Source organism: Nelumbo nucifera, chromosome 1 (assembly GCF_055504915.1).
Source record: "Nelumbo nucifera cultivar China Antique chromosome 1, China Antique-T2T, whole genome shotgun sequence".
Classification (NCBI taxonomy): Eukaryota; Viridiplantae; Streptophyta; class Magnoliopsida; order Proteales; family Nelumbonaceae; genus Nelumbo; species Nelumbo nucifera.
In genome coordinates, this window is record NC_142649.1 from 170,183,398 (window position 1) to 170,471,755 (window position 288,358).

At 38.3% G+C, this 288,358-nt stretch overlaps 6 protein-coding genes, 1 long non-coding RNA gene and 1 pseudogene across 22 annotated transcripts; 6 read left to right on the plus strand and 2 right to left on the minus strand.

The window, feature by feature from the left end:
• The first annotated feature begins 325 nt into the window (after positions 1-325).
• Positions 326-128,612, plus strand: LOC104596523 (Survival protein SurE-like phosphatase/nucleotidase). 4 transcript variants are annotated; one of them, XM_010257718.3, is made up of 11 exons: positions 326-1,065; positions 2,019-2,113; positions 4,449-4,513; positions 13,637-13,680; positions 59,076-59,153; positions 91,692-91,845; positions 93,823-93,999; positions 117,451-117,537; positions 124,293-124,352; positions 124,437-124,551; positions 128,292-128,612. In XM_010257718.3, the coding sequence occupies exons 1-10, from the start codon at positions 923-925 to the stop codon at positions 124,545-124,547; spliced, it is 1,014 nt and encodes a 337-aa protein (XP_010256020.1). In that variant the 5' UTR covers positions 326-922; the 3' UTR covers positions 124,548-124,551; positions 128,292-128,612. The 4 variants fall into 4 exon arrangements, with proteins under 4 accessions (XP_010256020.1, XP_010256021.1, XP_088751332.1 ...); XM_010257719.3 differs by lacking the exon at positions 117,451-117,537; XM_088895206.1 differs by lacking the exon at positions 59,076-59,153.
• Positions 20,709-34,975, plus strand: LOC148804149 (putative serine/threonine-protein phosphatase 2A regulatory subunit B'' subunit TON2 pseudogene; annotated as a pseudogene). The gene has a single exon (XR_016080625.1). The product of XR_016080625.1 is annotated as a putative serine/threonine-protein phosphatase 2A regulatory subunit B'' subunit TON2 pseudogene (transcript).
• Positions 128,613-179,797: 51,185 nt separating the features above from the next.
• On the plus strand, positions 179,798-183,717 carry LOC104596521 (uncharacterized). Its single transcript, XM_010257717.3, has 7 exons — positions 179,798-180,041; positions 180,609-180,726; positions 181,109-181,197; positions 181,301-181,347; positions 181,440-181,528; positions 182,319-182,452; positions 182,603-183,717. The coding sequence occupies exons 1-7, from the start codon at positions 179,949-179,951 to the stop codon at positions 183,299-183,301; spliced, it is 1,269 nt and encodes a 422-aa protein (XP_010256019.1). The 5' UTR covers positions 179,798-179,948; the 3' UTR covers positions 183,302-183,717.
• An 11,179-nt stretch (positions 183,718-194,896) lies between these two features.
• LOC148804150 (uncharacterized) lies at positions 194,897-195,774 on the minus strand. Its single transcript, XR_016080631.1, has 2 exons — positions 195,332-195,774; positions 194,897-195,236 (listed from the first exon to the last, which is right to left on the minus strand). It is a non-coding gene; the product is annotated as an uncharacterized LOC148804150 (long non-coding RNA).
• A 200-nt stretch (positions 195,775-195,974) lies between these two features.
• LOC104596520 (protein CHLORORESPIRATORY REDUCTION 6, chloroplastic-like) lies at positions 195,975-216,903 on the minus strand. Of its 11 annotated transcripts, none has more exons than XM_088895211.1 (8): positions 216,209-216,902; positions 215,985-216,053; positions 197,969-198,085; positions 197,599-197,817; positions 197,233-197,512; positions 196,442-196,540; positions 196,315-196,355; positions 195,975-196,220 (listed from the first exon to the last, which is right to left on the minus strand). In XM_088895211.1, exons 1-4 carry the CDS (start codon positions 216,291-216,293, stop codon positions 197,684-197,686), a joined length of 405 nt encoding a protein of 134 aa, XP_088751337.1. In that variant the 5' UTR covers positions 216,294-216,902; the 3' UTR covers positions 195,975-196,220; positions 196,315-196,355; positions 196,442-196,540; positions 197,233-197,512; positions 197,599-197,683. The 11 variants fall into 11 exon arrangements, 6 of the variants coding, with proteins under 6 accessions (XP_088751337.1, XP_088751335.1, XP_088751336.1 ...); XM_088895209.1 differs by having other exon boundaries at positions 197,070-197,512; XM_088895210.1 differs by having other exon boundaries at positions 196,315-196,540.
• A 4,761-nt stretch (positions 216,904-221,664) lies between these two features.
• On the plus strand, positions 221,665-234,639 carry LOC104596518 (uncharacterized). Of its 2 annotated transcripts, XM_088895214.1 has the most exons (3): positions 221,665-223,444; positions 234,396-234,431; positions 234,535-234,639. In XM_088895214.1, the coding sequence occupies exon 1, from the start codon at positions 221,761-221,763 to the stop codon at positions 223,435-223,437; it is 1,677 nt and encodes a 558-aa protein (XP_088751340.1). In that variant the 5' UTR covers positions 221,665-221,760; the 3' UTR covers positions 223,438-223,444; positions 234,396-234,431; positions 234,535-234,639. The 2 variants fall into 2 exon arrangements, with proteins under 2 accessions (XP_088751340.1, XP_010256016.1); XM_010257714.3 differs by having other exon boundaries at positions 234,396-234,639.
• A 16,067-nt stretch (positions 234,640-250,706) lies between these two features.
• Positions 250,707-252,661, plus strand: LOC104596517 (uncharacterized). The gene has a single exon (XM_010257713.3). The coding sequence runs from the start codon at positions 251,661-251,663 to the stop codon at positions 252,555-252,557; it is 897 nt and encodes a 298-aa protein (XP_010256015.1). The 5' UTR covers positions 250,707-251,660; the 3' UTR covers positions 252,558-252,661.
• An 18,930-nt stretch (positions 252,662-271,591) lies between these two features.
• Positions 271,592-272,641, plus strand: LOC148804151 (uncharacterized). The gene is made up of 3 exons (XM_088902413.1): positions 271,592-271,846; positions 271,998-272,066; positions 272,229-272,641. The coding sequence occupies exons 1-3, from the start codon at positions 271,651-271,653 to the stop codon at positions 272,345-272,347; spliced, it is 384 nt and encodes a 127-aa protein (XP_088758539.1). The 5' UTR covers positions 271,592-271,650; the 3' UTR covers positions 272,348-272,641.
• Positions 272,642-288,358: the final 15,717 nt, after the last annotated feature.

Here is a 288,358-nt window from a genome sequence, read left to right on the forward strand (position 1 = left end):
TTTTAGATCGGGGGCAATTTAGTTCTAACAAAAACTTTTTTCTTCTCATTCACCATTTTTGCAATTAACTTTTCAACATATATGAATTTTTTAATTGATTAAACTTGGTCATTTTTTATTCAAAAAGTCCAATCTGGGGCTTTTTATATAGACTATATTATATAAACCCCATGGGAAAATTATGTGCATTTTTAAGATTGCGCTACCGATTTGTGTAAAAAGTCATGACAACTCTTCTTGTTTCGGTGGCTCGGTCCAATCAAAGAATTCCAGTTCAGAGACGTGTCAATCTTGGCATTGAATGCATCGACGAGGGGAGTTCTGAGGGAGACCGGATCTGCTGCTCACACAGGGCGGCTCACACCGACTTGCCTATGTGTGAGGAGCAGATCCCGTTCCGTTCTGAGGGCACTCTACCTGCAACTTCCCCGTGACAAACCATCTATTGACTAAGCTCTCCTGACCTGATTTGCGATTTTGAAAGAGATTCCAACTCCAAAAGAGGAATGTGCGTCAGCAAAACGCAGAGAACAGTCGAACACATTAACGAATAACGATGATTTTGAATTTGTGTCGAGAGAAAGGATCTAATGAAAAGTAACCGGATCACCCTTCTTTCAGGTGTCTTGTCAATAGTCAATGGAGCCCACATAAGAGAAGCCTTGTTATCAATAGATCGACGGTCGAGAGATCTTGCGCTAATGACTAATGCGCAAGTTAAAAACCATTAATGTATTATAAACAGAAAGTCGGTTAACAACAACTTCTACTACGACCGGGGGCAAAAACCACTGCTACTACCGCGAAATCTCCCTCCAGAGCCTCTTCATAATTTGTAGTTTGTACTCAAAGCGGCGGGCGGTTCCCTTTTCCGTTTCTCATCCAACCTTCCAACTGTGATCGAAATTCCTTCTAAACGGAAATGGAGGGTGTTCGGGACTCCAGTACTCGGCCGGTAATCATGGTAACCAACGACGACGGGATTGATGCTCCCGGCTTAAGAGCTCTTGTTCAGGTCTTGGTCTCCACCAATCTCTACGAGGTTCTGGTCTGCGCACCTGATTCGTAAGTCTTCCGTCGTCCTTGCTTTTGTTTTTTTTTATTCTACAACATATACTTGTATTATACCTTGTCGTGTTTCTATTATCCAATGCTACATGGCTGCCTGGATTTTGAACAATCAATATTTGATTCTATGAATGCTGATTCTTAATGGTTGTTGAGCATTATTAGTTTCGGATGTTTAACTTCTTTTCTTTGTTTTCTTTTTAAATGTATCCGGCATGAAGGATTTCTTATTCTAGAAAATGGGTTTCTTAGTTGAAGATTTTGATTTTTTTGGACTTGGGCATGTAATTTCTTGGGTTTTCGTCCCGCAACCGGGATAGAAAATTGTCCTTGACATGAGTGGGGTTTACAGTCTACTCTGGTTGCAATGCTAATTCTTTAATTCTGCTTTTGTTCCTGTAATTCTTTTGCCACTAGCAATACTGTGTGTACAGAATCTGCAGTGCAGTAGTGCACTGCTAACCTGTTTATCGTTTGGAGAAATAATCTGTAATTTGATCTCAGGGTCGTTCCTGAAAGTAAATAGTCTGATATTAGAAATTTGTATTTTCACTTACTATTTATTGTTTAGTCTGTTTGTTTGGGGTTTATTGCATAGAGAATATACTCATTTATGACAAAAATAGAACATTTATGTTTTTAATCCAGTAATGTATGATTACTGACTCACGTATCCGAACTAAATATCTTTACATATCACAAGATTCTATTGCCCAACGTTAGAATTCTATTCCCTGATAGTCAACCATATTCTGGTAAAGAGTTATGGCTTTTACAAGGAAACAAACAAGTTGGATGTTCATTATTGATGCATTAGTGTGAGTCATGTGCTTTGCAGGTTAAAGGGTGTAATCCTTTTTTTCTGATTATCTAATTATAGAAAGTTAACTGTTCAAGCAGTGCCAACAGATTAATGGAGTCATTATATCCTTGTTTTTGCACTTTGACAGGGAAAAATCTGCTGTTAGTCACAGCATTACATGGCGTCATGCTCTTTCTGTGAACAGAGTTGAAATTGAAGGAACAACAGCTTATGCAGTTTCTGGTTGGTTCTAGCATGCAATTGTTGACTTTGATTCAACATCTTATTTAGTACAGATTTTTTCTTTAATGTGTATTTTTATTCATTTGAATTATCTTTATTGTTTGGATTTAGTCATTTGACATGTAATACACATTATTATAAGTGGTAAGGTGTGTATTTTCCTTTCTGTAAAACCTTTTGTATTTATCTTCTTCCACATGAGGGCCAAAATTAGAGTAGGGCCAAAACCTTTCTGTAAAACCTTAGGTGGGTATGCTTTTATAATGGAGGTTTGCAAGGTAACAATGATCTGAGTAGGGGTGTATTCGAGCCAAGCCAATCTGAATATCTGGCTATTCAAGCTCGTCATGCCAAAAATGTGTTAGGCTTGAGCTTGAGCTCGAATTCAAGCTTGATTGTGAGCCAAGCTTCTATATAAAATAAAAATTATACATATGAAAATTATTTTTTATTCTACATACAAAAAATTAAGAATAAATTTGGTGTGTATCATTATCTGACTGAAGCTTGGGATTCTTTGGATGGTTTGAATGTTAATTTAGTTTGGATTCATAGGGAACACAATCATACCGCAGATGGCCTAGCTAAATTTGGTGTGTATTTGGAGCATTTGTATAGCAACAAGCTTCCTCCTTTGTAACTTGTAGGGGTTCCCCCTGCTTTGTATAACTCCCCTTGATCCCCCCTTTTTTTCTTGATAAGTTCTGGTTAAATTTTCTCAAAAAAAATTATTTATTACCATACATATAAAAAATAAAAATATTATATATAATAATATTATTATACATATACAAATAATTTTTATTAAAATTTGTTTTTTATTATACATAAAAAATAAAAATATTATATATATAAATATTATTACACATATAATATATATATATATATAACTTATATGTATGTATATATTAGGCTTGCAAGCCTCACGAGCCGAGCTTCACTGGGCTCAAGCTCAGCTTGATTAGAAAACAAGACTATATATTGGGCTCGAGATTGGCTCGAAGCTTGGTTTAAACTGAGCCGAATTGAGCTTTTCATGAGGCGAGCTCGAATAGCTCATGAAAAGCTCCATTCATTTCCACCCCTAGATCTGAGCGTGTAATATAGTGGGTGGCCATTTATAACATCTTAAAAGGACTAGACAACGATATTAGTAGACAAAAAATCATGCTGAAAAATTGAAGAAAGCTTTAGGGAAAGGATATAAGTGCAATGTTTAATGTAAAGATTCTAATGCTGCAACCATCATGCATGAAATCCATTTATTGGCATATTCTCAGATTTTGCAATTGTGAGTCTTGGGTACTTTTACATTAATTTAATAGATTATTGAGGTAAAGACATTTAGGGGTCCATTGTTTGGTCCAATAATAACAATCTTGAACCGACAGGCGTGAGAATGTGGGTTTAAGTCTGAGAGCAGTCACTTTGTGCAAAAGATGCCAAAAGTTAGGTCCATATCTGGTCTATTCTCTCAAGACCTAGGATAGCTAGGACCAATATTGGGTAATGGTGCAATGGCGTATGTCCCTTTACTCTGAAGCTATAGCACTAGTACATATTTTTACAATATGAATATGCCCTAAGAAAGTGGGACCGATTAGATGGCCAACCAACTCGGGTAGCTTTTCTGGGCTTGATGCTGATCATCTCAGTAGGTTTAAGGTAGAGGCTGCTATTAATCATCATTCATAAATTTCAGCTTCTTACATTTCTTAGTGTGTGATGTTAGTTTCAATTATGACTATCAGGAAAAAGTTACAACTTAGTCTTAGCTTTTGCTTTTGGAAAAACTATTTGCATTATTTTTTCTTTTATCTATTATGTACATGTACACCTGTCTGTCAGTTATTTTACCAGATAAGACTACTTTTATCCATTGCGATGATAGAGAGAGGGCAAAAGGTAAGAGTGAATAGTGAGGTTAATGTGATCCGTGCCACATATCAAATTGTTAGTTTCTATTGCATTTCTTGAGAATATGAAAGAAGAGCTTATCTTGTGTTTAGAGTTCATCTATGGTTCTTAATCAAGCATCATAGAAATCAATTAACACTGCACTTTAACTATATGACTAGGAGATTAACATTCATTACATATTCAGCCACTACTTACCATTTTATTCTTTTGCTTTCTTGATATTCACTTCCTCTCCAAGTGCTCATGATTTGATTGTGTGTCAGTGCCAATTGCAGATGATCATGTGACCAGGGTTATCATTTGTTTGATAGACATGCAATTTCAATTTCCTTAGCAAATTGATCACTGAACATTCAATTTGACTTTTAATTAAGATTTGTTTCATTACAAGATCTAATTATGACATTACTTGCAGGAACACCAGCAGATTGTGCTTCTTTGGGTATTTCCAAAGCATTGTTTTCTACAATTCCTGATCTGGTAGTTATCTAGACTCTATATAGTTTCATAATTTAATTTATTTTGATGTTGTGAATCTTACATGGTTAATCAGTTGGAACCATGTAAAATAATGTACAAGTATGCTCTTTAAATTTTATGTATCCAAAAATGGTTGTGGTAGAAACCCCCAAACGCTTTGAGAATCAATACATTTCAATCTTTCTTTTGATGGGGTTAGCATCAGATCTCTTTCCTTTGAAGATATGAACATTCCTTTTCTATAATATGGTCCAGTAAGGTGAAAAGGCAATGAATTCCAAAGGATTCTCTAGACATTAAACCTCTAACTGGCAAGAGGAGATCAATGTAGGAATGTGTCAGTGGATGAGAAAAATGGCTTCATGTTTAATTGCTAACTTTTTGTTTGATCATTTCCTGGTTAAATAGTTAGGAAGTAGGTTATCAATGGATCATATCATGATTTCGTTGAGCTGGATAGTTGGTAAAGATTAATTTTATCCAAAATATTAATTTTATTAATGGAGAAAGAGTGGGGTTTCCTTGGGCTGGGTTGTAATATGCAATAGATCTATAGCTGTATCTTTCTGCTCCTTGATTTTTGGAGCTTTCTTTGTTCTCTCTTGGTCTGCTGTCCACATTTGTAGGCAGTGTGGAGTTTTGCTTTAATGAAATACTTCTGTTGTTATTAAAAAAAGAAAAAAAGAGAGAGAGAGAGCAGAATAAAATGGAGTAGGGGTTCAACTGTGAAAGCCAGACACAAAAACAAAAGAAAAAAAACAATTACTACAAATTTAAAAGATCCCCAGATTGAAAGGACCTTCCAGAGAGAGAGTCTGTAAAGTCATTGGCAGTTTTAGGCACTTGTGAGTACATCCTGGTATCCAAGGACTCAAGTCTTTCTAACCAAATGACAATGAACTCTAGGACAAACAGACATAGACACAATACAACACTCATTCCACCTTCTACAACCAATCCATCCAGGCCAAGAGAAAGGGAAACTTTGAGGTTCAATAAGAGAGAAAAAGCCTCTGCTTCACAAGAATGCACTTTCCCCTCAGACATTGAGAAGATGTAGATACTACTTGATTCCTAATGCCTGGGTACTCTAATGTTTGAGTTACTTGGGTTTCCCAAAGAACCTCTGTCATAATTTCAGTTTTATCAAGTTGAGGTCAAGGGGCCATAAATGGATGGCCTCTAGTCTAGGAGAACAGGACCCAGCTCTAGTGCTGGGATATTAAGTTGCCAATGCAAGTTTATTTTATAAGGGGCATTGGGGCAGTTGGTTGTACCATATACTTTTATATTCATCCCAATGTTTTAAAATGCAGAGGTGTGATGTGAGGCATTTCACTACCTGGAGGCGTGAGGCATAGTTCAGAACGCAAGGAGTGTAAGCCTCCTTAGAAGCATAAGCGCTTCCAGCATGCTCCTTTGGTCATTTTGGGGGCACCTCTCTTGGAGGCACACTTCTAGGCGTATGCCTCATGCCTTTTAAGGTCACAGATTCTAGGGAGAGATGAATTACCTGAGCTTCACCATGTCTACTACCTGGTGAGGAATGAAGAAGTAAGGAGAAAGGAGATGCAAGTTGACTCCCAGACACAGTCAACAGAACTACCTGGAGAACATTCAGCCTTAGTTTCCAGTAAGGGGAATAGATTTTCAGACAAGAAGTCTCTCAAGTGTACCCACTGTGGTGGTGAGAAACACACAAAGGAGAAATGTTGGGTCTTGTACCCTCATTTGAAGCCAGCTGCTCTGAGAAAGGACAAAAGGCAACATAAGGGCCACACAGCAAGTGGGAATCTTGCCACCAACAACAGTAGTGACAACTCAAAGAGTACTCAGACAGTGTCCTCTTCCACCGCAAGGCAGGCTGTCGACTCCTCTGGACCAAGTACTTCGGGCTTCACAGCTAGTGAGGTAGAGGTTCTCAGCCGGGCATTAGCCCGTATGAAGAACAATTCTTTAGCTTCCACCTCTCTTGCCAAATCAGGTACAGCCTCTGCATTTAGTGCAACTAGTTCCATTAATTCTACCTCTTGGGTGATTGATTACGGAGCCACTGACCATATGACACATATGTCCTCCTTATTCTCTACATATCATTTGTTGTCTGGCCAGGATAAGATGAGAGTAGCTGATGGGTCCCTCTCCACCATCTCTGGAAAGGGGGTGGTTGACCTAAGCAAGGATCTCTCTCTTAAATCAGTCCTACATGTTCCTAGTCTTACCTCAAATCTGTTGTCTGTTTTAAAGCTTACAAAAAATTTGAACTGCAGTATAACTTTCTTTCCTTCTCATTGTGTCTTCCAAGACAGATTGATGAGGAGAACGATTGGGAGTGGTCATGAGTATGGGTGCCTTTACTATTTTGATGAGGATGTCAACTCAGCCTTGCAAGCTTCTGCTACTACTAGTTCGGAAAGTGTGGAGTCAATAGCTAATCTGCACTTGTGGCATGCTAGGCTAGGTCATTTGTCTTTTTCTTCTTTAGCAATGTTGTTTCCCAAACTATGTAAGGGCATTCCGAGTCAGAGTTTAATTTGTGATGTGTGTCAAATGTCAAAACAATGTAGATCAATGTATCCAATTTCTAGTAATGAAATTCAAGCCCCTTTTGATTTGGTTCATTCTGATGTTTGGGGTCTTTCACCCATTGTTTCCATTGATGGCTTCTGTTACTTCGTCAGTTTTATTGACCATTATTCTCGGTGCACTTGGATTTATCTGTTGAAAGGACGTGATGAAGTTCCCCGGATAACTATGATGTTTTGCAAGATGGTTGAAACACAATTTGATAAAAAGATCAAGCAGTTCCGTTCAAACAATGCAGCTGAATACTTTGAAAGATCCCTGAACTCATTCATGGAAGATGCAGGCATGTTACATCAATCATCATGTGCTTACACCCCTCAGCAAAATGGGGTTGCTGAGCGCAAGAACAGGCACCTATTGGAGACAACATGAGCCCTTCTTTTCCAGCACAATGTGCCCAAGCAATATTGGTCTCAAGCTGTTCTCACTGCATCATACCTGATAAATCGGATGCCATCTAAGGTACTGGGTATGGAGACTCCTTTCTCTGTTTTGTGTCCCACTCTTCCAGAGTTTCCTCTTCCCCCACGGGTTTTTGGTTGTACATGCTTCATACATGTGAAGGATCCAAAGAAAACCAAGCTGGATCCTAAGGCTACAAAGGGAATATTTTTGGGGTATTCTCCTACACAAAAGGGGTATAAGTGTTATGATCTTGTCTCCAAGAAAAAATATGTCACCAAAGATGTAGTCTTTTTTGAGTCTCAACCCTATTTCCAGTTTTCTCAGAATCCTCTTCAGGGGGAGAGTAGTGGGTTGGAAGAGGATTCTCAGTCTCCCTTCTTTTTTGTTCCCCTTTCATCACCTTCCACTACTCCTAGCTATAACATTCCGGGTCAACCTAGTGAGACTCCCACTGTGCCAATTACTTCTCCAGATTCGGCTGATGCTTCTGAAGGTTCCAGTAAACAAGAGAAAGAGATACTTACATATAGTAGAAGGAAGAAGGACCCTCAACCTAGATATGATGTTGGAAAGAAGGTATGTAAACTAAGGAAAGCATTATATGGTTTGAAGCAATCTCCCCGGGCATGGTTTGAGAGACTTTGTTTGGCCATGAAGAAAGTGGGGTACACTCAAGAGCAGTGCAGATCATACATTGTTTACAAGGAGACAGGATGACAAACTTACAACACTCATTGTGTATGTGGATGATATGGTGATTACTGGAAATGATGTGAAAGAGATGAAGAGGCTGAAGGAGTTCTTAGCTTCAGAATTTGAGATCAAAGACCTGGGAAATCTGAGATACTTTCTTGGGATTGAATTTGCTAGATCAAGAGAAGGAATCTACATATGTCAAAGAAAATATGTGCTAGATCTCCTAGAGGAAACAAGCATGATGGGGTGCAGGCCAACAGACACTCCAATAGAACCAAACCATGGATTACAAGAATCATTGGGTGATGAATACTGTGATAAGGAAAGGTACCAAAAATTGGTAGGAAAACTAATATACTTATCCCTTACTCGGCCAGACATTGCCTATGCAGTGCATGTTGTCAGTCAATTCATGCACTCACCAAAGACCCCTCATATGAGAGCAGTGGAAAGAATTCTCAGATACTTGAAGACTTGCCCAAGGAAAGGAATTCTATTCAGGAAAAACAACAGACTTGAAATTGAAGCCTACACTGATGCTGATTGGGCTAGGTCTGTTGGAGACAGAATTCTTGGGAGGAAACCTAGTCACATGGCGCAGTAAGAAGCAGAATGTTGTGGCTAGATCAAGTGCAGAAGCAGAATACCGAGCTATGGCACATGGGGTTGCTGAACTCTTATGGCTCAGAACCCTCCTTAATGAACTTGGTATCAAGACTGAGGGTCCCCTCAAGCTGTATTGTGATAATAAAGCTGCTATCAACATTGCCAACAATCCCGTCCAGCATGACAGGACAAAACATATTGAAATTGATCGACACTTTGTCAGAGAGAGAATTATTTCAGGAGAACTCTGTGTGCCTTATACTCCATCAGAGATGCAGATTGCAGATGTATTAACAAAAGGGCTGGCAACAACAAAGTTCAGGGACATACTTGGCAAGCTAAACATGATTGATATCCATGCTTAGCTTGAGGGGGAGTGTTAGAATGTTAGAGTGATGTTTGGCTGATAAGAGTTCTTATTAGCCCATTCTTGTGTTTAACTTATCTTGTAACTGGGTCTGTGTTAATGGGCCTAATCCTGTTTAATGATTTAAGTCATCTGGGTGTCCCATCACTAATCAGGGGCATCCCAGTAATTTCTTGTACCTTGTACTACATTCATCTATAAATAAAAGACTGGTCGACTGGCTAGTACAGTTCGACATTCTCTTCATTTCAGTGGTTCTCTTCTCTTCTTTGCTACTTCGAGTATAGCTCCTCAGATTACATGTAGTTAGGTTAGAAACAAAAAGGGTTTTAGAAAGGGAAAAGGAAGTAGTGGGTGAGATGGGCAGAGGTAGATATTGCAACCAATGATGTCTAACTTTTCACCATTAACCATAATAATATGTTTGTGATGGGGTACATGTAAATTATTGGGTTGACTGGGATATGCCCCTATTATATGATTTGAAGCATTAGAGTTAATAATTGAAAAATAAGAAAGAGAAGAACAATTACTAGGAGATTTATTAGCCAGGCCAATAGTAGAAAAAGCAGAGAAGATAGAGAAGGAATTTGATGATTTTTTGATCATCCAAGGATGTAGAAGAATCAGTTGATTACCCCTCAATGGCTTGATAAGCACAAGGCATGGTTTTCTTCCGAGCCCCTTTATAGGTCGGATAGGACAATCAGGGATAATGTGTCCATGTTGTTTGCAATAGGTACAAACATTTTTCTTCCTATAGTGGGTCATGACATGGCTGAACTCCTTACACTCATAGCATTTGAACTTTAGATGGACCCCTTTGACCTGATTTCTTTCCTTTGCTAATTATGATTTATGAAAGCAATATCAGTTCTAGTCTCAATTGATTTCTCGTCAAGCCCAATTGTAGTTAGAAACCTTGTTTCCTCCCTAAGAAGTTCACCCAATACCAATGTTCAAAGAACCGGACCGGGCATATAGAACTGGAGAAGGGAGAGGGTCACAAGTCAGAGGTTCAATCGGGGTTGGGCTGGAGGTCGAACCATGATAACGTGGCATATACATATATATTACAGGTCATATAAATACTATATATAAAATAATTTACAACTTTTAATATACTTAAATATGGTGTATAGATGGCAAGTTCCTTAGTTTTTAAATCAAATAACCAAGGTTCAAGTCTCTTAATTTACATTTTCTTTAAAATACATGCATAATTACAATAAAGAGTCATTAATTAACACAAGTTAAGAGGTGGATTAGTGGTAATTAAGCAATATATAGAATAAGAGCTCATGGGTTCAAATCTTGTTAAATACATTTTAAAATTTCAATTTATCGAAGACCCGGGTTGTTTCATGAAACTTGGACTTCTTCACCGTTTTTTTGGTTAAACTGGACGGTCAGCTGGTTTTCACCGGCTTTTTAACAAAAACAGTTATTGGGGCAAGACTGAACTGGCCAAGGTCCCGGGTCACGGTTCAACCGGTCTGACCGGCCATTTCGATCCAGTTTTCTAAACACTGCCCAATACTGAAGCCAAATTTGGAAGAACCCCTTTGCTCAACATATTGGATCTAATAATCTCATGTTCTGGTTGACGTATCATAGGAAACTGGCCAACTTTCTGCTTCTCAAAATGTTTCTGTAGATACGTGTTAAGTATCAATAGAATAGGCAAATATTCTGCCCGCAGATCAGGAAACCGGATCGAAATGAACCAGTTCATATTCTGCCCGCAGATCAGGAAAGCCAGCATAATATTCTTGAATTTTCTTGTCTCCTTCACAATAGGCAAATATTTCTAAATCAAGCTTATATTACCTAGATGTTAAACCGATGATAAGGTTTCTTTAGATAAGAATACATGTCATAGGCAGTGCACATCCTCCTCATGGGCACAACAATACTAGACTCAATCATGCTAAAAATCCTGGAAACCAGTTTTCCATTATCTAACTTCCACTTCTGATAAGCTTTGGTGTCGACTTCACTAGGCTGAGTGACTGGACCATTCAAATAGCCTTCTATTACTCTCCCTTCAACATAAAAATCAAAATGGAATTTCCACATTCCATAGTTGGCTCCATTCAGTTTAGCAAGAATGGTTTCAGTCTTATCATATGTCATCTCAAAGAAAAACAACTCTGAAACCTGATCTTGTAGAGGAATAAAATCTGATTTAACGAAAAATAATATATGGCATCCCATAATAGCAGTAGAAGATGAGGTTTTAAGACGACCAAAATCAAACTTATGTACCCGATTTGAATGATTAGGGTGACACCTAATCAAAAGTTTCAATCTAAACAAATCAGAGAATGGGAAGACCAATGGTGCTGAGCTGAGCAGAAGTGAAGCAGTTTGATTTCCAGAAGACTTCAAATCTGAGATTGAACAGAAATCCCTCTAAATCGAGACAGAAAATTCCAGAAAAGTTTTCTAAATAAATTTAAAATAGTCTCCAATCAAGATCTTGAGTTGGCAACCACAGTCCTTACCAGCGAAGAATCACACACTCTTCATCCCAATTGAACCAGTTCAGGGACTGTTCTGATACCATGACAGTCTGTTGTTCTCTTGATAATAGGGTTGAAAGGGAGAAAACATGAGAAACAGCATGAAGGGTGTTGAATGAGTCAACTCCCACCCCAATATATATTCTCCTAATCTCTACAAAACAGAGAAAGGGTCATAAATTGAAGTAAAAAGTTAAGATGCAATCTATTAAGGTTCTCAGGTCCAGAATGAGAAGATGGTCTTGAAGGTTAAATGGGATTTGGATGGTTCAGAAATCACAATTCAATTTTCTCAATGTGCAGGTTTGTATCCCATTTCTATGTTCATTGTATGAAAAATTAGGAAGTCCGCTCCTCCAAGAGGGAGGGATTTTGGATATGTGGTGGGCAAGTTGAGCACAATGAGGACAACACACGTTAGACTCTCTGAAGAGATTAGAAAACTTGGCTTTTGTCACCTAATATTTTTTGATATGTGAAACCCAAAAAGAAGCTGATCTAGTAATTGTCTTGTTGCATTGTTGATATGGATTCATTTCTTGGGTCTCCCCCTGTGATGCATAATTAGATGGTGCATGTTTTTGGGAGGTACCATATCATTTGTGGTGGTTGGAAGAAAGACAGAATGTTATTTGAAGTGAAGATTAACTATTTGTTATGATAAAATTAAAGCTGGAATGGTTCAGTAGGGATTTGGATTTGTTTCTGGAGTGTCCTTCCTCTAGCATAGAAATTCTTAAACGTTGCTTGGACATAATATTATCGGGCTCACTCCTGATCCAATCTAGTGTATGCATCATTTAAAGAAGGTGAAAGCATCTATAACCTATGTATGATCTAGCTAATGAGGAAAAGAGATTCTTGTGGGGCTTGAAGACTGTCCTTTAGTTCAATGGTTGAGGCTTTCCCACTCTATTGGTTTGGATGGATTGGTAAATGTTATTACTCAATGCTGGAACTGAGGTCTATAGGGAAAATTTCTTTTATAGGGATTGCATTCTTTTCTAAAGTTACATTTTCGTGGTGTTGTCTTTATTAACAGCAAATGGGTTTCTTATTGTACTTACCACAGCAAGTGGAACTATCAAGTTGAACCTTGATGGCTGCGGTATAGGTAGCCTGGAAATTCAGGTATTGGAGGTGTGTTTAGGGACTGCCATGGCATGATAGCCACCATCTATTCTGGGCCTATAGGCTTTGGCAACTCTAGTAGAGATGAGGTGCTAGCAATACTACTACTGCAATTCCTAGTGTTCTGTTGGTTGGGTGTTACCTTGACACCCAATAAGTTTGTATCTATCATTTCTATTTAATAAAATTTTCTTCATTACTCTTCAAAAAAAGAAAAAGGTTTAAGAATGGAAAAATCCCTCAACTACAATAATCTTTTGGTTGAGGAGATTCTAAGGTGGTGGTGGAATCAAGGTTCAAAATTTCAATACGATACACCCTGTATCAGGTGCATTGTATCAAATCATTAGCTTTCCAAAACCCCAAATAAGCGGTGTTTCGGAATTTCATCACTTTCAGCTGGGTATGCAAGCCTAAAACTGACCCCCCGAGACATTTTTGAAAAAAAAAAAAACTAAAAAGAACCTTGGGTGAATAGGCACATTATAAGAGAGGTGATACCTAGAGAAATATGAATATCATTCAATTGGATAAAGTAATCAGGTAATGGACTAGCTGACACCTTATTAGGCAAGGGGATTTAATTCCAGGAGTTGTACTGGGGTAGGGTTTGCCATGGAGATTGAATGTACACTAAAAGATAATGGATGGATAAGGGGTAGTATTTTAGTCAGTGACTTTGTAAATCAAAATTTCTTTTTATAAAATCTTTAAAATTTCTGAAACTGATAAAGAAATCATTTGTTACAGATAAAAGAAAAACTTGATTTTGTGAATTACTAATATTTTTCATGTACCTGTTCACAGGTTATTAGTGGCATCAATATGGGCAGCAACTGTGGATATCACGTGTTAGTAATACATACTTTGTTGCACTCTTTTTACTATTAACCAGTATATTCTTGAGCAGGACAAAATTTCTTAGGCTCCATATAATTCAATGGAAGACAAACTTGGAAGTCACTTTTTAGTAAAACCATTTCTTTTTGTGTATTTTCTACTGTTTGGAGGATGCTGAGTAAAGTAGTTTTATATTATATTGTTAAAATGGTCTAGCAAGATGAGAAAATCAAGGTTTGTACTCATATCTGTTGAGGATTTTTATAGTTTTGTTACTTGATTTTGTTTAGATAGGAAGTGGGGACCACAACATATTTTTTGGGAGATTTTAGAGTAGTGCTTTTATGTTTTTTATTGAATTTTTTTTTTTGGTATCAGCCGCCCTGTAAGGGCATATCAGTCATTGTACATAGTTTTTATTTTAAGTATAAATATTAATGGGAGGGGGTGGCCAGATTAGTTTTTCCTTCTTCGTTTCTTTACTCTTTCTCTTCTCTTCTTCTCTCACAAAGCACTTCTTTTCTTCCTCTTTCTTTTACAGTTTTTGGTTTCAGCAAATTTCTACTTGGTATTAGAGCAAGGGTTTCTTGAGGTTGATTCATGGCTTCATGCAGTCCTAGATCAGCCATCTGCATGAGGAGATAGAGGCCTGATGATTTTTTGGTGGGTTTGAGTCATCAAAGGTGATCTGTATTTTGGCATCAAAATCACGAGGAACTAGAGTGTGGGGAAGAATCCTAGTTAAGTTGGACTTTTCATTTTTGACCTGGTGTAGGGTACTTAGACCTTTCTGAACTTCTTTAAGTTTTTAATAGGGGTAGTTCAATTTATGGCTTTTTTCTGAGCTTCCTGGAGAGATCGATACCTTTTTCTCTCTTCTCCCACAACTCTTAGGAAGGGAGATTTCTCTCCGGGTAAGGTTTTCTTCCTCTGAAAAGGCTTTCCACCCTTATTTCTGAGATCGATACGATCTTGGAGTGTTTTTTCCTAATCCTTTTTTGTTTTTAAATTGATTAAGTTGAAATGGAGGGTTAAAGTACTAATCAAAAGTTAGCTGGTGGACTGGTTCTAGGTGTAGGAGGTACCAATGATCCTTTTGGATTTGGGATTATTACCACAATAAGATTGGATGGTATAAACTATTTAGAACGGGCACAATCAACCAAAATGGCCATTGGTGCTCGTGCGAAATTGGGGTACATTATTGAGGAGGAGAAGAAACCTGATACATATTCTTCCCGGTGGGTGCAAGAAAATTACATGGTGATGTCTTGGTTGTGTAATTCAATGTTACTTCACATTGGTAAATTTTTTTGTGGGCTAATATTCCAAAGGAGATTTGGGATGGAGTGACTGAGACCTATTCCCAGAAATAGAATGTAGCCAGAACCTATTAGTTGAGGAACCATGTGATTAATACAAAATAGGGAGATAGACCTCTTGCTATGTAATTCTCTATGCTAAAAACACTTTGGTAGGAGATAGATCACTTAGAGACTATGGTCTGGGAGAATACTAAGGATGTTGCAACCTATCAAAAAATGCTGGAGAAGAATAGGGTATTTGAGTTCTTGGCTAAACTAAACCTTGAATTTGATATTGCCAGACAACACATTCTTTCTAGAGAAAGTGCGACTCTTTCTCAAACATATGCCTTTGTGTCTGGAGAGGAGAGTAAGAGGAATGTTATGATGAGATAGTTTGGGATTGACCGGTCGGCTATGGTTAGTACACTTAAACCTAAGCCAAAAGGAGATAGGGGGGGAGCAATGAGGTTAGGAGGGAAGACAAGAAGGACTTGGTGTGTGATTACTGCAAGAAGCCTAAGCAATACTAGAGAAACCTGCTGGAAGCTCCACCCACATCTTATACCAGTCTGGGTCAAGAACAAGAAAGGGAATGCTAATGTGGCAATTATTGAAGACTCATTAGTGCCTCTTACTCAATCTGACTTGGAGTCCATTGTAGTAGCAGCAGTTAGGACAGAATTGGAGAAGTATGGGCAGCTTGTAAGTAAGAAGGATTCGACTAGTTCTAGTTCTTCAGGTGGGTAGCGAAGTGCAAGAAGCTTAGGAGCTAGTCACACTACCACTTTTGATCACATAGGTAATTCATATGCCATTGCAAATTATGCATCCACCTCAGATAAGGAGGGACTTCCTGAATTATAGATTCAGGAGCATCTGAGCATATGGCCAATATGTCTACCCTTTTTACTTCTTACCAGTTGTGTTCTAGTAGAGATAGAGTCTCTACAATAGATGGTTCTTATATTCCCATTGTTGGGAGAGGGACAACTAGGGTCATTGATGGTATTACTTTGCCCTCTGGTTTACATGTTCCTAGACTTCACACGAATCTTCTTTTTGTGAGTAGTTTGGCAAAACTTCTGAATTGTTCAGTGACTTTCCTTCTTGGTAATTGTGTTTTGTAGGATCTAGAGTCAAAGAGGATGATTGAAAGTGGTCGTGAGGGAACGGAGTATAATGAGCCTATGAGATATCAGTAACCATGTTAGTAGTAGTAGTAATGGGTTAGAGTTAGTGAGTTAGATTATGTTGTGGCATAATTGTTTGAGTAATCTTTTTTTCAGTTCATTGTAATGCTTATTTCCAAAATTGTTTGAGTTTGTTCAGTTGTCCAGTCTAGAGCGTGAAAGTTTGGTCAGTTTGGAAAGCATTGCAGACATTCTTTTAAATCAAGTAATAAAAAAAGTTCTTCTGCTTTTGATATTGTTCACACTAATGTATGGGGACCTTATCATATTTCTCCAATGGGTGGTTATTGCTATTTTCTTTTGTTTGTGGATGATTACACTCGGTATTCTTGGATATATTTGATGGGGTTGCATGATGAGGTACCTATTTTGGTGTGATAGTTCTAGTAGATGATTCTCACACAGTTTGGAGTGAGGACTGAGATTTTCAAATCATACAATGCTAGAGAGTATTTTGAGAAGGATTTAGCCCACTTTTTTTAGAGCATGGGGGTGATTCATCAGAGTAGTTGTGATTATACACTGCAACATAATGGGGTAGTAGAAAGGAAAAATAGACACATTGTAGAAGTGGCAAGAAGTCTTATAGTGTATGCTTCACTTCCTGTTCAGTTTTGGGGTGATGTAGTTCTCACGGTTGTGTATTTGTTCAACCATGTATTTTCATGCATCCTTGGGTTAAGGTGCCACACACTCTTCTGTTTCTAGAGGGTGAGATATTTCATATACCTTTGAGAGTTTTTGGATGTGTTTTTTTTTTGTCACATTCTTCGTCCTTATCATAGGAAGCTGGATCCTAAGGCTAAGAAATGTGTCTTTCTTAGGTATGCTCAAAAACTAGAATGGGTACTGTTGTTATGATCCAGTGTTAGGTTTGTCACTATGGATGTTACTTTCTTTGAGTCTACATACTTTTTCTTTGGTGATTCTCCTCAGGGGGAATGCTTTGGGGATAAAAGCTCACAATTTGTTCCTCTTCCTATTCCTTCATCTACTCCATTAGCTCCACCATCAGGTCTACATACTTTTTCTTTGGTGTTTCTCCTCAGGGGGAATGTTTTGGGGATAAAAGCTCACAATCTGTTCCTCTTCTAGGTATTTCCCTTGAGCCTGTTGTTGCTTCTGATCCCATTGATGATGCTTCTGTACCTAACAATGATGTTGCAGTTGATCTTGATCTTCCCATTGCACTTCGCAAATATGGAAAAGACTATTACCCTTCATTCTTTAAATTTTCAAAACAGAAACGTTTGAATAAGCATATAAGGAGATTTTTTTTTTTTATTCCAGAAATTTCAATACCTTCCATTCCAGAATCAAATGCATCAGGCTCAGCCTGGGAATAAGCAGGAGCTTCATTGTCCCGTATTACTGCATCATGCCCGTCAATCTCCTCTTCAAATTTTCTCTTCAAAAGATCACCAGATTTTTCAACCACAACACATGTTTGAAACTGATGGTGGCTTTAATTTGATGGTAAAATCAAAATGAGGTGCTCCTCACAAAGAGAACGGTTGTAGCATTTAGAGAAGCCTGACCTTGTAAGTTGTTCCAACTGAAATAGGTCTGCAACGCTGTGAGGTGTGGGGCCAACTAATTGGATAGAGAATCCTGATCTCTGGAGGCAGGCAACCAGATGTTGGTATTAATCGACAACTGTTCATCCAAGCTATTCACCAACTTGGAAATGCTTGGTGAAAGAATATTATACATGTGTGTCTCTAAACCCAAAACTCCATATCTGCACATAATGGAAGTGGGGCCAGTTGCAACAGATTCGCTTCATCAAGGAATTTGTACAGGATTCTCTCTCTGATAATCCATTTCAATTGAGTTTCAGAACTAGCAAGCTTGTAAGGGAGCTGAGATTCACTCCAGCAATGCCACCACCTATGACGGCCGCCCATCAACACCACCCATCAACTGTCAGGGTGCCTATTTGTTAAGAGGACTATCAATATTGGGTTCTCCCAACAGACTCTAGATAGACAATAGAATGGTTCTGCAGTTATAATGATGGAACCAGCACTTCTCAGTTTGGGTTTGATAATGATAAAACAGGGGAGAACACAAGGCAAGTAGGGAGAAGAATAATGAGAGAATGACGGAGCAAAGGAGAAGAAGAAAGAGGGGAGGCAGTAAGAGAAAAGGAAGAGAAGGAAAGAAGAGAATAGAAAGTGAGGAGGAGGAAGACTGTTAGACTGGTTCTATCTGTTAGGTTTTATTTTGAAAATTTGATGAACAATGAAGGGAAAAATTGACTGCAAAAGGGTAATTTTGGGTTTTACAAGAATTATGTCATGTGAATGGATAGTGATGGAACTTTAGCGGATGCTAATGGGAGGGGAGGGTTTAGTCAATTGTCAGAAAACTTAAGGGTACTCTGAGACAACTTTTAAACAGTAGGGTTAAAGTCAATTTCCTAAAACTTAGGGGGTACTTTAAGAGATTTGCTCATAAGAACATTAGTAGTTGGCCTATAATAAACATGCCTATATGTTATTGGTTAGATTTATTAGCAGATACAAGTTCATGAAAAGTAGATTAACATTTCATGATTAAAATGTAAGGTCTTAACTAGAAATAAGAGAGTTCTTTAACTTATGGGAACTGTCCTAGCAAACCCTTGCCCATTTGACACTAAGGTTAGGGTGCAGTGCATAGTTTCTAGAGAACACTCTAGCATGAACACTTGTAATTTTATTAATACGGGGACCCCCTAATTAATGTGAGTTGTTGTTCTAGGGCTTGTATAAGAAGAGAAGAGAGAAGAAGGATGTATCAAAGAGAGAAGTGTGTTACTGTTCACACCCTCAAAAATGTTATTTATACTTTGAAGAAAAATTACAAGAAAGCCCATACTTGGGCACCGAAATACAAAAGATGATGAAAGGACTAAAACACCCTTGTCCAAACTGTTTGCTGAAGTGTAGAAGTAGAAGAAGAAGAAGAAGAAGAGAAGAGATCAGTGAATGGATGGCAGTCCAATCTCAGCCGGCCCTAGAAGCCAATACTTGTATTAACATTAAGATATTACAGAAAAAGACTAGAATGCCCCTGATTAGTGATGGGACACATAGACAGTACAAAATAAAACAAGCTTAGGCCCAATAACTAAAGGCCCATAACAGATCATAGAACTAGGACAGAGAATGATAAATAATCCCACCAACACTTAATCACTTGACCCAACACAAGCATTCTCAACACTCCCCCTCAAGCTGAGCATATATGTCAATCATGCCTAGCTTGACAAGGTTTTTGGCAAACTTTGGATGGTGAACATCCTTTGTGAGGCAATCAGCTAATTGGTCTTCCAACCTTACGAATGGAAGACAAATCTCTTTGCTAGTAATTCTTTCTCTAATAAATTGTCTGCCCACCTCAATATGCTTTGTACGATCATGTTGAATAGGATTGTGAGTAATATTTATGGCTGCTTGGTTGTCACAATATAGTCTCATTGGAGTATTTTCTTGGATGCCCATTTTAGTCAATAAGGTCTTCAACCAGAGTAGTTCAGACACTGCATGAGCCATTGCTCTGTACTCTACCTCAGCATTGGAACGAGCAAGTGCAGTACCTGTCTTAGCATATGAATTAGATGGATTACTAGGTCTAGAACCAGACGAGGAGGATGTACCACTCTTTTCCAATTGCAACAAGATACTTTGGAGTTTATCCATTACATTAGAGGAGTCGAGCATCAAAAGATTGAACATTGCTACAACAGTTGTTTCAGCAGTTCGAACCAGTAGAGAATGAAGAAGAAGAAGAAGAAGAAGAAGAAGAAGAAGAAGTACTTAGCAGGATAAACCCTACTAGTCGACCATAATATGAATTAGGGATTCTAATTAGTGTACGAAGACTAAACTGCCCCCACTTAAGTATGGGACAGGATGACTACAGAAGCAATATTAGGACTGCCACATAAGCATATAACTTAAACAGAATGAAAAGACTAATCTACCCTTATTTGACCAACTCTAACACTCCCCCTTGAGCTGGAGAATATATGTCATACAATCCCAGCTTGTTACATATATAGTTCACTCTCCTTGAGCTCAAACATTTTGTAACAAGCTGGGATTGTAACATTTTGTAAACAAATCTGCCCACTGATCACTTGAGCCCACATGTTCTGTGCTTATCTCTCTAGTACGGACTTTCTCCCTTACAAAATGGAAATCAATCTCTATGTGCTTCGTTCTCTCATGAAAAACATGATTAGATGAGATGTGAATTGCAACTTGATTATCATAGTACAATCTCATAGGTCTGTCCATTGAGAATCCAATTTCTTGTAGGAGATTTTTCAGCCATACTAATTCACATGTAGTGTGTGCCATGGCTCTGTATTCGGCTTTAGCACTACTCCTTGCCACAACAGTTTGCTTCTTACTCTTCCATGTCACTAGATTTTTTCCAAGAAATGTGCAGTAACCTGTAGTAGATCTTCTATTCGACACTGAGCCTGTTCAATCTGCATGTGTATACCCAACTACCTCAAGTCTTCCTCCTGGTTTGTACAATAACCCACGGCTTGGTACTCCCTTCAGGTACCTTACAATTCTAAGAATTGCATCCCCGTGAAGTATCCGGGGGTTCTGCATAAATTGGCTCACCACACTAATAACAAAGGAGATGTTTGGTTTTGTGATAGTCAGATAGTTCAGCTTCCCCACTAACCGTCTATATCTTCTAGGATCATCAAATATTTCACTTGTATCACTGCTCAACTTAGCATTTGGTTCCATGGGAGTTTTAGCCGGTTTCGCACCTAACAACCTTGTTTCATCCAGCAGATCAAGGGCATATTTTCTTTGGCATAGGTTTACACCTTGTTTTGACCTGGCAACTTCTATACCTAAGAAATACTTCAACTGCCCAAGGTCTTTTGTTTGAAAATGGTCTTGCAGAAAGGCCTTTAGTTTGCCAATCCCTAATCTGTCACTACCAGTTATGACAATATCATCCACATAGGCTACTAATAAAATCTTTCCGGCTTCAGAATCATGGCTAAACACTGAGTGGTCAACCTGACATTGTTTCATTCCAAAATTCTTCACCACTTCACTAAACTTCTCAAACCAAGCACAAAGAGATTGTTTCAACCCATAAATTGCCTTTTTCAGTCTACACACCTTACCATCCTCCCTGCAACAAACGCAGGTGGTTGGTCCATATATACCTCCTCCATAAGGTTACTATGGAGGAAGGCATTTTTAATGTCAAGTTGAAATAGGGGGCAATCATACATAACTGCCAAGGAATTTAAGACACAGATTGAGCCAATCTTTGCCACAGGAGAGAAGGTCTCCATATAGTCCACCCCATACAACTGAGAATAACCTTTAGCAACAAGTTGGGCCTTCAAACACTCCACACTGCCATGTAGCAAGTATTTAACAGTATACACCCATTTACAACCCGCAACATGCTTACCTGGAGGAAGAGTAGTGAGCTTCCACGTGTGAGTATGTTGAAGAGTAGAGAGTTCCTCCTCCATTGCTTGACACCACCCGGGTGAAGTAAGGGCCTCTTGGACATCCTTAGGTTCAGATATAGAGGACAACAGAGAAATAAACTAGTGATGTGAAGCAAAAAGGTGAGAGACTGAAACAAAATTTAGGGTACGACTACGTTTACCTTTCCGTAAAGCAATGGGAAGATCAAGCTCTGAAGGTTTTGGGACAGGGGTAACAACAGGATCTGCAGATGAGGTAGAAGTCGGATGAGGTGCCGGTGTCTGTCGATGAGTATACATGTGCCAGATTGGTGGTCATTCAGTTGGAATCTGCACTGGTGGAGGTGAAGGTTAAGCCCCAACGGGAACAACCGGAACGGGATCACTAACTGGAAGAGGAATAGGAAGCAATGGTGGAGATGACGGTACTTCAGGTCCCAAGAAGAACGGGACGGACAGGTGACATTAGGACAAACATAGAACTTCCGAGTGATGGGATTGTAACACTTATACCCTTTCTAGGTCCAAGAGTAGCCAAGAAAGATACACTTAATAGAGCATGCATCCAACTTGTCTAAATCAGGACTCAGATTATGAACAAAGCACACACAGCCAAAGACTCGGGGTGTTAATGGAAAGGGAGACAAGGTGGGGAACAAAATAGAAAAGGGAGCGACCATGAACATGAAAGACGAAGGAGGGCATTCGATTAATAAGGAAACAAGCAGTAAGCACAACGTTACTCCAAAATCGTTTATGAACATTCATATGATGAAGAATAGACCGAGTAGTTTCAAGGAGATAACGGTTCTTTCGTTCAGCCACCCCATTTTGTTGAGGGGTGGATGCACATGAAGTTTGATGAATGATGCCATACTGTTCCAAATACTGTTGAAAGTAAGTAAAAAAGTATTCACGACCATTATCTGAACGAAGAACTTTTATTGGAACACCAAATTGCGTACGTATTTCAGCATGGAATTTTTGAAAAATGGAAAATAATTCACTCATTTCTTTCATTAAATAAATCCATGCCATTCTTGAACAATCATCAATAAATGTGACAAAATACTTGTAACGATTATAAGACTCTATTTTAATCGGACCCCAAACATCTGAATGTACTAAAACAAAATGACTCAACATACGACTATCAACTCTAGGACTAAAGGAAACCCGATGGTGTTTCCCATACTGGCACGATTTACACTGTAAAGAAGACAAATGACTCAAAGATGGAATCAGTAGCTTGAGTGCCTTGAGAGATGGATGTCCCAGCTGACAATGCCATTATAGAAGAGTTAGGGAAGTCTGAAGTGCAAATGATGATCTACCACCGTCAAGATAATACAATCCACCGGCCTCATGCCCTCCACCAATCTTCTCCCCTGTCTTGAGATCTTGAAAAACACAAAATGAAGGGAAAAATGTAATAGAGCAATTAAGGGTCTTAGTTAATTTACTAACTGACATAAGATTGAATGGAAATTTAGGTACATATATAACAGATGATAAAGAAAGAGATGCCGTGTCAACATTATCAACACCACAGATGGGAGAAGAGGAACCATTGGCCAGGGTAACAGTTTGAGATGTGGAAGTTTCAGAGAGAGAAGAGAACAGACTTGGAGTCCCGGTCATGTGATAAGAGGTTCTAGAGTCAATAATCTAGGGAGAGGGTTTGGATGCTAGACAAGCTATACCTGACTGTGCAAGGGTGGTTGTAGTATGTTGTGAAGTAGCCTAAAGGAACCTCTCACTCATCTCGCGACACACTCATCATCTCCTTCCCGGAAACAGATGTAGATGTGGAAGGTGTTTGATCTATCTGTTGGTTATCACTGACATCAACCCCACTAGCTATTGCATGATTAATCCATGTAGAAGGTGGGCCATGGAGATCATAACAGAAATTTACTGAATGTCCTTCCCTGCCACAGTGTGTACACTTCCTAGTAGAGTTTCCTCTTCCTTTACCACGACCGTCCCCTGAGTCACGGCCACCACCATGGCCAAACATGGAACCACCACGACCTCCTCGAGATGCATGTCCTCCCCCTTTATTACCACGTCCACCTCCTTTGGTTACCACAAATACTGATCTTTTAGATGGTGTGGTACTCTCTGTGGATCCCAAAGAAATTCTGCGAAGCCGTGCAAATACTTCCATAAGTGTAGGAAGAGCAGAGCCTCCCAATGTTTGTGCTCTAACTGGTTCATACTTTGATTTTAGCCCCACTAAGAACCTAGTGACATCCAGTTGCTCCCTCTCTTGTTGCTGAACCTTAACGTTTGGAGTTAGGAGATGATAGACTTTGAGTTCATTTCTAAGGTTCCTCATACTGGCATAGTACTCTTCTAGGGTTTGATTCCCTTGTTGCAGATTGAAATAATCCTGATAGAGCTGATATACCCTCATAGTATTATCCTGTCCAGAATAAAGCTTCTTGGCATGTTCCCATATGATAGGCCCTCAACTACCCACTCGGGCCCACAACCGGAGACCCAGGCCCAAGACACACATAGCAAGTCAGGCCCAGAAGGCCCACACGTCAGTCCAGAACACCACACGAATCACACGGGTAGCACCACCCATTACGTTCGTATGTAACCGACACCCACGTATTGAAAAATAATCATAGACTGTGAAAATGTTCAGAAGTGGTTACAGTTGTAGCTGGCCATTTATTATATAGGCCAATGAACGAATGCTTGAAGGGCAGTGAATGAAACATTGAGATTTCCTCTCTCTCTCTTATCTTCTACCTCTCGTCCATTTCAGGAGGGCGAGCTCCCTTGAACCAGCTCACCGGCGACAGAATAGCAGCGGGACTTATCCATTGGTATCAGAGCCACCTAGATCCATGGATGCGTAGATGACAAGGCTTGAAGACAGTTTCAGTCGTCTTGAGGAAAGTCATAGGAATCATAAAGGAATTCTGGCCAAGCTGAAGATGATTTTAGACAAGCTTGGCACGATGGTCGGTTCTCTAGAAGAGTGTAGTCGCCGAACTCCTTCTGTCAACACTCATTTCGGATAAAATGGAGGATCGAAGCTGATAGAGAGCATTGGAAAGCCAATAACAACAACGGGATCATCATCAGAATTTGAGACTTCAACCCTAGCAACGAGCTCAGCAATGTTAGGTGACAAAATAGGGGAGGTGGTTCAGAAGGGCAGTGTGAAGACTATAACCCCATCCATCGTTATCCATGTAGCTCGACCCCTGGTCCCTGTTCTCTTCCCTCTCACTCTATCACTTAAATCGAGCCTGTCCATACCTAGCCCAGGCTCATCTCAGTTGCTCAACCTCTAGTCATCATTGTCGTTGGCGGCAACCATAACTTGACCCATTTCACCATGCCACCTGAAGCCCGTCTCTGTCCACCCTCCAGTTTTACAGATCCATGTTCTTTTCCCTCTTCCATGGATCCCTAGTGACAACCATGAGTTCTGGTTCATTGTTGGAGTTAAGCCCGGTGGTCACAGAACCTTCGACAACGAAGATCGCATCGGATGCATGCTTGCTTCCACCAAGATGTTACGATGTCGGCAGGTTCTTTTGATCATTGACAGTGATGTCAAAATAGCTAAGGCAGACTCAATGATTTGGGTTTTGGTTCTAACAGGACCTCTAGACACAGGTCAACAACGAAAAGGTGAAATGATAGATACTGGTGAGAGTCCAAGCATTATTAACGTAGTTGTTGTTCACCTTGTCCATTCTAGCATCTCCAGTGGTGCCATATCCTATATCTGGTGGATGTGGTTGTTGTGAGTATGTTCGGGCAGTTTGGAGTTGGATTAATTAGTGCTCGTCTTGTTGCTACAAAGAAGAGATTTGTCATTGTCCCGGCCTCAGCCATGCTCTGAACAAAGAAGATGAATTATGAAGATTTTTGCCATATTGCTTCTGTATGTGCGGAGCAAATAGGTCCAATGTGTCGACGGTTTTTCAGCCCTTCAAATTTTATGAAGTTCGAGAAAGATGAGTCTGGAAGAATTTCCATCCTGCCGTTTTCCCTTTATGTGATGTGCACAGTTTCCCTCACTCAGGCAAGAATTGATATGAGCGAGCTTGATGAGGATTCTGATGGCTTCCTTCACTCTCGTGAAATGGAAGCCTACATTAGAGGTCTTATTCCTAATCTGGCACAACTACGAGATAGGCCTGCAGCTTTTATTCAAATGAACTGCCGCATAGCTGCACGTAAATTTTTCTTCTTGATCCTCACAGGCGAGGTAAAGCATGCATAAAGAAGGTACTACTTAGTAATTGCCTCCAGGAACTCATGGAACTGCACCAGGAAAGTGAGGAAGAAGTCATCGATACTGAACAAGCTGAAAACTGATTCTCATTGACATCCACACAACGGATATGTGATATGTTTCTTGCTCTAGATAAAGATATGAATGGGACATTGAGCACGCAGGAGCTTTGAGAATATGCAGATGGTACATTGACAGAAATATTCATGGAGCGGGCATTTGATAAACATGTTTGGCGTGGCAAAAATGGTGGTGGTGGTGATAATGCACAGGAGATGGATTTTGAAAATTTTCTTGACTTTTTTGGCCCTAGAAAACAAAGATACACCGGAAAGATTGACATATTTGTTTCAGTGTCTTGATCTCCATGGAAGAGGGTACCTTACAACAGCTGATATCCACACACTTTTCAGAGATGTACACCAAAAATGGATTGAGGGAGAGAACTATGAGCTGTGCATGGAGGATGTAAGAGATGAGATATTGAGATTCCATAAATTGCATTTGCAGAGAGCACAACAGTGCATGGAGTTGGCCTACGACTGCAATCACCGGGAGCTTGAATTGGCAGTTGGGGATTGGGTCTATTTGAATCTCCAGCCTTACCGGCAAGCTTCGGTAGCCTGACGAGTTTGGCAGAAGCTAGCTCCTAAGTATTTTGGCTATTTCATGGTGATTTTACGAGTGGAACAGGTGGCTTACAAATTGGAGCTACCTACTTGCTCAAAATTACACTCGATTTTCCATGTTGGTATGTTGAAGCCTTGCCTAAGCCCTACAACTAAGGTCAGCCTGACCCTTCCACAATTCACAGAAGACGGGGATATACTGATTGAACCACGGCAAATCAGAAATGTAAGAGGGGTCAAGATAGGCAAGAAGTTACACAAGCAGGCCTTAGTCATCTGGAGAAACTTGCCACCAGAAAATGCCACTCAGGAGGACTATGACAAACTACAAGATCAGTATCCCCACATCAACCTTGAGGACAAGGTGTTTCTTGAAGGTGGGACTGATAGGCCCTCAACTACCCACTCAGGCCCACAATTGGAGACCCAGGCCCAAGACACACACAGCAAGTCAGGCCCAGAAGGTCAACGCGTCAGTCCAGAACACCACACGAGTCACACGGGTAGCACCATCCATTACGTCCGTATATAACCGACACCCACGTATTGAAAAGTAATCATAGACTATGAAAATGATCAAAAGCGGTTACAGTTGTAGCTGGCCATTTATTATATAGGCCAATGAACGAATGCTTGAAGGGCAGTGAATGAAACATTGAGATTTCTCTCTCTCTCTCTCTCCTCTCTCTTGTCTTCTACCTCTCGTCCATTTCAGGAGGGCGAGCTCCCTTGAACCAGCTCACCGGTGACAGAATAGCAGCGGGACGTATCACCATATGTCCTTAGCTGTATCTAAGAACATAAAGTTGACACTTATTTTGGGTTCCATACTGTTCCACAACCGTGTCATCATTTGGGCACCTTCTTGTTCCCAGTCATCAAACCCTGGAGATTCAGCGGATGGTTTATCTTCCTTCACATGTTTCACTTTCCTCTTTGCCTCGAGGAAAACTTCCACTGACTTGGCCTATGGCACATAATTCTCACCATTAAGTTTAATTGAAGCCATCTGCACACCTAGATAGTCTGAGGGAATCACCACACCAGGTTTCTGATCACTACCACCATCTCCAGTTGCTGCCATTATGTCCCCCAATGCTACTTCTAATGTTGAATCCTCAGTCAACAACTGAGTATTGCTGTCAAGGCAACACTACAACAGTCTCCAAAGCACTGATAATAGTCTCACAACCAGTCACAATCAACAACCTTGATGTAAACTAACACTCAGATCAAGAGCTTAATGTTTAGACAGGTTCGGCTTCCATTTCAGATTAAAAAATTGGTGTAAACTACTAGTTAGAAAAATTTGGCCACTCCTTCCAGCAGATTTTTTTTTTCTTTTTCACACCACTACTGATTACTCAGAAACATTAATCACCATGACAGCAACTCAACAACTCAAACAACCACACACAGACCCTCTTGAACTGCTCAATAGAGGGTGAACATCACAAACACCAGCACACGACTAGAGCTGTCACACATGGTGACAGCAGTATGAAACTGATATCCTAGGGCTGATGCACCTTCCTAACACTTGTAATAGGGATTGCGGCAGTCATAAAAAATAAAATAGTGCTGCAGTTACCAGACTGAGTACCTCAGATTTCGCAGCCCAGAGAAGGAGAAAACAGAAGGAGAGATCGCAGAATAGGAAACTTGAAGCCGCAACCTTCTCCTTCGTTTAGCGCTCTGATACCATGTTACAGCAGTTGTTTCAGCAGTTCGAACCAGTAGAGAATGAAGGAGAGAGAAGAAGACTAATCTACCCTTAAATGAAGAAGTAACTTAAATAGAATGAAAAGACTAATCTACCCTTATTCGACCAACTCTAACAAACATCATTACCAATTATAGCCAAGTGAGCATTGCCCTGGTGGTAGTGGGATTTGATCTCTCTTTAGCTTTCCTGGAAGTTTGGAGTTGATTCTGTTCGAGTAAAGATACCCAGTTGGAATAACCTTTGTGAACTGAATTCAGAGCAAGAAGAAAACAGATTTAGGGGTGTCAAGAATAGTCGACCCCCACCCCAAAGAGTCTCTTTTATATTAAAGAGATAAAAGATATGTACAGTTACAGGAATGCCCTTACAGGGCTGAAAGATAAAAAGAACAAATAAAATAATAAGAATTACAATTCTGTACAACAAGGACTACTCTAATAATGTACATCAAGATATATCTTCACACTGCCCCTCAAACTGCATTAGTTTGCCCACAAGAATGAGATGTCGACTTTTAGTCATGGCCTTGGTGAAGATGTCGGCAATCTGCATGTGAGAGATATAGAGCCTGCAACAAGGAGGTCTCTAATAAAGTGACAATCCACCTCAATATGTTTAGTCCTCTCATGAAAGATTGGATTAGATGCGATCTTGATAGCGTTGGTGTTGTCGGCACACATAGGGATAGAAGTAGGAAGAGAAATACCAAGATCCATGAAATGTGACTTCAGCCAAATAATCTTGCTACATGCAGAAGACATAGCTCTAAACTCGGTTTCAATGGAAGACTTAGAGATAGTTTGCTGTTTCTTGCACTTCTAGGAGATGAGAGAGTCACCCACGAAGACACACCACCCAGTAGTGGATCGACGAGTGTCAGGGCAACCAGCCCAATTAGCATCAGCATAAACCCTCAACTGTATGGATGATGAGGAAGAGAAAAACAGTCCCTGAGAGGTTGTGTTTCTAACATGACGGATGATGCGGCAAATAACAGTCATATGAGGTTGTCTCGGAGTAGAGACAAATTGACTGACGACCTGAACAACATGTGAAATATCAGGTCTAGTCATAGTAAGATAGATCAAAGAGCCAACAAGCTCATGGTACAAGGTAACATCAAGAAAGATGAGGCCTTTGGATTTAGATAGCTTGACATTCATCTCCAGGGGGGTATCAACATGTTTCTCATCAGTGATTCCAACTATTTTGAGGAGATCAGAGGCGTATTTTTGTTGACAAATAAAATACCCTTGACTGCTATGATGAACCTCCAAACCCAAGAAGTAAGTGAGAGGACCTAGGTCTTTCATGTGAAATGAGTTATGAAGTAAGGACTTTAGCTCACAAATGCTGTCATGATCATCCCCCGTTAGAAGCATGTCATCAACATACAATAGAAGAATAGTAATACCTTGGGGTCTTCTCTTAACAAAGAGGGAGTAGTCAGAGGAACTCTGATTATACCCAATTGCAAAAACAACATCTCGGAAGCGCTCAAACCAAGCCCTGGGTGCTTGCTTCAGGCCATATAAAGACTTCTTCAGGCGATAGACACGTGAAGGATCACTGCAATATCCTAGCGGAGGTTTCATGTCGACTGTCTCCTTTAGTTCACCATGAAGGAAAGCATTCTTCACATGTAATTGGTAAATAGTTCAGGAATAAACAACAAATATGGCCATAAGAGTCCGAACTATGGTGATCCTAGCAACCGTGCAAATGTTTCTTCATAATCAATCCAATATTCCTGACTGTATCCTTGGGCAACTAATTGGGCCTTATATCGATCAAGAGAACCATCTGATTTCAGTTTGATCGTATAGATCCAATGGCTTCCAACAATAAAAGCATCTGGAGGAGCTGGCACAAGATCCCAAGTATCATTCTCATGGAGGGCTTGAATTTCGGCATCCATAGCTTCTTTCCACTGAGAACTTCCAATGGCTTGCTGATAAGATCTAGGGATATCTGTTGAAGAAAGTACAACAGAAAAGGAACTATGGTTTGAAGGAAAACCATAGCAGTTAGGAGGTCGAGAGATACAGGTAGAACGACGAAGTGGAATAACCGAACTACTATCTGAAATAGGAGGATCTTGGGTCAAGGTATCACTTACAGAGGATATTTGAGATGAATGCTCTGGACCGGGTGGAAGGGGGGTTGTAGGCACAGGAGCCGGGACACATAGCCACTTGCGGGTGAAGACAAGAAGATCTCTCTCAGTTGAGGAAGTAGTAGTGTCATTTGAATCAAAGTCCTGCAAAACAAAGATGGAAGGAGTAGACAATCTATCAACCCCAACGAAGGAGATATGTTCAAAAAACACAACATTCCGAGAAATCCGAATACAATGAATAGCAGGATCATAACACAAAAATCCTTTGTGATCAGGACTATATCCCACAAAGGCACACATAGCAGACTAAGCAGTTAATTTAGATTGTTCACGAACAAGAAGATGAACAAAACAAAGACACCAAAAACATGAAGGCTAGGGAAATCTGGGGGATAACCAAAAAGTTTTTGGAAGGGAGAAGTGTTTCCTAGAACAGAGGATGGAAGAAAATTGATCAAATACATGGTTGTAGTGATTGCTTCTACCCAAAGCGAAGTTGGAGTATGAGACTCCTATAGTAATGTCCGCATAACACTGAGAATATGTTCGTTCTTCCATTCAGCTACACCATTCTGTTGTGGAGTGTTTGGGCAGCTGTGCTGAGACTGAATTCCATAATTCCTCAAGTATGCTAGGAAGTCTCCATCTCTATATTCTCCCCTTGAATTTGAGCAGAGGATAGTCGCATTGCACTTGAATCGATTTTGCACCATAGTATGAAACAATTTAAATGCACCAAAGACTTCTGATTTGTGTCGTAGAAAATAAATCCAAGTATATCTGGTACAATCATTTGTAAATAATATGAAATATCTGTACCCCGATCGTGAAGTAATAGAAGTAGACCAAACATCACTATGTATTATCTCAAAAGGTTTAGTGGCATGTTCAGATGTATGAAGAAATGGTAAAACATGACTTTTACTCAAATAACACGTAGTGCAAGAAACATCAAAAGTATCAACAAGGGGAATTTTATTCTTAATCAAACCAGAGTCAAACAAAAATTTTAAATTTTGGGAATATGGATGACCAAATCGTTTATGCCATAAATCCCAAACATTATTTTTACAACACAATAGAGAACTAGACAAAGAACCAAGTAAAACTGTGGATGCCCCCGATTGAGATTTCTCAAACTCTAGCGCAAATAGACAGCCCAACCTACGTCTCTTCCCTTTCACTTTCTTAGTGTACCGGTCCTATATCAAGCAACCATCATGAGAAAAGGTGAGAACATTTCCTTCATCTACAAGTTGGCCAACAAAATCAGATTAGTAGTAAGGTTGGGTACTAAGAGGGTTTTGGAAAGAGGGAAGGATCTGGTTGGTGACAGTTGAAGGGACAGATCATTACTACCAATGATGTCTAACTTTTCACCATTAGCAGTAATAATATGTTTATGGCGAGTTTTAGTGGAAGGGATTGGATGATTGAGGTAGGCTCCTGTCATATGGTTGGTGGCACCTAAATCTATAATCCAAGCATGTGAAGGGGAAGAACAATATGTAGAGAACTTACCAGACAAGCCAATAGTAGAGACTTGAAAGAAGAAGAAGAAGAATTGTTTACTGTATTACAGGTTTGAAGAGAAGAAAAGAGAGAGAGAGAGAGGATAAAAGAAAGAAGGGTTCAGTGGTGAATCATCTGCTGCCCCATACATTCCTTTATTTATAGCTTTTAGGATCCTTACAAGAATAGGAAATAAACAAAAATTAAAAACAATAAGGCCAACCAACCCAACTTAATAGAAATTAGAAACTACTAACTAAAGAAATTGGAAAAAACTAGGTGTGGGTATGAAACCACACACACTAGAGCCTGCATGTGGGAATGGAACCCTACACTCGTTGTTAACCAACTATTTCTTCACTCCCCCTCAAGTTGGGAGTTGATACTTGTCATGCCCAACTTGCGTAGATCTGTCTCCAATTTGCCTTTTGTGACTGCTTTGGTGAAGAGATCAACTAACTGCATGTCTGAGGCAATGTAAGGAAGGCATACTTCTTGAGATGCGACTCGCTCTCGGATAAAATGTTTGTCAACCTCGATATGCTTAGTCCTGTCATGCTATATTGGGTTGTGGGCAATATTAATTGCAGCTTGATTATCACAATACAATATCAGAGGCTTCTCATAATCAACCTCCAACTCATTAAGCAAGGATCTCAGCCATAACACTTCTGCAACACCATTGGCCATGGATCTGTATTCTACTTCTGCACTGGAGCGAGCAACAACATTTTGTTTCTTGCTTCTCCAGGAAACAAGATTTTCCCTCACAAATGCATAATATCCAGTGGTGGACCTCCTATCATCAACACGTCCAGCCCAATCCGCATCTGTATACACTTCTATTTTCATATGACCATTATTCTTGAAGAGTATACCTCTCCCTGGACATCTCTTTTAGGCAAGGATCTTTTCTACTACAAGGAGATGGGTGGTCCTAAGAGAATGCATGTATTGACTAACAACACTGATGATATAAGAAATATCTGGTCAGGTTAGACAGAGATAAAGAAATTTCCCAACCAGCCTTTGGTACATAGCCCTGTCCTCAAGGAGTTCTCCACTGGTCAGGGAAAAAAGTTCTTGAAGAGTATACCTCCCCCTGTGAATGTTCCAGCAGGTAGACTCCATTCATCTCACGGCCAATCCCAATCACCTTCTTTGTTTCCAGATCCTGAAAAATACACTGGTCAGGGAAAAAAGTTACCGAACAATTTTGTTTTGTAGTAATACTACTAACTGAAAGTAAGTTAGCACTAAGCTTGGGAACATGCAAAGCTGAGGATAGGGTGATGGTATCTAATAATTTGATATCTCCCTTGCTAGAAATTGGTAGAAGAGAGCCATCAACAATAGAAACTGTCTCTCCCAGAGGATAAACAATAGGTGCTAAATAGAGTAGATATGCTGGTTATATGATCTGAAGCACCTAAAACTATTACCTAGGAAGGTCTAGTATTACCTGGGGCAGAAGCATGACAAGCAGTAGCTCTTGTACCTGTATGAGCAAGGGCTGAAGTAGGCTGTTGAGCTGATGTAGGCTGAGCTGAATTACTAAATTCATTTTCTAGCTGAGTCAGAGCAGCTCGGACTGCAGCTAGGGTATCTAGAGGAGTGCCTCTTGTGCTTGATGAAGTTGTACTATCAGTGCTGACAGCCATATTAGCATTCCCTTTTTTATTTTTAAGCTTTGCTGGAACTAGATGAGGGTGCAACTTCCAACAGGTGTCCTTAGTATGTTTAGGTTTCTTGCAGTGTTCACATACTAAGTCCTTCTTAGCTTCCTTCTTCTCTTTATCCCCCCAGATTTAGGTCTAACTGCTACCAGTGCTGATTCGGAGGGCTGTTGCTGCAACATAACCTTTCTCCTAGTTTCTTCACTATGCACTAGGGAATAGGCTTGTGATAAAGTCACACCATCTCTTGTCGACAACTGTTGTCTCACTGTCATATTTAGAGTTCAGACCAGCTAGGAACTCAAAAACTTTGTTAGTTTCATCCTGCTTTCTAATCTTTGTGCATCTTTCTGACTCTCCCACTCAATTGTTTCAAGATGGTCAATTTTATGCTACAGGGATTTTAAGGTTGAAAAGTAAACAGAGACCTGCTTCTCTCCTTGCCTCAGATTTTTAACCTCACATTTTAACTCATAAGTCCTAGTAGCATTAAGAGGCTGAGAGTAAGTTTCCTTCATAACATTCCATATTTCCTTAGCTGTTTTGGTCCACAAGTAGTTTCGGCTGATGTGTGACTGCATAGAGTTGCACAGCCATGTCATCACCAAAAAGTTTTCTTGGACCCACCTAGCATAAGTAGGGTCCTCCTTGGAGGGTTCCTTCACATCCCCTAGCAAGAAGTTCAATTTTCCTCTACCCCCAATAGCCATCATGGCTGATTGGTCCCATTCCAAGTAGTTTGATCCATCAAACTTAACAATTGTAATCTGAAAGGTATTTTCAGTCATGTTACCTGGACCACCAGTCCCAAAAGCACCTTCCCCTTGGTTCTTGTACTCCATTCTAAGTTAAGAAGAGGCTTTAAACAACTGTGACAAGAAAAAATAGTATTTCAAGACTGATAACAGCCGACCTAGTACAATGATTTTGTAGTTAGATAACAGTCAACTACTGTCCTGGGATTGATATTAGTCCTGGACTGATTGATATCAGTCCTGAGATTTTCTATCCGTACCTCTCTGAATGAATAACAAAGTCCTTTTGAGTATCGATCTCAAGAAAAGGTACTTACTTTTTGAAGAAAAAATCCCAGAAAACTGATTGCTACCTTCAGTCTTCAAACTTGATCAATCGATTACTATCAGCACCTTGAATCTTGATCTAAGATCCAAGAAAAAAAAAACTGATTGGCACCTCCAATCTTGATCACTCAATTCCTGCCTGATTCTTCCTGATTACAAGAAGCTCTCTCCAATCTTAGGACAGTTGCTAAAGCCTTCTTGCAACCTCCAAGAATCAGCCGAAATAAGGATCTTTCTGAACTTTCAGCCCTAAACAATTCTCATGTGGTCAGCTGAATTGAATCCACATGAGAAACCCTGGATCTAAGGCTCTGATACCAACTTGAAAGAAGAAGAAGAAGAACTGTTTACTGTATTACAGGTTTGAAGAGAAGAAAAGAGAGAAAGAGACAGAGAAAAAGAGTGAAGAGAGGAGAAAAGAAAGACGGGGTTTAGTGGTGAATCATCGGCTGCCCCATACATTCCTTTATTTATAGCTTTTAGGATCCTTACAAGAATAGGAAATAAACAAAAATTAAAAACAATAAGGCCAGCCAACCCAACTTAACAGAAATTAGAAACTAAAGAAATTAGAACTACTATAAAGAAATTAGAAACTACTAATAAAAGAAATTAGAAACAACTAGGTGTGGGTATGAAACCACACACACTAGAGCCTGAGTATGGGTATGGAACCCCACACTCGTGGCTAACCAATTATTTCTTCATAGAGAAAGCGGAGGAAATAGCAGAAGATACTAGTTGTCGAACCCTTTCTTCATCCATGACACCTGTTGAATCACTTTTCATTGAAGACTCACCCTTGGTAGATACAGTGTCTGTTGCTGGTCCATCTGTTGCCTGATAGGCCCGGGGTTGAGTTTTTCTGAGAGCCCTTAGCTGGTCGGACTGGACAGTCTGGAATGATGTGACCATGTTGCTTGCAATAGGTACACACATTCTTCTTCTTACAATGAGATGCAATATGTCCAAAACCCTTACACTCATAGCACTGGGTTTTGGAGAAGTCCTTGGAGGTTGGATTCTTACCCCCATGAGCAACAAGCCCCAACTTCAGCCATCTTCCCATCAAACCCGGTTGCAGTGAGAAGTCTAGTCTCTTCCCTCAGAAGTTCCTCTAAAACAGAATCCATATCTGGAAGTGTTCCCCTACTCAAAATGTTGGACCTGATTATCTCATATTCAGGTCTAAGTCTCATCAATAACTGAGTCACCTTTCTCTTCTCAAAGTGCTTATGAAGATATTTCACACACTCTATTGGATCCGAGGGTTCAATGTGAACAATGTCATATTCAGCCCATAAATCAAGAAAACCAGAACAATACTCCTGTATTCTCCTATCTCCTTGGCTGTAAGAGAATATTTCTGATTCTATTTGATATTGTTTAGATACGTTGGACTGTTGATAGACTTTTTCTAGATACATGTACATCTCATATGCTGTTTTCATTCTCCTCATGGGTACAAATATATGCTAATCAATAGAGCTTAGAATCCAAGAAACAAGTTTACCATTATCCAACTTCCATTGTTGTAAAGCTTTGGCCTCGGTCTCGGCTGGTTTGGTGACCGTTCCATTCCGATATCCTTCTAAACCCTTTCTCTCAACATAAAAGTTGAAGTGGAACTTCCACATCTCATAGTTCTGTCCATTCATCTTTACAGGAATGATATCACCTCTATCTGAAGCCATTACAACAAGAAAATAGCACAAAATAGGGTTTGACTGAAGTTTAAAGAAACTAAACTGAAGTAAAACTTGATCCAAAGACGAGTGAAATAGGCTGTAATCAATCCAAGAGAGTAAAAAAACTGAGATAGAAACCCCTTACTTTCACCGAAGATTGTTCAAGATCCAAAACAAAGAAAAGCTGAACACACAGTCCAGAAAAGGAAAGTCTGGGCGCAGCCGCCAAGAAGAAGAGACCAGATCTCTCTCAAAATTTCACGGATCAACGTAAAAATTTCAGAATATGTTGAGAAGGGCTAGGCGACAACTCCTTTCAATTCTTGCTGCAAACGGAGGTCAAACGAGAGAGATCCAATAAAATCTCTCTCTGGATGCGCAGAAAACAGAAAAGAGGTTCCTGGAGAGATCAAAATAGTCCAGGACCACTCGGCAGAGATGTAGTTTCTCAATAGATCATGAAAACAAGGTGGATCAAAGAGAAGGAAGATCAAAGGGCAACCTACTCTGATACCATGTGAACTGAATTCAGAGCAAGAAGAAGACAGATTTAGGGGTGTTAAGAATAGTCAACCCCCACCCCAAAGAGTCTCTTTTATATTAAAGAGATAAAAGATATGTACAGTTACAAGAATGCCCTTACAGGGCTGAAAGATAAAAAGAACAAATAAAATAATAAGAATTACTATACTGTACAACAAGGACTACTCTAATAATGTACATCAAGATATATCTTCACAACCTTGTTATGGACTACGGGCTTTCTGACAGCAACGAGTTGGCGTCCGCGACGATGGTAGTTGCCGGTGGTGAAGGAAGGTGAGGGTAGAAACGAAGAGGGGTTTGGGTAGGTGGTGGCGAGGCGGTGAGGGTAGGATCGAGGGGAGGCTAGGGCTTGCAAGTTCACCGTGAGAGAAGAAGAAGAAGGTGTGTAGAAGAAATCGTTTCATCGCTTTTGAGTGTGAATCTCAGTCTGCTTCTCACAGAGGTTCACAGTTCTCCGCGGCGATGATAGTGGTGTTCACCGCGGCGATGGTAGCTACCAGCGGCGAAGGAAGGCGAGGGTAGGTGGTGGCGATGAGGGTGAACTTTCATGTCTCACTTAGTGGCGAGGGCAGAGAGTGGGACGCATGGCAACGCTGATAGTGGAGTTCATAGCGGCAATAGTTGTTGCTGGTGAGGAAGGTAGGCGATGGTAGGTGAAGGCGAGGGTGGTGTTCTTCCTTGCGTCCGATGATTATCCTTGTGGAAGAGAGGTGTTCCATATCGGCTTTGACATGCTTTGAGAGATGGACCGAAGGTGCAAAGTTCATGGTTCTAGAGAAGGGGGGTGGGAAATTGGTATAATAGAGGGAGGGAAGGTGCAAGAACAAGGGCTAACTTTACTTACAAGAAAGTGGTAGCCGTAGGGTGTGGCCGGAGTTTGGCCAGACGAAGTTGCTTCATTTCAATGGCAACTAGATTATTTCAACGGAGGCAGGAGGAGTGGAAGCTAGGAGGTGTTTCTTATGGGACTGTTTAGTAGGACGATTCAAATGGGGAGAAGAAACATCAGAAGTAGAGAGGTGGGCTAACAAAGCTTGGAGAGGAGTTAAAAGTTAGCAGACGGACTCTTCCTCTTCATTCTTCCATCAAGAGAAGAAGCTGCTTGGGTTCTCAACAATGGACCTTGGTGGGGAGCAAGTGCAGGTTGTTTCTATCTAGAGTCGGAGATGGAAGAGGAGGGCACTGATTCTATCTGGATTAGGGTCTACGGTTTACCACTACTTTTGTGGTGCCCAAATGTAATCCAATCCATCGGGGACCTATGTGGGGGATTCATAGCAACTGATGATGCACCGGTAGGGTTGGCTACTTGTGAGTGGGTCCGTATGCAAGTTCGTGGTGGGAGACCCATCCCGGAGAAGGTGGAAATTGCGGTGGGTGAAGTTCTTTACATAGTAAGAATCTGGTCGGAAATTTTGCCTTCAGCTAGAAGATGGAGACAAGATAATTCGGGAAGAGATATTTCGGGAAATGATGATTCCTATCACAGGGGCGATCATGGGTTGGATATCTCTAGGACGCTGGTGCTGGAAGATGAAGGAGAAAACTGTATCGATCTTGAGGATAGTCAAGACCAGTCCTTTCAATTCCGACGAACCCCAAGGGTTTTGGCGGGAGCTAGCCCTAACCAGGAGATCGACGGTAATGAGAACCGTCAATTCAGTAGTGGAAGGGAAGGCCATCCAGTCCTATTGCATTTGGACGGCTAGGGTAAAGAAGAGGGAACAAAGGCAGAGGAAAATTCTCAATTCTTAAACTATGGGGAAAAAGGAGGGATAGATGTAAGGAAGCTGAAGGAGCTGCTCAAAACATGTCTGACAAAATTACAGGTGGAGTCGTCGGGTCGACAGGTGGTAAGTGAGGATTCAAGGATAAGCATAAGGGAGAAAGATCAGACGGAAGCGGAGGTTGGGATGCAGGGGTTCCAGTCCTTTTTGGAAGGTCTTGCAGTCGGCCAAACTGAGATGGAGAATAGAAGTGTTAGGAAGGATGTCAATGCTTCTCTCTTCCTCAACGACCAACCCTCCAAGTGTCTTTGATGATTCAGACTAAGAGTCAAGATCTTGCACTCTCTAGGCTGAATGAAGAGATAATGAAAGTGACGCCGATTGCGATTGTGATGAACTCAGAAGACGGGGATAAGAGATCCATCCTTCTGTGTCCGGATGAGATTGAAAGGGAAACTTTTGCTTCTATTGAAAGTTCAAGGGTGGAAGCTCTGTCATCATCTTCCTCCTGGTTTACTTTGAAGCTCTTGGGGTTGGGGAAATTTCTAGGGATCTCTTTGGAAGGTATGGAATTAGAGACGGTACAATATCTCGAAAAAGTAGAGCAACGGGTTCCGGTTGAAAGAGGCAAACTGGCGGCTAGGTAAAGAGGTGGGGGGCGTACAGTCAAAAAGAAACAGAGAATTACTGAGATTGACTTGGGGACTAAATGATAAGGCGGGGAGTAATGGGAGATCTTCGAGGAGCCATAAGTAGTTGTGGGGAGGAGGAGTGGGTTTCTGTATTTGCATCTGCTTTTATGGATTTAAAAATTGTCTTGGAATGTAAGGAGTTTAGGTTTGGGAAGAAGAAGATTGTTCGTGAGTGATGCAATTAAAAGATCCAAGTCACAAATAGTGCTACTGCAAGAAACTAAATTGGAAGTGGTGGAGGCAGAAGTAGTGAGGAGTGTGTGGGGGGAGGGCCTGTTAGACAGTTTTGTATGCCCTTAGCTTCAATCAGAATGATGTACTTTATGAGTTTATTGTAAATGAATAAAGATACATATTTGATTCATGTTCCCTTGGTATGTTTCTGTGTAATACCCTTAAACTGGACACTTAATGAGACTCGTGTTAGTTTAGAATGTTCACAGCCAGTGGGTCGGTCTGGGGAGACCTATCCTGACAAGGTTGACACTGTAGTGCCACCAAGTCGGTTGGGGTGGCCTGTCTCAGCTGCCAGGGTGAGACCCTAGGCACATACAGTGTAGGATTAATTGAATCTTTGAACTGGGCCAGATTTCCAGTATTGCCCTGGACCTTGGAGATTGATGGGCAAAACTGGAAAGTTACACCCGACCCCTAGACTCGATTATGATACTGCACTAGGTGTCGGATTGGGCTATCTTTGATGTACCAATCAGTGAGATCCTTAGCGGGGGTCAAAACCTGGGTATGTTGGGACAGTCCGAGAATTCATCTGAGTGGGTGATCATAGTGACAGGATCAGCCCCTTTGTCGGACAAAGGTAATGATCGGGGGTGCACTCTCACTGATGGAAACCAAGACTGCCGGCAGCCGATTTCAACCGTTGAGATTTGTTTTGCAAAATATATTTTATATAAGATATAAAAGTATATATATGGTTTCTAAAATGTTTGCAAGAAGGTTTTAATTCCCGGGATCCATATAAGTGGAGAGTGCAACACTGTTCCTTGCAGCCGAGGGAGGTCCTCTCTTGTTGGGCAGTGTATGATCATTATGGGCTGAGAGGTTAAGTGTAAGACCATTGAGGATAACACCTGATGGGCTAATCTTGCATCTGCCCACAGTCCCTGGGTGTTACAAGGTGGCTTGGCCCAGGGACCACTTAGTGTAAGTGTTGGGCCCATAGAGCTCATTTGATGGGTTTCAGGGGGTACATTGTCTTCAGTAGTGCATTCGGCCAGGCCTTATAACAAAGGCTGGGCTGAACCCATGTGGCTGATGTGTAGATCAATGCTTGGGTCCCACGCCATACAAGGAAGTCCAACTGGGCAGCAATTTGGAAGGTTTTTGAGTACATAACCTTAAATGGGCCTTAAGCCCATTTCGAACTGGGCTGATTTGATCAGTCATCTAAAGGGGGCGAATTCTGAAGTGGGTTAGCTAAAAGGATTGGGCTTAGACCCTATCCACTCAGAGAGTCCAAGATCTAAATAAGATTTAGATCTGAAAACCTCCTAATTAGATTAGGAGATAGCTGATCTGATCTGTAGATAAGATAAGGATTATCCCTTATCACTAAGGGACTTCTAACCCAAATATGATTTGGATTAGCAACTCCTAATTTGATTAGGAGCTGATCCCTTTGAGATTATAAAAAGGGGAAGGGGGCGGCAGCCTTGGAACACACATCATAATCAACAGCATTCTTCTCTTTAAAGAAAGAGAGATTGAGAGATTTCCTGCATACTGCGAATTCTCTTCTGCCGCCACCTTCCTGCCATTGCCATTCCTTCAGTTCGATCTCCAGTTCTTGGGAGCAATCAAGATTGGATCTTGATTTCAATCTTTTGTGAAAAGATTGGTTGGAGCTGTACTCACAAGCCGTCCAGTTGATTCTTGTGAAGGGTCAAGTTCTTTTGAAGAACGTTGCTGATTCTGCTCCATCCTGCACTGCGCCATTTTCAGTGGGAGCAGTCTTTGGATCCTTCCTTGGGCGTGAACACCTCCATTGGGAGATAGTATTTCTCCGTATCAGGTATAATCCTCTCCCACTCCTTTTGGTTCAGATCTAGTTCAGTTTATGGTTCAAGATTGATCATTGAAAATATGATTTTCTAAATAGGGAATACAATTCCCAGTTGAAGGGAGAGAAATTTTTGAAATTCGCCCCTTATTCCGCAATCTTTGGGCGTCCATAGGATGGATCTCTCATCCCTTCAGTGGTATCAGAGCCAGGTTCAAATCTTGAACCATCTTGTTTCAGATCTGAACCTGCGCAAATGGGCAGAAGGTGTTCTACCCAATTTGCGCAGATATGGGTTTTGGGAAATTTGTTCCCAAAAATTAATGGGCGAATAATCTGAAATTAATTTTATATAAATCTGATTATTATTTAGAATTGTTCTTTATGATTTTCTTGATTTATGGGCTGTTCGTACAATAGGAGATCGAAATCTTGGTTTGCGCAGGGAACCTGCAAGATTTGCAGTTTCTTGATTTATTTATTACATTTGGTCTGTAAATAATTTTTTTTTATTTTCTAGACTCAATGTATAGGTATTCGATCTGATGTAATTATTAATAGAAATAGGATTTCTATTTATTTCAATTATGGATCGAAGATGGTGGCGCAGAAAGGGAGATTTCGCAGAGAAGAAGATTTCGCAGATGGAAGAATCGCCATCTGCGATTTGCAGTTTGTGAAACTGCATTCTGTGATCTAACCTCTGTTTTGCAGGATGGATTGTGCGAACAGCCCTGATTTACTGATTGTTGTTTTTCTTTTATCAGTAATTAATTTCAAATTATTTTCTTGAATTAAAGATTTAATTAAAGATCAAGCCCTAGACCCATTCGAACCAAGATTGGTTCAAACTGTTTGGACCGAATCTAGGGTTTAATCAAGGCTGAAAGTCAGCCCTAATTTTCCCACTAATGGGCCTAAGGATTGATATTTAATTAAATGGTTAATTCAGCCCAACCTGTAAAGGCCCAGTTTTAAATAGTTAAAACTACTAAAAGCCCACTTAACACACAAAGCTATATGGGTTGAACCGTTCGGCCCATATACCGGAATAATATTAATGGTTAATATTATGGATTTAAAATGGGCTTCAAATGGGCTTTACAGATAATTAATTGATTGGATCAATTTATCCCTGCATGTGATGTATGGATGTGTGATGTGCTACGTACATGGGCCATAAGTGCTTGGCCCATGCTCAATCGACAGTGGCTCTTTTCGTACACCATGGCTGAATGCACATCATTGCCATGGTGCCCCTTTTGGTCATTGGATGACCTCCCTCAGTGGTGGGCCCCACACCTCATCATGAGGTCTCGTGCGGAATCCTAGCCGATTTAGGCCCACCAAAATCTGGCTTTATGAAAGTCAGTGGGAGCCACTTTGGTTTGACCTAAAGTTAGAACTAGGGCGTAATTATCTGTTCCCTCCAGATAATATGAGTGCATGTGATAGGGAGATTCATATGATGAACTCTCTAAAGGCCTTCCATCATTAGCACGAGGATGGGTCCTTCAGTAATGAGGAAACGCACCAGAAAATGGGCTATCCATTTGCTGTTGGGGTTGTCTAAGTGTTTCATAAGATGATAGGGGCGTCATAGACCGATGTGGGAGGGGCTTCACCAGAAAATGGGAACTCTCTCACGGTACCTTGGCGTTCATGAATATGATGGGTAAGCACTCACTGGACAGAAAGGTTTACCTGAAAACGGCTCTGAACCTTGTCTGACAGAGGCCAAAGGGAAAACTCATATGATGAGTGGATATGATCCTTCACAGAAAGGTGGTGGGGTTATGCAGCTGAAACAGTTGGCCTCATGCACCCTATGTGATTTCCCACATCTCCAGAGACAACCCGTAGTCTCCGTCACTGAGAAAGGAGGGAAATCTCAGAGACGAATAAATGGAAATGGACCGTAGATTAAAATCCACATCTATGAAATGAACATGAATCAAATTAGGTCGTGGACTGATGTTTGCTCTTTTATCAGAAAATGGCAAACGGATCATTTGCAAAGCTACTTGATGACAACAAGTTGAAGGGCCCAAACTATGCTGACTGGTATAGGAACCTTATGTTGGTCTTAACCTCTGAGAAATTGGACAAGGTAGCAAAGAATTCTGCCCCGGATCGTCCGGGAGATAGGGCTTCTGAGGCCCGAAGAAGAGAATACCAAGAATGGGAGGAGAAAAACTCCCTTGCCCGCTGCTATATCATTGCCTCCTTGGACAATCCAATTCAGAGGCAGTTCGATCAAATCGAACTTGCTAAAGACGTATTGGACAGTCTTGGGACAATGTACGAAGAGCAGAATCGTTCTACTCGGCAGAAGGTCTTGAAACAGTTCATGACCGCGCAAATGACCAAGGGCCAACAAGTTTACGACCATTGTCTCCGGATGATGGGCTATATCAACGAACTAGAGGCTCTTGGATCCGGGCTGGATCTGGTAACTCATATCGATGCTATTCTCAACTCTCTGCCTCCATCCTTTAATCCATTCATCATGAACTACAACATGAACAAACTGAACGTCAGCTTGCAGGAACTCAGCAATATGTTGCAGAGGGCCGAAGAATTGATTAAAAAGGATGAGCCCATTGCCATGCTTGTTGAAACTGGCAAATCGGGCAAGAAAAGGAAGGCGAAGAGAAAGCCCTAGAAAAATGCTGCCAAACCCAAGAAACAGAGGAAGGACAAGGCATCAAATGCCTGTCATTTTTGCAAGAAGACCGGCCACTGGAAAAGGAATTGTCCTGCCTACCTGGAATCCAAGAAAGGTAACTTCGAAACTTGTGTTATAGAAACCAATTTGTTGGTAGCTTCTGCATCCTAGTGTATTGACTCCGGGACTTCAACTCATGCATGTAACTCACTGCAGGGGTTCAAGGTAAGCAGAAGGCTGAGTGAAGGAGAAGTAACACTCTACTTGGGGACTACTGCAACTGTTGCAGCCGCGGCCATAGGAACCGTGGAATTATGTTTTAGAGAAGGAATAATTGTACTGAAAGATTGTCTTTATGTACAAAATTTAAGAAGAAATTTGATTTCTGTCTCAAAACTGTGTGCAGATGGTTATTCTGTCTTCTTTGGTAATACGATTACTATTAAAAGAAACAACAGATTCATCGCATACGGGGAACTGGAGAACGGTCTCTATGTTCTACATCCTTCTCTAGAAACTAACATAACCGAAACTACGTCGGCCGAAATCCCCAAGAAGAGAGCCCGTGATACAGTTAATCCCACGTGTCTGTGGCATTACCGACTTGGCCACATCGGTATTGACCGAATCACAAGGTTGGTAAAGGATGGTCCTTTGGATTTTCTAGCTGTAGAAGATCTTCCCACCTGTGAGCCTTGCTTACAAGGCAAGATGACGAAACGGCCATTTCACGGTAAGCCTGAAAGATGTACAGGCACACTTGACCTAATACATACTGATGTATGTGGTCCCCTGAGTGTTAGGACACGAAATCAACACGTGTATTTCATCACCTTCACAGATGATTTTTCACGATATGGTTACGTGTACCTAATGAGACACAAGTCTGAATCCTTTGAAAAGTTCAAAGAGTTTAGACAAGAGGTCGAGAAACAGTTAGGGAGAGAAATTAAAGCTTGATGTGCACCAACCAAGAGCCCTTTGCTCATGACCATAGGAGAGTCAACTATGAGAGCACCATTCCCATGGATGGAGACATCATGGGAGATCAACTACTCTTGCCAACTACTTGACCATGGGAAAACCTGCAAAGCCATGGGAGTCACCATGTGCACCTGTCAATACTTGCACCCAGCCAAAACTTCAGCTCTGATACCAAGTTGTTCTAGGGTTTGTATAAGAAGAGAAGGGAGAAGAAGGAGAAGGAGAAGAAGAGAAGAAGGATGTATCGAAGAGAGGAGTGTGTTACTGTTCACACCATCAAAAATGTTATTTATACTTCGAAGAAAAATTACAATAAAGCCCATACTTGGGTGCCCAAATACAAAAGATGATGAAAGGACTAAAACACCCTTGTCCAAGCATTCTCAACAATGTGGATTCATTTGCTTAGTATTTTAAGTATATGTATATGTGTATAGATACCTGAATTATTGTGATGCTGAGTTTGAACAAGTAGCCTTGTCTATTTACCTTCATTTTTTTTTGGTAGCTATATAGCTAGTTTAGAGGTTCAACTAAGGAAAAAAAAAGAGTGCAATGTGCATTTGTATTTCTGCTACCGTTTTCTGAAATATAAATGCACATTTCTAAGGTTTTTCAAAGGACAACTTGCTGGGAGAACTTTGACCAATCAGAACCCCTGGGTGAATTTTGATGAATATCAGTACTACTTCTATGATACTGGTTGATTGGTTTTCAGTTTTCTCTATCATAGGTGAAGTCTTTTCATAGTTTTCAGTTTCCATTGTCTACAGCATGAACACCTCGTTTGGATGGTTATGAAGATTGTTTAATTCTCTAGCTAGAGAAAGAGCTAACAATTGTGTTTGAGGCTGCCTTTGTGGGGTAGATTTTGTTTTTTCCCCTTTCATGGATATGATGTATATTTGTTAGTTGGCTGGTCTCAGTTTAGATGATTCTATGCTTCTTGTATCTTATAAAGCCTGCTTGATCTGTTAGTATTAAAAAAAACAATGCATTAATGCAGGTGCCGATTTCCCTACATGACAAAAGACACTAGTTGAAAAACAGTCCACTTGATGTATGGAACTGATTGAGATTAGATGCAAACCAGAAAATAAACAAACAAGAGAGGAAGAAGAGAGAGAGCTGACGGCAATGAGGGTTAGAGAGTAAGAGGTTCGAACATAACCTCCCTCTAACACTCTAAACATTTTATTAAGAAGTTAATCTTTGAAATATTACAGAGAGGCCCTTGAGTGGGCAAGAAAATACAAAAAAACAGAACATTACAGAGTATGGGCCCAGAATAAGGCCCATTATAGAAGGAAACATAACATAACATGAAATGACAGTCTATGGGCCATTCGGCCCATCTCCTCTACACTCCCCCTCAAGCTGAGCATAGATGTTAATCATGCCCAGCTTGCCATGTCATGTTGAAGCCTTGCCTTGGAAATGCCCTTGGCGAGGAAATCTGCCAATTGTCCTTTAGAAGTAATGAATGGAAGACACACTTCACCGGAGGAGACTCTTTCTCGAATAAAGTGTCTATCAACCTCAATATGTTTGGTTCTATCATGTTGTACCGGGTTGTGAGTAATGTTGATGGCAGCCTGATTATCACAGTACAACATCATGGGCTTGTCATGATCAATCCCAAGTTCTTCCATTCAGGACCTTAGCCACAACAATTCCGAGACTCCATGTGCCATGGCTCTATACTCTGCTTTTGTGGAGGATCGGGCCACAACTGACTGTTTCTTACTCCTCCAAGAGACAACATTACCAGTCACCAGATTGCAATACCCTGAAGTAGATCTTCTATCATCAATATTTCCAGCCCAATTAGCATTAGTATAGGCTTCAAGTTTCAGATGACCATGCTTGGTAAATAGAATTCCTTTTCCTGGAGAGCCTTTCAGATAGCACAAAATTCGTTCTGCTGTTGCCATATGGGTATCTCTAGGAGCATGGATGAAGTGGCTAATGCAACGGACATCATATGCATTATCTGGCCTAGTCATGCACAGGTACGAAAGCTTCCCAAGAAGTCTTTGAAAGACCCCTTTGTCTTCCAACAAAGTTCCATCCAAAGCTGAAAGTTTGTGACTCATATCAATGGGAGTTGCAGCAAGTCTTGCCCCCATTTTTCCAATTTCAGACAGCAAATCAAGGACATATTTCCTCTGAGAAATAAGAATCCCATCCTTGGATCTAGCAACTTCTATGCCAAGGAAGTATCTCAACTCTCCCAGATCCTTAATCTCAAATTCTGTACGGAGGAAAGACTTAAGGGCCAGAATGCCTGAGGCATCATCACCAGTCACTATAATGTCATCAACATACACAATGAGATACACTGCTAGAGATTCACTCTTCTTCACAAAAAGAGTATGATCTGATTGTGTCTGAACATAGCCGAATTTAACAAGTGCAGCTCTAAATCTCTCAAACCAAGCTCTAGGAGATTGTTTGAGGCCATAAAGTGATTTCTTCAATTTACATACCTTTTCTTGCATATCTTTCCCATACATTCCTGGAGGAAGACACATGTAGACCTCCTCATGTAAGTCACCATTCAGAAATGCATTCTTTACATCTAACTGATAGAGAGGCCAATCAAAGTGAGCTACCAGAGATAAAAGAACCCTCACAGATGTCATCTTGGCAACATGGGCAAAAGTCTCCAGGTAGTCAATCCCATGTCTGTGTGTAGCCTTTTGCAACAAGTCTGGCCTTGTACCTCTCAATAGTCCCATCAGCCCTGTATTTAATGGTAAAAACCCATTTACACCCAACTGGATCCTTCCCTTCAGGCAAATCCACCACCTCCCAAGTATCATTTTCGTGTAAAGCATCCATTTCAGTCTTTATGGCATCTCTCCATTTTGGAATCCCAAGAGCTTCTGATACAGGCCTAGGAATGGGGTTAGAAGCAACTGAAGAGAGGTAGGCAAAGTATGAAGGAGAAAGTAGGTCATAAGAAAGGTGTTTGGAAATGCAGTGTGCAGTGCACTTCCGCTTTCCTTTCCTAACAGCAATGGAGACATCAAGATCGGGGAAGGATGATTCCAAGGGGGCTGAAGCAGTACCTATTATCTCATCTGTGATTGGGAATGTATGAGCCTCATTTGTTGTAAGGGAAACTACTTGCTCATTCCTAGATCTCTACCTTTGATACACTTTGGGATTATGGGTAGGACAAGGAGGTAAAGAAATAGGGGCAATAGGACAAGAGGAATGAAGTGACTGATCCTTCTTTGATTCATTTGGTGAGGATACAGGCTTGTCAAGAGACTCAACTGAGACAGGAAGAGGAAGAGCAAAAACTTGTGACAGACTCTCCCCCGGTTGACAATGTCCTTCCTGAGAGGAACCATAAAAAGGAGAAAATCATCAAAGGTAATATCCATAGAGACATGTCAGGTGCCAGTCTTTGGATCAAAACAACAATAACCCTTTTGTGTGGGGGAGTAACCAAGGAAGATGCATTTGTGGTCTTTTGGTTCAAATTTATGTCTCTGCACACTTGGAATGTGAATATAACAGGTACAACCAAACACACGAAGAGGAATTGGGAAGAGATCCTTGTCTGGATGAAGAAGACTGAGGGGGGATTTAAATCCTAAAACCCTGGATGACATACGGTTTATGAGATAGATAGCAGTAAGTACAGCATCACCCCAAAATCTTGTGGGAACATGTGAGGCAAACAAAAGGCTCCTTGCAACTTCAACAATATGTCTATTTTTCCTCTTAGCAACTCCATTTTGTTCAGGGGTTCTAACACAGGAGCTTTGGTGAATAACCCCCATGTTAGAAAGATACAAGGATAAACTCTTCTCAAAATACTCTTTTGCATTGTCAGATCTGAAAACCTTAATTTTGGTATCAAATTGAGTTAAAACAAGCTCATGAAATTGCCTCACAAGTCTTGGGACTTCATCCCGGGATTTCAAGTATATCCAAGTGAATCTAGAAAAGTCGTCAATAAACAAGATAAAATATCTGTAACCCCCCATAGAGGATAAGTGGTAAGGCCCCCACACATCAGAGTGCACAATATGAAAAGGAAAAGAAGATCTTTTATTGCTCACAGGGTAATTGTTTCTACAATGCTTTGACAACTGACATGACTCACAATTGAGACTGGACACACTGACTCCCTTAAACAGTTTGGGAAGTAAATGACTTAAAGCAGAAAAAGGTAAATGACCCAACTGACAATGACTCAACATAATTTGACTGTCAGACTCTGAAGAAGTAGAACCAAAAGCAACATTCTTGGGATGATCAAAGCATTGGCCAGGGGTGTCGAGCAAGTATATTCCATTCGCTTCATGGCCACTCCCAATCACCTTCCGAGACTTCAGGTCCTGAAACACACAGTGAGAAGGGAAAAATGTTACACAACAATTTCAATGACTTGGTCAAGCTATTTACAGATAATAAGTTGGTATTTAATTTAAGTACATGAAGAGTGGAAGATAAGAGTAAGGAGTCTGTAGGCTTGACAGTTCTCTTGCCAGAAATAAGGGCAAGAGAACCATTAGCTAAGGTGATTTTGTCATGACCAGGAAGCAAATCATATGAAACAAACAAAGTTGAAAGGTTGGTCATGTGATCAGAAGCACCTGAGTCTATGATCCAAGGGGTCTTGGGTTTACCTGAGGTGGATGCATGGTTAGCAGAAGCCCTTATACCTGAGTGAGCAAATGCGGTGGTTGTTGGACTTCCAAAAGGGTTGGATGATGAAGTTACACCTTCAAGCTGGCTGATCATCTTTCCAAACTTCTCATATTCATCTTTCATGGCTGCCAACTGTGTACTGGCAGACTCAACCTCTGTATCTGTACTTGTGGCTGCATGTGCACTTCCTGTCTTTCTACTATCATTCTTCTTCTGGAATCGGATAGGGACAAGACTGGGATGCAATTTCCAGTACTTGTCCTTGGTGTGTTTCGACTTCTTGCAATATTCACACACCACCTCCTTCTTTCCTGTGCCACTGGGAGCTCCTGTAACCCCTTTGGGTTTAATTCCCATATTTGCAAAATGATCATTGATACTGACTCCTTGAACCTGCACTTGCCTCCTACTTTCTTCACTGCTGACCAAAGCATATGCTTGAGACAATGAAACATCTTCCTTGGACAAAATGTTTTGCTTTGTGATGTCATATTCAGAATTCAGCCCTGTAAAGAACTCAAAGACCCTATTCCTTTCAACCAAATTCCTATATGTTTCAGCATTGTTAGGGGTATCCCATGTCGGCCTCTATCAAATCAATCTCTTGCTATAAAGATTTCAGGGTTGAGAAGTATGTTGCAAGTGACTTCTCCCCCTGCCTTAGATTCTTCACATCACTTCTCAGTTTGTAGGCTCTGGCAACATTCAACTTCTGGGAGTAAGTTTCTGCAACACTATCCCAGATTTCTTTAGCCGAGTTCATCCACAGATAATGCTGACTAATCTGTGGCTGCATTGAGTTCACAAGCCACCCAATCACTGTGTAGTTTTCTTGCACCCATCTCTCATAAGATGAATCATCCTCTGGAGGAGCTTTCTTGCTCCCAGAAATAAAACTCCATTTTCCTCTGCTACAAATATAGATTTCCACTGATTGTAACCAAGCCAAGTAGTTGGTCCCATCAAGTTTAAATGTAGTTACAGCCAACATAGAATCGGCTGGGGTTCCCAAAGTCTGTCCATATTCAGCAGCATTCTTGTTTTCAAAGTTTGAGAAATCCATCATGTAGAGGCTTGCTCCAATTAGGATTTTAATAAGCTTTCCAAAGTACTGGGGTGTTGGAAAGTAGAAGATTGATTTTCCATAATTTTAGGTCCATCAGTTTAGGAAACTTAATTTCCTAGAATCATGGGATATCTTAGAATCATGGGATATTAATTGGAGAATCCCACTGATATAGAAATTAGTTTTTTAGGAAAAGTTAGTTTCCTATTTTATCACCCTGTAAATTAGCTCCGTAATTCTATATAAAATTGTGTATATGCTCCTTCCAAGACAATACAATCAATTCATTTTTCTCTCAAATTTTCACATGGTATCAGAGCCAGGTTACAACCTAATCCACACATAGTATCTCTTTGGTCATCTCTGCTGTTGGTTCAAGAACTCTCAAACAGTATTTGGGAGGTTCTTGAGTGTCCTTGATTCTTCTTCGAGATCGGCTACAGATCTGAACTCTACATTTTTACAGATCTGAACTCTACATTTTTGCTTCTTCTGGACTGTTGTGCCATCGGATTCATCCTTTTTTCTTGGATCTCTTTGTAGAGACATCAGATTAGTCTGAAATCTTAGATCTGGTGTTGCCCAGAGCAGATTTACTGAATCCCTTTGGTTTCATTTGGATCAGTTTTGATTTTGAGTGGTTTCGATCCACTCTTCAGTTTGGTGGAGCATTACAGTTACATTTTTTTTTACATTGGCTGAAAGATTCTTTAGGCCTTCATCGCCAATCCTTACTAAGTTTTTCAGACCTTTATTGTCTGTTTTTCTCTCTTTCTTCAAGCCCACCCAATATGTCAAAAGCCACCGTATCAAATACTACTGCACAATCAGAAGAAGTTTCCTCACATCAAGCATCTGGCGACCTACAAAACATTCAGGCAGCATATAGGTTGAACGGGAAAAATTATTTGAAGTGGTCTCAGTTTGTTCGAACATATTTAAAGGGAAAAGGAAAGCTTAGCCATCTCTTAGGGATGGGACCGAAGGAAGGAGATCCAAGATTTGATGCATGGGACGAAGCTGACTCCATGATCATGTCATGGTTATGGAATTCAATGAACCCTGAAATCAGCGACACGTGTATGTTTTTATCCACGGCTAAAGAGATCTCGGATGCCGTCCGACAAACATATCCCAAAGCACGTGATGCAGCACAAGCGTATGAAATCAAAGTCAAGAATGGAGCAACTAAACAAGGCAGCAAGACAGTTACCGAGTATGCAAATTTACTGCAGAACCTGTGGCAAGAATTCGATCATTATCGGTGCATTGAGACTAAATGTGTAGCGGATGCAGCAATCCTAAAGAGTTTTATCGAAAAAGATCACGTTTATGACTTTCTTGCAGGACTCAACGCAGAATTTGATCAAGTTAGGGTCCAGATTCTCGGCAAAGAAGAGGTACCATCTCTAAATGAGACTATTTCTCTGATTCGTGCTGAAGAAAGCCGTAGGGGGGTTATGCTTGAACCCCAAGTACTAGAAGGTTCAGCCATGACTACAAGGATGGAACAACCGAAAATACTAGAAGGAATGAAGACAGATTTGTCCTCTGCACGGGACAACAAGGAGTCTCTTTGGTGTACCTATTGCAAGAAACCAAGGCACACCAAAGAGAAGTGTTGGAAGCTGAATGGTAAACCATCGAATAGGGAATGGGGCTACCGAGGAGGACAACAGAAGAGTCAAAGTCAAGCTAACTTCACCACAAATCAGCCGAGCCAAGAAAAGCCTCCAAACAAGACCGAGTTCAACAAGGAGGAGATCGAAAAGTTAAGGGGGCTTCTGGGATCATTGGAGAAACCTAGTGGTACAGGCTCTCTTGCAATCTCAGGTAAGTTTTCTATTCCTCACGGACTAAATGTCTCAGATGAACCTATTAGGGATTTATGGGTTATTGACTCAGGAGCCACAGATCACATGACTCACTCCTCACTACATTTTAGCACTTACACCCCCTGCCCAAACAATCGAAAAATAGCCATTGCAGACGGTTCCCTTACTACCGTAGCTGGCCTTGGGGATATCCATATTAATCCATCACTTACACTAAAAAGTGCCCTTCATGTTCCAAAATTGTCCACTAACCTGATATCCATCCAAAAACTCACCCATGACATGAACTGTAATGTGCTTTTCTATCCTTCTTACTGTATAGTTCAGGACCAGGATTCGGGGAAGAGGATTGGACTTGCTAAGGAGAAAAATGGACTCTACTATCTTGAAAAATCATGCAAATCAAATATTGTCCAGGATAAGTTATCTCTGTCATTCCTTTCATCATCCAACAAAGACACCATTTGGCTTCATCACTTTAGACTAGGACATCCATCTTTTGGAATTCTGAAAACTATGTTTCCCTCCTTGTTTAAAGGATTGAGTGTTGAATATTTTCATTGTGATGTGTGTGAATTTGCAAAACACAAGCGTGTGCCCTTTCCAATCAGTAACAAGAGAAGTTCAGTCCCATTCTTTTTGATCCATAGTGATATATGGGGACCCTCCACAGTTCCAAATGTGTCTGGCTCACGATGGTTCGTCTCTTTTATTGATGATTGCACTAGGGTCTCTTGGATCTTTCTTCTTAAATCTAAATCAGATATAAGTAGTGTACTCCCAAATTTTCATAACATGATCCAAAATCAGTTTGGGGTTAGAATCAAAAGATTTAGATCGGATAATGCACGTGATTATTTCAACCAAACTTTATCCCCATATTTTCAAAAAGAAGGGATTATCCATGAATCCTCCTGCATTAATACTCCACAACAAAATGGAGTAGCAGAAAGGAAGAATAGTCTTCTACTAGCTGCAACCCGAGCCTTACTTTTCCACCAGCATGTTCCAAAAATCTATTGAGGGGAAGCTGTGCTTACAGCCGCATACATTATAAATCGATTACCTTCGAGGGTGTTGGGATTTAAAACACCAATGGAAACACTTTCTCAATTTTATCCCGATCTACGTACAACAAATAATCTCACCCCAAGAATCTTTGGATGCACTGCTTTTGTCCATGTTCATACCCATAATAGAGGGAAGTTAGATCCAAGAGTCGTCAAGTGTATTTTTGTGGGTTATTCGTCCACCCAAAAGGGTTATAAGTGTTACCACCCACCTACTAAAAAATTCTTTGTCTATATTGATGTCACTTTTGAAGAAAAAACACCATATTTCACTCAACCTTATCTTCAGGGGGAGTCTTTGTCATTCATTGAAGATAAGGACAGAGAATTGTTCCCGCTTGGTCTACCTATAGTTTCTCAACACCCTAACTCAGCATCTATACCAATTCAATCCGTATCTGCACCTATCGAACCACCTCAAACCAAACCAACTTCTTCACCCATTCATACCAGACCCATGACAGAGAATGATGAACTTTGTGACTCTATGAGATTGCAGGTATATTCAAGAAGAAGAAACCAGGATCCTAATCTTGTGCAGGTTCAAGATTCAACTCCTAATCCTGAGAATGAGGTAAATACAGTTCCAGAAATTTCTTCTGAATTAGCATCTGACCAAGATCTTCCTATTGCTCTTAGGAAAGGCACAAGAGAATGCACTAAACATCCCTTATATCCCTTAGCAAATTTTGTGTCCTTTAAAAAATTCTCACCATCACATAGGAGTTTCCTAGTTAGTCTAAACACCATTCATATTCCTAATACTTTATTTGAGGCATTATCTGATGAGAAATGGAAAGATGCTATGAGAGAAGAGATGCAGGCTCTAGATAAAAATCAAACATGGGAAATTGTTGACCTACCACTAGGAAAGAAACCCGTGGGCTGCAAGTGGGTTTTCACAGTAAAGTACAAGTCAGACGGCTCTCTAGAAAGATACAAGGCAAGACTCGTGGCAAAAGGATATACACAAACCTATGGTGTTGACTATCAGGAGACACTCGCTCCAGTGGCTAAGATGAATACGGTAAGAATTTTGTTGTCACTAGCAGCTAACTTCGACTGGTACTTGGAGCAATTTGATGTAAAGAATGCTTTTCTTCACGGTAATTTAGAGGAGGAGATATACATGGATATTCCTCCGGGCTTCAAAGGAAATCTAAAAGGAAATAAAGTTTGCAGGTTGAAGAAAGCACTATATGGTCTCAAGCAATCACCTAGGGCGTGGTTTGGAAGATTTACTAAAGTTATGCTTGCCATCGGATACAAACAAAGTCAGGGAGATCATACACTCTTTATAAAGCATTCGGATGCAGGGGGAGTCACGGCTCTTCTGGTATATGTCGATGACATAATTGTGACAGGAAATGATGAAAAGGAGAAGGAAGCCTTGAGAAGATGCCTAGTCAAAGAATTCGAAATAAAAGAACTTGGGAGATTGAAGTATTTTCTAGGGATTGAAGTAGCTCATTCCAGAGAAGGCATCTTTATCTTACAACAGAAATATGTAACAGATCTTTTAAGAGAGACAGGAAAGTTAGCATGCAAACCATCCTCCACACCGATTGAGCGAAATCACAAATTGGGAGAAGCAAATGAAGATCCAGCCGTGAATAGGGAAATGTACCAAAGATTAGTAGGAAAACTCATATATCTTGCCCATACAAGGCCAGACATAGCATATGCCGTGAGCGTGGCTAGCCAGTTTATGCACAACTCGAAAGAGGTTCACCTACAGGTGGTCTATAGGATACTACATTTCCTAAAGGCTAATCCTGGCAAAGGAATCTTGTTTAAAAGAAATACTGGATTAACCCTAGAGGCATACACCGACGCAGATTATGCAGGCTCTCCCATGGATAGGCAGTCCACTACAGGTTACTGTACGTTCCTTGGAGGAAATCTTGTGACATGGAGGAGTAAGAAGCAGAATGTGGTAGCTAGATCAAGTGCGGAGGCAGAATTCAGGGCAATGGCTCAGGGAGTATGTGAATTACTATGGCTTAAGATAATTTTGGAAGACCTAAAGATCAGATGGGAAGGTCCAATGAGATTATTCTGTGACAACAAGTCAGCTATTAACATTGCTCACAATCCCGTCCAACATGACAGGACAAAGCACATTGAGATAGATAGGCATTTCATAAAGGAAAAGCTGGATAGCGGATTAATTTGCACTCCATACGTCTTAACGAATGGTCAACTGGCAGATGTGCTGACAAAAGGGCTTTGCAGTGTGGCATTCCAAGGACTTATCTCCAAGCTGGGAATGAAAGATGCATATTCACCAGCTTGAGGGGGAGTGTTGGAAAGTAGAAGATTGACTCTCTGATTGATTCTCCATAATTTTAGGTCCATCAGTTTAGGAAACTTAATTTCCTAGAATCATGGGATATCCTAGAATCATGGGATATTAATTGGAGAATCCCACTGATATAGAAATTAGTTTTTTTGGGAAAAGTTAGTTTCCTATTTTATCACCCTGTAAATTAGCTCTGTAATTCTATATAAAGTTGTGTATATGCTCCTTCCAAGACAATACAATCAATTCATTTTTCTCTCAAATTTTCACATGGGGTCTTGATGAGCTTAGTTTGAGCTGAATAGGCAACAACAACCGGCTCACAGAATCAGTTCAATCTTGATAACTGTGACAGTCCAGCTCGGTGGTAGCTCTTTCTATACTGTTTCAGCCTTCAAAGGACAACTAGCAAACCCCCAATCACATAGTATTTTAGGTCCTCAACAACCGTTGTCCCAAAGAGAAGAAAAAAGGTCACAGTTCTTAAGAGACCTTTTGTCAAACACTCAGTGTGCAGTAATTAACAACCTACTGTTAACTGGAAGAAACCACTTCAAAGTGTTCTGTATAGGTCCAAGAGGAGGCTGGGATGAAGATGAGACTAGTACCACTTGGTTTAAATCAGTTCCAGCAGCTTGGCAGTCCAATAACAGCCGAACAGCTCTTCCAAAATAACCCAGAAATTTCTGAGTCGAATCAGTGCAGCAACAATGGGCCGAATGGAGAAGGGGTTTGAATGCTTTAACAGTCCTCCCAAACAACAAAAATAACCCAGCAAAGAACTGAGAAAAACTTACAGTAAGAGAAAATCTGATTTGAACTTCAAACCAGGCCAAACCCTTGCTCTCTGAGATAACTTTGAAATCCTTTTCTCTGATTTCAAATCAGGCTGAACACCTTGCTCTCTGATTCTTCCTGGTCACCGAACCCTTCTCCAAGTGTGTAGAGACTTGGGCACACTCCAATGACCTCCATGAACCAGACGAATGACTGTAAACTTTCAGCCCTAGAACCTCCTCATGCAGTTGGCTGAACTAGAACCACACGAGGGACACACCAAGCAATGGCCCGCTTTGATACCAAGTTGAAAAACAGTCCACTTGATGTATGGAACTGATTGAGATTAGATGCAAACCAGAAAATAAACAAACAAGAGAGGAAGAAGAGAGAGAGAGCTGGCGGCAATGAGGGTTAGAGAGTAAGAGGTTCGAACATAACCTCCCTTTAACACTCTAAACATTTTATTAAGAAGTTAATCTTTGAAATATTACAGAGAGGCCCTTGAGTGGGCAAGAAAATACAAAAAAAACATAACATTACAGAGTATGGGCCCAAAATAAGGCCCATTACAAAGGGAAACATAACATAACATGAAATGACAGTCTATGGGCCATTCGGCCCATCTCCTCTACAACATTAAACTGAAAATCGACATATTAAACTTGTTTGAAAACAAATTTGTTGGACATTCTTTAGTCTACTTTCTGGAATTTGATTTCTTTTTCTGAAAACAGGAAGTTTTTCTTTATTTGTTTTTTTATGGCATTATGACCATGGTTTTATTGAAGGATTATGTTTTATAGGCATTAAATGCTAAGAAAGTGAAATTTCCATGGAAAACATTTGCTGGTACTAGTTTCTCTTAAACTTGATAGGGCCCTAAATTCTATAGTTCGCTGCCTTTATTCTAATTTGTTGTTAATTTATTCAATGAGTGATGCAATGGGAGCATGTTGCAATTTCAGAGTTGATGGACATTTTTCCATGTAGAGATGGAGAAATTTCAGATATATTTTGCTAATTTGCTAATATATTTGTAAAATTAAAAAAACATGAAAGTTTTCTAAAAACATGGAATTAGTTAATTAACCTTCACGGAATTGTCTAAAAACATAGAATTGCGCATTAAGGCTTGAAAGCCATTGAAAATCATTGTATAAATCAAATAGGATAAATTTAAGAGGCTTAATAGATGTCTTTCTCTTTGTGTCCCTTTTAATTTTCAGCCATTTTCTCTTCATAATTTATGTCATTTACCATTTTGACTTTTTTCTTTTTTCTTTTTTTCTGTATGTTTTGGTAGATTAGATTGAGAATACTCTTTTTGCATTTTCTTTTTTCCTTTTGAATTATATTGACTTGGTAAGTGAATCATATAAAAATTAGTAAGCCCAATTATCCAATCACCAATTCCCCATTGGTTCTTTCAGGAAAGTATTTAGAAAATATGATGATTTTAATGAAACATTGATTTTTTAATAATATTCTAAAACTTTAAACCTCAAATATATAGTCTAACAATGAAATTTAAAACATTGCTGCCATATGGGAAAATATTGGAGATATTAAAAAAAGATTCCCAAAAAGTTTTGTATCACCACCTGGCAAAATGGGGATATTTCACCAAATATTGCTCATATTGCAAAACATGAATGGGAGATGATTTGAGGGGCTAAGTTCTTTGGTCTAGTTTTTTGTTCTAGGGTTGGTTTACTATCTTGTCATTTTGCTAGTGGTATGTATTGTGGGACAACTTAGCTACTTCGTGTTGCATTCTTACTTTTTTTTTGGTAATCATATCTTATTGTTCTAGTTACTGATTGTTTGGTGGGCCTGTTAAGATGGGGCAAACAAACCCTGGTTTTTTGGATGGTAGCTCTCCACTACCTGTTTGATTTCTGCCTGCAGTACATTTTTTCTCCTTCCTCTTCAGCCTTGTGTACTTGTTTTTTTCTCTGTCAGTGGTTGTTTGACAACAGAAGTGGATGAACTTAATGATTTATGGTATTGTTTTTTAGTGAATTAAGTTATTAAGGAGGTTGTGAACTCCTTAATGGTTGAAGCTGAAATTGGGTTGATTACCATATCTTAAATACTTTATTATTTTATTGACAAAAGACAAAGTGATAAGTCAATCAATTCAGCCACTTCATCTGTTATAAAAAGGCCCCTTAATAAATTTTTATCTTACCAGTATAAAACGTTTTTCTTAACTAGAATTCGTAAATTCACTTATTTTCGTGCTTGGGATGTTGCTGCTCTTGCATGATTTATGCTTATTAGCTTCATTAAGCATTCAAAAAGTGTTTTTTTTTACTATGCAAATGTATTTTTGACTTTTTCCTGTAACCATCTAGTGGCTCTCTTTTTAACTTTCAGTGTCTACTCTGGGACGGTAGCTGGTGCTCGAGAGGCATTTTTTTATGGTGTACCATCTTTGGCCATATCATATGACTGGTATGCAAAACATGTATATTTGGTAGAAATTACTATATCATCATCATCATCATCATCCAAGCCTTATCCCAACTATATGGAGATGGATACATGAATTCTGTTTCACCATTCCTTTCTGTTTAATGCCATATCCGTTGTTAAACTATGATCACTTAAATCATTTTTTACTACTTACCCATGTCCTTTTTGTTCTACCCCTAGCCCTTCTAACCCCTTCAACTTGCAACTGATCACTTCTTATGGGTGTTGTTAACGGTTTTCTATGCACATGTGACTAAACCATCTTAGTCTACTTTCTCTCATTTTATTTCCTATTGGCATTTGGAACTACTTCTAGGTTCCTTACAATGACTTCATTTCTGACCCTACCCTTTCTAGTTTTTCCACTTATTCATCTCAGCATACACATTTCTGCCACAATCATTATTTTGGACATGTTGTTTCTTGACTGCCCAACACTCAGCTCCATACGCTAGGCTTTACAACTGTTTATAGAATTTTACTTGTAGTCTAAGTGGTATTCACCTATCACATAACACCTAGACAATAGAAAATATTAAATGGCTTTAACACCTAAACAATAGAAAAAAAGCAAAATAATTTCTCTCTTTGTGTTCAAATTTGTGAGCATTTACTCATACTCAATGATACCCTATTGCATAAAAATATCCAGTTATTTTGGTTCAGTGTACTTATTATGGTCCCATTAACCATATTACTGCAATGCCAGCTTTGGATTTGAAAATCTTGAGGTCATAAAAAAGAATGTTGAAGGAGATTTAACAGTTAAGAACTGGCTCAAAAATGATGTTCAAATTCTATGGCAATGCAGAAATATTATGATGGAAATATGAGTGTTGAAATTGGATTTGGTTGTCATAATTGGGATTTTGGTTTTTGAAGGGGACTGAGGGATGATGAAACTGCTTGCCTATCAGAGCTTTTACTTCTTATTGAGAGAGTTTGCCTAGAACCTCCAAAATCGGATAGAAGAATTTGGTGCCCAAGTCCTAATGTTTTTTTTTTCTTGTGCCTCTTTCTTAAATGCACTTTGCTAATCTTCCTCCCCCCCGACCCTTTCCTTGTAAAGAAGTCTGGTGTCAGCTGATTCCCCCTAAAATTAAGGTTTTTTGTTGGGAAGTAGTGTATGGGAAAATTAACACTCTTTGTAAATCTGATGGTGAATCTTGTTACCATTTACTAGTTTCTTGCTCCTTAACTGCAGAGATTTGGAACTGGTTCTTTTCTTTGTTTGGGTGTAGGTGGAATGTGCCAATGGAGATTAAGATGCTGTTTGGTTCATCAACTTTTTCTTGGCCAAAGAGAAGGGGGAAGCTTAATGTGGAGATGTATTAGAGCAGTAGTAATTTGGACCTTGTGGGAAGAAAGAAATGCTAGGATCTTCCAAGAGGAGAGAAGTAAACAAGTTATAGATTGTGTAATGAATAAAGTTATACATTGACCACTAACTTGATCTGTTTAGACAGTACTCCTTTGATGGCATTTGGAGGAACTGGTACTCGGTGGCTTCAAGTTCAGTGCAGAAGGTTAAAACAAGGTTGGCTTGGATACCTCCATTTGAATATTTCTTGAAACTTAATTTTGATGGAAGTAGTCAAGGCAACTTAGGTCCTTTTGGATTTGGAGGGGTCATGAGAGATAAGGAAGGAAATCTAATAGCACTCCATTCAGCACCGTTGGGGAATGGAGACTTGTTGAAAGCTGAGCTGTATGCAGTATTACAAGGTGTCCAGATAGCAAAAGGGATGAATGTGGGGAACCTGGTGATAGAAGGGGACTCCAAGGTGGTGGTGGGCTGGATAAAGAATCCGGATTCAGTGATATGGTGCTACAGAGATGAAATGAAGAAGTTCAAATGGCTAACACAATGTATGAATCTGGTTGTACAATGGGTGGGGTGGGAAGCTAATTGTTTGGCTGATTCTTTAGCCAAGCAAGGGGTAATGAGGGATCAATTGTTTTGGGCATAGTTGTAAATCTCTTGTTGCTTTTTCTTTAAGTGTGAGGCTGCACCTCATGCCTCTCTATGGGATGCTTGTAACTGTTACTTATTATTTATGATATCAATGAAATTTTAACTTTATTCATCAAACAAAAATAAAATGGATATGCAGATCAGCAAATGGTTTGGCTGGTCTATGGAATAAAAAGGGGTCAGCAGAGGACATATCTTTTGGAGAACATTGGGAAACCTGTAATAGATAGGGAAGGCGGCAGTAGTGAGCATATGATGGGGAATGATTTCCTTCCTTGTAAATGTCATATTCTTTTATTTATTTTAATAAAGTTTCAGTTCCAATAAAAGTTCTGATTAGGATAGGTGCAGCTGTTTTTTATAGATAGATTTTAATAAAACAAAGGGAAGAAATAAGTGGAAGATCACTGATAAAATGTCAAATTTCTAGAGATGTCAGAAATCATAGAGCTGTATAATAAAATATTGGATTTTTTTTTGATAAATAAAATTTCGTTAAGAATTCATTATCAACAAAATAAAGACTGTTACAAGCATCCCAACGGGCAGCGCAGTGCACGTCACCCTTTAAAGGAAAAGGACAACACAAAAATCATAAATGGGCCCAAGACAACTGATCCTTAGTTACTCCTTGTTTGGCTAAGCAATCAACAAATGAATTAGCGTCCCTTCCCACCCATTGTATGATTAAATTCATATGTTGTGTTGCCCATTTGAATTTCTTCAAGTCATTTCTATAGCACCATATCACTAAATTGAAGGGAAGAGAAATCCATCAAATGGATGGCCGAACCATGCAGGGTGGTTGGGTGAAATTTCAAAAATTTTCTTTCTCCCTTCTGGGAATCGTATGCCCTGATTTATAAAAACTGCATTTTTCAAGGTTCGTTCTTGAAACAAACCGGACCAGATTTGTAACTAAAAGGAGGGGGGGATATACCTGATACGGAATCCACAAACATAGCTCCCAACGTAGGTGTTCATGCCCAAAGAGGTCACCAATCCTGCCTCCGTTGAAGATGACACAGCTTGAGATGAAGTAGGATCAGCAAGAACTGCCATCCTTTAGCAATGATCACGCAAGGGAGTGTGAGCACAACTTCAGATCTAATTTTTCTAGCAAAAATCAGAAATAAGATCAAATCTTGATCAATCCAAGACTGGAGATCGAACAGGGTAGGGCAGCAAGAACAGAGGAAAGAACTGGATTCAACAAAAGTGTAAAACTGTAGCGGTTCACCCTCTATTTATAGCCTCTCTGGATCAGCTTCCTAATCCTATTAGGAAAGGGTTATTTGATCTAAATCTTTATTTGGATATGAACTCTTAAGTGGATAAGACTTATCTTATCCTCTTGCTGATCCAGATACAGATGTAAACTCAAATTCACCCATATTTAATTAATCAAAATTAACCAAGTTCGAAATGGGCTTTAGGCCCATTAAGTTATCAGGCTCACTTCCCTTTTAATTTGTTGGCTAGCTGGGCTCTCTTTGTGTGGTGTGGGACCCTAACATTGATCTCCACGAAAGCCATATGGGTTCAGCCTTGCCTCTGTTACAAGGCCTGGCCGAATTCACTGCTGAAGACAGTGAACCCCTGAGCCCATCAGTATGGGCTCTTAGCAGGCCCAACATTTACACTAAATGGCCCTTGGGTCCAACCACCTTATGAAGGCCCAAGGACTATGCACTTAAGTGAGATTAGCTCATCGGGTATAAACCCTAAATGGTCTTACACTTAACCTCTTAGCCCTTAATGATCAAACACTGCCTGACAAGAGAGGACCTCTCCCTCGGCTACAAGGTACAGTGTCACGCTCTCTGCTCAGGATGGATCCCGGGAATTAAAACCTTTTGCAAACCTTTTTTTTTATAAAACATAATATATGTATATCTATATATAAATATATTTTGCAAAACAAATATCAAACACGTTTGAAATCAATTGTTGGCAGTTTAAGTTTCCATAAGAGAGATTGCTATCCCCGATCATTCACTTTGTCCGACAAAGGGGCTGATTGTATCATTATGATCTTCCACTCAAATGAATTCTCAGACTACCCCAGCATACCTAGGTTTTGACCCCTGTTAAGGATCTCACTGATTGGCATATCAAAGACAGCCTAATCCAACACCTAGTGCAGTACCATAATCAAGTCTAGGGGTTAGGTGTAACTTTCTAGTTTTGCCCATCTGTTTCCAAAGTCCAGGGCATAATTGGAAAATGGTTCGGTTCTGAGTTTCAAACAAACCCACACTACATGTGCTTCGGGTCTCACCTTGGCAGCTGAGACAAGCCACCCCAACCGACTTGGCAGCACATTAGTGTCAGTCTTGGCAGGATAAACCTCCCCAGGTCTATCCAACGGTTGTGAATATTCTAAACTAACATGAGTCTCATAAGTGTCTAGTTTAAGGGTATTACACAGAAACACACCAAATATAACATGACTCAACTTGGAAGGTGAGTTTTCCATTGGCCCCTTAATTACCTCGGTTTGCCATTGGGTGATAACCCTCAGAAAGGTTAGTTTTGGGTTCCGATTGTGGAGATGTTTGAAAAGAAATTAGCAACTTGGAAGAAAAATTATTTGTCTCTTGGATGGAGAATCACTCTAATCAGGTCTACTTTAGTTAACCTTCCTGTTTACTTTTTGTCAAACTTCAAGATTCCGACAAAGGGGGCTAGTAGATTAGAAAAACTAATGAGAGATTTTCTCTGGGAGCTGGGGGAGGAGAAGAAGGACCATAGGGTGGGGTGGGAGATGGTTTGTAGAAGTAAGAGGGAGGGAGGTTTGGGCATTGGGAACATAATGAATAGGAACTTGGCTCTTCTGGGGAAATTGCTTTGGAGGTTCTCAATGGAGAAGGACAAACTTTGGGTGAAGATAATGGGAAGTATTTATGGGGTTGCAGCAAATGGATGGGATTCTGGGATTCTAGCAAGGAGTACAAGAGCATCTCCTTGGAAAGCTATTCTACCTTTGTTTTGTCCATGGATCAGGTATGACTTGCACTCAGGCAATCTCATTAATTTTTGGGAACATGTTTGGATTGGGGACTCCACCCTAAAAGACCAATTCCCAAGCCTTTTTGCCTTTTCCACTTTTAAAAATGAACTGGTGTCTTCATTCATTGTTCTTTCTAATTCTATTTTTGGGGTTGGCTGGAACTTGGGCCTGCGAAGAGATATCAAGGACACGGAGCTTGATGGTATCGTATCACTGTTATCCATTCTTGAAGGGGTGCTCCTAGAGCCAACAAAGGCAGATAGTAGAATTTGGACTCTCACCCCCTCTGGTTCTTTCACTTGTGCCTCTTTCTTTAGTGCTCTCACACTTTCTTCTTCTTTTGGCTTGTCTTTCCTTGTTAAAGAGGTGTGGTGTCATCCCATACCTCCTAAGGTTGGGAGTTTCTATTGGGAAGCCTTTCTGGAAAGAGTTAACACAACAGATTTACTTCAAAGAAAAAGACCCAATAGTTGTTTTTGTCTTCACTGGTGTGTCCTCTGTAAAGCTGATGGTGAGTCTGGATATCACTTACTAATCTCCTGTCGGTTCACTAACATCATTTCGGAGTGGTGTACTTCTTTGTTTGGGTGCAGGTGTACCCCCCCTCCCCCCCTTCAAATGTGCAAAGCCTATTCACATTTATGCCGTTTCAGCCAACAAAAAGGGCCAAGCTTATGTGGAGGTGTATGAGGGCTGTAGTCTGTTGGATTATTTGGGAGGAGAGAAATTCATGAATATTTACAGATAAGGAGAGAAGTTTGGAAGCAATACTGGAGGTCATCCACATTAGGGTTATACACTAGCTGAAAACCTTGGCTTTGTTCGCAGAATTCTTAGTTGATGAGCTGCAAAGAAAGTGGAAGGAGATAGCAGAACTTGTTCCAATGAGGAAGGCCTCAAATGTTTGTTGGATCCCCCCACCCCATGACTTTGTTAAGCTGAACTTTGATGGCAGCAGCTTGGGCAATCCAGGGCCATCCGGAATAGGAGTAATAAGAAATGAACAAGGGAAACTGTTAGCTATGTATTCTGGACCAGTTGGGATGGGGGATTCTTTGAGAGCTGAGATTCTTGCAGCTCTTGAAGGGGTACAAAGAATCAGGGATATGCATATTAACAAGCTGATCATAGAAGGAGATTCTTAAGTGGTGGCAAACTGGGTGAAAGAGGATAGTCTTAGACTTTGAAATTACAGTAATGAAAAGAGGAAATTCAAGTGGCTGACTAAGGACATGGAAATCCAATACAAATGGGTAAAAAGAAGTGCAAACTCTTTGGCTGATGGTCTAGCTAGACAAGGGGTGAACAAACATTCTATTTTTTGGGCTGTCTTGTAATTTTTGTTCTTTTGATGTTTAATGGTTGTTCTTGGGAGCTAAGATTGTTTAGCCCCCTTGCCCATTAATTTTCTCATATTTTTAATATTAATTCAATCCACAGTTATTGATTAAAAAAATAAAATAAAATAACATGAATTAATTATGTACTATAATCTAGACGTCCTCTACCAATAATCTCTCGCAGTACATGGTACTTCCTCTTGATGTGCTTCGACTTCGAGTGGACTCGGGGCTCCTTAGACTGAGCAATGGCTCCAGACCTCCAGTGTTGTCACACAACAGTGGAATGGGTGATATGGTAGGATTCCAAATTTTAGGATGAACAATTTCATCCATTAGGCAGCCTCACTTACGGCAATGTGCTTGGCTTGGGTTGTGAACTATTTTTTTTACTACACAGGACCCCATCGTAAAGATGTAACCAGATGTAGACTTTCTATCATCTAGGTCTGACTAGAAGTCGGTATCAGTATACCCGACAGTATACCCGACGATCTATAGTGAACTACCATCAAATACCAAACAAAACTCTTGTCCTTTGAAGGTATTTAAGTATGTTTTTCATAGCTGTCCTGTCTTGGGTTTGATTGGTATCTACTTACCACACTCACTACCTGAGCAATGTCTGGCCGAGTGCACAGCATGGCATACATGATGCTCCCTACGGCTGAGGCATAGGGAACTTCTCTCATGCCCTCAATCTCCTTGGGAGTCTTGGGTGACATACCCTTGGAGAGAGCGACTCCGTGTCTGAAAGGGACAAATCCCTTTTTGGAGTTCTCCATGCTGTATCTTTTGACAATCTTGTCAATCTTAGCGGACTGGGATAATCCTATTATCCTTTTCGATCTATCTCTATAGAGTCGAAGTCCCAAGATGTAGGAGGCTTCTCCAAGATCTTTCATGGAGAATTGCTACAAGAGCCATACCTTCACCATACTTAACATTCCTACATCATTACCAATGAGTAGAATGTCATTTACATACAGAACCAAGAAGGTAACCTTATCTCTCACTGTCTTCCTGTAAACACAGGGCTCATCCGGATTTTGCTCAAAGTCAAATTGTTTAATAGTAGACTCAAATCGGATGTTCTAACTCTTAGAAACTTGCTTAAGTCCATTCAAGAATGTGGTTTTGACATTCATTTGCCAAATCTCATAGTCATAGTGTACTACTACAGCTAGCAGGATCCTTATGGATTTAAGCATGGCCACTGGTGAAAATGTATCCTCATAATCAATTCCCTCTTTTCGATTGTACCCTTTCGCTACAAGACGGACTTTATAGGTCTCAATCTTTCCATTAGGGCCCTTATTCCTCTTGTAGATCCATTTGCAACCAATTGCTATTACCACAAGGGGTGGGTCTACGAGAGTCTAGATCTTGTTGGTTTCCATTGAGTCCATCTCGGCTTTCACGGCATCTACCCACTTCAAGGAATCTATGTCCAACATAGCATCTGTATAAGTCAGGGGATCTTCCTCATTGATCGTGGTTTCCATCAAGTAACTTTCTTAATCATAACCGTAACGAACTGGAGACCTAGAATCCCGGGTAGATCTGTAGGTTAGGTATTATTTGGAGCCTGTGGGACATCTCTCACTACCCTTGAGCTCTCCTCATCAAGAACTATTTCCTGACGAAAATTGCTAAGGATGTAATCTTCCTCCAAGAAGTAGGCATTCCGACTGCAAAACACCTTTTGATCATTTGGGTCATAGAATAGGTAACCTACAGAGCTTTTGGGGTAACCTACAAATAGGCAACGACTGGTCTTGGATTCCAATTTGTCAGCACTTGTTCTTTTAACATGTGCCGGACAACTCCAAATCTTCAAGTGTCTTGCACTTTGTTTCTTGTCGGTCCATATCTCATAGGGAGTCTTAGGAACGAATTTGGTTGGAACCCGGTTCAGTACGTATATCGCAGTCTCTAATGCGTATCCCCAAAAGGATATAGGTGATTCTGAGTGGACGAGAAGTGAACAGACCATATCCAATAGAGTCCGATTTCTCCTCTCCGATACACTATTTAATTGTAGTGTAGCAAGATGAGCTAATTATGATACAATCTTATTTTCCTTTAAGTAGTACCCGAATTTGTTGGAGAGATATTCACCTCCTCGATCTGATCGAAGGGCTTTGATTTGCCTCCCCAACTGTTTCTCAACCTTTTGTCTGAACTCTTTGACTTTTCAAAGGATTCAGACTTATGTCTCATTAGGTTCACGTAACCATACCGAGAATAGACGTTGGTAAATGTTATGAAACAAACGTACTGGTTACATGTCCTAACATTCATGGGACCACATATATCAGTATGTATAAGGTCAAGTGTGCTTGTAGATCTTTTAGGCTTTCCCGTAAATGGCCGTTTCATCATCTTACCCTGAAGGCAAGGTTCACAAGTTGGAAGATCTTCTACAATTAGAAAATCCAAAAGACAGTCCTTTACCAATCTTGTGATACGATCTATATTGATATGGCCAAGTCGGTAATGCCACAGGCACGTAGTATCACGTGTTATTTTCTTGGGGATTATTTTCGATGTAGTTTGGTAACATTTGTTTCCAAAGAAGGATAAAGGACATAGAGACCATTCTCTAGCTCTCCATAGGCGAGGAATTTGTTATTCAGTTTAATAGTAATAATATTATTGAACAAAATGGAATAACCATTCTAACTCAACTTTGAAACTGAAATCAAATCTTCTTCTTAATGTTGGTACATAAAGACAATCTTTAAGTACAATAATGCATTCTCTTAAAAATAACTCTACAATCCCTATAGTTGTAGCTGCAACTGTTGCAGGAGTCCCCAAGTAAAGTACCACTTTTCCATCACTCAGCCTTCTGCTTGTCTTGAACCCCTGTAATGTGTTACATGCATGAGTAGAAGCTCCAGAGTCAATACACCAGGATGCAGAAGTAACCAACAAATTGGTTTCTATGACTAAGGATTCGAAATTACCTTGCTTCTTGGTCTTCAGATATTGAGGACAAATCCTCTTCCAGTGGCCGGTATACTTGCAGAAATGACAGGCATTTGATGTCTTGTCCTTCTTCTGCTTTTTAGGTTTGCCATCTTTCTTCTGAGGCTTTTTCTTAGCCTTCCTCTTTTTCTTGCCCGATTTGCCACCTTCAACAAGCATGGCTATCGGTCTGTCTTTTATCAGTTCTTCAGCCCTCTGCAACATATTGTTGAGTTCCTGAAGGAACCTTTAGCTTATTCATGTTATAGTTCATGATAAATTAATTGAAGGAGGGAGGCAAAAAGTTTAAGATGGCATCAATTTTGGTGTCATCATCTAGCCCAGATCCGAAAGTCTCTAGTTCATTGATGTAGCTTATCATCTTGAGACAATGGTCATGAACCTGTTGGTTCTCAGACATCTATGTGGTCATAAATAGCTTTAGGACCTTCTGTCGAGTAGAACGATTCTGCTCTTCCTACATGGTCCTCAGACTATCCATGATATCTTTGGACAGTTCGATCTTATCGAACTGTCTTTGTATCGGATTGTCCAAGGAGGCTATGATATAACACCAGGAAAAAAAGTTCTTCTCCTCCCATTCTTGATATTCCTTCTTACAGGCCTTAGAAGCCCCATCACCCGGACGTTCCGGTGTAGTGTTTTTGGCTACCTTGTCCAATTTCTAGGATGTCAGCACTAGCATAAGGTTACAAAACCAGTCAGCATAGTTGGGTCCTTTAAGCTTGTTATCATCCAATAGTTTGGCGAATCGTCCATTTTCCATTTATAATAAAAGGCAAAATATTAGTCTACGACCTAAAAATTGATTCATGTTATTTACACTAAGGGCTTTTATCTATGTTCCATTTCCATTCTTCATCTTTGAGATTTTCCTCATATCTTAGTGACGGAGACACAATTATGTCTCTGGAAATGTGAGAAATCACATAGGTGCATGGAGCCAACTATTTCAGCTGCAAAGCCCTACCACTTTTTGTGAAAGATCATATCCAATCATCTTATGAGCTTTCCCTTTGGCATTTGTCAAACAAGGTTCATTGTCATTTTAAGTTAAAACCTTTCTGTCTAGTAACTGCTGACTCGTAATATTTGTGGACCCCAAGGTACCGTGAGAAAGTCTTCCATTTTAGGATAGGCCCCTCCTACATCGGTCTATGACGTCTCTATCATCTTATGAAGCAATCAAACTGACTGGATTAGCAAATGGATAACCCAATTTTATGGTGCATCTCCTTATTACTAAGACAACCCATCTTCATGCTAATGACGGAAGGCCTTTAGAGAATTCATCAAACCAAGTGGCTCCCACTGACTTTCTTAAAGTCAGATTCAAATGGGCCCAAAACGGGCTAGGGTTCCGCACGGTTCCTCTTGGGGAGGAAGCTGATATGGGGCCCATTGAGAAGGGAGATCATCCAATGATTATGGACATCATGGCAATGATGTGCATTCAGCCATGATGTACGTAGAGAGCCACTAACGATTAAACATGGGCCAAGTGCTTATGGTCCATGTACGAAGCACATCACACACATCACATACATCCACATGCATGGAATTGATCCAATCAATTAAATAAACTGTAAAACCCTAATTAATTAAAGTTAACACATTATCAGTCCATTAAGGCCCATGTATTATCATATAATACCATCTCGTATATGGGCTAAACTACAAAAGCCAGTTCGACCCATATAGCTGTAATGCTAAAAGTGGGCTGATTCTGCTTTAACTTAGAAAAACAGGGTTTTATAGGTGTAGGCCAAATTGAATCATGTGATGGGCCATCAAACCTTTGGTCCGTGGGGCTGAGAACAGACCCCATCAAACCATGGGTTCAGTCCAACCAACTTGGACCAAACTAGGTCAAATCGGCCTAGGGTTTGGTGTCCAAAACATGATCCAATTCACAAGAATATAATCTGAAAAATAATTAAAGCTGAACAAGACAATCAAGATCAGCAAGAAACGAAATCAAAGGGTTGTAGTGTGATGATCTTAGACAATCTGCAAACCTACAAGAAACAATTAATCGTAGATAGCAGAATTGATTTTTAAAATCACAGATCGCAGATCTTGTATTTGTGAAATTTCTTCTTCTCCGCACGCTTCAGCAGTTCTTCGTGAAGGGATGGGAGATCCATCATATGGATGGCCAAACCCTGCAGGAAGGTTGGGCAACATTTCAAAAATTCTCTCTCTCCCATCTGGGAATCATATTCCCTAATTTAGAAAACTGCATTTTCAAGGTTCGTTCTTGAATCAAAACCGGACCAGATCTGAAACCAAAAGAGGGAGAGGGAAATACCAGATACGGAATTAAAAGAAACTCCCAACATAGGTGTTCACGCCAAAAGAGGATACCAAATCCGCCTCCACTGAAAATGACAGCGTATGTTGAGGCAAGATCAGCAAGAATGGTTCTTCAGCAAGAACTTGGGATTCTTCACCAAGAATCGAGTAGGGTGGTGTGAGCACGACTTCTGCTTGTTTCTTCACCAAGAAACAATATCAAGAACACTTCTTGATCACTCCAGTAGGTGGAGATCGAACTAGGATGGCGCCAAGACCTGAGGGAGAGAAAAGACTGCAGAGAGAATTGTGTTCCTTCTGTGGAATTCACCCCCTATTTATAATCCTTTCAGGATCAGCTTCCTAATTTGATTAGGAATGAGATTTCCTAATCTAAATCTTGTATTTAGATCTGGACTCTCAAGTTGATAAGACTTATCTTATCCAATTGCTAATCCCAGTCAGATTATAAACCCAGAATGACCCATTTTAATTAAACATTTTAAGCCCAGTTCGAGTGAAAGGAGAAGTCGAGTGTATTTTTTTTTCTTCTTCGTACCAGATTTCCAAATCTACTGCCCTCATCTGCTGTTCGGCTGATTGAAGATCTCACACACTGAAGTAACTTTTCACTTCTCTCTTCTTTTTTCTGGTCGTGTGCCAGGGAAGAACCCGTACTAGGTCTGTCGATTGGATGTGAGGTAATCAACACCTCTTTCTTTCCTTTTTTGTGGGGTCAACTGATCCCTGTAAAACTGTAGGTCGTGAGGACCTTTTGTGTGCTGCAACAACAACTTTTATGGTGAACTGAAGGTCAGAAAGTGACCAATACTTGCTGTAACAGTAGTCCTGTTGATGCGTAGGTCAAGAGATGATCTGTACGCACTGTGGCAACACTTGTGTTGAGCTTGTAGGTCAAGGGATGACTTGTTAGTGCTGTAACAACACCTCTGTTTTTTACAAAAGGAGGTGTTTCTAAAGAAATTTTTTTTTTTTCGTTCCCCCTGTTAGACAGTTTTGTATGACCTTAGCTTCAATCAAAATGATGTACTTTATGAGTTTATTGTAAATGAATAAAAGTGCATATTTGATTCATGTTCCCTTGGTATGTTTCTGTGTAATACCCTTAAACTGGACACTTAATGAGACTCGTGTTAGTTTAGAATGTTCACAGCCAGTGGGTCGGTCTGGGGAGACCTATCCTGATAAGGCTGACACTGTAGTGCCACCAAGTCGGTTGGGGTGGCCTGTCTCAGCTGCCAGGGTGAGACCCTAGGCACATACAGTGTAGGATTAATTGAATCTATGAACTGGACCAGATTTCCAGTATTGCCCTGGACCTTGGAGATTGATGGGCAAAACTGGAAAGTTACACCCGACCCCTAGACTCGATTATGATACTGCACTAGGTGTCGGATTGGGCTGTCTTTGATGTACCAATCAGTGAGATCCTTAGCGGGGGTCAAAACCTGGGTATGTTGGTACAGTCTGAGAATTCATCTGAGTGGGTGATCATAGTGATAGGATCAGCCCCTTTGTCGGACAAAGGTAATGATCGGGGATGCACTCTCACTGATAGAAACCAAGACTACCGGCAGCCGATTTCATTCGTTGAGATTTGTTTTGCAAAGTATATTTTATATGAGATATAAATGTATATATTATGGTTTCTAAAATGTTTGCAAGAAGGTTTTAATTCCCGGGATCCATATAAGCAGAGAGTGCAACACTGTTCCTTGCAGCCGAGGGAGAGGTCCTCTCTTGTTGGGCAGTGTATGATCATTATGGGCTGAGAGGTTAAGTGTAAGACCATTGAGGATAATACCTGATGGGCTAATCTTGCATCTGCCCATAGTCCCTGGGTGTTATAAGGTGGGTTGGCCTAGGGACTACTTAGGGTAAGTGTTGGGCCCATAGAGCCCATTTGATGGGTTTCAGGGGGTGCACTGTTCATAATAGTGTATTCGGCCAGGCCTTGTAACAAAGGCTGGGCCGAACCCATGTGGCTGATGTGTAGATCAATGCTTGGGTCCCACGCTATACAAGGAAGCCCAACTGGGCAGTAGTTAGGAAGGTTAAGTGAGTACATAAGCTTAATGGGCCTAAAGCCCATTTCGAACTGGACTTATTTAATAAGTTAAATATGGGCGAATTCTGAGATGGATCAGCAGATAGGATAGGGTCTTAACCCTATCCACTCAGAGAGTCCAGATCTGAATCATATTCAGATCTAGAAACCTCCTAATCTCCTAATGAGATTAGGAGAAGGCTGATCTAATCTGCAGATAAGATAAGGGTTTATCCTTATCACCTAAAGAGAGGTGTGATCCAAATATGATTTGGATCAGCAACTCCTAATTGGATTAGGAGCTGATCTTTTAGGGTTACAAAAGAAGGAGGGGGCGGCAGCCTTTAGAAGAATGACATAATCAGATCCTCTTCAGAGCTGAAATCATAGAAGAAAGATTTCTGCAATCCCTGCAAAGATCTTTCTTGCTGCCTCCTTCCTGCAGCCGCCAGACATCCAGTTCGATCTCCAGTTGTGGGAGAAGTCAAGATTCGATCTTGACATCAGTTCTTTGAGAAAGAATTGACAGGAAGCTGTGCTCACGTGCCATCCTGCTGTTTCTTGCGAAGTACAGAGTTCTTGGAGAAGAACACTGTTGATTCTGCTCCATCCTACACTGCGCCATCTTCAGTGGGAGCAGTCTTTGGATCATTCCTTGGGCGTGAACACCTTCGTTGAGAGATATTATTTCTCCGTATCAGGTATAATCCTCTCCTACTCCTTTTGGTTCAGATCTAGTTCAGTTTATGGTTCATGATTGATCCTTGAAAATATGATTTTCTAAATAGGGAATGCGATTCCTAGTTGAAAGGGAGAGAATTTTTTTTTGAAATTCACCCCTTTATTCTGCAAGATTTGGGCGTCCATACGATGGATCTCTCATCCCTTCACCGCCTCAGTGTTGAATTTCTTTAAGGCTGTGTACCCATTTAAGAGTTGTTTTTGAATCTGAAATCATGAGTGGTGAAGATTCTCCTACATCCAGTGTTTCTTCAATGCCGAATGGAATGAGTGGGGGTGTGGACTTATCCTTTCCCATGGCTGCTATTCCTCTTGATGGTTTAAATTATTTAGAGTGGTCAAGAGAGATCTAGTTGTACGTCACTACAAGGGGAAAGATAGGTTATATTAATGGGAGAATCAAAGAACCACATTCGGGGAGTGCTGAATAGGACAGATGAAACAAGGAAAACAAAATGGTCATGTCTTGGCTTTTAGTTTCTATGCAACCTCAAATAAGAAGGAATTTCATGTGGGCTGAAATGACAAATGAGATCTGGGAACAAGAAAAATCAACCTATTTGGAACTACGTCACTATGCAAAAGTCTACCAACTACAGGCAAAATCCACTTGTAAACAGGGGGAGAGGTGTCTATCTGTGTACTACTCAGACTTGACCTCTGTCTGGAAGGAATTAGATCATTATCAAAGTGTGGAATGAAAGTGTGATGAAGATGTAAAACTGTACAAAAAACTTGTCTCCCAACGGAGAGTGTTTGCTCTCTTACATGGTTTGAACCCTACATATGAATCTATCAGAGTCCAGATCCTAGGTAGCAAGGATCTTCCATCAGTTTAGGAAGTTTATGCTCTTGTACAATCAAAAGAAAGTAGAAGGAATTTGATGAACAGTTCTGGAGGAGATGCAGTTGTGTTGGCAGCGAAAGGGAGTGTTACTACTGGTGGGGGAAATATTTCTAAGAAGGGGGATCTTGAGAAAAAGGTGAATGACAAGGACAAGTTGTGGTGTATTCATTGCCAGAAACTTTGACACACCCGAGACACATGCTGGGATCTTCATGGGAAGCCAAAATGGGCTCAAGATCTGAATAAGAAGCTAGGTTCAGATATGAATAAAAAGTTAGGACAGCAAGGTATAAGAAAACACACTATGGCAAACATGGCTACTCAGGAGAATTAGCCCCCATTAATACTGTGACTCAGACACATTCATTTGGATCTGACCCAAGGGAGGATATTATAAATTCCTTCCGTGACCATTTAGATGGTAGAGCAATTCGTCAGATGGATTCTCTTCCCTCAACTTCATTTGCGTCTACATCAGGTAACTTTGCCACAGCTTTCCATGTTGCTTCTCATACCCCTGACACTCCCTGGATCATTGATTCTGGAGCGTCAAAACACGACTGGTACGTCCTCTTATTTTCAAACCTATCACCTTCTTTCTTGAAGAGACAAGGTGAGACTAGCTGATGGATCATACACTACCATAACTGGTCAAGGAACCATTTCTCTCCCTCTTGGCCTTGCCCTCTTTGATGTTTTACATGTTCCGAAATTTCCCATTAATTTGTTCTTTGTTAGTAGTATTACTAATCCTTAAACTGCTCAATGATCTTTGTCCCTTCTTACTATGTGATCCAGGATCTGGCCTCGGGGAGGACGATTGGTAGAGGATGTATGGTCGATGGACTTTACATGCTGGAGAATAAGACTGGTCTTCAAGTCACAGAGTCTAAGAGTCGGTTCTGTAAGAGTCAAGTTTATTTATGGCATTGTTGTCTTGGTCATTTATCTTTTCGAGTCTTTGAAAGTGGTGTTTCCATAATTGTTTAAGTCGGTGTCCGTTTCAGATTTCTTTTGTCAAACTTGTTAATTGAGTAAGTAGTGTAGAACTCATTTTCTTTCAAAAAATAATAAATCTGAATTTCCTTTTCACATTGTTCATTCTGATGTGTGGGGCCCTGTTACTTTACCATCTGAGAGTAGCTACAAGTATTTTATTACCATTATCAATGATTATTCTAGATATACATGGGTATATCCCATGCGAACCAGGGATGAAGTACCAAAAATTATCCAAGATTTTCAGCGGATGGTCTTCACCCAATTTCTAATTGAAATCCAAAATTTTCAGTTAGATAATGCCACAGAGTATTTTCATAGTGATCTTAGGGAATTTTTTGCTTCATGTGGTTCACTTCACCATAGCTCTTGTGCCCAAACACCACAACAAAATGGTGTTGCTAAAAGAAAGAACCGACACCTCCTTGAAGTGGCCTAGGGTTTACTACTCCATATGAATGTCCCAAAACGCTTTTGGCTTGAGGCTGTCCTTTGTGCTACCTACCTCATCAACCGTATGCCCTCTCGTTGGTTAGAGTGCAAAGCCCCACATCAATTTCTCTTTCCTAAGGCCCCCCTTCTTTCCATTCCTCCCCGTGTGTTTGTTTGTCATTGCTTTGTCCAAAATATGTCACCCACTCGTGGAAAATTGGATCCTCGTGCTATTCCTTGCATATTCCTAGGGTACTCCTTCACTTAGAAGGGATATCGTTGATTTGATCCTGTTTCTCGGAAATTCTATGTTTCCATGGATGTCTCATTCTTTGAGAGTGAGCCTTTTTTCCCTGTTTCTCCTCAGGGGGAGAGTAGGAATGGGGAGAAACTGATTCAGCTCCCTCCTCTTCTTGATCCTCCTTTTCGTGTCTTCTTCCGTCGTCACAAAGACCAACCAAATTCAAGAGCTGTGGAGAATTTAGAAGCTGTACCTCCAATGCCATTAAACTCTCTGGGGGCGGATCATACTCACTCAGGTATCTTGGTTCCTATTTATGTGGATAACGAATCTGTTGAGTGAGTTGGGTTTTCCAGTGGACAGATCTATGGTCCTATTCTGTGATAACAAAGCAGCCATAAACATTATTGTTAATCTTATGCTACATGATAAAACTAAACACATCGAAGTCGACAAGCATTTTATTAGAGAGAAGGTTATCACAGGGGAAGTGTGTACTCCCTATGTCAGCTCTAAGGATCAACTTGCAAACATCTTTACAAAAGGACTACACCACTCATGGCATCATGATTCATGTGACAAGTTGGCCATGATTGACATCTATGTCCCAACTTGAGGGGGAGTGTTAACAACTGTTATTTTTCCTATGTATAGTACCGCAGGGGTGCTATTGTACTTATACACTTTTATTTTAGTTGTTGTCGCCCTAGTATATATATTAAAAAAGCCGGCACCGCCAGTAGCATCTTTTGCTCTCAGTTCTCTCTTCTCTCTTCTTCTCTCTCTTTTATCTCTTCTTCCATTCTTCTCTCCTGCATAAGTATATCTCTATATAAATATATTTTGCAAAACAAATTTCAAACACATTTGAAATCCACTGCCGACAGTTTAGGTTTCCATCAGAGAGAATGCATTCCTCGATCATTCACTTTGTCCGACAAAGGGGCTGATCCTATCACTATGTTCACCTACTCAGGTGAATTCTTGGACTGTCCCAACATACCCAGGTTTTGACCCGGTAAAGGATCTCATTGATTGGCATATCAAAGATAGCCCAATCCGACACCTAGTGCAGTACCATAATCGAGTCTAGGGGTCAGGTGTAACATTTCAGTTTTTCCCATCTATCTCCAAGGTCCAGGGCAATACTGGAATTTGGTCCGGTTCAGGGTTTTAAGCAAACCCACACTGCATGTACCTCAGGTCACCTTGGCAGTTGAGAGAAGCCACCCCAACCAGCTTGGCAACACATCAGTGTTAGCCTTGGTAGGATAAATCTCCCCAGATCTATCCAACGACTGTGAAGATTCTAAACTAACATGAGTCTCATAAGTGTCTAGTTTAAGGGTATTACACAGAAACATACCATAACAACACGAATCAATTATGCACTTTATTCATTTACAATAAATGACAATAAGTACATCAATCTGATTTGAGCTAAGGGCATATACTATGTAACAGCTCCCACTTGCACTTAGGTCTAATTGGGTACGAATCAGAGTCCCATACTTTCCACGTGTTTCTCAAACACTTTCTATGTCAGTGGCTTAGTTAATGGGTCTGTCACATTCTCCGCTGATGCTACCGTTTGAATTTGGACGTGCCCTCTACCAATAATGTTGTCACACAACAGTGGTAGGATTCCAAATTCTAGAATGAACACTTTCATCCATTAGGCAGCCTCACTTATGGCAATGTGCTCGGCTTGGGTTGTGGACTGTTATTCTTACTACTCATGACCCTATCGTGAAGATGTAACCAGATGTAGACATTCTATCATCTGGGTCTGACTGGATGTCGGTATCAGTGTACCTGACGACTTGTAGTGAACTGCCATCAAATACCAGATAAAACTCCTTTTGTCCTTCGAAGGTATCTTACTATGTATTTCACAGCTGTCCAGTGCTCCTGACCTGGGTTAGATTGAAGCCTACCTAACACACTCACTGCTTGAGCAATGTCGGGCCGAGTGCACATGACATACATGATGCTCCCTATGACTGAAGCATAGGGAGTCTCTCTCATGCTCTCAATATCCTCAGGAGTCTTGGGGGACATGCCCTTGGAGAGAGCAACTCCGTGCCTAAAAGGAACATTTCCTTTCTTGGAGTTCTCCATACTATATCTTTTGACAATCATATCAATGTAAGTAGACTGGGATAATCCTATTATCCTCTTCGATCTATCTCTATAGAGTTGAAGACCCAAGATGTAGGAGGCTTCTCCAAGATCTTTCATGGAGAATTGTTGTAAAAGCCACACTTTCACTGTAGTAACAATAACTCCTAGCAAAGGTGTTCACGCCCAAGGAGAAAACCAAAATATGCTCTCACTGAAGATGACACAACGTGAGGTGAAGCAGAATCAGTAGGACGACTCTTCATCAAGAACCAAATTCTTCAGCAAGAATGTAGTAAGGGGCTGGTGAGCACAACTTCAGATTGCCTTTTCTAGCAAGAAGCAATATCAAGAACTGATCACTCCCACAGAAGACAGGAGTAGTCAAACTGTGGGTTGTCTTCTCTCTTAATTCAGTAGACTGTGAGTGTATTTGGAGGTCTGCCCTACTCTCCTATTTATAGCCTTAAAGAGAGGATCTCCTAATCCTATTAGGAGTTTCCTAATCCAAATCTTATATTTGGATCTAGACTCTTTTTAAGAGATAAGGATAATCCCTTATCTTATCTGCAGATAAATATCAGCCTTCCTAACAAAATTAGGAGTTTCCTGATCCAAATCTCTATTTGGATCTGGACTCTTTGAGTGGATAGGGATAATCCCTTATCCTATCAGCTGATCCAAATCCCAGAACCGCCCCTTATTTAATTAATCTTATTAAGCCAGTTCGAATGGGCTTTAGGCCCATTAAGTCTATGTGCTCACTAGCCCTCTTAACCTGCTGCCCAATTGGCTATGCTTGTATGGCGTGGGACCCCAACATTGATCTATACATCAGCCACATGGGTTCAGCCCAACTTTTGTTACAAGGCTTGGCCGAATTCACTATAGGAGACAGTGAACCCCTGAATCTATCACCATGGGCTCTTAATGGGCCCAACATTTACACTAAATGGTCCTTGGGTCCAGTCACCTTATGAAAACCCAAGGACTGTGGGCAGATGCAAGATTAGCCCATCAGGTATTACCCTCAATGGTCTTACACTTAACCTCTCAACCCATAATGATCAAACACTGCCCGACAAGAGATGACCTCTCCCTCGGCTGCAAGGTACAGTGCTGCACTCTCTACTCACATGGATCCCGGTAATTAAAACTTTTTGCAAACATTTTGAAACCATAATATATACGTATATCTTTATATAAATATATTTTGCAAAACAAATTTCAACGGTTGAAATCAACTACCAGTAGTTTAGGTTTCCATTAGAGAGTATCCCCAATCATTCACTTTGTTCGACAAAGGGGCTGATTCTGTCACTATGATCACCCAATCAGATGAATTCCCGAACTATCCCAACATACCTAGGTTTTGACCCCCTCTAAGGATCTCATTGATTGGCATATCAAAAATAGCCCAATCGAGTCTAGGGGTTAGGTGTAACATTCCAGTTTTGCCCATCTATCTCCAAGGTTCAGGGCAATACTGAAATTTTGGTCCGGTTCAGGGTTTCAAGAAAACCCACACTGCATGTACCTCAGGTCTCACCCTGGCAGCTGAGACAAGCCACCCCAACCAACTTGGTGGTACATCAGTGTCAGCATTGGCAAGATAAATCTCCCCAGATCTATCCAACGGCTGTGAAGATTTTAAACTAGCACGAGTTTCATAAGTGTCCAGTTTAAGGGTATTACATAGAAACACACCACAATGACATGAATCAAATATGTACTTTATTCATTTACAATAAATGTTAAAAGATACATCAATCTGATTGGAGCTAAGGGCATAACTGTCTAACAAAATCATCCACAAATAAGAGAATATTGATAGCCTCCCATAGAAGGAACATGGTAAGGTCCCCATACATCAGAATGAATAACATCAACCACAATGACATGAATCAAAATGTACTTTATTCTTTTACAATAAATGTCAAAAGATACATCAATCTGATTGGAGCTAAGGGCATAACTGTCTAACAAAATCATCCACAAATAAGAGAAAATATTGATAGCCTTCCATAGAAGGAACATGGTAAGGTCCCCGTACATCAGAATGAATAACATCAAAAGAAGAAGAACACCTTTTATTATTAGGTTTAAATGAATGTCTATAATGCTTTCCAAGTTGACAACCTTCACACTCCAGACTTGACAAACTAATAGACTCAAAAAGTTTTGAAAACAAAAGACTCAAAGAAGAAAAAGGTAAATGGCCCAAATGATTATGCCAAAGCATAACTTGACCCACAGACCCTGACTCACTATCCGTGCTGACATGATGACTCTGATGAGGAGGAAGCACATCCAGGAGGTAGATCCCATTCACTTCACGACCACTCCCAATCATCCTCTTTGAATCCAAATCCTGTAAAATACAATGACCAGGAGAAAAAATTACCGAGCAGTTCAGGTTCTTAATCAAACTACTAGCAGATAACAAATTAGTGCTCAATCTGGGAACATGAAGGACAAAGGGTAGAGAAATAGAATCACTAATCTTGACAGATCCCTTCCCAGCAATGGGAACATGGGATCCATCAGATGTGGAGACCCTATCTCTGCCAGAACAAAGCTGGTAAGAAGAAAAAATAGTAGAGCTATGGGTCATGTGCTCTGAGGCTCTGGAATCTATAATCCAATGAGGTCCTTCCTTACCTAAAGTAGAAACATAATTTGCAGTGACGTGTGAACTACCTGTGTGAGCAAAGGAAGTAGAGTGGACTCCACCAGTTCCACCTGTACCTTGTTGTCCGCTTGCTGCTAAACTGGAACTGGCTGTATCCCGCTGATTCAGAAGTTGCCCATACCTCTCAATTTCGGCCCTTATTGCAGTAGCTGCAACAAACTCCAGAGCAGCTGTAGTAGGAGGGGTTGGAATGTCACCAGTAACTGCCATGTGTGCATTTCCCTTCTTATTTTTCAGTTTAGTCGGCACAAGATGTGGGTGAAACTTCCAGCAAGTATCTCATGTGTTTAGGCTTCTTACAATAGTCACAGATCAAATCTCTTTTATCTTCCTTCTTGATTTCACTGCCACCCCGATCTCCACTTTGTTTAGGTTTCACAGTACTCACTATGGCAGACTGATCAGAACAGGATTTTTCATCATCACATCTCTCCTCCTCTCCCCCCCTGACACAAAGGAATATGCCTGGGAGAGGGTAACACTGTCCCTGGAAAGAAGATGTTGTCTTGCAATATCATACTCAGGATTAAGGCTAGCAAGAAATTCAAACACCCTATACTTCTCTAGATGTTTTTGATAGGTAGTTGCATCCTTAGTGGTTTCCCAAGCAAATGTATATTGAGAAAATTTGAAAGAAAAATGAATTGATTGTATTTTTCTTGGAAGGAGCATATACACAACTTTATATAGAATTACAGAGCTAATTTACAAGGTGATAAAATAGGAAACTAACTTTCCCAAAAAAACTAATTTCTATATCAGTGGGATTCTCCAATTAATATCCCATGATTCTAGGAAATTAAGTTTCCTAAACTGATGGACCTAAAATTATGGAGAATCAATCAGAGAGTCAATCTTCTACTTTCCAACACTCCCCCTCAAGCTGGTGAATATGCATTTTTCATTCTCAGCTTGGAGATAAGTCCTTGGAATGCCACACTGCAAAGCCCTTTTGTCAGCACATCTGCTAGTTGACCATTCATTGAGACGTATGGAGTGCAAATTAATCCGCTATCCAGCTTTTCCTTTATGAAATGCCTATCTATCTCAATGTGCTTTGTCCTGTCATGTTGGATGGGATTGTGAGCAATGTTAATAGCTGACTTGTTGTCACAGAATAATCTCATTGGACCTTCCCATCTGATCTTTAGGTTTTCCAAAATTATCTTGAGCCATAGTAATTCACATACTCCCTGAGCCATTGCCCTGAATTCTGCCTCGCACTTGATCTAGCTACCACATTCTGCTTCTTACTCCTCCATGTCACAAGATTTCCTCCAAGGAACGTACAGTAACCTGTAGTGGACCGCCTATCCATGGGAGAGCCTGCATAATCTGCATCGGTGTATGCCTCTAGGGTTAATCCAGTATTTCTTTTAAACAAGATTCCTTTGCCAGGATTAGCCTTTAGGTAATGTAGTATCCTATAGACCGCCTGTAGGTGAACCTCTTTCGGGTTGTGCATAAACTGGCTAGCCACAATCACGGCATATGCTATGTCTGGCCTTGTGTGGGCAAGATATATAAGTTTTCCTACTAATCCTTGGTACATTTCCCTATTCACGGCTGGATCTTCATTTGCTTCTCCCAATTTGTGATTTGGCTCGATCGGTGTGGAGGATGGTTTGTATGCTAACTTTCCTGTCTCTCTTAAAAGATCTGTTACATATTTCTGTTGTGAGATAAAGATGCCTTCTCTGGAATGAGCCAGACACATTTGGAACTGTGGAGGGTCCCCATATATCACTATGGATAAAAAACAATGGGACTGAACTTCTCTTGTTACTGATTGGAAAGGGCACACGCTTGTGTTTTGCAAATTCACACACATCACAATGAAAATATTCAACACTCAATCCTTTAAACAAGAAGGGAAACATAGTTTTCAGAATTCCAAAAGATGGATGTCCTAATCTAAAGTGATGAAGCCAAATGGTGTCTTTGTTGGATGATGAAAGGAATGACAAAGATAACTTATCCTGGACAATATTTGATTTGCATGATTCTTCAAGATAGTAGAGTCCATTCTTCTCCTTGGCAAGTCCAATCCTCTTCCCCGAATCCTGGTCCTGAAATATACAGTAAGAAGGATAGAAAAGCACATTACAGTTCATGTCATGGGTGAGTTTTTGGATGGATATCAGGTTAGTGGACAATTTTGGAACATGAAGGACACTTTTTAGTGTAAGTGATGGATTAATATGGATATCCCCAAGGCCGGCTACGGTAGTAAGGGAACCGCCTGCAATGGCTATTTTTCGATTGTTTGGGCAGGGGGTGTAAGTGCTAAAATGTAGTGAGGAATGAGTCATGTGATCTGTGGCTCCTGAGTCAATAACCCATAAATCCCTAATAGGTTCATTTGAGACATTTAGTCCGTGAGGAATAGAAAACTTACCTGAGATTGCAAGAGAGCCTGTACCACTAGGTTTCTCCAAGGATCCCAGAAGCCCCCTCAACTTTTTGATCTCCTCCTTATTGAACTCGGTCTTGTCTGGAGGCTTTTCTTGGCTCGGCTGATTTGTGGTGAAGTTAGCTTGACTTCGACTCTTCTGTTGTCCTCCTCGGTAGCCCCATTCCCTATTCGATGGTTTACCATTCAGCTTCCAACACTTCTCTTTGGTGTGCCTTGGTTTCTTGCAATAGGTACACCAAATAGACTCCTTGTTGTCCCGTGCAGAGGACAAATCTGTCTTCATTCCTTCTAGTATTTTCGGTTGTTCCATCCTTGTAGTCATGGCTGAACCTTCTAGTACTTGGGGTTCAAGCATAACCCCCCTACGGCTTTCTTCAGCACGAATCAGAGAAATAGTCTCATTTAGAGATGGTACCTCTTCTTTGCCGAGAATCTGGACCCTAACTTGATCAAATTCTGCGTTGAGTCCTGCAAGAAAGTCATAAACGTGATCTTTTTCGATAAAACTCTTTAGGATTGCTGCATCCGCTACACATTTAGTCTCAATGCACCGATAATGATCGAATTCTTGCCACAGGTTCTGCAGTAAATTTGCATACTCGGTAACTGTCTTGCTGCCTTGTTTAGTTGCTCCATTCTTGACTTTGATTTCATACGCTTGTGCTGCATCACGTGCTTTTGAATATGTTTGTCGGACGGCATCCGAGATCTCTTTAGCCGTGGATAAAAACATACACGTGTCGCTGATTTCAGGGTTCATTGAATTCCATAACCATGACATGATCATGGAGTCAGCTTCGTCCCATGCATCAAATCTTGGATCTCCTTCCTTCGGTCCCATCCCTAAGAGATGGCTAAGCTTTCCTTTTCCCTTTAAATATGTTCGAACAAACTGAGACCACTTCAAATAATTTTTCCCGTTCAACCTATATGCTGCCTGAATGTTTTGTAGGTCGCCAGATGCTTGATGTGAGGAAACTTCTTCTGATTGTGCAGTAGTATTTGATACGGTGGCTTTTGACATATTGGGTGGGCTTGAAGAAAGAGAGAAAAACAGACAATAAAGGTCTGAAAAACTTAGTAAGGATTGGCGATGAAGGCCTAAAGAATCTTTCAGCCAATGTAAAAAAAAAAGTAACTGTAATGCTCCACCAAACTGAAGAGTGGATCGAAACCACTCAAAATCAAAACTGATCCAAATGAAACCAAAGGGATTCAGTAAATCTGCTCTGGGCAACACCAGATCTAAGATTTCAGACTGATCTGATGTCTCTACAAAGAGATCCAAGAAAAAAGGATGAATCCAATGGCGCAACAGTCCAGAAGAAGCAAAAGTGTAGAGTTCAGATTTGTAGCCGATCTCGAAGAAGAATCAAGGACACTCAAGAACCTCCCAAATACTGTTTGAGAGTTCTTGAACGCAACAGAGATGACCAAAGAGATACTATGTGTGGATTAGGTCGTAACCTGGCTCTGATACCATGAGAAAATTTGAGAGAAAAATGAAATGATTGTATTTTTCTTGGAAGGAGCATATACACAGCTTTATATAGAATTACAGAGCTAATTTACAGGGTGATAAAATAGGAAACTAACTTTCCCAAAAAAACTAATTTCTATATCAGTGGGATTCTCCAATTAATATCCCATGATTCTAGGATATCCCATGATTCTAGGAAATTAAGTTTCCTAAACTGATGGACCTAAAATTATGGAGAATCAATCAGAGAGTCAATCTTCTACTTTCCAACATCTCTAAATGGTCAATCTCCTGCCACAGGCTTTTAAAGGCTGAAAAATAGGCTACAACGGGTCTATCTCCCTACCTTGTAGAAATAATCTGATTTCTCAATTGATAAGCCCTAGCAACATTCTCTATCTGTGAATAGGTTTTTGGAACCCCATCCCATATTTCCTTAGTTGTATTTGCCCATAAAAAAATTTTATTATATGGGGCAACATGGAATTACACAACCAAGTCATGACCATATAATTCTCCTGTACCCACCGGGAGTTGCTAGTTTCGGGTTTCACTTCTACACCAGTGATATATCCTAATTTTCCATGAGCACCAATGGCCATCTTTGCAAATTGTGACCATTCTAAGTAATTTGCACTATCCAACCTAACTGTAGTAATGGTCTCAGTCCTGAAAAGGTCTCTAGCACCTCCCACTGGTCTCATTTCACTCCCGGGCTTATTTTCAACTCCGTGACCCTTCATGCTTCTCAAAAAGTGTAAAGAAAATAACTGAAATATGCAAGAAGATCAAATGAAACTCTTCTGGAACCAACAACACCTTTCTGGTGTCCTAGACTGTCTTCCCACAAAAGATTCATTTTCTGTGGAACGGGAGAAGAGAGAGAAGAGGCAGCCGCTCTCTCTAGAAGCCTCCAAATCGGGCAGGACTTGAACCACCCCTTACAGAAAACTCCAAGGAACCCTAAAAAATTAGGGCGCCACTTCCTAGGTCAAAATTGAAGAGTCCAACAAAAACATGACTCTTCCCCTTTCTCCAGTTTTTCTTGATTTTGATGAGAAACCCTAGACCAACTACACACAGATCCACCAAAAAAATCCAAAAACTGGGCTTACCTAAGATCTTTGATCAGCCTCTTAAATCACCATGCAGTCGGCTGATCTAGGGCTGCATGAGAAAACAACTCAAGGAACCTTCGGCCTGCTCTGATACCAAGTAGAAATCACTGATTGCAGATTTAGTCGAATTTCTTGTTAAGGGAAAGAGGAGGAAGATGAAGATTTCAGCAGTAGAGAAGAAAAGAGAAGGAGAAAGGAGTAGGAAGTCAACCAGGATTCTTAGATTAACCCTAGCCGCCAACCTCTCATTATATTTATACTTAACTTAAAGGATGAGATATTATAAGGATGCCCTTAGTAGGGTGGCTACTAATGTAGCTAAACAGTCACAACTTAAAAACATAAACTAATGGGCCTAAAGCCCAACAACTTCCTAACTAAATAACTTAAAATAAGAATAAAAACAACTAGGCCCAACTCAACAATTGCTAACTGCTGTATTGAACCCATGGTTCAAAGTATTGATACACCTCTATGTATTGGCAGAGGTGTATCGGTACTTATAACGATACTCCCCCTATTTTTTTTATTTCTTTGGTTTTCAATTTCATTTTTAAATATATATTATTTAAAAAAATGGGTCCTTGAGAACACTTGTAATCAGGTATAGGGACCCCAAAGATACAATACAATACACCCGATGTGGGGCGTATCATATCAAAATTTTGATCCTTGGTTGAACCCTCAAAAATTTCAAAACCTGAACCAATAAGCAAGGGAAGAACTTAAAATTTTGTCTAATCAACACATTTTCTTCTTCTACATCTTCTTCTTCCACCTTTTTTTTTCTTCTTTCCTATAACAAAAGTAGGGGTTCAGCCCCTATATTTTTTGAATTTTCTTTCCTTTGTTCTTTTTCTTCTAATAAAATGTTGATTTTCTAGACTTAAACATGAAATTTATACTTCTCTCATGAAAATTATGAATAATTATTAAGGAAAGATGGTTATGGAACCTAGGGAACTACCATAGGATATATGGTTTTACTTAAAAAAATCCATCGCCTAGGCGACAAGGCACCCCGCTGTCACCTAGCCTCGCCTCGGCGCCTTGAAAACTATTTTTTGGCCATTATTCTGTAGGTACTGGTCATCAAACTAATGGGTCGGAAATCCTTAGGTTCACTGGCCTCATGTTTTTTGGGAATCAAAGCCAAGAAGGTAGCATTGACTCCACGACTAACAATATGTGTATTTGAGAAATCCTTGAATACTTCAAGCAAATCATCTTTCAAAACTTTCCAACGATCCTGATAGAAAGCCATTGTGAAGCCGTTTGGACCCAGTGCTTTAGATCTATTCATTGAAAACACTGCCTTTTTTATTTCCTCCTCCTCCTCAAAGTCCCTTTGCAACCATCTTGCTACCTCCTCTTCTAGTAGGGGCCACTCTAGTCCTTCTAATTTCCAATCTAGCCACAAAGTTCTTACGCCTTCTACCATTTGGCCATCGCATGGAAGAATTTTTGTATTTCCATCCCCCTCTTTTATCCACTTATATCTTGACTTTTATCTCCAAAAAATTTCCTCTCTACTAAGAACTTCCTCCAAATCTTTCTTCAATTTCCATCTTGATTCCCTTTCTTCCTCATTAAGAATTCTCTCATTCTCCAACTTGTCCAATTTCCCAATCTGAGATGTGAGGGTAAGCTTCCTTTCTTCAAGTCTTCCAAAATGGTCCCTATTCCACTCCTTTATCTTTGCCCTCAACCTTTGTAGCTTATGGAATTTGATTCCCTCCCATCTTGCCCCCCTAGGTCCTCCTTCCACCACTCATCAACTCTGTGAATAAAATCTGGATGAGTCAACCACATATTTTCAAATCTAAAAGGAGCGGGACCATTTAGAAAGATTTTTTATCCTATTCTAATGGGGTGGTGATCCAAAGTGACTCTAGGTAACGCTCTAGACACCAAATCTTCCCAATGGTTCTCCCAACCCACATTAAACAAAAATCTGTCCAGCTTTGAACACAGTGGATTTTCCTGAAAGTTGGACCAAGTAAAGCTGGTATGCATAAGAGGGATCTCCTTTAGCTCATACCTGTCTGTAAATTCATTAAATCTCCTCATATTGGTGGTTATGGATTGATTGGCGTTAGAAGTTTCATTAGAGAACCTTATGAAATTGAAATCTTCTCCCAGACACCAAGCACCCTCCCACAAACCCCATATTGCATACAGTTCCTCCCAAAGCTCATTTCTTTCCTTGTGCCTATTTGGTCCATAAACATTAGTTAATACCCAGGAAAACCCGTCATCCACATTCTTAAACTTACTGATACAGTGTATATGCCAGTCAACTCCTCCATTGCTTCCAATACCTCATCTTTCCATTAGAATCACCATACCCCCTGAAGGCCCCCAGGAAGGGGTCTCAATCCATCTTAATCCTCTTGATCCCCACAAACTTCTGATCAGCTTCCTTATCCAACTCTGCTAGTTTAGTCTCTTGCAACATCACAACTTCAGGATTCTCCCTTTTTATTAGATCTTTTATTATCCTCCTTTTCCTTGCACTCCCTAGCCTCTCACATTCCAACTAATAATTTTCATTCCTTCACCTTTATGTTAACCCCTCCTCTTCCTTCTCTTTCTCTATTTAGACTGTCTCCTTCGGCCTCCCCTCACACTGAACTCAATATCGCCCTCTACATCAGAAAATAGCCTTTCTACTTCTCTCTTTTTCTCCTTCCTTTTTTTTCTTTTTCTCTTCATGCTTCCTAAAGTACACCTTTGTCTTTTGATTCCCTTGAGAATTGTTATCCCTTAAAGATGAGTTGGCCTTTTTGTCCTTCTCTAGCTTTTTTGCCATCTCCTCTTCCACATCTCCTTCCATACAAGGTTCTTGAATTCCCACCTCAGTTATTTTTTCCTTTAATTTGAGATCCTCAAAGAAGTCACTTATTAAGCCCCAGATCCTCTCAACTTTCTCTTCCACCCTTTTCCTTTCCTCTACATCCCTCCCTTCTAATATTCCTGTCCCACCTTCAACTTCCTTTCCCATTCCCTCGGGCTGGGAAGCTGGTGCATCTGTTTCAGGCAGAACACACACATCAGTAACCAAAACTGAATGGACACACATACCTGGAACCATGGCAGGTGGAGCGGGAACTGAAGAAATAGGGTACTCCAAGTCAGAAATCAAACCAGTAGGTCTATTCCCTGGAGTGGGGCTGGGAAAAACAACATCTTTGGTTGCATCAGTGTCCTTTTCCGGTTTACCCTTCTCTATTGCCTCTGTGTGCACCTTCACGGTATCCTCCTGTCTTACTTTCTCTATTCCTTGTTGTTGCTGATTGTTTGGGGGTGATTTCTCAAAATCTGGTGAGGGGGAAGTCTGCACAAATTCGACTGTTGATGCTGCCTGCCCAGCTACCTTCAATCCAGTCTTCAGGGGCGTAATCTTCTTCTGCTCTTCCAAGAAAAGAACTTCTGTGTTGAAGCTTTCCTCTTCGTTCATATCAAGCCTCATTGTTTTAGCAAAGCTGCCCAAGCTTGATGTTTCAAAGGAATCCGAGTTAGAGTAACTGGAACTGTCATCTGAGTTTGAAACTAGGTCCTGTATTTTCTCCTTTCCTTTACTATTGCACCTTTTGAACTTCGGATTGCGCTTTTCAGGAGAAGATGTAGCTTTCCCTTTACTCTGTGTACCCATACCATCGTAGACTGCCGAACTTGTGACTTGCTCCCGGTTCCTTGGACCTCTGTTTTGTGCAAGGAAGAAGATGATGGACAGGAAAAGTCGTCCATCAACGTGCTCACGTGCCTATTTAAAGGATCATGTGCCGAGGCCCATTTAAGCCTAACAGTTGGGCCCAAAGCAAGGCCCAATTGAAAGTCTTCTGCTGCTTTCGAAGGCTCAGGCCCATCAAGGGATCTCACATGATCACTAAAAGTGCCACATGAAGAGTTAAATTTACTTGAACCCAAGATCTCAGTTCGGTTCAAGTCTGACCTTCCATATGGCCGACCCACCCCCTATTTTGATTTTTGAGCTTGAGCCTATTGCACATGCCGAGACCCTATTGTCAGAGCCTTAGCGTAGGACCAGTCACACGTCAGGTCCTTTCCAGTATTTGGCTTAAGAGTTATAATCTCCATTCCTTTCACTTCAGCCAGTTGACTTCTTCCACGTAAGCAGTCTTCTTCAGCCCGTTTTCCTTCTTGCAGCTTCCCACAATGCCGCTTCAATGGCCGTTGTCAACCAGGCTGAGTAAACGAGCTGCTCATCTGCTAAAAGAATTCTTCTTGGAATTTCCTCAGGTCTAACCCCGCTCAAGGAAATGGCCGCCGAATGGAGATCCACTGCAAAAATACCATCCAATTTAGCACCACATAAAGAAGCAATCGACTTGAAAATTTCTTCCTTCCAAAGATGGAACAGGAGACCCAGAATACGAACAATGACACCATCTTCTATGGCAAAACTTTTTTCATTCGATAAAGGGCTCCACTTTGCCACCGTAAAGTTTCCAGATTCATCTGCAAGCTCCATCACTTCCAAATCTGCATTTTCTTCTGTTAACTCTAGTAGTGCTTTCTGTGATTAAAAAGGAGTTATGATTACCTCCTCTCTGAGCTTCAAAGCTTTAATTATAGTTTGTGCTATTTTTCTCCAATCTCGTGGCTGTTTTTTTCGTCTGAACCACTAATTTCTTCTGCTAGTCTCCTCTCTCCTGGTTTGCTATAATTTTAAACATTCCTCATTTGCTGATACAACCCGTGCTCTATTATCTTCCTTCTTTTTTAGTCCAGTAGACTTCCTTTGTTCTACCTTGTTATCCTCCTCTCTTTTCTTCTCACTCTTCATTAAGAAGTCCTGCAAAGCCCTCATGATTTCCTTCCATCCTTCCCCTTTTCTTCCTTCTGGAAAACAAACCACCTTTTTCTTTCCTCTACCTGACAAACATCACCAACAAAAGAACAAGTAATTTTCCTGTGTTCTGTTTGTTATATATTTTGGGGTGTAATTGGTAATCTAGGGGTTTTATGTATACAATTTCCCAAGGTTTTTAAAACCGGACTGGACAGGGAAATGTTCTGGAGACCGGTTCCCGGGTTGAATGGTCTGACAGTCCGGTTCAAACGGATGGCCTGTTTTGACTAAAAAATAAAAATAATAAAAAGTGGCCAAAAACCATTGTCTAGGTTGACGGTTCGACTGCCCGGGTCAGCGGGTTGTTGACCAAATCACCGGTTTTTAGCCAAAAGCAGTTTTAGGGTGAAATGGAACCGGTTACATGACTGGTTCTTGGGTTTTCCGGTCTGACCGTCAGGTCCGGTCCGGTTTTGAAAACCATGCAATTTCCCAATGTGTGGGGGTGGGTAGATTTAGTTTTGGTGTGTTGCTTTTTATTCCTGTCTTCTGATTTAATTTATTTCCTTCAAAAAACCAAGAAAAGAAAAAGAAAAAGAACAAATAGTGTTTTTTAATTCTGATTTTCTCCATTTGATCTTTCCTCTTCTTATTTTTTTCTCTCTCCTTATCACTCTACTCTAGAAATACTACTCATTCAATCTCATAAACTTACATTCTTTATAGAAACTTTCAGCTTGAATAACCACCAGCTCTTCAGAATTGATATCATGGTAAAAGAATTAAGTGTTACTGTATTTTCTGTGCAAGTATTGCTTTTAGTATTTTTTTTTAATTTCTCTATTCCTTACATTTTTTTTTCTAATAAAGCAACAATTGTTGGACTTGCAATATGTGCTTTATCACTAAATTGGAAAAATGACTTTCAGGGTTAGAGGGAAGAGCAGTATCCAAGACTTCAAACTAGGCGCAGAGGCATCCTTGCCCATCATTAATGCAATATTGGCTGCGCTGAAGAATAAAACTTATCCTCAGAACTGCTTTTTGAACATGGATTTGCCAACAGATGTTGCAAACCATAAGGTGAAATTCAGAGCTAGATTAGTGATAGAGAATCTTATTATTCTAAACACACAGTCTACTCCTATTGCATCTTTGATAGAAGAATTTTGCAAATATATTCATTTACCTTTTATAAGACAACTGATAATTGTAATGAGATCTTCATGTGTGCATGTTGCCCGTAAGAGTTGATTGACATCATTTCATTTTACTCAGTTGGAGAGTTGGAAAAGATGAAAAGTTTATAGTAGAAGAAGTCACATGTGAATTTTCCCCATTTTCATTACTTTCAGTATTCTAACTACTTAATAATTGAAGGACACAGCTAGACAGAAAATTTAAGGATAAATTACAAATAGGTACCTGTACCCTGGGGTTAGTGACAGATAGGTACTATGTGACACTTGAGTACCCTGAACTCCCAGAGATGGACATCCTGGTCCAGTGCTATTAACCAATGTTACAGTGTGTGGTAACACTACTGAAATGCCCATATATATTTTCAATTATTGAAAAACAAAAAATTGAAAATAACCAAAACAACCCTGGTTAAATGACACATTTCTCTTACCCGGGAATGATCTTAGAACAATCAAACCTGACAATAAAACCTGAGAATGAAATCTAGAAGAAAAATAAGGATTTCAAAAATAAGAACCTGAGAATAAAGATCTCAGAACTAGGGTTTCATAGAGGAGAAAGGGCAATATGGTTTCAAAAATAAGAAAAATCAAACCTGAGAATGAAACCCCTTCTCTTCTCTGTTGATTGATCCACGTTCAGGGTACTCAAGTGCCAATTTGAAAATTCAGGGTACCTATCTGTCACTACCCTCAAAGTACAGGGTACCTACGTGTAATTTACCCAAAATTTAATTTACTTTTACAAGCAATCAGAAATAAATGTGTATTTGAAATGCTCTCCATAAATTTAGAGCATTAAATATCAGTTATACTCAATTGCATCAGATATTACAGCTATTGTCATCATCAAATGGTTGGTTTAGAGATTTTGTAAAAGTTGAGATTTTCTACAGAATCTTCAGTTTCTCTTGGCCAAAATATTATAAACTTTCTCCGTTTAGAAACTGAATGGGGGCTCTGAATGGCTCTTGTAAGAATAGTTTCTATAAAAGTGAGGTCAGAATCTCCACATGAAAAAAGTGAAGATAGGTCCATAATGCTTATGAATTCATGCAAAGCCATAAGAATCTGCAATGAATCTGCAGCTAGGTAGGGAGATTCTCTTAGAGCAGAAGTAATGAAAGGCATACAAAGGGTGATAACACTGAACATTAGGAAATAACTTATTGAGGGGGATTCAAAACTGGTTGTGAACTGGATACAAAATGTGTATATACAACAATGAAAAGAAGAAAATCAGATGGTTAACCAGGGACATGGAAGTAACTTTTAAATGGATTAAGCAGAATGCCAATTCCTTAGCAGATGCTTTAGCCAAACAAGGGGTGGGGAGAGAGACTATGTTTTGGCACAGCCTTAAGGGAGAGGATCTGTTATGGGGAGAGATAAGAGGTTTTGTCTATCAATGTCTTTTCGTTGTATCTAACTATCTATACTCCCTGTACTCTTTACACCCTTTTTTTCTTATTAATTAAATATTGCAATTATTGATAAAAAAATCTGCATTTGATCTAGTACAGGCACATAAACAAGCTGGGCCTTTTATTAACCTAAGAGTGATGCTCATGAAGCATTCATATGATCATGTTTAGACTTATTATTTAGATTAAATTAAATTAAATTAAATAATAGAAAGAAAAGCATGTAATAGAGCTAAAGAAGATTTCAACGAGTCATTGTCTTCCTAATGTGCACTTCATACATGCTAATTAATAGTGAAGCTAGTTTGATGATAATAGTATCTAACTGCAGCAAAGATGCTCCAAAGTAATATTTATTTTGAAAAGCAACTTCTATTAAGGGATATAGAGATTGTAGCACTCTTGTGCTAATTTTCTCTTGATGTGCTCCATAGGGTTATAAAGCAACAAAACAGGGTACAAGTATTATCAAAATGGGGTGGACACAAGTTACCTCTGACATAGAGGGAGGAAAAATCTTGTCAACAATGACAATGGAGACTGACTCGTTAACAGGGCCAAAAACAGATGTGCCCTCAACTATATCAGGAAATCTTTTGTTCAAGAGAGAAGTATGTTCCTTTCTCTTTCCCCTGCCTTTCTTTTCTGTGTTGATTTGTAGTTCTATTTGCTGCTAATAGTGATGATCTTTCTAGTTTGTGGTCATTGTTGTCTTTCTGTCAACTTCTTTTACCATTGTTGAATTTTTATGTATTGCTTAATTCAACAGATGAGGTATTATTTGTTTTTCTTTGACTTAATATTTTTATGGACTTAAGTGAAGAGTTAAATCCATGAGTATTTTTATACATTTATTTGGTTATGATATAATAGTCAACTTGAGATTTCTTTCATTATTTATTGCACTGTAATTGATGATGGTAGTTGTTTATATCTTCTAGGATCTTACAATCTAAAGCATGAATACAAATCAATAATAGTAGCCTATATATATCCCGGTTTAGAAATATCAATGATATCCAATATTTGTTACAAAACTATTTTTATATTTTTTGAGTACTGAGATGACATATCTATGATATTTTCCGGCATTTCTCTAAGTTTTCAATATGCCTAAAGCTTTCTAGCTAAAATTAGTTTCTTGGTTATAAAATTGAATGCATGGTACTTCATTCTAAATATATAAAGATGTATTCCAAACCATAGTAAGAAAAGACCTTATGAGGAGGGATTTATGAATAGGCAGAAAATAGTAAACTAGCTAGACTTCAAGTTGGGCCTTCTGATGCTGTAGGTCCATGTCCAACTACCTCATATCATAGGACCCATGTGAAGGGATGGAATATCCATCATATGGATGGCCGAACCGTAGAGGAAGGTTGGGCGAAATTTCAAAAATTTCTTTTCTCCCATCCAGGAATCGTATTCCCAATTTAAAAAACTGCATTTTCAAGGTTTGTTCTTGTAACCAAACCAGACCAAATCGGAAACCAAGATTAGGGAGAGGTATACCTGATACGGAATCCACGCAAAAATGCTCCTCCCAACGCAGGTGTTCACGCCCAAATAGTGTATCAAATCCTCCCTCCACTGAAGATGACACAACTTGGGATGAGGCTGGATCAACAGGTAGTTTACCAAGAACCTTTGATTCTTCAACAAGAATCGAATGGGGTAGTGAGCATAGCTTTAGAATTGTTTCTTCTAGCAAGAAACAATATCAAGATCAAATCTTGATCAGTTCCAAGAAATGGAGATCGAACAGGGTAGGGCGGCAAGAGCAGGGAGAGAAAACTGAAGGTAGAAACAGTCAAACTGTGTTATATGTTTTTCAGGTCCGCCCTGCTCTTTATATATAGCCTTAAAGAGATGATCTCCTAATCTGATTAGGAGTTTCTTGATCCAAATCTTTATTTGGATCTGAACTCTTTAAGTGATAAGGATAATCCCTTATCTTATCTGTAAATCAAGATCAGCTACTCCTAATTAAATTAGAAGTTTCCTGATCCGAATCTCTATTTGGATCTAGACTCTTTAAGTGGACAAGAGTTATCCTCTTATCCTAATCTGCTGATCTATACCCAGATTCACCCTTAATTAATTAATCCAATTAACCTAGTTCGAAATGGGCTTTAGGCCCATTATGTTTTTAGGTTCACTTCCTTTAATGCTGGCTAGCTTGGCTCTCTTTGTATGGCATGGGATCCTATCAATGATCTATGCATCAGCCACATGGGTTCAGCCTAGCCTTAGTTACAAGGCCTGGCCGAATTCACTGTAGGACACAGTGAACCCCCGAGTCCATCACCATGGGCTCTTAATGGGCCCAACATTTACACTAAATGGTCATTGGGTCCAGCCATCTTATGAAGGCACAAGGACTGTGGGCAGATGCAAGATTAGCCCATTATGTATAACCCTCAATGGTCTTACACTTAACCTCTCAGCCCTTAATGATCAAACACTGCCCGACAAGAGAGGACCTCTCCCTCGACTGCAAGACACAGTGCTGCACTCTCTACTCACATAGATCCCGGGAATTAAAACCTTTTGCAAACAATTTGTGAAAACATAATATATAAGTATATTTCTATATAAATATATTTTGCAAAACCAAATTTCAAACAAATTTGAAATCCACTGTCGGCAATTTAGGTTTCCATCAGAGAAAAGGCATTTCCCTGATCATTCACTTTGTTCGACAAAGGGGCTGATCCTATCACTATGATCACCCACTCAAGTGAATTCTCGGATTGCACCAACATACTCAGGTTTTGACCCCTGCTAAGGATCTCACTGATTGGCATATCAAAGACAACCCAATCTGATACCTAGTGCAGTACCATAATCGAGTCTAGGGGTCAGGTGTAACATTCCAGTTTTGCCCATTTGTCTCTAAGGTCCAGGGGCAATACTAGAATTTGGTACAGTTCAGGGTTTCAGGAAAACCCACACTGCATGTACCTTAGGTCTCACCCTGACAGCTGAGACAAGCCACCCTAACCAACTTGGCGGCACATCAGTGTCAACCTTGGCAAGATAACTCTCCCCAGATCTATCCAACGGCTGTGAAGATTCTAAACTAACACAAGTCTCATAAATGTCTAGTTTAAGGGTATTACACAGAAACACACCATAATAACATGAATCAATTTTGCATTTTATTCATTTACAATAAATAACTATAAGTACATCAATCTGATTGGAGCTAAGGGTATATGCTGTCTAACACCATGCATAGATTTGTTAAGGGTCTTTGTAATATTTGGAGTATCTTTTTTGGTTTATATTAATAAAGATTTTTTTTTATCATGATTGGTAATGCTTTAGGAAATTATTTTGTAGTGCGGACTTTGAAAGCTAAATTACTGTAGCCGAAGTAGCAGAAAAGAGAAGAAGAAGAGATGCTGGAATATCGAACTACACTACTCAGTCGATAGTACTATTATTTATATTATGATGTAGTACAATGATACAGGAAATTACTAGAATGCCCCTGATTAGTGATGGGACACCCAGACAACTTAAAACATTAAACAGGATTAGGCCCATTAACAAAGGCCCAGTACAGGACAACTTAAACTTAAGTATAGGCTAATAAGAACTCTTATCAGCCGAATACTCGTACATACAAAGACTTCAATCCAACACTCCCCCTCAAGCTAAGCGTGGATATCAATCATGTTTAGCTTGCCAAGCATGTCCCTAAACTTTGCTGCTACCAGCCCTTTAGTCAGTACATCTGCAATTTGCATCTCAGATGGAGTATAAGGCACACAGAGTTCACCCGTGACAATTCTTTCTCTAACAAAGTGCCGATCAATCTCAATATGTTTTGTCCTGTCATGCTGCACGGGATTGTTGGCAATGTTGATGGCAGCTTTATTGTCACAATACAGCCTGAGAGGACCTTCAGCCTTAATGCCAAGTTCATTAAGAAGAGTTCTGAGCCATAAGAGTTCAGCAACCCCATGGGCCATAGCTCGATACTCTGCTTCTACACTTGATCTAGCCACTACATTCTGCTTCTTACTGTGCCATGCGACCAGGTTTCCTCCCACAAATGTACAGTAACCCGAGGTTGACTTCCTGTCTCCAACAGGCCCAACCCAATCTGCATTAGTGTAGGCTTCAATTTCAATTCTATTGTTTTTCCTGAAGAGAATTCCTTTCCCTGGGCAAGTCTTCAAGTACCTGAGAATCCTTTCAACTGCTTTCATATGAGGGATCTTTGGAGAGTGCATAAATTGACTGACAACATGCACATCATAAGCAATATCTGGCCGAGTGAGGGATAAGTATATCAGCTTCCCTACCAATTTTTGGTCTCTCTCTTTATCACAGTAGTCCTCCCCTACTGATTCCTGCAGGCCATGATTTTGTTCCATTGGAGTATCTGCTGGCCTGCACCCCATCATGCCTGTTTCCTCTAGGAGGTCAAGAACATACTTCCGCTGACATATGTAGATTCCCTCTCTTGACCTGGCAACTTCAATCCCAAGAAAATATCTCAAATGACCCAAGTCTTTGATCTCAAATTCAGAAGCTAGAAACTCCTTCAGTCTTTTTATCTCTTCCAAGTCATTCCCGGTAATTACCATATCATCCACATAAACAATGAGTGCAGTAAGTTTGCTATCCTGTCTCCTTATGAACAAGGTATGGTCTGCACCACTTTGAGTGTACCCCACTTTCTTCATGGCCCCACAGAGCCTCTCAAACCATGCACGGGGAGATTGCTTCAACCCATATAATGCTTTCCTCAGTTTGCACACCTTTCTACTAAAGTCATAGCCTGGTGGAGGTTCCATAAATACCTCTTCATGAAGGTCACCATTTAAGAAGGCATTCTTCACATCCAGCTGATGAAGTTCCCATGAAAAATTTGCTGCTAGTGACAATAGAACTCGAATTGTGTTGAGCTTTGCTACTGGGGCAAAGGTTTCTTTGTAGTCAATCCCTGCTTTCTGAGTAAACCCCTTTGCCACAAGTCTGGCCTTGTACCTTTCAATGGACCCGTCCTCCCTGTGCTTTACAGTAAACCCACTTGCACCCAATAGTGGTCTTCCCCTCTAGGAGATCCACTAATTCCCAAGTTCTTGCTTTCATTAGGGCTTTCATCTCTTCATTTATAGCTTCTTTCCACCTTGGATCAGACACAGCCTCTGAGTACCTAGAAGGAACACGCACAGAGGAAAGAGCAGACACAAAGGAGTGATAGGCAGGAGATAAATGTGAGTAAGAAGGTGCCGGGTGGTGCAACAGCGGATAGGCTTACAGAGAGCAATAGGAGATTCAAATCAGAAGTATGAGAGTTGAAATTACCTTGGATTGTAGAGACCGATTGATCCGAGTCCAACTGGTTGCTGTCATGAGGTTGAGGGCCCCTTTTTCTTCTGTTGTATGTAAGTATCTCTTTTTGTTGCCTACTGGAGCCTTCAGGAATATCTGCAGCATCAGGAGAGGTAACCGGCACAGTGGGAGCCTCACTGGGTTGACCTGGAATGTCACAAGGAGTAGGAGGAGAGGATGCAAGACCCGAGGCAGATAGGGGAACAAAAAAGGAGGGAGAATGTGAATCCTCTTCCATCCCACTAGTCTCCCCTTGAAGAGGATTCTGAGAAGACTGAAAATAGGGTTGAGACTCAAAGAAGACCACATCTCTGGTGACATACTTTCTCTTGGAGACAGGGTCATAACACTTGTAACCCTTTTGTGTAGGAGAGTACCCCAAGAATATTCCCTTTGTAGCCTTAGGATCCAGCTTGGTCTTCTTTGGATCCTTCACATGTATGAAACATATATAGCCAAAGACCCGAGGAGGAAGGGGAAAGTCTAGAAGAGTGGGGCACAAAACCGAGAAAGGGGTTTTCATACCCAACACCTTAGATGGCATCCGGTTTATCAGATATGAAGCAGAAAGTACAGCTTGAGACCAGTATTGCTTGGGGACTTTGTGCTGGAATAGTAAGGCTCGAGTTGTCTCCAATAGATGTCTATTCTTGCACTCAGCAACCCCATTCTACTGAGGAGTATAAGCACAGGATGACTGATGTAGTATGCCAGCATCTTCCATGAATAAGTTCAAGGATTTTTCAAAGTATTCAGCAGCATTGTCTGACCTGAATTGCTTAATCTTCTTATTAAACTGTGTTTCAATCATCTTGCAAAATGCCATGGTTATCTGTGGTACTTCATCCCGTCCTTTTAACAGGTAGATCCATGTACAACGAGAGTAGTGGTCAATAAAACTGATAAAGTACCGGAAGCCATCAAAGGAAACAATGGGTGAAGGGCCCCAAACATCAGAATGAACCAAATCAAATGGAGCACAAATTTCATTGCTGGAAATTGGATACACAGTTCTACATTGTTTGACATTTGACATACTTCACAGGTTAGACTCTGACTTGGAATGCCCTTAAACAATTCGGGAAACAACATTTCTAATGAGGAGAAAGACACATTACCTAGCCTAGCATGCCAAAGATGCAGCTTAGCTATTGACTCCACACTTTCCGGATTACTAGCAGCAGATGCTTGTAAGGCTGAGCCGATGTCTGCATCAAGGTAGTAGAGGCCTCCATACTCATGACCGCACCCAATCGTTCTCCTTGTCAATCTGTCCTGGAAGACACAATGAGTAGGAAAAAAGGTTATACTACAATTCAAATTTTTGGTAAGTTTTGAAACAGACAAAAGATTTGAGGTAAGGCTAGGAACATGTAAAACTGATTTAAGAGAGAGGTCCTTGCTTAGGTCAACAATTCCCTTTCCACAGATAGTGGAGAAAGACCCGTCAGCAACTCTCATCTTATCCTGACCAGACAACAAATGATATGAAGAGAATAGGGAAGACATATGTGTCATATGGTCAGTAGCACCGGAATCAATAACTTAAGAAGTAGAGTCAATAGAGCCAGTGGCATTGAAGGCAGAGGCTATACCTGATATAGCAAGAGATGTAGAAGCAAAAGAATTATTTCTTAGACGGGCTAATGCCCTGCTAAGGACCTCAACCTCACTAGCAGTGAAGCCCAAAGTACCAGTTCCAGAGGAATCAGCAACCTGTCCCATAGGAGAAGAAGACACTGTTGGTGTATTTTATGAGTTGTCATCATTATTGCTGGTGACAAAATTCCCACTTGCCGCAGGCCTGTTATCTCTAGAAGAAACATCTCTGGGTATTGAAGACATCTTGACTGCAGCCACTGTGTAGGTGACACTGATTAAGATTAGCCGAAGCAGTTCTGAAGGTTCTGAACCAGTTCTGGAGCAGATCTGATTAGCTGAAATGATCACAGCAGGTTCTGACAGCACTCGACACAGTTTCAGACTTGCCGAGACTGTCACAGTTCTGAAACAGTTCAGTTACAACAGTAAGCAAGGAGTTCTGGGCTAGTAACCGACCTGAAGCTAAGGGTTCTCAACTATTGTGCTATGCACAGACTCCACTTGAATTTCGAGTACTGCAACTGTAAAGAGAGTGCCCTTCCTTGCGGCCAATACTAGGACTGCTGACATCAGTCCTCAACTAGGGTTCACAGTGCTGAACAATCTGGAGCTGGCAGCTCCCTAGGTAATCTCACAGCAGTGGTGAGGGGTTTCGGACTAATAACCACCCTGAACTTGGAGCTGTTTGCCACATTGCTATGCTGGTAGAAGTGTTCACAGTGCTGGTAGAACACTAGATAGACTTCACTTGGGCTGAACCAAAAACTGCAACAGTTCGGGTACAGTAGCGAGTGAACAGTTCGAGGCTGCAACAGCAGCAAGTGAACAGTTCGAGGCTGCAACAGTAGCAAGTGAACAGTTCGAAGCTGCAACAGTTCGGGAAAGAAGCTGGAGCACTGAAGCTGCAACTGTCGAAGTAGCTAAGCCCCTTTCGGCTAGTGCTAGGACTGCTGAAATCAGTCCTCAACTAGGTCTGTCCTACACAGACCTCTCTTAGTAGCCAAATAGCTACTATTTGCTGGAAATAACCTAGTAGGACATCTACTTCTGGGTCTTACTTCCCTTGAGTCCTACAACCAAGAGAAACCCTAGGTTCGAACTTGCTTTACTCTCTTACACCCCTAGGTCTTCACTGCAGCAACCCAGAAAAAGGAAGAGAGAAGATGAAAAGACAGCAAGAGAAGAGAGTGTGTGCCGGCTGAAACCAGGAAGAAGCTAATGCTCTGATACCATGAAAGCTAAATTACTGTAGCCGAAGTAGCAGAAAAGAGAAGAAGAAGAAGAGATGCTGGAATGTCGAACTACACTACTCAGTCGATAGTACTATTATTTATATTATGATGTAGTACAATGATACAGGAAGTTACTAGAATGCCCCTGATTAGTGTTGGGACACCCAGACAACTTAAAACATTAAACAGGATTAGGCCCATTAACAAAGGCCCAGTACAGGACAACTTAAACTTAAGTATAGGCTAATAAGAACTCTTATCAGCCGAATACTCATACATACAAAGACTTCAATCCAACAGACTTAAGTGTTCCAATTGATAAGGTGCATAAGATTTCCAAGTCTTTTTTCATTGGACACTGTGGTAGCTTGGGAGGTTCAAGTGGCAGACCAAAAGTGCCTTTTTTTTCTTTGAGATAAGAATGTTGCTGAAGCCACTTTTAAGCAGCTGGAAATGCAGGAGGAGCAACAGACTAGATGCAAAGAGGTTATAAGGTTGTAGAGATGATGGGCCGAATGGGCCTTAGTTTCTTTATGTTTCTTAAGTTATGTCATGATGGGCCAAATGGGCCTTAGTTTCTTTTTCTCTTTATGTTATGTTTATGGCTGATGTTTGTTAGTAGTGGGCCTTAGTTATGGTCTTGTTTTTCCCTCTTTTATTATTGTCTTTGGTGCTGGCCGCCCTACTAAGGTTAACCATGTAATTGTCCTCATCTTTACAATTAGAGAATAGAAGATATTATTGGGGGACTGAAGAATGGATCGAACCACTCTCTCTTCTCCTTCCCTTTCTTCCATCACTTCTCTCTCCCCCATCTCCTTCAATCTTCTTCTGCTCTCTTGTTTTTGGAGAGATATTATGGATTTGCCTCATGGAAAGTGTAGAGAACACTGATGTTGTAGTCCCCATTGTGCTCGTATGACTGTAGTTAGCAGTTAGTTATTTCAGTTGTTAGTTGGTAGTTTATTTCAGTTTATAATTATTAGTTTCTTTTATTATTTTGCCATGTAAGCAGTAAGGGTAATTCAGCTCTTTTACTTTTATTCGAGTATTAATATAAATTGTAAGAGTGGGGCGGCTGTTGATTGACTCTCTTTTCTAAAATCTCTTCTTTGAATTCTTCTTCTCCTCTTCTCTTCTCTTATCTCCTTTTCTTTTTTTCAGTCTTTCTTTGTTTATTGCACAATAAACCTAGGACTGATTGTAGTCCTATTCGACTACATGGTATGAGAGCCAACCTAGGAATTCTTATGATAGTCTAATAAGGCCGACTACATAAGAACTTCCTAGGGTTGGAAGTTGCATCGGAGTTGTTGTCCCCTCGCAGCGATTTCAACACTTGAGCAAGTGCATTGACTTGTCTTCTCAAATTTTCCACCTCTTCTTGTGTTTTGTTGTTGAATTCCTGCTCCATGATGTGAACTACTTGTTTCTTATTAGGATCCATAATCCAAAGAAGGATCAAACATGAGCTCTGATGCCAAATGGTGCAATACAGAAACAAACAACGTTTAGAGAAGTTTCAAAGAAAAGAGCAAAAGCCGAAATAAACAACAACAAGAATTCTTCACTGGATAGTTAAGAGAAAATCAACCAAAACTCCCCTAGCTTTACCCTAGTTACTCTTTATATAGATTTCTTTACACCTGTTACAAGATTATAGGTTGTAATTATAGGCTATAATTATGGAGTATTAGCCCAATTAGGAATAGCTTGATTATAGGAATTATTCTTGGAGGTAGTTGATTTTCTTCCTATTTTAGTATCTACAAGGCTGTATATATACGTACTATTTTCTCAATTGAAAAAGATATCAATTTCTTCCAATTCTTGTTTTATCACATGGTATTAGAGCTGGAGACACCAATTCCAGTCTGAAATTAATTTCTGGTTTTCTTCCCGTTGTTGCCCAAGTGAGTAGCTTTGTCCAAGTGAGCAGCAGCTGTGATCTCTAGGTCATCCATTCCGAGTGACATCTACATCTCACCACCCCTACCAGTGGAAGCGGAATCTCCAGATCGGCCTACCCACAAGTCGCATCGCCGGAAACCAAGCGAGTGAACCACACGCGCCGCCACCAGTTTCTGCCCCTCCGTCACGCACTGGAGCGTGGAGGTGCGTGCGACGGACCCACCTTCACCGGTCTCTTTTCCGACGATCGCCTCAGCCTCGGTGTCACTCCTGTGGTGTTTGTTTGCACATTAGGAAAGTCTTTCTTCTCTGTTATTTTTTATACAGTTGGTATTTCAGTGCTACCAGTTGTGATTTCTTGCTGTTTGGGTGTTGCATCTGTTGCCGATTCTGTTTAAGTGTGTTTTATTGGCTTTGCTGGTTGTCAAAAGTCTATTTTCTTGTGTTTATGGTGGCGGTTGAACAGAAGAACTGGGCTATGCCTAATGTTATCCCCATTCTGTCTAAAATCACTGAGCAAAAACTAAACGGAACTAATTATTTAGACTGGAGTAAGACTGTTCGTTTGTATTTACGAAGTATCTCTAAGGACAACCATCTAACTAAGAACCCTCCTACTGATGAGACTCATACTGAATGGCTAAGGGTTGACTCTCAATTGTTTTTGCAAATCCTTAATTCTATTGAGAATGAGTACGCCGGTCACGTCTCTCACTGTGAGTTTGTAAAAGAACTAATGGAATATTTGGCTTTTCTGTTCTCTGGTAAAGAAAATATTTCCCGTATTTTTTATGTTTGCAAGGCATTCAATCGGGCTGAACAACAGGATCAGTCTCTTCAGACCTATTTCATGAATTTCGAACGCACTTATGGGGAATTGAACGCCTTGTTACCTTTCAGTACTGATATCAAAGTTCAGCAGACTCAACGTGAACAGATGGCTATCATGAGTTTTCTGGCTGGCCTTAATCCTCAATTTGATGGTGCTAAGTCACAGATTTTGTCTAATCCTGAGATTACCTCTTTAAAGGAGGTCTTTACTAGGGTCCTTCGTACAGATACTAGTTCCCATACCTCACCTGTACAACAACCTAGTGCACTGGTTAGTCAGAATAGTGGATCAACTGGTCGGTCTCGTTCTCAGAATAGTAGCAGAGGTGGCAGTAATAGCGGTCAGAATGCTGGAACTCAGGACACAGGGGGAGTAGTTTGCTACTATTGTCATGAATCAGGTCACACTAAAAGGACTTGCCAGAAATTGCTAAAGAAAAACCAGAAGTCTTCTGGGTCTCAGTCAACTCATGTTGTAACTACGAGTGATGCTCCTCATCCATCGTCAGATCAGACCATGACAATTTCTGCAGACGAGTATGCGAAATTTACCCAGTATCAAGAGGCATTAAAGAACTCCTCTCAGTCCATTACTGCTCTTGCTGAGTCAGGTAAAACCAGTACATGTCTTCTTTCTTCTTCCTCCCAGTGGGTCATTGATTCTGGTGCAACAGATCATATGACAGGTAATCCTAGTCTCTTTTCCACTTTCCAATCACACACTTTTCCTTCTTCAGTCACCTTAGCAGATGGTTCTATTTCTTCTGTCCTTGGTTCTGGCACTATCAATCCCACACCAACACTTTCTTTGTCATCTGTATTGAGTTTACCAAAATTTTCTTTTAATTTGGTATCTGTTAGCAAACTCACTCGTACTCTTAACTATTGTATCTCATTCTTTCCTGATCATTGTCTATTTCAGGATCTTATGACGAAGAGGATTATTGGTAAAGGACGAAAATCAGGAGGTCTATACATTTTGGATACCCAGGAACCCCGGACCATTGCCCGTTCCAGTACTTTATCCCCTTTTGAAGCTCATTGTCGGTTGGGGCATCCATCTTTACCTCTGTTAAAGAAGTTATGTCCTTAGTTTCATGATGTATCTTCTTTAGATTGTGAGTCTTGTCAGTTTGCAAAACATCATCGTCTATCGTCTATTTCTCGAATTAATAAATGGGCTAGTCATGCTTTTGAGTTAGTACATTCAGATGTTTGGGGGCCTTGTCCCATTATGTCTAAGACTGGATTTCGATATTTTGTTACCTTTGTGGATGATTTTTCTCATATGACTTGGCTTTATTTAATGAAATCTCGTTCTAAGTTGCTTTCACATTTTAAAACCTTTTGTGCTGAAATAAAAACCCAGTTTGATGTGTCTATACAAACATTGCTAAGTGATAATGCCAAAGAATATTTCTCTGATTCCTTTCAGACCTACATGGCTCAGAATGGAATACTCCATCTCAAAATGGAGTGGCTGAGAGGAAAAATAGACATCTTCTTGAAATTGCCGGGGCTCTTTTATTTCAAACACATGTTCCTAAACAATTTTGGGCTGATGTTGTTTCTATAGCGTGTTTTTTGATTAATCGCATGCCCTCCACTATTCTAAATGATCAAATTCCTTATATGATTTTGTTTCCTAATAAATCTGTGTTTCCTGTTGAACCTCGTATCTTTGGATGTTCTTGTTTTGTTCGTGATGTTCGTCCGCAGGTTTCCAAATTGGACCCCAAGTCATTAAAATGTGTCTTCCTGGGATACTCTCGTCTTCAAAAAGGGTATAGGTGTTTTTCTCCTCTCTTGAACAGGTATCTTGTGTCAGCTGATGTTACATTCCATGAACATCGTCCTTTCTTTACCGCTCCATCTACACCTGTGTGTCCACAAGAGGATGATGATCTACTAGTGTATCATGTCCCCGGTCCAGACTCTAGTGTTGTTTCAATACCACCACCACCACCTTCTCAACCAAAACCACCTATTACTTAAGTCTATTCTCGACGACCTAATCCTCCTGTGACAAGTCCGGCACCGGTTTCTTCTTCGTCATCGGATCTAATGCCCAGTGACATTGATCTACCTATTGCTCTTCAGAAAGGTAAACGTTAGTGTACTTATCCAATTTCCTCTTATGTTACCTATGATCGTTTGTCCTTTACTTCTTGTTCGTTTGTTGCCTCTCTTTATTCTATAGGGATTCCCAAATCTGTTCACCAGGCCTTATCCCATCCTGGGTGGCGTGATGCCATGCTTGAGGAAATGAATGCCTTGACTGAGAATGGTACTTGGGATCTGGTCGATTTACCTGCTGGTAAGAAAGCGGTTGGATGCAAGTGGGTCTTTGCAATCAAATTTAATTCTGATGGATCAGTGGCTCGCCTAAAGGCTCGCCTGGTGGCCAAAGGCTATGCACAGACATATGGAGTGGACTATTCTAATACTTTCTCCCTTGTGGAAAAATTGACTTCAGTTCGATTATTTGTTTCTCTGGCAGCTACATATGATTGGCCACTTTACCAGCTTGACATTAAAAATGCTCTCCTGCATGGAGATCTTCAGGAGGAGGTTTATATGGAGCAACCACCTGGGTTTGTTGCTTAGGGGGAGTCTGGGAATGTTTGTCGTCTTCGAAAATTGCTGTATGGACTAAAACAGAGTCCTCGAGCTTGGTTTGGAAAATTCAGTCAGGCAGTAGAGAGGTTTGGGATGAGGAAGAGTAGATCTGACCATACTGTTTTCTATAAGCAGCCCACATTTGGCATCATTCTACTTGTTGTATATGTAGATGATATTGTTATCACTGGGAGTGACACGCAGGGAATTTCATCCTTGAAATCCTTCTTGCAGAGCCAGTTCAATACTAAAGATTTGGGGCACCTAAAGTACTTCTTGGGGATTGAGATGGCAAGGAGTAAAAGAGGCATTTTTCTGTCTCAGAGGAAGTATGTTTTGGACCTGTTAACAGAAACTGGAAAACTAGGAGTCAAACCATGCAGTATTCCAATGCTTCCTAACCAGCAATTCACAAAGGATGGAGGTGCTTTTGATGATCCTGAACGATATAGAAGATTAGTTGGAAAGTTGAACTATCTCACAGTGACTTGTCCTGACATTGCTTACTCAGTTAGTATTGTAAGTCAATTTATGTACTCTCCTACAGTGCATCATTGGGCAATCTTAGAACAAATCTTGTGTTACTTGAAAGGAGCTCCTGGACGGGGGATACTGTATCGGAATCATGGTCACAGTAATATTGAGTGTTTTTCTGATGTAGACTGGGCGAGTTCCAAGGTTGATCGAAGGTCCACTACTGGCTATTGTGTTTTTGTTGGTGGTAATCTGGTTTCGTGGAAGAGTAAGAAGCAAAATGTGGTGTCGCGATCTAGTGCAGAATCTGAGTATAGAGCAATGGCACAAGCTTCGTGTGAAGTTATTTGGGTTTCTCAACTCTTAACTGAGGTCGGTCTTAAAGTCTCAGTTCCAGCGAAGCTATGGTTCGATAATCAAGCTGCGATTCATATTGCTTCGAATCCAGTTTTTCATGAACGAACTAAACATATTGAGATAGACTATCATTTCATTTGTGAGAAAATTCAACAAAACTTGATCTCTACAGCTTATGTGAAGACTGGAGAGCAGTTAGGAGATATCTTTACAAAAGCTCTTAATGGAGCTCGGGTTTCTTATATTTGTAACAAGCTGGGCATGATTGACACCTATGCTCCATCTTGAGGAGGAGTGTTACGAGATTATAGGTTGTAATTATAGGCTGTAATTATGGAGTATTAGCCCAATTAGGAATAGCTTGATTATAGGAATTATTCTTGGAGGAGGTAGTTGATTTTCTTCCTATTTTAGTATCTACAAGGCTGTATATATATGTACTATTTTCTCAGTTGAAAAAGATATCAATTTCTTCCAATTCTTGTTCTATCACAACACCCTAATGTCTACTACAAAGAAGTTTCCTAATCTACTAAACACTCATTATAATCCTACTAAATCACTTTAAAAAAGAAAGTCCTAATTAAATAGAAATTCGGAAATTACACTGTAATGTTAACTTGGTAAATACGAAGTAAGATAGAAACTATGCGATGGTGCAAACTTAGTAAAAACGAACTAAGATGGGTTGTTGAAGCCAAATTAGTAATGGTTTACTCAGTTGAGCTGAATCCTGTATTGCATCATATACTCAGGTATATGGAGTTGATTATATGGAGACTTTCTCACTAGTTGAAAAAATGACCACGATGAGGTTTGATGTTAAGAATGCTTTCTTAAATGGAGATTTAACTGAAGAGGTTTATATGTTACTTCCCCCGAGTATGTATGGTAAGGAAACACAAGGCATGGTATGCAAGTTGAAGAAATCTCTTTATGACCTCAAGCAATCCCCATGAGCTTGGTTTGATAGATTCAAAGCTGCACTTGTTGAGTTTGGCTATACACAGACACAATTAGACCATACCTTGTTTGTGAAGAGGAGAGGCACTCAGGTTACCTTCCTTATTGTTTATGTTGACGATATTGTAGTTACAAAGAGTGATATAGAGGAAGTTCAGACACTAAAGACCTTCCTTAACTCAGAAATTGAAATTAAGGATTTAGGGGAATTGAGATATTTCCTGGGAATCAAAGTTGCTAAGTCTAAAGATAACATCTTCATCTCCCAACGGAAGTATGCGTTAGATCTTCTCATGGAAACTAGTTAACTTGGTGCTAAACCTGGCTCTACACCAGTGATTTAAAAGGCGTGCCTAAGTGCACATGTGAGGCACATTTTATGTTATGCGCCTCACCTAGGTCCTAAGTACACCCCTTTCGAAAGGCGAACGCCTGGTGCACCTAGGTTTGTGCCTAATGCGCCTCAGCCCAAGCGTACGCCTTTATAAAGTTCTGCACTTTTTGTTTTTTATTTTTTATTTTTTTCCGAGAACCCTCTATTTGCTAATGTTGTTCATTCATTATTCCAATAAAATATCTTCTTAAAAGGCAATTAGAGTTATAAAATCATTATTTTTTTATGTGAGAAATAAGAATTTAAGACCCTAACATGGACTTGTTCGGGCTTGCCTCGAGGGGTGTGGTATAAAGGCAACTCAGAGAATCAAGAATGCAATATGTTTTACATCACATTATGGGTTATATTAATAGAAACTTGATTATCACAGTACAACATTAGGGGTTACTTATACCCAACTCCTCAAATAGGGATTTCAACCATAGTACTTCAGCCACACCATTTGCCATGGACCTATATTCAGCTTCAACACTGGAGCAAACAACAACATTTTGTTTCTTACTCCTCCAAGAAACAAGATTACCTCCTAAAAAGGCACAATATCCAGAGGTAGACCTCCTATCATCAACACATCTAACCCAATCAACATTTGTGTAAACTTCTATTTTCATGTGACCATTATCCTTAAATAGTATACCTCTGCCTAGACACCTCTTCAAATATGCTAATGTCCTCTTAACTGCAAGTAGGTGAGTAGTTCTAGGAGAATGCATATTCTGGCTAACAACACTGACTGCATAACTGATGTTTGGTTGTGTGAGACAAAGATAGAGAAGTTTTCCAACTAACTGTTGGAACATAGCTCTATCTTCAAGGGGCTCTCCACCTTCTGCACTGATCTTGTGATTTTGTTCAATAGGTGTGTCAGCAGGTTTAACACCCAACTTCCTTGTTTCTTCCAACAAATCAAGAACATACTTTCTTTTGAAAACAAAAATCCCATGTTTAGACTGAGCTACCTCAATACCCAAGAAATATCATAGCTTTCCCAAGTCTTTGACCTCAAACTCTTGATAAAGGAGTTGCTTAAGAGACTCAACCTCACGGGTATCACTTCCTGTCACTACAATATTATCCACATATACAGTAAGTAGTGCTAAGGAAGAATCCACTTTCTTAATAAATAGAGTGTGATTTGACTGGGCCTGCACATAGCCAAAATTTTCAAGAGCTTGTCTGAATCTATCAAACTAGGCTCTAGGAGACTGTTTCAGTCCATATAAGGCCTTATTCAGTCAGCAAACCTTCTTTCCTATTTCAACACTATAAAATCCAGGAGGCAACTGCATGCACACTTCTTCTTGCAAGTCTCCATTGAGGAAGGCGTTTTTAACATCCATCTAAAACAAAGGCCATGAGTAACTGGCTACAAGAGATAATAAAACTCTGATAGTGTTCATCTTTGCTACTGGTGCAAAAGTCTCCAAGTAGTCTATGCCATATGTCTGAGTAAATCCCTTTGCAACTAATTTGGCCTTATACCTTTCAATGGAACCATCAACATTATGCTTCATAGTAAACACCCATCTACATCCAACTGGCTTCTTCCCTTTACGTTGATGAACTAGCTCCCACGTATTATTCTTTAGAAGTGCATCTATTCCTACCTTCATTGCATCCTTCCATTTAGGTACTGACAAGGCTTCCTACATTGTTCTGGGAATGGGGATAGCAGCAATGGATGCCAAAAAGTACTTGTATGATGGAGACAAATGATCATAAGACAAGAACTGAGAATACAGTGAGCTGTAGATGAGGTACAATGGCGTTTGCCTTTAAGGACTACAATGGGAAGGTCAAGGTCATCTAATGGAGGTGAAAGCTCAACAATGGAAAGAAAGTATCTCATCTGCAATGGAAGATGAAGGAACTGTGGTACCTGGATCTGGATCTACAGAAGGAATTGGGGCTGGCCTGGATTGCTGATGACCGAAATCAACCTCCTCCACCGTCTGTGATAAACTATCAAATCCTAGCACCTTGGACAACCCTCACTACACTCCTCTTCAATGATTGGGACAGGTAATGGAACTTCTAATGAATGAACCCCCACCTCAATACTCTCCCTAAGGAGAAACCTTAGGATAATAGGGTACATCCTCAAAGAAAGTGACATCCATTAGAGACAAACCTCCTCCTAGAAGTAGGTTCATAGTAGCAATATCCCTTTTGAGTTTGTGCATAACTAAGGAAAATGCATTTTGGAGCTTTAGGATCAAATTTAGAACGATGAGAACCAAGGGTTTGAACAAAGCAAGTACATCCAAAGATTTTAAAGGGGATAGTGAACAACTCTTTATTAGGATATAAAAGGGTGAATGGAGCTTTCATGTCAAGAACCCGTGAAGGAATACGGTTGATGAGATATACATCTGTATGAATGGCATCTCCCCAGAAATGTAAAGGCACATTGGATTTAAACATAATACTTCTAACCACCTCCAATATGTGTCTATTCTTCCTCTCAGCAACCCCATTTTGCTAAGGTGTATGAGGACATGTACTCTGATGGATAACCCCATGGTCAAGGAAATATGAGGCTAATGGTTTTGCAAAATACTCTCACATTGTTGGATCTGAAATTTTTTATTTTGACCCCAAACTGGGTTAAAATCATCTGGTGAAAGATCCGGGTTAAGGTGGGAACCTCATCTTGAGAACGCATAAGGTAACCCAAGAAAAGCGGGTATAGTCATCAACAAACAACAAGAAATATCTATACCCCCCGTAGCAGTGATATAATAAGGTCCCAAAACATTGGTATGCACAATTTCAAAAGGAATACTACTTTTATTACTCAATGAATAGGTTGTTCTACAATGTTTTGCAAGCTCACAACTTTCACATTTCAAATTGGACATCTGGATAGACTCAAACAAACTAAGAAACAAATTTTTCAAAGACCTAAAAGATAAATGACCCAACCGATTATGCCAAAGCATAACTTGACCAATAGATTGAGAAACAAAAGACCTCTTAACTTCACTATCTTCCCCATGTGAGCTCCCTCAAAGCAGGTATTTTCCATTCGTCTCACGACCAATCCCAATCACCTTCCTTGTGTCCAAATCCTGAAAAACACATCGACCAGGGAAAAAAGTTGCCCAACAATTTTGGGTTTTAGTAATGCTACTAACCAAATTAGTACTAAGTTTAGGAATATGTAAAACTGAAGACAAAGAAATGGCATTGGACAATTTGATGTCTCCCTTACCAGAAATGGGAACAAGAGAGCCATCAACAATAGACACTTTGTCTCTGCCAGATGATAAGTGATTAGTAAACAGTGAGGACAATCCAGTCATATGATCAAATGCACCTAAATCTATCACCCAAAAGGGTTCAGTGTTACCTAGGGCTGAAGCATGATAAGCTGAGGCCCATGTGCCTGAGTGAGCAAAAGCTGAAGTGGGAGGAGCAGATGTTGTGACTGATGACTGAGATAATGGTGCTGAATTACCAACTTCACTCTCCAACTGAGTTAGAGCAGCCCAAACAGCAGCTAAGGTGTCTAGGGATGTGGCTCTTGTGCCCGATGAGGTTGCACAATCAGTAGTAACAGCCACATTGGCATTTCCCTTTTTGTTTTTGAGTTTTGTTGGACCAGATGTGGATGTAACTTCCAACAGGTGTTTTTAGTATGTTTAGGTTTCCTACAATGTTCACATACTAGGTCCCTCTTATCTTCCTTCATATCCCTCTCCTTATCACCCCCAAACTTTAGTTTCAACTTGCTTTCTGCAAGTCAGTGCATCCTTCTAACTTTCCCGTTCAATTGTTTCTAGGTGATCAATTTCATGCCATAAGGATTTCAAGGTTGAGAAGTAAACCGAAACTGGTTTCTCTCTTTGCTTAAGATTATTAACTTCACATTTCAACTCATAAGCCCTAGCAACATTAAGGGATTGGGAGTAGGTTTCTTTCATGATGTCCCAAATTTCCTTAGTTGTTTTTGCCCACAAGTAGTTTCGGTTGATGTGTGGCTGCATGGAGTTGCACAGCCATGTCATAACCAAATAGTTCTCCTGAACCCATTTGGCATAGGTTGGGTCCTCTTTGGTTCCTTCACATCCCCCAACAAATAATTCAGTTTCCCTCTACCCCCAATGGCCATCATGGATGATTGGGCCCGCTCCAAGTAATTTGATCCGTCAAACTTGACTGTGGTAATCTGAAAATTGTTCTCAGGCATGCTACCAGAACCACCAGTCCCCAAAAAACCTTCCCCTTGATTCTTAAATCCATTGTTGTCAACCCTTCTCGAGTTATAGGTAAAAAAAAAAAAAAACCTTTTTTAGAACTGAAACAGGTGAAATTACACCTAGAATTTGCTTAACAGCTGATCTAGAAGGTTCGGCCACCACCCAAAAATATTGAATCAGGTTTGTTAGTTTTCCAGCAAGCAGAAAACTCTCTCGAATGCTGAAACTTGTCTAATTATTGCCCTAGAATTGGCAACAATCATAAACTTTAGGGTTTCAATCCTAGAACTGATCGTAGGTCAAAAAAGAAACCCTAAAATCTCAGGAGAGAACTAAAGATCTTTCAGCCGCACCTCCCAGATTAATAAAAAAGATTTCTTTTTAGGTTCGATCTCAAGAATAAATATCAACTTACTTAGAAAGGTCTAGCTGCCACCTTCAAACCAAGGTCTGAACCCTAAAACTGAGATTTCTTCCCTTCTTCTGATTCTTCCTGATCGCTGAACACTCTCCAAGGCCCTACAAACCCTTGGGCATCAATTGCACACTGCGAGCAACCTCCAAGAACCAGCCGATGAACATATCTCTTCTGAAACTTCCAACCCTAGGAAGTTCTCATGTAGTCGGCCTAATTAGACTAGCATAAGAATTCCTAGGTTGGCTCTGATACCAAGTAGTCGAATAGGGCTGCAATCAGTCCTAGGTACAATGTGAAATAAACAAAGAAAAAGATTGAGAAGGAGAGAAGAAGACGAAGAGAAGAATTAAGAAAGAGAGTGTTGGCTAGAATTGTTGCCCCACTCTACTATTTATATTAATAATCAAATAAAGGGTGAAAAGGCTGAATTACCCTTACTGCTTACATGGCAAAAGAAATAAAAAGGAAATAATATAACTACCAACTGAATTAACTACTAACTGAAACTAACTACCATCATAAACTAACAAACACAATGAGGACCACATAAATAACATAATGGGGACCACATTAATGTTCTCTACGGTAAGGGACTTTTGACTCTTCAAACTTCCATACTACTTCGACTCGGACCAGCATTATTCTCATCTGCTTGGCCCGACCATCTCCCCTACCATTCGACTGACTTGGTCGTGCCTACCCGGGGAACAAAAGTAACAAACACATTATATTTTGTTTTAACTAGGAGTGAGTGAATGTAGTCATAGCCAACCACCCATAGCCCTAAAAGTGGAGGGTGGTTGGCCTACAACGCAATGAGTGAGTGACCCAATGTGTCTTTCTTGCATGGTAAGCAAGCATGCACACAATATGTCACCCTGAGGGCTCCTTAACGCTTCCTTTATTATACCCTCTACCTAAGGAACAGCTACTAACTGAAAGCTAACATCCATTACCCGACTCGTAAATTCTTGTTGCGCGGCTTCATCCTTCCACCTCGGCTTTGCCAGTTGGCAGGATTATCTGACTGCAACCTCGGATTGGACAGCATCAGATTGGTGTCATCTGTGGGATACGTACGAAAAGTCATTCCCAAATCTCCTTCCGCACAATCAAGAACCATGCCAAGAAACGCATCTGACTACTCTGGAGCCCAATCCCCATCTCGGGGATCTCGTTCTCACCATATCTCGGGAGCCCCAATAGCAAGCCACAATTGACCCCACACAGTTCCAAGCGATGTAGTAGAAGGTCGACCAGATTCTTGCAATGATGGAAACCATGGGGTAGCCAGCACAGGCCCCCCAGACCGTTCCCCCTACCACGCAGGCGCTTACTACGAATAATCCTCGCTCTGAGGACCCCAAAAAGCATCACTCAGACAGGCATAGGGTTCGGTTTGACTAACAAAGACAACAATCATCAAGAAGACCAGACTCTCCAGCCCGGTCCCGCGCACCTGACGACCTCAGCAAATCGCACCATTCCACCCGACGACCATAGCAGCCGATCTTGATCGCCAAATCCAGCTCAATCAGAGGCCGACTTGCAATACCAAAAGGAGAGAAGTCTGCAGGCGCGGCCCCAGCCAATAGAGATGTCGAAATCAAATAACTGAAGGAATGCCTAGCCAAACTGGAACGTAGCCAAGCTGACAAAAGCATGGCTCCTCCAATGACCTAGCCCGCAGAACATTGCGGCCAACTCGCGAAAGAGTCAGTCTTCGCTCAAGAAATCATGGACGAACTCTCGTCGGCTGGCTGGTGGCCTCCGTAGTTCGAGAAGTATGACGGAGCTTCAATCCCCAACTACCATGTCAAAGGGTTCAAAGTCGTGATGATGCTGCATGGCTCTTCCGAAGGACTTGTGTGCAAGGCCTTCGTTGCCACCCAAAACGGCTGTCGAGACGCGAAGGGACATTGGGCCCCTCCTCAGACATTACCTCGACCTCGACTTCATCGGCCTCGGCCCCCCAGACCATGGCCTCACCCTCAAATCCATCGACCTTGGCCCCCTGGCCATCAGCCTCATGGACCATGAACGCAGTAGCCTCGATAAGAGACCCTTGCTTGGACTCACTACTGGATCCAAAAGAAGAAGATGAACAGGAAGAATCAGAGGACGAGGAAGAAGACATCTTACCAAAGTGAAGACTAGGATTGTGGAAAACCAAAGCACCAATCGAGGACTACTTCTCTTCGAGCTCCAAAGAACACTCTTCGCAAATGACAAAGTGAAAATGCTCTTCACTCCCCTTTTATAGGACTCCCAACGGCCCAGATCGGCGTCAATTCAATGCCACCCTCTAACAGCTCGGGAAGACGAAACAATGCCTCCGCTCTCCACACACACGTAGCCTCGGGGAAACGAAATGGCACACCTACTGACCCGTCTCGGAAACAGCATGGACATCGAACCAGTCAGTTCAGCCAACAAACCGACTTCACCCCGGGTCACTCAACTCGAAAAGCGTGCTCAACCGAAGTTCAAGTTCCTTAACCGAAAACCGCAGAGCTCTTCCACGCCAAACCGCGGCCGAGAACTACACTCAACTTCGGAACTGGGGGAGTGATGTTTGGGTTATGGTTGAGCTGTCCCTGGGCGCCATGTGGCAGCCTTTTTGGCCATCTTATCTCCCCAACCACGTCGACACCACGAAGGACGGATAAGCGCAACCAAGAAGAAGGGCCATGTATTGATAAGGAAGACAACTCCATCAGAGAAGAGGACTTATCCCGAAGACCTCGGCGAACAACCTCATCCTGACAACCCTGGAAGCCTCATCTGAATCGAACACGAATCTTCAGCTATAAATAGGTAACCTCCACTCAAGGTAAGGGATTTTTGACTCTTTAGACTTCCATACTACTTCTTTGGCTCAGACCAGCATTATTCTCATTTGCTCGGCACGGCCATCTCCCTTACCACTCGAATGACTTGTGCATTGAAGTGCCTAACCAGGGAACAACTCCTCGAGCCTTTGACCTTTTTCTTGGTTTCAGATCTTGCTGCGCGACTTCGTCCTTCCACCTCGGCTTTGCCAGTTGGCAGGATTGTCTGACTGCGACCTCGGTTCAGGACACCTTGGATTGGGCAACATCAATTCCCACTCCCCAGAGAACCTCATAATGAAAATAGAAAAAAAAAGGCTTGCATTGATTCAATTGACCATGATTCAATCTTTAGGTTCTTAGAGAAGAAAATGGATCTGATGTCACAAAAGGCTTATTCATATTAAATGAAGTAAAACAAGGTGACATATTGTTGTATTGTTCAAAAAGTTTGACTAATAGCCATACATTGAAAATACAAAGAGCCCAACAATCATGAAGCTATCTACTACATATCCTGCATATATACTTTTGATACCTAGGTCATGAATAACAAGCACTAATATTTACCTTTTGTTCTATACTCCATATTGTAACTTGTAGTATGATAATCTAAACTTATATTAGAATGCTTCTTATGACATTTATGTCAGTAAATATTAAGTGTAAGTCCAATATGTCAACATGAAACTTCTAGGTTCTAAATATTTTTAGCATGTTTCCTATTAATAACCGATATTTTGTTTGAATTCAGTATTTTGAACCTTGTTTTTGAGTAGCAATAAAGGCATGCTGTATTACTCTCAAAAACCTTGTCCAAATGGGAAGGTACATAAAAATTGTTTAGGTAAATTGATTCCTCTTAATTCATAGGAAGATAAGGAAGACACAGTTATTCACGAAACTCATGTGATCGAAAGATCAATTGATTTGGAGCAAGTGGTGAAAACTGAAGTTGAGGTAAGTGTTGATAGTTGTTTATGTATTCAGGTTTAGTACTGTTGGTTCGGCTGTCTTAATTTGTATGTTTATCTTTGTTGGGTCTTAAGTCATTAGTTATTGGGCCTTAGTTACTGGGCCTAATCTTATTTAGTGTTTATTTTGACTAGGTGTCCCATCACTAATCAGGGGCATTCTGGTCTATTTATGTAACATTATGTAATGTTCTTATGTAACATTAGTTCGGCTGTTTTCTTCTTCTCTCATTCGACAGCTTTATTTCAGCAAACAAGTACCATAAGGGTACTGTTGTAATTTCTCCTATGTTTATATTGTTCGACTGTACTAGTATAAATAATAAAATCATTCTTTCGCCCCCTATGTTCCGGAGGGCTTTTAGTCACTCGACTCACCTCTCTTCTCTCCTCTCCTCTCCTCTCTTCACTTGCTCTTACTCAACATGGTATCAGAGCAAGTCGTCCAGGCCTGAAGGGTGGTGTCAAGCTAACTACTGTTGCATCCAGTGCTGTCTCCAATCGAACTCCCGTTCTGGTGAAGTCAGTTCGACCCAGAAGTTACAGTCTTTTCGTCTTCCAGCCCAGAAATTGCTCCTCCTGTCTGCTCGACTGTAGAGAGACTATTGTTTGCAGTTCGTAGAGGGTGTTTTGTCTTCAGAAAGGCTTGCATCTGAAACTAAAAGAAGTATTGCTCATCTTCTGTTTGGCTGCCTATTGTTTGAGGATTCGTAGAAGGAGCTCTGGTTTACAGTCAAGGAGTTCTGGTTTACCATAAGGGAGATTATCATCTGAAACTAAAAGAGGTACTATCATCCTTGTCTGTTTGGATGCCTATTGTTTGCTGAACTGTTTGATGATTGTTCGGCTACCCTACTGTTGTCTGTTCGACTGATGAATTGTTCGGTTGCCCTACTGTTAAGCGACTGTATTCCTTAACACAGTAACTGTATTCGAACCTTTTTTTGTTGGTATTGTGGACTGTTGATGGTCTGTTCTAGCCGACTAATTGTCTGCTCAACATTAATCTTATTAATTGACTGTTCGGCTACCCTATTGATCTCCTTGACTGGTTAGCTATCAGCCCTACTAAGTAGGTCATTCAGACCTGTTCTTGTACTGCAACAAGAACCTATCTCTGAAATAGTCTTGTACGGCTGTACCTTTTTGGTTGTTGTTTCAACTTTTTATTCAGATATCATGGGCAGTGAAGATTCAGCCACATCTGGAGTTTCCTCAATGCTGAATGGAATGGGTGGGGGTGACCTATCCTTTCCCATGGCTGTTGTCCCTCTTGATGGTTTAAATTACCTGGAGTGGTCAAGAGGGATCAAATTATACATCACTGCAAGGGGGAAGATAGGCTATATTAATGGGAGGATAAAAGAACCATCCTCCGGGAGTGCTGAATATGATAGATGGAATCAGGAGAACAGTATTGTTATGTCCTAGCTCTTGGTTTCCATGCAACCTCAAATCAGGAAGAATTTCATGTGGGCTGAAACTGCGAATGAAATCTGGGAACAAGCAAAGTCTACATATTCAGAATTGCGACACTATGCCAAAATTTATCAACTACAGGCAGCATCTTCTACTTGTAGACAGGGGGAGAAGTGTTTATCGGTCTATTACTCTGACTTAACATCTGTCTGGAAGGAGTTGGATCACTACCAGAGTGTGGATTGGAAGTGTGATGAGGATGCTAAGAAGTACAGACAGCTTGTCTCCCAGCAAAGGGTGTTTGCGTTCTTACATGGTTTGAATCCTATGTATGAATCTATCAGGGTTCAGATTCTCAGCTCTAAGGATCTCCCTTCTGTTCAGGAAGTCTATGCTCTTGTACAATCTGAAGAAAGCAGGAGAAATTTGATGAACAGCCCTGGTGGGGATGTTGTTGTGTTAGTTGCAAAAGGGGGTGTATCTACTGCTGTGGGATCTTCTTCCCGGAAAGGAGATCTCCAGAAAAAAACAGAAGATAAGGAAAAATTGTGGTGCACTCATTGCCAGAAACCCCGACACACCAAAGATACCTATTAGGATCTTCATGGGAAACCAAAATGGGCTCAAGATCTGACTAAGAAGCAAGGTTCAGAGGTGAATAAGAAGTACGGACAACAAAGTACAAAGAAACATCACATGGCCAACATAGCTACTCGGGGGAATCAGCCCCCCATTTCTACTGTGACTCAGACACATCTCATTGGACCTGACCCGAGGGAGGACATTATGAATTCCTTTCGTGACCATTTAGAGCTCTATGGTAGAGCAATTCGTCAGATGGATACTCCTCCCTCAACCTCATTTGCATCTACGTCAGGTAACCCTGCCACTGCTTTCCATGTTGCTTCTCACACCCCCGACTCTCCATGGATCATTGATTCTGGAGCATCAAAACATATGACTGGTACGTCCTCTTACTTTCAAACCTATCACCCTCTTTCTGGAAGAGACAAGGTGAGACTAGCCGATGGATCATACTTTTCCATAGCTGGTCAAGGAACTCTCTCTCTTCCTCTTGGCCTTACCCTTTCTGATGTTCTTCATGTTCCAAATTTTCCCATTAATTTGTTCTCTGTTAGTAGTGTTACTAATTCCTTCAATTGCTCAGTGACTTTTTTCTTTTCTGATTTTGTGATTCAGGATCTGGCCTCGGGGAGGACGATTGGTAGGGGTCGTATGGCTGATGGACTTTACATGCTGGAGAATAAGGCTGGTCTTCATGTTATAGAGTCTATGAGTCAGTCTATGAGTCAGACCTGTAAGAAAAAAGTCTATTTATGGCATTGTCGTCTTGGTCATTTGTCTTTTGAGTCTTTGAAAGTTGTATTCCCAGAACTGTTTAAGTCAATGTCTGTTTCTGATTTTTCTTGTCAAACATGTCAGTTGAGTAAGCATTGTAGAACTCATTTTCTTCAAAGAAATAGTAAATCTGAATCTCCGTTTCACATTGTTCATTCTGATGTGTGGGGCCCTGTTACTTTACCATCTGAGAGTGGCTACAAGTATTTCATTACCCTCATTGATGATTATTCTAGATATACTTGGGTATACCCGATGCGAACCAGGGAAGAAGTACCAAAAATCATTCAAGATTTCCAACGGATGGTCTTCACTCAATTTCAAACTGAAATCCAAATTTTCCAATCAGACAATGCAAAAGAATTTTTTCATAGTGACCTCACGGAATTTTTTGCTTCGCATGGTTCCCTTCACCGTAGCTCTTGTGCCCGCACACCACAACAAAATGGTGTGGCCGAACGGAAGAACCGACACCTCCTTGAAGTGGCTCGAGGTTTACTACTTCATATGAATGTTCCCAAACGGTTTTGGCTTGAAGCTGTTCTTTGTTCCACTTACCTTATAAACCGTATGCCCTCTCGTCGGTTAAAGTACAAAGCCCCACATCAACTTCTCTTTCATAAGGCTCTCCTTCTTTCTACTCCTCCTCGTGTCTTTGATTGCCGGTGTTTTGTCCAAAATCTGTCTCCCACCCATGCGAAATTGGATTCTCGTGCTATCCCTTGCATATTTCTTGGTTACTCCTTCACTCAAAAGGGATACCGTTGTTTTGATCCTTTTCTCGTAAATTCTATGTCTCCATGGATGTTTCTTTCTTTGAAGATGAGCCTTTCTATCCTATTTCTCCTCAGGGGGAGTGTAGGCATGAGAAGAAACTGGTTTAACTTCCCTCTCTCCCTGACCCTCCACCTTTTCGTGTTTTTTCTCGTCGTCGCAAAGGCCAACCAAATTCAAGAGCTGTAGAGAATCTGGAAGCTGTACCTCCAGTGCCACCAGAATCCTCGGGGGAGGATCATACTCACTCAGGTATTTTGGCTCCCAATGATGTCCTTGAATCTATTGAAAATGATTCCTCTACTGCTAATGATCTTGACCGTCCTATTACTCACAGGAAGGGTGTTAGATTGTGCACCACTAAACATCCCATTTCCAACTTTGTCTCCTATGAGAACATTTCATCTTCATTTCGTGCCTTCCTTACCTCTATTGACAGTGTCCCTATCCCTAAGAATATGGCAGAAGCTCTTTCAGTTCCTGAATGGACAAATGCCATGAGGGAAGAAATTAATGCCCTTCACAAAAATGGCACATGGGAACTTGTTGATCTTCCTAAGGGAAAGGTTCCAGTTGGATGTAAATGGGTGTTCACAGTCAAGCATAAGGTTGATGGAACAGTGGAAAGGAATAAAGCTCGCTTAGTGGCAAAGGGATTTACTCAAGTGTATGGAGTTGATTATGCAGAAACTTTTGCCCCCATTGCCAAGATGAATTCCATTAGAGTCCTTTTCTCTCTTGCGGCTAATCTGGATTGGGTTTTACACCAGCTGGACATCAAGAATACATTCTTGAATGGTGACCTTGAAGAGGAAGTGTACATGATTCAACCTCTTGGTTTTCTAGCCCAAGGCAATGAACAGAAAGTGTGCAAGTTGAAGAAGTCCTTATACGGGCTGAAACAATCACCAAGAGCTTGGTTCAGCAGATTCCATGTGGCAGTTCAACAGAAAGGATACAGGCAATGTCAATCAGATCACACACTGTTTGTGAAAAAAGGAGAAGGTAAAATTGCTGCTCTAATTGTATATGTGGATGACATAATTGTTACTGGTGATTGGGAGGATGAAATTCAGAAATTGAAATTTTTTCTTGCCACTCAGTTTGAAGTGAAGGATCTAGGACCTGCCAGATACTTCCTTGGAATTGAAGTTGCCCGATCAAAGAAGGGTATCTTCATTTCTCAAAGGAAATATGTCCTAGATTTACTTCAAGACATTGGAAAGATGGGGGTGAAGCCAGTTGAGTCTCCCATTGACCCCAACCATAAATTAGGTGATAACTGTGGTGAATCGCTCAAGGATGTGAAACAGTTTCAGAGGCTTGTAGGGAGATTGTTATACCTTTCTATGACTCGCCCAGACATTGCATATGCTGTTGGTGTCCTCAGTCAGTTCATGCATGCTCCTAGGTCTTCTCATCTTGAAGCAGCAGAGAGAATCCTCCGATATCTAAAGAAGTATCCGGGTACTGGTTTGTTATTTCAAAAGTGACCAGTGGCTACTGCACCTTTATAGGAGGGAACCTTATTACATGGAGGAGTAAAAAGCAAAATGTGGTAGCTAGATCCAGTGCTGAAGCTGAATATCGTGCTATGGCCCACGGTGTTGCTGAAGGCATGTGGATAAAGAATTTGTTGGGGGAGTTGGGTTTCCCAGTGACCAAACCTATAACTCTATTTTGTGATAACAAAGCAGCTATAAGCATTGCTGCCAATCCGGTGCTACATGATAGAACAAAGCACATCGAAGTTGACAAGCATTTTATCAGAGAGAAAGCTATCACAGGCGAAGTGTGTACCCCCTATGTCAATTCTAAGAACCAGCTTGCAGACATCTTTACAAAGGGTTTAAACCTTTCCAGACATCATGATCTTTGTGACAAGTTGGGCATGATTGATATCTATGCTCCAACTTGAGGGGGAGTGTTGACAGTTGTTTATGTATTCAGGTTTAGTACCATAAGGGTACTGTTGTAATTTCTCCTCTGTTTATATTGTTCGAGTGTACTAGTATAAATAATAAAATCATTCTTTCGCCCCCTATGTTCTGGAGGGCTTTCAGTCACTCGACTCACCTCTCTTCTCTCCTCTCCTCTCCTCTCTTCACTTGCTCTTGCTCAACAGTAAGCAAAGTGTTGGATTTATTTTTCCTTGGGGTGTGGGGGAGGAATTTGCAAGGAAAACATTTATAGAGTTGGAGGAAAAGTATGTTATGCTTTATAAGGGAAGGAAAAAGCTGATCCTGATCTTGAATCCAGTGCGAGTAGTTTTAATTGAAGCTCAGAAAATGGTTGGTGGCAGAGTGACTTCTTTATTTGGAGGTGGGGATCCTGGTTCTAAGGGTGGGGTGTCAGATGCAGATCAGACTTTTAAGAAGAACTTATTCCTGGAATTAGAGAGAATTAATGCTAGTAGCCTAGTTGTAAGGAGTCGGAGATTTCTGGTCAGCTTCTGAATGTTGTTAGATGTTTTGGAAGTCAGAAAAGTAACTGTTGTTGAAAGTGTTTTTACCAGACCGAAAGGTTTGTTTGGGGTTGGACCTATCAAAAAGGTGAAGAAAGTTAAGAAAGTCTTTAAGAAAAGTAAAGAGGGTTATTTGCAAGATTTTGAAATTGCTGGATTATCAAGTATAGTTTCTGGTGAAGTTTAGTTGGGTTTGTGTCAACGTTGAAGGGTTGTTTTCTTTTCTGGGTGAGGTTTTGAGGATTTGTGATCACCTTTCTTATATGCTCTCTTTTTTCTTCTTCAATGCAGTTTCTATTGTATTACCAAAAAAATAGGAGTACAGACTATATATTTCCCAAGAAAATATAGTGGCCAATAATCTGGAACTTGCTGAAGAAGGTATAAAAAATTTTCACATTTATCTTCATAGGTTAGAAACCACAAACCCTGCATTGCATCAGGTATGGTTATCATATAAATTTGACCTAATGTCTTGAACTGAAGCTGACCCAGGCTCCAGGAACTTCCTACATCACAAAATTCTGTTTCCTCCTTTTTTTCTGAATAATTTGTTTTTTGCATATAAATAATTCCTGGACATTATTGGATGCCAAATAGTTTTGAATAAGTTGAAAAACTACTAGTCTCTAATTAAACATCTAACTAGAAGGATACGGTTTTTATAAAAATATGATTACTCTTCATCTGAATTCTAAAAGTCTGTTTCTATAATCCTTTTCTAGATAAAGGGGCAACAGTATGATGATGGAGATACAGATCATCAAGCTCTTCAGGAAGGATATGTGCGTATTTTCCAATTGAAATTTAATGTAATTGGTTGAAAAAGGCTGTCAAGAATTGACATGGTTTTCATGATTCTATTCCAGATTACTGTCACGCCTCTTGGTGCCCTCTCCAATGCAGAGACAGATTGCCAATCCTATTTCAAAGATTGGCTGTCATGCCTGGTGGAATTTTCATCTTCATCTTCTTTATAGTGATGTGAGTTCAGATCAGTTTCTGATATGTTTAAGTAAATATAGCTCAGATCTATTGTACTATAAATTTCCTGATGCCATGAAATTAGCATTCAATAGTTGCCAATGGTTGGAGTAGATATACTGTCTCCCACCGACCAAAAAAACAGAGATGCTTTTTTTAGTATGCACTGTCATGTTCTGCAGAGTTGTGATCTTTATTTTATTGATTATTGTATTTGCTTTGTTTCTTTTCTGTTTTTTCCTGTTGATATGGTACTAGTAGGTAAATATTGCTGAAGTCTTCTTATTATGAGTCTTGCCATTAATTTGCTCCTTAAGATGATGAAATAATACGATGTAGATTATCTACTTCTTTCTCTTTTAAAGGAACACCTCTATTTACTTTTTGTTTTTAGTTTTTCATTGGTGTGTTTTTGTGATTTGGGGTAATGAGAGCCCTTCCTATTCCTTAGCAATGCTTTATACCTCAGTAATGATGTAAAAAAGTGTGATAAATAATATTATATTATATGACATTATATTTAATATTTTATACATAAAGTCATAGGTGTGGATCAGGCCCGCCTGGCCTGGGTCTATGTAGGCCCAGGTCGGGGCTTATGTTTCAGGTCTGGAACCTCGGCTGGGCTGTGCCCGGGTCCAGGTTATAGCTCTCATCACAGGTGCAAAGCCCGGCCTATGATCACCCCTAATTGAAGTCCTACAGAATTGCAATTCCTATTCCGTTTCGAGTACTATATCTATGCAATGTTTACTTGGTGGTTAGGAAAGACATTGTTATTGTGTGAGAGGCCTTGAACTAATGGATGAACTTTGCTTCTGACTCCAAATTTCCTGATAATTCCATCTCAGTTATTTACATTTGATACTCATCCCTTTCTAAAAAGGGTGGGCCTAGGCACAACAGTTGAGTTGCTCCATTGTGACCTGGGTGACCAGGGTTCAAATCTTGGAAATAGCCTCTCTGTATGTGCAGGGGTTAAGGCTGCGTACATCTGTCCCTCCCTGGCTCCCCAAACTGTAAATTGGTGGAAGCCTCGTGCACTCATCCCTTTCTAAACATTGTGACTTCCAATCTCATTATGTAGGGCTCTGTTACTCAAGTTATATTGCAATTAGTCTTTTTCTGGCAATAAGATTGTATTTATACTCTTGGAGCCATGGTTACAAGTCTTGGGGAAGATAGTGGCTTTGCATGAGAATCTTTAATTTGTGGCTGAACTTATTTTCCATCTCAGGTTCCTGCTATTTAGACATATCCCCCTCTTCAAGTTTAAATGTTGTGACCTCTGCCTCACTATTGAGTGTGAGAGCTATTTTATATATGTTCAATGGTTGTCATACTGCTGCAATATACATTTGTCCACCGCTGAAGTGTAAATGTTGTGATTTCAGTCACACTATTAAGTGTTAGAGCTATGATTATGTATGCTTAATGGTTTTCATGTTCATTATCACTGTTCCCAATTTCTTTTGCTCCTGACCCTTTTGCTGTTTTTCACTTTGGACTGCTTTTTCTTGTGCAAGTGGGAAAATCTTTGCTGCCAGTGTGGTCGGCAATTTGGAATCCCCCCTCCCTCCTGAGGTGTAAATGTTGTGATTTCTGATTCACTATTAAGTGTTAGAGGCTTAGTGCTATGATTATGTATGTTCAATGGTTCTCGTTCTCATTATAACTATTGCCAATTTCTTTTTCTCCTGACCCTTTTTTCTGTTTTTCACATTGGGCTCCTTTCTTACATATATTTAAAATAAGAAAAATTTACAAATCAATCTTCCCTTATTATTTTCTTGCTCAGTATTCTCTCTCCCACCAGTTGCCACTGTTCTGTGAAGGGCTACCATTATCTCCTGGTTATGCTATCTTCACCACTGCAGCCGAGTGAAGAGAAGAAACACATTGTTCTGCTCACCTCTTGGTTTCTTAGATCTGTCTCTAAGGTTTTTTCTAAGTCCAAAAACCAAGTTCCAGCTTCATTCTTAATCTGCTTGCCCATTTTATTGTATTGCTAAAGGTGCCAGAACTTGGTTTCTTGTTTTCACTGTTGTCAGAGGCAAGTTCAATGTCTATTCTTGTTTAGGTTGAAAATTCCTTTTCTTTTTGAAGAAGGTTTTGGGTTCTTTCCAACTTTGCTTTTAAAATTTAGATAATATCTTTCTGGGATTTCTGCAACAGATTTGTATAAATATCAATCTTCTCTTTGTTGAGTTGTGTGTTATTTAATGTGAGATGGAATTTTCCAGCTTGTTTATTAATTATTCTTTCTTATTGTGATTGGGAATTTGTGCCAATTCACTACTTGTCTTTGAATGGTTTCCATATCATTTACTGCCTGTGTGATCTTCTGATAGAACTCCATAATTGATCAAAACACAGCTGGTCATCTGGTTTTGCTGATTGTGCACATCTCAAGGGCTTGGAGAATGGCTCTAGATCTTAGGGTTGCAATTGTAGGGTATGGGGAATTAAAAGAGACCAAGTATTGGGTCATCAAAAACTCACAGGGATCTAATTGGGGAGAGGGGGGATGGCTACTTCAGGATGAAGATGAATGAAACAGAAAAAGAGGGGGAGAAAATAGTGACAGGAAGATGTTTGAATGGTTAGGGTCTGAAAATTTTAAATGATTTATTTTATTTGAAATATATTTTCCAAAAATTAAATAATATACACTAAATCAGCTCTATCTCTCCATTATGGTTAGTAGGGGGACAGCATGTGGCATGCCGAGACACAGTGTGGTTAGTGTAGGTGACCACATGGGGCAGCCAAATAAAAAATTTCCCTCTCCCATTTCATAAAGGAAAGAGAAAATGTTTTTACCTGTATCCAATAAAATTCTTCCTTTGAAAAACACTTATCCCCTTTTCTTGTCGGGTTGTGGTGTTGTTGTCTAGGTTATTGCAGCTACTTTTGATGAATGAGAATTAGGAAGCCTTCTAAAAAATTAGTGCAAGTGTTCTAAACCTTCTATTAAGGAAATAAACAAACCAAATAAGAGATATGTCTTAGATATGGTTTCCTTATGTCAGGGAGGAAAATGGCAGACTGTTGGTGTTGATTATATTGAGGGACTTGTTTGTGCCCATGAAACAGGATATTATGCTTGGTTACTTTCGTTACAGGTTGCCTATATAATAGTTAGGAGTGCAACTTGGTTGGGCTCAGGTTGGCCTTTTGTCAAAATTTAAAGGGTTCCTGGGTGAATGCCTGAGTCCAAAGCATTATAAATGCTAACTTGAAGAAAGGACACCCAGCCAATAACTATTTTCTGATACTGGAGAAAGGACAAAGTATCTAGTTGTTTATTCTGGTACTTGTCTGGTTTGTAGCAAGTACCTACTTTTACCTGTTATATTATGCCTATTTCTAATGCGTGCCATGTCCTGAACATGGCCACGACTCCTTTGCATGCAAAATGTGTGCATTACATGCCTGCTCTGTTGTCTAATGTCATAGCATATTTTCAGATATAGATTTTGTAGGTTCTCTATGCCAAATGAGAGCAAGTTCCTTGTTTATAGTTATTTGATTTATCTTTTCACAAATTATGTCTAGACCCATTACTGAAATTCCGCCATTCTTTTTGGTCTTTCTCTTCTTGATATGATGCCCTATTGCATTTTATACTGTATGGCATTACTAAAACTATATGTGAATATATTGAAATGTGCATGCATTTATTGCATTTCTTTATGTCTTGATTATTTATTTGTTTGAATGTTTATTTTGAATCATAGGAATGGTGTGCATGGAGTGCCATAGCCTGGAGAATTTATTACCTGAAATGGCCTCAGCCGTGAACAAAGTTAGGGCAGTTCCTGAAATGGCCTTGCCAGTCTTCATTTATTGAAATTGTGCTCTGGTTGTTATTCCGTTGCCTTCTGATTTCCAGGGTCAAATTTTGCAACATTCACTTTCTGTTAAAAATATTGAAGAGACTCTTATAGATTGCATATTGATTGTCAAATTGGGCTACTTTTTGCAAATTATCTTTACTATTATAATACTGATAGTCTGATACTTGTCTTGGGTGATATTTGAAATATTTATTTTCCATATTATCAAGTGTCTTGGTCACAGGAGCAGGATCTGTGGTTGCAGTCTGGTGCCCCAAACATCTACTTTTGGTATTTTCATATTCATATGATCAGAGCCAGCATAAGATGACTTCCACCTAAGGGAGTGACTAGTGATACTCCGCATGATTAGATTATGCACTAGAGCTTTCGCAATTTATTTGTTTTTCAGTATCTAAATGCATGATGTTTGAAGTTGAGGGTGGACTTTGGCGCAACAGTCGGTTGCTCCATTGCGACCTAGGTGATCAGGGTTCACATCTTGGAAACAGCTTCTCTGTGTATCTGCAAGGGTAAAGCTGTGTGCTTCTGTCCTTATCCGGATCCTGCATTGGCAGGAGCCTCGGGCACTGGACTGACCTTGATCTTCACCTGGTTAATCCCTGTATGGGACCTTTTAATCATTGATTCTATTCATCTGAATTTTATGGCAGGTTGTGAGTTAAGACTTAAGATTAGAGGGCCCATATTATAATATGGGTTCTGTGATTCCATATGGTTTCTTCCGTTGTCATTTGTCAAATAACCAACTTCTGCTCTGGTTCGTGAGAACTTGCTAGGATTAGAAGCTTTAAAAATGTGAATTCTGCTTTTGCCACTTAACACGGTATGCCATATGGTATCGGTATCCAAATGGCTGGGCAAGTTTTAGCTGCGGTCATGATTGCCGCAAAAAGTTCAAGACCGTAGGTAAAAAAATGTCTATTTTAACAGTTTTTCCTAGTCTGTCCAAACAGCTTGAACCGTTAAGCATAGACACTGGTGATTCAGACTTGTTATATCTATGGAGTTTTCCAGAATTATAAATTTATGTGTTTTAAATGATTTTTATTGTATTGTAGAAAATAACTATATGATGGATCTATTAATGATCTATTAAACTCAATTGTTCTAGCAATCATTTATATCATAAATAAATTCTTATTTTTTTAGAAAAGTTCTAAAAAAATATTTTATATATTTTAAATGATTTCCATGGTTGGAAGAACTACAAGATGGATTTACCAATGATATATCAAACTCATTGATCCAAGTATCCAACAACAATTAGATGTGTCTAGTGAATTTTTAGTAGATAAATATCTATATGTTATAGATTCTTGATATTAATGATTGTGATGCATCTATTCATATAAATAATTAAAGTGTGCATTTCTTATGTATGTATTTATACTTTAAATTTAGCTAGACATGGTTACTTTGAACCTTGCCTAGTACTTAATTCATCCTTTCGTAGAGGCAATACACAATCACTGGATTTTGGAATTGTTTCTGCAGTCATTTCAAAACCATAAACTGGTCATAAGAGCTTCAAAATAAAATGAAGAGACGTTGATAACTATGGTTGTATTCTAATGAGCCTTGAAGGAATTGCTTTGAGATCAATTAGTTTAGGGCAATGCTTTGAAACTGACCCGGAGCCCAGACTGTTTTTGCCTGTGGGTCATGGGAATTATATGTGTGTGTGTTTTATAAAGAAGTAATGAATACTTATATTCTACATGTAATATATGCATTATTTTATATTTAACTTTTATTTTTAATTCAATTTTTCTATTTTTTATTTGTAAAAAATGCTAAAAATTGTGATTTGAGGCTGAAAAGGGTTTTTAATGGTGAAAATAGTGCGGCAAGGTGCCTATGGTGTCTTGGGACGCATAGGTGTTGTAAGGTTATAAAAAAAAATGATGACTCCAATCGGATATCAAAGTGTAAGGTTATGGCCTCTAAAAGTTTGCATACACATCTAGTATGCAACCTGTGGCTCAGTCATCGGGTTGAATGGATCAACAGTCCAACCACCTGGGTTGGACATTTTTTGACCAGGCCAATGGTTTTTAACCAATTCCTGTGTTTTAGTAGAACTAGACCCAAAGTTATGACCAGATGACAGTTTGAATGGTTCAACTGGTCAGATCAATGGTGGGTTGAAAAAACTGGTTTAGAGCTTTGCAATGAAAAAATAAATAAATAAATAACTTTAGGATTTAACTATGATACCCGAAAAAATTTGTAACCAATCAACTGATATCAAAATAGCGGATCAGGTGTTTTTATCAAAATTCACGAAGGTTTTGATTGCTCATAGCACTTCCACAGCATAGATTTCTCCTTCGTAGAATGCAGGTACAAGTCCTGGAGCAACCACCTAGTGCTAGAATGCAGGTACAAGCTCTTTGATTGAATCAGCTCTGGCAGCAGATTTTCTATTTGTTACTGCTGTTTTGGAAAACATTGCAGGATTATGAACCCGTCAAACCAATCAGAAGCAAAAACGGGTTGTTTCTGATTATGTGATTGGAACGATGCTAAGCGCTTTAAACTCAAATAAGATTACATGTACCTTTGTGATTTCCCAAGCATAAACGATGGGTAGGGCTGTCAATGGGCTACTAAAGTTTGAAACATCCGATCCAGTTACTTCAAATCAGGAGGATATACGATTGGATCAGATCAGACTTTACAATCCACATCTGCACCCGATTAATAATCGGATCGGGTGCAGACTAAACTATATCCGATCTTATTAAAATCCTAGTGTGATTATTTTATAATATATATTGAACTAATATATTTTATTTATTTATCAATTAAAGGTAATTAATTTTTTACAATATATATTGAATCTGAATCCGGCCCGATTTCAGCCTGATGACTCATCGGGTTAATTAGTGGGTGAAGGGTCACTAAGTGATGCTTAAACAACTTTTGATATGGTTTGATCTTTGATAATCTGATTGATTTATGCTGAGGGACTGATTTTATTACTGAAAGTCAAACCAAACCAAAAATTCCGTTGGTCACTTCTAGGAATTTCACTTCTTTCGTTTATTACAATTAAGACAAAAATTGTGCAGGGTAAGAGGGTGTAATGGAGAAAAAGGAAAAGAGGAAAATATAAAAAGTCCACAAAGCAATCCTCAATTCCTCATGAAAAGGAAGATTAGACAAACCGATTGAGGTTGCTTAAAAGTTCATATTTGTTCAAGAGTTGTTTGAAGACATGTAAATCAAGGTGGGTATTCTATCAATTTCATGATATAATTTTTATTTCATTTTATGTTATTTCTTTGATGAACGATTCGATTATACTATTTAATAATACCTGCAACTTAACATCAAGGCAGTCGACCTGCACCTCAAAGAAAAAACCATAACAACCATCTCAACTGCCTGCCTAATCTGACAAGGTACCAATAACTTCCAAGAGTAGAAAAAAAAATAAAAAAAGAGAGGTGGTTGAGACCCATTTCGTTTAGTTTGGAAATATGCTAAGTTTTAAGCTATGGGGTGTCTAGAAATTAGCTCAATTTGGTTCTAAAGCACAAAATATTACAAATTTTGAAACACCAAAATCTTGTATTTCATAACACGATCAATATATTTATATCTTGGGACACCCAATAAATATTAATTTAGTATAGTCTGATAAAAACATTGATATTTCAAAACCCATCACTGTAAAACACACTACACCACCAAAATAAACATTACCAAAAAGTGTCGTGAGTTCCAAAACCTATTATTTCGAACACCTGAAACTGCTCCAAATCCTCTATTGGCCAGTGAAGAGAACCTCTACTGCCTTAATGATGATATCATAGTCAGTGGGTAAAGAAATAACCACTAATACCAGAAAGACATGAACACACCACACCATATTGGACCAGCAGAACATTCTCTCTTCACTGGTAGAGGATTCAGAGCCTCCAATAACTTAGAACACACCATACATTTTTTGACGACTGTACAGAACACAACACATACACACCCCTTAGTTTTTGGAAGGACCTATCAAGAGCCCTCGTGGTTTGGATGGCAAAGGTTTATGTGATTTGACGACGATCGACCAAAGGATGTGTACATCTTCACAAGGGCATGATTTGACGTCCTCGTAGAGGATGTATATCCCTCTTCCTGATAGACAGAAAAAATAAAAATGCATTTATTAATAGGAAACCGTAGAGACAGAGAATACAGAGACACACATACACACAATATGCAAAATAGAGAACACACAGACACCCTTATCTGGGTTGTTCGTAGAAAAGTGGAAATAAGTTCAATTTCTTGTACTTTTTGATTGAAATACAAGAACAAAAAGAGAGAAAAATGTTTTCAGACTGCCTTCTTGGGTCTGATTTCAGTCTGTATTTGAGTTTTGATTTGAATAAAGTTTGCATTACCTTTTACAAAAAAAAAAAGAAAGAGAGAGAGAAAAATGTTGAAAGGAAACATGGAATCATTTCATTGCTGGTAGCCTATTAGTGAACAAAAAAGGGCAGCCAAGAGCACGGGACAGAGATGTAGGCAGCCTTGCAGTTGCAGACCTGTAGATACACAGAGAGACTGCTTCCAAGCAATGATGAAAAAAGAGAAACAGGAAAAATGGCATGACAAAATGAATGAGTGTACAATCGTGTATATGGTGATGACTCAAGACTTGCTTTCCCCTAGAAATGCTAATCCAATGAAGTAACAGTGAAGACTCAGGGGTCACATGATTTACTTCCAAGGACCAAGTTGTCTGCCTCGCATTGATTTAGACTTTAGAGCTCTGTACTATATGATGATGCTACATGGTTCTCAAGATGATTCAGGTCTCACACCCTGAATTTTTCGGTGTTACTCCTCATTGGGTATGAAGCCCTTGATCAAAACCATGAATAGAAAAGAGAAAATGAAAATGAAAAAAAAAATGAGGAAGAAAGAGAAGGTAATACTGATTCATTAGACTGATGTGTTTCAGGCCACTACAGAATTCACAAACAGGAAAAAGATATAACAGTAAAACTACAATGCAATAATGAGCATATATAGAAAAAAAAATGAGTGAGCGGGTGTCAACAAGGAAAATAGTAATACTCTTTTTGTGAGCTGAGTGTAGACGATCCCATAGCTTCTTCAACGGGGAGATGAGGGATTGCAGCCACCCCATGTGGAGAAGTGGGTGCAGTGCAGTACATGTTTATGGAAGGAAATAAAGAGAATTTAAGAGAGAACTGTACTGTTGGCTTGCTTGGACAGGGGTGAAGTCTACATCACTGCTTTCATTATTTTGCAGGCTAATCATGCATAAAACGTTTTTTCTTTTGGTGTTGGATCTTTGTCACACCTTTTTTTCTTGTAGGAGAAGTGGCTACTCCTACGTCTTACTTGAGTCACTTTGACATTTCCCAACTCTTGTGTTCTTCCTCACAAACATTCCTTATGTCTCAAGGCAATATAACTTCTTTAGCATTCTATCATTTGAAACCCACCCACTCCTAAGTTCTTTTTTTATTTTTTACCTTTTTGGCCCACTTCTGTGTGTCAAGTAAAGTTCTTTGATCTCATTCAAATGGGGTCGGTCTGATGACTCTCAAATCTGTGTAAGTGTATGTGCCGTGCTAATGCTACTTCCATGTATGAAGGCTGTTGCAGCTTGGGTTCCATATAACGAGATGTTTTTCTTACCAAGCCATGAGCGCCAGGGGACTGAAATATAGCCTCAGAAGCATATTTCAATCTTACTTCTTTTGATGGTAATAATCTTATAAATGGAAACTAGCTTCTTGCTTTTGTTTTAACTAGTAGTGACTGGTTGGAGATTGCTTTTCAGAAGCTCAAAAGAAAGAAGATTCAATTGCAGTTTCCCCACTGAATGAAGAATATCATATTATCATGTGATTTATACTACTATTAATGGTTTATTAAAGTAAAGCTTGGTCAAGGGACAATTATTCACTTAATACCCCCAGGCAGTTCTCAAGATTGAGATGCAAGAAACTGGTTCTTTATCGCATAGAAAATTGGATTTTCATTGTATTTGGTTCCTCCAAACCGTCCACTTTATATTTACTCCTTATCTGGACTTGCAATCCAAAAATACATTTTAACTAGATAAAAGTCGATTCCTCTTAGTTGTTCACTAAATAGGCCTAATCACTATACGATCTTATAATGAATCTTAACTTGGACAGTTAATCCAAACAAAAAAGCCTTTCAAACAAATAGGCATCGGTCATTTATAGAATACAATTTATGGAAGCTCAAAGGTAAATATTTCAACAGTCAATGATATACCATAAATGTGCCCAGTGCATTAAAATGGTTTCAAGATAATAGAGCCATTTCCAGCAAAACACTTTCACAATATGTAGTTTCCATTGAGAATTTGATAAAGGATAGTACCCAGGTTCCTCACAGTAAGGTTCCATCTGTCCACAATTGCAAAGAATATAGGAAGTGACTATTTTTTTTTTCTTTACAAGTGTAGGAAGTGACTAAATTTGACAATTTCCTCTTTTCATTTATATTTTATTCCCCAAAAGAATAATGCAAATCCTACTTAAATGCATAAAGATCCACAAAAAATAAATAATAGTAACATTAATGTTTGATCTATAACAGGTTAAATAACTGAACAGACAATAACCAGGATGAGAAGAATGGTAGCAGCTGTGAAGATCACAATAATTGTCCAGCATGCCTTCCAAATCCATCTTTTCCAGGCATGACAGCTGATTCTCTGCTCATAAGTAACGGTAGATTAACAAATGAACCCCTGGGACAAAGAAAGAAATAGCAAGTTTCAATATAACGTACTTACCTGCAATTGGCTTCTGGTTTGTTCATCTGTCTCCTATTAAGTGAAAAACGAGCATATGGAATTTGTGGAAACTGTTAGAAGAAATTAAAATAAACTTGAAAAGAATATTTACTATGTTTGAGGCTAACTTACAACAATAGGAGCCAGCTGCTCATGGTCTTGTTTAGAGAATGTGACCTTTGTATCACCTGCACCAAAATTAGATATTTCCACATGGGGAAAACACTGAAACTTTTCCCTCAGAAAATGACCAAATTGAGTGAGGCTAAAGTTTTTATATGGAACAACAAAGATTGATCCAAAATCATCATTCTTGAACATAAAGTAGCAATGTAACAAAGAAAATTCTTGAACACAAAGATTGATCCATTTACGTGGTTCTTTGACAGAAATGAATATCTAATATATACAACGAATGCCTTTTTTCTAAAAACTATTATTTTAGTAACAAAATAAAGTTCTACATCTTTTTCCTGTGGGTATACAATGGTAGAATTCAAAAAATAAGGACTATTTTTTATTAACTTTCATTCTTAATTAATAGCTTGGTGAGAAGTTACTTTGGTTTGAAGTTTTGAGTGTAATGTCACAAATTTTAAAGACAGCTACATCCTAGCAGTTCCTCGGAAAACTAGCAGCATTTTGTGGTTTTGCCTTGCATATATGTAAAATTATCAGCTAACAAAGAAAATTGTCATTTCCCAAATATATTTTAGAACTGTGGATGTTGGAGTCCTACCTTGGTCATAACAGCTGCTAGTTTTGGTGGTTTCTTTCGTACTAGCAGGCAGGCTTCCAGAACTGCATACAAAGCAGAGATGCATGTACTAAGGTTATCAATTAATTAATAGAAAGACAAACCTCTCAACAAAATTATGATAATCGGATAAAGTTACAGAATAGAAATAAAAAGAATTTCTTATAATATAAATGTTTATCAATTCACATACATGAGAGTTATCAGCAGGACAGGTGCCAACTGTCATGTCTTTTTTCTTTTCTTTTTTTTTTTATTTCTTAATTGCCATATTAGGTAAAAAATAATTTTCTATTCACTCTAGTTATCTTTGGGGTTTTTCTATATGAAGGGATGAGAGATCCACCATATGGATGGCCGAACCCTGCAGGTAGGTTGGGCGAAATTTCAAAAATTTCTCTCTCTCCCATGTGGGAATCACATTCCCTGTTTTAGAAAACTGCATTTTCAATGATCAATCTTGAACCTAAAGCGGTCCAAATTTGAAACCAAAAGAGAGTGGAGGGTTATACCTGATACGAAGTAACAATAACCTCCAATGAAGGTGTTCACACCCAAGGATAGATCCAAAGACTGCTTCCACCAAAGATGACATAGTGTAGGATGAAGTAGAATCAGCAGAATGGCTCTTCAGCAAGAACCTGATTCTTCAGCAAGAATCTGATGAAGGGCGAGTGAGCACGACTTCAGATCACCTTTTCTACAAAAGGGTGATATCAAGAACCCTTTCTTGATCGCTCCCAGAGTGGAGATCGGACTAGTATGGCAGCAGGAACAAGAGAGAGAGAGCAGAAAACTGGAGCAGTCGAACTGCAGGTTCTTCTCTCTATGTAACCTCTGAACTGAATTATGTGTTTTAGGTTCTCCCAGCTCCTCTATCTATAGCCTTTAAAGAGAGCATCTCCTAATCCCATTAGGAGTTTCCTAATCCAAATCTTGTATTTGGATATGGACTCTCTTTAAAGAGATAAGAATAATCCATTATCTTATCTATAGATAAGATCAACCATCTTAATCTAATTAGGAGTTTCCTGATCCAAATCTTTATTTAGATCTGGACTCTCTGAGTGGATATGAACAATCCCTTATCCTATCTGCTGATTTAAATCCTAGAACCGCCCATCTTTAATCAATCTAATTAAGTCAGTTCGAATTGGGCTTTAGGCCCATTAAGTCTATGTGCTCACTTATCCTCCAAACTGATGCCCAGTTGGATGTCCTTGTATTGCGTGGGACCCAAACATTGATCTACACATCAGCCACATGGGTTCAGCCTAGCCTCTATTACAAGGCTTGGCCGAATTCACTGTAGGAGACAGTGAACCCCTGAGTCCATCACTATGGGCTCTTAATGGGCCCAACATTTATACTAAATTGTCGCTGGGTCAAGTCACCTTATAAAAACTCAAGGACTGTGGGCAGATGCAAGATTAACTCATCAGGTATTACGCTCAATGGTCTTACACTTAACCTCTCAGCCCATAATGATCAAACACCGCTCGACAAGAGATGACCTCTCTCTCGGCTGCAAGGTACAGTGATGCATTCTCTACTTACATGGATCTCGGGAATTAAAACATTTTGCAAACATTTTGAAACCATAATATATATATATGTATGTATGTATATCTCTATATAAATATATTTTGCAAAACAAATTTCAACGGTTGAAATCGGCTGCCAGTAGCTTTGGTTTCCGTCTGAGAGAGTGCATCCCTGATCATTCACTTTGTCCGACAGAGGGGCTGATCCTGTCACTATGATCACCCACTCAGATGAATTCTCAGACTGTCCCAACATACCCAGGTTTTGACCCCCTCTAAGGATCTCACTGATTGGCATATCAAAGACACCCCAATCCGGCATGCAGTATCATAATCGAGTCTAGGGGTTAGGTGTAACATTCTAGTTTTATCCATCTATCTCCAAGGTCTAGGGCAATACTGGAATTCTAGTCCAGTTCAGGGTTTCAAGAAAACCCAAACTACATGTACCTCATGCCTCACCCTGGCAGCTGAGACAAGCCACCCCAATCAACTTGGTAGCACATCAGTGTTAGTCTTGGCAGGATAAATCTCCCCAAATCTATCCCACGGTTGTGAAGATTCTAAACTAATACGAGTCTCATATGTGTCCAGTTAAGGGTATTACATAGAAACACACCATAACAACATGAATCAAACAAATATGTACTTTATTCATTTACATTAAATGTCATAATGTACATCATTCTGATTGGAGGTAAGGGCATACACTGCCTAACACTTTACACTAAGAAGATAGCAATTTTTTTATTGGTATAAGTGAACTAATTTGAAGGAGATTCACATGGAAAAAAATAGGACTTGGAGGGAATTGTAGAGTTTATCCTATTCTGAGCTCCTTTTTTTTGATAATTCCTATTCTGTGCTCTCTTTTTTTTTTTTTGATAATTCCTATTCTGAGATCTTTCCATATTAATAAATTTTCAAACTCATCATTAATGAATCTTCATGTAATGAATCTTGGTGTCATTACAAGAATATGGTTACCTGGATACAACAAGAATATGGTTCTAAAGATCTCAGATACTTTTTTTTTTTTTTATAAGCATCACACATACAAAATATAAACTTAAAATTTAAGTATTCAACACAATAATAAGATTAATTCACTAAAAAGATTAAAATGGATGTTCACTAAAATTTGAAGGATATGTCAGTTCACTACAAGTTAAAGTTTGTTATCAGCTAGTGAACAATCCAATAAGTATATAGTGCCAAATAATAAGCCATGCACAAGAAATTTAGCCATAATATTAACACCTCATAATCTGCATATATTATTTTTTGCTAATTCATAGTCATGACCTTGTTGGTTATAGTTCATCATCAAAATGAAGGCAATGGCATAAGAATAATCCTTACAAGTAATGCCTGTTTGTGAATTGCAATGTGTAGAGACTAAAGGCAATTGTTCTTGTTCGTAGTTGAATTTCTGATAGCATGTTCCAACGAAGATCCAAATCCTGATCACTCCAGTTGGTTGCCACAATATCAAAATGAGAATCGATGTAAAACTAATATGCACCTACCTTATTTTTCATTTTGTCAAGTTACACAAGCATATAACTAAATCAAAAGATAATGTAAAAGTTATGAAAATAAATGTTTTTGATCAATGGTTTGGGGATGATGCCCTGGGAGGGGGAGATGATTGAAAAACCCATTTGTAGAAACAAAGGGAAAGCTGTTGCATAAAAATATATATACGGTAACCAATGCCAGTTTAAGTCTGTGACGAAGAAAAGTTATTGATACAGATGAACTTCAAACTAGCATGTACGATATCATTTGCTATCAAATTGGGGTGCCAAAAAAAATGCTGTTCAGTCTGTAACTTGCATATTTGCTTATGAAAAGCATTTCAAGCTACTCTTTCTATTTTATCCATTTCTGCTATTCCATTCACCTGAATGAAAACCTAGCCAACAACTTCCTAGGTTTTTCCTTACAATCTTTTGGTTGAAATAACATCAATTGACCTCTTTTTGCATCAGATTCACCCTCCTAACACTCCGTGGGAGTTGTGAAAGGTAAAGGATATAAAGAATCCTAGAGATGGCTTTACTGCTAAGCTTACATTGTAGTAAGCAGACTTGAGCTATCTGCTGCAATATATTTTACTACAGTCCGAAACGCAGACTTGAGCTCAACATTGTAGTATATATTTTATTCTAGCATTTCATGAATTGTTCAATAAAGCCAGTTTGGGTTTGTAACAAGGAAACCAAGCATTTACAGGACGGACTCGGATGACCAGGAAGCTCCAAGCTCAATCTAATGGGGCACTGGAAATCCCAATCAACTAACACAAGACTAGAAGCAAGGCAAGGAAAATAATTAAAGTTCAAGAGGTAATTAACTTGCTTACAGAACAATAACGATAGAAAAACAATCATATGCTTGAGATCACCATTTCAGATCATTTCAAGTTAATTCAAGCAACAAAAGGCATCAAAAAGCCCAATCAGTGGAGAGCCTTACCACACTATGATGGTAAGAAGCAAACTAATTTAACAAGCAAATTGTAATACAGAAATAGTTTTAGGTTATGTATTATAGAAAGCCAACTGTCCAATCAAACTTGATGAGGGCGGATTTGGCCCTCTAATGTCGTTGTGACAGATGGCATCTCAGAATAGTTAGATGACACCTAGACACCACCTAAGTTATGATTTGGAGTTCCAGATCGTAGCTCGTCTTTACCCTGACCTGGCGACCTTCCTTCACCGTCGACCTGGCGACCTGCCTTTATGCCGACCTGGCGACCTTGACCACAACTTAGGTCAGCTTGCCGTACATCGTCCAGGGTTAGCCTGTAGCACCTCGTCACCGGCCGAAGTGACATCGACGCGAGGAGTGACATCCCTCGAGGGCTTGCCGACCTAACTAGGGACCAGGCAGTGACCTACAGATGTGCTCACCGACAAATTTGGCATGCATATCTCGATGGTCCCAGGTTTCTCAGAAGTTGGCCCACGTATCGAATGTTCTGGAGGATGGTCAACGTGCATGGTAGTTACCTCCGAGGATGTCAGACCGGTTAGGCACGACCTCTTGGAAATCTCGGATGTGGTGCATTTGGCCCAAACCAAACAATGCCTATATAAAGGCATCAACCCCAATGACACAAGAGAGAGGCGAGTAAACACATCCTAGCTCTCATACTTTATGATTTTTTAGCTCGTGATCTACAACGAGAGTACTAACTTAATCATCAGAGCGACCTCACCGGGTTAGCCACCCCAGGTCCTCTAACATTGATTCCTTGCAGATTTCTCTAAAGAGCAACCTAGTTCAGCAATCAACCCAGCTTGGCACCCAATCTACCCCCAACTCGGCCTAGTTAGCTCGGCATCCAAGTCCCCATCCAGCAAACAATCCTCCACTTCGGCCTCTGAATCATCAGCCACCTGGAAGTAGTCCGAACAACTGGTTGCTACCAAAAAACCCTTCATCAAAACTCAGAGCTATAGATCATACGGCATTATAAAAACCATCATTTTCTAGAAAACCCAGCTGGGAAATAAACCATGTAGAGTAGAAAAACAAGAGGAAGAAAAGGGAAAACAACAAAATACAGGATGGGTTTTGTAGGTGGGTTATGAAGGAGGGATTCCAAACGGTCAAGCTTGGGCCCCAGCTCAAAAAGTTTCTTCCAGCACTGTCTCTGAGCCTCTGTCCGCAGTTGTTGTCCTTGACTTTGGTCTCTAAATCTTCTATCAACAAGGAAGCCTCTTGGGCTTCTCGAATCCAGGCGTCCCCAAGAAGAGCATGTTCAGACATGTCTTTCAGTAGTTAAAGAGCTTATTAGTTTGTAGGAGAAAAATGAGACTGAGCTGGTTCTCATTTGTTAAGGATGCGGATCCATCGATAGTGTGAATGATTAACAACTAAGAAGGTCATTTTTTCGTTTTTGTAAGGAAATAAGGTTGTAGGGGACCATGACCATGATTTGATCGTGCCCGGGGGCCGGGGCGGGCGTGTGTAAAGTGGACCGACCGGCACAGCACGGCCCGTGGGCGGCCTGCCCTAAAGGCGGGTTGTGCCATCCTCCCTGGTGGAAATTTTTGGGGTCAGTCCGGCACAGCCCACGGCCCAAGCCCAAGCGGGCCCATGCCGTGCCACGTCAACACGCGGTCTTGGGCCGGGCCGGGCTGCAGGCCGTGCTGTGGGCTTGGACCATGTCGGGCTAGGCCACAAGGTGGGCCTTGGGCCTAGGCTGCCGGGCTGCATTGTTTTTTTATTTTTTATTTTTTTTGAAAATTTTGATTTCTTTTCTAAGTAAAATTGTAAAACTAAAATATTTAACTTTCCAATGAACTTTGGGAATTAGGAACTATTTAAAAAATTAAGAAATGAGAAATCTAAGTTATTTAATACATAAATGAAAAAAATACTTAACCAAATTGAAATAAGAATGATGGAATAACAAATTGGAAGAAAAATAGGAATTTTATTTCATTTAAATTTGAATGGTACAAATTAGTGAATTATGATGTAGCGCGATCTAACTACTCCCTACTAGAGGATGATCTAGCTTCCAATCGAGCAGCGAATTAGGTGGATCTGCAAGGCAGCGAATCAGAGAACCCGGGGTGGCTAACCCGGCGAGGTCGCTCCGATGCTTAAGTTAGTGTACTGTGGTGTGAGCTGAAAGCTCTGAGAGCTAGAGAGCTAGAGAGTAAAAAAATGACGCGTACCGTGTGTCATTGCGGTCAGTGCCTTTATATAGGCATTGTTTGGTGTGGGCCTCACACACCGCATCCAAAATTCCCGGGAGGTCGTGCCTAACCGGTCTGAGATCCTCGGAGGCAATCGCCATGCACGTTGACCATCCTTCGGAACGTTCGGTACGTGGGCCAACTTCCAAGAATTGTGGGAGTGTCGGGATATGCATGCCGAATTTGTCGACGAGCACGTTTCGCAGGTCGCCACTTGGACCTCAGTCAGGCCGGCACGCCCTCGAGGGAGGTCTCTCCTTTCGTCAAGGTCACTTTGGCTAGTGACGAGGTGCTGTAGGTCGGCCTTGGACAAGGTGCTTCTAGCCGACCTGAGTTGTGGTCGAGGTCGCTAGGTTGGCATAAAAGCGAGTCGCCAAGTCAGGGTAAAGACAGGTCGCCAGGTCGGCAATAGGGGCAGGTCGCCAAGTCGGCACCAAGGGCAGGTCGCCAAGTTAGCGACAGTGCCAGGTTGCTAGCTGGGACTCCATCATTTTGGCTAAGGCAAGTTGTCGACTAGGTGGTTCTGGGTGTCACCTAGTTGTTCCGAGATGCCATGTGTCACAATGTCATTGGAGGGCCAAATTCATCCTCATCAATTGCCCCCCACTCTCGAGCTGAAAGTAACTCAACAAAGGGAGTAAATCGCTCATTTTGACTTGGAATGACTGATTCGATAAGCTCGTAAGCGTCGATCCAATTTGCTTCTCAGGTCGGAAGAGTCCAAGTGTTTGTAGCCTTATGTAGGACCTCGCCATCTTTATTTTTAGGGCACGAGAGCGAATTCATCTGCTCGAGGAGAGGTGAAGCTGGTACCTCGAGGACATCTACCTTATTAGGGATATGACCATCAAGAGGTTCTGCAATCCGGCTAAGTACCTCAAGAGCGAAGCTCATCATGCCGTCCACAAGAGGGGGTTCTGTGTGACTGCTTTATTAGGTCGCTCCACCTAGGTAGACTCCAACGCAGCATCCTTCGAGCTGGTTCTAGCCAGTGAGTTCAATGCGGAGCCTGCAACCGAGGTGGAGGTCGACTGTGAAGAAATCGGCCAAGTTTGCATTCATCATGGTGCTGATAATGAACTATTCTTTCCTTTGTTTTTCTTTCTCGTGCTAAATGTGAACTGCTTTTTATTTCGCCCATACAAAAGAGGCAACTGGGTCTTATGTGGTGTCGATGTCTTTTATCAGCTCGGCACCTTAGCCCTTAGGCTCTGGGAGCGATTCGCGGTCCACTCTCCTTATCCTTGATTTTTCTCATGCCGAAGAGGCTACTGGGTCTCATGTGGTGCCGATGTCTTTTATTAGCTCGACACATTAGCCCTAAGGCTCTACGAGCGACTCACAGTCCACTCTCCTTAAGCATCGGAGCAACCTCGCCGAGTTAGCCACCCTGGGTTCTCTGATTCGCTGTCTTGGAGATCCACCTAGTTCTCTACTCGATTGGAAGTCAAACATCCTCCAACAAGGAGTAGTCAAATCGCGCTACATCAAATTACAAATACAATGATTGGATCATTGCATACTTGGATGAATGAAATATAAAAATGGAATAAATTAATAAAAATTAAAATACAATATGGTTACAAATTGAAAATACAAAATTACATGTTTAAAAAATAAAAATATATATATCAAATAAATTAAATAAAATTTAAAAACTTTATAATAATTTGAAAAAATGAAAAATTCTACAAGTAGTTAAATTCATGAATCATCATCTGCTTTGGGTGAAATGCTCGGTGTTGTATCATGCCCTCCCTTGTCTTGTAATCTATCTTCTGCATCTAGCCAATCCTTGAAGCAGATGCACATCTCTATGCTCTCATCGTTCATGCAGCTTCTTTTGTCATCCAGCACCCTGGTACCTGCACTAAAACAAGACTTCGATGGAACTGTAGACACCAAAGGGGTTAGTAGATCATGTGCCATGGTGGCGAAAACCGGATAATTTTTCGAGTGTTCACACCACTAGGCTAAAATATCAAAATTATTTGATACTTCACCTAAATTAGAAAAATTTATTTGCAAATAAAAATTAAGTTCAGTAAATGAACTTGTTTTAGAACTAGTAGATTTATGCCTTCTACTTATTAAATAAAAAAGCTTTTCTCTTATACTATTGGACTCAAAGTCAGAAGGAGAAGAAGAAGAAGATGAACAAGTTATAGGAATATTTCCTACAAATTTATACAAACTGTACATTTCAAATAATAAATTATTAATTTCTTCTTTTTTATTTCCTATATCAATATTCATATTTTCATAATATGTTTCAAGTAAAATATCTAAACCATCTTTCCTAATACTAGCGTCTAATATTGTAGCTAAACAATAAATGGGAGAAATGTTCTCCCAATATTTTTTTAAATTTATTTTCCATAATTTCAACAATACATTTAAATTGTGGATTATTTCTATATTTGGCAAAACAATCACTAGTTACCATTAATTGATACAGTAAATTACAACTAGTTGGATAATAAATTCCAAATAATTCATTTGTTGCATTATAAAAACATTTTAAAAAAACTCTTATACAGACTACCATTTCCCAGCCTTCCTCAAATATCATATCATTAGGCATTTTTAAATTATAAAAATCAGAAAGAATTTGTTTATGAGATATACAACTTTCTAACATAGCATAGGTAGAATTCCACCTATGCTTTACATCTAATATAAAATGGTTATATTTTAAACTATAATTTTGGCATAAATATTTAAATTCTTGTTTTCTTGCCCCTGAACTTTTTATATATATAATACAATTTCTAATTTTTAAAATATGATTTGAAATAATATTCAAGGCATCTTGAATACATAAATTTAAGATGTGACATGCACATCCAATATGAAATAATTTACCATTTAAGCATAGTTTTAATTGAGATTTTAAAACATTTATTGTAGAATCATTATTGCTAGCATTATCAAAACTGAATAGAAACCATAAGCATGCAAAGTATTTAAAATACTTCAGCTAACATAAATGGTTGTTCTGCATGTACAATATACTTAGCAAGTTCTTATCTCATTTTTTCTTGTGAATATTTAAAAGTACCAAAACTAGTCCCCCTCCCAATCTGTGTTTGGGTTGTTTCTCTCCCTTCATCTTCCTCTTGCTCATGTGTGAGCAGATGTCTGCTCAAATGACCCGTACCACAATTGCTACAATAACTAAAGTTTTTCCTACATTTTTGGCAAACGACCCTTTTCCCCTTCCCCTCAATATCCTCTACTTTGAAAATTTTCTAAACCGGGCTACACAGCTTAGAAGCCCTCATTTTTCCCATAGTACTACTACTATTAGGGGTAAGAGTTCCACTTTCATCAACATCAAACGCATCAGTGCTAACACTAATACTATCGTGATGCTATTGAATGTCATCCATACTGAACATGTTGGGGAATCGGTTTTGAGAAGGGCCGGCCATTTTTTTTAATTCTAAAAACATAAAAATTAATCTAATTCGACTTACCCGGATTGCCAGTTCAAAATCCCAACTTGATTTCAACTGTTGTAGCCTTTCAACGTCCAAGCCTCCCGAATTGAGATACTTGAGCTGGTTGAGCAAGCCACCTTCTTGTTGAAAGTCAAAACTTCGATAAAGTTGAGACTTGAGATTGGAGAATGCAGAATCAGACAATCAGCTAATCAGAATTTCTCAAATTGCAGATAATTGAGAATGTATGAGTATGAGAGAGATAGAGAGAGAATTAAGAGAATTATTGAATTGGTGTGATGAGAATGGTGGAGGATAGGGCTATTTATAGGAATTGAACATAATTCAATTACCCAAAATACACAAAAAACTCTATCTGTTATTTAGTTATTCGGAGGGGTATTTTGGTTATTGTAAAGTTACTTATAACTTTACCCAAAATGCCCCCTTAAACTAGTTGTTATATAGCTGTTGGGGGGCATTTATGTCATTTTTTCAACCCCCAAAATCAAAATACAGAAATACCCCCCTAATATGGTTGTTTATAGCTGTTGGGGGGGGGGGGGGGGGGGGGTATTTCTGTAAACCCCCCCCCAAAAGCTGAAACTAGCCGTTGGGGCCCTTTGGGAGGGGGGCCCAATGGCTGTATTCCCGAGCGGGCCGAGCGCGGCCCGTTACAGGCCTGGTGTGTCATGTTGTGCCAGCCCATGGTGGGTCATGCTTCGTGCTGTGCCGTGGGCTAGGCCGTGCTGGCACACTGGCCGCGGGCAGCACGGCACATGCTGTCGTGTCGTGTCGGGCCATTAGCCGGCATGGACCTCCGTGCCGGGCCTGGCACGGTCCATTAGCCGTCGTGCTAGAATTACACCTCTACTGGGTGGGCATCTTGTTTTGTTTTACTTTTACTTTTAAAGCAATTCTAATTTCTAAGCGTCATGGGCGAGACCGGATCTGCTCCTCACACCTGACGCCTCACAGGAGCCTCACACGTACATCCTATCATGCATTGGGAACATCTCCCGTACTTATTGATTATTATTCACGGGAGATGTTCCCAATGCATGGTGGATGTGCTTGTGAGGCGCCCATTTGTGAGGAGCGGATCCCGTCACATCGTGGGCACGGGCATTGTGAAATCATCACAAGAGGACAAAACGTAAACCAGTTTTCTATTGCAAATACGGGAGTTATGGGGTGTTACGTTTGTCCTTTTATGATTATTGATTAAAAGGGCCGTGATGGCCCCAGCCAACAAGTGACTTTAACGAGTTCACATATGCGCCCCACAGCACATCCCCGCAGTGTATTGAAAACATTTCCTGATGATGACATTATCATCGGGAGATGTTCTCAATACACGGCGGGGATGTATTGTAGGGCGCAGATGTAAATTCGACTTTAACATGGCCTTTCACGTGGATGACAAAGTAAGTGTTATAGGTAAGGGCGTTGCCACGTCCTATGCCCTAGAATTTCCAATTATGTTATCAATGTTTTAGTCAATTGGCTCCCATCCATGTTTATTTATTTGTCCCCCTTCACATGGTTGCCTTCATGATCAATGTTTTCAAAACTGACTCAGACCAGAAAATTTGGAGACCGGTTCCGTTTCAGTTTAGAACCTTTTTTTGGCCAAAAAATATTGATTTGATCAATAAACTGTTGATTTGGGCAGTGAAACCGTTGATCTAAACAATGATTTTTTATCGTTTTTTACTTTTTTTGTTAGAACGGGCTCCTAAAAAAATCCCTACCTCTGGTGGGAAATTGGATTTGATCCTTGCATGACCATCCTTATACTGTACTTACAGTTCCTTGCAGCTGTGCATTGAAAATATCTCCTATGAAAAAAAATACAAATATGGAAATGTTCCCAATGGCTGCAAATGGCAGAGCAGAGTGAGGACGACTATATGTGGTTAAAAATGGTTAAATAACGAAAGCTGTGTTGAGAGTTGTGGGCCTAAATACACATTGTCTAACAAAAAAATGGCCAAAATCATATCATAGTCAAACTTAACAGAGGTTTATGATCTTGATCGGCAAGAATTGCACCTTAGTGTGTTCTCTTTCTTCTGTTGGATCTGACCATTTTGTACTTTATCTATAGGGATGCAAATGGATCAGACCGGATTCAAATAAGGGTGTATTCGGATCCGATCTGATACTGTTTATGTCGGATCCAATACAATCCAAAGATCCAATCAGATCTGATAGGAATTTTATCGGATCTTCATATTTGATTTAATCCAACTAGTTTTCTTTAAAAGATAATAAATTATTGAAAGAAAAACAAAAATATACCAATTTAAATAAAAAACAAAAAATATAAGTATTTTTTAATTATTTTCATCATATATATAAATATTTTTTATAAAAAATAAAAATATAACAAATTTATAAAAATACAATATAAATAATATATTTATAAATAAATAAATAAATAGCACATATATATAATACATCGGATCGGATAGGGGGTGATCTGAATCTGATCCGATTTCTGATCGGATCATAGGATCCACACCAAAGATCCGACCAGGGGTGACCCGAATTCGACCAAATAGGATCGGATCCTGATCTGATCCATTTGCACCCCTATTTATCTAGATACTGATGTTGTGCAATCCGGGCACTCCTAGCTGGCAATCGACTGGCTCCTAACTAGCGACGGACGGTACCTGAGAAGAAGACAGTGAAGGATTCCCGGGGGACTTGCCCGGTGGGAATACTCCAATGCTTAAATTAGAATGCTGGAGAAAGCAATAAAGAGTGCAAAGAAGGCTAAGAGTGCAGGTCGTGCTAGATCACAGAGTGCTCGAGATTAGCTCGAGATAAAAATTAGATATCTTCAAGATACCTTTCCCCTTCGATCATGGGGCTCTTAAATATGAGCGTTCTTGTCAAATCAGATGTAACCACCACTAGACCTCTTTCGTAGCCGTTATTTGCCAGGGCTGCGCAGGTAACCGTTGTAGAGTACTACCCAATCGGATGAGTGACACGTCCCACGAGGACAGACACGCCACCACCTGTCGAGAGACGTGGGTGCAGTCTGTCAGGCTGGCAGGGACTGCGCCGTCAATCAGGAAACGTGGTGCAGTCTGACGGGTACGGTCTTTTCAGATAGAAGCTTCCTGAAAGCGCTACGTCGCTTAATAGCGAGTTGCCTTGTAGCAAGCTATTCCGTAGTGCATTGCCTTGTAGCGAGATCCTAAGGGTACTTCGAGGTGATTCCTCTTGAGGTTGCCTTTGGGGCAGTTTCTCTGCCTGAGTATCGGAGCGAGCTGGTTATCCTAGCTCGCGTGCTGGGATAGACTTGTCTTGGAGTATTCCCTTTCAATACGTCGGGGGTCCCCTCAGCTCGCGCTGTAGCGAGCTCACCTTGTGGCAAGCTATGACGTAGCGAGGTGCCCTACGGGCTTGTTACTTAGTCGCGGTCAGGCCATTGTGCTGAGCTGTTACCTCTGTTGAGTCATGTCCACGTGTCAGCTTCTCAAGGGATCAGGTCAAATCGCCCTCCATCAATTGCCCCCCACTCCTCAGGCCAAGGGTTCTATTCAGGCGCGAGGAGTTCATGGAGTGTGACGGGTGGATTTGACCCGAAACTCAAACTTGATTGAATGATCGCATTAAATACGCACGCAGAAGTCAGGGGGCCTCTGGACCCTTTGAATGCCAAAAAACATGCCGAAGAGGCTCTCAGTTCCGGAAGACGTGCAACCGTCATTACCTTAATCATGGGAGACGTGCAGCCAATCACATTTCAGCTTCAGGAGGCGTGCAGTCAGCTTGACTGTGAACCACCAGATCCGTCTTAATCTGAGCCTTCGATTTGAGGGCACAATGGCTATAAATAGGAGGGCCCCAGGCCTCATTTCTTTTACGTTAACTTGCCTTGCTTTCGGATTCTGAGGTTGCGTCTTCATCTAGCTGCCCGAGCTCTTCTTCTATCGACATCGTCTTTTCGGTTCTTCTCTTCCCTGGTGAGTCTTATCATTTTGTTAGTATGTCTGGGTATCCGTACCACGTCTTTTCCCAGGGTGATGACCAAGATGATGCCCCCTCGAGCTCAGGGGGAGCTTGGGGACAGGCTCTGGAAGCTCGGGAGGCTTCTGGCAAGACTGCTCCTACCTCTTAGGGCAGGGAGCCAAATAGCTTTGGTCCTTCCTCCATGTCGATGGAGAGACTTAGGACCTTGGTTCTCCAATTTAACCTCCCCAAAGACATTGTCTATAGTCTCCCTTCCGGTGACTATCCCTGGGAACACGGTCCTGATGAGATAGTGATCTTCCAGGAGCAACTCATCGCTAGCCTCTGTCTTCTTCTACATCCTTTGATAGTGGAGATTTTGAATCACTTCAACGTCACTGATGACCAACTTCACCCCAACTCCATCCGAAATGTAGTTGGGACTATCTCAATGTTTTATGAGTATTGTCTTCCCCTTAACCTTAGCATCCTCTCCACCATTCTTTACATTAAGAATGCTTCCCCCGGAGCGCCTCCAGAAAGGCGTTCCTACTATTTTTCTCCCCGCCGTGGCTTCAAGCTCTTATACGAGCTTCCAAACAGGATCCCGGCCTGGAAGTGGGACTATTTTGTAGTTCGCAACCCCGAGGGATGGCCCTTCCCAACTCATTAGAGGGCCGCCATCCAGGATTCGGGGGTCGACTTGGATCCCAAGGTTCGGGAAACGCTGCAGTCCTGGGCAGTAATTGGCTTTCATTGGTCGAACTACTTGACCGAGGACAAGCTCGCACAGGCTGGCCTGAGCATGGGTAGGTTGCCCTTTAGGTCGCGTAGTGCCTTGTAAATTTTTTTTTACTGGACTAATACCTTGTGACTTTTGGCAGCCATCATGTCTGGTGTAGACGCACACCGCCTTCTGTCCAACAACTAGAAGCGCAAGGCGAAGAGGTCACGTCCTGACCTAGCTTCCACTTCTGGGGGCGTTGAGTTCGAGGTTGCTGACCCGGCCTTCACTTCTCCACCGCCTAAGGTCCCACCGGTCCCATTCGAGAGAGTTGCCACAGAAGGTGGCCTTGAAGAAGGCGAGCTCCCGGCACAAGGGCAGTTCCCTTCGTCTGGTCCATCCCACTCCCTCGCTTTCCTGCGGTTCCCTACCGGGAACTGGGAGAGTGTCACCGACTTCATCGTGGCCTCGCAAAGGGGTCAGAAGGCAGTATCCCACGAGGAGGTTGACCGTTGAGGAGAGATGGACCCCGAGTAGCTCGTTAGGCTAGCCTCCACTCACTGTATGGTGGTAAGTGGCTACTTTTTTTCCTCTTTTTCCTTCTTCTTCTTTTTTTTTTCTGACCTTAGCCTTTTGTTGGTAGGTGAACTCCGCCATCCACGCCATGGCCCTCCAGACCAACATTCGCTCTGACAATGCTCTCGCTCAAAGGTCAACCGTGCAGAAGCTCTAGGGCGAGCTTGACCGGGCCCAAGGTGAAGCCCTTCAGGCTCGAAAGGGGAGCGAATCCCAGGAACTGCTCGTCCGGGACCGGGAGGTGCAGATCGCTCGGCAATCCGAGGAGAGTGCTCGCTACCAAGAGGAGTTGTCGAGGGTGGCACCGAAGAGGGAGCTTCTTTGCCAGCAGGTTCGAGACTTGGAGTCCATGCTTCAGGACCGAACTCGGAACTTCGACACCATGGTGGAAGCCGAACGGGCTAAGGCGGTGTGGGACTTCAAGGACTCCCAGGAGTACCACGACCTCCAGGTGGAGTATGGCTCGAGCTTCTACCACTCTGGATTTAAACTCTGTCACTGGCTGGTCCGGAAGAAGTTCTCCGGGCTCAACCTCGACGGCATAACAATGAAGGGTCTGGATCCTGAGACGGCAGACCTAGAGGAGGAGGAGGAGCCTGACTCTCCAGAGGATGACGAGGATGTGGAGGCGGTGGATCCCTGAGGCCGGTGGCTGCTCTTCTGTTTTTTGTTTTCTCTGAATGGATTCTGGTGGTTCTCGAGTATTAGAACCCGGTTTTAAATATCTCTTTTTGATGAACTCTCTTGGGCAGTTGGGCCCTACTTTTTATTTGTTTTCTATTGAACTTTTCCAGGCTATTAAGCCTGGTTTTTTGTTTATATAAATTAGTAAGGAAATGTTTTTTCTGTTAAGCATGGTGTGCTCTTTACTTTTTGCCGAAGCGATTTTATCACTCGAGCTATTAAAGCTACATACCCGAAGTAGGATGTTTTTTTTTTTGGCGGTTGTTACCCCGAGCTGTTCCTTGGTGCTTGAGGTATTTTTATAGTATACCCTGAAGTAGTTATCATGTATGCCCGAACTGTATGTTCACAGGTCGTTCCTTGTTAGGTTCAACCAGTATACCGAGACGAGCTACGCTTCATAGGGTTCACACCCGAGCTGCCTACGCCTCTGGTACTAATACTTAGCCTTTGCCAATGAAGTGGTTAGGTCTTTCACAATGCCGAGGTCTTAGTTAGCTCGGAGTTTTAACCCTTAGGCTGAGGGAGTGACTTATAATCCACTCTTGGAGTTCACCCATGCCATGGAGGCGACTTGGTCTTATCGCACCGAGGTCTACGTTAGCTCGGCATTTTGGCCCTTAGGCTCGGGGAGTGACTCGTGGTCTACTCAGTAGTTATAGGTAATATTGCCTTAAGTTGACAATATTCCATGCCCGAGGTACTTGTTTCCCTTATAGGGTTTCAAGCTCGTATGTTCCTTCCCCGAGCACCCATTTTACTCGGTAGGGTCCTTCCCAATTAGGCTTGAACTTGCCAATACCGGACTCAGGTACCATAACTTTACGAAGGACTAGGTCGCTGACGCGGAGGTTCCGCTTCTTGACCCTAGCGTTATAGTACCGAGCTACTCTTTGCTGGTGGCTACGGTCCTGATATATGTGAGGTCCCTTACTTCGTCAAGCAGGTCGAGGTTGGTACGTAGCTCATCTTCATTTGCCTTATCGTCATATGCTTCTAGTCGTAGTGAGGGAACCTCAATCTTGGCTGGGATGACTGCTTCAGTGCCGTAGGTAAGGTTGAAGGGGGTCTCTCCTGTGGCGGTCTTCACTATGGCTCGGTAAGCCCATAGAACGCTGGGTAGCTCGTCTGCCCATAGTCCTTTAGCTCAATCTAACTATGCCTTCAGTCCGCGGAGGATAGCTCTGTTTGTGACTTCTGCTTGACCATTTGCTTGAGGGTGTGCGACTGAAGTGAAGTTCTGTTGAATTCCCATGTCTTGGCACCAGTTCTGGAATTTAATGCCTTCAAACTGCTTACTGTTTTCAGAAATCAGTACTCGAGGTAACCCAAAATGGCACACTATATTTTTCCAAAAGAAGTTCTGTACGTTTCGAGCTGTGATTGTTACAAGAGGTTCAGCTTCTACCCACTTGGTGAAATAATCAACTGCTACCACTAAGAACTTCCTCTGTCCTGTCGCTGGTGGAAATGGCCCGAGTATATCGATGCCCTATTGTGCGAAAGGACACGGCTTGGTGAGATACTTGAGGTCGGCAGTGGGCTGATGGTGGATATTAGCATGCTTCTGGCACTTGTCACACTTTCTAACGAGCTCAATAGCATATGTATTCATTGTTGTCCAGTAGTACCCTTGTCGTAGCGCTTTTTGGGTGAGGGCCCTGCCTCCCAAGTGTCCACCGCACAGGCCCTCATGAGTTTCGCGGAGCACGAGCTCGGATTCGAAAGGTCGCAAACAGCGCAGGTAGGGGAGTGTGTAGGATCTTTAGAACAACCGTTCGTCTATCATGACGTATTTGGCCGTCTGATGCTCTACCCTTCTGGCAGCATTGCGGTCTGTAGGGAGGGTCCCGTGTAGCAGGAAGCTCGCAAGTGGATCAATCCATCTCGACTCTACTTGAATGACAGGAGCGACCTCCTTTGCCCCCCCGAGAATGCTAGGCCGAGGCAGGTTCTCTATGTACACGGTTCTCATGGTATTATCACTGGTGCTGGCTAACCGGGATAGGGCGTTGGCCTCAGCGTTCTCCGATCTCGGGATTTGCCTGATGAAGTGTAACTGGAAGTTGAGCAGAACCTCTCTTACTTTGGCTAAGTAGGCAATCATAGTTGGTTCGCGAGCTTCGTATTCGCCTGTGACTTGATTGACCACGAGCTGGGAATCGCTGCAGATGACGATATGCTTGGCTTTCACTTCTTTGGTTAAAGCCAGCCCGGCTATTAGCGCTTCGTACTCCGCTTCATTGTTGGACGCCGTGAACTCGAAGTGTAGTGCGTACTCCAACTTTGTGCCACTTGGGCCGTGCAGAACAATTCCGGCTCCGCTACCCTACTGGTTTGAGGAGCCATCTACGTGAAGGATCTAGGGCTCCTCATCCCAGTTCGCGCTTGGCCTGACTAGGAGAGATGTCGCGTTGGTTGCTACCTCACGGTGCTTGAACTCAACCTGCCCGAGAGCTTCGGACTCGCCCGAACTGGGGGCCTCGTGCTCAACCAGCCTGGAGAATTCGGAGTTGAAAGTGCATTCCGCGACGAAGTCTGCTAAGGCTTGGGCCTTAATGGCAGTTCGCGGCTTGTATTGGAGGTTGTACTCGATGAGCTCAATGGCCCACTTCTTCAGTCGACCAGAGACCTCGGGCTTGAGTAGAACTTGCCTCAGAGGTTTGTTGGTGAGGACGACAATGGTATGAGCTTGGAAGCACGGGCGAAGCTTTCGGGCTGCAATAACTAGTGCGTAAGCCAGCTTTTCTATCTCCGGATATCTCATCTCTACTCCCTGCAACACCTTACTAACATAGTAGATAGATCGTTGGACCCGATCTACTTCTTTTATTAGTACCGAGCTGACCCCTTCGTCACTTGCCGAGAGGTACAACTCTAAAACATCGCCCTCCTCGGATAACCGGGTTAAGACTAGCATGCTAGCGAGGTACCTTTTGAGTTCATTGAACGCGAGCTGGCAATCTTGGGTCCATTCAAACCCTTTGCTTTTAATCGCTTTAAAGAAAGGTAGGCAGCGGTCTGCTGACTTGGACATGAAGCGGCTCAGAGCAGCTATTCGGCCATTCAGCCTCTGAACCACTTTCATATTTTGGGGTGGTCCCATGTCTAGGATGGCTTTTATTTTATTCGGGTTAGCCTCAATGTCGCGCTGGTTAACGATGTATCCCAGGAACTTACCCGAGGTGACACCAAAGACACACTTATTCGGGTTCAATTTCTTGTTAAATCTACGTAGGATTTCAAAAACTAAATGCAAGCCTTGTATTAAATCACGTGAAAACTGGGTTTTGACGACCATGTCGTCCACATAACACTAGTTTTCGGCCAATCACTGGCTCAAACAACTTATTTACAAGTCTTTGAAAGGTTGCCCCGGCATTTTCTAGCCCAAAGGGCATGACCTTGTAGCAGTACAGGCCAAGCTCGGTTATGAAGGCAGTCTTTTCTTCGTCAGTCGGGTCCATCTTGATCTGGTTGTAGCCCGAATAGGCGTCTAGGAAACTCAACAACTCATGCCCTGAGGTCGCGTCCACCAGACAATCGATCCTGGGGAGTGGGAAGCAGTCCTTTGGGCAAGCTCAGTTCATGTCGGTGTAGTCGACGCCCATGCACCATTTACCATTAGCCTTTTTCACCAGAACGGGGTTGGCCACCCAGCTCGGGTAATGGACTTCCCTGATAAAATCGGCTGCAAGGAGCTTCCCAACCTCCTCATCGACTGCCCTCCATCGCTCTGGAGCTAGGTTGCGTTTCTTCTGTCTAACGGGCCTAACTACAGGATCGGTATTAAGCCTATGAGTTATAATGTTGGGGTCTATGTCGGGCATTTCTGCCGCGGACCATGCAAAAACATCTAAATTTTCAAGTAAGAAGCGTACCAGTTTAGATCGCAGAGGCTCCTCAATGGAAGCGCCGATTTGAAGTGTCCAGGTTGGGTCCTCCGTCGATGTCGGGATGGAGAAGGTCTCTTCTGTGGGCGCAGCTCACTCCTAGCACTGCTCCGTAGGTCGCTCTAGCTCTAGGTCGTCGGCCACCTTGCCTTTCCCTTTGAGGGCGGCGACGTAGCATTGTACGGAGAGGGGGTTGTGACCACTAAGAAGTCGTGGTTGAGCCTCACTATGCTAGGCCAAGTGCGGACTTCTATAGGTACTATAATCCTTCCCAGAGGCCTGACTTCCTCTCCGCTGAAGCCTACAAGGGGAGTGTTCACGGGTTTCAGGTCGCTCTCTTGGAGCAGAAGTTGGTTGAAGGCTGCTTTGAAGAGAATATCTACTGAGTTGCCCGAGTCAACAAGGACACACCTGACTTCAAAGTCGTTGATCTTTACCTTTATGACGAGCGCATCATCATGGGGGTAGTGGACCCCGCGCACGTCATCCTCCGTGAAGAAGATCGGGTCTTCCATCGTTGGCCGCTTCGGGGGGTTCTGTTTTTTCCTGGCGGCCTCGTGAGCTAATGCCCGAGCTGCGGCTGAAGTGCAGCCCGCTATAATCAAACCTCTGACAATCACGTGGATGGTCCCCCGAACTGGTCTCTCTTCCGGGGGCTGCCTCTGAGGTTGCTCTGCCTACCTGCTGGATTCTGGAGCATCTCTATTCTACTTCCCCTGCCGACCTGCTTTATTATTATTATTATTTTGTACAAAATTTCTCAAATACCCGCGACGGATGAGCTCTTCTATCTCGTCACGGAGGTTTTTGCAATTCTCGGTGTTGTGACCGTGGTCTTTATGAAAACTACAATACAAATTTTTATTTCTTACATTAGGATCTGCCTTCAGCCGGGGTGACCACTTTACATACGGGGCACCCTTGATCGCCGTGAGGATCTCGGCCCGCTTCGCGTTGAGGGGGGTGTAGTCTCTTTCTGTTGTTGAAGCTCGGAAAGGCTAACTTAGTTTTGCCCCCCGAGTTTGGTCCTTCTTCTTGCTGTCACCCTGAGTTGGGGGCTCTAGTTCTCTCTTTCTTTTCTCAAGGGCCTGCTAGCCCTTTTGGTTGATCTCTTCCTCTGTCCCTATAAACCGATCCGCGAGCTTTAGGAACTCGGTCATGGTCTTGGGCTGATTGACAACCACATGCCACTTGAATTCTTTATGGGTAATACCTCGCTTGGCTGAGGTGAGATGAACTGTGGGGTCCAGATCAGGTATTTGCAAACAAGCATCGTTAAACCGCTTGATGTAACTCTGAATTGATTCCCCTTCCTTTTGTACTATGCCGAGGAGGCTTTCTTGAGTTCTTGGGCACGTCTTGCTGGTGACAAAGTGGGAGGTGAAGACTTGCACGAATTGCGCCCATTTTCTTATCGATCCGGGCGTGAGATTTCGGTACCATGTGCGGGCTACCCCTTTGAAGGTGGTGGAGAAAGCCACATATATACAGGATTCACTGGCTCTTGCCAGGTGCATCTGGGACTGAAAAGCGTCCACATGATCATTCGGATCGAAGGATCCATCTTACTTATCCAGGGGAGGGAGCTTGAAGTCCCTTGGCATGGGGACAACAAGAAGTTCTGGCAACAGCAGGGAAGGAACTGAAAGGAGAGGAGTAGCTTTTACATCATCTGAGCTTACCTCCTCCTTACCTCTGAGCTCGGGACGCGAGTAGGAGTTCGACGAGCTCGTCGGCGTCTCCGCTGCTACTTCGTTGGTTCAGCATTGGTGCTGCTTGCTTCAGTATTACCGAGCTCAATAGGCTCGGGCTGCTGATGGTAGCTCTGAATCGAAGGGCCCTGCCTGTAATCTGCGGCTAGGACCTCAAACTGGTTTTCCGCGAGCAGGAGCTTGAACTAAGAGTGCTGAGGTGATGCGGGCCTGACCGGCTGGGAGGCCCCCGACTTGCCCGCGGGCTGTGAGGCGGGGGTGGCTGGCCTCTCCTTTTTGCCATGGGACGAGGCTTGGCTTTTGGAAGGATTCTGGGCCTGAGAGGCTTCTCCCCGGCGAGGTCGTTCGCTCCGACGGGAGGGCTTGACTTGCTTCGTGGCCGGGTGCCGAGGGGGAAGCGGCTGCTGGGCCTGAGGCAAGGAAGGGAACTGCTGCTGGTACTAGTACTGAGAGACCCGATGCAGTACTTGCTGCTGGTAAAGTTGGAACTGCTGGAACTGTTGCATTTGAGCTTGCATGGCTCGCATGCACTGTACTAGGTCTTCCAACTAGTTTTGGTTGGTTACTAGGGGAACAACCAAAGGTTCAGCGAAGGTCGCTTCAACCGTGGAAGGGAATGGAGCGTTCATGGCTACCACCGTGAAAGGCACATTCAAGCTAGGGATTCCATCCACAGAGAGGGGAACGGTGAACTGTCCAATACAGATAGTGGGGAGCTGGGGTTGCTCCCCAGAAGCGTTCTGGTCAGCACCACGTCCGACGTTGCTGAAGGAGGCCATGAATGCTAAGTTTTTAGAGAGAGAGTTGCAGAGATTAGAGGAAGGCTTTTTAAAGCGTTCCCATAGACGGCGCCAAATGATGTTGTGCAATCTGGGCACTCCTAGTTGGCAGTCGACTGGCTCCTGACTAGCGACGGACGGTACCTGAGAAGAAGACGGTGAAGGATTCCCGGGGGACTTGCCCGGTGGGAATACTCTGATGCTTAAGTTAGAACACTGGAGAAAGCAGTAAAGAGTGAAAAGAAGGCTAAGAGTACAGGTCGCGCTAGATCACTGAGTGCTCGAGATTAGCTCGAGATAAAAATCATATATGTTCAAGATACCTTTCCCCTTTGATCATGGGGCTCTTAAATATGAGCGTTCTTGTCAAATTGGGCATAACTGCCACTGAACCTCTGTCGCAGCCATTATTTGCCAGGGCTGCGCAGGTAACCGTTGCAGAGTACTATCCAATCGGATGAGTGACACGTCCCGGGAGGACAGACACGCCACCACCTGTCAAGAGACATGGGTGCAGTCTGTCGGGCTGGCAGGGACTGCGCCGTCAGTCAAGAGATGTGGTGCATCTGACGGGTACGGTCTTGGCAGATAGAAGCTTCCTGAAAGCGTTGCATCGCTTAATAGTGAGTTGCCTTGTAGCGATCTATTCCGTAGTGCACTGCCTTGTAGCGAGCTATCCTGTTGCGAGCTACCTTGTAGCGAACTCCTAGGGGTACTTCAAGGTGATTCCTCTTGAGGTTGCCTTTGGGGCAATTTCTCTGCCTGAGTATCGGAGCGAGCTGGTTATCCTACCTCGCGTGCTGGGATAGACTTGTCTTGGAGTATTCCCTTTCAGTACATCAGGGGTCCCCTCAGCTCACGCTGTAGCGAGCTCACCCTGTGGCGAGCTGTGACATTGCGAGCTGCCCTGCGGGCTTGTTACTTAGTCGCGGTCAGGCCATTGTGCTGAGTTGTTACCTCTGTTGAGTCATGTCCACGTGTCAGCTTCTCAAGGGGTCGGGTCAAATCGCCTTCCATCAGATACCATGCTAGAAAGAAAGAGAAAGAGAAAGCCGTTCAAATTAGAAGAAATGCAGTTAACTCCCGAGCTATAATGATGTGCAAAAAAGGGTATTAAATAGATCATATATTTTCTTACCTGGGATTGATTAGTTGTAAATGTAAAAAATTGAAGGCTGATCTTTGGAAATGGATAAAAGAGAATATTGGAAAAGTGCAATTAATAATAATAATAATAATAATAATAATAATAACGGAGATTAAATTGGTACTGTAAAATCACCTATCATTGTTTTTTCAAGAAATGGTAAATTTTGTTATTTGGTAACATTTCTTCCATGTAAGCCGATTTTTGAAAAATCAGATTTGACTTTACTTGGTATTGATTCTCAAAGACCGATTCTTTTTGTATTAAAGTTATTATTCAATGCCATATTATCCTCAAAAAAATCGAAATCAGTTAGAAATCAAGAAATCACCAAAAAAAGATAATTTTTGAAAAGAGCTGATTTCAAGAATCAATTTTTCGCAGATCTCCTGAAAATCATCAAAATCGGATAGTCAAACATCACCATAGCATGAAGGGAGCTAGAATTAGATTGAATGCATTACAAAGAGAGAAGAGATATTGTGGGCGCATAAATCAAGAGTGAATTGGTTGCATTACAGAAATAGAAATACAGGACCTTTTTATGCAACTATAAGAAAAAGAGCAAAAGAAATCCATAAGTTGAAAAATGAAGTTGAAGAATGGGTGAAGGGTCATGAAGAGATTGAGAAAACCTTAAACAAACATTGTGAAGATATCTTTGGTACTTTAAATCCCTCTAGGGTTGAAGGAGATTTGGGAGACATATGGAAAGTCATTAATGATGATGACAATGAAGAGATCCAAAAAAATATCATAGATAAGGAAGTGAAGCAAGAGTTATTTTAGATGGCTCCCAGAGTAGCCCTGGGCCTCATGGTTTCCCAAAGTTCGAAGTATAGGAGGTGGTGAAGGTAGACATTGTGAGAGATGTTTGGAGAATTTTTAGGGAAGGAAAGTTGCATCACGATATTAATGCAATTTTTTTACCTTAATCCTATGGCATATTATTTTGTACAACATAGTTTATAAAATATTTTTATTCTAGTTAATAAGTTATAGCTTTCACTGAAAAAGAACCATTCTTAAGAATCAAAGTTTTCATTCTAGGGAGGTCTATCATTGACAATATTTTATTAGCTCATGAAATAATGCATTTTATGTGGCATGCTAAGTTATTTGAGGTTTATGATTATAAAATTAGATATGAATAAGGTTTATGGCAGGGTGAATAAGTTTTATTTTTTTTTAAAGAGGCTATGGTTAAATTGGGATGTGGGGAGATTTGGATTAAGTAGGTTATGAAGTGTGTGTCTTATGTATCAAATTGGATTTTCATTAATGGATCCCCAAATAAGAAAATTTGGCCTTAAAGGGGCCTTAGACAAAGTCACAAAGATACTTTCTAATATGTTCAAATGTTTTTTCCCCAATTTTGAATAATATGATGGATAACAAATTGATCTCTAGTGTAAAAAAGTAACATGCAATCACCTACCATTTCACATCTATGATCTATCTCTTTTTGTAAATCATAGCTTCTTTTTCACTAAGGAGAACCTTAAGGTGGAAAACAATTTTCCAGAGGCCACATCAGAGTATGAAAAAGCATCGAACCAACAAGTGAATTACAAAAAAAGGGTCATTTACTAGAACACTATTCCCCATAGTTTCATAGATTTACTTAAACCTACTTTATACTTTTAGGGGGCGTTCTTTTTTCGGATTTTGAGAGGGGGGAAAGTTGGTCAATGGGATTTTGGTTCCCATTGGTCAAGAATTCCATGTTTTTTTTAAGATTTATGTGGGGATCAGAGAAAGTTTATTTTCCTGGGTATCACTTACCCGGGTAAATGATACCCATCTCCTAGGTGGGTCAATAACTTTCCCACCTAGGGGGAAAGTTGCCAACGCTTGAATGGGACAAAAATGCCCCTTTTAATAATGGATTTTTATGGTTAAAATGGTCATTGCCTTATTTACATGAAAATAAAAGAACATGGGTAAATGCACTTACCCAGGTAAGTAACTTACTGAAAAGCGAATGAGGCCTTATAGTTTTTATTTTACTAAAACCACCTATAATTTGCAACCTATTTACTTAATGGGCCTTTTACTAAGAAGTGTTTGTTTTTCCATTTGAAAATAGTAACATTATAACCTAAATTGAGTGGAAAATGTCTCATGGCTGTTTATTCCAAAAGTACCCATAATACTTCATACAAAAAAAAACAAAATTGACCAAATAGAGCCAAATAGAGTGGTTCCTCATATCCTATTAGGGGCAAAAATGGTATTTTCATTTTCATTTTCTTTTTTATTGAATTTATTCAAATAAACATCACGGTTAAAGCTGTTATTTTCCACTGCCATTTAATGGAAAGTCAATTAAGTAAACAGATTGCAAACTATAGGGGGTGTTTTAGTAAAACACAAACTATAAGGTGGGCTTTAATAAATCTATAAAACTATGGGGGCGTTTCAGTAAATGACCAAAAAAATATGAGGTATTATTTTGTTCTAATATGCACCCATGCATAATTGAAGAAATTTATAGCAAAGAGTCTATACATTCAAAAAGCCAATAATCCTTTCATATTGGGGACCTATCCATTAATTGGTAGGAAGAAGGGTCAACTCTTTGAATGTTTGAGATTCTCTCCCCTCTCAAGTTGGAAATTAGGTACTTAATTACAATCCCTATTTAATTATTATATGCCATGTTTTCTTTTGCCCAAAAATACTTATGATGATATTTTGAAGCTTCAAAGGATGTTCTAATGGGGTGAAATACAAACAAGTTGGATGGAGGTCTTGGTTTTAGAAACCCCCAACCTTTTAACCTAGCTCTCTTGGCAAAGCTTGCTTGGAGACTTTATAATGACTCGTCTACTTTGTAGGCCAAGACTACTATAAAATCTAGCTACTTTCTGGAGACCATTTTATTTCATGCCAAGCAAAGAAATAAAATTATTTCTTTGTGTTGTTTGGGTTCAGTTTTAGTTTTTCTATTGTCTATGTTGCATGTGTTCTCTTAATAAATGGGTTGTTTACTAAACAAACCATATTGGTTGTAGGAAAATTTGACCATGACAAAGAAAAGCAAGGAAAGAAACTAAAACATAAAGAAAAGAATGGATTGAATTCCTAATTAAATACCCATCATATGGATGATCTCTCAGTGCAGCCCAGCAACAATGGTTCAATTCAGTTATTTCTAGTGCTTCTTATTCTTACAATGACTATATAATAAGATAGAAAACAGATAGTAGAAACCAAAAATTATATTCTTAACTTAGATGGAGTATTGTGGGACTTGATGGTGATAGCATATACACCTGAATTATTTTAGCGATAAATATACTTTGCATCATTTTATATTTTAATGGTTGAAGTAACTTAAATTCATGTAACCCAAATGTAATATATAATGCAAGTGCAGCATCAATTTTTTACCTCCCAGTCTCTGTCTCATTTTCAGTGCATTGCACGGATTTACCGTTAATTACAACATAAAATCAGACAGAACGGAGTTTTGGATATTTATTTTAAGTTGGGAATCTTAAATTGGTGTATCGATCTCTTGCAATTGCCTGATAGAGGGGTATATGAATCAATAGTAGATTAGTAGTGCTTAGCAAAATCAGATCGGACATAGAACCATTTTGGCCACCAGTTTGTAGGTCAAATGGTTTGACTGTTTGGTTTGAACAGATGGTCTATTTCAATTTAAAAAGTAAAAATTAAAAAATAATTAAAATAAAAACGGTTAAAAACATTGTTCGGGTTGATGGTTCGACCACCCAGGGTCAGTGGGTCGCTGACCAATGCAACAGTTTTTGGCCTAGGAAGGGTTTTAGGGTGAAATGGAACAAGTTGACCGATCAGTTCCCGGGTCAACCAGTCCAGCCACCTAGTCCGGTTTTCAAAACCATGATGCTTACAGCCACAAAAAAAAGAAGTAAGCATTTATTGTTATAGGTTATAATTAGCGGGGACCTGTGCGATGCATGAGCTTTGTTAAGCGAAAGCTAAATAATAGAAACACATATGAGTATACAATTGTTTTTATATTTTTTAATTTTTAAATAATTAAAATTATTTATATTTTGAGTTCGACAATGGTATAGAAAGGATATGATATCTGAAAAAATTTTGACCAATCAACCGGTATCATAAATGTGGAAGACAATAGGTGTTATTTATCAAAATTCATGGGTGGATTTCCATTGGTTAAAACTCTTTCTATACCATATCTTTCCCCCATCATAGATTTTCCCTTATATACTACTATTAATAATTTTTTTTATAACACAAAATAACAATAATTAATTCCAGCTAGCAATGTTCATCATATTGATGAAACCAACCAACTCAACTCGAGTTGGTCAATTTTCTAGTATTTCTGGCCGGTTTTGGTTCAACAATTTCCTAACCTAACCAGGTTAGATAAGTTTCACTTTGGCCATTTGTAAATTGACCAAAAGTGAACGACTCGACCATAGATATATGTTTATATTTGATATTTTTAATATAATTTTTTAATACTGGAAAGTGGGAAAGTTCCCATATTTTTGAGTCTAAAATACTTTATATCATGAATTTAATTTTCAATTTTTTTTAAGTTTAAATCTTTTGAACCGACTAACCAAACAAAAAATCGAATAAAATTGATACAACCCGAGTTGGGCAGATTTCACTAATGGTCAGTTGATTTTGGGTAGGGGTGAAAATGGATGAGATCATGATCTACTCTGAAGTCTGATCTTATATTCTTGGATTCAGATAACCCCATTTCAAATCTTCAAATCAGATCAGATAAGAAATCATATCAAATTTAGATCACTTGGCCCCTATCTGATTCGATAAGATTCAATTCAATATATATATATATATATATATATATATATATATATAACTCATAGATATATTACTTATTTATTCATTTAAAAATATATTATTTATATTGCATTTTTATAAATTTGTTATATTATTTATTTTTTATAAAAAGCATGTATATATATGATGAAAATAGTTAAAAAGAGACATGTAGATGTTGTTTTTCTTTATTTAAATTGTTATATATTATTTTCATTTTAATGATTTAATAATTTTTAAAATTGAATCAGATCAGATTAGATCCAAAAATCTGACTTTCTCATCGGATTCAAATTCAGATCCATGTGTATCATATTCGGGATTTACAATTAACAATTTCGAGTAACCAACTCTCCAACCTAACCAGGTCATTTTGGTTGGCCAAACAGCCTACAACCGAATCGAACAAACCCGTGAACACTCCTAATTTTAACTAAATTCATTATTCTAATCTCTAACAAATAAAAATAGTTTAATCTCCAATAATTATTAAAAATTTATAGCGAAAATACACAATAATTGAAAATTTATTGGTAATAACAATACAATAATTAAAAAAATACAATAAACACTAAAAAAATATATTAAATTAGTCAGAAAATGGTGTAATCTCAATAATGGTTTAATCTCTCATAAATATTAATCAATAAATTATAACAAAAAAACAATAAATAAAGTAAGTACAATAAATTAAACTTAAAAATTTAAATGATAATAGTTTAATCTCTAATAATTATTGAAAATTTTCTGTTAAATAACAAAACAAAAATAAATTTATACATAATTATTAAAAATATATTTATCACAAAAAAATAAATAATTGCTTGAAATACAACAAATATTGGTTTTAGTATATATAAATATATTAAGATTTTAAAATTATTATTAATAAACTTTAATTTTTCTGAAAGTTATTTTCTAGAATTATTAATTGATATATGTTAAATTAGTTATTTACAATATTGTTTACTTATTTAAATAATATCATTATTTAAATTTTAAAATATTAACTATTTATAATTATTTTGCTAGCTTTAAGAATTTTTTTTTAAATTTATTACATAATTTCATTATCATTATTTTAACTATTTAAAATCTAGTTATGTTAAATATTTTGTTAGATAAAATATCTACTTATTTAAATATTTAAATAATATATAAAATATTTAAAATTTTAATTATTTCTTTTATTTATTTTAAAGTTATTACATAATATTAAATATTTTTTATATAATTATTTAGCTATTTTTAATATTTTTCTATTTAAGAATATTTAGTTATTGATATATTTAAACAATCTTTTTTATTTTTTTAATGTTAAATATTTATTTATTTGAATAACATTTAAATTGAATAATCCAAAAAACAATAATTTTGTTTGAAAGTGAGGGATAGTAGAGGAGGTAGTTTAGGAGAGGATGTTATTTAGGTTATTGGGAACGGGAGAGAGAGAGAGAGAGAGAGAGAGAGAGAATAACTATTTTTGTGTTTTCAATAAATATTTTAAAGTTATTATATAATTTTGTGAGAATATTAAATAATTTTTTAATTTTTTAATTCAAACTTTTTTTAGATAGATATAGATAAAAAGTGGGGGAGAGGATATAGATAATTTAGGAGAGAAATCTCTATTAAATTAGAGATAAATTAGGAGAAATCAAGGGATAGTGGGGGAGGTAGTTTATGAGAAATTTTAGGAGATGATATTATTTAGGTTATTGGGAACGTGTGGGAGCAAAAGAGAGAGAGAGAGAGAGATTTTAGGTAATTTTTATGGGGAAGGAGAGCATCTCATTGATTGTTTAAAAAATGACATGGAATAAGAAAAATAAAAAATTAAAAAAAAAGGAGAGAATTTCTTCACTGTTGTGTTTTAGTATATACTAGCGAGGACCCGTGTGATGCACAGGATTTATTAAGCGAACGCTAAATAATAAAAGGGTCATTTACTAAAATACCCCTTATAGTTTCATGGATTTAGTAAAATCTATCCTATAGTTAGCATTTTACTAAAACACCACTTATACTTCGCAATGGATTTAATCAATCTTCCATTAGATAACACTGGAAAATGACAGTGTTGACCCTAATGTTCTTTTGAATAAATTTAATCAAAAGAAAATAAAAATAAAAATACATTTTTTGCCCTTAACAAGACACGGGCAACCACTCTGTTGGCTATATTTGTTCAATTTTGTTTTCTATACGAAAAAAGTGTTAAAGGTATTTTTTGAATAAAAAATCATGAGCCTAATGGCAAAACAAGCACTCCTTGATGAAAGGTTGATTAAGTAAATAAGTTGTAAAATATATGGGATGTTTTAGTAAAATGAAAACTATAAGGAATGTTTAAATAAATATGTAAAACTATAAGGTGTGTAGGAATGGCAACGGGGCGGGGATCATATTCCCCGTCCCCGACCCCGACCCCGATTCTGAAATTAACCCCGACCCCCGACGGGGATGGGTTCCCTATGGGGACCCAAATCCCCAAAATATATTCAGATAATAGTATTTTTTTAAATAAATTTATTTAAAATAAAAATAAATAATAAATTATAAATAATGTTTTAAATATGTTTTGATATATATAGATATAATATAAATAATATAATAGTATATTTAATATAAAAAGCATTTAATATATATATATATAAAATTAGGGTTGGGGATGTTAGGTCCCCGTCGGGGATGGAGAAAATTGCCATCCCTAAAAGTGTGTTCTAGTAAATGACCCTAATAGAAACACACACGAGTATACAATTGTTTCATATTTTCAACTTTTTATATAATTAATAATTATTCGTGTTTTAAAATTTTTATAATACAAAATAACAATAATTAATTTCAATTAGGTTTATTAATCAAATTGATGAAACCAACCAACCCAATTAACACAACACGAGTTGGCCTGTTTTCTAGTATTTTAGGTTGGCTTTGGTTCAAAAATTTTCCAATTCGACCAAGTTGGATCAGTTTCACTTTGGCCATTTGTAAATCAACCAAAATTGAATGACCTAACCATGGGCATATATTAATATTTTATATTTTAAATATAATTTTTAATATGGAAAAGTGGAAAGTTTCCCATATTTCTTAGTCTAAAACATTTTATATCATAAATCTAGTTTGTAAATTTATTTTTAATAATTGCATTTTAATTTTAAAATTTTAATTTAATTTTTAAGTTTAAATCTTTTGAACCAAGTGACCAAACAAAAAAATCAACCCAAACCGATACAACTAATTAGTCGGTTTCAGCTGACCAACTCCCTAACTTGACCAAGTCAATTTGGTTGGCCAAATAGCCTACGATCGAACCGAACCAACTCATGAACACTCAGAATTTCAACTAAATTAATAGTCTCATCTCTGATAAATAACAATAGTTTAATCTCCAATAATTATTGAAATTAATAGCAAAAACACACAATTATTGCAAAAAAATATTGACAATAAAAAACAATATTTATAGAAATTACAAAATTAAAATAAGTACTAAAAATATATTAAATTAGTCAATAAATAATATAATTTCAAATAATAGTTTAATCACTAATAAATATTAATCAATAACCTATAACAAAAATACAATAAATTAAATTAAAAATTTCAATAATAGTAATTTAATCTCCAATAAATTTTGAAAGTTTTCTGTTAAATCACAAAACAAAATAAATTTATAGATAATTATTGAAATTACGTTTATCACAAAAAAAAATAATCACTGAAATAAAAAAATAGTAATTTTAATACATATAATTATATAATAAATACAGATTAAGAGTTTAAAATTATTATTTATAAATATTAACTTTTTGAAAGTTATTTTCTCAAATTATTACTTGATATAAGCGAAATTAATTATTTACAATATTATGTAAGAATATTAAATTATTATTAATTTCAATAATATGTTATAATTATTATTAATTATTAATTATTTCAATATTAAATTATTATTAATTATTTATTGAATTTAATTATCCATAAAATCATAATTTATACTATTATTACATAATTTCATTATTAATTTTGTAATATATTAAATTATTATTAATTTCAATATTATGTCAAAATTATTTTTCTACTTTGAATAAATTTTAAATTTATTACATAATTTCGTTATTTTAACTATTTAAAATCTAGTTATGATAAATATTTAGTTATTTATATATTTAAATAATCTATAAAATATTTTAAGTTTTGTGTTATTTGAATTTTATTTATTTAAAGATATTATATATTTTTAAATATTTGACAAACATTTAAATTCATAATCCGAAAAAACTTAATTTTAATTGTTAGAGCTTAATTTCGTAATATATTTTGTAAAAATATAAAATTATTTTTTGTGTTTTTATTAAATATTCTAAAGTTATTATATAATTTGGTTAGAATATTTAAATAGTTCTGAAATTTTTTTAATTGAAACTTTCTTTAGATAGATAAAAAGTAGGAAAGAGGACAAATAGGAAATAGAGATAATTTAGGAGAGAAACTCTCTACTAAATTAGAGATAATTTTGGAGAAAGTGGAGGATAGTGGGGGAGGTAGTTTTGGAGAAATTTTAGAAGAGATTATTTAAGTTATTGGGAAAGTGCATCTCATTGGTTGTTTCAAAAATGACATGGAATAAAAAAATAAAAAATTAAAAATAGGAGAAAATTTCTTGATTTCTTTGTTTTAATCTATATCTATATCTATGTATATATATATATATATAGACAGATATATAGATAGATAGATAGATAGATTTGTTAAACCAAAGCTAAACAATAGAAAACATATAAGAGTATACAATTGTTTTATATTTTTAACTTTTAAAATAATTAATAATTACTTATATTTTATATACTACTTTTAATATTTTTTACAATACAAAAATAATAATTAAATTCAGCTAGCGTTGTTCATCAAAATGATGAACCCAACCAACTTGACCTGAGTTGGTTGGTTTTCTAGTATTTCTAATCGGCTTTGGTTCAACCAAAGTGGAACCACTCGACCATAGATATAATAATAATCCAGTCAAGCTCGAGCCTAATAAAGCTCGGCTCATGGGGCTCGCGAGTCAAGCTTGTATAGCTACATAATAATAATAATAATAATAATAATAATAATAATAATAATAATAATAATAATAATAATAATAATAATAATAATAATAATAATAATAATAATAGAAAATAATATATAATACAAATATTATATGTATACTATTTTTATTTTTATTTTTATTTTTATTTTTATTTTTATTTTTATATATAATAACAACTAATTATTATAATTCTACTTTTTAAAAATCAAATAAAAAATATTTCTATATATAATTTTTTTTTACTTTTATAAAAACATTTTTCTCAAGTCGAGCTTGAGCCAAGCCGAGCTTGAGCACAAACCTTATACTGCCTTTGTGAGTTGAGCTCGAATAGCTATTCGACTCGGCTCGGCTCGGCTTGAATCCACCCCTAGTTTAATCTCTAATAAATAACAATAGTTTAATCTCTAATAATTGTTGAAAATTTATAGCAAAAAAAACAATTATTGAAAATATATTGAAAATGAAAATACAATAAATAACTAATAAAAATACAATAACTACAAAATTACAATAAATACTAAAAAAATATTATTAAATTAGTCAATAAATTGTGTAATCTCAAATTATAGTTTATTCTCTAATAAGTATTAACCGATAAATTATAACAAACATACAATAAGTATAATAAATTAAATATAAAAAGTTAAATAACAGTATTTTAATCTCTAATAATTATTAAAAATTTTCTATTAAATAACAAAACAAAAATATATTTATATACAATTATTGAAAATGTATTTATCACAAAAATGTATTGTTTATTATACATATAAATATATAATAAATATAGGGGTGATGAGAAAATTTAAGTGGCTAACATCCAATTTAACAGTTAGAGTTTAGTGGTAAAGGAGATAAGCTAATGGGAACGTAGATCTTATTGCCAAGCAAGGGGTGCATAGGGATCAATTATTATAGGCTAAGTTGTAATTCTGCTTTGTTTTTTGAGGCAGCATCTCGTGCCTCTATGTGGGATCTCTATTATGTAATTTTTGTTGCCTCGTATTAATCATTCTTAATAAATCATTGTATTACTTATCAAAAAATAAATATATAATAAATATGTATTAAGATTTTAAAATTATTATTAAATAAATATTAAATTTTTGGAAAGTTATTTTCTAGATTTATTAATTGATATAAGTGAAATTAGTTACATAATTGTGTTAATTTTGTAAAATATTAAATTATTATCAATTTGAATATTATTTTATAATTGTTTTTCTACTTTTAAGAATTTTTTTTTAATTTATTACATGATTTTGTTATTTTAACTGTTTAAAACCTAGTTATGTCAAACATTTCATTATTTAAATATATAAATATTTCAAAATTTACATTATTTTAAAGTTATTGTGTAATATTAAATACTTTGCTATATAATTATTTAACTATTTTCAGTATTTGTCATTTAAGATATTTAGTTATTGAAATATATAAATAATGTTTTATTTTTAATGTTATTTTTTTATTTGAGTTACATTTAAATTGAATAATCCAGAAAATCATAATTTATATTGTTAGTACATAATTTCATGGTGAATTTTGCAAAAATATAAAATTATTAAAAATATTATAATTATTTTTTTGATTTTAATAAATATTTTAAAATTGTTATATAATTTCATTAGGAATAAGAGATAATTTCTGAGAGAAACGCTCTACTAAATTAGAGATAATTCAGGAGATAAATATGAATTAGAGATAATTTAGGAGAAAGTGGGGAATAGTGGGGGAGGTAGTTAAGGAGAAATTTTAGGAAAGGATATTAGTTAGGTTATTGGGAATTGTATTTATTAACAATATTTGGTAATTATTATAATTGATAAATATTAATGGTATTTATTAATAAATTACCAAAGATATTCTTAATACCAAAAGTGGTATTTATTAATAAATACCCTCAAGAAAAATAATGGTAATTGATTTAAAGAAATAACGTTATTTATTGATAATTTTACAATAATTTCTAAAAATTCTACTATTTTTTTATAAGTAAAAAATATTAACAGTATTTATTAATAAAAATAGTTACCAAAACTACTTTAAAAATACAAAAGTACAAAAATACTTTAAATATTACCAAAAATTACTGAAAAACTAATTTAAAAATAATCATAAATAAATATAATATTTGTTAATTAATTAATCACATTACTTAACCATATTTTTAAAAAAAATAACAGTATTTTTGGTATTTACTAATTATCAAAAATAATTTAAAATACCAAAGTAGAAAAATACTTTAAATATGACCAAAAATTACAAAAAATCACTAAAAATAATTTATAAATAGCCATAAATGATATAGTTTTATTATTTATTAAATAAAAACTATCTAAAATTATAGTATTTTTTTTGTAATTTTTATTAATAATGTTTATCAAATTTAGGTAAAATAACATTAATTATTAGAACTAATTATATTTATTAACAATATTTAGTAATTTATTATATTTGATAAATATTAATGGTATTTTATAATGGGAAATTGTCTAAAACTCACCATGAATTTTCAGCATTTCTCTTAAACTTACCACAACTCTTAACCCCCACCACCCCCACAATTAAATTCTTCATTCCTTACATATATAAAATTATCCTTTATCTTTTTCTTGCATCTCTCTAAACCCAAGTCTGCATTCTGTGAACCCGTGGGTTTATGCATCCCGTTAACGGAACTTTGTCTGTCACCTGGAGGTGTCCAGTTGAACTCGACGCAAAAGGATAAAAACCCAAGTTATATGGCTCCTCCTCCTCATTTCGAACTTCATTTCTCACTCCCTCCCATTTTTTGAGATTCTCCTCCACCGAACCCTAGCCCAACAGCATCCACCGGCGTCCTCACTCCATACCGGTGGTCGTGAACGTCGAAGCCACCAGCGGCGAGAGCACTCATTTCATACTTAGTAGTTCCATGAACATAGAGCAAATATTTAATTTGAGATGAAATCTGTCCTTAGATTTTTGGCCCAGAATATTATATACAGAAGAGAACATAACCATTGAAAATTTCACATGGAAGGTATCAACTAAAATGTACCCTAATGCTGGATATGAGTATGCGACTGGATTCTAAACTTGAGATCTCAAGTAAAAAAACATAAAACAAAATAAAAGCTCAAGTGACTATATACCTGATACAACTAGGGCTCCTCTTGCTTGAAAATTTTCACAGTTTGCCTTTTCTAAGGCTTCTTCTAAAAGACCTCTAACGTTTTATGATCAAAATTTGTCTTTGCTTCTTCCTTAAAATGTATCTTGACATAAATGATTGTACACAACTTTTATTTTAGTCATGTCAAATAAGATCACAATTCTGCAGTTAATTTGGTTGGTTCCTTCATAAGTTTTATTAATCTCCTCAAATTATTAAATTTGGGGCAATCCTGCACGTTCCTATTTATTTATATATCTATATGAATAAGTTTTCTATAAATCTTTCTTGTAGGTTCTGATATGAGTAAGATTCTCATGGAAACAACACTTTCAAGAATGGAGCTCATAGACCGAGCAGTTGAACCCCTAGTCAAAATGTTTAGTTCAGGGAGCTTGAAGCAAAACTATCTGCTTTGGGGGCATTACAGAATCTGTAATGGAAGTGGGAAATAAGGAAGAGGAGCCACAGAATTTGGGTTTTTGTCCTTTTGCAGCTGGCTTTAGATAACGGCCAAAGTCCCATTAACATTTGAATATCCTGCCCCATCGACGTGTCCTTTTCTGGTTGGTGGGTGGGTTCACATAATACGGACTCTCTGAACCCCTTTTGGTTAGGGATATAAATTAGATGGATTGGATCATGTTAAGAACCAACCCAAGACCAATCTAAATATGGACATTGACTAGTGATGTTAGAACTCAAAATTTTCCCACCCAAACCTAACCAAATTCTATTCATGGGTTTATTTGCAGGTATAGATAGATGTGAGAATGAAAAAATATTAAAATAAAATAAAAGAACACCCTGAAACCACCTTGGTGCCAACACCCCCTAATATCATCCAAACAAAGCAAAAGTTCAGGGTGAGCCATTTGCTCCGGACCCGGAGTTAGTAGTACTTTAGTAGTACATAAGTATTAGATGTAAATAGGATGAGTTCAGACTGCTGGCACCACCCCTGCTCAAGTCTTTGACATGATTTAGTGGCTGACGAAAACCCAGCCGATAGTGATTCTGGGTCAAACCTTTTGACCAGAGACACAAGTACGCAGCATTAAGCAACTGGCCGGTTAGGTGTTCAGAATGAAGCATCTCTGGTCAGCTCGGGTATGGTTTAAGGGCTGGGCCAACTCTAGCCCGTCAGTAATTCAGTGACGTACAGAGGAGTTCAATTTCGCTCCTTCAGATAAGGATGAATCATGAATGCGTCTTTCCAAGCGTTCAGGAAATAGACACTTGCGCGGAAGTAAGGAGTCAGATTGTTTTCCCTACAAAGTTAATAATGACTAGTTACAGAGAGAGAGAGAGAGAGTCTAGCTTTCTGAAACGAACTATATATCCAACCTAAATTCGACCAAATCCAGCCCAATTTTTCTGCATGGGCTGGGCTTGGATTTTCTGACTGGATTGGGCCTAAGCATGCAAACTCGGGCTGGTATGTTGCTTTGTTTTCATTCACCCCAGGCTGACATGCTCTACGTGCCACTCTACAAGAGCAACGCCCAGAAAGCAACACTTGGATTATCTGCCTTACACGTTGGGAGAGCCAGCCCATATATGCATGTAAAGATAGGTTAGTTTGACTACTTTTGAAAGGAGCAAATTAAAATCACAAAATAACAATATCATATCAAAATGCAACGTGGCTTTGTTATCCACTGTCCATTTAAAATGAAGCGGATGCGAAGAAAACAAAAGAGTCGATTAAAAAGCAATGAAGCATTCATCGCAAAAGCCATTAAGAGAATGGCTAGAGAGAGATTAACAGGGGAGATGCATGTGATTCAGTCGTTGGTTGATCGCATTTTCAGCCAGACGGGGGCAATGATACGTCAAAACAAGACGGTTTAGCAGAGGAAAGATGACCCCAACTCCTATCAGTCTGAGCTTTACCACATGTGAAGAGAACGACCTTACACTAAAGAGAGTCGGTGCATGGACCGATCAATTTTGGATAAACCATCACATATCGTATCGAAGATACGTGGCCAGTGCCACACTGTCTGATCCAAACAGCAAACCTAGTCTTTAGTGAAACAATAACCCATTGTTTCAGTTAACGAATTAAAGTGAAGAAGAAGAAGAAGAATGAGATTATTGAACGATTCATCATCTCTCTTTCTCAGTGCACGCGCGCCCAGAAATGGTGTCGAAATGGATGCTTTTGTCCTTGATCAATTATTGTTGGTTGTATTATCGAATAGGGCGGCGTCTCTGTCATGAAGCGACGCTGAATCGGCAAAGAAAACGCCAGAAATAGTTTGGATTTGTTAAGAGATGATCATCATTTTTATTTCTAAATTGTTTCTTAGTTTGGAAACAAGCTAGAAAGAACATTGACAACAAGACAGCCAGAGCCAGAAAATCACGGCTCTATCACCCTCGCCAAAATGTGGATGAGGTGAAAGACAAAATACCCTCAAATTTAAAAGGCTGTATGTTTGTACTACAACCAACATATTCATTGAATAAACGCATGTCTCCTCCCTTTCATGGCTACTGTCCGAAGTCCAGACTGGTGCCAATTGTGAGGATTTGGGTTCCATCTCTTGTTTTACGTACTTTGGTGATGATCAAATGGCTTCCAGCTTCCAGCACCTAAATACATCCATTAACCATTTTATGTGTGGACTGTGGATACAATGGTATAGTTCTGAAATCTGAATTAATTTTGAGGGCTAGCTTTACGGTGCTGGAATTCAGAATTAATTAATTTGTTCTTTAATTAAAGAGCTCAATTGAGCTGCTCCAGAGCACAGAATCAACAATAAAGCTCACACGGCCGGCCAGATAATCTGACACTTTCTAGCCAACCGGCCGGCCGCTCGCTGGCAGCCTGGCACAGACCAACCAGTCACCCGCCTTCCTTTTCAGCAAAGGACCCGACTACCGTGCCGACTGTTTTGAGAAGACCTACATTATCCCGTCAGAAACTGAGAACTCTTCTTACTTGTTAGCCAGCTGGGTCGGTTCCACTCCACATGGACACATACTGATCCAACCTGCTTTGGCATACACCAACCGTACCTGCGCGTGTATGAGAACAAAATACAAATGAACAATATCAGAGCATTGTACAAATTGGCCCCTACATTGATGATGAAGTACCAGCTATGCCGGACCCACCAAACGAGCGAATAATGATCATGAATCATAAACATCTCTGATTACCTAGATTCGGCGTTTTGTGCAATATTGCTTCTCGCTCACGAGACCAAATCAAATCAAACATATATAGCTCCTTCAGCAAAGAGACATCAATGTATATCAGGGGACAGGATAAACAATGATCAATGAAGGAGCAAAACAGTATTCCAGTACTACTGGGGAGAGTTTCGGAGAAGGTGAAGAGTGATAGATAATCAGTCACGGATGCAACAGTAACAAGTAAGAACAACCAAAAATTAAATAAATAAATGGATATCGTATGCATAATTCACAACAAGGGGTACTACGTATAGATAGTAGTAGTAGTAGCAGCAGCTAGTTAGTCCAGTGAGAAAGCTAGCTCATTCAATTCCAAAGCCCAAGCAACGGATCTGTGACTGCTCCCTCGTTCTGTTGATGTTTGAATTTTGGAAACCGTTTGCATGTAAACGTAATTCTCTGAGTAGTCGTTGGGATTGAATTGACTCCAGACAAGAATTCCATTTTCCAGCTGCATGTTGTGCTGGAAATAATCAAATAATGTTTGGAATAACGTAATTTGAATCTCGTCGTCATCATCACGCTTCAATTCGTGCCCACAGAAGAGAAAAAGGATACAAGCATAATAATGATTCATTGCTGCTGCTAATATAGAATACTACCTAGAGGCATCTTTTCAACGTCACTTCTAAAATAGTATAATATATATTAAGGATGGGAATTCTTTCAAAGTGACGAGGGGGCCAATTGATTGACGGGGGGTCACTTTGAACCGTGGAGTAGTACTTTTTTAGTTGCGGCCGATAGGAGATGGTGCGGTTAACTTTAGCCTTTAGAGGGAGTAGACTAGTAGATGATATGAATGCTTGAATAGAGTCTAGAAAGGGAGAGTCGGGGTGGTGATCCTCCTCATAGAATGGGGCCAAGAGATCTAAAGCTAGCCAAGGCCGTTAACCGGTTAACCCCGTAAGGGATCAAATCCAGCACTGAGATCATCTCCCTTTGATCTTTCCAAGGTAAAAGGGTATGATCAACTCTGCAGTCATCACTGTGGATTTATCATTAATTTATATATTAGACTAATCATATGGTAAGGATGATTAGGATCAAAATTCATTAAAACACTAATAATATGTTTTTGGGTTTGAAATTAGGACACTCAATTCACTTATCTCCGGACAAAATTAAGTGTTAATTTATACTAAAATCAATTACTTGAAGGTGTATTAACCCTGAAGGTTTCCTTTTATCCTGTAACAAATGCATGTTCTGTAGCCTCAAAAACATTAATCTTCACCCACTAATATGCAGCATTTTACATATATCGTTCACATGATCATCCAAGTCCTGTCGCAATAGTTATATGAACCCTTTTGTCGAAAATGTTTTTTATTTATTTTTATTTGATGTCAACTGCAAGTTGAGTACTGAAAAATGGAGAAACAAATAATAGACCTTGATCACTATATAATTATTGATTAGTAAAGGCTCTTAGAACTTTCCTAGATTGGATAGAAATGAATGCAAGACTAAGTTGAACTATTTGGTTGCATTATTGGACAGCATGATTAAGTCTCCGTTTGTTTGCGGAGCGGATTTCTAATGTCGTGTAATTGTATGGAAGTGCAAATGGGTTGAATGTAAATTGTACTTTATTTTAATTTGCTTTGAATTTGATGACTTTATCTTGTTTGTCTATGGTTGAATGTAAATTGTACTTTATTTTAATTTGCTTTGAATTTGATGACTTTATCTTGTTTGTCTATGAAAATAAAACAGAAAGTAGAACGATACTGTCCCCACTCTATATGGAAGTGAATTGAGGCAAAAGGAAGGTCATTAATTTGTTTGAATAGAGTAAGATAGGAAGCAAGATATAGTCTCCCAACTTTACATGAGAAATAATTGAGGCAGGATGACATGTAGTTGGTGCAAACTTTACACTGCAAAATTTGCATGCTGATGAATGCAAATGAGATTTACACTGCATATCATAGTTACTAAGCAAAAGGATGCAAATTTGCATCTGCTTCAGATTTGCACTGCAAACAAATACATTATAAAGGGAAACCAGTTTGTAGTATTAGGAAACTAATCTTTATGAGAAAAAAGTGGTAGTAAAACAAAATTTTGGGCTTTAACTAGAATTTCCACCAAATAAATTCCACAAGGATAAGGGTCAGTCGGGTCGACCCTGGCCATTGACAGACCTAGTACTGCCCTCAATTCTTTGTAGACTTAATCATTAGGGTTTTGTACTCTCACGGGATCAAACTAAAACCTAGCTTCATCGACTTTATCTCCCTTTAAAACTCAAATCATTTAAACTATAAAATAAAACATCTTAACAGTCCTAAAAATACAAACACTGAAGGGGGTTGATTGTTTTCGATACAAATTACAAAAAGAAAATACATGTTACGGCAATGTTGTAGCGAAATTGATCCAAATTTGTAGCTTTCAGGACATAACTCTCAAAAAAGTGGTTGATACCCAAGAACAACATTGGGAATTTTTGTTTGGTTTCTGGGGAAATACATTAGAAAACAACAAGGTTTCTTCAGCGCAACTTCTCGTAGTACGAACTTGACCTAGTTCGGTATATATGGACAAGATCTCTTCTGGTTCGATTTTCACTTGTGGCCAAAGAAGACAACAAATTGACGAATCTCACAATTCGACAGTCTTTTTGAGTGACAACTACGTACCCTTAGCAGTCTTTTACCTTAGCCAAATTATTATAATGGCAACTATAAATATGAGGTCGATCGGCTTTTATCATTTTGTTCTGTTTGGTGTTATATCTATTGTTAAAATCATTTTCATCATTAACGACAATAAATCGCCCCCTTAGCTCAATTATAAACAGGGAGAGAGAATGTGCACAAATGAAATAAGCGAGATTTTGAATTTGAAAGGCAATGATTTAGCAAATAATGTGTTTGATGGAAGTCATGGGACAAGAGAGTGTCTGGTGTTTGTGGGGTTTCAAATTTTGAACATGGGGAGACTACAAGTTAAGGATTAGGTGGAGGAAGGAGATATATAATATAATGGAGTGCAACTTTAATACACTCGAAAACGAGGGACGGTGAAGCAATTTCAAAGCCCCTCAGCCCCTCCAGAGTCCTGACACACGCCAAATGGAGAGAATCTCTCGCCTTTTCAATGAAGACAAATGAAACCTATATTTCACTAAATACCACCCTGGAATATTTACTATAAGCTATAAATAATAAACCTCCTCAGGCTCCTCTATGTGCTTCGGGAAGCCGAATCTCACCAGCCTAAAATACGGGTCTCAGATAACCCAGTTTTCACTTGGAGACGACTCCCTGCTTTTTATCATATCTTATGTACTCTCCTCCTCAATAAGTTTATTATTTTATAATCTTCTGCTGGTGGCAGCTGCCATTATATTATAATATTATGATTTCTTGGGTCTTTTGACTTCGGGTTTCGAAATCTGGGAATTTTGAAGGCACACCGCCAACCCGCTTCGAGACGATAAGCTCTTTTTCTATTTCTTTATTTTTATTAAAAAATAAATAACACTACCGTTTTCTAATAACAAGAACGATGCTATTATCATTATGCTAATGCTTGGTGGGTGGAGAGGAAATCTCAGATATACTTCCTGCATAAATTTGACACGTGGAGAATGTCTGCGTGTCTGTGGCCTCCTCTAATGGGGGTGGGGCCCCTCCGGGACGAGTCTCTACTCTCTACTCTCTAGACTGTAAAACAGGTTGCAGGTCTCCGCCGTAACACACACGCATCTACATTGTTTTGACTTTGACTATAGAAGCTGGGACCCACATAAAAAATTATCGTGGGTACCACTCCGGAGATCTTTAAATCAAAATTTCGGTTCGGGATCATCATAGCCATCCATTGAAAACACGACAACTAACGATCCCGTCACGGGATCGAATCCGCCTCCCAGCATTACGGGAGTTCTCCTCTCTAACAATTACTCCTCCTCTGACTCTGAATAACCCATATTTGTGGTTCAAATTACCGAAATGCCAGTGAGGGAAGACAAGAGATGTCTTTGACTTTTTTAGAGTTGCTATTACTGAACAGCGGGGATCAGGTGGCATTCATGAGAAAATCGCCATAAAAATGGATATTTTGCCCGATTTGAAGATAAAATCATAGTTAACAAGAAAGTCGTAAGATAATTAATGAAAATAGTGGGGTTAAAAATGGAAAGTGGTCCATATTGCTGGGACATCCGAAAAGCTGGCAAGCCGACGTTTTCCGTTACGAATCGCTATCGACCGTCATGATAACCTGTGAACGTTGCTTTTGTGTGGGTCTGCGATATAACGGCTTCCGTCAGTTACTGTGCCGTCGTTTGCTATAAATACGGACTCTAATCTCTTTCTCTCCGATCTGACTCGTCATTCGTCACTAGTTCATTTGCACATTCCATCGTTTGCACACTTTCTCTCTCTACTGTGTAGTGCGAGCTTTAAATGGTTTGAGTGAAGAAGAAGCAAGCGTTTACTATTGTTTTCTCGATAACTGGTGGTTGTCGGAATGGGGAGGAAGGATCAGAAAGACAAAGATAAGGAGAGAGTGGACGCCGTTCTTCATCTGCTAAGAAAGCAAGCTCCTCTTACGGTTAAACAAGTGAGTGAGAGACAATGTTTTCTTTTCTCCTGAAATCATCACGTCCTTCTGTCATAGATCTACTCTGCACAGTCTTTCACTGATTTCTTGAAGTAATTTGAAAGAGTGATCTAGCTTTGCTGTTTTGGTTTTTTTTTTTAGGTTTTGTTTGATTTAAAATATTGTAGTTCGAAATAGATTGATCACAGAAGTGTGAACGCATGCAACACTCCTTTTCGCTGTTCTGGACTTTCTAATTAGTTCACTATTCCTTGTAGTTGTTGGTTTTCCAGACGAGCTGTATGATTGAACAGTTCTTTAAAGGATTGTTTCATAATCTTGCATTTTGTGTGAGAACTTATTTAGGTTCAAACGCGTTTGATTTTATTTTGACTCACTTCTGACTTGAACTGAATTTGGTTCTGTCAGACTACAGCTCATAGGTTTTGAAACGCTGTTCTAGTTTTGAATCCTTCAGTAGAAGTTCTCGTATGTTTTGCCTTTCAGCCTACTTTAAATTTTAATTTCACTTTGCTGTGAATGTTTTGTGATTTCTGATCTCTCTCTATGTTTATCTTTCTCTCGCAGGAGAAGTTCTGCAACTATGCTTGCGTTGAACGGTTTCTGAAAGCAAAAGGAGATAACGTGAAGAAGGCCGCGAAACATTTAAGAGCCTGCCTCTCTTGGAGAGAGAGTATTGGCACTGGTATTATTTCTTCTCTCTTTTTTTTCCCCTAAGAAACTTACTTTTTTGAAATGCCGAAAGAAATCGTAAGGAAAATACATTTAAAAATTAAAACCTCTCCTCTGTTTCTTTGGTCTATTTCTTTATCTACTTTTTGTTTTTTTTTATCGAACTTTAGCTCTTTTCTTTTCTTTTTATTTTTTGAATAAGAAGCCGTTAAAAAGTATACATGCATAAGGGCTTCAAAAAAAAGTATATATGCATAAGTGTTCAGATTTTCAAAGCCAATGAATCAATGAATCAAATAAAGAGAAATTAACTTCTTCATTTATTCCTTAAGAGAACACTAATGACCTGCGTATTATTTTCTGCCTGCCTTTTGGAAAAAAAAAAAAAAAAACAGAGTATTTAATAGCAGATGAGTTCTCTGCCGAGCTATCAGAAGGCTCCGCCTACGTTTCTGGTCAGGACGAAGAATCCAGGCCTGTTGTGGTAATCTCTCTCTCTCTGGTACCATTTCTCTTCCTCCATCGATCTGATGGGGTTAAAACTTAAAACTTAAAAGAAACCAAATGAAGGCATTTTTATGTTGCAGGTTTTACGGATTAAGCAAGACTATCAGAAATTCCACTCACAAAAACTGTAAGTGATGACAGAAAAAAAATTAATTTTAACGCAATCCAAAGAAATTTTTTTCTAAGCAACTTATTTAACTTATATTTATTTCATTTCAGGTATATACGTTTGCTGGTCTTTACACTCGAGGTGGCCACTGCGTCCATGCCGAAAAACGTCGAGCAGTTCGTACTCCTTTTCGATGCGAGTGAGTGTTCCCCTGCTCTGAAACGAGTCGAAATGATTATTTTGCCCTTTCCTTGGTGGATCGAATTTTGAAACGGTCAGGGTAATCTGGTCATTTTGTTTTCTCTGCTCAAACTTCAATCTGTTCTGCATCCTGCAGCCTTTGTTTCCTCTTTCCGTAATCAAGTATCCCTGTTCTGCTAACCATTCTGAAAATTTGCAACATGCACCTCTGAAATCCCTGATTTATTAAATTAGAACTGAAAAAAAGACGCCTGGCTTCTCAATCAGTCCCTGATCCCTGGTTAATTAGTGAAGAAATTAATTTGTGGACAGCGAGAACCAGCTTCGTAAAGTGAATTAGGATGAGATTCTGTTCCGTCATTCCGTGAAACAACTTGTACAACTCCCATGGCGCAATTTAGTCAAAACGTGATAATCAATGAGGGTGATGCAACTGATGAGTAGGACTACCAATTGTCGGGAACCCGCCATGTTCCGAGTCTCAATGTCGCCCTGGGTTACCCCTGAAACGTCACAGTCGACTTGGTTCAGTTTTGGTCGGGTTAACAAGGGTATAGTTGGAAGTTCATCTTTCAGAAATGGTCAATTTGCCGTGGGACTTTTCCAAGTGTTCTTTTATCTTCTGCGGAGCAGCACAAGTACAGATGATTTTCTATTGCAGACGGACGAATTTCCAGATATAGAAATTAATAAAATGGATCTTCGAGCTCTTAATTAAGCTTACTTAATTAATTTATTTCCCTTTTTCCTTATTGGTTGAGATTAACATGAAACGCGTGCAAATGCAGGCTTTTTCAGATCAGCTTCGGCTTTTATGAACCTGTTGCTGGCAACCCTGAAGATCGTAGCGGAATATTATCCTGGACGGCTTCACAAGGCCTTTGTCATCGATCCCCCCTCTCTTTTCTCTTATCTCTGGAAGGTGAATTTCAAAAACTCCGTCCCACTTGTTATGGTTCGGTCGCTTGTAAAAGAATGGACCACAATCCGATCCTCTCGTTCAGTGGTGGTCCATTCCTGACTTTTTGTGTTCCAGAAATTTGACCGATGATCAACTTTATATGGTGAGCAGGGCGTTCGGCCGTTTGTTGAGTTGTCGCCAGTGACAATGGTGGTATCGTCACTGGACTTCGAAGAATCGTTGGAGTACGATGACTTCTCAACCATCCCACGAGCTTCCTCCCTCCGATTTGATCCGTCGATGATCCCGTCAACGGCCAAGATCGGCGCATCCTCCTCTTCTCGCTTCTCCTTCACTGCGTCTCAACACTTTGACTCCTTGAAGCCCTGGTACCTGAGCTTGACTGACACGTCAGCCTCCAAAGTTGGACCCACCAGCCCTTCCCCGTCGCTGTTGGGACCCGCTCTCATCTCCCCACTAAACGCACGTTCCTACTCCTTTGCATCACCCGCTGCGAGAACGCCACGTAATGGAATCATCAGAGGTAGTGGTGGAGCCGCTCGGAAGAACAATTATTACTTCCCTTCAACCCCACTGCCACCGCGTGTCAACAGAAACAATGACAACGTCAACCATCCAAGGACGCCGAGACCGTCGTTCCTCCACTCACCTGCGATGTTCTTCAGGAAGGACAACGTCAGCAGAGCAGAGAGGGCCCGAGAGTCGTTCCTTCCATTCCTGAAATTCTACAGGAGACCATACGACGAGATGGTTTACAGGTCAAAGATGAGACCGCCACTGGGAGGTCTTATATCCATCGTCTCTCCTCACCTCAAAAGGCGCCACGTGTCAGCATCCCAAAGGTTCTGAAAAATAAAAGTACATATCACAACATTTTCTACTACTCCCAAGTCCAAATAATAATGATAACATAGAAATCTTTTCTTCTTTTCAATTTAAATGTAAAATTATTGCCCCTCTTTAATGAATGAATGATGAAAAACAAACAAACAAAAAAAAAAAAAGGAGACGACGTACTAGGCGGGGTGTGAGATGGTGTGCATGTTGTCTCTGTTTTGATATATGCTACGTTTTGGGGTTTGGAGGCAATCCATGCATGGTAATTGGTAAATGCAATAGCGTGGTCTCAACGATGAACATCGTATTGGAACTCATAAAAGGGAGGGAGGGGAGACCAATGAAGGATTTGAGTTTGCTTTAAATATTTTTGTGACTTATGTCTTGTTAAATTATTATTAATAATATTGTTAATAAAAGTTTGAAAACTCTTCTATTGTTTACTATTTCCTTTTCCAACTTAATTTATTCAATTTTTTATTATGTGTGTCAAAAAAATCCATTTTTTTATTATAGGAACGAGTGCGATAGCCGGATTTTAGTGAGCTTTTTTACAAACGATTTATGTCTTGAACGTGGCAGCCTATGGCTTGCTTCCTGACATGAATGTTTTCTTTTTTTTTGGATAAGTAACATGGATGATATTTTCGGCATGTGCTACCATTTCAGAAATCGAATCAGTTAAAAACATTAATCTCGGCTTCTAAAACTGTGGTGATACCCCAGTCCCAAGCTACTTCAAAATTCAAATATCCCCTCGGTTTAAGAGGTGCGAAGTTGTAAGTTTTTTATTTGCCAAAAAAACACGAATAAATTATACCTCTGCTGATATTTGTGTGAGACACTGAGACCTAACTTATATAAAAGAAAATTGGTTCAGCTTAAAGAACAGAGTGATGTTTTCTCCATTTATTTTAATTTCATAAGTAACCAAGTTCTAGAGTAATGTGTGGACTCCAGATTTCATGAAAATGGCATCCAAAAAATCGTTAGAATCGACTAATACCACTTTAACAGAAGTATTGGGCACCGTTGCATTTCATGCCCGTTGCGTTCTATATAGGATGGCAAATGGGTGGATTGGGTTGGGTAAAGGTTGAATACCAATTTATCCATTATTGACTCATCAACCCATCATGATCCATGACCAATCCTTGTTTATAGGTCACAACCCATCTTTACCCTCATCCACCCATATTGACCCACTTATCCATCCATACCAACCCTTATTCACCCTCATCTATAAATGTGAATTTTTTTAAATTTATTTCAGTAAAAAAAAGAAATTACAAAAATTACATAAAATGATAAAAAACTCAAAAAATTATATATTTTAACTAAAAGGTCAAATATTATAGGAAAAGTACATAACGATAATTTTTTTATATATAACAAAAAGTAGAAATTACAGAAAATAAATTGAATGATAAAAATCAAGAAAATACAAAATTATAAAAAAATTCAAAACATTTATATTTCAGCCGAAAATCAGAAATTGCATAAAATGATTAAAAATAAAATATATATATTCCATCTAAAAAATGCACAAATTGCAGAAAATACAAAAATTAATGAAAATTCTAAAAAAATACAGAAATGCACAAAATGTAAAAAAATTACAAAAAAAAATTGAAAAATATAGAAAATGCAGAAATATTTGCAAAAAAAATTATAGAAAATGCAAAATTGGGAGGAGGACGTTCTTCCTCTAAGCAAAAATCCACTATTGAAAGGCTCTTGTTATAGAGAATGGAGAATGCCTTAATTCTATACCCATATACACTTATTTTCTGCAATCTTTGAATAATGAATAAATAGAAAACGAGAAATTGTGGAAAATCACAGAGAAATAAAAAATAATCAAATAAGAATGGACAAATTAGCAAAAGAGGCAAGGGTCATCGGTGGTAAAAAGGCGGTGATCAAGCATTGGTGATGATTGGTGAATAGAGGCGGAAGAGGAGAACAAAGGGAGAATCAGTGGTGATTGGTGAAGCTTCGAACTTGCAAACATTAATTACTTGTCTTCTCTTCAAATAGGCATTGGGAGAGAGATTCAATCTTCTCTTGGTCGAATCAAAAGAGCATGTTGGACTTTCAAAGCATCATACCAATGTCTGAGGAGCAGAAGAGGAGAACAAGGGGTGGCGATTGAGTGAAGCTTCAAGCATCCAAACCCTAACCTTTAACAACTTCAATCCTTGATCAATCCCTAATTGATGAAGATGAAGAGAAGAGAGGCAACAATTGAGTCAAGCTTCACCTACCTAATAATTGACGAAGGTGAGGTTAGAGTGAAAACTTCAAAACCCTAGACATTTGAGACTGGCTGGTTGAGAAACCTTTGAAATTTAGAAGTTTCAAACCTCTTAAATGTAATGCCACTTCCCAGGTTCTTTTGTAGAGACATATGTCAATAGGTTATCATCACTCTACTAGAATTTTTTATCATGCCATTGTATAACCACTTAGACATGGTGTTTTGTTTTTTGCTTGAAGGATAATTTTAGAGTAGGGTTGGATTTTGGGATTTTACAACCTATACAGATATGCATACAGTACTATATTCGATTAAAAGTATCTCTCCGATCCATATCTTATTGGAAAGCATATGAACTTTATATATTAGGTGCCAAATTTAATAATATTTTGAATTTTATGCGAATAATAATTGATAGTTTATTTGTTTTTACATATCTTAATCAAATAATTGGAATTTTTTGCTGTTTGCTTAGGTTATTTTACTTATTTATTGGTTATATATAATAATAAATAAAAAGAAATTAATTGTGGGTTCTAAACCCAACCCATCCTACCCTTGAATGCACGGAGTGCTTTACATTTTCATGTGCAAGGAGGGTTTGGATTTTTAAAATCCAACCTGCTATGGGTTTTGAGGCAAATACATGTTATGAGGTAGATAGGTTCAAAACCCTCTCCAAACAAGGTTCAAAATATCGATACACCAATATGGGCGTATTGGGCAAACTTATAGTTTTCCCGGCCTTTTTTTTTATTTTTTTTCGCAACCAGTTCAGGAGGGCGGTTTAGGTCTCCTCTACCCCCTGAACCAGTCAGACCTCCGACACACCCACTGTAGGGGTGTATCGGAGGGGTCCTGAAACGATGCATGTCGGCCAATACGGGTCGGTACGTGTTGATACTTTGAACCTTGTCCCCGAACCCATTATGTTGCCATCCCAAGTTTCTGCATAAATCCACAATACCAATTGCTTGCCCAATTCTATGTAAATGGTGATGTGGCAAATTCGTGGAAGCAGGAGTGGAGCCAAGTTATTGGGTGAGACCCTTACCCTCCAAAAAAAAAATAGAGAAAACATCATAAATTGGGGGTGGAGTCACATGCATTAATACTTGGTCTCAACCCTGATCCAATTCAATTTGTGGAAAATGGAAACCCCAATTCTAGCTTTAATCCGATCCATTATTGTTTTTTTAAGGTCAGTCCAATTTGATTGGTTTGGATTTTCAAGTTTGCCTTGAATTGGAACAGCTTTTTTGACTTGTTGTAAGGTCGGAGTTAACAATACTTCATCGCAGCCTAATCCAAAGTTAAAGTAGGGTTCATATTTTTCAATCCCAATATTAAGAGACTTCAAAATGAATATTTTGTGTTGGATTTGGAATGAACAATATTTCTCATGCAGCGAATAGACCTTCTCCCCCGAGTCTATGGACACCTTTTAATTTATAATAAGAAATTTAATCAATGTGTGTATATATTATGAACGACTATTATTGATGTTGCAAAATTTGAACATATGCCAATCCACCGGGTCCCGTCTGAAGAATGGTGGATTAATCAAACGATCCTCTCCTATCCAGGTGAGGTGGTACAGAGAAACCCTCGACTTTAGCAGATTTGGAAACCCTAATGATCTAGAAATTCTGTGAACAACTGTGGTAACCCAACCAACGTAATCACCGTTGGACATATATCACCTAAATATGCGCGTTGAGCTCAAATTCCTACAAATTCATACAGCTGCCCAATGCTGATAGGCAATACATTGTTTGCTTCCAGCATTTTCTTAACAACAGATAGGCAGGGTTACAGAGTTGATGGGAATATTTGTCGGGTTTCGTCACAGAAAGGAGAAAGTCAGACTAGGGTTGAACTTAAAAATAACAGAGAGAGAGAGAGAAAGAGAGAGGGAAAAAACACACGTTTGGTATGTTTGTCGCTTTCCAAGTGTCTATTACCAAGTAATCCAAGGTTCTCTACCAGAGCTGACATTACACTCTCCGTGATTAGATTTTGTTTTTGTATTCAGAGAAGTTAACTGTATGGACAAAGGAGGGGTGTCGTTACATAGTTTATCACGGTGTATTTGGATTCTACTGCTTGTCATTTGCCATCTCACCCACTCCTTTTCGTTTCTTTTTCCTCTGGGTAGAGCTAAATCCAGGGACTATTCATGTGAGCACATAACAAACACACTACTACTTTTCTTAGCCTTGTTAAATTAGAACATTAATGGATGAGACAAAATCACTTTTTATCATTAAGGTTCTGTTTGCTTTTTCAGTTAAATGCAATTATCTGAATAAGTTTTTTTTGAGAAGTATTTATTCGGGTAAGTATATTTACTCATGTTTTTTTATCTTTTATGTAAATAAAGCAATGACCATTTTAGTCATAAAAATCTATTATTAAAAGGGGCATTTTTGTCTCATTCAAGTATTGGCAACCTTCCCTCAGTTGGGAAATTTATTTACCCACCTAGGATATGGGTATCACTTACCCGGTTAAGTGATATGCAAGAAAATAAACTTTCTCTGATTCCTACATAAATCTGAAAAAAGAATATGGGATTCTTAGTCAATGATAACCAAAATTCCATTGACCAACTTCCCCCTCTCAAAATCCCAAAAATGAACGCCCCCTAAATGTAAATAGAAACTACACATTCACTAATGTTGATAACCTCTCTCTGTGCTGTGTATCTGTTAATAACATGAATAGGAGTTTCTGGGATTGCAGTAGTGATGTAATTCTAATTAGGGTAGCCATTGAAATGGCAGAGGTAACTCGGTAAGAGACCTGATAGTCTAATTTAATTAGACCAAACTGCAGGTTTTAATATAAATTAACAAGACCACAAAGTGAAACATTCCGTACGTGATCAGCATACCTAGAGTCTAGAGATGGTGTCCGAGCTCTGTAACTTTATTTCTGCAAGTTGCCGAGCTTCATATGACCAACAAATCTGTCAGTCGTCTAGTTGGCCCATCTGTGTTCTTTCCCCCTCACAGTCACAGGAGATGTTTTTACCGAAAATTGACATTTTATCAGACTTTCGGTACTGTTTCATGAGCAATGTGTTGGGCCATTTGCATATTATATAATTATATAAAAATGATGTAGTTTAATTGCAGATGAATCAAGACACTGAGTAAACCCTAATTACTAGTCTAGCTAAGGTACGTAACAAAAGCAGATGAAGCTCATCTGATCTGAGCAGCTAGAAAATCCCAGAACCAGTGAATATTTGCTACGTCAGGGCTGCTGGGATGTGGTGGTCCTCAAATCCCAGGCTGGAGAATGGAGATGCCCTCGTCGCAGGCTGCTGGTTATCTGGACAAGCAAGCCTTGGGATTAAAGAGATACAAACCAAGGCTAAATTAAACCGTGGGTGTTGGCCTCAAATTCATTGATTGACAACTGATCCTATATAGGCTGTATTTGGAAACAATGCAAATGGAGTGTAAATCCTGGTTTAGGATAAATTTGTACGTTGGTTCATTTTTGTCAGTGTTTGGCAATATTATATTTATGCTTGACAAATGACAGACTAATGCATATTTACATTGATAATAAGATGTAAAAGTGCATCAATAAAAAATAAATAAATTTGCATTTAAATGGGTTTTTGATAAATAAAAAACATATGCTTTATTGGAATTCATGTTTGCATCCATTACAGCTAAAAGCTTGTTTGATAAGAAGGTAAATTTGTCACTGCAAAACTAACCCAATTTTACAATTTATATGAACCATTTTACACTCTACATATTTGCATTCAAACTTATTTGCATTGTTTCCAAACACAGCCATATAAGAATACATTAATGGAATCGTAGCCCCATCTACGTACAGAAACCATTTTATTGAATTCTTCTATCTACCCCAAAAATGAAATTTCCAGTCCACTGAAACTAGGTTGACCCCATTGATGGATAACCAGACAAGAATATATAGTCGATCGGGTTGGGACTGAGTTCGGTTGGTTCTGGATGCCAATCCGCTGAGTTGTGATGATGAGTTTAAGTTATCATGTAAGCCTTACCTAGCTAATTAAGTACTCTGTCATATCAATTTTCATTTTTTTTGTATTACTTTTATTTAAATCACTTTTTTTTATGAATGAAATAAAATATTCATTAATTATAGGCCTTGTGCACTGGCAATGACCATTTTAGCCATAAAAATCTATTATTGAAAAGGGCATTTTTGTCTCATTCAAGTGTTGGCAACTTTCCCCCTAGGTGGAAAAACCTAGGAGATGGGTATCACTCATCTGGGTAAGTGATACCCAAGAAAATAAATTTTCCCTAGTCTCCACATAATATATAATAAAAACTAAATATATATAATATACATATATATATATATATATATATATATATATGTTGATGCTCGAATTGACTGAGGTCAACACTGTCAATTTGCCCCTAAGCCGAGGTGTCCAGCCAAGGTGTCCAAAGTGCGAGGTGCCCGAGGCCCAAGGTGTCTGAGGTGACCGAGGTGGCCAAGGGTGGGTAGATCGATCCTGCGAGGTGAGAGAACACGTTAGAGGCCTCGGGTTGACACCCAAGGCGGAAACTCCGACGATCAAGTTAGCACGTCTGTACAAGGTGACCGAGGCCTAAGGTACAAGGACTCAAACGAGGCCACAAAGGAGGATAAGAGATCTCAAGGAGAGCTCGAGAATATTAAGTTCTGGATCCTTACCTTGGGGGAGGCACCCCCCCTATTTATACTTGAAGCCACCAGGTGATGACAAAGCTCGGGCAGTCGAGATAGAGTCCGTACACGGGGAGCTAGCTATCCAACCAGGTTATCTCACGCGATTGGTTCCACGAGGCCTGTCGAGTTCAGTCCTACGCACACCCTAATTGGTTCTACCCTGAGCCGCGCCAATTGACACATGTAGGTCCGCCATTGGTCCAGTCGAATGCACCTACATCAATATATATATATATACCAATTGATTCGGATTTTCGGTTTTTCTTGTTCACCCCTACCTAAGACTCATAAAAATTTAAGCAATGAATGGACCAAAAGTGTATTGACCTTTGTCTTTAGTCACTAGAAAAGCCTTTTTGGAATTACACGATGGAGATCCACAAGAAATTTAGGAGTAATGAATAATGTTAATGTGCAACTTGATGGGTCGGATAAAATGGGGTTTGGATGTAGTAGGCACATTAGGTAAGCACAATGAGTGAGCACGTAATAGCTATGTGACACATGTCCTAGTTAATGCACCTTTCATTCAAACGTTTTTACTCAGTTAGACAGAAACTATCCATTATTTTATTATCTTTGTCAAAATAATTAAAAATAAAAAACAATAAACAAGGAAAACATAAATGAGTCTCAACTCCGAATACATTTAGGTTTTCCTTTCTCATTATTTTTATTTTTAATTATTTTGACAAAGATAATAAAATAATGGATAATTTCTGTTTAACGGAGCAAAAATGTTTAGATGAAAAGCGTATTAACTATGACATGTATCACACAGCTATTATGTGCTCACGCATTGTGCTTACCTAACATGCCTACTACATTTGGACCCGATAAAATGGTGGAAATGGCAACATCAAAACCTTTGGATTTTTTAAGTCCTAAGGGCACTATACTCACCTCTTTTCTAAGTTCAAAGTTCAAAGATATATTAATTCCTTTCACAATAATCACCCACCTCCAATCAGGCTCAATTGTATGACTCATTCCTTTATCTTTTTATACAGAACTACTAAATAGTTATGTGCATTGTATGTGATAATTTTAAATAATTATAATATTTTTATTATTTTTTGATAGAAATTATCATAACCCATTAATAAAAAAGATAAGTAATCAAAGTATGGTATGTTGGTAGATTTAAATTTTGTATTTTATTTCCATTAATGCTAATAAAAATACTTTTTATTAACCATTATTTTTGTTTAATATTATAAATATATAATGTTGATATATGCACAAGTATTTTGACATTTTTATTTTATATGATTTTATTTCTATCTATATTTTGAGTTTTTATTATATAATTATGACATCATATATTGATCCATTTGACTTGAAAGAAAAATATACATATCATTTTTGGTAGCTTTAAATTTTCTATTCCATTTCCATAATTAATTATAAAAATAATTCATGTTTATCACAATTATCTTTGTTTGACATGTTAAATTTATAATATTTAAGATATGCTATTTTTTTCTATAAATTTCTATATTTTGTTTTTATATCTATTTTTTAATTTTAGTTATTTAATTATGACATTATTGGTCTATCCATTTTACCTAAACAGTTAGATGGTTAATAGACTTGTTCATGGGCCGAGTATCCTAATAGGCCGGCCAGCCCGGCCTGACCCAATCTAAGTTGGACTTCAACAAGATTTTAGGCCCATGGGCATAGACCTAAAACACCGGGATTGACCTTTTTTGGGTCGATCTTGGGCTTTCTCAAAAAATCCCAGCCCAAGCCTGACTTAAGAATGTATTATATAATAAAAATATTTTTATATAACAAATATATATTTTTATATAATAAAAATATATAATAATTTTTTTCTTCATTATTCTTCTCTTTTTCAAGTAATAGTGAGATATTTCATTATTTTTTAAGTTTTGAGGTCGTTTAATATAAATAAAATAGTTTTTTATTGAATAAAAAAGAAAAAAATATATTTTTCCAATTTCTAGCTGGGCTCGGGCTTGGGCCTAGGCTTCAGGCTTTATATAAGGGTCAGGCTCGGGCTTAAGACCTAGGCCTAATGGTCAGGCTGGGCTTTGGGCTTGGGCTTGAGTACATTCTATTAATATAGAGACAAATCCCAACCCGAACCCCACTCAGCCCGGCCCATGAACAGGTCTAATTGTTAGTAGTGCAAGCTAGGCAAGTCGGGCCGAGTTTAAACTTAACCCAGGCCTAACCCTAAGAATGGAGCTTAAGGCCTAAGCATAACCAAGCTTGAGGTCAAGCCTAATCTATCCAACCCAAGGCTAGTCAACATTGAAATTTGATGCACGTAGGATGGGCTTTGCCCAAACCAAGCTCAAGTTTGTTAAAAAGCCCAAACTAAATTTTGACATAAATGTATGTGTTTATAGGAAAAACAATTTTCTTTTCAAGTTAGTTTAATTTTATTGTATTTTAAACATCAATCAAGATAATTCTTATTTATCACACTTATTTTTATTTAATATGACTCTAGGGATCACCTTGTTATCTTTTTCCCTTATTTAATTTCCACCAAACTTCTTCTTCTTATATCACATTGGAATCTTTTGTTCATTGTTATTTTTCTTAAGAAGACAACAATGGATTCAATGTTCTGTAAAAAAAAAAAAAAGCATTTATGGCTCAGTTTGGGAATAGTACAAATACAAATATGTATAATGCAAAACCTTATATATTGTATTATAAACCTTATATTTGTTTTGTACATATTTGTATTTATACTCTTTCATAACTAAACCTATGTCTCAGTTCAGAAGGAATACAAATACAAATATGTAGAGTGCATAATCTTGCATTTTGTTTTATTTTGTATGTATTTATACTGTACATATTTGTATTTGTACTCCTTCCAAACTGAGCATATGGTACATGTTTGTTGATACAATCCTTGGTTGATGTGGTTTTATGGATATTTTGGTGTGAATTCTGAATGCCTCTAATCCTAACTATAACTTGTGCATTGAAAACTTTTTGTTCTAAGACCCCACACGTTTTTAAGTTTGTACTTGTTCCTGGAAATTCATTGTGTGTTTAGATTCTTAAAAGTATGGGCCTTCTTCAATTCATTCCCCAATGGCTATATGGTTTAATTTATTTGAAATTATGCTGGCAACAATTCAGACATGTAAGCCTTCTTCAATGGCTACACAAGGCAACATTGGACCATCAATATCAACAATGTATCAATTGTTTCACACTATTGATTATAATTGTAGCCTTTGGTCTTATTGTCTTTGAGGAGGAAGAGAAAATAGTTTAGGTAATTATAACCACCAAAAGCTAAAGTTATCGGTCTTTAATATCTGGTTCATATGCATGTTGGTTGATCTACAATCTAAATAAAGGCATGCCCCAGTTAACCCAACCCTATATATACTTAGTTTTAACTTACCAAGAACTGTCACAAGTTGGGCTATTGGACATTTATACAAACCAGTAAAAGGGCACGTGCGTTGCACGTGGGAGGTTATAATTATAATGCTTAAATGGAAGTAGATATGGAGTTTCAACCATTGGATTAATAGAGAGAAATTTAATAATGTTTTGTGGAAAACAATAAAATTTAGAAATTAACAAAATTATTTTTTAAGTACTATATAAATGATTGAACAAATGAACAATTTTTTTTTATTTATAAATAGTGGATTCTGGTCAATCTGTATCTTGAATTATAGCTGGGGTGTCCTTATAACTGTTCAAGGCACAAGCATAATTTGCAAGAGCAAGAACATTTATTGAAGAACATCCAAGCTGAATAAGGTTGTGTTGATGGTAATATGAACCTGATTCTAGATCAAGAACACTAACCCAAAGGACTATAATGGAAGCCATTTGTTGATTGCCAATGTATTTAACCTACTCCTAAATTTTCCCTTCACTGAATATTTACACAACTTTCAATCATGGTGCAACTTTTGGTCAATAAACATAGATGGACTTATAGTTAATGATGGCATACTATGTTTCTCAGCAAATTTCTTGTGACAAGTTTGTTTGTCCAGAAAATGAGAGAATGAGAAATATTCTAGATTTTACCATGAAAGTCCTAAAATAAGCATTTGGTCAAGCCTAAGAAAGTGGATAAAACCCATTTCTCAAACCAAAAAAAAAAAAAAGAAAAGAAAAAGAAAAGTGGAGAGAACCCACAGTAGTGGGCCCCATCCCTGCAACTATTTCGAAATTGCCATGTTTTTGCCCAATTAAGCGCTTTCAAGAAAAGAAATCTTTTCTTTCCTCCTATTCTTTATATTCTTCTAGTTTCTTTCACTTTTTTATATTTATAAGAACCAAATGAAGCCCATAAGACCAAGTTCTGGACAAGATTTATCGTCATGATTTTATAGTCCTCAAACAGCCAAATCTCATCTTATTTTTCCCTTGAAAAGTCTAAACAGATCTTATAACAAACATCAAAGTAGCATAGCAAAATATTTGTAAAACTAATAAAGAGCACAAAGACACAACAAGGCCACAAGATTTACCGAGTAAAGGTACTCTGAACTTTGCACATTATGAAATATGGTGAAAGCACAATTATAACTTGCCAAAGCTAAAAGTGGGTAAAAGGATCTCTAAGACATTAAGATCCTTGCTCTAGTTCTGAATTGCATACATAAACATCAGCTGTGATCTCACTCCTAAAAACCACTTTAATATAAACACATTAAATTGTTGGATGAATACCAGCAACTCTCCTTCAAAAAGCCCCAACGTCAACTTTTAAACTGGCCTCAGAAATTAAACAAAATAACCCTCACAACAAAAATAATGGGGAGAGAAGCCACAGAAAACGGGGTGGAAATAAAAGAAAACGTATACATTTAAACTTTGGTTCTCATGATTTGATGTTACGTGATCTGACCGCTCTCTGCTGGAGGATGATCTAGCTTCCAATTGGACAGTGAGCTAGGTAAGTCTACAAAATGAGACGAGAACCCGGGGTGGCTAGCCCGGCGAGATCGCTCCGATGCTTAAGTTAGTAAGTTATTTGCGAGCTGAAATAGCTTTAAGAATGTAGAGAGTAGAGAAATCACGTGTACCTTGTGCCCTCGGGGTTGGAGCCTTTATATAGTTGAGTCCTCGCGGGTTTTGTGGATCGGTTCCGGGATCTTTGTCATGATGGGATCCATTTCCGATAATGTTACCAACTGATAAGACTTATCAATTCCTCCCGAACCGGGCGGGGAGGAGATAAGGCTCGCCGTTATGCAGCATAATCCCACGAGGTTCAGGGTCTGTTGGAGAGATTTTTGGGGTTGCCACGTAGTGGTTTGGGTCGGTATCCCCGAGCTGATACTTTTTAGTTCCGAACTGGACTAAACGCCGAAGTGCCTTGGGACCGAGGTGGCCTTGTCCCGAGGTGACTTAATGCCAAAGTGGTTGGGTGTCCGAGCTCAACTGTTGCGAACTAAGCATGTCAGGCTGAGCTATCATCTCTTGGTCAAATCGTGTCCACGTGTCCCCTTTTTACTAGATCGGGCCAAATCACCCTTCATCAATTATAATGCTACCTTTGCCTCCTTCCGTGCGAATTTTGGTTTTAACAATTAAAGGCTTTCCAGAAAAGGCTGAAGTGGGGTAAGAAGCATAAGAGTCATCATCAATATTGTGCTTTGACTTTGATGGTAGTGTGTGTATCCTCTGGTTTATGTCCTTCAGAGTTACATTTACATGGATCCCACAGGGTTTAATGAGGGCAAATGGATAAGCACAGAAGAAGCAAGTTTTGTGGGCATCCGCATGTACAATTTCCTTCCTATGTATGTCAAATAGGAACTCTAAAATTGAATCTTTTGAAATCTGAACAGGACAAACTAAAATTAAAGACTGCAAACAGATTAGTACCTTTAAAAACATTCCAAGGAGATGGGGTCGCACATTCTTGCACAATATTAGGTTCTTCTACTTCAGGAGGGGTGTTGCAGAACTCTAGGGAGAAAAATATTATGTCAAAAAATTTTTAGTTAACATAGCATTAAATAAATCAAATTATTGATTAATTGAATGAAGTTATATGAAATACCTGAAATATCAAGTTGCTCATCAAGCAACCCAGACACATTGCTGCAGCCCATGCGCATCGAAAGAAAAATTATTCAAATGAAGGTGCAAACTGATTGCATAAAAATGTAAAGTTGAAAGAAGCATACATATCATCAGAGCTAAAATGCATCTCCGCATCATTAAAGCAATTGGCAAGCCACCCCTACATGATTGATCTAGGCCCTCATTCCCAGAGGTAAACCTATCTACTTGCACCAATGAAATAATTAGAATAGCCTTCACTTCAGCTCAACAATATTCATGTGACAACAGAAGTTAAGCATTATCATTATAATCTGTACACTGATCACATTAAAGCAAAAATTCAGAATTATTATTGCTTAGGCAATAGGGAAAGAGGGCAAGCATTAGCACTACTAAAGATGGGAAGGAAGAAGTTTTAGGGAGAAGGAAAGGGCTTGGAATTGCAGTCATGTCTATCTTAGAGTATGAGGACCGATAATTAAAATCTGTAAATAAGTGCAGATTTGGAATACAATTTGCCTATGGTTATCAGCTGATAATTAAGAGGCTTAAAAGAAGCCACCCCACTTTCCATGTTAAATGTAGATATGGAGTTTCAACCATTGGATTAATAGAGAGAAATTTAATAAAGTTTTTTGGCAATCAAGGAAATTTAGAAATGAACAAAAATATTTGTTAGCTACTATATAAATGATTGAATAAAAGAAAATTTTTTTGAATTATATTATACTCTGTCAAACAAAATGATACATATTCTTCTTTTGTTGTCTTTTTTTTTTTTGAGTGTGAAGAGCAATATAATACTTCAGTCATCAAAACACTCTACTTGTTATTGAAAAGGATTGCATTCACTTCTCTGTTGTCCTTCCACTCTAACTTTCTCAAATTCAATGTCCTCAATGCCAGTACTTACGAGCTTCACAAATTTGCTGGGAATTGGATATTCATGCAAGGTCCCACATATTGAAACTACAGAAATTCTCAGCTTACGATGGAGAAATGGGGTGTGCATCAATCAGATCAAACAATTCATCCCCTATATCAAATCCAAGCATTCTACCCATGTCTCTTGTCTTCAACTTGGACTTTTGAATTTTATGTTGCTTCAACCAAGAGTACACATTAAAAGCTTTCTTCATTGCAAAGAATTCCAATGCCTCTGGGTTGAATACAACACCCATTCTCATGCTCATCTGCCAAAAGAAACTTGGGACCTTAGGAATCTAATGAATTGTCTAGCAAGCAAATAAGTTAATCAACTTAATCAGTAATGCAGTACCTGGTGAGGAACCAACATGGCTGCATAGCGAGGAAGTGCTCCGGCTCGCCAGTCCAATACAACAAGCAACCATGGATAAGAAGAATCAAGCCTCACAAATCAGTCTTATATCTGGGAATTCAGATAGTTCACGAGGATCATATGGATCATCTCTTGTATAATTTGTGGTAAAACCAACTTTCCATTCAAGAAGCTCTTTTGGCTCTGCACAGACACCATCTGCAGGCATTTTCCCGGTGGAATTCTTGGAAATTCCATTAAAAGTTAAAATATGTAAATTTGGAAAAACAGTTTTCAGTGAACATAAAGAGTTCAGATTCTTGGGCTGAAGCATCACAGAATGAGAAGTCACAAACGGATACTTACTTACCTGATGAAAGTGAGCTAATTACTGGTGAAATGTCGAGACGCTGAATACTATCATTATCTATAACTACGTCAAAACACCCTTCTGTGGGAGGCCTTGGGGGTTCCACCTTCGGAGTATCTGAAAACCAAAGTTCAATATAGTTAAATCTAGTGAAATTCATGGTTTCTAATATGAGTCTCAGCAACCAATTATCTTCTGTGTCATCTGACATTGTTATTGGATCTGTTACAATTCTGTGTAAGCCTAGTAAACTGACGCAGCTTTAGAAAGGGGCTTTTTAGTTTTTACCATTTTATGAATAGAGAAAAAACCATGAAGCAAATTGGAACAAAAAGCTATCTACAATGATGATAGTGAAGAATGATGGTATAAAAAGGCATTCTATGTGTAGGAAACGCAGTGCCAAGTTAAATGTCAAATCCATATACCAGTTTTAGCATAAACAATTTGGGTCTCTTGCAATTTCATGGACATTTGGTATTAAATTTACTATAGATAATATGAAATTGATAAATTTAAATAAACCTGAAAAAATTTCCCTCAAGAGAACTTGGATTATTATTATTTCATTTTGTATTTGAAAATTTATGGTTCTGGCATTAATCAAAGTATGTCATGTAGATGCAAAGCACCAAAGTGACTCTTCAATAATCAGCATTCTCTTACCTGGCTCATTGCATAGATTTAAGAGGGCTAGATCTGCAAATAGGTTCCTTTACCTTAAGTCAAAATAAAGATGCAGCCAACAACTTTCATGCAGTAAACAGCCTATACAATGTTTGGTAAAATATCAGTTGGGTTTAATTTGTATGCCATTACTCCTTTCTTCTAAATCAAAGCAAGGAAAGTGAATTTGTAAATGAGATTAGCATGATTTCTGGATTGCAACACCCAAATCTTGCTAAACTTCATGTTGTTGTATCGAATAAGACCATTTGGGGAATTGCTGCCCCTTCAAAATTCAAAATTTTCTATTGGGTGGTCACAAGGGAGAAGTACCTCACAAAGTAAATGCTGAGTCTGAAAGTTTTACGAGGATAGCTTGGAGAGAAGCCATAATTAGGGGGTGAGACCTTTGGCTTTGTGGAACTGAGCCTTGTTCCCTTCTACAACTGGTTTTACTCCACTGAGACCTGTGGGAACTTCAGCATTGAATCTGAGTTTATAATCAGTGACCTTAGGTGTGAAAGGTATGAACCAATACTCATTAGTTTTTATAATCTCGAGCAGGCAACATTTGCATGTCAGTCTCTGTTATTTTTGTCCTCATTTGTGTCTTTATACTGATCAACAATCCATAATGAGAACCAACTTGTATTGCAATATAAACAGGATTTATTAAACAAGTATTCAAGTTTGATATTTCTTCATCACCAAGTCTGCAACATTGGAATCTTTATTTGTTTTTAGAGTTTCTTCATTGCCGGAAGTATGACCCCCACCCCAACTTCTGATGCTGGGATTCCAGAGACCTAGAATTTCCCAATCTTGACTAAAGATGTTAAGTTCCTACTTTACCTCTATGGTCTATGCCATTTTTTAGTTGGTTTTAAATGTTTATAAATATACTCTAGCACATGCTTATTATTAAGTTCAATGCTATCTTACAACATTCAATGCTGTTATCCAACAAAGTTGTGCTGAAATCAAGGAGTTAGGGGCGGGGCGGGGCTGCGCCAAACTGAGCTTAGCACCTATAATAAGGGCTATAGCCCAGGCCCAACCCGCAGACCCCAAGCCTGAAATATAAACCTGGGCCTGGTCCAGTCTTCAAGGCCTATGACTTTCAAAACACCATACAAGTAACATAGTATAACCGTGTGTATTTTTCAATGCTTTATAGCATTTTGTTAGGGTCAAACAAAATGAAATGGGGTCTTGACATGTGTAAAGGAGCTAATGAAACCTTAATACAATGAGCACTTGAAAGAAGATGGTACTAACCTTGTCAATATATCTTCAAAATCGGTTGGGTAAATCAGCTGATGGACAATGAACTTCACAAAATCTGGATTTTAAAGGACTAAAAGGAGATATAAAAATAATGTCTAGAACAATGAAATCTGTAATATTGAATATTAATTCAAAACAATTATTTCTAATTATCAAAAAATTAATAAATTCCATGATCGTTGTTGAAAGGGAAGTCATCCCAAATGCCTTCCTTATTAAGAATGCCCTTTAGTAGGTGTTAGAATTCTTTTCGCTACATATAGATTTAATATATGGCACAGATACGGTTATAGCTTTCTGGGATTCTGAATTTTGTTAAAGCATGTACTTTGTCATACTATATGACTCAGTTGATGAAGCATTGGCATAATTGCTTTGAACTCTTTGATATGTCTGTTCCAGTGGTATGTATAATGTTGGTTTCAAATATGGCTACTTGACAACCATCAGGTGCCCCCCCATAATGGAAAATAAATCCAGCAACAAAGAAAAAGTAATTATGCTGCATGAAAGGCATGCAATTTTTTTTTGTGTATTTATATATGTTTTTAATCCAGCATTATTTTGTGTATTTCTATATGTTCATAATTTATATTATTTTAACAAAAAATATAAAAATAATTCTTCTATGACTTGGAACAATGGTTGGGTTGGTCCTCATGGATTTTATTCAAAGAAAAAAAAGAAAAAGAAAACCATCACCTAGGCAATAAGGCACTCCCCTGTTGCTTAGTATTGCCTTGGCACCTTGAAAAATATGGGTGATCTTCAAATCTAATTATGGTATGTTTTGGTCTTAGTGTTTCCCTACTGATTGTGCAGACGATACTAAAACTAAGTTAATGCCTTCTTTATAGATTCCCAAATAGGAAAACAAAGCCACCATGTGTTGTCATGGAAAATGATTCAATAAATGCCATTAAATGGGGGCATAAAGCCAAAAAGTGTGGGTAAAAGCACATGATATGTTTTCCATTTCTTAAAAAATCAAGAGAAACATTAGCTAAGGTTTTTGGAATGAAGGTTACTTTGATCAGTTGATCTCAGAGCAAGAAGAATGAAGAAAATGAACCACTTGGAGCAGACTTGAGTTTAGTCAGCAGAGACCATGAACTGATGGATATTAGATTGGTATTTTACACCGTTAGCCCAGACACAATAACAAATGACCAACAGATCAAAGACGGCCATACTTTAGTTTCTGCAGAAGGCCACTTTGAACTCAGCTTCTTCGGTCCCAACTTGAACCTTAAGAATCGCTATGTTGGAATATGGTATAATAGAGTAACTGTGAAAACAGTAGTATGGGTTGCTACCAGGGACAGACCTGTTATAGATTCTTCAGGGATTTCAATGATCAACAATGAAGGGAAACTTGTATGATATTCCATAATCTAATGGATTATGAAAGCACATTTTGTGTAATGGACAGGAGAGGTGGGTATATCATGATAACTTATGGTTCTGCTACTAGCAGTAATACAAGTGTAAAGCTTTCGGATGATGGAAATATTATATTGGTATAAGAAAATTCAGATAAGCAAGTGGTTTTATGGCAGAGCTTTGATCACCCCACTGATACTTTTTACCAGGCATGAAACTTGGGCGGAATTTGAACAGCAAACATAATCATTTGCTGACATAATGGAGAAGTGCAGAATATCCTTCATCTGGAGTTTATACTTTTGGAGCAGGCCCAAATGGAACAACCCAGTTCTTCATTTGGCAGTATTTATTAACAGTATTTTCATTAGTTAATAGTATTTTCATTAATATTTAATACTATTTTCAATATATTTGATAACTACAGTAAATATAGTATTTTAACAATATATTTGATAAACAGTATTTTAATAATTAACAGTATCTTCAGTATATTTGATAATTACAGTAAATATAGTATTTTAAAAGTATATTTTAGCAGGCTACAAGCTAACAGTATCTTCAGTATATTTGACCCAGCTTTAGGCTCCAAGCTAACAGTATATTCAGTATTTTTTATAATTATATATATAGTATATTAACAGTATATTTGAGCAGGCTAAGTTCAAAAACATAGTGCTGAAAGTGGACTTGAAAGTAATAAAAAGATGGCTACAGGATGAAGTGCAAGGAGCAAAGCAGTATTGGTACACATTGAAAGAGAAAATGGAGATCATTTTCATTTATATTGAAGCAATTAATTATTGTATGTAAACTGAAAAGTATGGAGCTGAGTAGTTGCAGCTAGCCAAACAAAAAGGGATTGCTTGAATAGCATTCTTTCATTAAAATCAATAAATCTTCTAAAGCTACCTGTAAAAAAAATAGTTCATCAAAACTGCCATCAGGTTCCTAGAAGGCTAAGGCTACAAAAAATGGTCAAAGGGATAATCCAAATGCCGGAACAGAACATTCAAATCATGAGGCTGAATCTGAAGAATGGAACTCCTGGGTAACCCTGTGTAAGGTTATATCCAGACTAATGAAAATCAAAGAAGAATGAGGGAAAGATTACATTAAAAGCTGTTTTCTCACCAAGGCCAAGTTAATTATAAATTCAAGAGTACTAGCCCAGACCCAGCTTTAGGCTCCAAGAGCAATTCAAAGAAAAAAGTAAACTCAAGAAACCTCCCTGTCCCATTAATTGTGACTCTGGTACTCACAGAGGAACAAGGAAGGAATCATACATAAGAGTTTGATCCTTTGGCCGGTCTGCAAGGAGTACCCTTATTTTTGAGAAAAGAAAACTTTCATTAAAAGAAGGGAAGGATACACAAGATGTATATGATAATGATCAATCAGAAGCAAAACAATAACGAAACAAAAAGCCTTTCCTACCCATTAAAGAGGATGTTCTATATTGCTGCAAAAAAAGTCCCTACCCACCCCAGATTACACAAGAGTATCTGCTACTGAGTTCAAATTCCTAGGAATCCAACTGAAGACACAATGGATCTGAGATTGAATAACACTGATTTCATTGATCTGTTTGAGAGAATCTCCAAGGCCCCTCCTGATGATTTAACATCCAGCTTATGACCACCTTTGAATCACTTTCCTCCACAAACGAAGAGATGTTCAAGGATTTTACACACCTCAGCCCCGTTAGCAAGGCCTGTACCTTAGCTTCAACCACTTCAGCCTCTCCAGTGGAACCACTGTAGGCCCAAACTTGAGTGCATAGAGACGTGAAAATTCTGCCACCTATACCAGCCTGACGTCTGTGATCTAGTATACTATAGCGGCTGCCATAAAACTGGAGAATGAAGTCTGTAGGAGGTGGACAAGATATGGTGAGCCCACATAGATATTGTGATTCTAAACATAAACTTGAAAGGGGGGATTTAGACTTGGAAGAACAGTCACTTTAATGAAAAAAAAGGACTAAAGTTGAATCTCTTGGACAAGATATGGTGAGCCCACATAGATACTTATGGTATGAAGACCCTGAACTCGCCCTCGATTCTAATTCCCAATTCATGATAATGTATTTCTTTTCTTCCCATTTGAACAGATAAGTCTTGATACTGCCACTTTTTGGGGTGGAGGGGAGGGGGGAAATATTTATGTTTCATTTTTCTTTTCAAGTTAAGACAGATAAACCAGTTTTTGGATTGCTGGACAATTGTTTTACCATATTTTCTCCCTGTTTCTTACAATTCATCTACTTTATTTTTTAAGGGTCAATAGAAAGAAGGTACTTAATCCTTTATATAAGCCAAAAACAGTATGCATCTATCATTTCATGGTTCATTGAAGGTCTATGGCTCTATGTATCTGTAACTTACAATCTCTTCTTCTTTGACCAACTTTTGAAGCTCATAACAAGAACTCTGGGCAACAGGGCTGGACAAAAACCAATATCGGTTATTTACAGGAGAAGAATAAAGACAATGCCTCTTTTCTCATGTTGGATATTGATGTTCCTCCTCATATTCATGCATATTCTCTAATCCAATTCAAGTCAAATTACAACTTGGTGATGGATAAAAACAAAGTGGGAATCATTAAAGAACACCCCAACTTTATAGTTGCTTGTCCCAACTTGCAAGCTGAGTGAATCTAAGACAATTCCTAGCTAATTTCCTCTCTCCAATTGCTACTATGTATTGTTATCCGACGAGCACAGAAACTTCTCAGTGCCCATGCTGTGGCTGCACTTTCTGTATATTCTACATCCTTTCATAGCTATGTTCATTTAGATATTTTGTACATATAATAAATAACCAAATACCTGTATTAAGGGTGGCATAATGTTTTGGATATATCAATTTTTCTACACCTTGTCCAGCCTTGTCCAGTTGTCCCTGCTATATCTGGGTAACATATGTATGTACCTTTTACTCATGCATGCATACCTATGTGTGTTTTGACTCTTGAAAGTGGGTTAATATATTTCATTTATAGTCAATATTTCTTTGGACATTCTTTCTGTAGTGGAAACTCTTAGGATGATTTGATTTTGTTTTTACTTGGAGATGGTGGTATTCCAGAAAACGGAGAAGCCAAAGAATGAGCTTGAAAGCATAAGCATTTCGTTTCTTGAATTATAATCATAGAGAACAACCTTCAGACTTTGCATTCCGAAGCTTTTTATCACAAAATAGAAATTGGTTTCTTTCAGGCTCAGGGATGCTAGAGGTGTCTTTAATATTTGAAGAATCTTTTTTTTTGGTGCAAAGCACATAAGATCCATAAGGGAAAGGGGGATGCCAATTGTCAAGTTATAGGGATATGAGTAGGGTGTCAGTGGCTTGGATTGGGTTAAGTGGTAAACCAGCTTTTACCCTAACCCTATTGGGTTAGGGTTGGATCAGTCTTAATCCGGTTGAATGCCAGTGGTTAGGTACAAGTAGAGATGCCCAGTAAGGTTAAAGTAGAAAGGATAAACCACCTCTTATTGACTTATTAGCTTGCATTGGAGGTATGGAACCACTTTTTCCTCTTTGGGGTATCAAGGACATCTCCTTTAAATATCTTATTTTTCCCTGCACGTTTGTTCTTTTATTACCTAAAAAGGCAGAAAATTGTATGGCATTGCACAAGGGCATCCATTTTATGGACCCTAGAGGTTAGAGGAGTACAAGAATACTCGAGAAAAAAGAATAAAATGTACATCCCCCCTTTTTTATTTTAATGAAAGTCTGCCTTTCTCAAAAATATTCCTGGGTGGCTGGGTAGTCATCACCATAGTGAGAATAACAAAATTGTACTTTGTTATATGAAAAATTAAAGGGTGTTATAATTGGTGATCTAGGCAACCAAGGTGCATTAGGCATAGGAGTGGTGAGAGATAATAGGGGCCAGTGGTGTATGTCAATCTGCTAGCTTTCACTCAAGGTCTAACATTTGCTTCCATGAACATCTGGATAGACCTGATTGTTTAAGGTGGCTGCCTAGTATGCTTTTCTTTGGCTGAGGTTAGGGGAAGAGACACCTTGGATATACAGGTTTCTACTCTGGAGAAGCAAGAAAAATCAGTAGCAGCATGAACTGCTCCCTCAGGTGGGTCTGAAGAGCTGCTAATTGATTGGTCGATTCTTTAGCAATAATAGGGGTTGCACAGGAGAATCTTTGTGGGGAATTTCTGGGCTGGGGAATTGTTAACAGGTGTATTATATGTACTGTACACAGGCTTAGTACCTGCAGGGGTATTTTTGTAATTCTGTAGACATATTGTTATGTATGGCCAGAATAGTATAAATACAATGCTTCACTCGACTGAAGCTAAGTTTTGTTGAGGTCTTAACTCAGTTGCCTCTTGTTCTTCTTCTTCTTCTCCTTCTTCTTTCTTCTTCTCCTTGGTCTCCTGCTCAACATGGTATCAGAGCAGGACCGTCCAGGCCTAGAAAACAACTAGCTGAGGTCTCTCTCCATTGCTGTGTAAGAGCTATAGTCCTGATGCTTGAAGACAAGGAAGAGGAAGCTTTTCTAGTGCTGCGATCAGTCTCCACTGCCGAGTAGGGCTCTGCTACAAGTAAGCTGACTGTTCAACTTCCTAGCGCAGAAAAAGGGTTCGGCTACATGTTTTTTTGCTGGTAACTGGGGTTGCTTCGGCTAAGAGGACTGTAGAAAACCATCCCAGATGTTTGAAGGAAAGCTCTGACCTGAAGGGAAGTTCGAGCCCATGACTGTACTGCCTATTCACAGTTCGGGTGACCTAGGTACTGACTTTTTTTTTTCCTGTTTATGGTTCTCTTCTTGCACGACTGTTAATGTCCCAAAATCTGAGTAGGGACTGTTCCCCTTCCTCCGATTGTATGTTGCCCTAGTCAGCTCTCTAAGGGGTTGTCGATGAACCCTATAACTTGAGTGACTGTTCGGCTGCCTGGAAAGTGGATATCAGCCGATTAGATGTGGTGAATCACCACTCGTATCACTGTTCCTACTGTGTTTTTTTTTGGGGCTGAGAAGCTATATCAAAGTTGTGGACTGTAGGTCATTCAGACCTGGTTACACTGCATGTGCAGTTCGTATATTGTTCTCCTACACAGTGTAGGTCATAAACCCTAGTACTGCAGCTGCAATGTTTGTGCTTGGTTCTCTGTGAGCCCGAAAATCAGCAAGTGTCTAGTTGTGGACTGTTGCAGCTCTATAAGATCGTGCTTTGGTTTTATGTACTTCTAAACTTAGAATCACGAGTAGTGAAGATTCAGCTACATCCGGAATCTCCACAATGCTGAATGGAATGAGTGGGAACAGTGATCTATCATTCCCTATGGTTGTTGTTCCTCTTGACAGGTTAAACTACCTAGAGTGGTCAAGGGGGATCAAGCTATACATAACTGCAAGGGGAAAAATAGGCTACATAAATGGAAGAATCAAAGAACCACCTTCTGGAAATGCAGAACATGATAGATGGGATCAGGAGAACAGTATGGTTATGTCATGGCTTTTGATCTCCATGCAACCGCAAATAAGGAAGAACTTCCTGTGGGCTGAAACTACAAATGAGATCTGGGATCAGGCAAAGTCCACATATTTTGAACTTCGACACTATGCCAAGATTTATCAACTGCAAGCAGCTTCATCTATTTGTAAACAGGGGGAGAGGAATTTATCGGTTTATTACTCTGACTTGACAACTGTTTGGAAGGAGCTGGACCATTACCAGAATATTGAGTGGAAGTGTGAGGAAGATGCAAAATTGTATAAGAAGCTTGTCTCACAGCAAAGGGTGTTTGCCTTTTTACATGGTCTCAATCCTACCTATGAACCCATTAGGGTACAAATTCTAAGTTCTAAGGATCTTCCTTCAATTCAGGAGGTCTATGCTCTTGTCCAATTTGAAGAGAGCAGAAGGAACTTGATGAACAGCACCGAAGGGGATGCAATTGTGTTGGCGGCAAAGGGGGGTCTCTCTACTAGTGGTGGACCTTCTTTCAAGAGAGGGGATCTCCAAAAGAAAGCAGAAGATAAGGAAAAATTGTGGTGCACTAATTGTCAAAAGCCCCGACGCATCAAAGATACTTGTTGGGATCTCCATGGGAAACCGAAGTGGGCTCAGGATTTACCTAAGAAGCAAGGCTCAGATGTTATTAGAAGACCCGGGCAGCAAGGTACCAAGAAACACCACATGGCCAATATGGTTACTCGAGAGAATCAGCCCTCCACCTCCACTGTGACTCAACCACCACATGGCCAACATAACTATTCTGGATCCGACCCAAGGGAGGATATTGTAAACTCCTTTCGTGACCATTTGGAGCTTTATGGTAGAACAATTTGCCAGATGGATGCTCCTCCCACCACCTCTTTTTCATCCACATCAGGTAATCCTGCCACAGCTTTCCATGTTGCTTCTCACGACCTTGACTCTCCATGGATCATTGATTCTGGAGCGTCAAAACACATGACTAGTATGTCCTCTTTCTTTCAAACTTATCACCCTCTTTCCGGAAGAGATAAAGTGAGACTAGTTGATGGATCATACTCTTCAATAGCTGGTCAAGGAACTCTCCCCCTTGGCCTTACTCTTTCTAATGTTCTTCATGTTCCAAAATTTCCTATGAATATGTTTTCAATCAGTAGTGTTACAAATTCCTTAAACTGTTCCGTGACTTTTTTTCCTTCCTATTGTGTGATTCAGGATCTAGCCTCGGGGAGGACGATTGGTAGGGGTCGTATGGTTGATAGACTCTATATGCTGGAGAATACGGCTGGCCTTCTTGTTACAGAGTCTGTGAGTCAGTTCAGAAAGAGTAAAATGTATTTATGGCATTGTCGTTTGGGTCACTTGTCTTTTGAGTCCTTGAAAGTTGTTTTCCCAGAACTGTGTAAGTCCGTGTCTGTTTCTAATTTTTCTTGTCAAACGTGTCAATTAAGCAAGCATTGTAGAACTCAATTTCCTCAAAGAAATAGTAAATTTGAGTTTCCTTTTCACATTGTGCATTCTGATGTGTGGGGCCCTGTTACTTCACCTTCTGAGAGTGGCTACAAGTACTTCATTACCTTCATTGACGATTATTCCAGATACACTTGGGTATATCCAATGCGAACCCGTGAGGAAGTACCAAAAATTATCCAAGATTTTCAGCGGATGGTCATCACCCAATTTCAGACCAAAATTCAAATATTTCAATCAGACAATGCAAAAGAATTTTTTCATAGTGACCTCAAGGAGTTCTTTGCTTCACATGGCTCACTTCACCGGAGCTCTTGTGCCTGCATGCCACAACAAAATGGTGTGGCTGAATGGAAGAACCGTCACCTTCTTGAAGTGGCACGGGGTTTACTACTCCACATGAATGTTCCCCAAACGTTTTTGGCTTAAGGCCGTCCTTTGCTCTACATACCTCATTAACCGAATGCCCTCTTGTTGGTTAGAGTATAAAGCTCCACATCAGCTTCTCTTTCCTAAGGTCCCTCTTCTTTCTATTCCTCCTCGTGTTTTTGGTTGTCGGTGTTTTGTCCGAAACCTATCCCCCACCGGGGGAAAATTGGATTCTCGTGCTATCCCGTGCATATTTCTTGGCTACTCATTCTCTCAAAAAGGGTATCGTTGCTTTGATCCTGTTTCACGGAAATTCTCTGTCGCCATGGATGTTACCTTCTTTGAGGATGAGCCCTTCTTTCCTGTTTCTCCTCAGGGGGAGTGTAGGTATGAGGAGAAACTGATTCAACTTCCTCCTCTTCCTACTCCTCCTTCTCCCCTTTCTCCTTCTGATCCTCCACCTTTCCATGTTTTTTCTCATCGTCGTAAAGGCCAATCAGGTTCAAGAGCTGAGGAGAATCCAGAAGCCATACCTCAAATGCCATCAGATTCCTTGGGGGAAGATCATACTCACTCAGGTAACTTAACTCCCAACCTCCCTGTTGCTAATGATCTTGACCTTCCCATTGCCCACAGGAAAAGTGTTAGGTCGTGCACCACCAAACACCCCATTTCCAACTTTGTTTCCTATGAGAACATCTCACCTTCATTTCGTGTTTTTCTCACCTCCATTGACAGTATCTCTATTCCCAAGAATGTGGCAGAAGCACTCTCAGTACCAGAATGGATGAAGGCCATGAAGGAAGAAATTGATGCTCTTCATAAGAATGGCACATGGGAACTTGTTGATCTCCCTAAGGGAAGGGATCTAGTTGGATGTAAATGGGTGTTCACTGTTAAGCATGGGGCTGATGGAACCGTGGAGAGGTATAAAGCTCGTTTAGTGGCAAAGGGTTTCACTCAAGTATATGGGGTTGATTATGCAGAAACCTTTGCACCTGTTGCCAAAATGAACTCTATTAGAGTCCTTTTCTCTCTTACTGCCAATCTGAATTGGGATCTACATCAGCTCGACATCAAGAATGCCTTTTTGAATGGTGACCTTGAAGAGGAAGTTTATATGGTTCAACCCCCCGGTTTTTTGGCTCAAGGAAGTGAACAAAAGGTGTGCAAGTTGAAGAAGTCTTTATATGGGCTGAAGCAATCACCAAGGGCTTGGTTCAGCAGATTTCATACTGCAGTCCAGAAGAGGGGATACAAACAATGTCAGTCAGATCACACACTGTTTGTAAAAAGAGTAGAAGGTAAAATGGCTACCCTAATAGTATACGTGGATGACATAATTGTTATTGGTGACTGGAATGATGAAATTCAAAGTTTGAAGGGCTTCCTTGCCACTCAGTTCGAGGTGAAAGATCTAGGTCCCGCCAAATACTTCCTTGGGATTGAGGTTGCCCGATCAAAAAGAGGTATCTTCATCTCCCAAAGGAAATATGTCCTAGATTTGCTTAAGAACACTGGAAAGATTGGGGTTAAACCAGCTGACTCTCCCATTGATCCCAACCATAAGTTAAGTGATAGTCAAGGTGAACCACTTAAGGATGTGAAACAATTTCAGAGGCTTGTAGGGAGATTGTTGTACCTCTCTATGACTCGTCCAGACATAGCATATGTTGTTGGTATCCTCAGTCAGTTCATGCATGCACCTAGCTCCACCCATCTTGAAGCAGCGGAGAAAGTACTACGATATCTTAAGAAGTTCCCAGGTGCTAGTTTATTATTCCAGAAACATGGACACTTGAGGGTTGAAATTTACACAAATGTGGATTGGGTTGGATCTCAAAGTGACAGAAGGTCAACTAGTGGTTACTGCACCTTTGTAGGAGGGAATCTTGTTACTTGGAGGAGTAAGAAGCAAACCGTGGTAGCTAGATCCAGTGCTGAAGCTGAGTACCGTGCAATGGCACACGGAGTAGCCGAAGGTATGTGGATAAAGAATCTATTGGGAGAGTTGGGTTTTCCAGTTGGTAAACCCATGACTCTACTCTGTGACAACAAGGCAACTATCAGTATCGTTGCCAACCCGATACTACATGATACAAAGCACATTGAAGTTGACAAGCATTTTATTAGAGAGAAAATCATCACAGGCGATGTATGCACTCCATACATCAGCTCTGAAGACCAACTAGCAGACTTATTTACAAAAGGGCTAAACCATTCCAGACATCAAGTTCTCTGTGACAAGTTGGGCATGATTGATATCTATGCCCCAACTTGAGGGGGAGTGTTAACATGTGTATTGTATGTATTGTACACAGGCTTAGTACCCGCAAGGGTATTTTTGTAAGGGCTAAACCATTCCAGACATCAAGTTCTCTGTGACAAGTTGGGCATGATTGATATCTATGCCCCAACTTGAGGGGGAGTGTTAACATGTGTATTGTATGTATTGTACACAGGCTTAGTACCCGCAGGGGTATTTTTGTAATTCTGTAGACATATTGTTATGTACGGCCAGAATAGTATAAATACAATGCTTCACTCGACTGAAGCTAAGTTTTGTTGAGGCCTTAACTCAGATGACTCTTGTTCTTCTTCTTCTTCTCCTTCTTCTTCTTCTTTCTTCTTCTTTTCTTCTTCTCCTTGGTCTCCTACTCAACAGGAATGAATTGTAAAGATGGTAATTATAAATGCAAGTTGGTATGACACATAAAAAAAGCAAGTTGGTCTGGTCAGCCTTGGGCTGTTTTGTATTAATAACTTGCTATCAGAATTTTTTGTAGTAAGAAAATTCTCTTTTCTGCAATAAAGTTCAATGTTTTCATTGACTATCCAAAAGGAAAAGGAAAAACTTTACAATTATAAAAGTTCAGGTTTCGAGACATGGCCGATACGATTTCCTGCCATGCCCTTGCCATATCTGGGTAATATAGCTTTCTACCTTCATAGTGATCCTTCCCAACCTATTTGTTTCCTTATTTATTTCATCATTTTGGTCATTTAGATTAATTTGCTTACAATGACATGTTGTTTCAATTTCAGAAACCTAGACAATAGCCCCTGCTTTCTCTTGGATATTCACAGAAACCTCACTCTTGATCTAGGGAAGTTTTTTCAGTCATTTACCTGCTGGTCTGGCATCATCTAAAGTTGACAAAATATCATCACTAAATGATGAAGTATCTGCATTTTCAAAGTTGGGTTGGACAAGAAACTACTCCATCATCAAGGAAAAAGTTCAATTGAAAGTTTTTGTTTGGAATGTTGCAAGGAGAGATTTGGTAATTTAATAGTTGAAAGTTTTGGAAACTACAAAGTTCTACAGCAAAATTCAATTGACCTTAGGAAGCTCATAGTGATACTTGTTCTGTAAGGTTTTGTGAACAGTAGGATGAACAATGGAAGAGGATAATTCAGTTTAAGCATGGTGTGAGAAATATGGTTTGGGAGCCTGGAGCTGCTTTCCAAACTTGTGACTGTTCCGTTTGGAAGTGATGGGAAGTCATCAGCTTATCATGTGCTTTGAAGATGAATTCCTGAATTTGTTGGAAAGGTCTGGTTTTGCAAGTTGAAAGCTCTAAAAGGCCCAAGATTGAAAAATGCGTTCTATATTCTAGTTTAACTTTTAAAGTTATATGTTGTTCTTTTCTTTATGAAAATGAACAGCTTGAGCCTCTACTGCTGGCCTAGGTAAGCCTATCTGCACCCATTTGCAAGTTGACAGGACTTTTTCTTCTTTTTGAGGTTGATGCCTTATCACCCATTGTAATCTCCTTTCTTGCCTCTTTCTAATAAAATTTTTCTCTATTTATCTTCAAAAAAAATAATGAGGATCATGTTCTCTGTCTGTGTGAATGTGTACTTGCATGCTCATCTGTGTTGTCAGCAAGTAAGAAGGCTTGTTAAAGTTGCAGGACTTCAAATGGTGAAATTCTGGTTATATTTGTATTGCATGCTACTCTATTTTCTATATTCTTAGCTGCAATTTTTCTCTTCTCTTAGGATATATATATATCCAGTTTATTATTGAACCATTTTCTACTTTAAATGAATTAATCTAAAGTCATCGTATTGAATATTCAGGTTGATTCTGAATCAATTATTGTTGGTAGGGCTGCTATTGGAAATCTGTTGGGTGGAATTGGCTACTTCTATGGCCAGTCAAAAATTGCCATTCCAAGAGATTCAAATGTAAGTTGTGAAATTCTGTAATTTCATTTATCATTAAGTTGGAGCTGCATGTCACTGTTCACTGCCTAACCATATATGTGGAAGCTGCATTTTTTGGAATCCCTTAGAAACAAAACTTCTCCCACTTGTTAGAAACTTTTATTGCCTTATTCCTTGAATAAGGGTCTGACACAGGAAGCTTGATGGTTCAATTTTAGTTGTATGTAAAAGGAGTTATTATATGCAGATCTGTCAATTTTCTGAATAAGTGATTATGACTCTGATTTGTAAGTTTAAGTTATTACCTAAAACAGATCTGTTGGAGACATATTTAAAATTATTTTGGAACCTAGCCGTCAACTCATTAGTACACGCATATAGCTAGACAAAGGGCTTTTTCCATCTGACTTTCTTCTCTTTTATCTGGATTAGCTATTATATCCTGATGCATTCCTGCTTCATTGTGTGGTTTAAACCAAAGCATATTGTTGAGATGAGGTTTTGTTGAAGCAACCTCATCTGCTTTGTAATTTTCATCATCTACCTTGATAAATCAGACTGTGTGTTTGCTTTTGCAGATTAAAAATGGTCATAACTTTGTTCCATATTGGCCAGCAGAACTTTATACAGCTGTTCCAAGCAGATCATTCTTCCCAAGGGGGTTCTTATGGGATGAAGGTTTCCATCAGTTAATGATCTGGTTAGTCACCTCCCATTCTCAGAATTTATTGAAATGGTGTTTTATTTCCTTCATCTTCAAGTGCTTACTTTTTTAGTTTGGGAGTTCTACAGTGATATCATTTACCTCATTGATTTATTTTGTGCACTTATGAGAATTTTTACCTTGGAAAGGTGTTGGGATATCCGAATTTGCTTGGACATCATTTGACATTGGTTAGATCTAATAAATATTGATGGATGGATACCCCATGAACAAATTTTGGGTGCTGAAGCTCTAAGGTGATTTACATATTCTTGCAATAAGATTTGTATACTGTGTAGTACAGTAGAAGGTAAAATCAGACCTTTACTCATCAATGAACTTGACCATGAAGACTTTTTTGGAATATTTGCAGTAAAGTGCCAGAGGAATTTGCTCTTCAGTATCCCACAAATGGAAATCCACCAACTTTATTTCTGATACAGGAGGTAACAGGAAGATTGTTCAAGATGTTGTGGAGGATCGTGCTGGTTCTGGTGGTTGTTGGAGCATTGCTGTGGGTGATCGATCCCCTGGGACTTGTGATCAAGAGGGTGTTGAATCTCCCGTGGCCTGTGACAACTCAGAGGCTCAGAAGGATGCTGATTTGCCAATTCAAAAAAGTTTTTCTATTTCAGTGGAGTTGCTTCTGACTGGTTCATAGGAGAACAAATGAACAATGAAAGGGTAGATAGTGGACTGGGGGATGGGAAGGAAGTTAATGAGAAAGTTGATGTTCTTTGCCTGATCAACGAAGAAGATGGAGGTGGTTCTCCAAGACTTCAAGTGATCAGTCTCCTAGTTTCTACATGATTTGTAGGTGGGTTCAGTTTGATAGATCAAAGCAGGTTATAGTAAATTACCTATAAGTGATCAATCTCTTCCTGGTTTCTACATGATTGTAGGTGGATTAAGTTTGACAGATAAAAGCAGGTTATGTGTAGAAAACTCAAGGCGAAGGCAGACACATGAAGAGAGACAGTTGTAGAGATGATCACATTATTCTTAAACAAAACTCTTGTATTGCTTGGGGTCTTTAGAACAATGTTACTAAATCATCTCCAAGTCTCCAAGTGATGAATCTCGTCCTAGAGGGCTTGGGGGATAGCAAAATTACTCCTATATCATATTGCTCACTTATCTATTCAACTGATATGGACAAGCTGTATTTTGTGTAGAGAGTTAAGAGTGTGTATTGTATTGTATTACTATAGTCTTGTTATTATTTTCTGTTATTTATTGGAAAATAATAATGATTAATGATGATTAATAATGATTATAGTAAAGAAAAAACAGTAACTTATTTGTTGTTATTTGTTGGAAATGAGTAATGATTAATTTATTAATTAGTGATTAATATAATTGATGTTTCTGCAAGTGGGCTGATGTTAATAGTTGAAGTAAATCAATAACTCCTAGAAGTACAGCTAGATATAACTTGCAACTTATGTAAGTAGTCAATTTTGCATCATGAGGCAGAGGACAAAGTAATCATGTATAATTAAGGTGTTTCTTAGCAGTTTTACATGAGGATCACTGTAAAATAGTGTTGTTCTACTACTTGTCTCTCTGAACTGCCTCCATAAGGTTTGTGCAATCACCATCAACTGTAAAATAGTGTTGTTCAGATCACTTGTGGCTAAAGCATCAGCCCTATCATTTACAATCACCATAATTAACATTTGTTTTCATTGCTTCTCTATTTGACATTTTCAGTATCATATTGTTGTGTCAGGGATACAGCTGGTCTGAGAATAACTAATCTACTGGATTATTTTCACATTCTTCTTAGGAGTTTCATTTAAAGACATTAGAAAGGCCTATGCAGGCTGCATCCTCAGTTTATAAAATCAAATCTGACAAGGTGGGACACTAAAGCTTTTCAACTGCCAAGAGGCTTCAGCATCATTCCCCGATTGAACTATTAAGCAAGGTAAAATTTAAACTATACAAAACCAGATCTGCTGTAATGCTAGCCTAGCTAAGCCTGTCTGCACCTACCTGAATTGGTTTCCCAACCTTTCCCTACCTTTTCTTTCAAATGAAAAACACACAACCTAAAGGTGGCAAACCTTGGAATTTCTTGCCAGCCTGCACTTAACTGAACCCACCAATGTTGGTTTTGCCTTAATTAAAATTTGACATGGTTTATAGTTGAGTCATACCTGAAAATTAAATTATATATGTTAACTTGGTAGATTATCAAACAGGAGGCTTGGTCTGTTATGAATGAAAAGTAGTAGTCTTTTCTTCTTAGTTCTTACTACCTCAATAGTTATTAATTGATAATGAAGTAACCCCAGATTAATATTAGATCACTGAACTGATTGAATTGTCTAAAGCTGAAGAGGTTCACATTCACCCAACTAATTGACAGGTACCCGATAATGAATATCTACCAGAATAATGGACAATTTGCAAGTCTATATTTATTACTGCAAAAAGCTGAAGGGTAGATACATCATTCTGGTAGATAATCATTGCCAAGTCCAAACCTTTGTCATCTAACTCCTGAAATAAGAAGCCAAGTCCAAGCCTTTCACAGAAAGCCAAATAAGCACAAACTGCACCAAAGATACGCACAGTGACAATCTCAAAATATTTAACCATTTCCAATCCAAAAAAATAAATCAATATATTTACCATAGATACATTATTCTGATAGATAATCATTGCTGTTAAAATAAAAATTTTGAAACAGGATTGGGCAGAACATTACCTCTCGAAAATCCCCTGCTTCTTTGGTCGAGTTGCTCTTTCACAAATGGGAGTTGTGCATACTCCAAGGCGTGGACAAATTCCATTTATATAGATTTCGAGATAACTGCACTCCCCATTCGTCAGAGAAATTGTAGGAGAGTTCGTGGGAGAGTTCATCCTCAAATGGACCAGTTCGTGGGAGATAACGTCTTCGTGGAGGATAGGGTACGAAGGACTGAGGGTTTGAGGGAGAAACCGAATAGGGAGAAACATAGTGGGAGAGTGTCTCCGCGAACCAAAATAATTGAAAATAATGTACCAAAATAATGGAAGTTACAGTGTTCTTCCTCGGTTTCGAGAGAGAAACCGAAGAGGGAGAACGTACCAAAATAATCGGAAAATAGTGGAAGTTACAGTGTTCTTCTTCTGTTCCGAAAGAGAAACCGAAGAGGGAGAACGTACCAAAATAATCGGAAAATAGTGGAAGTTACAGTGTTCTTCCTCTCTTCCGAAAGAGAAACCGAAGACGGAGAACGTACCAAAATAATCGGAAATAGTGAAAGCTAGAGTGTTCTTCCTTGTTCCGAGAGAGAAACCGAAGAGGGAGAACGTAATGGGAGACTGTCTCAGCGATACAGAGACAAATAAGGATAGTAAATGTCCACTGAAATGTCCAGAATTGAGAGCTATTCGTTCTTTTATTAGTAGTATAGATTAAAGTTCATTATTGCAAGCAAGCATTGGTTCCTGACCTTTTGTTTATTCAAGTCTATTATCCCGAACAATGACAAAGCATAAGCCCATAATTTTGGGGAATCCAAATTTTCTACTCACTTTCTCTACTCACACCATACCCACATTACACTCATCTCTTTGTTTATTGTTTTTACAAATTTTCTAAGTAAACCCTTGGTAAGAGTATCAATCAAGTTTTTACTTGACTTTACATATGTTATATTCATAATCTCATCCTAAATCAATTGTCTAATATATTCATGTTTCAAATTTATATGTTTGAACTTATCATTATAAGCACTATTGTGGTTTTTTGACAAAATTGTTTCATTATCACAATAGATGGATATTGGAGGCATAGAATTAAACAATAATTTTATTTCTAATAATAAGTTACTAATCCATTCAACATCTTTCCTAACAGCCACCAAGGCTATCAATTCGAATTTCACGATCGAGTGAGATATACAAGTTTGTCTCTTTAATTCCCAAGAAATTACACCCCCCACCCCCACCAAAGACAAAAATCCATTTAGAGGTGGACTTGTTATCTCCATTACTAATAATCAAGCTCACATTAGTATACATTTTTAGTACAACTGAATAATTGCAATAAACACAAGTAAAATTCCAATGTCCTTTTAGGGTACCCTAAGACTCCTAACTACATGCTAGGGTTATAGCCTAATCTTCGACTAATTGGGCTTATGCATTAAAAAAAAAACTTCAGTTTTAATAAAATGTTAGTCTTATGATGTATATTATGCAAGAAATTATACATGAAAACAAATTAGGCTGAATTTGGCTTGGCTTTGGGTGTATAGCCCGAAAAAAAGGGTATGGACTTTATTCTAAATCTTAGGTTAATTTGTTTGTCCTTTTATAAATGGAGATAAGACTTTTATTCTTATTTCTAAACAATGGGAAATGTGGGATAATACTCAATAGCTTTAGACTAGTAAATCTAGTATGTGTTGTCCTAAGTCCCACGTTTTTTAGGAATTAAATTGAAGACCTTGCCTAGGAAAACAATTTCCACATGTAACTTGACCCATATGCTACGTATGATATAAGTTAATTTTTTATATAAAAATATTTAATATAAAATAAAATATATTTATACATATGTAATATATGGTACATAGTTATAGGTGACCGTGCGCAATTTGAGACCTTAACGAGATGTCACCCCTTATGCCGAAGTGCCTACAGATCGGCCTTGCCGAGGTGGCAATTATATGCTCTTATGGCGTGCATGATGTATCCGAGGTGCATTGAGGTAGTTCCAAGGTGGACTCTATCATCTAAACAAAGGCAGGTTATTGCCTTATGTGGCGCAAAGGTGTTAAGCAACGGTTGAATGTGCCATGTGGCATGATGTCACCGGAGGGTCAAATTCCCTCTCAACATAAGGGAAACTTCATGTGCCCCCACCTCATAAATTTTTACTTTTTTTTGTATGGTTGGGAATGGTGAAAAGGGGTATTGATGCCAACTTAAGAGGGGTGATCTGGTGTATGTTATGCAAGAGTGTTGGAAGTTTTGAAACGTTGCGAGTGTTAGGTGGAGTTAAATTTTATGGAGTGTTGAATTTTGCTATTATACAACAAGTTAATGTTTCGATGTTTAAGAAATTTAGGTTGCCTTAGCTCATTCACATTTTTCTTTTCTCTATTATCTTTTTCTTGGATTAACAGAGCTGTTGTTCCTTTTTGCGAATTTGACCGCTTCCTCAGTAATAGCAAAATGTAAAGATGCGCACGTTGTCAATTTTGTGAACATCAATAGAAACTCGCCTCTACGATGAAAACCATCTCCGCAATAGAACTGCACCCACGCTTCATTGTTTCTAAAATTTTTTCTGTGCTTCTCAATGTGGTAGCCTGGGGAAGGGTGAGGTCCAAGACAACTGCTTACAAAACCAAAATGGTTTTTAGTTTCGAGTTCCGCCTAGAGGTGACCACCTCCACCCCAACTCTACATCTATGCTCAGATTAGATTGGAAATGCCACAATCTATTCAACAGACTTAAATTGGTCATTCCTACTTCAGGCATGAGAAACCTGATTCGTCGTTCTCTGTTTATCCCTTTTCTTCTCTTCTTGTTTTCCTCCTCTTCTCCGCTTTTGCAACTTCAACACCTCAGGATTCCCTGAACAGAGGATCCTCTTTGTCAGTTGAAGGTTATGCCTCGGATTTCCTTACCTCTCCAGACAAATGGTTCACCTATGGATTTTACCCTATTGGCACAAACCCGTCAACGGCCGATGCTCCAGAATTTTTTTTTTTGCACAAGGATGACACTATGGTTCTCATGGCTCTATCGTCTGGTCCACCAACAACACTAGCAACGGATTCAAAGCCGAGCTCCTCAACTCGGGGAATCTTGTCTTGAGAGACCGTCACGGTAACGTATCCTAGCGAAGCTTTGATTCTCTTTGATACTCTTCTCCCCTTACAGTCCCTTTGCGGGAAGAGGAGACATGTCTCTGCAAAGGCCAAAGGTCAATATTCGTCAAGCTATTACATTCTTTACGATGGCCAGACGTTCATTAGGAAGTTTTGGCTGCTCAGCGATTCAAACGTGTCAACCATCTGGCCAACTATGAAAACGAGGTTTTCACATTTACCGTCGATTTCAAATTCATGGCATGGAGACGGTGTGCAAGCCCATGAAGGCAAAGTTGTACCTCGCTGAGTCTTTGATTTGACTCATCCACCGTTCGATACCGCCGGTCTACGACATCTTTAATGTCGGTTGCTTCGTCATGGTAAGGAGCATCGATGGGGACGGTTTTGGTGGCGCCGGGTTTCTTCATCCGAAACCTTGACCAGGAGAGACGGCTCTTTCATCTCCAGCCACCGGAGCTGCTGTTACTTTTTGCTGGTTTCATGTCGTCCGAGTCGAGGACTCGACCTTAGAACCCAAAGTGATACATACAAATTCTTGTGAAGGCGAAAAGACTATTTTACTCTTTATTCTTCTTCAAATTTTCAAAATAAAATAAGAAAAAAGGAAAAGAAATGCTGAAATCAGTGGCTCTTAGTGATCTCACGGAGACTTGCTCTTATACACTCAGAAAGGAAGGCGAGACTACTGGCACTTACTCAAATCCATCCAGCAAGCGGAGGGGCAAGAGTAGGCTGAAAAGCAGCAAGCGAAGCGTATGATTCATAGTGGTAAGTAAACCTAAGCTATCACATCTTGGAACGGCAACGGGAAGGCCTTCTTTGTCACTTTCTTTGTTAAGTTCTCTAAAGTCTACGCAGATCAAACTCTTTTCGTTTTTATTAAGAGCAGCTATTGGGGATACCAAATAGCTCGTGCTAACTCTGAATATGATAGATAGATAGCAGCGTCAAGCATTCGTTGAATCTCCTTTTCCCCTTCAGCATCCTTGGTCTGTAAATGGAAAAGGAATAGGCTCTGACTTCGATCACGGACCTGGACTAGGAATAGGCTTTGGATCCATAGGCCCTGGATATTCTATCGATGACTCCGGAATAGCATTTGTTGCCACCATTTTTCTGTGGGTCTCCACCGACTCGGAGAACGAAGGGGTTCAGTAATGGCATTGATCTTGCTGGGTTCGTCCTCGGAGAACGAAAGGGTACCAATGTTGGTTTCCATTATTGCCTCGGCCGTCCGACGACGACTATTTCATTCTCCGAGCTTCATACGTCTAAGATGAAAGTTGCAACGGAGCGGAAGTTACAGGTTGCAGACCGGTTTCAGACGGAAGTTGCAGCGGAGTGGAGCGGAAGTTGCAGCAGCGCTCCTCTGTTTTCGTTTGAAGGGGGTCATCGCCGCCGCCGCTACAATGGCGGATCTGAACACGGGCAATATGCCTTCTCGCTCTCACTTTCAATACCTCTCTCTCTTCCCCTCTCTCCCTCATCTTTCCGATCTTTTTTTCCACCCCTTTCCTTATTTATTTTTTGCATTTTGGATTATTGTTCAGCATCATCTTCAAACTCTCGAACTCGACCTACGTCACAGCTGCGGCAAACGGTAGATTCTCCGGCAGGCCGAAGAAGGGAGAAACCAAAGAGTGAGGCAGGGGGATGTCTAAGAATGGAGAGAGTGGGGGTTCAAGTATGAGGGGACGAGGGTAGAACTATTCAATTAATGGATGTTAACATGAAGTCACATATGCACAAATTGCAACGGAGCATTAATGGATAGGAATAGGAATAGTGTTAGTCAATTTTCAAACAGTAAAAATATATTTGAAAGAGTAAAATAGGTATTTTAAAAAAATAATATATTGGTCAAATGTTTTTTGTATAAGGGAGATTTGTGTTGAATTTTCCAAAAATTTAAGAAAGATTTTTGTTAAAAGTAAAACTTTAGGAAAGATTTTTATGATTGTCAGAATAAAATTTATATTTTATCCAAAATAAATAAGATGTTTATATGCTATATCTTTTAAAAATAAATATAGAATAGATGTTTATAATTGAAAGTTGAATCTTCATTTAATATTTTACCTTAGTTAGGGCCCTAAGCGCAAGCCCAAGCATCATTCAAAGTTGAGAGTCGAATTGTGATGTCCATGTGGGTACTCCCGCACGTCTGGCCTGGCCCAACCCAATCCCAGACCCGGACATATATTATTAAACTCAGGTGCAGTCCGGGTTGGGCCTAGACAGCCCTATACCATATCCTAGCAAAACCCGGACCGGGCCCGGCTCATGATCATCCCTAGTTATATAGTGGTGTTCGGGTCTAGGTATGGTGGTCCGGTCAGAAAACCGATCCTTCGACACCCCCCGCGTTCCATATTTAAGAGCAACCGACTAACTTCGCGCTGCCATTCATCCCTAAATCCACAGATGGGTAGAGGCAGAGAGTCGGACAACGACGACATCCCGCGAAGGCGGGACTCAAGGTTATCCTCAAGGGTGGAAATTCCAGAAGGGCGACGTCGCGCCGACCTGGAAAACGATCGCTACTCTCCTGATTCAGTTAGGTCTTTATCTCCTCGATACTCCTCCGACGATCGTCGTGGCCGTAGCGGTAGTCGTAGTCCGGTTAACGGTTACGGAAGATCTCGTTATGAATCAGATCGTCGCCGTGATCGAGCAGAATCCAACGGTCACGTAAACCCTAGGAGAAGCCCTAGGTCTGGTAACACGTCCCCCGAAGGTCGACGACTCGACCGTTACGACCGGAAGGATCGCGGTGCATCATTTCTCGATAGGGATTTCAGGAACGGACGGGTTCCAGAGTCGGATTCCGACGAGGAATTGAAGGGATTAAGCTACGAAGAGTATCGGAGGCTGAAGCGTCAGAAATTAAGAAAGAATATGAAGAATTGTATTTGGAATGTAACCCCTAGTCCTCCTTGGAGTGAGAGGGAGCAGTCGGAGGAGCCGCTGGATGAAGTGAAGGAAGCGGCAGATAAGATTACGGGTGATGGTAAAAATAGAGATGGAGATCGTGATAATGGAATTGGCCGTGGTAGGGTTTCTGAATCTGAAGAATCTGATAGTGGTTCATCGGGTACGGAACCGGATCCAGGGCCAGACACTGATGTCTCGAAGCCGAAGAGAAATAAGGGGAGAGGAAAGAGTGGTCGGCGGAAGGGTAAATCTTCAAGTTCTAGGAGGCGTAGAAGTAGGAAATCGGCTACTGATACGGAATCAGATGATGACATGAGCAACTCTGAGGGCTCTGAATATTCCACTGATGAAGATAGTAGAGATAGGAAGAAGTCAGGAAGAGGGAAGAGTAGGCGAGGGAAGAAGAGCAGCAGGCGTAGCAGAAAGCGAGGAAGAAGGAGGAAGAGTAGGGACAATGAATCTGATGAAAGCTTGAGTGAGGATAGTGGAAGTGAGGAATCTGATTCGAGCAGGGCCTCTGATGATCACACGAGATCCAAGAAGAGGGGACACGTCAAGCCTTCTCGTACAAAAAGGAGGAGGAGAAGGTCTGAATCGGACAGTGAGAGTTACACCGAGAATTCTGACTCAGATGCTGAAGAAAAAGGCATTGTGAAGGCAGATGACTCAAAGAAGACTGAAATTAATGCTGAGGTCCTCAAGTTCAAAGAGATGATTGAGGCGCATAAGAAACCTACTCTGGATAATGAGCTGTTTGTGGGACCTGTGCCGCTTCCAAAAGCTGAAGGTCATATTAGCTATGGAGGGGCTCTCAGGCCAGGTGAAGGTGATGCTATTGCTCAATACGTGCAGCAAGGAAAGCGTATTCCTCGAAGAGGAGAGGTGGGGCTTTCGGCTGAAGAAATTCAGAAGTTTGAAAGCCTTGGCTATGTGATGAGTGGTAGTAGGCATCAGAGAATGAATGCCATCCGTATTAGAAAAGAAAACCAGGTGTACAGTGCTGAGGACAAGCGGGCATTGGCAATGTTTAACTATGAGGAGAAGTCGAAACGTGAGCACAAGGTTATGGCTGATTTGCAGCGGTTGGTTCAACGCCATATTGGGCAGGATGTTGGTCCTACCCATGATCCTTTTGCAGCAAAAGGCTCCGAGGGTGCTGATGCATGATCCTCATGTACGTTTTACCATGTACTTTAATGTTCTTGCCAAATAATTATTAAGCTTTTTTACACATTTTAAGGAGAATGCATCAAAACTGTAGTAGTATATGTAGAATTTAAATTAAAAAGCGTTGTTCATATTCTCTCTCTCCCTCTCTCTCATACACGTGTTTATGTGAACTCCTTGGTTTTGTTTCCTTTTCAATGAAGAAACAGGATAGGATCACCTCCATAGAAAGCTGCTACTTTTCCCAATTAATAGTAGTTGAAATCTTAGTGCTAGGAAGTGGGAGATGGAGTTCCAAATTTCAAAAGCTACATCAATTATCAAAAAAAAAAAAATCAAAAGCTACATCAAAAGGAGGTGTTCTAAAGGCAATTGCTTCAACTATTTTTTGATTTCTAATTACTTGACCATTTTGGACATTCATATTTTAGTATTCTAATATATTTATTATATTAAGTAAAAGGTATACTAATGTTATTTATTTAATTCTTAGAAACTTTCTTTGGGAGCTGGGAGGGTTCAAAGGCAAAACCTGGTCCTATCTATGCCTCTATGCTGTGCTTCAGTGCCTCCGGGCATTTTCTTAGTGACTTGCTTGTAGGCACGTCTCTGGTGTTCTTTAAAACAATGATTTATTGCTTCTGGTCTTGATTTGGATTATGATCATTGACAAACTCTAGGGGAAGAAAGAGGGGAAGGGGGTTAGAGCTTATCCAGGTTCCCCTAATTGGCATTTTAATTGTGGCATTTTCTATGTCAAAACGTGCCATGCAATACCATTGTAAAGGATGAGAATGGAATGGAATCCAAAGTGTGGGACGGAGGTGTTCAAATGGTGCAATGTCTTATGGTCAGGGTTTTGATGCTTTCTAAAAGTATGAATTCCATCTCAAAGGAAAAAGAAAAAAAGAAAATTTAGTTCATAGGTCTTGCAGGAAGGAGGGGAAACAAGCATGAGAGTGATGGGCAATCATTTTCTTACATTGGTAGACAAACAATCATTTTTTGATAATAAAAGAAAATTTCAATAAAATAAGAATGGTAGAAGATAAGGCAACAATAAAAAAGAGGTACCGAGAGGCAACTACAATGAATGTGCCAGTTAGCTTGCTGCTAAAGTCTCTAGCTGGTGTAACAGAGACATGGGATTTTGTCCTGCCTTCACCAGGGTTGGGAAGTCTACAATTTGGGGAGATCTACCCCTGTTGTGTAGCCCATTTTTCTACCGGAAAAACGAGGCAACTACTATAATAACAATCCAACAATACTTTCCTTCGACAAGTGCCAACCAAAACGACTAAAATCTACAGCCCCGTTCTAAATCAAAACCCTGTAGAAAACTTGGCCCGCTAATGATTAGCAAAACCTCCATTAACTAGAACACAAATAACAACAAACAATTCTCCTTCACCAGAGAATTCTCCCCTTCCTCCCTGAAATAAGTAGAAAGAATTGTAGTAGAGAGGGGAAAAGACAGAATCTTGAATGTAACAGAAAAGAAGGGTGAAAAACTGAAAGCAATTAACCTCTCCTAACAGGTTGGCTCAATATTTATATTAAGTATAATTATCTAGGTTTACAATAATGCCCCTGTTTAGTAAAAAATAAGGACAGGAACACTCATAATAAAAGAATAGAAAAGATACTACTATCCTACCAATGAATGAACTCTAATATCTTGCCACCGAATGAACTCTAATATACCATATAAACAGTATACAAAACATGCCCAAATCTGTCTATAACTACTACTCCTCCCTCAAGTTAGGGAATGTGTATCATTTAACCCCAGCTTGGTTGTGATAAAATCCATCCTTGCTTTGTACAATTCTTTAGTGAAAAGATCTGCAGTTGATCCTCTGATTTAACATAAGGAATTACAACATCTCCATCTTGCACCTTCTCATGAACAAAGGGACATTCTACTTCAATATCTTCAGTTCTTTAATTAACACAAGATTTGATGCAATGTGTATAGCAGCTTGATAATCATAGTGTTTATTCATTGGACGTTTTAGTGAGAACCCTATCTCTTGGCATGTTTAATCTACATCACTTCACAAGTGGTTTGTCTCATAGCTCGTATTCAGCTTAACTAGACTCAGCCATGACATTTTATTTCTTACTTTTCCAAGAGACTAGGTTTCTCTAAGAAAAAATGCAATGTCCTATTGTACATCTCCAAACAGATGGTGAACCTGAAGGGATGGGAGATTCATCATATGGATGGCCGAACCATGCAGGGTGACTGGGCGAAATTTCAAAAATTTTTTTCTCCCATTCGGGAATCCTATTCCCTGATTAAAAAAAAAACTGCATTTTTCAAGGTTCGTTCTTGAAACAAACCGGACCAAATCTGAAACCAAGATTGGGGAAAGGGTAGTACCTGATACGGAATCAATGTAAAACTCCCAACGTTCACGCCCAAAGAGGTTACCAAATTCGCCTCCATTGAAGATGACACAGCGAATGTTGAGGCAGGATCAGCAAGAAGGGTTCTTCAGCAAGAACTTGTGATTCTTTAGCAAGAATCGTGTAGGGTTGTATGAGCACGACTTTAGATTGTTTCTTCACCAAGAAACACTATCAAGAACAGTTCTTAATCACTCCAAGAGGTGGAGAACAAACTAGGTAGGACGGCAAGAGCAGAGGAAGAAAAAGATTGTAGAGAATAAATGATCTTTCTGTGGAATTCGCCCCCTTATTTATAATCTTCTCTGGATCAACTTTCCAATCCAATTAGGAATGAATTTCTTGATCCAAATATGATATTTGGATCTAGACTCTCAAGTTATCTTATCCAATTGCTAATCCTAATAAGGTTGTAAACCCAAATTCGCCCATTTAATTAAATCACTTAAGCCCAGTTCAAAATGGGCCATAGGCCCATTGAGTCGTTGTGCTCACTTTACCCTTTAAATGTTGGCTAGTTTAGCTCTCTTTATATGGTGTGGGACCCTAGCATTGATCTACACATCAGTCACATGGGTTCAACCCAACCTTTGTTACAAGGCCTGGCCAAATACATTGCAGAACACAGTGAACCCCTGAGTCCATTTGTATGGGCTCTTAATGGGCCCAACATTTACACTAAATGGTCCTTGGGTCCAGCCACCTTATGAAGGCCCGCAGATGCAAGATTAGCCCATTAGGTATAATCCTCAATGGTCTTACACTTAACCTCTCAGTCCATAATAATCAAACACTGCCCGACAAGAGAGGACTTCTCCCTCAGCTGCAAGGTACAGTGTTGCACTCTCTACTCACATGGATCCTGTGAATTAAAACCTTTTGCAAACATTTTGTGAAACCATAATATATATATATATCTCTATATAAATATATTTTGCAAAACAAACCTCAATAAGTTTGAAATTAATTGCCGGCAGTTTTAGGTTTCCATCAGAGAGAGTGCATTTCCTGATCAATCACTTTGTTTGATAAAGGGGCTGATCCTATCACTATGATCACCCACTCAGGTGAATTATCGAACTATCCCAACATACCCAGGTTTTGACCCGGTTAAGGATCTCACTGATTGGGACAGCCCAATCCGGCACCTAGTGTAGTACCATTATCGAGTCTAGGGGTCAGGTGTAACATTCCAGTTTTGCCCATCTGTCTCCAAGGTCCAGGGCAATACTGGAATTTGGTTTGGTTCAGGGTTTCAAGAAAACCCACACTACATGTGCTTTGGGTCTTACCCTGGTCACTTGAGACCAGTCACTCCAACCTTCTTGGCAGCACGTTAGTGTCAACCTTGGCAAGATAAACCTTCCCAGGTTTATTCAACGGCTGTGAAGATTCTAAATTAACACGAGTCTCATTAGTGTCCTGTTTAAGGGTATTACACAGAAACACACCAAAATAACTTGAATCAATTATGCACTTTATTCATTTACAATAATTGCCAATAAGTACATCAATTTGATTGGAGCTAAGGGCATAATTGTCTAATAGAACCACCCTAGTCTGTAGGTAGATGCTTATGATCTCTATATGTTGGTTCACCTTCTAGAGATCCCTTTAGATATACAATATCCTATAGATTACCTCTGAATGTGGAACTCTAAGAAATTCCATGAATTGGCTAACCACACTAACTGCAAATGAGATATATGGGCATGTAGAGAATAGATTGGTCCAGAGGAAGTAGTGAATAACTGAATATAGAGGTGGAAGCAAGTAAGATCCTGGGGCTATCTTTCTTGGGGGTGAAAAGTTTGCAAGAGGGTGTATAGATAGTTGGAGTTGGAGGAGAGAGAAAGGAAATGGGATAATTTCATTAAGGAATCAGAAGGTTTCAACTTAGAAGCAGACTAACAGAGGAGTTTCAAAAATAAAATATAATCAAATCAAATCATTTGGATTGGTGGGGGCTGCAGCAGAACAAGTTAGCGGACAGAAGGATTTTGAATATTTTGAGAGGAATTGGAATTGGAAAGGATTAATAAAGGTCAAGAAATCCAAAAAAGTTCTGAAGAGAAGTTAGGAGGTTTCTGAATATCTTATGTTGTGGGGTTTAGTTATGTCTTGGTGGTGGGGCTGTCCATTAAGTCTGTTGGGCTGTTTAGTTTTAATTCCTGTTCTGGGGTTTGGTTGTAAGGAGTTGATTTGTTTTTGAGTTCTCTTCTCTCAGGTGACTTTTGGGTGTGTAGTAGTGATGTAGTATAGCTTGCCAACCAATCTCTTGTACTTGCCTAGATCATCAATTAGCTCCCTTGATCTGGAGTAATCCTAGTATTAGGATCCATAGGTGATGTAGTAGCCTTGGCCCTTAACATCCCTGTTCCTCCAACAAATCTAGCACATACTTCCTCTGTGATAGGCATAAATATCTCAGTTTTAGAGCGAGTAACCTCAATGGTCAATACCCAAGGAATGCCACAACTTATTGAGATCCTTAGTGTGGAATTGATTCTACAAGGAAGTCTTCAATTCTCCAATACCCTTTTCATCATTTCCTAGTTCCTATAATTACAATATCATCCACATGTACAACTAGAACAATATATCCATGTTTTGATGCACGATAGAAAAATGAATGATTTTAGATTGTTATCATTTTAACCCAACATCAGAACTACTTCACTAAATTTACCAAACCACACTCATGGGGGTTGCTTTAGTCCACACAAAGCCTTTTTAAAATGACACACCAATCTACTAGGCTCCTTCTGAACAACAAGCCTTGGTGGTTGCTCCATATAGACCTTTTTATAAAGATCACCATGTAAAAAGGCAATTTAAAGGGTCCAATTAGATGTGGGGGGTAGGATCACCCTTATTAAGTTCACTCTTGCCAACTTGCCAATTTATCTCATGTCTGTTTTCAGAATTCTTATTGAGGTTAGTAAGAAGCTTGAGAAGTTGATGAGAGACCTTTTGTGGGAGCCAGGGGAAGAGAAGAAAGAGCATAGAGTTTGCTAGGAAATTGTCAGAAGAAGCAAGAGGTTTGGTGGGCTTGGTGTGGCGAATATTCAAGAAGGAAATAGGGCTTTATTGGCTAAGTGGTTATGGAGATTCCTATTGAGAAGGACAAGCTGTGGGCTGAGGTGATTGTCAGTATTCATGGTCTTGCGGCTGATGGTTGGGATGCTGGTCTGTTGTTGGCTAGGGCTACAAGAGCTTCTCCTTGGAAGTCTATCCATGCTATCTTGCTTTTATTCCTCAACCACATTAGGTATAACCCTTTCTCCAGTAATTTTGTCAAATTTTGGGAGCATGTTTGGTTGGGTAAACCTCCCTCAAAGAGTTATACCCTTCTGTTTATGCAATCTCCAATCATAGGGATGAACCTATTGCTTCCTTTTTTATCTCCTTCTAATTCCATCTCTAGTTTTGTATGGGACCTTGGCCTTAGATGAGGTCTCCATGACTGAGATTGACAGGGCATTGGTGTTGATTCAAAACCTTGAGAATGTTTATTTAGATCCCTCTCGCAATGATTGTTCGGTCTGGACTCTCTCCCCACCAGGCATCTTCACTTCTTTCCTTTTATCATTATTGAATCCATGTGACATTGGGGGCCAACCTTTTCCGACGAAAGAGGTTTGGGGTAAGCCTGTTCCACATAAGATTAGGGGTTTCTGTACGGAATTTTTTTTGGATAGAATTAATATTTGTGAGCTTCTTCAAAGGAAAAGACCTAATTGTTGCTTGTCCATTCATCACTTGTTAATATCCTGTCCCCTTACACAGTCAGTTTGGGAATGGTCTTCTTCCTTGTTTGAGTGGAGGTGGATCCCCCACCCCCCACCCCAAATGTTCAAAGGCTGTTTCACCCTACTTTTGTTAGCTGGCAAAAGAAGAGGGGAAAAACATTATGAAGATGTTTAAGGGCTGCAGTTTGTTGGACTGTTTAGGAAGAGAGAAATCAAAGGCTGTTCGAAGGCAAAGAAAGAAGTATGGATGCTCTAATTGAAGTCATTACAGGTAGGGTGATTCATTGGATGAAAACTTTGAAACTTTTTGATGGAATTCCTGTGGTAGATTTGAGGAAGAAGTGGAGAGAAGTGGCTGATTCTGAGCCATTGAAGGAGTTAGTTGTACCTACTTGGTCTCCCCCTACTAATGGTTTCATCAAGCTGAACTTTGATGGTAGCAGTGAAGGAAACCCCAGACCTTCAGGTATTGGATGTGTTTTTGGAGATGAAGATGGCGAATTTGTGGTTCTTTTCTCTGCTCCCATTGGTATTGAGGATTCATTAAGAGCAGAAATCCTTGCTGTGATGGAAGGAGCCAAGAGAGCAAATGAGCTTAACCTTATTAAGGTATTAATTGAAGGGGGTTCTAAGATGGTTATTGGCTGGCTTCAAAAAGAGGAGAGGGGGACGGTGGGATTACATGAATGAGAAAAGGAAATTTAGATACTTGATTCAAGGAATGGATGTCGAGCTGAATTTGGTTAAGAGGGATGCCAACTCCATGGCTGATGCTTTAGCTAAACAGGGGGTGGGAAGAAACACTAATTTTTGGGCTATATTGTAATTCATTTTATGGCTTTCTATTTGGGGGAGTTAAGAGCAGTGTTTTAAAAGAAGGCACAGGGGCCAATTTGTGCCTGAGGCATAAGGCAAGGCACATGTCTTTTTGAAGCAAGGCGTAAAAATACAAAAAAATGCAAAAAAAAAGGTATTAATAAAAAATATAAAATTATATTTTAAAAAACCTATTATCTAAAATTAAAATACATAAACATTACATATAAAGTGTATTCAAATGAAAATTTAAACATAAAGCCAAGCATATAAAACATTTTCAAGCATGTAAAACCCACAATCTCTTTTTTTCCTTAATTGCATTACTTCAAGTAGCTCTAATGTGATGTAAAACATATTGCATTCCTGGTTCTACGCCTTTGTGCCACGCCCTTCGAGGCAAGCCCAAACAAGATCATGTTAGGGTCTTAAATTCTAAGTTCTCACACAAAAATAATGATTTTATATTGTTTTTTATCAATAACTGGAATTCATTAGATTAAAATCAATAATGATTTTATAATTTTAATTGCTTTTTAAGAAGATTATTAGGATGAATGAATGGGCAACATTACCAAATAGGGGTTTCTTGGAGCTTTGGTGAGCGAGCAAAGCGAGTGAACCAGAACAGGGGTCCGGGGGCGGAGCCCCTGGCCTAGCTGCTAGATTTGAAAAAAGCAAAAAAGCGTCAAATTTTCAAAAGGCACATGCTTGGGGTGAGGCGCAAGGCTGCACCTAGGACCTAGGCAAAGCACATACCCTAAAATGCACCTTGCCTGTGCACCTAGACGTGCCTTTTAAATCACTGCCACCAGGGCAGATCAGTCAGATAAACTAGTAATATTATTACTACCACAATGCATCTTGTGTATCCTTGTAATATTATTATTACCAGAATACATCTTTTCCACCTGTTCCCATATATGTTTTGATGCATCAAGGATTATCAGTCCACTACTTATTTTCAGTTGCATAGAGTTCCACAACCAGGTTTTAATTTGAGCTCTTGTTTCACCCAATCAGTAGGTAGAGATGCCTTCTTTCTGGTTTCTTATCAGTCAACTACTTAATTTCCTTTGGCAGTAAGGAAAACCTCAACGGACTTTGCCCAAATAGCATAGTTAATTCCATTTAAGTTTAATGGAACTCATTTGAATAGGGAGAAACTCAGGAGACACCATAACAGCAACCTTGGAATCCATATTTTCTCACTCTTTTCAATGTAACGGATCTGGTAGGACATCTCAAATTAGATTTATCTACAATCCAACAAGGTCTCTCACAATGGGAAGAAATGCCCAATTTTTAACACAACTTCAAGAACTCACCTGAAAATTTAAGGAGATTACAGCAGCAGCTTCCATATAAAGAATGCATCAAACAATCATCACACAGCAGCAGCAATCATAATACCTTTATTTAACTCTTCACAAGCCAGAAATCACCACACCCCCTCTTGGTCTAGCCAAATCAAGGGTGACACTCACAGCAGAAGCAGCTCACAAACAATGGTGATGGTCACTGCCATCACTAATCACCATTACAAAACTGAAAAGTGGAGTTCTTAGAAGAAAAGAGAGAGAGAGAGAGAGAGAGAGAGAGAGAGAGAGACCAATAAAAGAAAATTTGATTGGAGGTTCAAGAGAAAGAAGGGAAGAATATTGATGGATCTACCTTGATCTTGCTCTGATACCATGAAATAAGTAGAACAAAGAATTGTAGTGAAGAGGGGAGAAAACAGAACCTGGAATGCAATAGAAGAGAAAAACCCATATAACTGCTGGGCATTTATATTGAGTATAATTAGCTGTGTTTACAATAATGCCTTTGTTTAGTGTAAAATGAGGACAGGAGCACTCGCAATAAAAGAAAAGAAAAATTAATACCCTGTTGCCCAATGAACTCTAACATACTCTATAAACAGTATATAAAACATGGCCAAATCTGTCTGTAACCACTACTGCTCAACAATCCCCTTGGTCCACCTTGCACCTTCTATATCTGTCTTAGCAACCCACAGTCCTGAAACTCCAACTCCCTGCATCCAAAACTCGAGCAACAATAGACACTGACCCCCACCCCAAGGAAAAGTATTCTTCTCTTTCCTTCTTCCAGTTTCTTAAATGCTTTTCTTGCATATTCTTCTCCACCCCAATTAGATAAGTCCATGTACAATGATTCAGACATTTTTTTAGTGCAGGGGTGGGGGGATTTGAATCAAAAGCAGTGGTGATTGGGTAGGTGCACTGGAGAAATAAATAATCATAATGATATTTGTTCATCATGGATGGTTATGAGGGATTGGAAGGCTGTAATTGAAGAGTGTACTCTGCCTTGAATTGACTTTGGTATAGCTCATTGTTATGGTTGACAGCTTTCAGGTGAGATTTAAGGATCTGATAATGAGAATTTGATTTTTGTTTCTGACTTTGAATTTGTCTATCATTAGCCTCTATGGTAGTATCAGATGGGAAGGCCCAGTTCTTTATTCAGGTGGATTTTAGTGGTTCTTGTGTATTCAAGTTAGTGTACTAAGCTGATACAAAGGTTTATGATAACATCAAATGTTTTCTGATTTGGCAGCTTGATCTATGATTTGTAATTCATGGTTGATTTTAATCCTTGTCAGTGTTCTGAATTATTTCCCTAGGTTGAATGCCAATTAGATTTGGGTAGGATTACTCCTCTAGATGTAAACTGATTTTAAATTTGGATTCTATGTGAGAAAGGAGTTTTCTCGGTGAAGAAGAGAGACAGGTTTCAGTGGAGAAGGGTTTTCTCAATTGTGTGGTGGAGTATTAGCATGTCTGGCCTCCTCCGTGGGGGTGTTGTTGGAACGTTTGATGTGGGTCTTAGCAATTTTTGGCCCTTTTGTGGGGGTCCCTGGGTTTGTTGCCAATTGGTAGCATCTATTTTAGTAGGGGAGTCATTTTGATTGGCCATGAATAAACTTATACATGGTCTTTGCAACGAACATTATCCATCCGGTTTTTTAGAAATACTCAGTTTTCCTGGACGTGTGGCAACTTATGTTTTATACCTTGGTAGATATTAATTACAAATCAGGTGTAGCCTGTGATCTTGGTAGATATATTAATTACAAATCAGGTGTAGCCTGTGATCTGACTTAAGTGGTACTTCAAGGCATTTGTATAAAGGTACATGATTAAGTTTTGATATGTGCTTGCCTTTACTCTTTACTCTAGATAGCTATTTTTCTTTGTCCACACGGCACATGTCTTGATTATTCAAACGTACATGTTTAATGTTGCCATGTGCTCACCTTTTAGATGGCTATTTGTGTTTGCCCATACTACAAAATATTGTGATGATATTTGCCACAGGAACATTATGTACCATTGCACGTTAAGTAGTTGTTTGCGCAAGGGCATTTGTATAATTGACTCCATGGTTTTCAAAACCGGAAACTGGTCACCTGACAGGTTCCGTTTTACCCCAAAACCGCTATTTGGCCAAAAACTGTTGATTTGGTCAGCGAACTGCTGACCTGGGTTTTTTAATTTTTTTTTTGTCAGAGCGGCCATCCAGTCGGACCGTTTGACCTGAAAACCAGACCCCAGTATGGTTCCCTATCCGGTCCGGTTTTAAAAACCTTGATCGACTCCCTGACAGGTCTGCTTTTGTAGCTGTTTGGTTACTTATCAAAGGTCTGGGGTTCGTTTTGCCTGCTATGTTACTTTTGTAATTTAGTTATTGACTTATTTCTGCTAATAGGAGGAATATTCCAATTGCATAAAAAAATATTGCAGAAGAAACGAACATTTTGATCAGTTGTCTGTCATTTTTGCAAATAACATTGCCACATGTATAACATCCAAAATAGAAAAAACAGACGGAAAGAGTTTAAGTGGTAGGATTGGTCCTAGGCATAGAATGATTCTATGCCACATATCTTTGAAGGTGGTGCTGCTTCCTTCGAACTGAAGGGTTGATGTCTTTCCGTTGTCTTTGTTGCAGGTTCATGTCAGACAATCCAAGATGACCTGTTCTTTGGTGAGGAATATGAGGCTGCAATATTTGACATATTTGTAACCCTGTAGTGATAATTTGAAAGCAAGCATTACAAGTAACGTTTAAATCCCTCTGGAACTTGCAGGCTATTACTTTTCTGATTCATCTCATCTATGATATTTGATGGTTAACGTGTTACCATTTATCAGGAGGTATACAAATAAAATTTAATAGTTCTTTTTGTTTTTCGAAGCCTACCTAGAGTTTTAATGGTAAAATCTCGGGCTTGCTAGGGTGAAAACACAGGTTCAAGTCTGAGGACTGTACCCAGTTTATCCTCGCAAGACCCATAGCAGGGACTGACATTGGGTAATGGCCTACTTTACCTAGAGTTGTAGGTGCAAGTTATCATAATGTTAGGGATTAATAAACAAATTTCTGACATGGAACTTATTCAACAGCGAGGATGAATGGATTTCCTTCCATCAGCCAAGTCTCCATGTTTGTATGATTTGCTAGGAACTGGCCAGTTTCCTTCTATGACTTTTGTTTGTGACCAGCATCGTGTTTCTACTGATTGCTCTTGTTGGTACGTACTATAACTGAGACTGCTTGAAGGTTCTCTTTGCGGCTTTTGATCAATGAAATATGTACAAGTTTGTTACCTAGAGTTCTCTCATAGACTAGCTTTGTGATTTATTACGAGTTAGTCATCGTAGACTTGCCAATTACGTTAACCAATCAATCTTCTCTCCTTGAATCAAATTATCAAATAAACATCTTTTCATTCTCTACTGTTTGCATGTAATAATTTCCTTGCTTCTCAACAAATTGGTCCTAGCTTTCACCTGTTGCCATTGCCATGGGAGAGCGTTGAGAAAAAGAAAGCAAACTTGTGGAGTTTTCTTCAATGTGAATTATTTTTCTTGTTGAGTCGTAAACATAAATAAAAAAATATCTTGTTTGAAAATAAATTGATTCTCAAAAACAATAATCACAGAAAACATGTTTTTGATCATGTGTTTTTTGTTTCCACGACAGAACAAAAAGTATCACCATTATCATCCTAACTCCTAGCCATGGTTTTCAAAATCGGACTGAATGGGATGGTTGGGCTGGAAAAACCAGGAACCAGTCACCTGACCAGTTATGACCAGTTATGTTTTACCCCAGAACTGCCTTTTTAGCCAAAAGTTATTGATTTGGTCACTAAACCGCTGATTCAGGCAGTCAAACCGTTTGAACTGTAAAGTGATTTTTGTTTATTTTTTTTAGTCAGATGGGCATCCATTCGGTTCAAATGGTTGGACTGTTCGACCTGGGAACCGGACCCCTGAATGGTTTGTTGTCCAATTTGGTTTTAAAAACTTTGCTCCTAGCTACATGGGGTTTGGTTATATGAATCCTGTTTCAACATTCTATTATGTTTAGTGCCATGTTCGTTAAATTATCAATTATGAGCCCTTGAATCATTTTTTACTACTTTAATACATGTCCTTTTCGGTCTGCCCCAGTTCCTCTAGTCCCACAGATCACGTCTTATGGGTGCTTGTACATGACCAAACAATCTCAGTTTGCTTTCCCTTGTTCTATCCAAAGTTCAAAGTATGGATACGTCAGTAGGAGTGTATTGGACTGTATCGGGGCTCATTCCCCTATTTTTTTAGTTTTTTTAAAACCTGGTTTAGAAGGTAGGTTTAAGGCCTGTTTACCCTCTGAACTGGGTTAAACTCCGAAACACATCAAAATTTCAAATTTTGGTTCTATCACCAGTTGGGGATATACTTCCAGGCTCCTTCAAAGAACATTCTTCAAAGTAATAACAAGTGACTGGGCGTGCCGCCTTATGTCAGATTTCAGAATGGCTCCATGTTGATTTTATCATAAAAGGATCAAAGTTCTCTTAATAACATGACATAATTCAAAAAAGAAAACTCAACAATCATAGGGATAAGAAATACTAAAAAAAGGATAGCAAGAATCCAAAATTACAAAGGAAAAGACGTTAAAAATGGAAACCTATTGGACATGGTTCCTCACTTCCTTGTTAAGATTAATGAAAGTTAAAGGACCAACATGCCCTTCAGAAGAAAAGGAAAAAGGCAGTGATGCATAATTGATGAAAATGATGATACAAATGTGGCGTAAGAAAATGCAATAGAGCATCCTAGAATTAAAAGAGAAAAACAACGCAAAAAAAGTATACAAAAATAAAAAGATTAAGAGAACAATCGAAAATTTGGACAGCCTTGATTTATTACATGATCACCCACCCCTATGTTAATGTAATATATCAATATAGTATCAAATAAAATGACTAAAATTCTCATAAAATAACAAGAAAAGAAAATCAAAACAATTTTACAATTTGGGTTCCCGAGGGTGCTTCCACGTAATATTAGTAATAAATATCTAGATCTGGTATTGCCATAATTAATGCTTGAACAAAACATGTAAAGATGGCTGTCTCATCATTATTGTAAGCAAGGTTCAAAATATCGATACGTTCGATACGTCGGTAGTGGTGTATTGGGCAGTATTGGTAGTCTTTTTATCGTTTTAGTCTTTTTTTTTTCCGAATCTAGTTCAGAGGGGCTGATTTAAGATCCGTCCACCCTCTCAACTAGTCGGGACCCTGAAACACCCCTTGTAAGAGTGTATCGGGAAGCCCCCAATACGATACATATCAGCCGATATGTATTGATACTTTGAACCTTGATTGTAAATAAGACAATTTATACAAGAAAAAAAAGGAAATTTAAAAACCATGTTGATTTGCTGACTACACAACTACACTATGGTCCATGGTCCCTGAGGGAAACCTTTGCAAATCTCAGGTACGAGAAATTCTTCCTGTTGACCTATCAAAAGAAAAAAAAAAAAAAGTGGATACTTCCTGTTGAATCTTATGGTATATATATGTAGCATGCAATGATCAAAGTATCGGTATCAGGTATTGTATCAAATAAGTTGGATATGGATACAGACACGCTTTGGAAACGCATAGATACTAACTAAAGATATAGAAACGCTTTGATACATTAGGGAAATGCATATAAATCACATAAATACATTAATAACACTAAACCAAAAGCTGAATTATTTATTAATAAAATATAAACACATGAGAACTGGATACTTCAATAGGTTATATGAAGAGAAATATTACAATAAACAATACCGAGACTCTAGAACATTCAAACATTGTACGATAATTATCACTTTCAATTTTATAATTACAATTTTTTATTTTTATTAATTTTTGGGAATATTTATTAATTTAGTTTTTATTTAAATAACAACTATTTTTTAAATAATGAATATGTTTTCATTTTTAACATGTAATATTTTTATTTTACACATAATTGTAAAATAAAACAAATAAATCATTTAAGGTAGATAAAATAAATTATATTTAATTTTCAGTTTTTATTAAATTTTTTGGAAATTTAAATCTTAAATTATTCATTTCAGTTTTTATAATTATAATATTCTGTTTTCCATTAGTTTTGTTGGGAAAATTTATTTATTTAGTATTTGTATATAATAACTCTATTTTTTCAAATAATAAGTATGTTTTCATTTTTAACATATATGTGTAAAATAAAATATATAAATCATCCAAGGTAGATGAAATATATTATTTTATAATTTTTAGTTTTTATTAATTTTTTTGGAAAAAATAAATTTTAAATTATTTATTTTAGTTTTCATAGTACTATTTTTTAACTTGTATTAAAGATGAAAAACAATCTAAAAGTAGTCAATGTACACTTTTGTCAAACTAGACACGAATACGCCTCTGTATCGGTGTGTGTTGGACCGTATCCACCGATACGGTGTGATACAGTCCAATACAGAGGCGTATTATACCGATACACATGACTCATGAGATACATATTCAATCGTAACGTGTCCTGTATCCATGATCATAGATACAAATACGATACGCCCTTTATCAGGAGTATCATATATGATACCTTAATCCTTGGTAGCATGTGTATATGGTGGCACCATGGTGCATATACATAGGTCCCGTTCCTCTTTGACTGATTAATGGATTGAGGGCATTCTGCTTTCTACAAGGTTAAGGGATTGGGAGTAAGATCTGAACGGATCAAGCTGCCAAATTTGAACCTTCATCCAAAGATGCCAAATGGTGAAGTTAGATAAATTTGGTACCCCAACCAAAATCATCAATTTGAATTTTGGAGCCTGTCTCTTGGGTTTGCCTCACATAGGTTACAACTTCCAAGACGGGTCTCAGTTGACATTATTAATAATTTAAGTTTTGAGCATAAAAAAAAAGAAAAAAAAAAGGAATGAAGCAAAAATAATGACTTGCATTTACTGATAAAATAAATAAAAGACTAGTATTCAGAATTTCTGACAAAAGAAACAAATATCAATCAGTAGGAAGTCTGGAAGTGCTTCTAGGGCATTCGTCTCTGTTTATTGTTCTCGAATCATGGAAACTGCTCCTGTGCAAGGGCCGAGTTTCTGTCTGTCACATGAAGTATCAAGCCCACTGAATAGAGCTATCTCCATAACCAAGCCCACTGAATAGGGACTCGCATGATTGTAACTTTGTCCCCTGCTTTCATGCTTAACCAAGTGCAAATTGTAAAATAATTAAAATCAAAGATTGACTTAAATGAAATCTACTAAACACACACTACTAGTAAAATATTAGATTTACTCTAATTATCATCTACTTAAGACAGCTCTTTTCATGATGATTTTTACTCTGCTCGAGGTAATCCTTTTCCCCGTGAATTCACATGGGCACCCCACATCCCATCCCATCCCAGTCGTATATTGAAAACATTTCCCCATTTGAGAGATGTTATCAATGCACGCTGAGATGTGCATGTGATTCACCCTTAACCCTTTTTGTAATTAGAATTTGGGATGTTGAAATCTGACTTTATTACTAACTAATGTTACCTACCCTACCTGACAAATACATAAAAAACCCCGAGACTTATGGAACACTTAAAGCCAAATAGCTTGTTAGCCAAGCTGTTTAACCTTTAAAATGGCATTTTGTGGACCCCAAAGATCAAAGGATTACCACATTCTATCACCCTTTAGAGAGAGAGAGAAGGGAATCTTCCCGATGGCAATTGTACGGGATTTATGAATTCCCCTGCTAATACGTAAACTGTCTGTCCTTAGTTGGGTCCCAAGAAAGAAACAAGGAAAGAATGTACCGGCTTGTAGAACTTTGGTTTGAAGATTGTTCTTATCTTTTTTTATTTTTGTATTGAACAAGCGTGAGGTAGCAAGATAAGTGACTGGTTTTGTTGATATTGTTTGACGTTTTAAAGTAATGCTACATGCCTAAACAAGCATTCCTTTTCGTTTATAGTGTGAACTGTGAAGTGTGAAAGAAAAGAAAATAAAAAAGGAAATCCTAAGCGTCTAAACCTAGCTAGCTAGCATTTTAGCAAAAAATAAAAAAAGCTATCTCCTTTTTAGGGCATAAAATGCCGGTTGTATCATTTAACATGGAGTCGTCCAATAGAATTGAATTAGTCCTCGTTAGATTTCCAATTTTCTTTTTCTGTTATGAATGAAGGTTTTTCTCTTTTTAGGCAAGGTTAAAAATATTGATACACCCGATATGGGCGTTTCAATACTTGTTTTTTTTTTTTTTTACTTTTTTTTTAATTTTTTTTTTCAAAATTGGTTCAGGGGAGTCGGTCTAGGACCCCTCCATCTTCTGAACCGGTCAGATCCTCGATACATCCATTGTAGGGGCGTATCAGAAGGATTCCGAAACAATACGTATCGGCCAATACGAGTTGATACATAATGATACTTTGAACCTTGTTTTTTAGGAAAAAAAATCAAGAATTCAAAAAACAAAAAAGTAATAAGAAGAAACGAGAATTGTGTCTAAATTATTTATAGGAAAATTTTAAATATAGGTATATAGGTCAATAGGTGGGATATAAAATAGGGAGCAATTCTATTAGTTGAGTCATTCAAATAATAACTTTGAATGGGACATGAATCTTCTACCTCTTTTGGTTTTAGTCCAGAATCCAGCCAAATTCCTCTTTCTATCTAAGTTGGGTATCGGTGTTGGAAACATTGTACCACTTTCTGAGTAAAACGGTGTTGGGCATATGGTGTTGTAAGCACCATTTTTTCACATATTTTTTATTCTGAATTGATGTTGACATATAGGCGTTTTTTGACAAAATAATACTAGTTTTGTTTGGTATCAATGCTGATAATTACGTTTTCAACATTGATCTTATTATCCAACGTTCAAGATGATGCCATATCATTACATCGTTGGCAGCAATATGCCATTTTTTTAGAAAATATCAAACTTGGCATTGCTCCAGACCACACTTTTCCAATTTCTAAGACGTAATCTAAAACAACGTTTTTTCTGAGAAAACAATACCAAACAAAAGGACATTGCTTCCAACACGTTTTCTCTGACCGTTTTTTGGCACCATGCCAAACACCGCCTATATATATAGGCTCACCATTGGTAGGGTCTGGATTAAAGGTAGGCTTGCTGTTGGTGGGCTCTCGATAACATAGGGCTGATGCGAGCTACAGGAGTAAACACTGAACATTTGGTCGGTCCGGAGGGCCCACTTTTTAAGGGGTCTGGGACTCTGGATCAGCCATTGGATTCTTCAACATGGCAGAGATAGGTGGGGTCATCTACGTGACCTGAAAATACAACTGAAGTGAATTAGTTGCAATGTTGCTTATCTGATTTCTTTTGGCCTTCCAAAAATACATCTGATATAACAACTAAAAGCTCGTTTACATCTGTAAATAATCTGTGAAGGCAGATTTATTTAAAAAAATGTCCTCACTAATCTTCAAAAATTCAGCTGCACATAAAGGAGAAGTTCACAAAATGAATTGAATTTGTATTACTATTACAATGAAATTTTATTTTCCACTTGGTAGCTTAGGTGAAGTCATTTGTCCAAATTCTGTGTTTTTTTCTGCTAAATTGTGATTGTTGGTTGAGACATCTTCTTCTTTGCATGTGATGAGCTTCAGCTTACTAACTCTTTGCCATGTGACAAAAAAGAGCCATTATGTTACATTTCTTAATTAAAATATAAAGCAGGAAACACCCAAGGGTCATTATTGATGGAGAAAGTACACTATAGGTTTGGTTGTTCAAAGTATGGGGATGATATGGACAAGGGGACTCTGCACATGGTCCAGAGTCCCTCTTTCAGAAGGATTGTTTGATTTATTATGTCAACTTTCCATACTGTTGGTGTTGGGTATAAATTGTTGTTGGAATTTTCAGTTGTTTCAATTTCAAACCTAAACTTGTGATATATCTTGAATTTTCCTGAATCCAAAAAGCTCTGAAAATTCATGGGATAAAATTTGCAGTTTTAATTTTGATGGGTTCTTTTGGAATTGTTGTTACTCAATTGTTAGTATTGTTTCCTTGGAGCGCATTAATATGGTAGGACCAGAAAATCTGTAAGAAGGCCTCTACTCTATGATCTTCCACCCACGACTAGCTCTCTAGGCCTCTAGCTCCCATCTTTTACTAGGATCCAGACCCACCATTACACAAGAAGCTGCCTTCTGGGAAAATCAGCACGATCAGATGAAGTCAACAATCCTATTTCCACACATATTTCTTTCAAGTTTCTTAAGATTCCAACACTTGTTTTTCTTCCACTAGCCAAAATAATGTAGATATTGTCTATCTGTTGAAAATGGCATGAGACAAGTAGCTAGTTCTGGTGGGTCCAGGCATCTCTGCTGGTTCTATTCTATAGCCCTAGACTCAAAGATACAAGATATTGCCATTTTTTAATCTTTTTTTTTTTTTTTTTTTTAACGACTCCAATCCAATCCCAATGACTCTATTAGAGGGTATAAAGCCCACTTGGTGGACCCGGGTACATATCTTCAACAACTCTCTTTAGTCTTTACTCTTTACAAAGAAAGAAGAAAATGCTTACTTCGAGGGTGGCCACTGGCCGGGAGCCACCTCTTTATAGAAACAAAAGCTCCTCACATGACTACTATTGGCTTGTGATTTTCTTCCGGCCCTACTATCGTAATTATGAAGCAAATAAAATATAAGAAAATACAGAAGAGACAAATCACTCAATAACGACTAACCCAATTAAACTTAATTAGACTTTCACTCCTGTCTAGTGTCTACTACTCTACTCGATTCTTTGATTTTGTGATTACAAACTTTTCCATATTTATGATGAGCCTTCAGATTGTGACCGTTCACAGAAGAGAAAAATGTGATGTTCACATTTGCCTACAAACCAGACCCAACCAGCTACATCTTTTTTCTGGGTTCATTTTCACACGTAATAACCCAATTGCTGAGTTGTCACTTCCGACGCCACGTGGAAAGAACCGAAATGCCCCGTCATTGTTTTATCGAAAAGCAACTGCTAGTTTCCACTGTCTGGTATGGTTGGTATTTCTAGCTACATAACAAGTGTGCGTGCTGAATTTTTTTTTTTCCTACCGACACAAGCTTCACCCGTAGTGCAGGTTGATCGGACATCACAGTGGAGGGGATTCTTTTCTGACAATTGTGTGCATTAACAACACAACAAATTGAAGTTTCATTGTAATTCATCCATTGTTTATCATTGAAGACATTCATATAAATTTAATTAACTGACTCCATGAAGAAAATACAACTTATATGTCTTCAGAATCAGAGAAACCAACAAGGTTGCAGACTTCCTTACAAACATTAATGTGAAATATCTCATATCGGTAATATATGTGTTTGGCTTTATTCCCTCTAACAGCTAGCTTTTGTGGTCGAGTTCTCCTGAGGTACGTAACAAATGATATCAAAGCCTACATTATGCCTCCCAATTGCAATCATGTAGCATAAGTGGTAACGTTGGTATTGCAATGTTCGTAGGGACTAGATAGATTAGTGCAAAGCCAGCCTGCGTGAGTACTGAAATTGTGTGGAGCATAGTGGAATGTCACGATCGATTTGTCCCATATTGATAGTATAAGATGTTATTGTGGGATATATATGTGCTTGAGTTCCCACCCTGTTAATCACTTAACAGGGGCAAATTAAAGAAAGTTAGCAACAGAGAAGGTAAATGGGTGATGAAGCTACTCACTCACTTGACTTGCCTCCATTAATTTCTAACTTTTCTACTTGGCCAGTGTTATACAAGCAAAACCCAGGCAATGAAGCTAGCATATGCCTGCATGACAAAATGTGTCCCTAGTGTATTGTCCTTTCCTACAGATGCGTATATATATATATATATTGACGAAAAAGCCCAGAGAAGTTTTCTACTTTTCTACTTTTTCTTCTCTCTGGGTTGTTTAATTCTTGTTCCTGTCTGTATACTTGCACGTGAGGAACCAACCACATATGCAAGGGCACAATGGACTCAGCATTAATCAATGGCTGATATAGCTAGCCTTTAACAGTGTCGTTTCGATCTTTTGGCTCTAACCTTGTTGGACATTGACGAAGATTGAGAGAATCAGATATAAAATGGACTGGGCATTAAGCAAGCGTCAATTCAAAGAGAAGAAGGGTCCTCCTCCGAGAGAAAATAAAATAAAATAAGCCAAAGGGTCCTCCATGTGATTCAGTTGTTTGTATCAACGCAGCTATACCATTCCTGTAATATGGCTGAAACAAGAGAGGCCCCTTCTTATTGCACTGCTTCCAAACAAGTGATAATAGCCATAGCCATAGCCATTGTTTAGGACCCTTTGGAACTTTGTCCACGAAGATGGATTCCCCTTTATCAATTAAGTGATAAACAATGATGGGTCGACTACCCATTTTAACTAGGGATTCTTTCTTTAAAATAGTGTGTGTGTTTGTTAGTTTTGGCTCCTTTAGATGTACAGATAATATGAGCTAGTCTGCCTCTGGGCCTTAAGTGGTTTGTTGCTAAGAGTGAGAAAATGTTATTTTATTTTATGATCTTCAGGGCCGTAATTTTCATGGCAAACAAGAGTCTTTTTTTTTGGATTCATTTTAGTTGGGGATCATTGCGTGAGTGAACTTTCAGTGAAGACACAAACCAACGGGGTTTCTATTGTCATGTGCAAACTAGAGGTAAGTTATACTCCATGACCATTAATGGGGAGTTCTTGGAATGAGGAATTGAGAAATAGTTGAAGATACCTTATAAGAGAGAAAATTGAGGTGGGTTGTGCCAAAAAGAAGAAGAAAAAAGTATGAAGACATGCTCAATCTTGGATTTTTCTATCAGCAACCATGCTGTTAATCAGATTTTCTATCCAACCTTTCTTGGATTGAATTTGCTTATCCTTTCTGAGTTAATTGGCCTAACCTGTTCAAGGTTCAAGAACATAACCACAAAACTAGTGGGTATTTTGAGTAAAATGAATTCCCTAATAAGGAGATTTTTGTGAAATCAAAGAGAAAGACAAGTTACGTTATGGAACCACTGAGACAAGTGATCTTATCTCTTTGATATCTGATCTGTATTGAACTGGACAGAGACCTTGTAAATGAGCCCTATTGATTGATATTGACTTGATTGGATTAGGTTGATTGATTGTAATTGGTATTCCGATATCCATGATGCAATCATTAAACAGGTTAGGCTATACCCATCAAAGCATTGCACCATTCATGACCTTGTGATCGAGCCAGTTGCAAAGGTGGGCTCGGAATTATATTGGAATCAGTACTCCCTGGCCCTTGAAACACACCAGCTGTAGAAAGTCCCAGTAGCATGCTATGGTTGAGCTCTCATTTTCTTAGTGGGCACAAGTACTTATCTTGTTAGTGATGAAGTACATAGATTTTTGTACTTCATTGATGGTGATAGATATAAATTCTTACGTACAACAAAAACTGGATGAAGCTTGTAAGAACATTAATTCGATTCGGTGATTTTGTGTAGGTGTAGCTTCATTCAAATGCTATAATAATGCTACTCTGGTCTGGCCCCTGACTGCAATATCTACTTGGTGCAGTATTAATTCCCTAGATGGGAGTAAGGGCAATAATGTTGTACAGAAATACCAACTACATATTGATTGTGAATAGATCGGTTCTATCAAATTGCCCTTCCTGTGATCTTCTCTGCCATGGCACCTCTCTCTCCTGGCCCATTTGGAATTAGGGCAATTCAGTGTTGGTTTGATTCCAATTAGAAGGTTGTTTTCGGGACACCAATGGGATTGGCTCCTATGAGATTTCAACTATTCATGTGGAAGGCATGGTGGAATGGGATTTTCACTAAAGACATGGCGCTCTATTGCTGAAGATGAGAGAAAATGCTCTCTGTGCAAATTTGGGAATAAACCCAGAACTCATAAAAGACAAGGAGCTCTATATGATTATACATGAATGGACGATTTCTAAACTAAGCTGCCTATGTAAGGAAGAAAAACAAGAGTTCTTTGCAAAATTCCTCATACTGTTCAGATTAATATGGGATATGAGAAATGCAGCGGAGCACAAGAAGAAAATCATCAACCCAGCACGTTTAATCCATCACACGTGCTTGTATTTAGTCCCAAATGAAGCAATACAGTCCCCCCACCCGTCATTCATGCATTCCCATATCATCTTAGCTGTTCAATTCAAATTGTTTATCGACGGGTCTTTTAACCCTTCATCTAGCATGGCAGGAACAGGAGTTTGGATCATCACAGCAAACGATAAGGAGGTCTTCTCAGGCAGTAGAAGGGTCATAGCTGCTAACTCCTTCAAGCCGAATGGAGGGCTCTCTTACATGGCATTCAATATGCCATAAAGATGAAGATGAAGAGATTGGCTATATTTTCTGACTCAGAAAGCATGGTCAACAGTATCGGAGTGGCAAGTTTACAACATCAAGCAAAACATTCTACATCTCTTATACTTTTTTGATATAACTTATCGTAGTTGAACGTATGAACTGTCAAGGTAACGTAAGTAATATTTTGCTATGAGTAATAGAAGCTTTCTGAGGTTTACAAAAAAAAAAAAAAATCCACTAATTCACTAGTTTATTTGTATTTAAAAATATACAATAATTCAGTAACATATCAATAATTATTCATTAATTATACAAATATGTTTCAAAATACAGTAATTTTCTGATGAAATTACACTAAATTATACTTTTTTTTTTCAAATTTTCAAGAACCAATTTATTTTAATATTTTCAATAACAATAAAAATATTAATATAAAATAATTGAAAATATTAATCACTGAAACATTAAAATTATTGAAATTTATAATTTAAAATGCAAATAATATAAAAATAATGATTAATTTATTCAAATATCAATAAATTATTTCTTGAAAAAGTTTGTAGTTGTCGTAAATATCAATAATCAGCAATTTATTAGTAATTATTCACTAAATATACAAAAAATGTTTAAAATTTAGTATTTTTCCAAAATTAAACTAATTTATACTAAACTTTTGAAACTTCAAATAATCAATTTGTTCTAATATTTTCAGTAATATTAAAAAATATTATTATGAAATAATTACAAATATTAATTACTGAAAGTTATAATTAGTGCATTACTGAAAATATTAAAAGTAACTGAAACTTAAAAAGATTAAAATACAACGACAACAACAACAACAACAATTACTAAAACCATTAAATCAAATAAGTAAAAAATATAAAAAATAAATAAAAATATTATAATTATTTAGTAAGTGCAAATTAATTATATCAAATAACTAAAAAATAATATTCAATATTCAATAATTATTCCAAATTGTAATAAATCATTTTTGGGTAGTGTTTATGATTTTCATAATTTACAGTTAGTCAATAATTATAAATGATTATTAATGATTAATTTATATAAAAACGAATGAAACCGGTGTGTCATGTAATTTACTAATAAATTAAATATCATTAATTATCTTCAGAAATTAATAGTAGTGATTGGTTATTAATAGCTTGAATTGTAAGTAATAATTATTTATTAATTAATGTAATTATTATAATTTATTAATGCGGCTGGTTTGCATTGGTTTTAAATATCATTAATTATTTTGAGAAATTAACAGTAATAATTGGTTATTAATAGTTATTAGTTAAAAGACAAAATTGGATCGGTTCAAAAGGATGAAACTGGTCCAGTTTGTCATTAAAATGGTTTATTTATATGGTTATGGGCTAGATTTGAGTCAGGCTATCTAGAATCCAATGCAAAATAATTATCTTCATAACCTGAATGAAGCTAACAGTGTCATTCGACATGGTGATGAAATACAGAAATTGGGGGTGAGATATTCACCCTTGTTTCGATCCCTTTCACTCCTAAATGGTGTTTGAAAAAGTTGCCGACAATAATGAACACCAAAAACAACTCGTAGATATTGGAAATGGTGTGAAATACATACTTGTGTTTGAGATTGAAAAAAGGACCAGTGATTGAGAATTTGATCGTTTTTACACCTCCCTATGAATACCAAGAGTTTGATCACCCAAAAATGACTAACGACTAAACTCTTGACGTTCCAACAACTTCCAAATTAGTTTTGTTTTCCTTTCTGAAACAAAACAAAAAGAAAAGAAAAGAAAAAGAAAACGATTGCAACACTCTCCCCTTGTTTTGTAATGTTCAAGTATGAGTATGATTAGCAAAACAGGGAGCACTAACAAAACTAAACGAATGTCAGAGAACCAATAGCATACCTTTAAAAAGTTTGCTCGATCCAATGCTCATAATGCCATAAACAAAGCAAAATTACCATTGGAATAGAATGAACAACAAAAAATAACCACAACATTCTCACCCCTGTTTTGGTGTGGTCAAGTATGAATCTATGGTTAGCAAAATAAAGGATGGAGCGTTGACAGAAGGAAAGTGATGTCAAAGAACCAATTATAGCTGTTTTATCTAGCTCTCGAATTGTTTGAAAAACTTCTACTGGAAATGGAAGAAAATAGAGCAAAACCACCGGGGTGGGATTCTCAAGCTATTGTATCATCTTTCTTTATATGGGATTCTCAAACTTCAAGCTTCTCCAAATGTGAAGAATAAGGGTTAGTAGGAAGGAAATAGTTCATCAAGTTATAGAAAAAATATAACCCAGAAGGAATCCGAGTATAACACGACCTAGAATCGTGTTTCATTCAAAGTTGAGTGGAGAGAGTTCGTTAGGCTAGGAAAATCTCCCGAAACGTGAGCTATATGCTTATTTAGATGGAATTACGTAGAATTAAAAATAAAAAAAACAAAACAAAAAATCGTAAAATAAGCAAAGGGGATTTTGGAAGTTGTCGTTGGTATCAAAATAACATGGATTAAAAAATAGAAAATTCAAAAAAAAAGGAGAAAGTTTCTTCATATATATATATATATATAATTCCCAACTCTGTTGCTTGTTTGATATAAATTAGTGCCTACTGTGCATTATATTTCCCATCATTTACTTTGACAAATCTTGGGTAATAAAGACAATTTTAAATGGTTGTTCTTCAATTCATTTCCGGTGTTTTAGTGAATTGGCATTCGTCCCTTTGTGTTTTCAAAGTTTCCCTTATCTGCAAGTCATTTGCATCAGTACCTTGATGCATAAAATTAGGCATCCTTTAAATGCTTTAGGACCACAAGAGCCAACATGGTCAATTGATTAATGATATTTTGGTTGCTTCTGATCTAGAAATATCAAAATTTGATGCTTTGTCTTACACCTAGAGCATAGTACAGAGAAATTTTGAAAAGCCAGTTGTGGGGTTGGATGCATTTGATTGAATTAAACCAGGGTGGATGTAATTTTTTTTTACTTATTATCCTCTTAATTTTCTAATATTTTTTAATGTTTTTATTCTTTGGGTTTCATGGGACTACACAAGGGGATAGCCCGTCCTCTACACCCATAAATCCCCAATCCTGGTGGCAGCGGGAATTGATCCCAAGTCTCTGCCACATCCTTCCAGAGAACTCACCAATTGATCCACCAACAGTTGGTAATATATCTGAATGTTAAGGCTTCTCAAAATATCCCATTGCAATAAGTCTGGAAAGGCCATAGTTTTTCCTATGGGTCTTGTGTTTGTTGATAGTTCTTGGCGCAATCAATACTCTCTCTCTCTCTCTAAAAAACTGAGTGAAAACACCAGTGTGGTTTTAAGAGTCTGCAGGTCAATGCAACAGTAACAACGTTAATTACATATATGTATGCATTTGGGTCCAAAGAGGTTGTTTTCAGATATTTAAAATGGTCGTCTTATCACCTGTCACTTGGGTTCATGAACAAACACTTTCGGTACCTTGGCCAAGACAGGATAAACCGTCCTAATTCATATTGTATTTAACGTGTTTGATGTTTGTAAAGGTAGGAGAAGTTGGTGACAGACGAAAAGTGACGGGCCCAAACACATGGGCCATGGCATCTTTAATGTGAAAATTACCTAACAGACATGGACAAATTAGGTATGGAAACACCATTCCTTCTTTCTACTAATATCTTACATCACATTTGAAAGCAAAGCAATGCAGTATCTTTCAGGCTTCTCATGCCATTTCTCCTCCACCCGGCCACCCCATATTCATATGGGCTTTGATTGTTGGGCTCACCTCACCATGACTGAGATGATATTCCCGAACTCAATATTGGGCATTGATGATGTTGCCCAAGAAGACCCACCATGCCAAAGTTGATTCTTTTACTCTTTTAACTAATTAGTGTTTCCACTGTGGTCCATTAGTTCAGTTGGTAGTATATATTAACAACTCTGCTGATTTGGATCAAACAGAACTAAACCCAAAGTATGTTAGAGTTAAACTAAACCTTAAAACTGTAAAATGATTTAAATAGGTTACACTTACACTTCTCAGTGTCTTGAGACAGGAACCTAACATTTGTTAAGGTAATAAGGTTGATTTTATAGTAAATTAAGGCCAAATGGGCCTGCACAGGTCCAGTAACCATCTTCCAACACTCTTCTTAACATAATCCAAATACAAGTGGTCTGAATCCAGCCCAATTCATCATATATGCCAAGTGAGCATGGACAAAGAAACACACGTGAACACCACAACTTTCTTTTTCGTCCATAGAGAGAGAGAAAGAGAAATCAAGCCAAACAAACTTTTGCCCCCCACTCTTTTACATCTTCACAAATAAAATATACTTAGATAGTTAACACTTAGGCAAATATTCATTATAGGTAAAATACATTCTTATTACAATAAAATATAAAAGATTTTCTAGAGAGAGAGAGAGAGGTCTGGATATCTTGTTTGGGTAGTGAATAGTGATGGGTTGGCAGCAGTGATGGGATTATGTCAAGTGTGGAAAGAGGGCTCTTCCCAAATCCCAATTAAATTTAACTTCGTGCAAGTTTGGATTAACATAGCCCCTGGCCTGGCTACCTCTCTAAACGTTTTCTCCAACTTTACTCTTCCTTAATTAATTAAGTAATTAAATTGGCTATTATTGCTATTTAATTTCCATGAAAGAGGTGGTTCCAAGTCGTCTTCTCCACTTAAATCGATCAACAGGGTTCTCCTCAAAGTATCTTTAATCCGAAGAGTCTCTTAATTACAAATACCCTGTGAAAGTTGACATCATAGCTTTGGTTTTTTTTCACCTCTAATACATGTGATTATGTCAGGTAAAAGAAGGTCTATATGATTTTTATGATGAGAGAGAAGCGAGGGTGAGAATGATGCTTTTTGCTTTTTTTTTAACCAGCCTTTCCAGCAATACTCAGTTGCTGTTTTTTCTGTTTGAGCCTGGAGCAGGAGGCTTCCGTTCTTTGGTATCTCTTCATCTTCTTTAGATCATTCAAGCTGTCTCCTTCTCTATTAACCTCCTGAATTCGGGCTTTCTTTTTCTCTTTCCTTTATTTCTTTTTAAGTCATTTTAGCCATGGTTTTAGCAGAGATGCTGACAATGAAACTAGTCCATTGTCTACTTCTCCCAGTTTTCTTATTTACTACCTACATTCCCCAAATTTGTCTGTAATTTATGAGCCGGTCTTGTCCTTTCTCTAAACGGGTTGATTTCTGCTACTGCGGAGGAGGGTCATCAGAAAAAAAACCAGGACGCAGATCATAGCAAGCCTTCACAAGCAGGTTTTGAAGCAGTGGGAGTGTTAATTGATTGAAGCAGGGGCAGTTCTCATCTCCTATTGTTTTCCTTTCGGTTTTCTTATCTTTGGAGTCGGTTATTTCTTTTGGGGTTCAATCCTTGCCTCAAAAAAAAGATCAGATATTTGCCTCTATAAACTAGTGTACAGCAGGTACAGAGAAGAAGGAAAAAAAAAAGAGAAAAATTGAGGTCCTTGGTATCAGGATGAGAGATTTCCCTTCTTGCTTTGGCGAAAATGGGGTTCAAGTTGCGGATTCCTCTTCCAATGCCAGCAAAACTGCTCAAAATTTGGTTACATGCGTTTACCGGAGTAGATTACGCGGCCGGTCTTGCTTGATTACTGTTACATGGAGCAAGAACCTGATGGGTCAAGGCCTTAGCGTTGGGATCGATGATTCTACCAACCAATGTCTCTGTAAAGTTGATATAAAACCCTGGTTGTTCTCCAAGAGAAAAGGGTTCAAGAGTTTAGAGGCAGATTCTAGTAAAGTTGATATATACTGGGACCTCTCATCGGCTAAATTTGGATCCAGCCCTGAGCCATTGGAAGGCTTCTATCTGGCTGTCGTCTTTGATCGGGAGATGGTTCTCCTCCTTGGGGATTTGAGTAAGGAGGCATACAAGAAGACCAGCGCGGCGCCTGTTCCTTCCAGTGCTATTTTCATCGCTAAGAGGGAGCACATTTTCGGAAAGAGGGTTTATGGCACCAAAGCGCAGTTCTGCGATAATGGACAGATCCATGACGTTACGATCGAGTGTGATACGGTTGGTCTGAACGACCCCTGCCTCTTGATCCGCATAGACACTAAGACGGTGATGCAAGTGAAGCGCCTCAGATGGAAGTTTCGTGGAAACCAAACTATTTTGGTTGATGGGCTTCCAGTTGAAGTTTTCTGGGATGTCCACAACTGGCTCTTTGGTCCAGCTCTTGGAAGTGCAGTTTTTATGTTCCAGACTTGCCTTTCCGCTGAGAAGTTGTGGGGCAGCCATACGTCCTCTGATCCCACTATAATTCCTTGGTCTTGCTCGCAAATATTTAGAGATTCCCAATTACAGGGCCTTGGTTTTTCACTGATTTTGTATGCTTGGAAGAATGAGTAAAGGTGTATTCCTCCTCGTTGAGTGCTAACAATATTTTTAGTGAGTGATTATTTTTGTTAACGATGTGCTTGAATTACATTAAATGTGATTTATAGGTGGCTTCATTCGTTTCTCCTCAAACTTTTCTCACCTCAAAGTCTAAATTAAATTGAATAATTCAAATAGATCAGTAATGATATGATTTTTATTAATCTATTGTTCTACGAGCCTTTGTACCAGCACTGATTTTTCTTTAATTCTTGACATGCATTTTTGTTTTGATTTGATTCTTTATTTTCTGTTGAACATTCTAAATGGAGAATGGCTTGGTAAGGGAGCTGTAACATCCTCTCTGTGATCCTTGCAATAATATGCTGTGCTTTTTCTGACCCATTGTGGTAAGATCTCAGATCCCTTTATTCTTAATGACTATTGTTTGGTGTCAAGGATTTAATATTCTCAGCTCTGTCCTTTGCAGGTGAAAAGAAGTAAAACATAAACAACTGATTTATTGCCACCAATACCATTTGCTGTTGGTCTGTTGATAAATAAAGTAGCAAACCTTCATTGGTTTTACCTTTTTTTAATGTTCTTATTTGCAGAAACTGAGATCATTGGGGTAGAGGTTTACTCCAGAATTGTTGTATATATCCATTTCACAGGTATGGTGAATGTGCCCTTTTCCCCTGTAACTGTCTTCAATATGTCATCACAGTTAAGGATTTGAGAAATCTGATGATATCATTTGCCACCATGCAATATGTTTTTGCATTATAATCTTTGCTTTTCTTGTTATCATGGAGACATAGATGCTACTTTCTTCCATTGGAAAATATTGCAATATCTGATCAAATATGGAATCTGGCTTTCTGGCATTCTGATGTTTTCCTTTTATCTTATGTGTGCCAATCTGGATGGAAAAGTTCATCTGTTATCTGTTACTAATATTATCAAAGTGGTGTGGAAACATAACCATTAGGAAAGTAAATTTAATCTGGTTTTGGTTTTAGATGGTTTAATTGGGAATAATGAAGACAGAAGGGCCAATAAGGTTGTTTTTAGAGAGTTATACATAATTTTAATTTTATTTCAGTTTCAATAAACCTACAACTCTGTACTATGAAGGATGAAGCTTAGTTCTTGTATAGGACTTTTGTTTGCAGAGAATATGATAGAAAATTATCAGGTTACATAGCTTGTTAAATAGTTTGTGGCTAGCATAGGCTGAGTATATTTTACCAACATTACATGGCATGTTTGTTTAATTTTTAATAGTGACCAAGGAGAGGCGATTGAGAGCCTCAGGTTTCTGGTCAGAGATGCTCATCCTTAGATTTAGGGGTTAGAAAATGGGTAGGTTCTACCTGGAACCGACCTCAAACCAGCCTTGAACCAACCCTACCCAATCTGTTACCGGGTAGGGTATGGTTCCAAATTCTGGAAACCGACCCCACCTGAGCCGGTTCCATGGTCTAGACTCTAGAGGGTTACCCTACTCAAACCAACGCGGAGAACCAGCCTTGGTTGGCCTTGATGGTAATTTTTACTTCAATTTAATATTTGAATGTGTATAATAAGTAATGTAAAAAGTAATATTTATAAATTTTAAATTATAATGATAAGTTTTAAATTATTATTATTCAGGTTTTTAAAGAACAGGTTCCACGAGTAGACCCTAGAACCGATCTTAGAACCGCCAAGGCCAGAACCACCACTGGAACTGATCATGACAAGGTAGGCTCTGGTTCCAAAAACCTGGAACTGACGACCCCTACTTAGATTGATTGCCTTTGCTTCAAGAGTGTTTTTGTGTCTACTGTTTATGTGGTCCTGTTGATCTCCATGCTCCTTTTAGTGGCAGAAGATGGATAATTCCACTATGGTCTGACTTGTTTAATGTGCCATAGTTGTATTGGTGCATGTACATGCAGTCATTAGTCAACTATCCAGTGGAAATATATTTTGTTTTGTTATCTCATGTTTTCGCATTTCAAGAGATCCCATAAAGTCTTTTGTTGTGAGCTGTTGATCTCAAGTCTTTAAGCCTTTAACCCACCTGAAAATTGGTACTTATGAAAAATGAAAAAAGAAATAGAAGCTAATTGCCACTTATATATACATACATATACATGGGTGTTTACTTATTTTTGACTCAAGAAATGATAATCTTGCTCAGTGAACTTGAGGATTCCTGTTTTCTAGCTATTAACAATCTCACCATCTCTAATATTTCTTAATGAGATCTAATAAACTAATTTTCATCCTATGCTGCAGCTTCCTTATAAATCCTCCAACTCAACTTTTTTAACAATTGCTATGATTATGGTAAATATACATGATAAAAAATGAAAAGTCTACATGCATAGATTAATTGTGTACTTTTTTCTGGTTTGAGAGAACACAGAATGTCATAGTTTTTTACATTACTGTTTTTTCCCTTTCTAAATACCCCCATTTTTTTTGTAAGAAATGCGCTTTTTCTATTCAAACAATATTTTTTTTTTTGAAAATGTAAGGTATTGTATTAGGAATAAACAAAATCTCTATGAATCATATACACTAAGTATATGGTTCATAGAGATTTAGAGTAAACTTCTTTTGTTTTTTTCTTTGTTTTTTATAGGTATAGTATCAATTATATGGAACGGAAGTTGGAAGTCTACAACTGGACAGCATGGTCAGCCAGTGGTGTGGCCGATGCTCTAGCAAGGCTGACGAACAGGTAGAGATTAGTTGTATTGGGGACTGATTCCCCAAATGGGGAACTTGTAAAGAAATGAAAGACTAATGAAGGTAAACTCCTTGTACAGATTTTTTTTCAAGCAATTAATAGAACTTTGACTTTGTGCCAATTTGGCTTTATGATAAAGAAATCAACTATGGAAGCTATATTTCTTTTGACACGATTAACAGAAAATTTCATAGAGAAGAAGAAAGATCTTCGTACAATGTTCATTGATCTAGAAAAGGCATATGATAGAGTTCCTAGAGAGGTAATATGGTGGGTCCTTGAAAAGAAAGGGGTTAAAAATAGGTATATACCTAATTAAGAACGTAGATGAGAGGGCAGCAACCAATGGATCTTCACCAGTGGCAAAGACTTCAGATTTTACAATTACTATGGATCTTCATCAAGGTTCAACACTTAGCCCTTATTTATGTGCACTGATCCTAGGTGAATTGACTAAACATATATATATATATTTTGATGAATAACTGATTACTTCATTGAATTTAAAAGAAATTGTACAAGAGAAAGTGGGAGAGAGACAAGCCCTCTTATCTCTCCCCTTTAACTTTAGTTATAATATAAAATTAATTTGTGCCCAAAATGTTTGAATTCTCCCAACCCCTTGCTTGGCTAGTGCATCAGCCATCGAATTAGCTGTTCTTTTCACCCACTGTATTCTCAGTTCCATGTCCTTTGTGATCCATCTGAATTTTTTCCTCTCATTATTGTACTTCCACATCCTACTTTCCTCATCCAGTAGCCAAGCCACTACCAATTTGGAATCCCAATTGACTAAACATATTCAAGAGGAAGTTCCATGGTGCATGTTGTTTGCGGATGACATTGTTTTAATTGATGAAACTAATGAAGGATTAAATGCAAAATTAAGCTTACAGACAAATTGCCTTAGAAACAGGCGGTTTTAAAATAAGTAGGATTAAAACAGAGTATATGATATGTAAATTTAATAATAATAGGACTGCAAATCAAGATACACTTAGGATTGGAGACCAAAAGATAACTCAATGTGGCTATTTCCGGTACGTTGGTTCAACAATTCATAACAAAGGAGAGATTGAGGAGGATGTCACCCAAAGAATTAGAGCAGGATGGGCAAAATGGAGGGATGCATCTGGACTTTTATGTGATAGGCAAGTAGCACTTGGATTAAAAGGAATATTCTATAAAATAGTCGAGGCCGAGCTATGTTGTATGGAGCAGAGTGTTGGGCAGCCAAGAAACATGTCCAGAAAATGAATGTGGTAAAAAATGTGAATGTTAAGATGGATGACTGGAAAAGCTAGAAAGGATAGGATTAGGAATGAAGTTATCTGTAGGAACCTAGGAGTAGCTGCAATAGGTGATAAAATGAGAGAGAGTAGACTAAGATGGTTTGGGCACGTGCATAGAAGACCACCAACTGCGCCAGTTAGAAGAAGTGATTTATTACACATTGAAGGGGCTAGAAGAGAGTGGGGTAGACCAAAAAGGACATGGGTAGAAGTAGTAATAAATTATTTAAGCACTAATAATTTAATAGTGGATATGGCTTTAAAAAGAACAGATTGGCAAAACATGGTTCATGTAGCCAACACCATATAGTTGGGATCAAGTTTCAAAGTATCAGCCTGTGTAGTGCTTTTTTTTATGTTTTATTATTATTTTTTTTTTCAAAACCGATTAAGAGGGGTCGGTTGCAGCAAAGTATCAGCCTTTGTTTCTCGTTGCTTTCTATGCCTCACTTTCACTGTAACTGAGACTCCATCTGCTGCAACCAACCTTGTAACCTCTCTATCTCTCCACCTCTGTTGATCACTGTTATTCCACTTGTTCACATGGACAATCTGCCACAGCCATGGTGATGGTGCTGTGTATCAGACCCAAATTTAGGGCTCACACACTCTTTATTAACTATTTCTTCATCTCATATCATTCTCTCTACTTCCTTTTTTCTATTTATTTTCTTCTTTTTTCCCTTCCTCTGGAATATTCTTTCGTTCTGCTCTCCTTGCTGATGTTAATGACATCACTTCTGGAATCATGCTGGCTGGTACTGATTCTACATACACTACATTTGTGTAATTTCATGGTTTAACTTATGCATTGCTTTAGTTATTTCCTATGTGGTTTTTCCTTTTTTTTCAATATATTTCTCCATCTCTTTTTGTTTCTCTGTTTTTGTGATTACGACATTGTTGGTCTCGGATACATGGGTGTGTTGATTTTTGTTTTTGTTTTTTTTTTTTTTTTGGCAATTGTATTAGCTATTCATCCTTTATACATTGTTTATCAACTCAAAGCTTATAAACAAACGTTCATGATCTGTGTTTTGCCAGTGAATGTCCTGTAACATTTCCAGTCAGTACTTGGAACTACTTTACCAAATAACAGGTCTATATTTTCAGTCAGTACTTGGAAGCATGTATCTCTTACACAACCTTCAATGACATCAATTTTGCTTGGAAACCAAATCTTTTTCCTGAGGACTAATGGAGATTTTGAACGAAAGTGTTTGATGAATGATAGAAAGTGAAAGAAAAACAGAGGTTGAGAAGAAGAGAAATGGTAAGTTTGGTTGAGAAAGGGAAGAGAACAGTTATGAGTTTGTGTTTGAATAAACTGGATAAATTTTATGGTCATGTAGATGCATCTTATTACAACCAGAGGCTGTTAGCCATGGCAGGTGGAGGTCTGCTTTTTATTGAGAAGAATCCTTATAACATGCAATCATTTTGATGATGGGGTAGCAGTAGAAGGATTGTGTAGTCAAAATTCTTTGTCATAGTAAATTGCTGAAGCCCCCTGCTGGTTCTACTCTCTTTTAAGACCTCTCTTCTTATACATATGTGGAATCTTTCTTAGACTTAATACAATCAATGTTATTCAAGAAAAAAGAAGTCATGTGCCTTATGTGAGATATATGCCCATCTACACCCTTAGTAACAAGAACTGTGCTAGAGGAGAACAATGTAAACAGAAACAGCTTCACCTTTATGAGCAGAATTGCACTAAAAAAATGCTCCTGATAAACTAGATCCCATGAATCAAAAAGTACATATAGAAGGAATGGATTTGGTTAACTAGAACTTATTTTCTACTTGATACGTTCTCTTTTTTTTTTTCTTCTCTCAAATTAAACCTTTTTGTGTAATTTTACATTAAATGCACCATTATCCTACTTTGACATGAATAAAATTCCTTTCTTCCTTAATTATCAAAAAAAAAAAAATTCCTTTCTTCCTTTCCTCAACAAAGGAACTTCATTATTCTTTTTACCTCTGTTTTCACTCCTTTCTCATTATCTTACTTTGACAGAACCCACTTTCTTTGTCAGATATATAATTATGTACAGAAAGAAAAAATCTGTAACTGCAAGAAAAGTTCTGTCTCTTTTTTCTCAAAACGAATTAGTTTATTCTTAGTGAAAATTTGGGAAAATGTTCTGGAAGGTTTGGCAAGCTAGAAGGTCGAATGCACATTTCTATGTCAAGTGTCTTTAACTGTAATGTGGGCCTAGATCTTATACTCCCACCTCTAGTACTTGTGGTCTATGATACCTGAGTACTAGTAAAGGAGTGCCATATTCTACTAGAATTTTTAGCAAAAATTTTGGATAGCTTCCAATTGTTATGCTACTAGAAAGGTTATACAATTATAACTTCATAGTAAACTATGTATTTCTTGTTCCTGATTCTTATTGTCTAATTTTTTGTTAACCTCTCTGGTGTGAACTTTGATTGGCGATGACAGTTGGAGGTTAAACTTGATGCGGACTAGATATTTTCTTGTCCAAGCTTCTTATTGATACTTCTTTGTATATGATATAATTAAGGGTTAATTACTTAATTATAGATGGCTCCAGTTGACACAAATAGGTGTTCAGTTAGTGAAACGTTTAGGGCCTTTTACACATGATATTTATGTGTATTATATTTTATCTTATTCCATTTCTACCCTCCATGGTCCAAAATACTCTTCAACTGTGAAACCCAAACTTCTTACTGCCGGTTGCCTCTCTTCTCTCCTGCCTCTTCTTTTTTCAGGTGCAGCTCTGAGTGGTACTGTTATGAAACCTTTGTCCCAGTTCTATTCATCTCAAGCTACATTAATGAAATTCAAGAAAACAAATAAGAAGATTAAACGAAACCAATCAATACAACTCCATAAGATGAAGATAATGATGATGGCATGTTGGTGCTATTCTAAAAACCCGGTTCCAGTGAGAACAGTATTCCTTACTTTGCTGAATATCCTTTTGAGTGTCCTCCCGACACCTTCACACAGAAAAAGAAGAAATCTGACTCCACCATTATTAGCCCGTGAACTATCCTTGAAGCTATGGCTCCCAGACCCCTTTGAATTCTTCCTGTATATCCTCGACTAGTCAGGAATGTTTACAGGTACTGACTGGCGGTGAGGCTTGGCCTTATGTGTAGCAGTATTAGCTGCTCTCTGTATCATTAGCAGTTGGAAGGCGCCTTGGTGTTGGACTAGAAACAGAGGACTGATCCTTTGATTTTCCAACTCTGGGATTGGTATCCTTTCTGCCTTTCACAATGGCTCAAACATCTCCTTCATCAAAATCTTTATTTCTTATTGATCTTCCACCACCACCCATTTTGAAAAAGTCATAACTATCTGCCATTAATGATTCACCTAAAGTCCTAAAGTGGCAGTTTCTGATAGATTTCTCAAATGGTTATTGTACAAAATCTATGACCACAGTGAGGAACCTGGTTGATGATGAAGGATGTTGTGGGACAGTGAGGAACCTGGTTGATCCTCCACTCTCTCCTGAGGCTGTAAATCTTAAGGCGTTTCAGTTGTGATACATGATACACGTCCATGGAAACAGGATGGTGAAGGGCGACCCCAAAAGGAAGCACTGGCTAGCGATATGGCAATTGGGGAGGAGAGAAATGAAAGGGAGTTTAGGGTGATGGGGAAATGGCGATTGGAGATGGCTATTGAAGCAAAGAACTTTCTCTTTGAACAGGGATGGGCAAAGGGTAAGATGGTACTGAAAATCAGAGAAGGAAGTAGGGCGATGATATTGTTACCAGAGGAAGCAAGCTCATGGTTGAAAGGCTTTGTTGATGGAACAGTAAATTCAGTCAGAAAAGAAGGATGGAAAAACTCAATGGTATGGTTTGGAAAAAGATTTGAAGCTAAGCCGAAACGAAATGGGAAGGGATGGTATATCACAGTAACGGAACTTTTTGGATCTAGTAGAAAACAAATTATTTGTATCCCAGAGGGACTGAAAGGGCAGGGTTGGATATCTTTTGCGGATAAGCTACAGCTGTTTATGCTGGAGATTGAAAGGAAGAAAAAAGAAGAATCCAAGAAAACTACCAAAGAAAGTAGCCCAAAGGAAACTGAAACTTCTGAGTACAGCAAGAAGCAGAACGTTGTCTGTCCAGGAGTAGTGGTAGTTCAACTGAGCACCAAAGAGTGTTGGTTGAAGAAGGGAGAGATAAATGGGAGAATAGATTGGTACTAGTGGCAGACAGGAAGGTGACAGACTGGGCAAAAGTTTTAGAAGCTACTGCAAGAGGATGGAGATAGAAGTCGATTCCATGCTATTGCCGTTCACAAACAAGAAAACGATCCTTGACATTGGCGAAGAACAGATGAGCTTTAACACGGTACAAGTGGATGGAGGATTGGTACAGATTCAGAACTGGGTTCCAATCTGCAATGAAATCGAGCTGAAGGAAGGAAGCATTCTGGTCAAGCTGTTAGGGTTACCTTTTAATTTATGTGCTGTAGTGCTTAAAGTGGCAGGGATAAGACAAGAGAACTTGCCTCAACCAATCGAAGTTTACTCCAGTGGAACTTGGCGTCGTGTTTGGCTGGCTTCAGGAGCTGAAGTGTCACTCTGGGGGAGGCAGACGAAGGTTGAAAAAGGTGATGAAGTGGCAGGATGGAGAACACATGGATCTCAGGAAGTGGAGAACAGGTCTGTCGCACATGCAAACATTAAGGCTCCGTTTGTTTGCAATACAAACGCTGAACCGGGGTATTTATGTACTACGGTTCGCGTTTGTGAGCGTTTGTTTGACATGTAAAAAAGTAATGATTATCATATCAAAAATATATTTTTTGACATTTTTGTACTATGAAAAGAGAGCATTACTGTACCTTTTTTTTTTATACAATTTTGTATTCTTTTGATAATCAACTTTTTAACCAAAGTCAAGGCATTGGAGCATAAGGTAGTTGGAGCATTTAATGATGGGGCCCATGCTTAGCACCGATTTCAAACAAACAAGATGAGTGCAAAATTGGTTTAAAATTTGAATCATGTTTGCATTCATGAACCGAAAAGAGGGTAAATATGCAATGTACATATTTGCGTTTGCATTGCAACCAAATGCAGCCTAAAGAGGAAATGGAAAAGTCACAAGGGGAAAACCAGGTCTCAAGTCTTCCTGTTAGAGAAATTTATTCAAAATTTTTTGAACTAACAAGTGGAAAGGTGGGCCGGCTCTCTTATGCTGACGTGGCTAGAGGAAGGAATAGATCGGCTGCCCTCACCCAAGCTGCTTGGTCTGAACCGGCGGGAGGGAGCAAATTTTGCGGTGAACTGGGTAGTTCACAAAATGACCCACGTGACAACTTAAGTGGTCATTTTGTGAAATGGGTCGGAGAAGTGAGAGGGAGAGACCACAGGGGCGGAAACAAGGAGGAGAGAGCCACCAAAGCTCTTTGAAATGGGTCTCACGAGAAGACCTAGAAAGGATTTCAGACCATAGTGCTGTAGATTGTCCAAATCCGTGGTACACAAGGAGCCGAATGGAAGAAAGAGAAGAGGAAGATGAAGGTTGGGTAGATTGCAGTTTAGATGAAGACACAGTTGAGGAGATTTCAGATGAGGAGTCTAGCCTAGGAAGTGTGGGTGATGAAAGATGTTATAAAGAGGAAGATAAGGAGGCTCTAAACTTGGAGTGAATGTTTCAAGAAGATAGGCTAGAAGAGCAATAAATGACTATGAAGGCCGACGGACAAGACAAAAACTTTTGATAAGGTGGAGCAGCTACAGAAAGGGGGGACCGAAAGTCTATGCCTAGGAATGGAGAAACCTTTACAAGGTTTTAACTCAATGCAAGATGCTCATAAGGAAATAACTCAAGTCGGCCTAAAACTAAAGTGGGGACATTAATTGGATTAGGAACATGAAATTGACAATACAACTCATTGAGCAAATGTCTAATCTTAAAGTAAACTTTGATAAGAGTTGTATAGTGGGGGTGAGCATGGAGGAAAGGGAATTAAGTGAGTATGCAGGCTTGTTAGGTTGTGCAATTTCAGAGTGGCCTATGAATTACTTAGGTCTCTCCTTAGGAGATAATCCCAAGAATGAAAGTTTTTTAAACCCGGTGGTGGAAAGATTTGAAAAAAGACTTGCTTCTTGGTGGAGAAATTATCTCTCCTTGGGGGGGGGAGAATCACTTTGATTAAGTCTATCATAGCTAACCTACCTGTGTATTTCCTGTTAGTGTTTTAAGATTCCCACAAAAGTCTCTAATAAACTAGAAAAGCCGATGAGAGATTTTTTGTGGGAGCCAAGAGAGGAGAAGAGGGACCATAGGGTGGGGCGGGAAGTGGTAACTAGATGTAAGAAGCTAGGTGGTCTTGGGATTGGAAATATCAAGAAAAGAAATATGGCTTTATTGGGAAAGTGGCTATGGAGGTTTCCATTAGAAAAGGAAAATTGTGGACAAAGATAGTGGCTAGCATTCATGGGCTGGAGGACAATGGCTAGGATCCTGGAATTCTGGCAAGGACTATAGGTTCTCCTTGGAAAGCCATCCATGATCTTCAAGTTTTCTCTTTGTGGATCAGGTATGATTTGAATTCTGGCAATCTTATAAAGTTTTGGGAGCAAACTTGGGTTGGGAATTCTCCTTTGATGGACCAGTTTCCTTCTTTGTATGCTCTATCTAACTTGAAGAATGAACCCATCTCTTCTTTTCTTGTGCCTCTGGCTCCTCTTCTGGGTTTGGATGGAACCTAGGCTTGAGAAGGGAAATTAAGGATATGAACATTGGGAGTACTTCAAACTTGTTAACCATTTTTGAGAATGTCTTCTTGGATCCCTCTAAGGAAGATATCATAATTTGGACCCCTTCCTCCTCCGGTACTTTCTCTTTTGCTTCCTTCTTTGAAACCTTATCTCAGCCTTCTACCCCTATTGGTCTGCCTTTCTCTGTTAATGAGGTTTGGAGCAAGCCCATTCCTCCTCGGGTTGGTGGTTTTTGTTGGGAAGCATTCTTGGAAAGAACTAACACAGGGGACCTGCTTCAAAGAAAGAGACTCAATTCTTGTCTATCCCTATATAGGTGTATTCTTTGCAAAGTTGAAGGGGAAACTGGTTACCACCTATTGATTTTTTGCCTATATGCTATAACTATTTGGGAATGGGTTTTCTCCCTTTTTGGGTGCAGCTGGACCCCTCCCTTGATGTGCAAAGCCTCTTCTCTCCTTCTTACTTTAGTTGGCCTTTAAAAAGAGGGGGAATTATATGGAGATGTATTAGGCTGCAGTCTTCTAGTCTATCTGGGAATAAAGAAACTCATGTACCTTCTCAGAAAAGGAAAGAACCATTAAGAATATAATGGAGTTGATACTTGTAAGGGTGGCTCACTGGCTGAAATCTCTGAACCTATTCACAGTTTTTTCCTTGGATGACTTGATGAGGAATTGGTTAGAGATAGCTAATTCTGCCCAGGTTAATGCGGTTTCTTCTCCCTCTTGGACCTCTCCCCCACTTGGATTTATGAAGCTGAATTTTGATAGAAGTAGTTTAAGGAACCCAGGGATCTCTGATATAGGGGGAGTGTTTAGGAATGAAGAGGGGCTTATTATAGCCATGTTCTCTGGCCCAATTAGACTCTCTTAGGGCTGAGATCCTTGCAGCTCTGAAAGGTGCCCAAAGAACAAGAGAGCTGAACCTAAGAAAAATAGTGTTTGAAGGTGACTCAGAGGTGGTGGTGAGATGGCTAAAGGAAGACAACTCTGGTATCTAGAACTACAGCAATGAAAAGAAAAAAAATAAGTGGCTGACTAGGGACATTGAGGTGAAATACAGTTGGGCAAAGAAAACTGCTAACTCACTTGCTGATGGATTTGCTAAGCAAGGGGTGAATAGGGAATCTTTCTTTTGGGCTCATTTCTAATCCTGTATCTTTTTTGTTTTGCTAAAATGGGGGAGTTAAGAAAGTTTACCTCCCCATCTCTTGTAATTAAAGTTTCTTAATAATAAATTTTTCTGTTACTGATGAAAAACCAGGTATTATAAATTCCTTCTTTATCTGGAATTTACTAACATTTCTTTCTTTACGTGTCCAGCAGAATTATTTTTTCGGTAAAGGTCCATCTGAATTTACAACTTGATTTTGTAAAGTTTCTATTGAAGTTTTAATTCATCATCATTTCTGGTCAGGTATATTGATGGGTGGAGCACATTCAATTCAGAAAGGTAGATCTCAAATTTAATGACTTTTTTTTGACTCGGACATGAAAACAGAATACCGTTTTGACTTGGTCCTCAATGGAGAGGAGACACAACCCCATATGTTTGAGTCACAGGCTCACAGCCTTATCAATTCCCTTTTGGTAGCATAATTAGTAAGAAGGGGCAAATGATATCTAAACACAGTCATCATTGTCATCATTGAATTTGTACATTTTGCTTTGGTTGAGTGCAGGTGTACTGTATATTGGGTTAAGGTTGGTGCGGCCTATCAGGTGGGGTTCGTGTAGGGACAAACCCATATCAAATCTAAGCCATTGACATCCGTACTTTAAAAAATGACTTGATAGAGGTTGATATTGTGACAATGAATTCATAAGTTTTTATTAATTAATAATATTTTATCAGAACACCCCCTAATTAAGGCTATTGTTTTATGGATTTATTGAAACATATCTTATAGTTTTCATTTTATTAAAACACCTCCTATATTTTGCAACTTATTTATTTTATCGATCTTTCACTAAGAAGTATTTGTTTTTCAATCTGAAAATAGTAATATTATAACTTAAATTGAGTGAAAAATCTTTAAGGGCATGATCTTATGGTTGTTTATTCCAAAAGTACCCTTAAAATTTTTTCATACAAAAAAACAAAATTGGCTAAATAGAGTGGTTGCTCATATCTTATTAGGGGAAAAAATAGTATTTTGATTTTTATTTTATTGAATTTATTCAAATGGACATTAGGGTTAAAGTTGTCATTTTCCATTATCATCTAATCTAAGGTCAATTAAGTAAATTGATTGCAAACTATAGGGGGTGTTTAGTAAAATACAAAGTATAAGGTGGGGTTTAGTAAATCCATGAAATTATAGGGGTGTTTCAATAAATGGCCCTATTATTAACAATATATTTAATGTCTAAATAACTATAAATATTGTATAAATCAATGTTTTCAACCCGACGTTGACCTAATCAGTTGAACCATTCGAATCGTCACTAGCTAGGATTTCAGGTCCGGTTTAGTCAAGACCTGTCAAACAGTCAAAACCCATTGACTTGGTCAAGAACCATTTGACCCAGTCGGTTCAATCGTTGACTCGGTGATTGGGTCTCGGGTTGCATACTCAGTGTATACAAACTTCCGGAGGTCATAACTTTGCACTATGATGCCTGATTAGGTTTTTTTTATTTTGGGTAACTTTTCAAGATCCATGTGTCCTTTTGTGAAAAAAACCCCTTTTTTGGCCTTAAATTGCAACTTTTAATATCTTTTATAAATAAAAAATTAAAAAACATAAATTAAATATAAAATAATGCATATAACATATCTAAAACATATTTATACATTATATATATATATATATATATATTGTGGCATGGACTGAATCGTTCGACCTGGTCGGTCAAACCAGTGAGCTACGACCTAGAGGTAAAAAGGTTCGGCCTTTGGGTCGATTTTTAAAACACTTGTATAAATGCATAGGAATTGTATATTTTAACGATATATATAAACAAATATATTACAATTAAGAGTCAAAGACACAACTTATATGGATTTTTACAAATTAATACATGTACAAGGCCATTATTATTTTATTTTTTATTAAAGTCCAAGGCACAAAGTATATGCAACTATTACATTTGAATTATGATATCAATTTTTTTCTATTTTACTATTTTTTTTTATTTTTAACATTAACAAAAAATCAACTAAAAATTAATTCTCAAATGTTTGGTAAACAATATTTTCATTTTTGTAAACAATAAATATGTTATTATAAAATGTAAATTGAAATAACAATTAATAATTTATAAAAACAAATAATCTTAACTTAAAATATATCAAAGCTATTAAAAATTTGAAGATGCATATCATATGAAAATTTATAAATTTTAATTAATAAAATAATTATTTCATTATTAATATTTTACTTTTATAAATTTTATAAAATAAAAATTATTTTTCCATATAAATGTAGGTTAATGAATTTGATATATTCAAATTTATATTATATTCTCAAATATTGTAAACAATATTTTTATTTTTGTAAATAATAAATACAATGTTATTTAATACAAATTAAAATATTAATTAATAATTTATAAAAAATTTTAAGATACATGTCATGTGTAACTTTATAAATTTTAAGTATTAAAATAATTATTTTATTTGTATAATTATTTTTTGATATGTGTGTGTGTGTGGTATGTTACTTGTTTAGATTGCATGTAAACATTAACATAATAAATGTTAATTTATTTCATTTATTGACATGAAATAAAAGATGATTGACTTGTTAAAGTTGCATTCTCTCTTGAGCGCTGTTGTGATGGATGACTTGGGTTCAAATCACGTCAGGTTCATTTTTTAATAGTGAATTAATTTTGTTGAAACGAAATTTGTTTTGCACTAGGTGCCAAGCTTTCGTAAAATGCATTAAAATGGAAAATTAACTTTTGGTACTTAGCCATCAAGAATCAACTAGGTTTAATGTATTAGAAGTACAAAGTGTATTGAAATTTGGAATATCAATTTTAAGAGATGGATACACCCTCAATATTCATGCCTATTGGAGAAAAATAAAGATATGCATAAAAATAATATAACTATTTTAATAAATTATAAATATACATCAATAGCATTAAATATAAAGTCTCAATGAAGAAATATATCATAATTAACATATGGGAACACATTCAAATGTATCCTATTATCTAGTTATCATGTTTACACTTTAGAATTTACATACAAATTCATATATCTTGCTCCTAAGAGGCTACAATGAAATAATTTAATTATCTAGCTTTCTAAAATATAAATCATTTACAAGAATAAAAGTGATAATTCTTTTCGTGTTCAAATGGTTAGTTTTTATTTATTTTTATTTTAAAAATTAAAAGTTGGCAAAATATACTATATGGGTGTATGGATATATATATAGTCTTTCATTTTGCATATCTTGCAGTCTGAGAATGGGATTTGTTGTCCTAGAGGCTTTGGGGAGGGGTGAAAGAAGGCTTCTTTGAGGGGCTAGAAGCCTCTTTCCTCCTATATTTTTTCTGTTTCCGTCATTAAGGAATTTCACTAATACTATAGTATATCAGTTGATATGCTATTAATACAGGGTCATAGGATAACAAAATGGTGAAAATTAAGAAACACTCCATTTCTTATCATTTCTCGTATTGATTATTCAAAGATATGATACAAAATGCCTCGTATCGGGTGTATCATATCAAAATTTTAAACATTGATACCGACTAAGGTAGTGTTCGAAATTGTGTTCATCTCATGGATGGATCATTTGGTCTCATCCACAAGATGAATGCTGCTTTTGGTTGGCCATGGATGGTCCCAGTCCATAATATCTCGTGGACCAGGACTATCCACGCCCCAATTTATCTTCCACTGATTTTTCTCGTGGATGGGGACCATCAACAGTTGTTCAATCCCAAAATATGATCTAGGGTGTGATTATTCCTTTTATCATATATTTTATTAATGTTTAGCATTTCTTTATTAACTTTGTATTAAATTTTGTTAATTTTTATGACTTATATTAAATTATATAATTTTTATGGTTATTTTTTTTAAATATTATACTTTTTTATTAAGTTTATTCCCACTTTTGTTGTAATTATTTTTGAAAATTAATGATTTCTCATTTTTCATAAATGTTAATGACTTTCTTTCCTTTTTTATTAACTTTTAATCGAATTTGAATAATGTTTAATATTCCAAGATAATATTGTGATATTTTTTAAACATTTTCCATTATTTTTATTACCATTTTTGTTAATAAAAATGTTTTTTGTTATTAGATAAATTCATAATTGGTATATTTTATCCTCTAACATTTGTCATATATGACATATTTTTATGCTTATTAGTAATTACGTATTGTTATTTTATTTTAGCCATTATTATTTTGTCTTATTTTTTCCTATTTATCTTGTGTATAAAATATAAGACTTTTTTATTCATGATCGGCTGTGTAGATCATCTCACAAATTGTATGTGATATGTATGGGGTCAATATATATGATGCAGACTAATCCACAGTACACCTAAAAAATGCCTTTCGGGGCATTGACTATTTCAATCTAGACATTTTGTCCACAATACAGAACATCTATAGACAGTGGTGTCAATGGTGTGGTGTAGACTGGTCCACATCACTCAATTTATCATCTACATTACAGAACACCCCCTAAAGTGACTAAAGGCATGTAGAAATGCAATAAGTATTTATTTATTTTGTAGGAAATGTAATGAGTATTGGTAAGATAATTTTACTAAATGTTAGAATACATACTAAATATGTATAGATATGGTAAAAAAAATCAAGATATGCATGGATAGAGAAGGTAAATTCATCTAAATCTTAAAAACAACGTTCAAAATATTGTAATGTATTGGTGCATATTGTACAATTTGTAACAATGTTTCAAGGTCATCAATATGTGAAATACTTAAGTTAGACCTATTTGATAACTTTGAATGTTAATAATCATAACATACACATTTGCAAATTATTGGATGGAAATAAGAAAAAAAAGGAAGAGTATCAAATGATTATATGTTCATCACTCACTTTTTGAGTATTAAGTGTAATGATACTTTGAATTGTGCTTAAAAATACATTAATAACACTAAATATGAAATTTAAATAACTATAAAAAGGCACGCCTATACATGCTAATGTTTTGATAGTATATGAAGAAATCCATTACATTCAACATTGAGTATATGAAGATATCTTGCATTAACTTTACTAATACTGTATTAACAAATGTTTTAGATTTAAACCAATCAATCTACTAAAAATTAAAGATGTATTATAATGTTTTTATCATCATCAATTACTACATTTGTTAACCCATTGGCATGCTATTTTTGTTTTATGTTAAATTCTTAATTTTATAATTATAAAAATATGTAGTATTGATTTAAAGAAACTATATTAGTTTTAGATCCATAATAATGTAGATCTATATCCAATATTTTTAGCAATTTAAACCTATGTTTTCTTAAAGTTGAGCCAAAAACATTGTTTTGTCCATGTGGCGGTAAGAAATTCAACCATCCGGGTCATATGGGTCAATCCATGATATGATAATTGAATAAAAACCAACAAGATAAATACATAAATTTTGTAAAGAACATTTGGGCATTATCTCCAATATCATACATTTATCATATCAAACAAAAATAGACAAATAAGAAGTATTTTGTATATAGAAATATAAACAATTGGGCACATATTATTATTATTAGGTTTTCAAAACCAGACCAGACAGGGAACCATTCTGGGGTTCGGTTCCCGAGTCGAACGGTCCAATCGTCCGGTCCGAACGAATAGCCCGCTCTAATAGAAAAAATAAAAAATTTAAAAACCCAAAAATGGCCAAAAATATTCCTAGGTCGAACGTTTCAACGGTTCGGTTGCCCGAGTTAGCGATTCGCTGACCAAATCAACAGTTTTTGGCCAAAAAGTGGTTTTGGAGTTAAACGGAACCGACCGGTTCCCAGCTTTTATAGTCTGATCTGGTTTTGAAAACATTGATCATCGTCATCATCTAAAATTGTTTATGTGCAAAGCATGTGCAAATTTGCTAGTGTTGGAAAAAAATTATGGGAAAATTCCTGATCAGTAACCTGTACTTTGGCTCGAGTGACAATTTGGTCTCAAAACTTTAAAATGCGACAATCCAATACCCGAACTTTCAAAATGTGACAATCTAGTACCTAAACTTTCAAAATGCGACAATTCAGTACCTGCCATTAACCAGTTCGTTAATCAGCCATTAAGTGACATTTGAAAAGTCAAAAATGCCCTTCTAATGCCATCTAATTCTCTTTATCAACCATTCAAACGTTGACAAAAAACTAAATAGTCCCAAATCCTAGCCTCTTCTATTCAAAAAAGTTAGTGACTGTTTAGAAGAATCTAGAATTTGGGATTGTTCATCTTATTGTTAATGTTTGGATGGTTGATAAAGAGAATTAGATGACATTCTTAGGGCATTTTTGACTTTTCAAGTATAACTTAACGGTTGATTAACGGGCTGGTTAATGGTAGGTATTGAATTGTCGCATTTTAAAATTCGGTGACCAAATCATCACTCGAACAGAGGGTACTGATCAAGAATTTTCCCAAAAATTATGGAAGAACTAAAATATGCATGTATATGAGCATATTCCAAATCTCCTAAAATCAATGCAATTTGTGTTAGTATAAAATACATAAATCTTAATAAATAATTTTTTATTTATTGATAATCATATTTTAATGAGAGAAAATGTCTAAAAATGCATGTTATAGTGGTAAATTTGTTGTCATTTATCCTAAAGTCTTCTTTTTTATAATATATAGTTTCTATACCGAAAAGTTATGGGTTATGATAATTAGCTAATGACAATATACAAACTGATATGAGATCATCAATTTATACTGTGGATTTGAATGGGTTTCAATCGATGGATTGGATTGGCCAATGAGAATGGGAAACCACATTTGGGATGGTTGATTTACAACAACACATGATTGGTTACCACTTTATGGTATAGGTTGATTGGTTACAAGTTTTTTCGGTATCATGTCTTTCTAGTATCATAGTTACGTCCAGCCCTTTATGCTGTCATAACCTCCGTTCCATAGAAGATGGACTATTAACTTAAAAAGAAAATAAATATTAATATATATATATATATAGGTTAATTAATTATTTTGTAATTATATGGGTGGAGGAGATTAGTTGTCTGAAATGATGTGGTAAGGTTTGTTTGAAAATTTGACCCAAATTAGTGACTCCATATGCTATGAATACCGGCAGATCCAGACCCAAAAAGATAATAAAAACAGAGGAGAGAGAAAGAGAGAAAAAAGAGGGAGGAAAATGGCAAAAGCAAATAGAATTGTAGTGTGGATGATGCTTTGCGTGGTTATTGTGGCGATGAATGCAAAGGATGGAGAGGCCTTGTGCTATCCAATATGCTATGACGATTGCATTAAAGAAAACAACTTTTTGAAATGCGCTGCTAAATGTGGCCTCTGGTGCACTGGCCGCAGTGTTGAGTTCTATCAAAAGCCAGGTGAGCTTCAACCATTTCTCTTTCAATTCTTTTTTATTTTTCATTACTCTTCATTGGCTCTCTTAAATGATTCATTTATGTACTAGAGCAAATGAAATTGCATGGTCCGGTCAAATATTGATGCATTAACTTTGTGGTATTTAATTTATAGGTGTGGCAGAAGCACCTGAAGCACAACAAACGATAGATGAGTTGAGACAGGGAGAACTTCCACCAAAAGGTGAATATCAGTTCATTACAAACAACAAATATGATTACTTTTCCTTTTTCTTTAATTACCCCTTGGATTGGAACAAATTTGACAATTCCCCTTAGCTACATTTTGAATTGTATATGAATTTACTATTTTTTTTTCTTTTTAAATTTAATTTGATTTCCACAGGTATCTCAATTCCTCCCGATGTACAGCCTCTTGTAAATTATATGGAAGAGGATGAACAGGAACAGGAACAGGAACAGAAACAAGAAGAGAAAACAGGAGTCTCCAAAAAGACTACATAATCATTCGTTTAATTCAAGAATAGACAATAAGACAACTACCGAATTCCTGCTTGTGAAGAAGGCTCCCTCTTTCGTCTTTCCTCCATATAAATTAGCTGTTCATTAGTGACCTAGTTGCATTACTTGTATTCAATTTATATTATGAATAAATCAATAAAGAAAGTTGTACATTGAGCAATGCAAACCCTATCTATTTCACACTTTTTGTATATAATTTACATTAATTAACTGCTCTAAATTACTTTGTACCATAATTTAATTGGGATATATGAACAAAACACAGTAGTGAACTAACTGCGTTTGAAAAAGATGAAAATTGGGAAGGAAGATGGATTCAAATGAAAGCCCTTGAGGATATTCATTGATATGAAAATGTAATGGGGAAGGTTTTTTTTTTTTCTCTAATTTCATGGTAAATTGTAAACGTTCATGTTCTCCTTTACTTTCAACCACAGACAATAATGAATTCATTTGTAAGCTCATGAAAGAAACTTTTATAGTTTTTCCACTCATTCATCTTTAGGGCTGCAATCAGATCACATCCCTTATTTTATTTAAAATAATAAAAACTTAAAAAATAATATATACACATAATATGCGATAATAATTATTTTTAATCCAAAACATGATTGTATCTCAAAAATATGACCCATCAATGACAACATACAAGCATGAAATATGTAGTTAATAGATCATCTAGGAAGCTGTGATGGTAGCGTATCCCGGCTCCACATATTATGTGTATTGAGGCCTTCTGAATAAAAGGTCTCAAATTGCATTTTTTTTTAAATATATTCATATTTTCCCGTATATTTAACAATAAATATGGCATTAAACAAAATAGATCGAATGGTGAAATAGGATTCATATAACCGACCACATATAGTTAGGATAAAGATTGGATGATGATGATTAAAGTTGTAATGGGGTTAGATTGGGTTCAGAAACTTCAGACTTAGCAACATCAAAATTCAATCCAAACTAATGAAATCTTAAATCGTATTCTCGTTCTGATATAAAATCCTATTAGATTTGGGAGTCTCGGATCTGATTCAAGTTTAGTCTGAAACTTATATACAATACAACATGTAAAATTATATATTTTTATATTTTAAATCCATATATATTAAAAATAATCAGGCTCATTTTTAATCCAATCGGGTGATGATGATGAATTGATGATAGTATTTACAGAAAATTTTGCTGAAATTGTCACTTCAAAGCCTTTTAAAATGAGAACACTATCAGCTTCAAGGAATAGTTGTTGGTAGCCACTTCATTTTTTCAACTAGACTCGGTCACCAGGTATGTAACCCATCCCCACCTAGAACCCCCCAACCCTGGTGTAGCCGTGTAGGCAATCAATCTCATGTAAACTAGAAGGTTTACATGAAATTCTCATTCTTTTTCATTTTTATTTATGATGAAATTCTAAAATGAAAAATAATGGGTAAAAATAGGCAGAATGAGAAAATATTGCTATGAATCAAACACTTTTTTCCTAAAATGAATTCTTTTCAGACTAACAAGTGTCCTATGTTACTCATTTTCATTATTCATAAAAAAAAATTGCCGGTATTCACAAACCGCCAACCTAGGTCTCCAATAGTCAATGTTTACCGATTGATATAGATGTTTTGTAAAAGTACTTTCATAAAAGTGCTTTTATAAAAGTGATTTTGTACTTTCGTAAAAGTGCTTTCATAAAAGTGCTTTCGTAAAAGTACTTTCATAAAAGTACTTTCGTAAAAACGTTTTTATAAAAGTGCTTTCGTAAAAGTACTTCCATAAAAGTGCTTTTATAAAAGTGCTTTTGTAAAAGTGCTTTTTATAAGTGCTTTCGTGAAAGTACTTCCATAAAAGTGTTTTTGTAAAATTACTTTCGTAAAAGTGTTTTCATAAAAATGCTTTTGTAAATGTACTTCCATAAAATGCTTTCATGCAAAAGTACTTTTATAAAAGTGCTTTCGTAAAAGTACTTTTGTAAAAATGCTTTTGCAAAAGTAAACAACTATGCCAACAATTTTATAGGTAGAGTCTCCTCAAAGAATTAAATGAGCAAGATAGGGCATGATTATTTTTCATGCTGCAGGCTAATTAATTTTTGTGCTATGGGGCTATTTTTTAATTCTAAAAATAATGTGACTTTGGGCAAGAATTTTGTAACCAAACACTCTAATATTCATTCATGTACCCATTCTTACCTAGAATGAGTAAGAATTAAGAGAATAAGGCCTAGAGCAGTGAACCAAACATGGCCCTAATATATGTATTTACATACTCTTAAACTAATGTCGATTTTGGTTTTTTCCAGCCATAATTTTGCAATCATGGAGCTGAAGCATTTTAGTTTTATTTGGTTTTCTAGGTGTTCGATTTTGAAGAGAAACACTGAGGGAATGTTGGTCTTGGGTTTTTTTTCTTTACACTTCAGTCTATTTTCCTATTGAAAATATACGCTGAAAGTGTATCAACGTCTTTTGCTTTTTTTGTTTTTACAATATAACTGTATTTTAGCATCTTACCGGCAACGGTCAACAGTCACCAGGGAACGATGAACACATGTATCATCTTTAGTTGATTTAGAATTGATATAACTTTGATAAAAAATGAAAAAAAAAATCTATTATTATTTTTATGCATATACGAGCAAACTGGATTTTCTGCCCATTACTCTCTACCCGTACTCTTAGGCTGTGTTTGGTTTGAAGGAAAAAGAAGGGAAGGGAAAGGAAATGTAGGGAAACCTTTATAAACCTTGTATGGGTTTCCCTACCTTTCCTTTTCTTTCCTCACCTTTTCCTTCAAACCAAACATAGCCTTATACTCTATCCACCCTGAATTGTTCCACCTTGAATTGTGAGATGTGTGGCTGCAATTCACAGCAAGTAAAGTAGTGAGGGTAGAAAAAATTAGTAGGAAATCTGAAATCATATATAGGTTAAAAAGAAGACCAGGTTGAGTCATAGATAATCCGCACCACTTTGTATAGATAGGAATTACTCCTACATTCTTGAAGCGTATAAAAGGAAGGCTGTACTTTGTAACGATTTTGGTTCTCCTGCCCACAAGAACTCTACCCGTGCATATCCACAAAGCACTACCTCCGTGCATTGGAAACATCTCCCCATGCATAATAACATGTAAGAGGATGAGATGTTCCCCATGTGTGCCTGCGATGTTATGTGGGTAGGAAATCCGGACTCATTTGTAACAAGACTAACACTTTTATCATAAATATATAATAATCACCAAAGGAGTGAGGGAAGGAGAGTGGGAGAAAGAGAGATGAACCATCTATGCCATAGGTTATCTGAGTTATTGTTGTAAAAATAGAATCAAGAAGGTGAATGGAACTTATCATTCAACGCTTTCCAAACTTGGAATATGGTAGTATTGCAAAACCAGGTGATTGCAAATCGGTCTCCAAGATAAAATAACTCACAGGCTTCTGATAAACATGCACTCGCTTACCAAACCTCTGCAAACCACCAATGGAAGATGCTCAAAAAAAGACAAATGACAAAGGATTGTGATTGTGCATGTTTTGTTCTATATCACCGGGTTGATTAGCACTAAGCTCAACTTAGAGTGCACGTATGTGAAAAGCACCCCAATTCTTTTCCCAAGTAATGTGAGACAAAAGGTCTTTTACATGCTTGTAAGGGAGGGAGTTCAAATTCTTGTAATTTGAATGTTTGAATGTTCCCTCCAACAGTTATTCATTAACTCATTTTGTTTTTTAAATATCTCCATTGCATTGAATTAGAGGTGGGTACCAAAAAAATCATTGCATTTGAGGAAATCTTTTATGCACAAGGAAATATTGAGAGTAAAATAAACAAATTCACAATGAGATCATTTTGGTCTTCTATATCCCTTAGGTTATTTTTGGTTGCAATTTGCACTAATGCAAAACCATGGCATTTGAGTGTACATTCTTACCTATTTTTGTTTCAATTTTTAGCTTATTTTGTTTGATTGAATACAAATGAAGTAAATTAAGACATGAAACAGAATAAAGTAAAATCCAAAACAAAATTAAACAAGAATTTGCATTTGTTTACACTTGTACACCCATGCATTTGTACTAGTGCAAATAAATTTGCACTACAACCAAACACAACCGTAGGCTCAGTTTGAAAAGAGTACAAATATAAATATGTAAAATGCAAATATTTATATTCCTCACAAATTGAGCCCTTAATTACAAATAGGTGTCCAAAACTGTAGTTATACCCAAGGACTAAAGTATCGGTATCGAGTATCGTATCAGACAAATTGGATATAGATATGGATACGAATATGCTTTGAAAACGCATGGATATGGACGAAAAATATGGATACACTAAGGAAATACATAAAAATTTCATAATACATTAACAGTATTAAATTTAAGGTCAAATAATCATAAATAATGTATAAATACATAGAAAATGTATATTTTAATGATGTATATGAAAAAAAATATATTACAATTAATATAATATGATGCATAAATATCATACAATTTTATTGATAATGTATCAATCAAGAGTGCAAAATGCAAAACAGATTTTCCTATTATATTTTAATTATTATATCAATTATTTTCGATTTTACTATTTTTACTTCTTCAAATTAACAAAGAGGTCAACCAAATATTAAGTTCTCTATGTAAATTAAAATATCCATTAATAATTTATAAAATGTATAATCTTAATTGAAAATATATCAAATTTATTAAAATTTCTAAGATACATATCATATGCAAATTCATAATTTTTAATTTTTAAAATGATTATTCCATTATTATATTTTTATTCCTATATTTTTCTAATTAAAAATCCTTTTTTGGTATAAATGTAAATTAGTAGATTTGATAGATTAAATTTAATATTATATTCTTGAATATTTTGTAAACAATGGTTTTATTTTCTAAATAATAAATATGATTATATATATATATATATATATATATATCATGAACAAATTTATAAATTTTAAGTACGAAAATAATTATTCCCTTATTAATATTATATTTTTATAATTTTTTGAGATTCAAATAATATTTTTATATAGATGTGGATTTGATATATTATTTATTTCTATTATTTTATAAAATAATAATTTTAAATATTACTTTTTTAATTTTTAGTTAAAGCTAACTATAATATGTATTATTTATTTGAATTGCATTTAAGTAATAGCATAAGAAAACTTTTATTTATTTATTTATGAACACAAAAGATGGAATGGTAGTGGCTTATAGGCGTGGACATTAGGCTCTCTCTTACTTCTTGATGTGGGTTTGAATCCTTGCAACTATTGTTTTCATTAGAAGAACACGCGCATGCGTGTTCGCGTGTCGTGGTAGTATATAGTATTGTATCAGTTTGTATACATGCCCGTATTAGTTCGATACACACGACTGGCAAGATACTTCTCCAATCATAGCGTATCCCGTACCGTATCGATAGTTCCATCCTTGGTTATACCCACCATTTCTCACGTCTCCCTTGGTCTCTTTTCTAGCAAACTAATACCACCATTTCTTTTATTTCTAAATTCTAACAAATCACTTCATAAAGAACATCTACCCTTTTTTACTTCCTCTTTGTAATTACAATTCATATTTTATTTGACTTCTTTATTCTTTTTTTTTTTTGTAATTGCAAAGGCTTTAAGTAGTGTTTTGAACCATTATTGACCGGGACGGTCAGACCGTTCGGCTTGGAAACCGTCTAGGCAACCGGTTTCGTTTTATCCCAAACCCAGTCCCTATCCAAAAAGCATTGAATTGATCAATAACTTGTTGACCCGAGCAATCAAACCATTAATCTAATCGACTCGTTCAACGATTTTGACTGTTTTTTATTTTAATTATTTTTTATTTTTTGTCAAAATGGGCCATCCATTCAAAATGAAAGATTAAACCGTCAACCCAAAAACCGATGGCCAGTTCGATTCTGAATCGATTTTTAAAACATTGGCTTTTAAGTCACTAATTTATTTGGATTTGAATCTTGACGACCATAGATAATAAAACTCTTAAGGAATTATATCATCAAGGCTGAACTTGATATCCATTCAATGGGTTTGCAACACGCAGACCTTCATTTCATCATGCCTTCTTAGTGATAGCATAATCATGACTGCTCTAAATGTAAAAGAGTTGATTCAGAAGCTGAGGACGATGGGTTGTTGCCAAGGCATAGTGGGATGATGAATAAATTGAGTTTAATGCATCTCTGTAGGCTGTAATCACCTGTCAAAATGCCCACTCTTAAAACCACTCTTAGAACTTTAGAATTGTCATAATGAAGATGTAACCTTAACTGTTGGGAGCCAACAGCTTAGGCTGATGAGAACGTTTTTGGACATGACGCCTGACCATGTAAGTGGGGTAGAAGAGTAATTCACCCCATTCTCTTTTGATCAAAAAGTTAAACATGAGATTAATGTGCGGCTCTATCATGGGTCTTCTTATATCATTGTTTTTTTTTTTAATTTCTTTTAAAGGGCTACACACGGGATAGTTTGGTTGGCACCTTGATTCTTATATCATTGTTTGGGTTATAGAATTCAAAGACCCCACTATTATTAATTTTAAATTTATTTTTAATTTGAGTTTTCTTAATTTCCATTTATAAATAATAAAATTTACTTAACACTAATAACCAAAAATAATGTTTGGGGTGGTTTTAACCAGCTTGGCCCATTTGAGAATGTCATAAGCTCTTTTTTAGTTTAATTTAATCTTGATTAACAAAACCGTGCATTGCACGGGTGTTGTCCACATCACCATGCCTCGGTTCTCCTTGCTCCAAACCCCCTTCCTAATTTTCTGTTTTTCAATTCCACATAATTGTTCATTAAACCAATAAGGAAGCAACATAGGTTAAATTATCTCTAACAATCAATAGATTAAGAGAGAGGGATTTTATTTTCTATTGTCTAGCCAAATGGCACAACCATCCTCCACTTTCTCTTAAATTATCTCTAATTCTTATTTATCATCTCCCCCACTTTGCCCAGTAGCATTACTACCCCACACTTTCTCATAAATTATTTCTAATTCCTATTTATCCTCTACCCCACTTTTTTTTATTTATACCTATCTAGAGAAAGTTTGAATTAACAAATTTAAGAATTATTTAAATACTATAATAAAATTATATAATAACTTTAAAATATTTATAAAAAACACAAAATAATTATAGTAGACTTAATAATATTTATATTATTAATAACTTTATATTTTTACAAAATTAATCACGAATTTATGTACTAACAATATAAATTATAATTTTATGGATTATTCAATTTAAATGCTATTCAAATGATAAAAAAATTGATATTCAAAAATAAAATATTATTTAAATATTTCAATAACTAAACATCTTAAATAACAATACATTAGAAATAGATAAATAATTATATAACAAAGTATATAGCATTATGTAATAACTTAAAAATGAATAATTCAAATAATGGAAAACTTTAAATATTTTACATATTATCTAAATATTTAGATAACTAAATATTTTAAGTAACAAAATATTTAACATAACTAAATTTTAAATAGTTAAAATAACGAAATTATGTAATGAATTTAAGAAAATTCTAAAAAGTAGAAAATAATTATAGTAGATTTCATAGCATTCAAATTAATAATAATTTAATTCTTTACTAAATTAATAACAAAATCATGTAATAATAGTATAAATTATAATTTTATGGATTATTAAATTTAATAAATAATTAATATTTTAAAATTTTAATTAATGATGTTTTTAAATAACTAAATAATATTGTAAAGTAATTTCAATTATATCAATTAATAATTCTAGAAAATAACTTTCAAAAAAATAGAATTTATTAATAATAATTTTAAAATATTAATATATATTTATTATATATTTATATATACTAAAATTAATATTTATTGCATTTTTAGTAATTATTTATTATTTTTGTGATATATATTTCAATAATTATGTATAGATCTATTTTTGTTTTGTTATTTAACAAAAAACTTTCAATAATTATTGGAGATTAAACTACGGTGAGGTAAGGCCAATCTTTATCTGCGTTGAAGTCTTTGAAAGGATGGAAGATCCATCATATGGATGGCCGAACCCTGCAGGAAGGTTGGACGAAATTTCAAAAATTTCTTTTCTCCCATCCGGGAATCGCATTTTCTAATTTAGAAAACTGCATTTTCAAGGTTCGTCCTTGAATCCTAAACCGGACCAAATCTAAAACCAAAAGGGAGGAGAGGGATATACCTGATACGAAGTAACAATAACTCCCAATGAAGGTGTTCACGCCCAAGGAGAAAACCAAAACCCACCTCCACTGAAAATGACACTGTGTGTGGTGAAGCAGGATCAGCAGGACGACTCTTCAGCAAGAATCGAACAAGGGATGGTGAGCACGACTTCAATTTGTTTCTTCAACCAATAAACAATATCAAGAACCTTTCTTGATCAATTCCACAAGTGGAGATCGAACTGGGTAGGGATGGCAAGAACAAGAGAGAACTCTACAGATTGTTGTGTATAAAACTGAGGAATTCACCCCCTATTTATAGTCTTCTTTGGATCAGCCTCCTAATCTAATTAGGAGAGAGTTTATTGATCCAAATCTGATATTTGGATCTGGACTCTTAAATGGATAAGACTTATCTTATCCTTCAGCTAATCCTAATCAGACTATAAATCAGATCTTGCCCCTTTTAATTAACTAACTTAAGCCTAGTTCGAATTGGGCTTTAGGCCCATTAAGTTTATGTGCTCACTTACTCCTTAGCATGTTGCCCAGTTGGCTCTCTTTGTATGGTGTGGGACCCTTACATCGATCTACACATCAGCCACATGGGTTCAGCCAGCTTTGTTACAAGGCCTGGTCGAATTCACTGTAGGAGACAGTGAACCCCTGAGTCCATCACCATGGGCTCTTAATGGGCCCAACATTTACACTAAATGGTTCTTGGATCCTGCCACCTTATGAAAACCCAAGAACTGTGGGCAGATGCAAGATTAGCCTATCAGGTATTACCCTCAATGGTCTTACACTTAACCTCTCAGCCCATAATGATCAAACACTACCCGACAAGAGAGGACCTCTCCCTCGGCTGCAAGGTACAGTGTTGCACTCTCTACTCACATGGATCCCGGGAATTAAAACCTTTTGCAAATATTTTGAAACCATAATATATATGTATGTATGTATGTATGTATGTATATCTCTATATAAATATATTTTGCAAAAACAAATTTCAAAGCAGTTTAGGTTTTCATCAGAGAGAGTGCATTCCCCGATCATTCACTTTGTTCGAAAAGGGGCTGATCCTATCACTATGATCACCCACTCAGGTGAATTCTCGGATTGTCTCAACATACCCAGGTTTTGACCCCCTCTAAGGATCTCACTGATTGGCATATCAAAGACAGCCCAATCCGACACCTAGTGCAGTACCATAATCGAGTCTAGCGGTCAGGTGTAACATTCCGATTTTGCCCATCTATCTCCAAGGTCCAAGGCAATACTGGAATTTGGTCCGGTTCAGGGTTTCAAGAAAACCCACACTGCATGTACCTCAGGTCTCACCCTAGCAGCTGAGACAAGCTACCCCAACCGACTTGGTGGTACATCAGTGTCAGCCTTGACAGGATAAATCTCCCCAGATCTATCCAACGGCTGCGAAGATTCTAAACTAACACGAGTCTCATAAGTGTCCAGTTTAAGGGTATTACATAGAAACACACCAAATCACATGAATCAATTATGTACTCTATTCATTTACAATAAATGACATAATGTACATCAATCTGATTGGAGCTAAGGGCATACACTGTCTAACAGTCTTTCCTTCAAGATCTAACCAAGGTAATAATAGATCTAACGTTACAACCGCTTGAGCTTAACAAATCTGATATATAAATCCATGTTCACCCATACACATGAACAGATTTGGTTTGTTGCTTCGACTAATAAGTTTTTTTTTTCCTTTTTTTGTTGCTTCTTTCTCAGATCTAGACAAGTTTCCACATCTTTCCACTTTGTCTTCAACAATCAAGTATGTGCACAGTGAAACCATTATTTTTGTTTCTTCTCTCATTCTTCTTATTGTTATTCTTCTTGTTTGTTACTCTTGTTTGATCAAGACTTCTTATTGTTATTCTTCTTGTTTGTTACTCTTCTTCTTAGTTAAAAGGAATTCAGTTTCTTAAACAATAGAGTAAATATATTGCTCTAGTCTTGAGTTATGCTTGGAGGCCGAGCTAGCTTGCCCATTGACAGCCTTGTTGAATACCACCACCACTTTTGTGATATGAGTTGATTGGTTATAAATTTTTTTTGTTATCATAATTGAATCCTCCAAATTAAATTATAAATATTATACTCTGTAAACCTAATATCATAGATCTTTTAGATTAAATTTAAATAAAAATAACATAAATTGAATATCTCTAACTATAAAATATTTTGGATAATTTTCAAAGTGTACCATCCTTGACTCCTTGTTTTTTATTCAAATAGGATTAAATCTTGAAATTGGTTAGTTCACTCAATCGAATTGATTTTTAGTGAAAAAAAAATACTTTGACATATGGATTACAAATTGCACACATTGGATTCGTGAAATTATTTGTGGATTTTACTATTACTGATTTACATCTAAATTAAACTAGTCCAAAGACTATCCGTCCATAATTTCAAGTTACTTACACAGATATTCTCTTTTATCTATAATTATCTACAAAATTCACTGATATATACCAATTTGTACAATTATTGGCCCAAACAATAATTTAAGTAGGCCCATATGAAAGTGGAAATCTATGCCCAAAATATTCAAAATGTGACAGTTTTGGGCCCCCACATGCACCCAAGGTCCTGGTTTTTGTTCCTCTTAGATGATCATAGAGAGCAGCACCTGTTATTAGTTATTACTATCAATAGTGCAAGTCCGGGTGTCCTAATTGAAGAATTTCATTTGCATCAGACCTAGGACTTTTTGTTTCAGTTTATTTGCAGCATTGGTAAAATGCATAAGAGTGCAAATAGATTGTGTAAATTTTGGTTTTTCTTTTTGCTTTATATTCAACTGTTTTATTTGTTTTGTGAAGAAGAAAACAGGAAGTAAAATGAAGTGATCTCTGATCTATATAAAAGAGGAATTAGGAGGAAGGTTATTTGTTTGGAAATATGTGGTAGAGGCAGGAAGATTATGTTGTCTCTACTTTATAAGAGGGGGGCTAGCTATTGATACAAGTGAATGGACCAGATCTGGAAGATGAGGATTCAAAGAATCACACAATCAACTAAGATCCTACTAATAACATAAGTGGGAGCTTATTCCTAAAACAGTGATAAGTTTCCTTTCTTATTGCCAAATTCTCTGCTCACTGCAAACTATAAATTACTAAACTAATAATAATAATAATAATAATAATGAAGTAATGGTATAGCATTTTACACCTGAAGTAAGGGAGAGTTGGAGACTAGCTAGAAGACTAGTTCAGTGCTCTCAAGCAGTCATAGTAGATAAGAAGATAAACACTATTAATATTAAGACTGGCTACCATGTTAAGTTCATGGTGAATTGTGATAAGATAGTAAGAGGCCAAAGGCCAAGCATGTGCCCATATTATTACACATTCTCCTCTTGTAAGTGTTGTTTCGTAACAGTAGATAAATGGAGTCTATATAATAAGCCTTAGGAGTTGGATACCATGCATTGTTAAGCTATTTGCTTTCATGTAAATTGGGCTGGATTGGCTGCACACGGAAGGCCAAAGGCATTGATGATGAAGAATAGTTCCTTCCTTTCTAATGATACCCATTTTCCATCTCCCTCACACCATTGTCAATTCCCATTTGTTGGTGATGCTACAGAAATAATGAAAAGATTGATCAATTAAAAAAAGGCATCCAATTTCAATAACCACTTAGATCACAATCATCAATTTTGCAACTTAGATTGGGCTGTTTGCTTGTTTTAAAAAAGCAAGTGCAAGAGTAAAGATAAAAGGGTATGTAAATATATACATATTAACCTTACATGATATGAATCATATTACATAGCATGGAAACCAAGACAAGTATCTACATTTTATAATATAGGTATGGATACTCAATGGCCAAGATGATCAAAAGTAGACCTCTACTAGTAACATTGTTGGAATAAAAAACCAGTTGATTGGACTAAAAGAGTCTTGACCTTGTTGACAGACTAGTAACAAGAAAAGGATAAACTGTGATCAATAGCCACAGTGTGAAATAACTTTTCATTGACACCAAGAAAAAAGTGAAAGTAACTATGTTGTTTGTAAGATGACAAAGCAAGTTTTCTAGTTGAGTTGTAGGAAAGCTTCCTAAACAATAACAATCTTTCACATGGCCAACTAGTTTCAGTATAGAAGGATTACAGATTTCCTTTTCCTGCCTTATCTTGTTACTTGGATGCCCCAAGGAATGGCACAAAATCATTAAATGAAATCAATTCAAGTTAAACATTCATCATAAATGTCAAAATGGAACCTAGTTAACCTACAAGCTATTGGGTTACCCATTAATTTGATATATATATATATATATATATATATTAGTTGATACATTCCTATCTAGGTACTCTATATATGGATTATTTTACATATGGAATCCTAATAGAATGATGAAAATGATGAACTTGGGTCATTGGGTCTAATCCAAAACACTTTGATGTTATTTTCAAGTCCCACATAATTTCCAACTCATTTGTACTTTTTACATTATTTCCATATAACACAAAATTCATGTTTAAAATAGGATAAAATGAAGTACCACATTTGACACCCAATTTGTTTTTATACTATCTTACAATGGCATGTTGTCTCATGGCATTATTTTGGCTTGTCAGTCAAGCATAAGGGTAACACATGACACTGTGGCCAAGCATAGATGGATCAGTGTGGCCATTAGTGTCATTATGGCATATCTTACGGTAGTTGTCATTGTCAAATAGTATACTAAATCTATGAGTCGAAGGGTGCAGGAGGTCAAAAGCCTAGGAAAGGAAGTGCTTCTTAACACCGTATTTAGTAATGAGGCATTTTGTTTATCTCAAATTAGGATGAAAAAGCCATATTTTGATTCTCTTTGTCATTTACTTGTGACACATAGTGGACTTCGGTCAACTATTTATCTATCTATCGAAGAGCAAGTTGCAATGTTTTTGCACGCTATAGGGCATAATGAAAGGAACAGTGTCATACATATTACCTTCAGGCGTTTACAAGAGACCGTAAGCCAGTATTTCCATAAAGTCCTACGTGTTGTACTTAGATTGTACCTTTTGTTAGTTATACAACCAACTAAAGAACAAGTACCCCCGGATATTAGGAATGACTCACAATTTATGCCATATTTTAAGGTATGTAATACAGTTTTTTACCCTTTTTTCCTAAACTTCCCTAAACCATGGATTTAACATAATTTAGTTAAATGTAGGATTGTATAGGTGCAATTGATGAGACCCATATCCCATGCAAACTGCCTGTTGAGGAGCAAGGCAAGTTTCGTGGTAGGAAGGGGAAAACAACACAAAATGTAATGGTTGCAGTGACATTTGATTTAAAATTCACTTATGTGTTGACTGGATTGGAGGGTTTGGCTACTGATGCCATAGTCCTCTCTGATTTCCTATAAAGGGAATGCAAACTCCAAGTCCCAAAATGTAACTTACATTAATACTTCATCATTTCTAATACTTGAATAGTGAACTCCATTGTCTTAACTAATTGCTTATTGCCAATGGTTACTCAACACAATATAGGAAAGTACTACTTGGTAGATGTTGGATACAGAAACAAGCCAGGTTTCTTAGCACCTTACCAAGGCACCAGATACCACCTCAATGAGATACGAGGACGATTGTCGGAGTCTCTTAAGGAGATTTTCAACAACAGGCATTCATCATTGAGAAATGCAATGGAATGTGCTTTCGGTGTTTTGAAGAAGCGTTGGGCAATCCTTGATGCAACACAATATTTTGACTTTGACACACAGGTCAATATTGTTATAGCTTGTTGTGTGCTTCACAACCATATCATGGGAGTTGATCCACATGACCAATACACCCGAGAAGGGATCTGTGAGGCGGATAGGCAAAATATATCCGGTGGGGATGAATTTGTGGATGAAAGCGCTAGTGCAAATTCTCTTGCACCGAGGCTGCAAAGAAATGAACTAGCAAGGTGGTCCACATTTAGGGATCAAATTGGGTTATAAATGTTCCGGGACTAGAGGAGATTGTGAAGATGGTTAGGAGTTGTAGTATTTGGATTAATTACTCATCATCATTTAGAACCAATTTGTATTAATTGCAGTTCTTAATGTTTAAAACCTCCAAGTTATTTGTGTTTTTAGATATTCATGACTTGGTATAGACATTTTGATATATCAGCACCATTTTTTAACAACTTTATTACTAGAGGTATTTTTAATATTTCTTTATGATAGTGTATGTACATGTATATGTTATTTATTTATTACATGAAATGGAATACTTTGGTAGGGATGGTCTCTAGTAGAGATACAACAGGAACATCTATCAGTAATAGGAAAGATGGCAATAAGGAAAAGGATGTGTTGTTTGTCTCTCAAACTATGTTCAACAAGGGTAACCGAAGTCGACGAGTAAGATGGAACGGTGCCATGGATAAGGCATTGATTGAGTTACTTGCTGATCAAGTAGCATTGGGCAACAAAATTGATAAAGGGTTTCAGACATCTACATACACTTCAGTATGCAAGGAGATGACTGTCTATTTTAATATTGATATGAGAACACCCCACATTAAGAGTAGAATGAGAACATTAAAGCCCATATACATTGAAGCCAAGAAGTTGCTCGGGACTAGTGGCTTTGGTTGGAATGAATCCAATAATCAAATCATAGTTGACCCAATTGTTTGGGTTGATTACATCAAGGTAAATGTGGCTTATTTGGTATTTTTTAGTTAATATTTAAAAAATTTAGCAATTGGTCATGATGTCATCTACAATGCAGGCTAATCCACTTGCACTGTGTGTAAAAAGCAGGGTGACGGAGATGTTTGAGGAGATGTAAATAGTTATGGGAAATGATCAGCCTATAGGTGACAAGGCTATGGCAGGGTTTGAGTCCATGACTGAGTGTAATGTTGATGTTGATGGTGCTGAGGAGGATGACCCAGAGATCAATGATGATGCAACAACCTCACTGATTGTTGATGAATTCATTTGTGAAGATGGTACTCAATCAGTCTCCAACAACAACCTAGGGCAGCTTCCTCAAGCTAAAAGAAAAGAGTGCATGAATCAAAACCGAAGCCCAACCAGGACTTTATTGATGCAATTGATAGAATGAGTATTACAATGCCAAAAATTGCATCTACACTTACAGTAGAGACTGAGATGGATTTCTTAAACCATTTATGAAAGGAAGTTATAGACTTGGAAGGCTATGACATCTAGGTCCGGAACACTGTCTTTGGGTACCTAGGTGAACATGAGAAGGAAGCAAAGATTTTCCTTGCAAGGGACAAGCCATTTAGGTATCAGATGGTCATATCCATCATATCTAACATGACTGGTTTTGGTAGAATACAGTAGGACTCTTGGCTTGTTATAAAGTTTAGACAATGGAACTTAACACTTCTACCATTTTTTGTTATAACCAAATTAGGTTGATGCATTTGCTTATTAGCCACCATTTCTTTCTTTTTTTTTTTGTCAACATAGTGTGTTTGGTTGATAAAACCTATTGGTTGTGAAACTATTACTTACTAGTTGGTGGCAGCTATAGTAGCTATTATAACTCTTTAGAACTTACTGTTATAATGATACTTTTGCCTTATTGATATAATGGAGCTTTTTTGTTATAACTCTTTGTAGTATATCATCATTTGTCTGTTGCTTGAAATATATATATATATATATATATAGTTAATTACATTGTTGATGTTTTATACTCACATCAATTTGTCCTAATGATGAGAT

Excerpts from the sequence above, each read along its gene's own strand:
- LOC104596518 (XM_010257714.3), top strand. The coding sequence starts at position 221,761 with ATGGGTAGAGGCAGAGAGTCGGACAACGACGACATCCCGCGAAGGCGG.
- LOC104596523 (XM_010257718.3), top strand. The coding sequence starts at position 923 with ATGGAGGGTGTTCGGGACTCCAGTACTCGGCCGGTAATCATGGTAACC. Across the intron at positions 2,114-4,448 it reads AACAGCTTATGCAGTTTCTG|GAACACCAGCAGATTGTGCT; the intron begins GTTGGTTCTAGC and ends CATTACTTGCAG. Across the intron at positions 91,846-93,822 it reads CAGATGTTGCAAACCATAAG|GGTTATAAAGCAACAAAACA; the intron begins GTGAAATTCAGA and ends TGTGCTCCATAG.
- LOC104596521 (XM_010257717.3), top strand. The coding sequence starts at position 179,949 with ATGGGGAGGAAGGATCAGAAAGACAAAGATAAGGAGAGAGTGGACGCC. Across the intron at positions 181,198-181,300 it reads AAGAATCCAGGCCTGTTGTG|GTTTTACGGATTAAGCAAGA; the intron begins GTAATCTCTCTC and ends TTTATGTTGCAG. Across the intron at positions 182,453-182,602 it reads TTTTCTCTTATCTCTGGAAG|GGCGTTCGGCCGTTTGTTGA; the intron begins GTGAATTTCAAA and ends TATGGTGAGCAG.
- LOC104596517 (XM_010257713.3), top strand. The coding sequence starts at position 251,661 with ATGAGAGATTTCCCTTCTTGCTTTGGCGAAAATGGGGTTCAAGTTGCG.
- LOC148804151 (XM_088902413.1), top strand. The coding sequence starts at position 271,651 with ATGGCAAAAGCAAATAGAATTGTAGTGTGGATGATGCTTTGCGTGGTT. Across the intron at positions 271,847-271,997 it reads TGAGTTCTATCAAAAGCCAG|GTGTGGCAGAAGCACCTGAA; the intron begins GTGAGCTTCAAC and ends TTTAATTTATAG. Across the intron at positions 272,067-272,228 it reads GGGAGAACTTCCACCAAAAG|GTATCTCAATTCCTCCCGAT; the intron begins GTGAATATCAGT and ends TGATTTCCACAG.
- LOC104596520 (XM_088895211.1), bottom strand. The coding sequence starts at position 216,293 with ATGGAATTTGTCCACGCCTTGGAGTATGCACAACTCCCATTTGTGAAA. Across the intron at positions 198,086-215,984 it reads TCAGGAGTTAGATGACAAAG|ATACTCCGAAGGTGGAACCC; the intron begins GTTTGGACTTGG and ends TTTGGTTTTCAG. Across the intron at positions 197,818-197,968 it reads AATTAGCTCACTTTCATCAG|ATGGTGTCTGTGCAGAGCCA; the intron begins GTAAGTAAGTAT and ends AAATGCCTGCAG.